A 288358-nucleotide genomic window follows, 5' to 3' on the forward strand; every position below is an offset into this window, starting at 1 on the left:
TCAAGATGACTTGGTGACCTTCTGATACTTAGCATCCACTACATTACTCAACATCATCATGCACTTGGTAGAAGTAGAGGCTTGGTTCATACTAGCCACATAACACTACTTGGAACTCGGTAACCATTGGTGACTCGGTAGATATAGTGCCACTCGGTAGAAACTAACTTCTTCATTTACCTTGCTTTGCTCAGTGAACACTGAGTTCTTCATTTACCTTGCTTTGCTTGGTGAACACTGAGTTCTTGCTTTGCTCAGTGAACACTGAGTTCTTTGTTTACCTTGCTTTGCTCGGTGAACACTGAGTTCTTTGTTTACCTTTCTTTTCTCGGTGAACACTAAGTTCTTTGTTTACCTTGCTTTTCTTAGTGAACACTAAGTTCTTTGTTTACCTTTATTTGCTCAGTGAACACTGAGTTCTTTTTTACCTTTCTTTGCTCGATAAACACTGCTAAACTTCTCATTCACTTGGTATCCTCTGAAATGCTCGGTGAGAACTGTTTACCTATTGAACTTATAAGGTAACCACTGAATGCTCAGTATACTATAGACTAAGTGATGAGTTAGATAAGCATTCAAAATTGAATAAGTGTTTGTACTAATGACAAATATACCATAATTCCAACAATCTCCCCCTTTGGAATTAGTGACAAAAACACTTATGAGCCAAAACTTACGTGCAAAATTTGTCATGCTGATTTACATATATCTCCTCCATAAAATATGCATAGAGTATTTACAAATATCTCTATCTTTACACATGGCTTCCTTATTTACATATATCTCTATCTCTTCTTTGGTACTCTATCTCCCCCTTTTTGACAATAACGCCAAAATAAACAATATGTATTTACATAGAAATACAAAAATGAGAGATAAACTCAGAATGTACCTTAAGAATAAGATCTAAAGTCTTATCCCAATTTTCTTGCAAAATTTTGTAGATGGAGAGTGCTATTTGAATTTTAGCTGAAAGTTCAATCATGTGATCTGCAACTGAAAAATTGTTTTCATGGATCAATGCTTTGGAGTAGATAATGTGTTTTTGCATTGTGTCCATGATAGGAAGGATCATATTCTGAATGTCAATCAAGGTAGATCTAATCCTTGCTTCCTCTCTCAACAATTCTGCCTACTTTTCTAACAAAAATTTAATTCGGAGATGATGGGATGAACTTGAATTGGGGTCAAGTTGCAGCATTTGGGCGCTGACCTTCATATCCTCATCAATTTTATTTAATTTTCCTTTGATCTCCTTGGTATACTCGGTAACATCACAAAGTTTGGCAAAAAGTGAAGTTACATTATTAAAAGAATTTTCAAGATTGACCAAAATTGTGGACAATTCTACTTGGTTTATTGCAATGTGCTGAGGAATGTGCTCAAGCACCTTATTATCAAATTTTCTTTCAGCCTTTTCAATTAGTTTTTCTTGACCAAAGGTGTCCTCATTGAATTTATTTACATCCTCTTCTAACTGAATCAAAATCCTCTTCTAACTAAATCAAAATGTGTTGAGTAGAATCTACTTCAACACCTATAGCTTCTATAATTATATTCCTAGCATTCTCAATTATTCTATACTCCTTATCCCTTTCAGACCTTAACTGCTTTTGCATAGCCTTCATCTCTATTAGTTGACTAGCATACCTCATCTCTTCAATGGTAGTATTTTCATAGTCAATTTTTGGAATCACTATCTCTATATCTAAGTCAATATCTTTAGGAATTTCCTTTCCAATGATTAGAATTCTTAATGGTTGCTTTTGTTTGACTTCTGTGATGACTAGTTTGACCTTAGGAATAGACACAATAGTGGAGATGGAAGGACTAGCAGTGATAACTAGGATAGGACTTGAGGATTGAGTGCCAACAGGAGTATTTACTGGATCAAAAATTGGAATACTTCCCAAAAATGATGATACACTTGGTAATACAGTATCTGAACTAACTGGATTTGAAGTAGATGCAGATAATGCTGACCAAAATTGTAGAACAATCTGGAATCAAAATTGTAGAACTTACTGTTACACTAACTAGTGATGATGGAGCTGAGGAGGCTAGCTTGATAGCTGAAGAAGAGGGTTGTAGCTTGGTAGATGAAGTGGTTGGCACATCTATTTTAGATACATGGAGCTAGGATGTGGTAGGTGTAGATGATAAATCTAATGTAGATGCTATCAAACCTATTAAAGCTGACTCCAACCTTGATGATGTGACAATTTTAGGTGAAGAGTGAGGAAGGGATGCAATAATTGCTGCTACAATTTTTACAGGATCATCTTCTTCCTTATCTTCCTCTTCAACTTCTTCCTTCATTCCTTCTTCCTCCTTGTCTTCTTCCATTAATGCATGCAACTCTCCTGGTGAGACTACGATGGATGGAGTTCCATCAATATCATCACTGTCACTGCTATCATCATCCTTGATTTCCATTAGGTCTTCACTGGGCTTATGCAGATAATAGATGTTTTTCCACATGTTTATAGCATCATTTACAACATGCTCAATGTCTTTGATCAAAATTAAACATGTGTGGAATATGATCATCATTTTACCTTCATGGTTTTTCATTGCAGTCTTTACTTCTGCTCTAGTCAGACTTGGTTGAAGATTCTTCAGGGATTGCTCATATATGTCTTTTACCATTTGGGTGGCTGACTCCCATCTTGATTTCAATCTCTCCAACAATTCTTTTGAGATTTGGGAGGTAAGCTGGTCCGGGTAGCATTTCCATTTACCCATCTTGTTGAGTACCAGTTCCTCTATCTACATTTTCTCAACATCTATTCTAGTTTCAAATTTCAATGCCTTGAAATTTGTGATACCTACTCCTTCTTCCAATTTTTTAAGCCTTTCCTCAAATGTGGGTATAGGCATGACCAGTATAGGTTCCTACTTACCTTTTCTAATTCTTCTTGTGAATACTGCAGTAGGCTTCTTCTTAGGTTTGGTAATTATTACCTTACCTTTCTTCTTCAGAGGTTCTTCTTCAGTTTCTTGTTCTCCTTTTTTTTCTTCTCCTTCTTCTTCTTCATCATATCCTTTGTCCTCACCTTTACCTTCTATTAGCATAAGAGGGCCAGATACATTTTTCAATTTTTCTATCTTCCTCTTGCCTTTGCTTATGGCCTATGGTAGCTTGATTTCAAGCTCAATTCTGGCCTTTTCTTCATCATAGGTTCCAAAAATAGGTTGCCTTGGGTCTATTGGCTCATTTACTAGTGCTTCTATGATGTCTCTAGCTTCATCAATATTTACCTCATAGGGAAGAGGTTTTGCCCATGCAACTCGGGGTCTAACTGCCTAGATGTACACCTTATCACAATCAACCATGAAGCATACATCATCTCTATAATCCTCAACAAGCTTAGGAGGAATCTTGAACCTGTTATTCATCCTCTCCTTGAATTATTCAAAATAATTGTTCATAATGCTATCAAAATTTTCACCCATCTTTGCTACAAACTCATTTATTTGATGCAAAATTGGAATGTCTTTTCTCCATACAATAGTTCCTTCTGATGGAAAGAATTTTTGAATGTAGAAAAATAAATAGATCAACAAAGAACTGAATTTACAAGAGTTATTCTTGGAAGTCCTTGTACTATCCATATTTTTATTCAATTGTTTATGCAATAACTCGGACATATCAAATTCAAGGTTTTTTTTTACAATCTTGAGGGCCAAATCCACAGCTTCACAAGGTACACTATTCAATCTACTAGAATTGTATAATTTATATGCAATTACATGAATGAAAAATCTTAGTTTGACATCAAATAGTGTTTACCTTTTAACCTCTATTGTCCCACTTGGCTAGGGTTTGCTTCTGTAGCTCCTTTCGACCTAGGGTTTTGGTGGCTTTTGCTTTACTAAGCATAGGGAGACTCGTGATTTTATGAATCATCTTCTTTGTGATTAGCACTAGTTGCTCTAACCATAATTATCAATTATGCACCTGACTCAAGATATACCTAATCCATTTGGTTTGGAAGTTTCTAGGCATATGCAAGATATGAGTCAAGCCTTTGGTTTCAAGATGCTTGAACTCAGGTTTTAGGGAGCCATCTACACTCATTTCACCTAGGGCACTATCCATCTCTAGGTTTTTTATTTCTTGAATAGAACATTTGAAATGAGTACGAATATCATTGATAAGAAGTACCTTAGGTGGTATTTGTGATTGAGCTCCAGTTGGGTCAAGTGATTCTAAAATGGCCGGAACAACCTTGAAGTTGGGTGCTTTCCATTCTATACCCTTTACCAACATTTCTGAACCTCTTTTTGCCTTGGTACTACTAATGCTTGCAGATGCCATAGCTGCTCGATAAGAATAAGAAAATCTTGAACAAATTCTCTGCTTGAAAATTGCTTGAAATTTCTTGGAATTTTCTCTGGATTCACTAGATATCTTTTATCTCTGAGTATTCTTAAGTCATGATGAAAAATGAAATCAAATTCTTCCCTTTTGATGGAAATACTATCATTAATGCTCAATACGAAGGTAGATGAGATGACATAGTGCTTGCTAGTCTGTCACTGATTTACTCGGTAAAACCTTGCAACTCGGTGGTCAAACAAAATCTTTGATACTCCCAACCTAGCTCGGTAAGGACTTTAACCAACCTTGCTCAGTAGATGTAACATGGTGAATGATAAATTTTCTTTGGTCCTTGAATTTGAAATACTGATTTGATCATTTGCACTCTTTCACTCTAGAACTACTTAAGATATGGCTAGAAGATGCTGTTCTAAATTCTTTTTAAATTTAATTGGAAATGGTAGAGTCACCCATTTCTTGAGTGACATTGCCATCACTTGAACTATCTTGCTCAGTAGATTTAGGAATCAACTATTGTCTCATCTTCTTTCGAATGTTATTAGCTTTAGCTTTCCTTTCATCTTCAATTTTTTTAGTATTCATGCAATTCTTGGCTATATGGCCAAGTTCAGTACATGTGTAACATCTGATGGTTATATCCTTCTTTCTTAGCTGATGTCTTACACAGTTTATCCCAATGTGTCCATATTCTCCACAATAGTAACACCTACACCAAGTTTTGTAGTCCCATCCAAAGATTGATTTAACAAGTTGTTCAGCTGAATTGAATGATTTGGATTTGCATTGGAATGCCTTGTGACCATGCTTCTTGCATTTGTGATAATTTCCTTCAAATTTTGGCTTATCCTTGCATTCATTATCTTTGTGACCATGCTGATTGCAATTGTAGCATTTACCATTGAATTTTCCTTTTCCATTACTCCAACATTTTTTTGATGTATGACCTATCTTGCCATAGTGATTGCAAGTGGGCACCTTGTTTGGAGGTTTCACCTTCTTCCTTGTAACCAAGACTAGTTTTACCTTTTTGTCTATGAAAGTTTTTCTCACTTTTTTGATTTAACTGGTTCATGTCTGTTTGAGATTTGATCATTCTTTCATTGACTTGCCTTTCAATGATCAAGTCATTTTCCAAACTTTCATTGATTTGTCTCTTAGATCTCAGATCACTTTGTAAGCTTGCATTGATTTTTCTTTCAGTGATTAAATCATTTCTCAAACTTTCATTCTAAAATCTTAGATTCAAAATTTCTTCATTTGCATTAGATAGTTGACCTACAAGATCTTCATGCTGAAGGAATTGATTATTTCTTACCTCTAAGTCTTCATTTGCTTTGTTTCTCTATTCCAAAGCTTCACATAGCCTGATTGATTGGATTTCTTATTCTCTTTTAAGTTTCCTTACTTCTTCCTGCAGAGAACCATTCTTTGCTAGAAGTTTCTTGATTGCTTCATTAGCTTCATTTGAACTACTTGATGGTAAAAGGTCTTCAATATTTTATTCAACATACTGATGATCATTTATTTGTCTTGCAAGTTCCTTCCTTCTTTTTAGAGATTGAGAAAGATTCTCCTTTGCTTCTTTGAGTTGAGCCATGGCCATTTCCAGATCTATCTTTTCATTTTCAATAAATTTGTCAAGTCTAAATATCTCCATTGTCCTTGATCTTTGCTCAAGTTTTCAAACTTTATCCTGAGAACCACAAAGCTATGATACCAATTGTTGGAAATATTTAGGATAAGATAGGTTATTGAGAGGGGAGGGGTGAATCAGTAACTTATAAAACTTTTATACAATTTAGCATTTTAACCATTCATCATTCATTCATCTAATGTACTGCATAAATGAAAGATCAAATATTTATTGCAGATGAAAATAGAGATTTGGTGACCCAAAAACCTTCCAAATAGAAAGTAAAACTGGGGTGGGGATGATGCCCACAAAACTTCAATATTGCAATATAAATTTGGCCTGTTAAGGCTTACAATGATCACTTCTGGTGATTTGCCCTGTTAGGAGCAAGTAGGACTACTAGATCCACCTTGTTAGAGGATTTACAAACATACATTGAAGTATGCACTCTATTAGGAGATTTACAAAAATACTGTTAAGTCTACCCTATTAAAGGATTTATAAACTAATTCACCTGTAAGGATGAAGCAGTGGATCTACTTACAACTATTTTCTGATAAGATCCTTTTTGCATTGATCACCTGATGTGATAGATATGACTTTTCTCCTCCTATGTTGACCTTACTGTATTCCTTTTACTTTGCTGCTGATCTTTAATATCCTCTTTACATGTGAACATCAATCTCTTCCTTTATATCTTTTTCACACACCTCATATCTATCATACTACAAATGATATCATACATTACATATATACCATTCCATTATTTACAACTACAAGGTTAGCCAAAACATAAGTGAACAAAACATTATCGAGTTGGCCAGATAGTAGAAAACTCGAGTTCCTCAAGTTGACTTAGTGACCTTCTGATACTCAGCATCCACTACACTACTCGGCATCATCATAAACTCAATAGAAGTAGAGGCTCAGTTCATACTAGCCACACAACATTACTTGGAACATGGTAACCATTGGTGACTCAGTAGATATAGTGCCACTCGGTAGAAACTAACTTCTTCGTTTACCTTGCTTTGCTCAGTGAACACTGAGTTCTTCATTTACCTTGCTTTGCTCAGTGAATACTGAGTTCTTACTTTCCTCGATGAATACTAAGTTCTTTGTTTACCTTGCTTTGCTCATTGAACACTGATTTCTTTGTTTTCCTTTCTTTTCTTGGTGAACACTGAGTTCTTTGTTTACCTTGCTTTGCTCGGTGAACACTGAGTTCTTTCTTTACCTTTCTTTTCTCAGTGAAAACTGAGTTCTTTGTTTACATTTCTTTGCTTGATGAACATTGTTGAACTTCTCATTCACTCAGTATCCTCTAAAATGCTTGGTGAGAACTGTTTACCTACTGAACTTATAAGGTAACCACTGAATGCTCGGTATACTGTAGACTAAGTGATGAGCTAGATAAGCCTTCAAAATTGAATAAGTATTTGCACTAATTACAAATATACCATAATTCCAACATATGTATGGTTACATCCTTGGCTTCCATTATTGGGCCAACATATGGAGCCTTTATATCGAACCATTTTTTATAAATTGGGGAACGTGCTTCATGCCTAACATGCAAGTGATGCATCTGCATATACAATTTTTATCACCTTAGAAAAATGTATTTGATCCTACTAGTTGGAAACAACTGATTGTTTGTTTTATTGTACCTAATCTAATGATAGTTCTACAAGAACTGTTAATCAACCCTACTAATCATAAACAAGATAAATTTAAATAGATTATGGCTTGTTTCTTTCTAAAAATACCTGCTATGATATGTTTTCTTTTTAAAAGAAAAATCTTGTGAACTCTGCCCATTATTCTCATTTTGTATTATTTTTGTGCAAGACTACCCATATCACGTGTAGGCACATTAAACTCGAATTGAGTAAGGGAAGAAAGTTGTTTTTGCAAGGAAGAAACAATTTGAGCAATACTAATGATAGTGAAGTTAATAGAGGAAATAGGTGGCAATGAAACATTCGACAAAGTAGGAGTGTAAACAATAGCTGGAATAGAAAGTGCTATAGGTGGGACATTAGGAACCATAGTAGGAGGATTAGGATAAGTTTAAGGAACACTATTGTATGAAGGTTGTGAGATTGAAAATGAAGTAGGTAGAATACTCACAAGTAGAGAGGAAATAGTAAGACTATTTATAGGAGGATTAAATGGTTGAATATAAGTAGTCACAATAGGAGCAACATAAGATGGAATGCTAGAGATAGGTTTGGAAAGAGACAAGGTAGGTTCAACACTAGTGATACATGAAGCCATTCCTATTTTAGATGTAGCTTGAGACAAAGGCTTAACATGAGTGTGGAAAAGTTGAGTAAGACCACACAAAATATTTGTGTCAATCATTATAGATCACTTTCTTAAGAGCATCAAAAGAAAATATAGTATCAGTATTGTGTTTCTCTTGAAGAAGTTAATCATGCATTTTATTAATCTTAGTAGCAATCTTATGACCTTGTTTAGGAGGAACCCTTAAAGCCTTATCTTCATCATGAGATGAATGAGAAGTGTCATGATCCATAGAGGGATTAGGGTAATGAGAAACCATAGGATCACTAAGGTTCCTAAAGAGAGGAGAAGACAAATCTTGATCAAAGTTATCCATGAGTCTATGACTTCTCCTAAGGGAATATTATAAGTAGGGCTTAAGGTAATATAGCCCAAGGATGCACCTACATTAGACACCCAAGGTTTCAAAAACAAGATGTTCCATAAGGAATTATTAACATTTGAAGAAATTAGAAACATAAATTCCATGCACGTTCTTAATCAACAAATTGTCTTCATCAATCATCCTAGAAATTTGTCTAAACTTACTACTACAACTAATTGTATCATTAGAAATATAAGCTCTTCTCTTTCTACTAAAATTACCAAGATCAAATGAATCATACTTGTTGCAAGCCTTCATCTAATTATAAATTTTCTTTCTTCTTCCTCTTCTCTTAATCACAAGATCGAATGACTATCTTTCAACAATAGGAACTACAAGATTTGGGATCAAATTGTGATGACAAGGTAATTTGTAGATTTGCATTTTTTTGGCAATTATTCTTGATGCCATTGCAATACTAAAATTTGTGTCATAATTATGATGCCGCATAATATTAAAAAAAAAAGAATAAAACATGACATAAATCATTCCCCATTTGTTTTGATCAATTGTGGAGAGCTATGCGCAAAAGATGGTGGAGAGATCTGAACAAGGGTGGAGAGCTCTGAATATTGGTGGAGATTTTATTGCCATGCCCTTGTGATCATTAAATTTATTTTTCATTCCCTTATGATCTCTTCATTTTTTTGATGTGCCCTTGGTGGATATCAATAGAGATCTAGGATTTTGTTGCCGTGCCCTTGTGATCGATGCATCTCACTGCCATGCCCTTGTGATCTCTACATTTTGTTATCATGTCATTGTGATCTTTTTGCCTTTGCTCTATGATTTTCTTCAAGGGGAGAAGAGGTACCTATATAAATGTCATTATCTTTTTCTTCTAAACATTATCTCTTTATATTTCCCCTGACAAGTGATTAGAGATGCTTCTCTTTATATATGTATGTATGTGTATATATACATGCATACATACACAGATGTATGCATGTGTCAATGTATGTATATATATAAACAAAGACATCTCTACACACACACACATATACATACATAGCCACACACATATGTGTGTATGTATGTATATATGCACATACATGTACATAAAAAGAAGCTTCTCTATTCACCTACCGAGGGAAATATAAAGAGATGTTGAAGGTGATTAGATTTCTTATAGATTTAACTATGGATTTATTTTCTATTTGTAGAACACAATTATTAGTAATATCTACTCTTTATACTTGAAGTTACTGAACACTAAAGGGAAAGACATTTATTGATTTCAATAACTCTCCTAGTTGTTCAATTGGGTATAAGTATTTTTTAAAAAGAAACAAAGCCAAAAGCATGTCATAAGAGGACATGTCTCATGTCCACTTGATGTAGAGTGCACAACTAGAAAGGTGTAAATGGGATTTCCCACTCTAATGCCAAATCAAAAAGCTACCAAATCCCCAACCTTCTCACAAGGTCATAACCATTTCAAATCCTCCAAATTCTAAAGAAATCTAAGGATAAAATTCATCCAAATTATGGCTTCAGGACCTAAACCCCATACCTAGGCCAACATGAGGAAAACAAAAAAATGATTTTCTCCAATGGTTCCAAGGAATTAAATGGACTTAGGGCATCAACATAACACAAAATACATCACTAAATTTATCCTCACACTTCTACAATGTATCAAAACCAAATTCACCTAGTAGCCCTATTAAGTCTCCTTAAGAAGTTTTTGGTGTCTAAATTCCTAAAATATGAAAAAAAACTTTTAAAAAAATAGTGTTCCAAATAATTTTTTTAGAGTTATATCCAATCTTAAAGCACTAGGACTCAATTCCTCTCCATCACTTTCTTTCCTTCACTATGTAATGCAGTCCTAATTGTCCTAATTAGGATTGGGTTACAAAGCAACTATGGGAAAGTGGGATCATGGAAACACACCCAAAACCTAGGAATTTCTATTTACCTTCCTCCAAATTCCCTCCAAATACTCAACCCTCCAATAGGTCTCCTTCTCCTATTATACTCCAAACATCATGCTCACAAGGTCAAATCCTCATAGGAACTTGACTTGGGGCTGGTTAGAAAAAATAAAAAAACACATTTCCTAGTTTTGAAACCATGAAATCACTAAGATGACCCATATAACTATCATCCCCCATTAGGCCATTAAAAATAAACTATGGGAGTCATAGCTATGGTCCCATCTTTGAAGCTTGCACAAAATTGTTGTCCTACAAACCCTCCTCTAAAATAATGGAATAAATTTGAATAGAACTCCACACAAAATGATGAAACCAAAAGAAATGGAAAGTTAAGAAACAAATATTCTTCAAACAATCATCTGATCATGCCTACCAATCTATACAATATATACAAGAAACCAACAAAATTGCTTCAAAACTAAAAAATCTCTTATTGCAACTTCTCCCAATCCATACAATCTTCCCTTTGTGACCTAAAAAATGAGGTATATATCCTTCCTACATCCATCCCAATGGTTATAACTATTTTTTGAATAGTTACAACTCTTTTTCAACTAAGTTTCATTTTTTAGCAACTTTGACAATTTTGTAACTTAGCAATTTTGTACAAAAGTGTAACTTTTGCAATTTTCACAAATTTTCAATTCTAAGACTTGGAAAATGTTCCAAATTATTAAAAAATATCTAAAAACACCTAATCCTAGCCTATCTTAACAAAAAACTCAAAAAGACCCAAATTTCTCCAACTAGAAACTTTGTCTTATAATTGCCCAAAGTGACCTAGGCATACATGAAGGTGTCTTTTCATTACAACCATGTATTTTTCATCCAAGACTTATTTATCCTAACTTGATTAGGTAGGAAACTAAAAAATTAAACCAAAATCCACAATAGTGCCTTTTTGCTCTACATGATCACTCATGACATGATTGTTGATATAAACAATTATTAACCTTACACTAATTAGGTTAGTTAATGCTTAACCAAACATGATTTATGTTAAGTCATTGATATGTATAAACATAAATGGATCATCTTCTTGATCCTATTTCAACTAAGTTTCATTTTTTAGCAACTTTGACAATTTTGTAACTTAGCAATTTTGTACAAAAGTGTAACTTTTGCAATTTTCACAAATTTTCAATTCTAAGACTTGGAAAATGTTCCAAATTATTAAAAAATATCTAAAAACACCTAATCCTAGCCTATCTTAACAAAAAACTCAAAAAGACCCAAATTTCTCCAACTAGAAACTTTGTCTTATAATTGCCCAAAGTGACCTAGGCATACATGAAGGTGTCTTTTCATTACAACCATGTATTTTTCATCCAAGACTTATTTATCGTAACTTGATTAGGTAGGAAACTAAAAAATTAAACCAAAATCCACAATAGTGCCTTTTTGCTCTACATGATCACTCATGACATGATTGTTGATATAAACAATTATTAACCTTACACTAATTAGGTTAGTTAATGCTTAACCAAACATGATTTATGTTAAGTCATTGATATGTATAAACATAAATGGATCATCTTCTTGATCCTATTATGGCTTCATGTGAATTCATCCTATCATTTCCTTGATGATATTATGCACAAGATCTTTACTCAATCATCAAGAGATAATATAATCTATAAGTATAAATTCCTACATACTTAGTTTGGTATGAATAGTTTTGACTGAATGCAAGGATAATTGCTTGTGTGAATTCAAGACATGAATGATTAATTTAATTTAGCACAAGTACTATGCAAGTGTATATGTATGTAGGTAAAGTAGTTCACATGGTGAATTGATATACATACATGCACATATGCATACAATCATCATAATCAGCTTCCTTGAATGTGACCAAAGCTATTATATATCAATAAGAGATACATATTTAGAAGGGGGAAAAAAGAATATTTACATAGGTACCTCTTCTCCCCTTTAAAAAAATTGCAAAGCAAAGGCACATAGATCACAAGGGAATGACAATAAAATCCTAGATCTCCACTAATCTCCACCAACATTAAGAGCTCTCCACCCTCTTTTGCATGCAACTCTCCACAATTGATCAAAATAAATGGGAAATGATTAATGTCATTTTTTTTGTTTCTTTATAATTCATAATCCACAATCCACAAGATCTCTCTGTATGTATACATACATACATACATAGATACACACATATGTGTGTGTATGTATGTATATATACATACATATATACATATACATATGTATATACATGCATACTATACATGCATGCATACATACATACATACATACATACACATACATAAATACATACATACATACATATAGACATATATACATACATATAGATATAGATACATACATGAAAACAATAATGCACTTTCTAACAGTTTACAATTGTTGAACAAGATTAATATTTTACAACAAAATGCACTTGAACTGTTAGCTCAGAAGAAAGAACATGGTGTTGAAAAGTATAGAAAGTGCTTGACAAGTATAGAAAGTGCTTGACATGAGAGGTCCACAAGTGAGGGTGTTGATCAATCTTGAAAACTTGAATGTTGAAATGAAAGCTATCGATGATCAAACACCTATGCCAGAGTTACAAAAAAATGTGAAGTTGATTTTAGATATGGTAGAGGTAGATATATAGAAGTGTGAAAATCAAAATTTAAGGCACAAGAGATAAGGAGAAGGAGAAGAAGCAGCTTTAGAAAGAGATTGCATGACAAAAAAATAGCTAGACAATATAGAGGATATTATGGGATCCATTGGATAGAATCCAGGAAGGTGTTGTGATAGATACTATGACATTAAAATTACTTGCAACTGTCTTTGAGAATTTATAGTCCAAATATCAAGAGGACTACAAGTTGTGCAATTTGTCATATATTGCATCTGCATTTTCTTATAAGAGTGTTTCAAGTATTGCAACAATCTCCCTACAATGATCCTAAGTATCAAATGCTTATCAGATTATTTCAAGGTTGGGAACCACTTCAAAATCCTTTGCATGATTTAGAGGTAATTTCATTTTGGTAGAGGCTTCTACAAGGGAATGAGCCTCATGATTATGACATTTACATAGAAGCAAAACTTTCTTCTTCAACTCGTTACACTCAACTCTTCACTGAAGTTATTCTTCCAGCAGTGAGAATAGCTGCTACCAATTCTTGGGAGCCAAGGGACCTTGAATCTATGCTAAATTTTCTAGAGACATGGGATAAGTTACTAATGGATTTAGTACTTCATTTATACATATGTAATTTTATCACCTTGGAAAATTGTATTTGATCCTACTAGCAAGGAACAACTAATTGTTCATTTTTCTGTACCTAATATGATGATAGTTCAACAAGAATTTGTAATCAACCTAGGTAATCAACAACTAGACCTATTTAACTAGGTTATGGCTATTTTCTTTCTAAAAATGTATGCTATGATATTTTTTTGTAAAATCTCTTACAAACTCTACCCATTTTTCCTGGTCTACATTATTTTTGTGTAGGATCTTGAGGTAAGTCACTTAGTAAGGGTTGAGTGATTTTTATTGTTTTATTATTTGGATTCTAGAATAAATATGTAGCTAGATCAGTTTTTTTGTGGTGTTAACATGTAATAAGTACCTTAAAAAGGATCTCTAAGATATATAAGTTTAAAAGGAAATATAAAGAGATACATAATGTTTTGAAGGAAAGAAAAGAATGTTTGCATAGACCTTGAAGAAAATTGTAGAGCAAGGGCACAAAGATCACAAGGGTACAACATGATAATGAAATTGTATAGAAAGGGCACAATAATAAAATACATAGGTCACAAGGGCACATCAATATTCAAAGCTCTCCACCTTCATTCAAATCTCACCACACTCTTTCACGTGAAGATCTCCACAATCAAAACAAATAGGGAATGATTTATGTCATGTTTTTCTTTTTTGTTTTGTTTATACTCACACAGTTGTCACAATTATGATGCCAATTTCAGTATTGTGACGACGTCGAGGAAAATTTGAAAAAATAAAAATCATCATAAATTACACTATTGTTACCAATTACCATCAAAATTTGACCCCAAATGTTCCAGTGCTATAATGAGTTTTCTAGACAATGTGTTGGTCCATGTTGGCATAGTGAGTCATCCTTTTGGTTCTCTTATTTATTCTATCTTACTATTTTGTAAATGTATGAAAGTTTATGTGATTTGAATTTTTCTTTTTATTTATTTATGCTTTTGTGGCTCTTGAAAACTTAACTACGTCAACATGCTTCTCTATTTGAATGAACTTATCCTTGAACTTTTCTTCATGTTTGGACATTTGGGATTACATCATCTTTGAACTTAGATTTTTTTTGGTTTAAGATGTTCATTGATCTTAGATTTTGGATTTCTTGGTGTGAACATTTAATATTTGAAAAATGACTTTGAAATCTTCTTGGAAATCTCTCCTTGAGTTGACATATCAACACTTGAAAAAAGTGTTGATGTGATTTTTAATCCACTACCACTTGTAGAATCAATTACTTAACGTTCTAGAGTGACAGACTGATTATTTAATCCTCTCTTAATATATGGTCATCTTTCGTGCTAAGCTTGCAAATTAAGATCATGAAATAACTTTGAGGTTCCATTAACTATGGATACTTGCTTACTACAATGATGTAATTTGTTTGAATCACAAATGGACTTGCACTATTAATTCAATGGATACCAACTTTACATTCATAAAGATTTGGCTTCACAATGTGCAACAAAAACTACTACTCCTAACTATGAATGCAAGAAATCATGGATGACTTGGACTCTACTAGTTGTAGATTTATCAAAAACACCACCTATCTAGCGCTAACAAGGAAATACTGAAATGGATTTCAAAATGAATATCCCCTCTCCAACCCCATCAAATAGATGTAGACTGAGAGTGAATGTCAATTGAAGAATAGTGCTTTCAATTATCGAATTACCACACAAGGCACTCCTACCATCAGTAAGGAGGGTAGTCACCTGAATTTTTTCAAGTCAAGCATGTAAACACCGACAATTACTTCCATTTATGAAAAGATTCTAGACTAATTCAACATAAAATAAATCTAATCTGAGTGAAATATTGAGAAGACCATGCATCACTTCAAATCAATATTAAGTAATTCACCATGAATAACAAACAATGAAATCCATCTTTGCCAAAATTTTGGGTTAGTCAATTTGTTCTCTTGAAATCTATGCTAGCCACACATCATTATTTTTTGAAGTTTGTACTTGCATTTCACTCTAATTTCTACATTGAGGTTCATATTTTTAAGTTCATGCTACACCTCTTCTTTATTTATCATTTTTTGTTCATTGGGAAGCATACAAGATGGAATCATTGACCAACTTAATATTTGAATGCAATCAAAGATTCTACATTTTGTGATACACATGGCATAAAATGTTAGCTACACCATACACCCCTAAAGAAAATATTGTTCTAGAGCATCACAATCACACCATTAAAGAAATAGATAGTTCTATGATGGAACACAAAATTTCCTAAGAAATATTGGGCAAAATAAGTATTTACAATAGTTTATCTCTTTACTTGGTCTCCCACATATACAATTAAGAGGAAGATTCTTGAGGAAGACTAGATTGGTTGAAAACCTAGGATCAACCATTTGAAAGTTTTTGTCTCTTTAGGATATGTTTGGATTCCAAATTCTTGATGCTTCAAGTTTAATTTTAAGAGTCTAAAGTTCATGTTTATAGGACATAGTGACAACCATAAGGATTATTGACTTACTGATGTAGATATTGATCATCTTATCTTCAGTCAAGATGTTATCTTTGATGAAGAATGTGGACCATTTTTCTCTTACCCATCTAAGGAGAATTTTGAGGAACAAAATTTGAAGGATGTTGATTTGAGTGTCTATCTTTCATTAGGTCCACTTCATATGAGGGATGATGTAGATTTTCAATTTGATGGTGCACTACTTGATTTTCCTCCAAATGATGCTTATCATCCACCAGTTGAAAATCCTCTTCCACTTCCAGCTCTAATTATTACTCCATTTGATGTTGGCACATCTATTTTTTGGCATAAATTGTGGGCTAGAACCATCAATGATCTTTATCTTAATGAACTCATTAAGGGAAGACCTTCTAGAAATAAGTGCAAGAATCTAGATACAATTAACTTTTCTCTAATGACCAACCTTCATAGTATTTATGAGCCTCACATATTTAAAGAGTAAAAAGGGATTCAAGAGTAGGAACAAGCTATATATGTGGAATACCAAATTCTAATGGAGAAAAAAAAAAATGGGTGTCTAAGATCAAGTATCATGCAGGTGGTACCTTAGATAAATACATGGCTAGATTAGATTCTTGAGGATCCACATAGTGAGAGGTCATTGAGCATGAGGAGACATTTTCTTCTACTACCAAGATGAAAAAAATTAATCATTTTCTCACTATTGAAATTAAATTTGGATGGAAATTCCATTAGATGGATGTTAGAGTGCCTTCCTCAATAGTGAGTTGCAACAAGAAATCTACTTGATGCAACTTGCTTTTTTTTCAAGGTTCTAGCAAAGAGCATGAAGTATGTCAACTCAAAAAAGAATTAAATTGACTCAAATAGGTCCCTCAAGCATGATATAATCAATATTGATTAATACTTGGTTTCCCATAGTTTTCAGTGATGCCTTCTAATAGTAATTTGTTTATCAAACACTCAAGTGATGATATTCTCTTTCTGTTATCTATGAGGATGACTTCATCCTTGTTGGAATTTTGATACATTTGATTGAAAATTTCAAGAAATACTTGTGCAAATATTTTTATATGAAGAATTTGGAGCTTCTCCATTATTGTTTAGGTGTTGAGGTTTGTAAAATTGATGATAGCATCATTATTTCTTAGTCTAAGTATACCAAGAACTTTCTCGATAGGTCTCCTGATGCAATAGCATCCTAGAGTAATTGGAAATTATACATGTTGGAGGGATTTGGGCTTTGGAGTTTTGGGCTTGGTCACCAAAGGATTGGTGCTCGGTCATTACTAGGTGTAGTTTTGGATGAGGTTCTTGGTCACTAAAGGGGGCTTGGTATCTAAAGGAGCTCAGTGTTATTAGCATGAATGCTGATGATACTACATTGGGGGAGTATCCTAACCATTTAAGAGTATTGATATGTTGCATTCATGATTGTATTAATTGTCATTGATGTCAACATAATGCAAGGAAACTTGCAACAAAATATATAACCATTTTCACATAACCCATAATAGATTTGAAATAAATATGCAATTAAAATCCACATGCAAGAGAATAGACAACATACCCACAAAATTGTGACACAAGATATACCCTCAGAAACCCTCATTGAAGGAAAAACCCAGCCTCCAAAAGCATCCATCACCATGTATTATTCAACAAAAACACCATTTCAATACAACCATGAAAGCCTTCAAAGCCATAGCCACAACCAAGAAAACCATGTGAACAAGCATGAATCCACACATCCCATGCCATGCTTCCAACCTTCACAAATTCTCCCTTGGCTAACCTTTCAAGCCTTTTCCCTTTCAACTCTTTCCTTTTTCCCTTCTATCTTCTCACACCAACAAATACCCTTGTGGCTACTTATATAGTAGCAAGTCCCACAAAAGCACCAAGTGGTATTACATAAACCATGTGCTACCTAACCCATTCACCCCACATTTAATATTGGAAATTTAATTCTTTGCCCCAATACTAAATAATTACATGAAATATTATCTCAATGTTACAATACAACTCATCAAGTATATCCCATGGTAATCTTTTCATGTTACATGTCCATCTCGGTGCAACATTACATAATAAAAGAAAATAATATAATATAACAATATTATGCAATGTATACAACACCCATTATCTGAAAAATCTCCCACTTGTTGTATACATTGCATAGGGTCAATCTATAGCCAGATAAATGGACAAGGGAACAATCCCTCCTAGCACATCCACCATCATGGATCAAAGTACACAAAGTGCTCCATCCTTGTACCTGCTAAAAAATCAAAGTATCCAACATCTCAAACATGAATGATCTCACCTCCTATTATGCCATTGCCACCAAACATACATAGAAGCCATCCAAAGAGAAAGCCACCTAACCTATTGCATTAGAAGATCATAAAATCCTATACCAGCTAAAATGTCAAGCACAAAAACTAATCCAAAGGTAATCACATGTATCTGTAGTTGTCAAAATATCCATAGCTAAAATAACACCCACAACAAGTGCCAAACCTATCCAACTATCCATACCTCCAAAGGTATACCAAGTGAATCTCACATCATCAACATATCCAATCTATAACTTGCAATCACAAGTTCAAGAACAATACTTACCACATATATACCAAGAAGTTGCACTCCAAAAGATAATGTCAAATCTATAACCAATCCACACACAACATCTCAACGAAGTGAATCCATGTATTATCATGGACGTCCACAATAGATAATCCAATAAGCTATAAGAAAAACTTTCATAAAAAAATCTCCAATAGTCTTCAAAGCTCTCCACAACCAATAGAGGAAAGAGATAAATGAATAACCATCTCACCTCTCACATGACATACATGAGCACAAACTACTGATCACAATCTCTAACCAATCTCAAATCTAATGTGAGTGAAATCAAATACTCAAGAAGATAACCAAGACCAAAGAGAAACCTTGCAAATCATAAAATGTATCGTGTCCTTCTACACACACCATTAGATGTAAACTATGCAAGTATGATCTCCTCCATAAAACTCTAACCAAAAATCCTCAACAAAACCCAAGCCATACCATATAACTAATCATGGATGTAAGCCTTTCACAAGAATATCAAACTCATAAACCATTCCTACTCCAAGGAATATGCCCAATATAAAACCATGTCCCAAACTCAACCAGCATAACCACATATGCAAATGGAGATAACTAATGCTAATCCATCTCTCAAATGAACTCTTGAGAACTAACTCGTGTACCATAGCCTAAGATCCATATCCATGAAAGAAAAGCATAAATATAATGCAATTGAGAGAAACAATGGGCTATACATCTCAAGTAACAAACTACCAAGTAGACCAAGAGTGGGGAATGAGAATGCTCATCAAGATATCCAAGTCTATATCAAGTGAATGCCCCTCAAAATTCCTATTAAAACCAACAATTGTCCCAAAAAATACTTCTCTAATCCAAGAGAAATTAGCATCACCATCGTCTCTAAGTATCCATGAGCACTTGTAACCAACTGTCATGTCCCTATGTCTATAAGATTTAATAATAAAATTTCAATAACAATAGAATAAATAATAATTAATTATTATATATATATATATATATTATAAATATAATGGAAAAATTAATATCATATATTATCAATATAATCATATCATATAGTATGTATGATTATAATGTAATTAAATAATGTATATAATAATATGATATTATAATAAATAAAATGATATTATTATAGAAATGTATAAATAAAATATTATTCATTTTATAATATTATATTATAGAACTTATAATATACAAATCATGACTTTCCAATAAATAGTCATGACCAAAGGTTGTGATGGTTAGAGACCATTGAATGCCCTTGGAAAATGCCTATATAAGATTAAGGACTAGAGGAATGGAAAAAAGGAGGGAAAAAAGGGAGAAGGGAGTAGTCTCCAACTAGTTAGGAACAAGAGAGGGTGACAAAAGGAAAATAAATAAAATACTATAGCCAAGTTATCTTTGAGAAAGAGCAAAAAAATAACTTCAGACAACAATCAAGCCTAATAACATTATCAAGTAAGATTGATTTAAGTATTTAGTTAGTAGATCCATCTATTAATAACGTTGTGTGTACTTGGACTACCACAATGCCATTACAAACCACACAAAGAGATCACAGTCCTTATAAAATAGGGTGTATTCTATCTAGGAAGGTCAGAGTTCATATAGAAAAGATATGCATAATGAACCTTGTAGTTTATATACATAAGCAACACAATCATACTAATAGACAGCAACAAAGGGGATTGAATCGATATTATAGATCACCATCATCAATATTCTTGGGTAAAACTGATGTTCAACTTAGTGATATATGATCGAATCAACAATACCCTAAGAATGTCAATTTGAAATTTGTAAACTCGTGAGCGATATAATGGTTGTTTGCTCAAGGGGTGAAGATAATAAATCAAGAGGTTTATGAATGCAAATTACTACTTGCTAATAAATTGAACTATCCAAATTAACACACATCTAAAATTAATTTTGCAAATAGATTATAATCTAAAGTTCACACCTCTAAACAATTAATGTCTTTATGAATGCTATTAACACACCTCTAAAAGATTAAACATAATGTCTTTATGAATGCTATTAACAAACCTCTAAACAATTAAACACAATGTCTTTATGAATGCTATTGCAAAGTTTTTTCTAATTAAAAATTGATTTGATTAAGAGTTGAGATCTATTTGAATTGTGACAGGAGGTTGTTTACAACAAACTGGTTCTAATATAGAGTGTGATAGGAAGTTTGATAACTATGAAAGGAAGTATGATAAATGGGGACAAAGAGTATTATGAATAGCAATAGGAAGTGGTTCAATAGGTGGATGGATGTGGTAGGAAGAATGCAATAGATAGTATTCTATGATAGACTTATGTAGTGGAAAAATAATGATACATAGCGAACAATTACTTCATAAGAATGTCATAACCAATTACCACATCAGACAATTTACTTCTTAATTAATCAACAACAAACATTGTATATATTTGATTAACAAACACATATGCAATAAACTTCTTATAAATGCACATAGTCAATTCAATCTATAAAGGAACACACAAAATCAATCAATACTGAAGTATTCACAAAACATACTAAAGTAACCTCACCAAGTTTCCTGAGAGTGGGCATTCCTCTGGTTTGTAAGGTGAGAGGTCTTCTAAAACCAACTACTACAGAAACTCCATGCTTTTAAGATCACAAAATTTAGAGATAATATAAATAGAATATTTCATATATCATTTCTATCATGTCTTTTGATTAACATTTGCTTATATAGACTTAAAATGTTTAACCACATTAATAACTAAACTAGAATGGCTGGTGGCTTGCTCCCGAAATATAGATAATAATTAGTTTTGGCTGCTAGCCACACATAACAGTTTACAAAACAACTTGGTTAAGATAACATATGTTCAAAAACTGATCTATTTAGCCATTTAGAACTATTTTCCTAAAATAATATAGCAAAAATATAGCTTCCAAAATGCTTCTTCAAGTACACGGCTTGCTCAATATTCACACATCCTTAGTCCCTATAGCAGCACCAGTCAAAATATATCATTTTATTATAATTAATAGCTTTTTAGGAACTATTCTTCCCTCTTTTAGGTACTAAATATTCTACTTTCCTATCAATCATTTAGCAAAAAGGGAATTTCATGCCAACGAAGTGGGAAATGTAGGAGGTAAAAGGTTAATAAAAATATAGCACTATTAGAACTCATCATTTCCCCCCAATCAAGGGATTTGCATGTCCTCATGCAAATAATGTATACAAACTAGGTGGAATATTGTTGTCTGGGTGCTCCATGGACTCTTTTGGAATAGAAACTATACTGCTAATGTTGTCCTATAGTAATACCCTAGATCTAAGTTGTTGAAGCTCTTGTTGAAGTTGAATGAAAGTATGTAGAAATTTGTTGATAGTAACCATAGAAGTGCCCAGTATTTCCATTGTCAGTGGAATAGGATTAAGAATAAGACTAGAAGTACCCAATAGGTCCTTTGGAGGCATGTTAGGGACAATCAAAGATTGTGATTTCATGGCCTTATCAAGTTCTAGGTGATAGGAACTCTCTGTATTTTATATAGCATCTCCTAGAAGGGGTTCTTTTTGAGGTGTTTCAAAATTATGTTCCACGTTTTTCTTTAAATGATCCTCATCCTATTTATAGTTCCCTCTGGATAGTATTTTTCACTATATCATCTTTCCATATAACACCAGGTTCAAGTTCATCTCCTACATCGCATGTTTGTTGACTCATGTCTTCTTGATCAAGATTGTTATTTGGAGATTCTGTAGCCTTATCAGGGCTCATTTGTTCTATGGGTTCACATTTAGGTTCCTTATTAGTTTGAATTTCAAGAGTTTTTCCCTCCTTATTTGTTTTAGGATTTTCTAATTCATCTTGAGGATCACACTAGTCTGTAGTAGGATCACCTTCGTTAGAATTATCTTTTTTATTAGTAGGGTTTGGTAGATTTTCTATGGATGGTGCATTCCTCTGTTTCTTCATATGTCTTGTTTGACTGCGGTATTCGCTACCCACTTTTTGCTTTCATTTCTTATTAGAGCTACTGGTCAAAACCTCAACTTCAGTGTCTGTAGTAGCTTGAGCGACATTGGCTAGATTGTCTAAATGACTAGTAGATCATGGAGAATTATGGCATACTAAAGAGGGGCTAGGCATTTTTTTATTGGAGGAAGTGTGAAGGGATTTTTTGGGTGTTTGCAAGGGCTCACTAGCAAGGTTTTTCTTTGGATTGTGGCTTGGAGAGGGTTGTTCCTCAATCATAGTTTCAACTTCTTCTGGCTGGGGTCAAATGGCATTGTAAGAAGGTTGTATAAATCCATCCCATGCTATGGGGGTTTCCTGAAGCTAAAGACCATGTATGGCCAGTAGGTTAATAATACCATGATGTGCTAATGAATTCTCATGACCTTCCCTAAACTGAGTGCAAGTTATTTTCAAGGAATGATATAAGTAATAGGGAAGATTAACAAGTTTCCCTAACCTTAAATGAAGCATGAGCTATAAATGATGTGCATGAAAAAAATTGAAGCAGCCCTCATAGGTGATATACTGACCTATAAATAGGGTTACTGCATCCCATGGTGAAGGAAGGGTTTCGCGTCGAGCTCCTTGTCCCTTAATAATCTCCATAGAGTCATTGCACTATAGGAAATTGGTTCTACTAGTTTTCAATTTTGTAACCCAAGTACTGGCAGTAGGAAAAATACAACTTGTCAATTTGAGGAAGATCAATTATAGTGGCCACCATCTGCACTGTTATGGAAAGGTAATGACCCGCATTGTCACAGTATCTTGAAAAAAGGCATGGGAGAATTCTTTAGTGATGGTAAGGTCATAACCCTATAATTGATGGAAGAAATGATGCCATCCCACATGATGAGAAAACTTATATGCTTTTCCATTCGCCAATAACTTTTCCATGGAGTTTGGTTCAAACCACTTGCATTTTCCACCCATGACAATAGAGGATTATTGAAAACTAGAAGATGAATAGAGAGGAATAGAGAGTTTGTCAAAGAAATCTATCATTAAGGGTGAAAAATAGAGCATATAATGGCAATAAGATGCCAACCTATGTGAAGGAGTCATAAATAGCAAGTGGTAGGTGTTAGGATAAACCAAGGACAAAAATAAAAAAACTACATGCAAAAATAACCAATAACAAAAAATAATAGATCACACAGAAATGAACACAAGGCACCAAGATTTAATGTGGTTCACCCAATCCTTGGGCTACGTCCACCAAATAGCAAGTTCGATCTTATTACAATCCAGTGATTACAACCTAATTACAATTTGTAATCCCTTACAACTCAATACCACTGCAAGAACCAATTTTGCATCACAACATAATGAAAAATACCCAACCCTAAACCCTTTTATACAAGTATTAAACCACTTTAGGGTTATAACATTTCGGCCATAATATGTTGGCTACCATGTCGGCCACGGCCTAAATTTTTTTTTCCACTATTTATGAAGTATGTACAGTACTTTCCTGATCAGTCACCATAATCTAACAATCTCCCACTTGGGGACTAATTAGGCTCCACACTAAAGAATAATCTCCCACTTGGAGACTGATCCTGTACCAATACCACTACCACATGGGGCTCCCACTGGATCAAGCCACCCTGGACTCTACTATTTTTTTATAAATGTTCAGTCTAAAAGACCAACCGAAGCTGAAGAGGAGTTTAGCTTCTCACTTGTTACAACCTTTATCAACATATCTACTAGATTGTCATTGGTATGTATCTTCTCTAGCTTTAACTATCCATCCTCCAAAATTGACTGAATGAAATGGTACTACAACTGTATGTGTTTGGTCTTATAATGCAAAGCTGAATTCTTAGCAAGATGAATGGCACTCTGACTATCTATGAACAAAAAACTATCCTTCTGAGGATGTCCCAATTCTTCCAAGAAGAACTGAAGCCATATCATCTCTTTGGCTACCTCTGTAGCAGCAACATACTCTAACTCTGTAGTGGATAGAGCATTAATCTTCTGTAACTAGAAACACAACTCACAGCTGCCCCACTAACAGTAAAGACATAACCTGTAGTACTCCGCCTGGTATCAATATCCCCAAAAAAATTTGAGTCAACATAGCCCTGTAAATTAGTAGTAGAGCCCCCAAAGTGTAAACACTTATTTGATGTTCCTCTCAAATATCTGAGAATCCACTTGATAGCATTCCAATGCTCAAATCTCGGATGACTCATATACCTGCCAATGACTCCCACTGCATGTGCAATATCTAGCCTACTGCATACCATAGCATACATCAAGCTTCCTACAGCTGAAGCATAGGGTACCCTGGAAATCTTATCCTCCTCTTCCTGTGTCTTGGGACACATCTCCTTAGTCAATTTCAAATGACTAGGTAAAGGTGTGCTGACAGCTTTAGCATTCTCCATAGAGAAATGTTGCAACACCTTCTCAACATAATTAGCTTGAGATAGCGTCAATGTTCTATTCTTCCTATCTCTGCAAATCTTCATACCAAGGATTTGTTTCTCTGCCCCCAAATCCTTCATAGAAAATGCATGTGCTAACTGGAATTTTAGCCCCTTAATATGATCCATGTTAGACCCAGCTACAAGCATATCATCAACATATAAACATAAAATAATGTAGCTATCATCATCCAACCTCTTAAAATAAACACAGTAATCTAAATAACACCTGTTATATCCATGCTCATGCATAAAACTGTCAAATTTTAGCTACCATTGCCGAGGTGCTTGCTTCAAGCCATATAAACTTTTCTTCAATTTGCACACTAAGTTCTCCTTACCTTTGACCTCAAAACCCTGTGGCTGAGCCATATATATATTTCTTCATCCAGATCACCATGAAGAAAGGCTATTTTAACATCCAGCTACTCTAAATGCAAATCTTCAGTAGCCACAAGACTTAAAATAGTATGAGTAGAAGTCATTTTAACAACAAGAGAAAATATCTCATCAAAATAAATTCCCTTTTTCTGTGCAAACCCTTTTACAACTAACCTGGCCTTAAATCTTTTCTTACCTCCTTCCTATTCTTTCAACCTGTAAACCCACTTATTCTGTAAAGCCTTTTTATCTGCAGGCAACTTGCACAAATCCCATATCTTAATTTTCAGCAAAGAGTCCATTTCATCTTTCATTGCAGACTTCCACTGAATCTTAGTATCCACCTGCATAGCTTCATCATAACTTTTAGGTTCACCAACATCAATAAGTAAAATAGAATACAAAGAGGGAGAAAATCTTTGTGGAGGTCTAATTTGCCTCATTGATCACCTAACATTCACTGGTGTGTGTGGTATTTGTTGTTGTAGTTGTTGCACATCATGAGGAATGGCTAGAACATCAGCTTTTGGAGTATCATCCAGCACTACATAATCATCTTCTTTCTTCTCATGTTGCTGCAACAAATTTTTGTACAACACTTTCTCATTGAATATGACATCTCGACTTCTAACAATTTTAAGATTTTCAAAATCCCAAAACCTATAACCAAATTCATTAATGCCATATCCAAAAAAGACACATTTCTTTGATTTAGCTTCTAGCTTGGTTCTATTTTCAGAGTCTATATGAGCAAAAGCTTCACAACTAAAGGTCTTGAGAAAAGAATAACTCACCTTCTTACCAGTCCATGCTTCCTCTAGAATACCACAACCCAAAGGAGTAGAGGGAGCTTTATTAATCAAATATACTGTAACATTGATAGCCTTCACCCACATTTGTAAGGGCAACCCAACATGCAACCTTATGCTCCTTGTGCACTCCATTATAGTCCTGTTCATGCGTTCAGCCACTCCATTTTCATGTGGAGTCCTTGGAATAGTTTGCTATCTATGAATACCATTAGTAGAGATATAATCTTCAAATTCATGACTACAATACTCACCACCATTATCAGATTTGAAACATTAAAAAAATTTCTTACCAATCTCATTTTCAACCAAGCATTTCCATTTCTTAAAAGTTTGAAATACATTAGATTTCTGTCTAAGGAAATAAACCCATACTTTTCTAGTTGCATCATCAATAAATGTAACATAATAATGAGAGCCACCAAGGGAAGATACCTTAGCTGGTCCCCATACATCTGTACGCACAAGCTCTAATTTCTCCTTTTTGTTTTCCTTCCTAGTCTTTACAAAACTCACTCTCTTTTGTTTTCCATACACACAACTTTCACAGAAATCCATATTAACACATTTCAGACCTGGTAAAACTTTCTTTGAATGAAGTACTTTCATACTTTTCTCACTCATGTGCCCAAGTCTATTGTGCCATAGCACTGTACTCGAATCTACAATAGCTATTTGTTCTCCCTGCTCAACTACAACAATTGTTCCTAAACATTCATTTTTCTCTGAAACAATCAAAGTAGTAGGAACAATATGACCTGTACAAAGATATAAGGTGCCTACTTTCACACCTTTTGCTACTACAAGGGAACCTTTTGAAACCTTCCAATTTTTATCATTAAAAGTAACTACACAACCCTCATCACTGAGTTGCCCAGCTGAAATTAAATTTCTACTCAGCCTTGGAACATGTCTTACCTCATGTAGTAGCCAATGATTCCCATTCTACAACTTCATCTTAATTTTTCCCTTTCCAACAATCTGACAAGGTTCATTATCCCCCAAATAAACGAGTCCAAAATCCCCTTGGACATAATCAATGAAATAACCTTTATGAGGTTTAGCATGAAATGAAGCACTAGAATCTAAAACCCATGAATCATCAACACTATCTAAAGATAGAAGCAAAGGATCCTCTTTAGATTTGTTACTTACCACATTTTCCTCCTTGTCTCCATCTAATTTATCTCCTTCATTTTTATTTCGATTCCAGCAATCTTTCTTTGTGTGCCCTGGTTTTCCACAGTACCAGCAATCATTTGGTCCTCTCAATTGAGACCTCCTCCCCTTTGACTTTCCTCTTGATTTCCCATGATTTCCAGAGTTAGTTCCTCTTTCAGTCATTTTTGCCCTTGCTTTGTGCATTCAAAGCACTTCCTAATGTAGATCCACCTAAGGATTTCCTATGAGTTTTCTCACTCAAAACAACACCGATCACATCATCATATTTTAGGGTACTAGATCTAGGAACAAAATTACTCACTGCCATTACCAAGCCATTCCAGCTTTTAGGCAAAGAACAAAAAATCAAGAGAGCCCTAATTTCTTCATCAAAATTGATACCTACAGAAGATAACTGACTAGTAATAGTATTAAACTCATTTAAATAATCTGCAATAGATCCACCTTTTGCCATTTTCATATTAAATAAATGCTTAATGAGAAATACCTTGTTTGAAGTGGAGGGCTTTTCATATAGTGCCGCTAGGGTTTTCATCAAATCTTCTATCATCTTTGCTTTTGTAATATTAAATGCCACCGATGGTGCCAAGCATAACTGAATGCTTTTGTGTGCCTTTCTATCCAAAAGATCCCATCCAACCTCTGACATAGTTCCCTGATTCTTGGCTTTTCCTTCCAATGGCTTCCATAAATCCTTCTGATATAGATAGTCCTCCATTTGCATCTTCCATAACTAGAAGTTCTCCCCATTAAACCTATCAACCCTCAGCTTACCCTCATCTTCCATCGTTCCCACTCAACCATGAGACTCCCACTTAACTGTGAGAGTTTTTTGCAGAGGATAACGGAAAGACAAGCTCTCTCTGATACCACTTGTTAGGATAAACCAAGGATAGAAATAAAAAACTACATGCAAATATAACCAATAATAGAAAATAATAGATCACACATAATGAACACAAAGCACCAAGATTTAACATGGTTCACCCAATCCTTGGGCTATATCCACCAAACAACAAGTCTGATCTTATTACAATCCAGTGATTATAACCTGATTACAATCCATAATCCCTTACAGATCAATACCGCCGCAAGAACCAATTTTGCATCACTACATAATGAAAAATACCCAATCCTTAACCCTTTTATACAAGTATTAAACTCCTTTAGGGTTATAACATGTCAGCCATATGTCGGCCATAATATGTCGGCTACCATGTCGTCCAGGGCCCAAAAAAATTTTCCAAGGTGATGCCTCGAACCCCACTATTTATGAAGTATGTACAGTACTGTCTTGATCAATCACCATAATCTAATAGTAGGGACATAGATGATTAATTTGAGAGGAAATATAGAGGTATGAAACCCCTCAACTTTGGCACAAAAACATCCTAATTTTGCTAAACTAGAGAGAAGAAATAGAAAATTAAGTACAAAAAAAGGAGGGTAAGAAATCTTCCCTAAAAAGTAGAAGGATGATTAGTTGATGATGACCAGTTGATGATAGTGAGAATCAATGTTGCATGAGCCAAAGGAAGGAGTTATGATGCCAAAAAAACCCAAGGAACACCTCCAAAAAAGGAAGGTAGTTAGTAGTATGTGAGAAGTAAATAAGACCTACAACACAAAAATTTGAAAAGGAACGGTCATCAAAGCATAAGATATTGAACAGAGACACGTGATAGGTACAATAGTGTGGTCTTCTTGAAAATGTGGAGGGACAAGAGGGTTACTGGGAAGGGACACCAAGGGATGGGCGATAAGAACAAGGAGATCTCCTATTGCAACCGTCAAAGTGTATTGTAGAAGGTGCTTCACTCACTCTCCCTTCTTATTCTTCTTTTTCTTTTTTACTTTTTTTCTTTTTTTAAAAAATTATTTATGTAGAATAGTAGACTACCAAGAAATCAATTTTCAATCAATTTCGCCTAGAAGTGTTGGCAGACCAGTTTTCACGACTAAGAAGTCTGACAACTACAAGTCACTGGATTGCCTAGTTTTCAACAAGTAGTTGGCCAACAACACCAGAAAAATAGTTTTCATTGTTGGATCTTCTTCTTTTTTTCCTTCTTTTTTTTATATCATAAATATATATAATGATATAAATATATTCTTCAATGTTGAAAGAGACCAAAGGGAGCCATGGTGAGTCCCTTGGTAATCTCCAAAAAGAAAGATTCCTTCGAGAGAGGCTTCTTATATAGCTTCAATCAATGACCATTAACAAGGAGTTGGCAACATTCAAAGTCCATAGTGTAGAGTTGAACTACACCATTGTCATATGCATGCTTAATTTCATAATATCCAAGTAATCTTGTATGAAATTTACCTTTAAAATCCTAGAATTGGGAGTCATATAGAAGTGCCCAATCACTAGAATGAAAAGAACGCTGATGAATGTGTTTTTCATGCCCCAATACTCATTGATTTTGAACAAGTTCAGTATGAAGAAGTGCTTCTTGACGTAGCTCATCAAGGGAGTGGAGTTGGGTTAGGTGTCCTTGTTAAGTATCAGAGAGACTCAATTCAAGTTGAAGGTTAGTTCAAAGAGTCTTAATCTCAAACTCAATAGGAAGTACAACCTTCTTACCATAAACAATTTCAAAAGGGGTCAAATTAGTAGTGGTCTTCCATGTAGTATGATAGGACCAAATAGCTTCAGGAAGTCATGAGGCCCAATCATGCTTATGAAGTGCAATATTTTTAGTAAGAATATTCTCCAGTTCTCAATTAGTGACCTTGACTTGTTCATTCAATTGAGGAGGATAAGGTGACAATTTCCTATGGAAAATCTCATACTCTTTAATTAATGCAGCAATGAGGTCTAAAGTGAATTGAGGTCCTTGATCAGTAGTGATCTCACGTGGAACACCAAAGTGAGTGAAAATCTCAAAATATAGGAATTCAACAACTTTGGTATCTTGAGCATGCTTAAGCACAACCACCTCAACTCACTTTGTGACATAATCTATAAAAACATGAATATATTCCTTGTTTTTGGAAGGTGGGTTGATAGGTCCAATGAAATTGAGATCCCATTTTTTGAAAGGTTCAATAGAAAGTTGAGGGTGAAGTGGCATCACATTTGATCATGTAGGATGACCCACACATTGGCACTGGTCACAATGTTAAACATAATGCTTGCCATCTTTATGGAGCATAGGCCAGTAATAACCTATAGTTAGAATCTTTTGAGTAGTCTATTGAGAAAAAAAGTGTCCACCACAAGGTTTAGTATGATAGGCATAGAGGATATCAAAGATGCCTTCCTCAAGAATACATCAGCACATGATGTTATCAATGTTGGTACAAAATAGAAGACCATTGATCCAAGTATATTGTCTGTTGAGACCCACCAACTTATGATGCTCACAAGGAAAGAAGTGTGGTGGAAACTTGCATGTAAACAATAGTTGGCAATGTTGGCATACCATGGACTTTTGGCAAAAATCACAAAGAGGTGTTCTTGGGAATGAGTCATCAATAGGAACAACTTTATTGTCAGACTGCTATAACTAGGACAAGAAATCTATAACCACATTTCTCAACCAAGCTTATCAAGTATAGTAACATCAAATTCTTGTAATAAAAGCATCCACCTAATAACCCTACTAGTTACTATAGGTTTATTCATCAAAAACTAAATTTTTGAATAATCAATATGAACAAACACCTTATAACAAGTAATATAGTGTTGAAACTTATTAGTAGCATAAAAAATAGCTAAAAATTCATTTTCAGTTACTGTATAGTTTACCTTGGCACTAGTGAAATTCTTGCTGACATAGTAGATTGAATAGAAGAGGTTGTCCTCTTTTTGTCCAAGTACTGCCCCCATTGAGAAGTCAGAAGCATCAGTGTGAATATGGAATGGTAATTCCCAATGAGGACCTCTAAGAACAAGAGTAGTTATCAACTTGGTTTTAATGGTTTCAAAGGCTTCTTGACATTCAGACGTCCAAGTGAAAACAACATCTTTAGCTAACAAAGAAAACAAAGGAGAAGCAATCTTACTGAAGTTTTGAATAAATCTCCTATAATATCCAGCATGACTAAGGAAACTCCAAACATCTTTTTGTGTCGAAGGTGTGAGAAGGTCTTGAATTATTTGGATCCTTTTAGGATCAACTTGTATACCTTTTGATGAGATTAAATGACCTAAAATAATTCCCTCTGTCATCAACATATGACATTTCTCATGGCTTAAAGATAGATTAGTGTCAATACATCACTTAAGCACTTTCTCTAAGTTATCTTTGGCTTCATCAAAGGTATTTCCATGAATAGTAAAATCATCCATATAAAATTCTACATAATCATTAACTAGATTAGCAAAGATGCTTAATATTATGTGTTGGAATGTTGCAGGGGCATTACATAACCCAAAAGGAAGAACATTGTATGCAAAGGTTCCCCATGGACAAGTAAAGGTAGTTTTGTCTTGATCTTCTGGGGCAATGTGGATCTAATTGTATCTGCTAAAGCCATCCAAGAACGAGAAGAATTGCTTCCCTACAAGAGTATCCAAGACTTGATCAATAAAGGGTAATGGAAAATGATTCGTCTTAGTAGCCTTATTTAAAGCTTGATAATCAACACAAATATGCCACTTACCATTTTTCTTTTGGAACAAAAACCAAAGGAGATACCCACCTACTGTCTAAAATTGGATAAATGAAACCAACATTCAAGAATTTTTGGAGTTCTTCTTTGACAATGTCATGCAAGACAGGATTGAGTTTGTGTTGTGGTTGTCAAATTGGGAAACTTCCTTCTTCAATGTAAATGTGATGGGTACAAGTGTCAGGATGAATACCTTGCATGTCTCAATACTCCTATGCAAATGCATCTTTATGTTCTTTAATCATGCATATGAGATCTTTAACTTGAGCTGGTGTTAACTATGGATTAATATTTAGCGTATGCCTAGGTAGGATCTCCATAGGTTCTAATGAAATAGGAGCACTAGGGAGGGGTCTTGATGATGTTTCTAGTTTTTCCAAGGACAATAACAAACTATACAAACATTGTTGTGGCGAAAGCTGATTTAATGTGAGGAAGTGTTGAATGGATCAAAGATTGCCAACTAAAGGGAAATTCCCAAAAGGACAGTCAACAGTCACATGAGAGGGGAAAACCATAGTTTCTAGGATATCATTAGAATCATACCTATTCAGAAGAAATTTTACTAAAATGGCCTCATTAGTTGGGTCTTCAAAATACTATACTTGCCTAATGGTAAGGACTAGAACATAATCATCTGAATCACTGCCAACCCATGTTGGGTCTTCAGTATCCAATAATGGTTGAGTAGGAAGATATAAGGTCAACTCTTTTGTTTGCTCACCATTAGAGAAAATCATATTACCTAACTGGCAATTAATGTCGGCATTGGCTGTTGCTAACCAAGGTCTTCCAAGAATGAGAGGATATCCCCCCAACTTAGCTTTGGACTTAAGAATCATAAAATCAATTGGATAATCCCAACTATTGATGGAAAGAAGGACATCTTCTATAACCCCTTCTAGTCTAACTAAGGAGTGATTAGCCATTTGATGTACTATAGTAGTAGGTCAAAGTCCCTCTAGGGACAATTTTATTTTTGTTTCATTTATCATTACATTTATAGTAGCACCTAAATCCACAACTGTATTAGGAATAACAATTGTACTGATACTTACCTAGATGATAGGACTACCAGGATCTGCATGTTTTGGAATGCTGATATTTCCCAACATTAATTATGCTAGTTGTCCAATAATTTGAACAATTTTTGGATCCTTCTTTCTCAAGTGTCGGGTACATAATTCCCATATCATCTTGTTGTATATTGACACATCCTTAAGAGCTTGTAAAAGAGGGATTTTGATGTTAACATTGTATAATTCATTTAAAATGTCAAACTTAGAATGTCTTGGTTCTTTAAGCTCTAGATTATGAATGAATCGATCGAGAAAGGGAGGTTCTTTTTCTGACTCCTCTTTAGGTTCTTCTGGGACTTCTATAATAACAGGCCCTTTAAGAACCTTCCCAAATCTGAGGTGAACACCATCCAACTCAACCATGTTAACAGGGTAGGTAGGCAAATTAGCTATCTCACTATGATAGAGTGGTTGAGGAGGCTTATTATTAGGATTTGGATTTGGTTGAGTTGGCATGGATGTGGGTTTAGGTGGTTGTGGTGGATTCAAAGAAGATGGAGATATGGGAGGGAGAAATTATTGAGGTTGTTGATAGGGGCTTATTAGTGGTGGTGGAGGAAAGGACTATTGTGGAAGATAGGGTTGTGTATAAGGTTGTGAAGGTAGATATGATGATTATGCAGATGGATATGAAGGTTGCAACCTCCATGTTTGAAGCCATGGTTGTGTACTAGGTTGAAAACTTTGGGGCCATTGCATATAAGGTTGAGGTTGTTGATAACCTCCATACCATGGACCTTGGTTAGAGAATTTATGAGGTGGTCCAAAAAAATATTCATTGGAGAACCCTCTAGGTAAAAACTAGCATTGTAGAGCCATATAATAAACTAGTTCTTTGGTATATTCCATAGGAATCATCCCTTCAAGAAGAAGTCATAGTGTCAAAGTCTTACTAGCTTCCTCAAGTGATGATGCATGAGTTCAATTATAAGGGCAATCTTCTAGTCCATGCTTCTTATGACAAGTTGGACAATATACTACCAAGGCCTTTTTAGCTTGTTCATGTTTCCTACGAGAATAAAATGTGTCAATTTGTTTGCTCACATGATTTAATAAGTCAATTTTAAGATCTTCAAGTAAATTACCAATTTTACGCTTAGAGATACTTGATGTATTACCCATAGTGGAATACTTACTTAAATTCCCACAAATAGATTGATGAGACCGTGAATAGATCCTACACATATCGCAAATATCTTCAAAGCAAATTTTAGAAATATCACCTTTTCAAATCAAATTTAAGGCATTCATGGTTTCATCGTGAATCCCTCTTAAGAAAAGCATTTTGATAGTTTCCAAAGTTAAATCAGGATGTCTTGAATGTAAAGAGCTAAAGGCAAAATATTCCAAGAAATCTTCAACTAACTCTTCTTCTCATTGAGTCATGTGACAGATTTCATCCCATACTTCCTTGGTCTTATAGTACTCCTGATATTTTGATAGAAAAGAATCTTTCATTTGATTCAATGTTCTAATGTCCCTAAGACTCATAAACCATCATAATGTAGCATCTTTCAAGGTAGCTGGTAAGAGCTTTAGTTTTTGTGCATCAATTTGATAATCATAGCTATTACAAAGGACATCAAATTCATATAGGAACATATTAGGATCCTTAGAGGTTGACCCTCTAAATATGGGAAGTGTGGAGTGAGGGATGTTTTTCATAGGGGCATCATCCATAGGAGGTTGAATAGGGAACTCAAAGGTTGTATTATGTTGAAAATTTTCATTCCTATTGTTTCTAGCATTATTTCCTCTTGCATTGTTGTTTTTGACATTGTCAGCCATGACTTCTTCCAGAACTTTGGTTTTCCAAGGTGTAAAATATGTTTTAAGGGGTCATTCTTGAGGTTTTGGAGGCTTACTACACCTAATTTTGTATTGTAGACACCTAAAAATCCTTTAAAAAAAATTATTTTTATTTTCTGAAAAAAGTACCTGATGACATCATCATTAATTAATTAATTAATTAATTATTTTATTTATTTATTTTTATGCCATTAAATCCCTTTATCTTAATTAAAAATATTTAATAAAGGAATCCCTCCCAAAAATGTTTAAATCTTATTTAAACATTATTTCCTTATTTATTAATTATTTAATTAATAAATTGACCAAAAATCCCAAAATAAATAATTTTTTTTTTTTTTGCCCAAAACTTGGCCAATTTCCTTAAGACCACTAACCTCTTCCAAAATCTTATAATCCTTCTTTAATTCCGATTAAAGGCTGATCCCATAATTTCCTACTCCTAATCCCAACTCAAAATATTTAATTAAGATTAAATGTTAATCTTCATGTTTATTAAAAATATTTTAATAAATATCTCCTCAACCCAAACCCTTGAAATAAATCAAACTTTATTTATTTCATAAAAACCTTATTTATCCTCATCGTAGGAAGTTCTAGACTCTTCTAGAAAGTCTTCATCCTCATCCAAAGCCTAGACTCTTCTAGATGATGTCAATCCTTATCTTTAGTCCTAATCCTAATCCCCTCCTAACCTTGTCACATTCCCTAAACATGGGTTAAGACTTGCTAATCCAAGCCAAAGTTAACAAATATCTCCTCCTTCACCCACCCTCATTAAATGCCATTCACTTGCCCATCTCTAACAAGCCTAATCTAATCTTAACCCAAGCCTAATCCAAGCCTTAATCATTTGCACATTCCTAACTCAAGCTTAAGACTTTCTTAATCCAATCCAAGTCAAAATATCTCAACTCTCTCACAAATATCCCAACCATAAAACTTTATGAAGCCCACAAAGCCATAAATGACTCTTACAAGCCCATTAATTGCTCTTACAAGCCATTATGAAGGTCTTTATGAGCTTTGAGCCTCTTTTGTTGACCTCTCAACCCCTCTTGCACTAACCAACGACCCTAAGACATGTGTCACTCTCTGATTGGTTGTAAGGAAGCACAATCCATGTGCTCTCCTCTCATTCAATCTAAACCTTCCATAAGCTTTCTCCCATCCATGCATCCTAGCCCTTGATCCCTCAAGCCCTTTGCCTATTTAAGGAATCCTCTCCCAAGCCATTTTAATAGAATCTAGAAAGTAAAGCCATAATGTCATTTTGAGAAGCCATTTTTACATCAAATCCATTCACCAAAATTTATAAAAAATCTTCCATTGAAGCCCATTTGAGCATTTGAACATACATACATAATCAAGCCATCTTAGCTATTAGACACACCTCTACATCAAGTGATCATCCTCATTGAGAGAGCCTAACCATGGCTCATATTCTCATTTGAGGACTTCACTTTGTCTCTCATGAACTTATGTTAAATTAGTATGCAAATGCTTTTGATTGTTTTAATTTAGTGTTTCTAACATACTAAAGTAGCATATACATTTTGGCACGCCCGGTGGGACCCCACATTGGTCATCTTCATTAACTTTTTTAGTCAAGTTTTGTATGTCATTTTCTGATTTTGGCTAATTTTGCTTGTTTTTGTGATTGGTAGGATTGTATAAATTGGTTTTGTAGGTCCACATGAGAATGAAGAAGACAAAGGAACTCATAGTCTATCTCATAGTGTTTGCAGATTTTTCAAGCTTATAGGTGGACGAAGCACTTGGAATTCTTCTTCCTCTGCTTATCTATATTCTTCTTCTATTCCGTCTACTACTTCTTCTTCTTCTTGAGGGATCTTGGCCTTTTTTTTTTTAAAGCAAAATCATACACACTTTTTTTTAAGTGCTTAAAATGAACCCCCAAATCATACTTAAATCCATTAAAAACTAAAATTTTGCAAAAAATAAATAAAAAATTAACAAGTGAAACTAAACCAATCCAATCATTTTCATCCTTTCAACATCAAGGTTTTAGATGCATTCATGCAAAGTTAGGAACTCTTCATTTTTGGAAATTTAAAAAGAACTTCAAGTTTCCATTTCAAAAGGTTCAAAATCAACACTAAGTGCACACTAAAATCTAAATCAAACTCAAAGCATCAATCAAGGATAAAATGAACCTCATTTGCTAATATTTTTAAGTTCTTTTAAAAATCTCATGAAAACTAAGAGTCTTAAATGGTTGCAAAAATTGTCTTAAAAAGCATTGTTATTTGTTCCAAACAAATGTCTTGTTGCAAAATATTGAATGTTTTTTAGGTTTTTCATGCATCAAAACAATCTAGGAATATCATTTTTGGGCTTAAAACATGCAAACTAGAACAAAAAATCTTGAATGAAAACCAAAGTCCAAAGAGTCATTTTCACTTTTGATTCCAAAACAATTTTGAATTATCTAAGGTTAAAACAAAGCACTTCAAAGTTCTTAAAACAACACGCAAAATCTCAATCTTGAATGCTCAAAGGAAAAAATTTGAATGTTTAATCACTTGTCTTTAAATGCATGTTGCTAAAATCACTCTTGAGTGCCATGGATTAAAATCAAGTTTTTTTTTTTTTTTATGAATGCATGATTAAAACAAAAAAATCCAATCTTGAATGCAAAAGGTCAATTAATCATTACAATATCTCACACTTCATCTTTTGGGGCACAAAAAGAATCTACATTTTACAAACTTTCTAAGTTATAAAAATAAATAAAGATACTTTGAGTGAATTTGTTGTTGGACTCACCCTCTTTAATCACCCATCATTCTAACCATTGGTTGCAATATCAGTTCCATATATGGGGATGGGTCTACCTAAGAAGGTGTTAAGTGCTCCACAAAAATCAAATTCCACTCACTTGAGTTTTTATTGGTTTTTCTAAGATAGAAAATTTCTTGAATGCACATTAGTCTCGCTAACACTTCATTTGGGCATAAAAATTGAACAAATCTTGATGTGGAGGGCCTCTGGGTGCATGCTTGAAATCGAGCTTTACACACATCTTTGTTTTGGGCTTAAAACAAACTCACACTCAATCTTGAATGTCTTAAAGAAAATCAATCGATACTTGACATGGAGGGCCTCCAGGTGCACAAGTTTACTTTTTTTTTACCCTAAATCTTCTTGGTGTATTCATTCTTTGATCACTTCTCTTTTGTTGGTGCATTTCAAATTGGAATTGAACCTTTGCATCTTAAATCACGTGTGTTTTCAAAAGGTCTAGATCAGAAAACTTAAAGCATTAGTTGGAAAAGAACTCTGTCTTTTAGCCCAAGATCATCCAAGTCTTCTCTCCCCTTGTCATCTTTTGATGCCATCTTGGGTGCATAAGATTAGGATCCAAAATCTTGTCTTAGCTTTTAGGAGGCCTACTTGAGGATTTCATCACCCCTTGGGATGACTTCAACTCCATCATTTTGACAGAGTATAAATATCGGGAGGTGAATCCAAAGACACCTCTCTTGGGATCAAAATTTTGTCACTCAGGCTAAGCCTCAAGGAATTTTATACCCTTGAGAAGTGAAAGAGGAGAAGTGGGTTACTGCTCCTCTTGGCTGTGTGACATTTTTTTGGTTTCATCTATGAATTTGGGCCTCACGTACCTTGGGTATATCGAGGACTCCCTAGCTAAACCAACTGTCAGCCTTGTAGACAAACATCTAGGATGTTAATGTGTTCGAAGTGATTGATCGAAACATTTGTAGAATATACACACTCCTTGGCACACGTATCACATTCTGAGAATCAAAAACTTCTATCTAGTTGTTCCTATCTATTGCTTGATCTTTTACTTGTTGAATGAATGTTTTCCAAACTTGGTCAATCCTAGCTTAGGGAACACTTAGCTTAGTCACTTCCTATTTCAAAAGTTGAACAAGTTGAAGCAAAAAAACCATGATCTCTCAAAGCCAAACAGATTCAAGAATTTATGTCAGAACAACCCAAACCCAAATAGAAGTTTTATAAAGCCAAATTCAAACCCTCTCAGGCATACCAAGAAATTTCAGCCAAGAGAAAGGAAGTAACACCAAGCCCTCGAATTGCCAAACTCCACAAAGAAGAAGACAAAGCGGCCGACAAAACTTGTTACGATGCCTAGTTAGATCGCACTATCATATTTAGCAAGCATCTAGGAGTTAACCCTACTTATGTCTTACCAACTAGGCATGATTTCTATGATTAGGCCCCCTTATTTTTCCACATCTTCTTGCATAAGTTTCACTTTATAGTCATCTTTGTAGGAAAGCCAGCCATTCTAGGTTATCCCTTTAAATCATTTTAGCTCATCCATCTCATCTAGGTCTTTGCCTTACAATCAAACCAATCCCCTCAAACCTAACTAGCATCCCAAAAAGCCTAATTTTCACATCCAAGCCTTTAAAATTGTTGTCACCTTGCCAAAGGTTTTCCATTCCTACCATCTTGCAAATCCACCAGCCTCACTGAGGTTATCCCTCTAACAGAGCTTTGTCTAGGGTAAACTAGCTTTGTCACTTGTTATCTATCATCACCTTGAGCCAAAGGTTGGGATCCACAAGTGGTCAATCTCATGTTTTTCCTAAAGGATCATCAGTCTATCCTTAAAGTTGACACAATCACCACCAAGCTTGCACATAGGAAAGAAAACCTTTCATGCTTTGGCAACATATCTTTGAAGTTAGAATACCCAACACAATTTTCCTTAGGTTTTCCATATAGCTTTGCCTCAACCTAGGAAATCATTTGCATAGAAAAGCCTTCCCCCTTTGCATCCATCAGCATTGTTGCATCTCATCCCTAGGAACATTTTCATGCCACCCGTCACTCGCTTAGCCAAGAAAAAGAAAGAAATAATGGAACCCTATCATTTGGATCAAACAACATCGCTCCCCTTGAGCACTCAACCATCCTTTAGCCTAGAGAACACTATACCATCACCTACTAACATTGAAGCTTTCATGAACCAACCAAGAAATGTAGTATTGGTGAATGCCATTATAGACAAGAACAAAGAAACAATTATGGCTAACTTTCGAAGGGACAATATAGGAGCCTTCAACTTTGGAAGACCTCCTCCCTTATCAAATCTATCTCACGCATTGTTTGGACAACTACCACTCCCAATAGGCTCTTATGATTTAGATTATCATCAATATGTGCCAAAAAAAGAGCCTCAAGCCAATCCTTATGATCCAATAGACCCAAACATACTAGCTTCCACTCAAGTTGAAATCTCCCTTCTGCAAGCCAATCCAGCCACCATCACTCCACCATTAGTCCATACCACTCCATCCCAAACCCCCTTCACCCAAAACACCTCATCATTTACTCCTTTCACTATTGTTGTTGCTACTCTCCAACCCAGCCTTCCAAATCCACCCATCTCCCAAATCAGTGCCAACATCTTTGGCCAACCTTAGCAATATATAACCAGGATGCCACCCATGGGGCCAAGTAATCAACCTTTCATCACCCCTAGCTTGTTTACCTCAGCTCATAGCACAATTTCATCATTTCCACTAGGTCCTTGGAGCTCAGTGCCATCAACCACAAATCCACAAGCTACTGCCCTCACTCCACAAACCTATCAAACCCCACAAGCTACTACCAATGTTATGCCAAGCTCTCAAGTGACCCAAGCTCCTGCCACCACTCTACCAAGCTTTCAAATCTAGCCACCAAGCTATCAAAACCCATCAGTTCCATTTCCAAGCTTTCAATTCCCACCACCTCCACCACCAACTAATCCATTACCTCCTATTCTAACTATTTTTCTATGCCACTTCTAGGAGGAAATCCACCACCTCCAACCACCAATTACTTGGCCTCTTTTGCCATGCAGATACATTCCCAAATGGGGGTACAACCCACATATATTGGTCAAATTCCTCAAATCCAAAGTCAAGTTCCACAAGCTCCACGATCCTTTCCCCAAGCTTCACAACCATCTTATACCTTACCTCCACAAAGCAATCCATTTATCCCACAGCCAACTTATGTTCCTCAATCCCAACCTCAAATCCAATATCAACAACAAGCCTCACAACACATGCAGCAATGTGTGCCACCTCTACCTTAGCAAACCATCATCCACCATTCAGTTGCCCAAGCCATGTACAATCCCTACCAGCCCATACCTCAAAGCCATCCATATTCCATTGCCCCATCTAGCACATACCTACCTCAGGGAACTCCTACATTAGGGGCACCCCATCCATCACCCATTAATTTAGAATGGGAAGCCATGAAGATAGCTTTGAAGAACATCCAGGAGGGAAATGATCCAAAAACCTTCAAGTTTGAGAATGTGTGTCCTTACCCATTTGATAGAGCCATTACCATGACACCATTTCCCAAACACTTTGAGATACCCAAGTTTGACAAATTCAGAGGAAAAGGAGATCCAGTCACTCACATCAAATAATTCTATATGCATTGCCAAGAAGTGGCATATAGTGACATCTTCCTCTTGTGCCTCTTTCCCAAAAGCTTGGTCGGACTAGCTCTTGAATGGTTTTATAGAATCCCATATGGCACAATTTAAAACTTTTCTGAATTGTCTAAGGCATTTGTAGCCCAATATGACCATCTTGTTGAAACAGAGCTATCAGTAGTTGATCTTGTCCACACCAAGCAAAAAGGTGGAGAAAGCCTTGCCAAATACCTGAAAAGATGGCAAACCCTTACCACTCACATAACCTACACCTTGCTAGAGTGTCATTTGGTGAAAATGTTTATTGATAATGCCCATCCCAGCTTGGCTCACCATATGACCATGAATTGTTCACAAACCTATAAGGATATCAAAGAGAAAGGAATGATCCTCGAGCAAGGACTCGTTAAAGATGGTGTGGTCAAGATTTACAAGGAGGCCAACCAAAATCAATCACATTCCAATGACAAGTCTAGGTATTGGAACAAAAACAAGCACGTTGCAACAGATGGGGTCACTGACACCAGACATGTGAATATTGTTGGTCCTTCCCAAAATCAGTCCAACCCACCATATCAATCAAACAATCAACAAGCTATCAACTACCAATAGTAGAATCACCAAAGCTATCAAAGCCACAATCCAAGACCCAACTTTCAAGGGTCTAGCAATCAAGCTAATGCCATCAATGTAGCTACAGGACCAAAGCCTAAGTTCCAACTTGCACCTAGAAACTATACACCCCTTGGTGAGCCATTGGATGTCATTTTTGAGAAATTGACTAAGGAAAACCTCATCAAATTTCCTCCTACCCAGCAAATTGACCCAGGCCAATCCAAAGCTGCATGGTACAAAGATAATGAGTACTACAAATTTCATAGGGTAAAAGGTCACACCACCCTTAGATGCATGAAACTAAAAGATTATGTGTAGGACCTCATTAATCAGAAAGAAATCACTGTTGGTGCCCAAACCTCTACCAATGCAGGCTTATAGATCTATCAAAATACTTTTCCTCCTCACAACAACCAAAATCCTAGAAAAGCACCTATCCAAACCAACAATAACAATACCAACAACCACCAGCCAAACCAATAGCATGGGAAGAAAAATGACCACACTTCATCCTACATAGACTATGGTAGCCTCATCGGTTGTATATATGAAAAAGAGCCTTCTGTCAATGTTATCAATATCCAAGGCCCAAACAATGAGTGTGTAGTCACCACTAGAAGAGCGCAATTAAACATCACAACCCCATCAGTCCCATCAAAACTATCAACCCTAGCAGCATTATCAGCTCTTTCCAAAATCTAATACAATATCTTGGAACACCTCAGGAACATGCCAGCCCAAATCTCCATTTTAGACCTTCTTTGCACTAGTCTTGTGTACAAAAACATCCTTGACAATGCTCTCATAGAATCTCGTGTCCCTTTAGATATCAATACTATTGATTTTCATAATATCATTGGACACCTATCCTCCTCATGTGCCCTATCATTCAAACCCACTGACATACCCATGGTCGAGCTAGATCACACCCTTCTGCTTCGCATAGCCATCATGGTATCCAATTTTTCTGTAAAAAGAGTAATGATAGATAATGGATCAGCCTTGAATATTTGTACCCTAAAATTCATAAAACAAGTTGGGTATACTGAGGCAAATATCATTAGTGAGGTTATCACTATCAAAGCTTATGACAACTTGGAAAGAACCACAGAAGGAACTATTTTGCTGCCAATCAAGGTTAGGCTAGTCATCCAAGAAACACTCTACCATGTTATTGATCTAAACCTACCATTTAACATCCTCCTCAATCGCCCATGGATTCATGCCATGAAATCCGTTCCATCCACTTACCATCAGTGCATACAATTTTTGCATCAGGGCACTGAGGTAACCATCCATGCTGATCTAGAACCCTTTGCTTACTGCAATATAGTTGAAGCTTCATAGACAAACCATTACCCTAGAATTGATATCAGCACAGCCATCGCCAGCTCATCCCACACTTGTAATGACCAAGAAACCATCCTCGCCTCCACCCTATCTATCGTGAAGATCAATAACAAAGGTTGTGGAGAGTATAGTCTGTCAGATGCATTTTCTGTCAAGGCACTACCACTTGATCCACATGCTCATGGATGATCGACATATCACAAAGCTAAGGAGATTCCACCTCCTCCATACAAATAGTTTGGCCCAACAACCTTTGTATCCTCGAAAATCCATCTTCATGAGGAGCTCACTCCAGATATCAACAATTGGTTACATAAGGATGCACCTCAGAGAAATCAAGCGTGCCTTGATCACTTTAGCTAGAAGTATCCCCAAGAACATAAGCTCATCAATAAAAAATAGAACTATCAAGGTGGTGGTCTAGGACCAGAAGAAAGAGGTATGTAGTGCCCCATCGATGCACACAAGTGGGAATCAAAGTCAAGTCTTTGCTTTGGCATACCCACAACTAGGGGCACCAATGAGAACGGTCATGCTTTTTCAAACATTCACCGTGACCTTGTCAAAATTTAAGACATTCTTAAGGAAGTTGAAAAGAGAGCCTACGATGATATCCCAAACCAAATCTTCCTCAAAGACTCTATTCTCCAAGAACTATCCATCCATTTCATTGACCTACCTCTTGCCCATCCACAACTTATAGATTGGGACCAACCAAGTGTCATACACATTGATGAGTTCACATCAGAGGAAGCACTTTTGAGATTCATGGGAGCTGAAACTCCTCACAAGAAAACAAAGCCAGATTCTGCCTATATCTATAAGCTAGATCCCAAGGGGTATTTTGGAAAAAATCCCCAACCTAGTTTCGATACACCCAAACTGGAACTAAGGTGAATCTGGGACTAGCTAAGGTAGTGAAGAGAACCCCTCAACAAGAAAATCTAGAGTCACAAGCAGAACATGAGGATTTAGCATTGCCTCCTCAAGATAATTGACCAGAGGTGTCTTCTATTCTAATTGAGGATACTAGAGAAGTTAACATCAGTTCTTCAAAGATCCCCAGACTTGTTCACATTATTGCATCCCTATCACAAGACCAAGCTGACCTCCTCTTTGAGGTATTAAGAGAGAACATTGGTTGATTTGCATGGTCATATCAGGACATGCCAGGACTTGATCCAAAGCTTGTAGTTCATCATCTTGTAGTTGATCCAAAGATCAAGCCCATCAGACAAAAGCTTAGAAAAATGCACCCCAAGGTGGTATTACTAGTCAAAGCTAAATTAGAAAGAATGTTAGCTACTAAGGTTATCTGACCTATCGACTACTCAGAGTGGATCTCCAACATGGTCCCCATCACTAAGCCTTCCGGTGACATTAGAATCTGCACTGATTTTAGAGTCTTAACAAAGCTTGTCCAAAAGATGATTTTCCCTTACCCAACATAGATATGATTGTAGACCTTACAATTGGACATGAAATTATGTCCCTCATGGATGGATTTTTTGGGTATAATCAAATCAAGATTGTAGAAGAGGGTCAGCATAAGACATCATTCACTACCCCTTGGGGAACCTTTGGCTACAACATGATGCCTTTTGGCCTAAAGAATGCTGGGGCTACCTGTCAAAGAGCTATGACAGCCATTTTCCGTGATCTTATCCATAGCATTTTGGAGGATTATTTGGATGATATTTTTGTTAAATCTCACACCTTCATGGATCATCTTGCTAACCTAGAGAAAGTCTTTGATAGGTTAGCCAAATATCATCTCATGCTGAATCCCAAAAAATGTGTCTTTGGGATCACATCTAGCAAGCTTCTAGGCTTTATAGTTTCTAAACAAGGTATAGAGATTGACCCTAAGAAGGTCAAGGCTATCTTAGACATGCCTCCTCCCTAGAAACTATGACAACTTCACACTCTTCAGGGAAACCTTCAATTTATTTGAGGCTTCATCTCCCAGCTTGCAGATAAGTGTACGCCATTTGCACATTTACTAAAGAAGGATGAAAACTTCAAGTGGGATCCTTTATGTCAATGCAACTTTGATCATCTCAAGCAGTATCTCATCAATCCCCCTATCTTGGTTCCACCAATTCCTAGTTGTCCCTTGATCTTGTACATATCAGCAATGCCTACTACTCTAGGGGCACTTCTAGCATAGCTCGATGACTACAATAGAGAAAGAGCCATCTACTACATCAGTAGAACCCTAGTTGGTTATGAACTCAATTATACTCCTATGGAAAAAGCTTGTTTGGTAGTTGTTTTCTCAACTCAAAAACTTCGCCGCTACATGCTAAGTCATACCATCCAACTAGTCTCCAAGATCAACCCTCTCAAGTATATGCTCTCCAGAACAGCACTTACAGGTCATTTGGCCAAATGGGTTATGCTCCTTAGCGAATTTGACATCCAGTATGTAAACAGAAAGGAAATCAAAGGGCAAGCTATAGAAGATCACCTAGCTAATGCACCTCTAGTAGATACATATCCTTTGATCACAGAATTTCCAAATGAGCATATTTGTCTAATTGAAGAACAACCCCCATGGAAACTTTATTTTGATGGCTCATATACATCTCATGGATCAGGGGTAGGAATATTGTTGGTCACACCTCAAGGAGATTACATTCCAAAAGCCTTCAAGCTACTATTCCCTAGCACCAACAATATAGTTTAATATGAGGCTCTCATAGTAGGATTAAAGATAGCTACAAAATGGAACATCACTGAGTTACAAATTTTTGGCAATTCTTAGCTCATCATCAAGCAAGCCCTAAATGAATATCAAACCAAAGATGAAAAGCTATTACCCTACAAAGAGCTATTTGATCAGCTAACCCAACATTTTACAAAGCTTCAGTTTACACAAGTGCTTCGAATGTAGAATAAAGTAGTAGACGCTATGGCTACTATCGGCTCACTCTTGGAAATTCCCCAAGTGGTTACGTAGTATGAGTTTTTAGTTGAGTAGCTCCTCACACTTGCCTATGCGAATGATGACTCAAACTTTGTTTGTATCTTAGTTGGTCCCCAATCCCCTTGGTACCATGAGATTCATGCTTACCTTACAGATGGTATCATCTCCCCTCACCTCACACGTACCCAATGCCAAAACCTCATCTAAAAATCATCCAGCTATGTTATCATAGCCAATACCCTATATTGTCAGGGTTATCATAATACTCTCTCTTGATGTTTAGATGAAAATGAGATCATGATGGCGTTAAAAGAAGTACACTCTAGAATTTGTGGTGCCCACACGAGTGGTATTGTCCTCGCATGAAAAATCCTTAGAGCAGGCTACTATTGGCCTACCATGTAAGAAGACTCTTGTGACTTTGTTAGAAAGTGTCTCCCATGTCAACAACATGCAAATCTTGTGCACACTCCAGCACAAGATCTACAGCCTATTGCACCACCTTGGCCTTTTGCTTGTTGGGGCCTTGATCTAGTTGGAACTATCACACCTCTCTCATCTGATGGACATAAATGGATAATAAAAACTACAAACTATTTCACTAAATGGGTGGAAGTAGTCCCCCTAGTCTCAGCTACAGGAGTTCAGGTCTCCAAGTTCATCTTGTACCACATTGTTTGTTGCTTCAGTATCCTATCCACCATCTTCACCGACCATAGAGATAACTTTGAAAATCTCAACATGGAAGAATTATGCACTTTCCTTTGCATCCATCACTACTTTTCTAGCCTATATTTCCTACAATGTAACGGCCAGGTAGAGGCAACTAACAAAACCCTCCTCAAAATTCTAAAGAAAGTTGTCAATGATTCTAGCCGTGATTGGCACCTACAAATAAATCTAGCCCTATGGGCGTATCGAACTTCCTTTCATACATCCATAGGCACAACTCCATACTCCTTAGTCTATGGTGTTGAAGTAGTACTACCCATAGAGGTTGAACTTCCCTCCTTGTGCATATCTTTGCAAGGGTAAATATCATATTAAGAATACAGAGTAGCTCGGCTCAACTAGCTAGATCTCTTAAACGAGAAGCGACAACAAGCCTATGATCATCTCATAGTCTATCAAACTCATCTCAAAAGGAACTTCAATAACAAGATGCTTCCCCGACACTTTCAGTCGGGCAACATGGTCCTCAAAGAAAATATGAAAGTCCAAGCTGATCAAGAAAAGAAAGGCAAGTTTGAACCTACATGGCTTGGTCCTTATGTTCTCACTGCCTCCTTTGGCTTCAGAGCCTATCAGCTATCTACACTAGAAGGAGAACTCTTGAATGATCCTACTAACATCATTCATCTAAAAAATTTCTATTCTTGAAGATCCTTGGCATACCTAGCTTTTGAAAAATACAAAAAAAAATAGCAAAGAGAAATAAGTGTCCAATGGTGAAAACTTGGCAATTCAAGCGCCTTGGATAGGTACCTTGGTAAAAACTTGGTAATTTAGGTGCCTTGAGTACTAAGACTAATCCATTATCTATCACTATCCTATCCCTCATCCATCCACTCACCATCCCATAAAACACTTGCTTGTTCCCTTGGTTTTCCAACCAAATATCCAACATCTAATGAAGCTTGTAAATACCTCTTGTATAGCTTGTAAATCTTGTACCTTAGCTTGTAAATCTTGTACCCCAACTTGTAAATCTTGTATCATCCCTTATATCATAGCTTGTATATCCAAATCTTGTCCAAAGCTTTTACCATATTCTAGCTTGTATTATATACCAAAGCTTGTATCCTAGTTTGTATCCTATCACATGCACATAAAGAACCCCATTTTCACTTAAGTTTTTCGCAAACCATCTACCTATCTGCCTATCAACTATTATAGACATCCCAGCCTTCACAAACATTTCCATCTCACAAAAACCACAATATGAAAAACCTTGTACATTTGTAACATGTCTTGGTCCATCAGTTTGTACATCCTCTTTAGCTTAGTACCATTGTATCTATCCATCTTTTGTGTCGGTTCATCCTTGATCAACATCTTGCACACATCGTACAAATCTTGGTTAGCTATTCTAATGCATCCTTTAGCTATATCTCATGTCATCAAAGTGTTATCCTTCTTAGTTCAGCTTGCCAAGTGCATCACTCATCCGAATCCACTAGCTTAGGTGCTCTCCAATAGATCCTTGTAGGATGTAGCTTTCCTCATGTTTGATTTTGGTCTGTTAGTACCTCATCCTACCTATCTCATTGGAAAATGGTTCTCTTTTGGATTTTTTCTTTCTTTTGATTTGGAATCTTCCCTTTTTGGTCTTGAAGTATCTTTTCCAGGCAATCTTTTTGTTCCCTCCTCAAGGTTGCCATGATCTTCCATATCATGGTATGCTACGAATGGGGCACTCTAAGCATACGATTTTGATCAAGTCTTTTTTTTGTTTTTTTTTTGCTTGTGGGTTACCCAGTGTCGGTTTCATGTTGTTTCCTTCGAGTTTCATGAGTGATGTTGGGGCAGTCCTTGTGTGTTTGTTTTGAGTCAATCTGTCAGTCCTCTAGATAGTTGGTGACATGGCCTTGATGTTCTTGGTAACCCTGGCAATTAACCAAATAGTCCTATAGCAAATCTAGTGCTCAACTACATGGTGGTACTTCTCTTTGAAGTATCCCCCTGCTCAAAAAGCTTCAATGGATTCCCCTTATCTCCATTATCCCCCATCCATATCCAACATCTGTCTCTCCTACCCCAACTTATGCATCAGTATCTCTTTGAATCAATCTTCACTTTTAGCTTTAGGGATCCACAATCCTAGTCTTAGGGATCCACCAATCCAATCAATCCACCAAGCCTCATCTTTTGAGATCCACAATCCTAGTCCTCGGGATCTCTGAAACCCATCTTGCACAAATCTGACTCTTTGAAATCCTATTGCATCAGCTTTATAATCCCCTCATCCTTCTCCCTATCCTAGATTCCTTTTTATAGCGCTCTTCTCCTTCATCCTCCACCTTCCCTAAAGTCTTAAGCTTGCTTACTCTTGTGCCTCTGATTCTCCCTTTATCATTCTCCCGAAGTGAGAGTTTGAGCTAATTCAGCCCCTTCTCTTTGCCAATCTGAGTCTCCTTGCTCATCTCGGATTCTTGTATTTTTCTAGAAATCGTTGAGCCTCATTTTCTCTCCCCACCACCTTCTTGAGGGGGCATCATGCAGTCCATTCTCTCTCTTCTACTAGAGACTGGGGCAACTATGCTGCTCCATAAAGTCATCTCCATGTCATTTATATTTGAACTTCTTTGAAATAGTGTTGTTTCAATACTATGTCAAAGAGGGGAAAAATGTAGACACCTAAAAATTCTTTAGAAAATAAAATAATTTTATTTTTTGAAAAAGGTCTCTGATGACATCATCATTTATTAATTAATTATTTATTCAATTAATTAATTTATTTTTATGCCATTAAATTCCTTTATCTTAATTTAAAATATTTAATAAAGGAATCCCTCCCAAAAATGTTTAAATCTTATTTAAACATTATTTCCTTATTTATTAATTATTTAATTAATAAATTGACCAAAAATCTCAAAATAAATTATTTATTTATTTTTTGCCCAAAACTTGGCCAATTTCCTTAAGACCACTAACCTCTTCCAAAATCTTCTAATCCTTCTTTAATTTTGATTAAAGGCTAATTCCATCATTTCCTACTCCTAATCCCAACTCAAAATATTTAATTAAGATTAAATATTAATCCTCATGTTTATTAAAAATATTTTAATAAATATCTCCTCAACCCAAACCCTTGAAATAAATAAAACTTTATTTATTTCCTAAAAACCTTATTTATCCTCATCCTAAGAAGTTCTAGACTCTTCTAGAAAGTCTTCATCCTCATCCAAAGCCTAGACTCTTCTAGAAGATGTCAATCCTTATCTTTAATCCTAATCCTAATCCCCTCCTAACCTTGTCACATTCTCTAAACATGGGTTAAGACTTTCTAACCCAAGCCAAAGTTAACAAATATCTCCTCCTTCACCCACCATCATTAAATTCCATCCACTTGCCCATCTCTAACAAGCCTAACCTAATCTTAACCCAAGCCTAATCCAAGCCTTAATCATTTGCACATTCCTAACTCAAGCTTAAGACTTTCTTAATCCAATCCAAGTCAAAATATCTCAACTCTCTCACAAATATCCCAACCATAAAACTTTATGAAGCCCACAAAGCCATAAATAACTCTTAGAAGCCCATTAATTGCTCTTACAAGCCATTATGAGGGTCTTTATGAGCTTTGAGCCTCCTTTGTTGACCCCTCAACCCCTCTTGCTCTAACCAATGACCCTGTGACATGTGTCACTCCTTGATTGGCTATAAGGAAGCACAATCCATGTGCTCTCCTCTCATTCAATCTAAACCTTCCATAAGCTTTCTCCCATCCTTGCATCCTAGCTCTTGATCCCTCAAGCCCTTTTCCTATTTAAGGAATCCTCTCCCAAGCCATTTTAATAGAATCTAGAAAGTAAAGCCATAATGCCATTTTGAGAAGCCATTTTTACATCAAATCCATTCACCAAAATCTATCAAAAATCCTCCATTGAAGCTCATTTGAGCATTTGAACATACATACATAATCAAGCCATCTTAGCTATTAGACACACCTCTACATCAAGTGATCATCTTCATTGAGAGAGCCTCTCCATGGCTCATATTCTCATTTGAGGACTTCACTTTGTCTCTCATGAAGTTATGTTAAATTAGTATGCAAATGCTTTTGATTTTTTTAATTTAGTGTTTCCAACATACTAAAGTAGCATATACATGTATGACTTTGCAAACTATTCAACAATTTTAGAAGGTGTAGTAGGAGAGGTGAATTGAGAAGATGATCTGATTTTAAATTTTTTGCTTGGTTTGATTTCAATGGTTGATGATTTTTTCTCTTTTTGTAATTTTTGAATTTTTGAACTACCTATGGATTCCTTCTTAACAAATGTACCTTGACTATCTCTAAGCCTATTTACGCACCTAAATGATTTACTGTAGTGGAAACCAAAGGTACTATCCTCAGCAAGGTTGACAATTGCTCAAGACTTCTCAAGGGCTCACTATTCCTATCTTGACTTATTATAGTTTTACACCTTTAATATCTCTCCTTGGAAATGGTGCCAAAAATGTTGGGCAAAATCAAGGTTCAACTTAGTGATATATGATCAAATCAACAATACCCTAAGAATGTCAATTTGGAATTCATAAACTCATGAGAGATATAATGACTATTTTCTCAAGGGGTGAAGATGATAAATCAAGAGGTTTATGAATGCAAATTACTACTTGCTAATAAATTGAACTGTCTAAATTACCACACATCTAAAATTACTTCTGGAAATGGATTATAATGTAAAGTTCACACCTTTAAACAATTAATTTCTTTATGAATGCTATTAACACACCTCTAAACAATTAAACACAATGTCTTTATGAATGTTCATGAAAAGTTTTGTCTAATTAAAAATTGATTTGAATAAAAGTTGAGATCTATTTGAATTGTGATAGGAGGTTTAGTGGTGATAGGAGGTTGTTCACAAAAAACTAGTTCTAATACAAAGTGTGACAAGAAGTATGATAAGTGTGACAAGAAGTATGATAAATGGGGACAAAGAGTATTATGAATATTGACATGAAGTTGTTCAATAGATGATGGATGTGGTAGGAAGAATGCAACAGATAGTATTCTATGATAGACCTATGAAAGTGGCAAAATAATGATATATAGCAAACAATTACTTCATAAGAATGTCACAACCAATTACCTCATCAAAAAAATGACTTCTTAATTAATCAACAATAGGCATTGTACAAATTTGATTAACAAAAACATATGTGATAAACTTCTTATGAATGCACACTTGCAATTCAATCTATAAAGGAACACATGAAGTCGATCAATACTGAAGTATTCACGAAACATACTAAAGTAACCTCACCAAGTTTCCCAAGAGGGGGCCCTCCTCTAGTTTGCAAGGTGAGAGGTGTCCTAAAACCAGCTACTACAGAAACTCCACACTTTTAAGATCAAAAACTTTAGAGATAATATAAATAGAGTATTTCATATATCATGTCGATCATGTCTTTTGATTAACATGTGCTTATATAGACTTAAAATGTTTAACCACATTAGTAACTAAACTAGAATGGTTAGTGCCCTACTCCCTAAACATAGATTATAAATTTTTTTGGTTGCTGGCCACACATAATAGTTTACAAAACAACCTAGCTAAGATAACATAGGACCAAAAAATTGATCTATTTAGCCATTCAGAACTATTTGCCTAAAATAATATAGCAAAACTAAGCTTCCAAACTGCTCCTTCAATTAGATGGTTTGCTCCATATTCAGGCATCCTTAGTCCCTATAGCAGCACTAGTCAAAATATATCATTTTCTTATAACTAATAGCTTTTTAGGAACTATTCTTCCCTCTTTTAAGAAGTACTAAATATTCTACTTTCCTATCAATAATTTAGCAAAAAGGGAATTTCATGAAAAAGAAGTGGGAAATATAGGAGGTAAAAGGTTAATAAAAATAGAGCACTATTAGAACTCATCACATATTTCTAACAAATAGAGTCCAAACATTACTCTAGCCATGACTAGTTACGAAGTGAGATTGGAAGGATGAACAACAATTAATGTGCGAGTCATTATCAATGCATATATAAGAAGACAAATAAGGGATTATAACTAGCAATTGGTTGAGACAAAACTGATATACACATCCAAAACACCAATTGGAATCAACTTATGAGAAATAATTAAAATACAAGCATCAACTAGAAGAGCTCACTTAATCATGCTAATTGAACAATATTGCAGCATATCCTCGGGCAGAAATCTTTGTGGCATCACACACACAATGACAACTTCTTGCAAACAAGTATAATCTAATTTTCATGGGTAACATTAAAGGCACATATTGGGACTAATAGAATACGGAGGAGAATCATTAGATATATGTAGAAATGGCACTAGGATTGATGGAGGTTTGGTCACCTGTGAGGATACATAGGATCAAGTCAGAGAACTTTGGGATTAATTGGCTTAAAAAGAAGATATATATATTGCAAGACATTGTGTCTAAAAAATAAAATAAGACTAGTGACAAAAATATAGTAGTTAAATAAAATATACAAGGCAAGCTAGTATAAGAGGGCTCATTGGATAGATTCTACCATCATATTAGAGAAGCCAGAACAATTGAAGATTAGAGAGCATCAATACACATATATCATTATTTGGGCAATAAGTAGAAAAGAATCACATTATAATTGTGTGTGTGTGTGTGTATATATATATATATATATATATATATATATATATATATATATATATATATATATATATGTTTGGAGAACTTGTGAAGGATATTAATTATCTTGATATAAAGAATAAATCATGTCAAGTATATACAACTATTTGCATTCATTACCCATCAATAAATATATATTATCAAATTGCCACAAGGGAGCTCCATACAATTTTTACTACTACCAATAAAACTTATACAATTAAGAAAGAAGTAAAAAGTCATCAAATTATATAGATTGGATCAATAATTTTGTTCTTGCATACTACTAAAGGAATTTAGGATATGTTCTAAAAGAATTTAGCAAAACAATGTCTTTCATCATTGAGGTCACACATATATATTTCTGAGATAATAAGTAGGAACATTACAATGGTACTAGAGCATGATCTTGCCATCCTATGGGGTGAATCTTAAAAAATTTATCAGCATATATAAACAACAATTGTCATCAAAGGCATGTGGAAGAAGAATGGAATAAAATATATGTATAGTCAGCAAACAAGAAGAGAAATATACAATAATTCTAAAGAGATAGACTAGGAGGCTAAGCAATAATAAGGGTAACCATTTATTTTAGATGATAGAAATATGTATGGAGAGCATTCATGACATGGTTGTAGATGATCATCATTTAGATTGGTAATGAGTTCACATAATCAGAAATAATGATTAAAGCAATGACATTCTAAATTTAATGTTATAATTCCTCATATGGAATTAAGGCAGAGAGTGAACCTCTCTGAATGACCTCATAAGGTATTCTATAATTGAATATTCTTAAGGAAGCAGCATAGGGAATTGAGTATTCCCTAAAGGATAGTACATACTGTTAAGGAAAATCATATGCATATGTAAGGATGGACACACCTAGAGTGGGTATCCATAAGGCCTAGGATGAGGAAGAACCCCCTCCTAGGAAGGATGGATATATCAAGATTGATTATCCATAAGATCTTAAAGAGAAGTATCGTGAGAATATGGTGCTTAGTGGAGAGTTGTTATATTAATTAGAGCCCTAGGAAGCACTCCCATAGGACCTAAGCATTTGATCATGACCTCTCCTTAAGAAGGGCTTAAATTGGGAATTAGGATCTTATAAGATTGAATATATTATTATCATGGTTTTTAAAGTACTAACATGCAATGTAGGTCTAACATGTGTATGTTTTGTGTCTGCATCGTGTCTTAATGTATCACTATGTATACTTTGTGTCTGTATCATGTCTTCATACACTATATATATATAGTGTATGCTTTATGTTTTCATATATTCTAGTATATGTTTCTTAGTGAGTGCCAAGACTAAGAGACAATTTCAAAAATTGTCAAAAAGTAAGGACATTCTTAAGGAGTATTGAGCATCATGAAGATTCTTATCAAGTGTTAAGATTAAGGAAATTCTATCAAGGTTGAATCAAGGACATTCTCTATGAGTGTTTAAGTTAAGAAGACATTCTAATGAATGCTACAATTATTAGAGAGGAATTAAGAAAAATACTCTACATCTTTGAAGGCTTACTCATCCTAAAAGAAAGCAATAGTTAGCAAGAGGTGAATCACAAGTGCTACAAAAAATTGAGATAAGTTCCTCCATTAAAATTATTCTTAGTAATTTAAATTTAATCTTGTGATATTTAAAGTTATAACTATCTAATCCTGATTGAAATCATTGTTGTAGGACCATTGAGAAAAGATTTACATTACTTGAGGACAAGAAATTTTGCGAAGGGCGGACTGTCATGTCCCCATGTTTATCTGATTAAATAATGAAATTAAAATAACAATAGAATAAATAATAATTAATTATAACATAATTATGTTTGTATATATATTATAAATCTAATGGAAAAATTAATATCATATATATTATCAATATAACCATATCATATAGTATGTATGATTATAATGTAATTAAATAATGTATACAATAATATGATAATATAATAAATAAAATGTTATTATTATAGAAATGTATGAATAAAATATTATTCATTTTATAATACTACATTATAGAACTTATAATATACAAATCATGGCTTTCCAATGAATAGTCATGACCAAAGGTTGTGATGGTTAAAGACCATCGAATGCCCTTGGAAAATGCTTATATAATATTAAGGACTGGAGGAATGGAAAAAAGGAGGGGAAAAAGGGAGAAGGAAGCAGTCTCCAACTAGTTAGGAATAGGAGAGGGTAAGGAAAGGAAAATAAATAAAATATTGTAGCCAAGTTATCATTGAGAAAGAGAAAAAAAATAACTTTAGACAACAATCAAGCCTAATAACATTATCAAGTAAGATTGATTGAAGTATTTAGTCAGTAGAGATGCCTATTAATAATGTTATGTGTACTTGGACTACCACAATACCATTACAAACCATACAAAGAGATTTTAGTCCTTATAAAATAGGATGTGTTCTATCTAGGAAGGTCACAGTTCATATAGAAGAGATACACATAATGAACCTTGAAGTTTATATACATAAGTGACACAATCATACTAATAAAGAGCAGCAAAGGGAATTGAATTAGTATTACAGATCAGCATCATCCATGTTTCTAATAAATAGAGTCCAAATATTATTCTAGCCATGACTAATTATGAAGTGAGATTGGAAGGATGAACAACAATTAATGTGTGAGTCATTATCAATGCATATATAAGAAGACAAAATAGGGATTATAACTAGCAATTGGTTGAGAAAAAATTGATATATGCATCTAGAATATCAAATGGAATCAACTTATGATAAATAATTAGAATACAAATGTTAACTAGAAGAGCTCACTTAATCATGCTAATTGAACAATATTGTGGCATATCCTTAGGTAGAAGTCTTTGCAGCATCACACACACAATAACAACTTCTCATAGAAAAGTATAATCTACTTTTCATAGGTAACATTAGAGGCACACATTGGGACTAATAGAAAAGGAAGGAGAATCATTAGATATATGCAAAAGTGGCATTGGGATTGATGGAGGTTTGGTCATGTGTGAGGACACATAGGATCAAGTCAAAGAACTTGGGGATTAATTGGCTTAAAAATAAAATGCATATATATTGCAAGGCATCATGTCTAAAAGAATAAAATAAAATAAAATAAGACTAGGGAAAAAAATATAGAAGTAGTTAAATAAAATATACAAGGAAAGATAGTATAATAAGGCTCATTGGATAGATTTTACCATTATATTAGAGAAGCCAGAACAATTGAAGATTATAGAGCATCAATAAACATGTATCATTACTTTGGCAATAAGCAAAAAAGAATCACATTATAATTGAAAATATATATATGTTTTGAGAACTTGTGAGGCATATTACTTGTCTCAATATAAAGAATAAACCATGTCGAGTATATACAACAATTTGCATTCATTACCCATCAAAAAATATATATCATCAAATTGTCACAAGGAAGCTCCATACGCTTTTTACAACTGCCAATAACACTTATACAATTAAGGAAGAAGAAAAAAGTCATCAAATTATATAGATTGGATCAATAATTTGGTTCTTTCATACTACTAAAGGAATTTAGGTTATGTTCTAAAAGAATTTAGCAAAAAAAAGTCTTCCATCATTTAGGTTGCATGTATATATTTATGAGATAATAAGCAAGGACATTACACCAATCAATCCATGCCAACTCCAAATGTAGCAAAGAAATATCATGAAGTATCCATCTTATGATCAATGTACTCAATACCAAGAAACTAAACCAAGATCATTATCAAAGTTCCAACCAATGCCTCAGGAACATAAATATGACAACATGATCTAACCATTTTAAGCAAAGAGATAACATGTTCCATATGAACATACCATAACATGTCACAACTCTAAATGCGTATCGAGATTATACCATGACATAATATTAAAACCATCCTCACACCAAGGATAACATGCCAAATGAAAGAATAAATGACATCTTTACCAAGAACCCCATTACTCCTCAAGATGCAACCATCTCCACACACCATGAAGAAAACCATCTCCACATACCATGAAGAATCATTTCCAAACACAATGAAGATTACCAAGAACCCCATAAGTCCTTAAGATCTAACCATCTTCATACACCATGAAGATAACAAGTGCACCATGCAAATGTCAAAGACACTTCTGTAGCAATAGGATCTAAGAGAAACATCCAAAATCTGCAAACACTCAATAAATATATCAATTCCAAAACATCCCACTCAACCATGGTATTGAGGCATCATAAAAATCATCTCCTACATGAAGATCCTCTAGGTCTACACTCACATAGCCAAAGTGTTAGTAACAAGTGAAACCAATATCTTTGAACCCAAGAAGATACAAACCAAACCAAGAACTAATCTTGCACTATCACCCCATCATCACAAGCTCCCACTAAACTATGTGTCCAAGTTATCCATGACATCATGATGAAAAACCATCCTCTAACCATGAGAATCAACCAAGGCATCAAGCTATCAAATAAGTTAAAGTACACATCATGAGCTCCTTAAAAGAAACCAAATAACAAGGATCCTCAACCAAGAAGATATACCACCATATTCAAATTAGGAATCCAAGCCAATGAATATCAAGGATGTACCAATATATCCAATCATGTCATACCAAAATCCATGGCACCATGATCACATCCATGAACCAAACATCTGGCTCTCAATATGTCCAACCTGTTAGCATAAAATAGTCAACCACAATCTTCCACCATGATTGTACCTAGTAAAAAAATCGCATCCCTTCTACATGAAGAAAAATTTACAAATCATGTGACTTATGGCATAGACAACTCAAATCCAAGCCACCAATTTGAATATGCATCAATAATGAAAGATCAATGGGCAAAGACAACCCATAACCAAGCTATAAATACAACCTATAAGTGCAGGCCACTTACAACATTACACAACTTGTAGACCAGACAAGTCATCATACATATCCAAATCACACACTGATTTATAACCATATCATCATGAGACCAATCTGAAATTTGATGAATATACAATGACATCAAATCTTAAATCTCCACACATACAATATCATAAACTCACAATGCTACCATTATCAATATATACCATAAATTTTTAAGATTAATATATCACCAAATAAGCCATGTCAAACTTGTACCAAATCTGAACCAATGTGTAGAGTTTTCCAAGAGCTTTCTATTGACTACTCGAAGTCTAAAATCTGACTCTATATGCCCAAGTTATGCCCTAATTTGTGCTCAAAATAAAAAACATCTAAATTTAGGGCTATTAAGACCTAATAAAATATCAAAATCATAGAAACAAACTTACACTAAGTTGTAGTGCTTTGAATTAGTTTTCCAATGCCTATAAGAAGTCTAAAATCCAATATCCTGAGAGAAAGTTATGGCCATTTTACTAAGACAATATTTTTACCATTTTCACTATGATTTTTTTTGATGAAAATTCCAACGGGATTAAATTTTATGGTCATCATGGGATGAAACTAAAAAAACTCTTTCATTTCCTTTGAACATGGCCAAACTAGGGCATTTTATGGAAACATCGACCCGAATCCAATGGTGAGGTTTGTTTTTACCTAAGAGGTCATTTCTGCAAGCTTCCTCTAAGGCCCTCATTTAAATGAAACATTTGGAAAAACCCTTTTGTCCAACAATTTTACATGCCCAAAACCTACCAATATCTTTTCATAATAGAAAACTCAAAACCCTCAGATTTGCAATAAACAACTCATATATCTTGCCTATTTTTTATCCTCTCATGCATTCCCATGGATTCAATCTAGGGTTATAATAATAAAACCATAGCTTTGATACCACTTGTAAAGAAAATTACAACAAAATATATAACCATTTCCACATAACCCATAATTTATCTAAAATAAATATACAATTAAAATCCACATGTAAGAGAATAGACAACATATGCACAAAATTGTGACACAAGATATACCCTAGGAAACCCTCATTGAGGAAAAAAACCTAGGCTCCAAAATCATCCATCACCATGTATTATTCAACAAAAACACTATTGAAATACAACCATGGAATCCTTGAAAGCACCAAGAAAACCATGTGAGCATGCATGAATCCACACATCCCATGTAATGCTTCCAACCCTCACAAATGCTCCCTTGGCTAACCTGTCAAACCTTGTCCCACTCGACTCTTTCCTTTTTCCCTTCTATCTTCTCACACCAACAACTACCCTTACGGTTGCTTATATAGTAGCAAGTCCCACAAAACCACCAAGTGGAATTACACAAACCATGTGCTACCCAACCCATTGACCCCACTTTTAGTAATGGAAATTTAATTATTTTTCCCAATATTAAATAATTACACAAAATATTATCACAATGTTACAATACAACTCATCAATTATATCCCATGGGAATCTTTCCATGTTGTACATCTATCTAGGTGCAACATTACATAATAAAATAAAATAATACAATATAACAATACTATGCAATGTGTGCAACACCCATTATCTCAACACATAGTAGTAATTTTGTTAAGACTAGAAGAATAGTAGTTAGTAATCTTAGTATGTGCAGAAGCTAAGTAAGTTTTTGATGATGCATAAAGGAGGACATGTTCCTTAGGTTGTCCTGATGATGTGATTAAGAGGACTAAGTCTAAGTCAATGGTGTACAGAAGTTACATTGATTTACTAGAAGCGGTGTAGAAATAAAGTTTTGATGATCTATCGATATCTTTCATCTGAGATGTAATGAAGAGATGTGTAGTTACACATTGATAGAGGTCAATCATGTGGTGATGCCAATGTGTGCACAAGATGTGGTTTCACACATGTGGAGTTTTTTATAGATTGTGAGCTGACAGTGCTATTGTAATTGTGAATTAATTAATTATCTTATTTTAATTAATTGGGAAAGCCTCAAGGTGGACTCAAGGAATTATTATGAAGATATAGTATAAAGGAAAGTTTTTTTCCTTGCTTGTGATGTGAACTTGGATTAGAGGATCAAGTGGAATGTGAAGTATTAGTATGCTGTATGAAATGGAGTAGAATGCTTACTAAATGTGTGTAAGTGATCTAAGGGATCATTGGATGCATAGTATGAGATTTGGTTTCAAGATTTGAAGGAGAAGAAGTCTAGTTTATAGGACAAAGATAGAGGAAGGAAGTACATTTAATTTCTATTATTTTGCAAGGAATAATACAAAGATCATTTGGATAGTGGGTTCTTTGATCTTAACCTTGAAGCTATTTGGGTAGTGGGTTCAACTGTCTTCCACAACTCCTAACAGGGTTGGAATCTCCTAACAAGGATTCAAAGTCTCCTAATAGGGAATCATATGTACTGAATGTTCTAACAAACTCCTAATAGGGTCTATCCTATAACAAGGAATATTTATATTAGTACATCATCTTGTGGGTACCATCCCCATCTGAGTTTTCCCTTTGATCAAGGGTTTCCCTAGTTAACATATCTAGTGTTGATTGTGTAGGAGTATCTTGTTGTGGTTTTAGTTAACATTACTCATATGGTTAAAGATTGTTTAAAGTGAATGATTGTGATAATAGTTGGATAACTAATTCATCCTCCAGTCACCCTCTCCCCACCCCCCCTCTTAGTTATATCAGTGGACTATTTATTCTAATAGGTATATACAATTGCTTGACATGTACTATTGCTCAGCAATGCTTGTGGGAGTTTGGAAATTTTTTGCTGGCGGTTGGTGATGCTCAATAGTGTGGCTTGTGGGATGGTGTTCTCATGGATTTTCTTAGCTAACTTGGTGCATTTATTGTGTGAGGATTGAGATTTTGATGTGGATAAATCGTGGGAGTTTATGTGGACCTATTTTGGGTCTTGTTTTTTTTTTGTTTATTTAATGAGTATTGTAAGCCTTTTTAAAAAATTGGTATTTAATATTTGTTCAAGGCCAACTTGTGGCTCAACATGTATTTAATGTAAGGGTTAATTTAGTTTGTAACTTACTAGGCCAACTTGTGGCTTAGTTGGGTATAATTAAGGGGGTCTTGTAGAGTCCAAGGGAATAATCATCTAGCTTGGAGAAGATGTGATGAGCCAAATTAATGTATAGACATATTTCTTAATTACATATATAATGTCTTATCCTTAGAAATATTTCAATTAAAATGATAAGTAATCTCATTTCAATACATAGATAAGTATAATGTAAACTAAATGTATTACTAATATTCAAATAAATAATATTATAATTCCTTCTAATCGTATCTCTAGCCTAAATATTTATAAATAATAATAATATTACCTTTGATAAACATCCATATCCATTATAAAATTAAATAATATAATGATTACATTTTATAAATAATAAATTTTTTAGCAAATAAATAATTAGTGAGGCATAGGTCGAGTAGTCATGACCTGCAAATATAAGATGAACATATAAATAAGGGGAAATATATAAGAAAAGAAAGAAAGAGAGGTAGACAAATAGAATAGGGGGAAAACACTACTAAAGTACATCCACATGGATAAACACCTTGGAAATGGTACAAGCTAATCTCCCACAAAAAAGTATCAATGACAAAAGAAAGTCAAACTTTTATTTTCCTAGATTCATTAAAACATGTTGATTTTTCTTCAATTTTTTTTGTTGTTTTCAACTACAAACTATGCAGATCATGAAGATCAAACACCAAATTTTAAACAAAATCCATGATGTTTTTGATATTTTTAAAATTGGTCAACTATGTATTTTTGTGGGAGGATAGCTACATCTGATACATACAAGACATGAAAGGACAAAGGAATAGGAATATTGATAATAACTATCATTTATCAATTGGAAAAGGCACCCGAGGCTATGTGAATAGGAGTAAGATAAGAACTATAAAGGGAATTAATCCCTAGGGACCATTGCACATAGCACTCATGGAGATTGAGGTAAATATAGTCACTTGACGTAGATGTGATAGAGATAAGGAAAATTGGTCCTGTACGATTAAGGAATATGTAGATAGTTTGAAGAAAAATTTGTCCTAGTATATATGTTAATGTGTGAACTAAAAAATACCACAGTATAATAGGATTATGCTCTAATACCACTATAATGTCCCCACTATTATGGTTAGATAGTGCTACATAAAAACATTAAAAATTGATATGATAACAATAAATATAGTTTAATATCTTATGTAGTAGTTCAACTCTACTACATACCTTCCTCTCATACATTCCAAGAGAAGAACATATTGTAGTAGAAGAAGAAACAACCACAAATAGCATGGAAGAAATTGAATCCAAATATTTGACAACTTATTTCCTTTGAAGTATACTACAAAACCAAAATCATGTAGATGAAGACCTTCAGCACTAGGTAAATAAAGTAAAACTACCATGTTTTGATGGGTTTGGAGAGGACATTGCTCAAGCATGGGTGCAAAAGCTAGATACATATCTATCATATTGTCCTATGACTGAAGAGGGTGCTATTAAGTTCACAATACTACATTTAAGAGGATCAACCCATAAATGGTGGCACTATGACTAGAATTGATGATTAGATTTGGTCAAAAAGACCTTGAATGGTACTTCCAAGAGCTAACTCACCTTATAAAATCAAAAGCAGTGGAAGAATTTTCTAGTTAATTCAAAGACCTATCTATAATGGTTCCAAACCTATCTCTGAGTTAACTTATTTATTTATAAAAGGACTTAAAAATACCATTAAATATTATGTAAAACCCTTTGAACCCCAAAGCTTAGAGGAAGGTATTTGAAAGGCAAAGAGGATAGAATCTATTTGACCCAAGAATCCAAAAACATCTTTAAAAAAAAGGACTCAAAAAAGGACAATTAGGAAAAGAAATGTCTGTTGTTCCATGAACCATGGGACATGGGTCATACATGTCCAAAGAGTGATGATATATTAAAGAAAGGATTATGTTTCAAATATAAAGAACCTTGGGAGCATAATCATCAATAGGAAAACTAAATAAAATAACATTTTTTTGAAGAAAACCCAAACAAAAAGACAAGATTTGATGAGTGATAATGTGTGACATTAGCAGTTATTGTTGGAATTCACAAGTGGGAAGATTTACTTCTGAGAAGGGGGGTGAATCAAAAGTAGCTAACTTTAACCTTTTCAAAACCTTTTAACTAAAATCATTCACATGCATCTAATCCACCTAATAAACATGAAAGTAAAGACATGCATGAAAATAGATAACATAAGAATTTGGTAACCCAGAAACAATCCAAAATGAGAAGGTAAAACTAGGGTGGGGATGACACCCACAAAGTGTCACTGTAACAATATGTAATTGTTCAAGGTTACAAAGGTTGACCACTTCCAATGGTCTACCCTATGAAAGGCCTATCTCGTTAAAAACTTTACACCCTATCAAAAGTGACCTGGTTAAAGGATTTACAAACATTCATTTGGAATGTTACCCTGTTAAAGGATTTACAATCCTATTAAGGATCTACAATGTGGCTATTAAACCAATATGGCTGCTAGACCAACCTATCAACATAGGATTTTCATTCTCATAATACAATGGTTACAAAGTATAAAAGAATGTCTTGACCTGATGACTTGCAATCCTCAATTTCTGATTCCAGATCCTTATTCTACTCTGTCTATTATGATCCTTGCTTGATCTAATGTGTCTCTTCTTGAAACTCTGATACTCTATTCTGATCAACTAAATTTTGCAATGCTTCTCTTCCTTTTAATTCTTTAAATACCCCTCTACAGTTCACTATAATTCACCCATACACTTTTCACTCCTATTCACACACACACACAATGGGGTTTCATCCTCCTTTTAAAGACTTCGAAGCCTTAGGGTTAGGTATGAATCTATGATCAATGTTTAATCTTCATTTTGCACTCAATTCTTTCAGTTTTCCTATTGCTTGCATGCCTTCCATTTTTCTTATTGGCTACATGTTGATTACATAGGTAATGCAAAATATTTGATCATATCTTCAAGATCCTTCGAGATTCATCCTATGTCAGCTCCAAAAATGGTTTACATTTGAGTTTGTGAAGATACAAACTCATATGCTGATTCTGTATTACTCAACACTTACTAGTTGTTGGTGCTTGATACATATAGGAATTCTGTCTCACTAATCTCCTATAGTAGCTCTTTTTCACTTTGTATCTATACTTTGCTTGGCATCTATAGTGACTTGGCATCACTTATCACTTAGCACTTTAACTTCACTCAGCACTTGTTGTTCACTTGGCACCCATTGAATCTCTATCTTGGCACACACTATAGCTTGGCTTATATATTATACTCGACATCAACTAAGAATTGGTTAACTATGTTGACACTCAAATGTCAAAACCAATCTGAGACCAACAATCTCCCCCTTTGACATAAGTGGCGAAAACACTTAACTAAACATTATGGATATTATCTCTATGAGTATACTACGCATTTTGTTTGGCATATATTCAAAACTTCAAAAACTTGTTCAAAATTTTGTAGCAGATAATATACCTCAAATTTTTTTTAACTCCCTCTAAGCTAATGTGCCAATTCTATAACCAAAATTTCATTCATTTTACCAAAGACTCTTCTGCTGGATTTGTATCATGCTGATGTGTCTGATATTCTTTGCCTCTATGTCTGTGTACCCCTATCATTTAACTCCTTTTAGTTTATCCTTTTGGTTGTATCTCCTTATTTCTCCTCAAAAAAATTATATGTCCCCCTTTGGGTATGTCTCCCTTTATTTACACATCCATTCTTATTATCTCCCCCAAAATATTATATCTCCCCCTTTTGACACTTATGTCAAAGGGTCCTAAGAATGAATACATTATTTGGCCAAAAATGTTTTATTTACCTCCATGATCATCTTCAGAGAAGCATCCCAATTATTTAAGGCAATTTCTAGTGATTTGTGATGGATGGTTGTCTCTGATACATGATGTACTAGGCCTTTTAAAGTAGAAAGATTAGGGTCTTTCTTTAGAACATTTTCTGCATAGGCCCATTCCTTATGTAGAACTTCTAGATGTGGAGTAATAGAGGATTGAATTTGTATTAATTTGGCCTTAATATTAGCCTCTTCTATTGTCAATATAGCTAACTCCTTTTGCATGTGAAGCATAGTTACAAAATGCTTCTCACTTTGAGTTGGATCTTTGGGTAGCTACGTGCTAGAAATCTTGAGGTTTCATTCCAAGCTCAATATTCTTTGGCTAGTTTCTTGTGTGAAGAATGATGAATTACACAACTTGGAGTACAATGAGAATACATTCTTAAGTACCATTTTAACTTTCTCAATTTTCTTAGCCAATTCTACTTGTGAAAGTACTATTTTACTAGATATTTTCTTATTGACTTTCATTTGAAACTTCTTTTCAGACCATTCTAATAACTTAACATTTGTATCAAGGTCTTCATTTTGTACCTAGTCCACTATGTTGGACAATTTCTCCATGATAGGCTTGGTTTCATCAGGTACTGGCAAGCTGAATGCATCAAGGAATGTATCTTTAGTTTCCACCAATGCTTGCTTCTATCTATACTCATTTCTGAGTATCTCTTGCTTCTTCCTTATCTCTAGTGCCTCTTGCACTTTATTAATCTAAGCTAGATTCATAGTCTTGGAGTCATAACTGGGTATGACTATTTCCTCATCAAGAGCGCAGGGTCTCCATAGTGAAGTACCCTTGCTACCTTGGTGGAGATCGAGTCTAGTGCTGAAATTTGTAATGGTATTGCATTAGTGCTCAGCTGATTGGTAGGAGTCCCTAAGGTAGGAAAGTTCACCAATGCTTGTATTTCCTCCTGCTCTCTTTCTTTAGGGGTTTTCTCCTCTTCCTTCTCCTCTTCTCTTCTATCGTGCCTTCACCAAATTTGGCTTTAAGTTTCTTCACAAGTTTTTCTTTCTTCTTTAGTGTGGAATTAGTCTTCAATTCCATATCCAACTTTGACTTTACCACATTATAGGTTCCAAAATGTGGTGCACTCTTATCCACTTCTTTTGCTAGTAGTGCAGTTATAGCTGTTGATGCCTCATCTATATTTATTTCATAGCCAAGAGGTCTTAACCATCTAACTCTTGGTATGGTAGCTTGTATATAAGTGTACTCAATATCTACAATAAATTATACATCATTTACATGTTTTTCTACTAAGGAAACTAGTATTCTTAGCCTTTCCTTCATTGTTTTCTTGAAGTCTTCAAAATAGCTAGTCATTAACGTCTCAAAATGAGCTCCCATTTGTTCAATGTATTCATTAACTTCAGCTATGATTGACCTATTTGCCTTCCAGTCAACTTTTCAAAAAGAAGGAAACTCATTCTATACATAAAAGAAAATACAAATCAAAATAGCACCAAACTTGCATTGTGTTCCCTTTGTCCTTCTTATTGCTCCTAAATTCTCATTAATTTGTTGCAGTTGTAGTTCTACAAGATCATAAGTATGATCCCTTTTTACTAATTTGTAGCCTACATCCACTGCAATGAAAGGCACACTATTAAGTCTACTGGATTGGTAGAATTTATGTGCAATGACTCTAACAACAAAGTCCACAAGAGGGTCTTCAATGGTGCCAATTTTCATTCCACTCTTGTTCCACTTGGCACCAATATTTTTTTCAATTTCTTCCTTGGCATCACTTTTGAGGATATTTGGTTGATCTAGTGTTGGGTACCCTATCACTCTATGTACAATTCTTTGGGTAATTTTCACTAGACCATCTTCCAACCATAAGCTTCCATCATGTATTCTGCTAAGTACTAGCCTGATCCATTCAGTCTTGAAAACTATGGGAAATTCTAGGGCACATATTAAAACCTTCTTTTCAATAATATGATATTCTTCCTTCAACATTCCATTTTCACACAACTTTTCATAAGCTTCCCTCATTTGCATGTCACCTATGGCTCCAATCTTACAATTGTAGGATTGTCTAACATCTTGAGCCATAACTATCTTAGGGGGTATGATAGATAGGGCTCCAACTGGGTCATTTTTATATGCCACTTCAGGGATTGGGTGAAAATTAGGTTTTTTTACTTCATTAGAAACTAGTTGGACCTCAAATGGTTCCTTCTCCTATGTTTTCCTTGAACTAGAAGCCATTTATACAACCTAGGGTTTGTGCACAAAGAAAATAAGAAACTGCATAACTTGGCACAAATGTAAATACATTGAAATCATGCTGAATTACTATTGAAATTTTCTTAAACACTAGATTCTCTATTGAGAAGTTTCTTTGCACTCTTTCTTGTCTTTTCTCTTCATTTGCAATGAAGAAAAATGATTGAAAATGTGATAGTACACCCTATTTTCATTGAATTTAATGGTTAGTGCATTTATAGCTATCCACTCAACTTTTGAGGGATTTCTACATCACATAGCTTCCATTGGCTTTTCATTACTCAACTTCCATAGAAGTATCATTCACTTGACTTCAACTGAATCTTCTTCACTCAGCTTCCACTACCAACTTAGCTACAACTAGTCATTTGGCTTCTATTGATTTTGACAGTCAACTCGGCATGCATTGGGATTTTACTCACCATCTGAGGGCAACTTAGCAACACTTGTGAAATCTTAGAATTTTAACTTTGCATCTTTAATCATGTTGATCTCTTCTTTTTAGTATTTTCTTATTTAGGAATTGATGTATGATAAAACTTTGTAAATCAGTCCCTTATGCCTTCTTGTGCTTAGTTTGATGAAGTATGATGACTTGACTTATTAGGTGAAGTGATCCCTTCATTTGATGTTGATTCCATCTTTCTTCTTCCATGTCTTATTCATTTCTCCTTTGATGTGTTCAACATCTACCTTCTCTTTTTCTTTTTTGATCTCTTGTTTGGGTACCTTTGACCTTGTTGGACAATTCCTATTGATATGACTAGTCTTCAAACAACTAAAACATCTAGTTTGACTCAACCATCTACTATAGTTTCCACTAAAATGTATTCTTATGCAATTTTTAGGAATGTGTCCATATTCCTTATAGTAATGATAGCTATACCTAGTGTTCTAGTCCTAATTGTAGTGATTTCCATGGCTATTTCCTCTTATTGGCTAATTAGGTGTCTGCATAGGCTTTGATCTACACTCAAAAGCTCTATGTCCATACTTCTTGCAATTGTAGTAGTGACCTTCAAATCTTGGTGTTTTGATAATCCTAGTCCTACAGTTATGTGCTTGATGTCCTTGTTTTTTGCACTTATGACAGTATCCCAGATTCTTAGATTTTTCATGCCAATGAGCATTCTTGCTCCTACATACATTAGAGGTATGTCCCTTTTTATGATAGAAATGAAAAGTAGGTTTAGTGTACTTGCCTTTTTTACTCCTTTCTTCTACAATCTTGGATGACTCTCCTAGTCCTGAAGTATCATTACTAGCCCTTGGTGATTTTAGTAACTACTCAAAGTATTTAATGGCCTCATTAGGTTTGTTGAAGCTCTTTGCAATTTCCTTCTCTCTGTTTAGATCATTTTGTAGTTGTTCATATTGCATCTTCATTGTAGAGATCTCAATGCCTTTGATATTTAGTTCATGATGTGCATTCATCATCTGGCTTAGGGTGTCTAGCTGCATATTTGAAATTCTTGCAAGCTCTATTGACTTTTCTTCCAATATTTTGGCAAGGTTCCTCTTATCTTCTTCAAGAATAGCCTTATCTTCAATGGCTCTTTTCTTCTATTTAGTCACTTCACAAAGCATCATGGCTTGTGATTCTTGTTCAATCTTGAGTGTTCTAATTTCTTCTACTTGAGCTCTATTCTTCTCCATTAGGTCTTCTATTCTTGCATCAAATTCTTTGGAATCTCCATTTCAAAATAGTTTTGAGGTGTCAATCTCCTTGTATTGTGTATCATTTTCAACTATGGCAATGTCTCTTCTTCTCTTTAAGGATTTTCTCAGTTCCTCCCTAGCTTCTTCCAAACCATGTAAAGCAAGTTGTATATCTATTGCCTCATTCTCTATGATCTTCTCAAGTTTGTAGACTTCCATTTCTAGATCTTTTCTCCAAGCTATAAGGCTCCTTGTAAGAACTTGGCTCTAATACCAATTGTTGGAATTCACAAGTGGGAAGATTTACTTCTGAGAGGGGAGGTGAATCAAAAGTAACTAACTTTAACCTTTTCAAAACCTTTTAATTGAAATCATTCACATGCATCTAATCTATTTAATAAACATGAAAGTAAAGACATGCATGAAAATAGATAACACAAGAATTTGGTAACCCACAAACCCTCCAAAATGAGAAGGTAATATTAGGGTGGGGATGACACCCACAAAGTATCACTACAGTAATATGATAATGTTCAAGGTTATAAAGTTTTACTACTTCCAATGGTCTACCCTATGAAAGGCATGTCCTATTAAAAACTTTACACCTTATTAAAAGTGACCTAGTTAAAGGATTTCCAAACATTCATTTGGAATGTTACCCTATTAAAGGATTTACAATCTTGTTAAGTATCTACAATGTCGCTATTAAACCAATATGGCTACTAGACCAACCTATCAACATAGGATTTTCATTCTCACAATATAATGGTTAGAAAGTATAGAAAATTGTCTTGACCTGATGACTTGCAATCCTCAATTTTTTATTCTAGATCCTTATTCTATTTTGTTTGTTCTGATCCTTGCTTGATCTGATGTGTCTTTTCTTAAAACTCTAATACTCTGTTCTAATCAACTAAATTCCGCAATGCTTCTCTTCCTTCTAAGTCTTAAACACCGCTCTATAGTTCACTATAATTCACCCATACACTTTTTACTCCTACTCATGCACACACACAATGGGGTTTCATCCTCCTTTTAAAGGCTTTGAAGCCTTAGGGTTAAGTATGAATCTATGATCAATATTTGATCTTCATGTCCCACTCATTCTTGTACTTTTCCTATTGGTTGCATGCCTTTGCATTTTTCTTATTGGCTACATATTGATTACATAGGTAATGAAAAATATTTGATCTTATCTTGAAGATCCTTCGAGATTCATCCTATGTCAACTCCAAAAATAGTTTACATCTAAGTTTGTGAAGATACAAACTCATATGTTGATTATGTGTTACTTTGCACTTACTAGTTGCTAATGTTTGGCACATATAGGAAATCTGTCTTGCTCAGCTCCTATAGTAACTTTGTTTTGCTCAGCATCTATACTTTTCTTGGCATCTATAGTGACTCGGCATCACTTATCACTCAACAGTTTAATTTCACTCAGCACTTGTAGTTCACTTAGCACCTATTGAATCTCTGGCTCAACACACACTATAGCTTGACTTCTATATTATACTAGGCATCAACTAAGATTTGGTTAAGTGTTTTGACAGTCAAATATCAAAACCAATCCGAGACCAATAGTTATCACTACAAGAGATGGAGATAACCCCTTTCAAATCAAGAGTTCACCTTAAATTTATTATACCTTCATTAGAATAATTTATATTTCTTGAGGACAAGAAAATTCAAGAAGGGTGGACTGCCATGAGTCAAATTAATGTATAAATATATTTCTTATATATATATATAATTTCTTAAATCCTTAGAAATATTTCAATTATAATGATAATTAATCTCATTTCAATACATAGATAAGTCTAATATAAACTAAATGTATTGCTAATATTCAAATAAATAATATTATAATTCCTTCTAATCATATCTCTAGCCTAAACATTTATAAATAATAATAATAATATATTACCTTTGATAAACATACATATTCATTATAATATTAAATAATATAATGATTATATTTTATAAATAATAAAATCCTTAGCAAATAAATAATTAATGAGGAATAGGTTGAGTAGTCGTGACCCACAACTATAGGATGAACATATAAATAAGGGGAAATATATAAGAAAAGAAAGAAAGAAAGGTGGCCAAAGAGAATAGGGAGCAGACACTACCAAAGTACATCCACGTGGGTAGACATCATTGATATAGATGAGACTTGGAATGAAAATAGAACATGAATATTGATAATAACAATCATTTATCAATTAGAAAAGGCACCCGAGGGTATTTGAATAGGAGAGAGATAACAAGTGTAAAGGAAATTAATCCCTATGAACCATTGGACATACCACCCATGGAGATTGAGGTAAATATAGCCACGTGATGTAGACATGATAGAGACAAGGAGAATTGGCCCCATACAATTAAGGAGTACATAGATAGTTTGAAGGAAAATCACCAATGTGGTTAAACTATAGACTACATCACCATAAGGCAAAGGTACATTTATAAGTACTATTGTTGTTATCATAAATATTGTGGTTATTTTACATGTATTAGTAAATATAATTATATATATAAAGTTCTCTCTCTATGTATATATACACATACATACACATACATACATACATATGTGTATGAAATAGCATTAATAAGAATGGCATTATGAGTTGATGTGTTACATAGTAATGAATATTTAATCTCTAATGGAAAATAGTCAATCCAAGTATAAAAATGGTGGAGGGTATTCATTTTGAATGTCAAAAATGATCCAAGTATAGCTTGCTGGAGGATATATGATCCAAGAGCACTTGGTGGACAAAGATCCAAGTATAACTTGTTTGAGGGCATTCCATATGGATGTCATAGTTTGATCCAATCTTTCTTGGTGGAGGACATTCTATATGGATGTTGTAGTTTGATTCAAGCTTTATTGGTGGAGGGCATTCCATATGGATGTCATAGTTTGATCCAAGCTTTCTTGGTGGAGGGCATTCTAGAGGAATTTTGTACATGATCCAGGTTATTCTAGTGGAGAACATTTGTTGCAAATGTTAATTAGTTCTTAAATATATAAGATATTTAACTAGATTTATTGTGATCATATCAATCTTTTATATTTTTATGTATAAGCACAATCTAACCATAATAGTAGGGACATTACAAAAGAGGATGTGGAAGAGGAGTGAAGTTTGAGAAGAGCTACTAGTTGCGGCTTGGGAAACAAGGAGATTACTTGGTGGCTTGTGAGCACAAGTTTAGATCTCACTTGGAGGTTTCTACCAAAGTGTTGTGGTGCTTTAGATATGGAATAGTTAGGGATTTGTATCTTAAGAGATCTTGCAGAACTATTACTTACTTTGTATTTGGTCATAATCGAGAAGGCCTTACAACTTGACAAATTGCATGTAATCAATTATATTATGAATAAAGAGTTGAATTTGGTATCAGATTTTAGATCGTGTGTTTTGTTTTGGCTATGTAGTTAATTTTTGGGGGCTAGGACATCTCCTTGGGGATTCTTTCACCTTTCTCAATGTTATTTCCTATACAAGATTGTAAACTTTCTTCCATCCCTATCAAGAAAGGACTATAGTTGTTAGCTGAGTATACCATATTTTGGTGCCATCCCCACTAGGGTTTTCCCTATGATCAAGGGTTTCCTACTTAAAAACTTGGTGTTATTATGTATGGTTATCTTCTTGTGGTTGTTGCACTTGTTGATTACATGCTTCAGACTTAATAAGGTTAATGAGAGTTGTTTTAATTAGATAATTGATTCACCCTCCTCCCCACCCCCTTAGTTATTCTGGTTGACTTTACATTCTAATAGTTTCTAGTTCCAAGTTTACAAAAGTTCAAATATTTTCCATGAGATAATTTATAGGAATCAAGATGGAGACAATTTGAGCAGATGAACCAAATTTGGGAACATGCCATAATGTAGTATCAATAGATATTTTTTCATCATGAAGAATTGATCAAGTCTAAAAGATAAGGATGTTGAGGTGGCATCTAGTTGTTTTCTACTAATCATAAAATTATAGTTACAAGCACATTCAACCATATGAACCAAGTGTATATATAATTTTCTCATTAGTTCCCAAAAGCATTGTGATTTGCTCACTAGCCCACAGGTGGTGTCTTAATGCAATTGGTTGATAGGATGGTAATCCTAATTAGGTTTTTTATGGATGAAACTTGGCCCTTTATTTTGACCCTTTATTTTAATTAACTAAAAAAGGCTAGAGAAGTTAGAGAAATTAGACATTAAAGAAGCTAGCTAGTAGTAGAAGTAGAGTAGGAGAGGATACTTGATGAAATTGTTGCAATAATACTATCAAAGTAATTGATGATTCATTATTGATGTTAATGATAGAGTACTTAATTTTTCTTTGAAGGATCGCATGGTATCTTCAATTCCTCACCTAGATTAGATTTTATTTCATGTTGAATAGAACTACAGATAGATGGATGTTAGGTATTCTTGAATGGTGCTTAGTGCTAAAGGTAGTGTCCATAAATTTTGTTATTTGTTGATTGTAATTAATATTGCAAGGTTAGTTTGGGCCTAAATTATAACTATTTAACTTCTATTGGAGATTTTCATGTAGGTTGCACCTTTGTAGGGTGTTTGGAAGAGCACTGGTAATGTGAAATCATTTCTAAACCTGTAGAAAATAGCACCCTCTTAAACCTAGTTGACTTGGCAAAGAAAGCATTGATTAGCAGCTCACCTCATCATCATCATTATCCTACATTCTTAGAGTAGGGTATAATTCCTTTAAACCCTTTTTTTTGCAATTTATTTGGTTGGAAGTGATTGAAGAAGTTCAAGTGGTTTATATCCATTAAACAAACAATGTAAGTCCCTTTGCACGATAAATAGCACATGACCTTGAGGTTGTATCATTTGATCACACAATCTAGATACATTGTTTAAACCTTAGCATATGAATATCCTTATTTAAGAGAGTTGGAGATTCATTATTTCACCTTGGAATATTAAGTATTCAAATTTTTATGTAGTGGAAAAAAATCCCTCATCAACATGAATGAATAGAAGACTCTAACAATTTGGTGTCTTGTCAATTGAAGAGTCCAAGTGATTTAACTCTAGATTTTATTGAAACTTGTGTAATAGATGTAAATTAAATTGGTTAAGTCCTACCTATTTTAGTAGAATTAAGTGGTGTTATTTTCCTTGAAAGTGTTCAATGTTGGGTGGTGCTTGCTTCATTCCATCGCTATGAAGGAACAAAGTCCTAATTTGTAGTTATTAATGTTACTCTTTTTAGCAATTTATTCAATTGTGAAGAACTTTTCAAAATGGTCTAGATTCCATTTAGCATTTTAGTTTAATTTATATGCTTGTAGAAAGAAATAAAGAAAAGAATAATATTCTTGTCTACAAATGAGTATGGTAGGTCAATTGGACTTTAAGAAAGTACATTCTATTGTTGAATTTTATAGCTATGATAGAGATCTTTATCTTTGCTCTTATATAATAGAAATATTTTTGTTATGACCATTGTGGTCACCTTTAGCTGAAAGAGACATTTGTGAGAATATTTAAGCTGATTTTTATATAAAAAGACATGTGTCATATATCATGCGATGAGGCATGCATATGAAAATGTGAAGTGTTAATGTATGGAAATATGAAGGATCTTATTTTTGGGACTCAAAGAGACCTTCATGTGAAAGATGAAGATTCTTATACAATCTATTTATTGATTGGTATATTGTAACTCAAAGAAGTGAAAACCTAGTACTTTGAAACATTCCATGATCAATAAAATAGATCTTTTGTTGTGTTGTTGGGTTCTTCCTTACAAATGTGAAGGGTTTTCTGAGGGAAAACTTTTGTGTCTCTTGATTTTCACTTGACTGTGCAAAATCATAATTTTTTTGTCAGAGTGGTCATTTGGGCCTATATTTGAGGGGCGTCAAGATTTTATTTTTAGACTAAGTCATTGCTTCACTTATCAATGCTCATTTGAAGTGTACCAAGTGTTTAAGTGTATCGAGAGTTCATTCCTAGTACTGGATATTATTTTCTATAATGCTTTGAGTGTGTTGTGTAATCTCACATGCATATGATGTTTGTAAGTATGAAAAGGAGTACGTGTGTGGGTGCCATGAGTACTACAGTTCTTATTTTCTTGTGATGTGAAATTTTTGAAGTCTCTAGATATAAGGTCCTTGCGTGACAAATTCTAGACATACCTTGATGCCCAAAAACTTTTGTGGTGATATTTTGATTCAAGTATTCAATGATTCATTTACTATTTCAAGTATTTAGTGATGCATCTACTATTGCTAAATAAGGCTTGAGAGAAAAAGTAGTTTGAAATCTTGAGTATAACAAGAGTATTCTATGTTGAGTAGTCAAATATGAGCTCATTTTTTAATGTTCTCAAGTCTTTTTCATAATTAATGTCTAGTCTCAAGTCTTTTATCAAGGCACTCTTTCTTCTTCTATTATTCTTTCTCCATTGTTTTCCATATTTGGACAGTAATGAAGTTTCTCTTCATGTAGGAGAACAAAGTCAAAATTTATGCATAGTTAAAAGGATGAGCAATGAGAAGGGGTTTATTACTACAATAAATTGTATGTGATATTTTGTAGACCTTGGTTCATGGTTCTGTTGAATGGTTACTGTTGTATTTGAATTAGCTCCTACCATGATAAACTATGCCCAAGTAATAGAATACTTGTGAATGTCCATAGACTTATCACCTAAGATTGAATCCTTAACTATGCACCATATAATGAAAGATAGAAGATGACTTAGCTCCTATTCAAATATGTCTTAGAAGGTTAAGGAAGCCTTCTAGAGCATTCTTCTCTTATCTATGGTGGTCTTGAGGATGGGTCAATAACAATGATTTTAGTTTGTTCACTTCTTACTATGATACATGGTGGACTACTTATATGATGCAAGAGCATCTTAGGGTTGTTTGCAATCTTGCATATTGGAGCGATTTTGGCTAGGAGTTGTGGACTCAGTCACCAAAGGAGTGGTGTGCTGTTGTGTATAGTTTTGGCCGAGGAGCTTGGTCATCAAAGGGACTCAAGGAGCTTGGCATCTTCTATTGCTTGACACTCATTATTGAGTTTGGCATGTATTGGTTTCTCAACATATTTTGATTACTCGGCAGTTCTTGGGAATTTGTTGACACTCACTAGTGTGTTAGTGCCAACTGGAGTTCTTACATAATTTCTTGATTGAGTTAAAGCATTTAATACATGTAGCATGTGATAGTGACATGGATCGATCTAGGAGTTTGTGTGGACCTATTTGGGTCTTGGTTGTCTCTCTTATGTGCATTTAATTTGTGTTGTAAGTCTTCTAAAGCATTTTGGCATTTAATATCTATTGGAGGCTGACTTGTGGCTCAACATATATTTATTGTTAGGATTTAATTTAATTTGTATGAGTTGGGCTGACTTGTGGCTTACTTGGCTATAAGTAAGGGTCTTGTGGAGTCTTTTAGTCATTGTCATCCATCTTAGAGAAGAGGATGAAGTGTAGGAGAAAATTTTGAGAAGGCTAGTAGTTGTGGCTTGGAAAACTAGAAGATTACTTGGTGGCCTTGTGAGCATAAATTAAGATTTCCTTGGAGGTTTCTACCAAGGTGTGAATTTGGACTTGTTGGGATTAGTCTTTGGATTGGATCTTGAAAAATTGTTATTGTAATTATTGTTATAATTGTTCATAACTAGAAAGGTCTTATATCCTAACACATTGCATGTAATCAGCTATTTTATGAATAAAGAGTTGTTATTTGGTATCAGATCTTGCATTGTTGTTGTGTTTCCATTGTGTGATTATTTGTTGGGGGCTAGGACATCCCCTCTGGAGATTCTCCCACCTTGCACTCCATTAGGTAGTATTAGAGGGAAGGTGTTCTTGAGTGTGTAGACAAATCGTTGAAGTTGAGGTAGTTTGCACCAGGGCTTAGGTGAAGGTTGGAAGAGAAGGTTGATCTTGTGGAGTTGATTGATCTTCTAGATTTGTAGATATATTGCAAAAGTTTTGCAAAAATATTCAAAAATGCCTCCAAGAAGATTAGACCCTAGGGTAATTAATGATCTTAGTGATTTTGTAGAAGAAAGGATCTTAGAGAAGGTTAAAGAAATTTTAGATCTAAAATGGAGGAGCTTTAAGTCAGTTTTAGATTTGAGATGGCATTTATGAAGAGTGACATGATTGCTAAAATTATGAGTGCTATTTGTGGTGTACCTTAGCACGTGGGTACTAAATATGGTTATGAGGAAGTTTTTGAAGACTTAAAATTGTTGGATTAAGTGGTCAGGACCAAACTGATCTTGTGGAGAGACCTACTGGAACTAGGGTTGTTCAATTTGCTAGACCTAGATCTCATTTGAGGCTAAAGCATATGATGGAGGTTTCTAATTTCTAAAGCACTTTGACTCCTAAAGACCTAATTGATTGAATTGGTGAACTGGAGGACTATTTTGAGCTAGAGGATATTGGAGATCTGCTTAGAGTAAGGTTGGCACAAACTAAGCTGAAAGGACATGTCGCTCTTTGGTGGAAAGAATTGCAAAGAGATAGAGATGAGGAAGGTGAAATGAAGATCACTAGATGGAGATTGATGGTAACTAAGTTGAAGGATAATTTCAATCCTCCTAGTTATGAACTTGAGCTATTTAAAAGGTTGTAAAATCTAAAGCAAAAGGATATGATTGTGAAATATTATACCAAGGAGTTCCACAAGTTGACTATTCAGTATGGGCATAGAGAGTTATCAAAGGAGAAGGTATCTTGGCACATGAATGATTTGAGAATCAATATCCAAGATGAGGTTGGCATGTTGAAGATTGATTTGGTTGAGGATGCTTATTAGTATTCCTGAAGGTAGAAGATAACTTGTTGAAGAGTAAAAGTCAAGGAAATGCTAGAGGGAAGGAGAAGTAGGATAGCTCTACAAAGGCTAAATTGAGTGCAAAAGATGAACCAAAACCTATTCATCAGAAGACAAGGACAAGTGGAGGTGAGTTTAGGGGTACTTGCTATAGATGTGGTGAAATAGGGCATAGATCATTTGAATGTCCTCATAGTAGGAGAGTTGTTGTTGTGAATGAGGTTGAAGTCTAATAAACTCAACCTAAGCAAGGAGAGAGTTTTCTAGCTCAAGGAGTGTTGATTGGTCAAAGAACAATGGAATCTTGTTAGAGGACTAATTTGTTTAGGACTCATTATAAGCCTGGTGGTAAATTCAACAATGTGATTATGGATGGTGGTAGTACCGATAACCTCGTTACTAAGGAGATGGTTTAGAAACTTGGTTTGAAGAGAATAAAGCATCCTTATCCTTATAGGATTGCCTAGTTACAGGGTGAGCATACTCTATAAGTGAGGAGTAATGCCTTGTTGATTTGTAGATTAGGAAATATAAGGATCAATTTTTCTATGATATTGTGGGCATGAATAGTTGTCATGTGTTTCTTGGTAGACCTTGGCAGTATGATTGGAAGGATTTGCATGATTATGTCAGGATTGTGTTTTCAATTGTGAAAGGTGGCAAGAAGCATTCCCTAATTCCTTTGTGGAATGAAGAACTTGGTATAAGGAACCTAAGTATTGGTAGATGAGTTGAGTCGGAAGATTCTGAGAGGGTTAGAGATCAACATAGAAAGAAGACATGTAGCATGCCTAGGATGGATATTAGGAAGCAAAAGAAGGTCAAGGGAAAGAGTGTACAAGTTGAGGGCATGGAGGACATGTATGTGAAAAATCAATTTGAGATTTATGCGTTGAATCCCAGAAGACATTCTTTCGACTATTGAGAACAACTTTTCAAACTTGGGGTTTCTAATGCAAGATCATCCTAGGGTTGTTAGCAATCTTGGATGTTGGTGGAATTTTGGCTAGGAGTTGTGAACTTAGTCACCAAAGGAGTGGTGATTGGTCACTGTTGGATATAGTTTTGGCCTAGGATCTTGGTCATTGAAGGGACTTGATCACTAAAGGATCTTGGAATCATCTGTTGCTCAACACTCATTATTGAGCTTGGCATGTATTTGTTACTTGGAATATGTTGGTTTCTTGACAGTGCTTGAAGTTTGATGACACTTGGCAATGTGTTGGTGTTGACTGGAGTTCTAACAAAATTTCTCGATCAAGTTGAAGAATTTAATGCATGTATCATGATGTAGATCAATCTAGGAGTTTTTGTGGACCTATTTGGATCTTCTTTGTCTCTCCTATGTGCATTTAATTTGTGTTGTAAGCCTTCTAAGGAATTTTTGCATTTAATATTTATTAGAGGTTGACTTGTGGCTCAATATATATTTAATGTTAGGACTTAATTTAATTTGTATGAATTGGCCTGACTTGTGGATTAGTTGGGTATAAGTAAGGGTCTTGTAGAGCCTTTTATTCATCATCATCCAACTTGGAGAAGAGGATGAAGTGTAGGAGAAAATTGTGAGAAGGCTAGTAGTTGTGGCTTGAAAAACTAGGAGATTGCTTGGTGGGCTTGCAAGAACGAGTTAATGTTTCCTTGGAGGTTTCTTCTAGGGTGTGGATATAGACTAGTTGGGATTAGTGTTTGGATTGGATCTTAAGGGATCTTGTAGAAATCATATTGTAATTATTGTTGTAATTGGTTGTAATCGAGAAGGCCTTGCATCCTGACACATTGCATGTAATCAGTTATTTCATGAATAAAGAGTTGTGATTTGGTATCAGATCTTGCATTGTTGTTGTATTTCCACTGTGTGGTTATTTTATGGGAACCAGGACATCTCCTTTGGGGATTCTCTTGCCTTGAACTCTATCATTATAGAGACCATAAGGATGGTTGAATTCATCTAAGAAGACAAGCAAGGAGTCATTTTCATATAATTGTGAGGCTTGTGATGTCATATAGAGAGATAAATGTTCTTTAGCATGAATTGGAGTTTTGAATGTTCAACTCAAATGAATTTTCTTTTTAAAAGATAAGTATTCTACATTTTTTATACAATTGTTTTAATCTCTTGTTAATCTCACTTCATTTAAGGATCATCAAGAAAAAGAATGAGAAAAGGATGTTGTTTTCATTATGAGGGAGTTTTTTAATCCTTTGTAAACCTATCTATCATCTTATTGTGGTGACTAAAGTTGTCCCTAATGATTGCGAGTCTTTGTTAAGAGAAAATATTTTTTAGTAAAAGATATACCTACTGAGAGGTATTCTTTGTTAAGAAAAAATTTTAGTTATTAAAAATTGTCCTTGTCAAGAGGGAGTCTCTATTAAGAGAAAATCTTAGTTATTAATGCATTCTTCTTTAAGAGAAATTTGAGGTGAAATCCCTCATTCCACCCTTTACAAGTAGGTATGGTGTACCACCCTTTGTGAGTAGGCATGGTGGAAATGCATTCTTTTCTAGGAGAACTCTAAGGTGAAATCCCTCATTCCACTCTCTATGAGTAGGTATTGTGGGCCACCCTCTATGAGTAGGCATAGCAAAAATGCATTCTTCTTTGGGAGAAGTCTAAGGTGAATTCCCTTGTTCCACCCTCTATGAGTAGGTATCGTGGACCACCCTCTACGAGTAGGCATGGTGGAATGCATCCATCTCTAGGAGAAGATTTGAGATAAAAGCCCTCATTCTAACTTCTATGAGTAGGTATGATGGATCACCCCCTATGAGAAGGTGTGGTGAAAGTCATGTGTGTGACTTCATGACTCTAATTTTATGTACTAATGAATGAACTATGATAAATTATGTTATGCTGAAATAACATATGTTATGTGATGAGAATATATCATTGACATCTTTGGTTGCAGCTATGTGTGACTTCCTTATTAAAGATCTCTCTTGCTAAGAGGGAGTGTCAAAGTTTTTAGCTATGATAGAGATCTTTATCTCTACTCTTATAAAATGGAAATATACATGTTATGACTGTTATGGTAACCTTCATCTAGAAGAGACATTTTTTAGAATATTTAATTTTTTTATATATAAAAATACATATGTCATACATGATGTGAAGAGACATGTGCATGAAAATGTGAAGTGTTAATGTGTGAAAATATGAAGGGTCTTATTTTTGGAACTAAAAGAGACCTTCGTGTGAAAGTTGAAGAGTCTTATACAATCTATTTATTGATTGGTATATTGTAATTCAATGAACTGAAAGCCTTATACTCTGGAACATTTCATCATCAATAAAATAAATCTTTTTTTATTTTGCTAGGTTTTTCCCTTTGAATCTGAAGGGTTTTCTAGGGTAAACATTTGTGTTTCTTATTTTTGTTTCTGGTTATTCCTTATTATTGTTTATCATCTCTATGTTTGCACTCAAAACTTAACATCTATTACCATGGATAAGAACTTGCATTATGGGAATGCATACAAAACCTGATGGATCAAATTTGAAGTGGTTAAACTTAGAGCTATATAGGTAGAACAAGTGTAGATAGACTTGTGAGAAGATAATTCCTTAGTGAAGCTTGAAGAAAGCCAAATGAAGCTTAATAGATGGACATGAATAGACTTTGAATTTTCTCATAAGTAACTCTTAGTCATGACAGAACTAAAATATTAATAAGATGACATGCTTCTTTATAAAACATAACCTTTAATTTTCAAGACATAACTTATAAAAAATGCAAAGAATTAAATTCTTATGGTTGTGTTGTTCTTAAGATGAGTATTGAATTTTGAGTTTTCCAAAGTATTGAGCATCTTTCCTTGCTTTTGAAATAGGGATGTTTTTGGTGTTAGTGGCTGACATTAATGGAAATTTGCATAAATATGGGTGAAATGTATATGTAATTCTTTAAGCAGTGTGTGCTGACAGCTATGGTTTAATGGGAAAAACAAACTCACCAAATTTCATAACATGGTGGCTTTGGTTGATACATGCTTATAGATGAGTATTTTATTGGATGTGGAAAGGCTGATGTAGATTCATGGATTTGTAGTAGGTCAAGTGAACAAGCATCTACAGCTTTGCCAAGATATGGCTCAATCATATCTATAAGCACAATGTGTTATACACCTAAAGAAGATTACTTAATAAGAAACATATGTTTGATCAGCCATTTTTAAGACAAAGAAAGTATACATGCATACTTCAAGGATGAAGTAAAACATTTTAAAGAATTGTTTGAACCTTGGGAATGGATTGGAAAAATTTGAATTTTCTTGCGACAAGAATCCCATTATATAGTAGGTGAGTCATGTAATTTTTCCATTTTCTTTTCTTTCTATCATTCTCTCTGATGGGTAGCTTCTATAAATATCTTTAAATAGTTTACTTTTAGATACACGTGTGACTTTGCAGTCACCCTTTGCACAACCACTAGTGACCAAATGTGATGTGTTTCCATGATGGTAGTGGAAGAAATGTAAGGATTTCCCTTGCAAAACCAATGCCACATCAACAATTTCCATAAAATGCAAAAAATTCAACTAGAGTCAAGTCATTTGAATATTGACTATTCAACATTAGTTGATTAACTATCATTAACCTTAACAAAATAAAACATATACATATATATTCAAATTTAAAAGAAACCATAATTTCATTACCAGAATACCAAGATGTAATTATTATGTCTGTCATTTTGATAGAAGCTCTAGACTTGTCTAAGAACACATGGGGTAGAATATTGTAGGCATGTTTTACCACCCTACCACAAAGCTATTAAGCTTTCCTCGAATCTTTCTTGATATGATAGATACCTAGTCCAACAACGAGGAAGACTAACCAAGTAAAACCAAGAGTAGTAATGGAATTGTGTAGTAAACTAGTCTTAGAAATATTCAAATTTCAAAAAACATAGCTCAATAAGATAGAAAAAAAACCTTGTTCTTGGTTGCCATTTTAGTGTTAGACTCATATCCAAAACATTTTAAAACATAATACATTTTATCCAACATCAAGATACCTAGCCACATGCATGTCGCATCATCATACATGGATAACACTTTCAAGCCATACATCAATAGTTATATCCTCCAAAGATATTCCATATTTAACACCTCTCAAGAAAATGCAAAAGATGCACGAGGAAGTCAATGAATATAATAATTCTAAAATTGGTATTAGATCTCAATTGCACTAACATTTCAAATGCACTACACATAGGCATCTATTAGACATGTTTTCATGCAACATCAGCACTAAATCAACCATTGCTCATCCTTTTACAATAGATTTACTAAGAGTAATACTTAACATAATTTATAAAATATGTCTAAAAATAATCCATATTCTAAACTTTTAGAATGTAAAATTTTGGCACTCAATGCCTCTTTCTATATAGGTTTACCTTTTCTATCATTGGAGTTTCTTTAGTAGGAGAAAATAACAAATTCCTAATAAAATTTCACTACTATCCAAATTTTCTCTTTTAGAATTCTAAGCTTCCATAGTCATTTTTCAATAGAATAGCATATCACCAAAATAATATCACATATTTTGAAACTTTGTTGTAGAATGCCAAGAAATATATTTCTCCTAATTTCAACTTTGCCAAAACTAGTGTTATAGACTTATAGCATCAACCAATAATGTCAAAGTAATTTTATCTAACCATCTCTAAATATGAGTCTAAGTAACACACTATAGATATATAAGTTTTTAACTTGTTGTATACACAAAAGAATACATTTTAACACATTGTAATAAGATGTTCATCTAATCACACAATGAACACAACTCCAAATACATATGTATTTATTAAGTTCATGCAGCTAATCTATCTCAGGAAGGTATAGATGATGAGTGGAAGTTTTTCAAACAAGATCTCTAAAAGCATTCTACCAGATTATCTACTAGTCTATCATAAATATAGCATCTGATTCTCTGCAATACAATCACTGATTTTATATTGTATTAATTTGTATTCACCCATTTTAGTTCAAGAACATATACCTAATTTTAATCTCAAGAGGCATTCACTAAGGAGCACGTGTATTCTACATTTGTAATACAAAATTTTTGTATCAATATAATTCTCCTTAACATGGTATGACACAATTCTCAATAATTCACATAGAAACATGCTCATTTAAACTTGATGGTATAAGATGAAATTAAAATTAGATATTCTTCTACCATATATGATTTGTATACATCAAAATTGAAGGCATTGGAACACATATCTAGTGAGATCTACATATTAAGTTGGCACTCCAGTTATGTGAGTCATTCATGCATTCCAAGGGAGCATATAGAATTACTAGTCTATTTTGTCTTTCTTTACAATGAGGGGGGATTTTCATACAAAAGATATGTTTGCATGTATATCTCAACCTAGTGTAATATTTTATTCTTGTACAATAGAGCCTTTTACTACAATAGTAGAACATGATGATAGAACAATAAACCCAACCCATACATACAAAGAAGACATTCTCAATTTCCTCTAGGAACTCAATGAACTAATAATATGAGAAGACATTTTCTTGGAGAAACATGAGTATTCAAAACAACAAAGTTTAACACACATATTTCTAGTAATCAAGTTTTTCCTAGATATGTAAATCAAAAGGTTCAAACATAGTGCTAATGTTCATGAACTTGTAGTAACTCAGTGAACAAGACATTCAAAGATATTCCTAGCCACATAATTTCAATTAAATAGTATAATTTGTGTAGCATCTATAATTCATAGTAACTTTGCCTCTACAATCAAATTTTATTTTACTATACAATAATAGTAGAGTCAAACTATTCTCATTCAATAGGATGAATGATGAAATGATCAAGTTAATAGAAGAACAACATGTGACATAGTAATGGAGAAAGTCTAATGTAAAATTTAACAAATCCAATTTATCTAATGTCTTTGGTTGATTGAATCACACAAGAAAATAGTACTAGCAACCAACAATAATAAAAAAGAGTAGAGTTATTCAATCCTCAATTAAGATGAAGCATTAGTACTCCTTTTGGTTTGTCAACTATTCTAATATTTTCAAGCCCCAATCCTAACGCAAAAAAATAGAATGGAGGATACATTCATGAAAATTAGTAAAATTCATAAACCAAAAAGTAGAACCTGGTGATAGAAATTTGGTCTTGTAAGTCTATTGTTCAGTCTTCCTGTCTCCAACCACCTCCTAGCTTAGTGATTCCTTCTATTTTCATCTGTGTTGGTTTTTTTTTTGTCAAAAGAACCCACCCCCCCCCCCCCCCCTTCTCTCAATCATGGAATGACTTAAACATCACACACTAAACTTAATTTCTACACCAAAAGTGTTAAATAGTCAAAGTTGACTTTTTTTTTCCAAAGTTTAATTATTTCTTTAGTGTGTGATGTTATGGATGGCTCTCAACCACTAAGATATTTCATTCATTATCCCACTACAGTCTCTATAACTAACATAATTCCTTATCACATTCAATGTAACTAATTATGTTGTTACTGAAATAAATTAGGTTATCAATATAATTAACTTTTTACTTCTACAATCATGTTAATTGAACAAGTCCACTAGCAATAAAATTGCCCTTTTATCTAGTTATATGAAGACGAGTTGTGACAAGAAATTAGTAGAAAAAAAAATAGAACATCATACAAAAGTTCTTATATTCATTCCCCTAATGTTAGGCTCTTAAGCTTTTTTGGACATTCCTTTTAATCAAATCATTACAAAATAGCTATTTTCACTGTATTTTTATGATCTCTAAATTACTTTTGTAGAACTATCTTGAACACAAATAAGCTCCACAAATGAAAAATTATGGTGCTAATGCAATATATTTGGTTTGTGGCTATCAACTATAGCATCTCTACTGCAATTTCATTGATAGTTTATTCAAATAAAAATCAAATAGTTGTCATTTTTTATTAATTTAACCATTGATTTTGCATTGTTTCCTAGAACTATCCTTAGTGTTAAAAGTTCACCTTTTTTTAGCAATATTGATGATAATTTTTTAGTTATTGCATTATGAGCTAATTTATGAATCCCTTAATTTAGGATTTTACTGGTTGGATGTGCTTAGTATCAGACTTGAAATGCACTTTAATTTGCCATTGTGATCATGATAGGGTGCCAAAATTTGAGATGTGTGCTTGAATCTACCATGGTAACTCATTTCCAACACATGCAATTTGTTGTGTTGAGTTTATTTTTTTGTGGCACTAGGCATTCACATCTCAATAATTGAAATTAGCACATGGTATTTAGTCTCATTAAGTGGTTTTTGTTCATAAAGAACATCACCTACATAATGAATCCTCCAACCTTAAACATCTTGTGACTTTGAAATAAGGTCTCATCAAGAAATAATTTCTACAACAAGTCAAATTATGATATTGCTATCAAGATTTAACTGTGTAGTTTTTGAGTCAAACTTACTCTATCACATATACTAAGATGTTTCTCTTCTCGCTTATAAAAGTAATAAAATACCTTTAGCAGAAATGATAGTTTTGTATTTAACCAAAAGGAAAACATTATCATTATTTTCATCTAGAAGCAATTACAAAATTCTAAGGTTGTATAAGCTTGTTTAGAGGAATTGAGAATCCTTATTCTTCTAAGAGATCTAATTGTTTGTTTTGAAAGCAAGAGAAATTTAAGCGTAGAGTGTGCCCTAGTGTGTATTCAAAGATTTTAGAGTAATTTGCTAACTTTAATAGTGCACTATTATGCTTTTATATAAAAAATTAGAATAAATTTTGAAACTCTAAAGAAATATTTATTGTTAATTTTAAAGGAGCAATTTATTTGTTTGTATTTGAATTTTAAAGAGATGAACTACTTTATCTACTCTTCTCTATGTTGGATGGGCAACAGGAAAAATAACAAAAAATACAAAACAACACAATGTCTTGTCGCATAGTAAAATATATTATATTTCATTCATCGTGATCTCAAATGAGTACATAGTGTCTTTTTATAGGAAAACATAAAATATTCTAGAGAAATGTAGCATTAGCTGAGAAGACCAAATATCTACAAACTTCTAGAAAATATTATAGCTGACTCAAACTTCTAGAAAATACTTTAATTGACACACCCTAAACCTAAACCTAATAATCTAGAAGCATCAGACGATTAGTGGAAATTAATATTTGTAACAGTCCCCCCAAATTTCTACTATCAAAATTTGTAGTATAAAAATTCCAATGTGCCATGTAATTTTTATATCTATTAATACACAAGTAGTATATTCCAAGGCTATGACCTTTAATTTCTACAAACATTTTGTCAATAATTTTCTGCCAATGATTTCCTCTTTTCATAGGATCCACTAATAATCTTGATAATCTTGCCTCATCTGTCACAAATGTTGGTGATAGGATTTACTAATAACCTTTTTCCTCTTTGATGCCTTGCTCTACTTTGTTTTCTAATGCTATTGCATTCCTTCTTACCTTGAACATTTGTACCTAAATAAACCTTTGATCATTCCCACAATTCTATGCCAATTTGATCCATAGCTCCATTCACAATCTATTTTTATACAACCTACCATAGAATCATTTTTCCAATCTCTATTCCCACATGTTTTATCACAATGATTTTTCAAGTCACAAATATTACAAGGATGTATATCCCAACATCTATCCTTTGTATGCCATTTTCTATTACAATGTGAACATTGCACAATCTTTATGCTTTTAATTGATTCTCTTGAACCTTTATTCATCTTTCCACTACCTGCATCATATCCAAGACCAACATATTTTGGCCTGACTATAGTCTCAATCAAATTCCTTAATCTTTGTTCATCCTTTCCTAAACCTTTACTTTTGAAACCCATTCTTTCCATAATCTTCAATCCAATACTATTCTTATCATAATGAACAAAATCTGCAAACTTCTTGTCAGTTACTTTCTTACACTTTTCATCACAAACACTTTCAGCTTTAGAAAAATTGCATTTCTCAATTGCATAATCACATAAATCATTTGTGTCACATGATACATCACTTACAAATGGTTTCACATTCAAACATTATTTCTCTTGTTTCAAAGTAAACAATTCCTTCTTTAACATACAATTTTTCTCTTCCAATTTCTTCACATTTTCTTCTAAAACTTTGTTCATTTTCTGAACATCATCAAACAAATTTAATTTTTCTTCTAATTCTTTATTTTTCTCTCTAAGCTTACGTGTTTCCTTCACCTGCCAATTATGTACTTCTTCCACAAATTTTAGGCTATCCTCTACCTCTTCAATTGCCTCTATATGGACACTAATTTCATTAACAATTTAGACTTTTCTTCTCCCATTTCATTTCTTACTTTTTACAATTCCTTTTGCAAAATATCTTTTTCACACAACAATCTTGCATTTTCTTTCTTCACCATCACTAATTCCTCTTCTAATTTATTTGTCTTCTCTTTTTGAACTCTACCAACTTTTCCCATTGAAATTAAAGAGATTAAACACACTTTATCCTTTTTCAACAACTCACCATTGTATCCTTTCAAGATTTCTTTATGAACTTCTTCAAAGATGTTGTCACAAATAAATATTTACCCCTTTTAGCAATCAACACATGAAACTTCATTCATTCATTTTCTAAAAACTAGTATAATAACACATCTGAAACAAATCAAGTCATGCATTTTCCTCTTCATAGAATTATTACTTTAAACAACCATTCATTTTTAGCCTTATCTACATTTCCATTTTCTATCTTAACTTCTCAACACAAAATATTAACAAAGTTTCACACAAGCTCAAATCTTACTAGCATTTTTTAGCCATTGACTTTGTAATCTTCAACTCTCTAGGATTTTGATCCTTGTGCTTTGAAATATTTATCTTTCCATGATCTTTAACCTTGGGCTCTGATACCAATCTATTGGATGGGCAACAAGAAAAATAGCAAAAAATACAAAACACAATGTGCTGCAGCACAATAAAATATATTATATTTCATTCACCGTGATCTCAAATGAGTACATAGTGCCTTTTTATAGGCAAGAATACAATATTCTAGAGAAATCTAGCATTAGCCAAGAAGAAAAAATATCTACAAACTTTTGGAAAATATTACAATCAACTCAAACTTCTAGAAAATACTTTAACTGACACACCCTAAACCTAAACCTAATAATCTAGAAGCATTAGGCGACTAGTAGAAATTAATATTTCTAACACTCTAAAATTGACCATGTGCGAGGCCCCCTTTTAGATAATTGGTAAAATTGAGTTTAACATGCACTAGATATGGAGATGAAGCTATCAGGAATACATACACATCATCGTATATGCATAGCGTGCCACACTTGAGGAAGGATGTAGAATATAAACAATATTTTATTTAAGATATAGGAAGGACGTAGAATACTCAATTCATTTGTCAATTAAATCACATTATTCAAAATAAAAGGAGTAATTCAAATGATGGAACAATATACATGGTTTGGAGGCTAATTTCCTAGTAGATTGTGAATACATTTACGTTACATTTAAATATTTAACACTATTTAAATATTTTACACATGTTTATATTACATTTATATATTTAACACTATATTTGCTTGATTTAATTTGGAGTTACACATTTTTATAGTTTTCAAACTAACTATATGAATTAAGAAGTTTATTTAAGAGTAACTATAAGCTAAATAATGATCAATGATCAATAACCACTTTAAATTAATATTAGTTTTTCACAATTCATTTGTCATGTAATTTTGCTTCTAGATTCAATTATGCATTTTTTTTAGCAAAATATTTCAGATCACACTCTATAATCCATCATTAAGATGACAAAATACAAGAATTATAGAATGTGATCCGAAATGTTAAGCTAAAAATCACACAATCCAATCTAGAAGCAAAATTACATCATTTTAAAAATCATTCAATTAAGAAAGCAATTGGCAAATGCATATATTTTGTAAAATGGTTGAAGGATTATTTATGATTTAAAGATTCCTATTGAAAAATTATATTAATACATTATTATTGGAATATACAAATTTTATGTTTAGTTAAATATACTAACATTTTATAGTTTTGTTTTAGGTCAAATTTTCACATAGGAATATAAATATACTTATCTTTTTATTGGAAGAAGTAATTTTATTCACAAATTGATTTTTTACAAGTAGATTACATCAAGTACAAATGATGTTTGAATGAACATTACTATTGATAATAAATTAGATGGTTGTCATACATAACAATGAAATCGATAATACAAATGATTTATGTTGAAGCTATTTTTGAATCCCCTTCAAGATATTGGAAAATTTCTTCAAAGTATCAACATCCATTAATGAAAAAAAATGAAGCAATGTTTTACATGAAAGCACATCAAAATGAAACAAAACAAGACCACAACATGAGTTTTAACAATAGCCTTTTATAATTTGAAACAAAATCTACTCAAAAAATCCAACAAGAAAACCATAGACAAGATTGGGGAAAACTCTATCCTGTTCACTTACAGTTAGAAACAAATGAGATTTACCTTTAGCACTGCCCTTTTGGGAGAAAAATGCCATGTCAAAAAAGAGTCCAGACATCTTATATTTTATTCCCTTCACAATAATCCATCACTCTTCCACTTTAGTTGTCATCTCTTTCCAAATCAATGAACTCATTACTAGAACATTAACATCTTATGAAAGAGTGCCAATAGAGAAAATACCTATATTTCTCCCTAAAATTACAACATCGTTAGGGATACTACCATATATGATGGACATGACACTCTCTAGGGGAGTAGACACTAGGGACCATTTTCATGCTCAACTAGAGAAACAATACTAGAAGAAGAGGTTTGAGCCTCAATCCACTCACATTTGGAGGGACAACAAGACCAACCATCCTAGTTATACCAATAGTCACCAAATCATCCAAAAAAGAGCTCACAAGAAATAATAAATTGCACAACCACTTGGGAAAAATCTAATCATATTTTTCTCAACTATATAATGTTGATACAAAGCACCATTCCACCAAAAATCTAAGAATACATTTTTCTCTAAACTACAATTAGTAACTGCATGACCAATATTAAAACATATTCTATGTCTAAATGAACCCCTTAATAGTCCAAAATTTCAACTAATTTACCCTTTGAAAAATTAATCTCAGTCTCAGTAGGTTTCCTTTTGGAGACATCCATTTTAATAAGAATACAAACAAATGTGGAATGAAAAATATCATTTAAGTCAACATCAATCATCAAAAAGTTATCGAGTGTGTCTCTCACTCCCTCTAAAAGAGAATTGACCTAAAGATGAAGGCAGGGTTGAGGAAGGCACACCCAAATCAAAATTTTATCAAATTTTTATAAGGAGGGGCATAAATTAGTGTTGGAAATGATTGAAAAATATCATGAGGGAGATTGTTGGAAATGACTGAAGAGATTATACATAAAAAGTAATGGAACTGGTAACGAATGTTCTCAATCATTGTTTTGTCATTGATGTCAAACTTGCTACTTGTAGGAATGACAATTGCTTTAGTGATCCAAATACTATCAATTGGTTGATTGACAACGAGGATGCAATCAATAAGATGTAACTAGAGTACCTAGACAAAGGTTGAAGTTATGATGTTGTAATGAAATACAAGGATTAGCTAAGCCATTGATGAAAAAGTGTATTGATGACATACTCTAAGACACAGAGAATGGGCACACTAAAACATATCAAAGATGTAAGGTTTTAGCTAAGTCATTTGTAAAGTCTAACTAAGTTCATTAGAGAGAGAGAGAGAGCCGAGCAAGCAAGTCAGTGCCGAATAGATTCTTAAAGGAAGTCGAGCAAGTTCACTTTTAGAGTGGGTCGAGTAAATATCAAGTGCCGAACAGAAAAGAAGTGCCAAGTAAATATCAAGTGCCAAACAGAAAACAAGTGCCGAGTAAATATCAAGTGCCGAACAGAAAACAAGTGCCGAGTAAATATCAAGTGCCGAGCAGAAAACAAGTGTCGAGCATGAAATAGGTGCCGAGTAAAGATATAGATGACGAGTAGGATAGAAGTGTTGAGTAACACAAAAAAAGTTGAGTATCAATAAACCAATAATGTCAAGTTGCTGCATTATTTTGAAATCAAAGATTCGCTAGATCTGAGCTGACAAAGTTGTTACCTAGAAGTTTGTAAACCAGATAGAAGATAAGAATGATGAGCTGGTGGCACAGAACACCATGTAAAAAGGTTTTTAGCGAAAACAACTAGATGCTAGACAAGGTTTCTAGATGAAGAAGAAAAATAGGGTAGATACATTGTATCCTACCTAATCCATTGAAACCCTAAAATTGGAGAGGGAGAATTGAGTGGGAAAGATATTTCAAATTTCTATTTAAGAAGTCATAAGGTCATGAAGTAGAAGAGTGGTGGTGAGAAAGTAAGAAATCATGAGCTACTGAAGAAAAGTGCTAAGGAGTAAGAGAACAAAGAATACTCTGTTTCACTGGATGACCATAGATATGATTGCATTGGTATGATGAGTAAAGAAGACTCAAGGAAACAAAGCTTGAGAGGAAGACAAGCTAACATAACTGAAGTGATTAAAATCCAAGCAAAGGATTGAACTGAAGTGTGATCTATAATCTGCAAGATATGTTGTAAGTCGAATCAGATCAAAGCCATTATTGTTACTTTTTAGCAATTGTAACAGTTAAGATAAAACCTATGGACTTAGGTTGGTTTAATAGCCATGTTGTAAATCCTTTAGCAAGGTGACATTCCAAGTGAATGTTCCAAAGTCCTTTAACCAGGCCCATTCCTAATAGCTTGGTGAAATCCTCTAACAAGGTCACATTTAACAATGTGTTGTAGCCTTTAATAGGGCAGGCTTTTCACAAGGCAGACCATAAGAAGTGGTTAGAATCAATTGCGTAGTTATTTTGTGGGTATCATCCCCACCCCAGTTTTACCTTCTTATTCCTGGAGAGTTTCTGGGTTATCAAATTCTTAGTGTTATGGTGTGATGCATGTTTACTTTCTTAGTTGTTTCAATATTTAAATTGCATGCATGATAAGTTCAATTATGCACCATTAAGGATTTGTAGAGAAAATAGAAAAAGTTTTATTATGGCATTTGGACCTTGAATAACTGATTCAACCCCCCTCTTAGTTATTCTAAAGAATTATAGCAATTAGAATGTCAAAGTTTAACCATCAACAAAAATTATCCTCCGAGCTAAAAAATGATCACACAAGATAAATTTTTTATCCTAAGTATCAAACTTAGTAATTAAAAAAATCCTAACCATAGGGTAAATATGAAATGTACCAAAAAAAAGGGTTTCCACTATTTTGAGATCTATGCATGCAATTGGCCAAAACCCCCTGAATTGATAAATAATTACATGGGAGGAGAAAATAGATGCATTGTGCTCTATTTCCTTCTCGCTCTCCACATTCATGTGTACAGAAATAGTATTGGGTATTGGAATGAACCCTTTGAAAGTTGGCATATGGTTCACATAAAGATCTCTTAGGCCTACCAATTGCTACCATGCCTTTACTAGGTAGTAGCTAACCCTCAACAAATTTTACAAAGGAAGAGCTCAATCTAAAAACATTGAAGAAGCATAAGAAACATATACAATAAATGAGACATTTATCCCATCCAACATAGAAAGAGACCCAAGAATGAGGCATGATAGACAATGACAGAAGAAGAGGTAGCATGCACAATTGATGACATTGGATCAGAAGGAACAATCTTTCCCAAGGTGGTGTATTTTAAAGACAAAGGCAATTCTTTTGAAAAATTGTTAGCAATTAGTAGTTGCAAACAAATCACTTGTTATTTTTATTGTAGAATTTATATTGAAGATGCGTCATAAGTTCCAATTTTTTCTTAAGTAGGGGTTTAATAGGGTTACAAAGAAGTTTGTAAATCTATGCATATTAGATTTACTATATTTTTTTATGCATATGAGATATAATAAAATTTCCATGCAAGAGAAGACATTGCATTCAATATGATATATGGGTGGCATAATTTAATATCAAATTTGACTATTTTGTTAAAGAAAGACTATTAAAAATATTTTCAAAGATTACATTAAAGATAATTTTTTAAAAAAATTATTCATTTATTTATAAGTCCCAAGTTTATTATCCACTAAATAATTTTGTTGGATACAATTATTCAATTGTGTGTTGTCTTTGATGTCACACAAATGTCATATCAATCATCAGATAGAGTCTACCAAGCTCAGAAGGTCAACAAGGCAAAGGATAGTGTCTACCAACCTCAAAAGGTCAGCAAGGAAAAGGATAGAGTCTATCAAGCTCAGAAGGTCACCAAGGAAAAGGACAGATTCTACCGAGCTTAGATGGTCAGTGAGGCAAAAGGACAAAATCTACTAAACCCAAAAGGTCAGTAAAGAAAACTTGCAATATCTACCGAGTAAACAATTCTTACCAAGCTCACTCGACCATCAAAGGAAATGTGGTAGAAATAGTTCTTACCGAGCTCACTCAATCATCAAAGGAAATGTGGCAAAAATAGTTCTTATTGTGCTCACTTGGTCATCAAAGGAAATGTGGCAAAAATAGTTCTTATCGAGTAAACTCGACAATCAAAGGATTTTAAGGATATTGCAATGTTAACCAAGTCAAGAAGGTTAACTTAGGAAATTTTTGGAAGTAGTATTTACTAAGCAGGGTCGGCCAGTAAAGGATTTCATTGTTTTATGAAATAACATTTATTTGTTTAGAGTAATATTTGTAGCCAACTGATGTATGGTTTATTGGTAAATGTAAAATGTAAATGGGTCAACTTGACAATTTGAATGGTATAATTAAGAGGTCAAGTTGCGAATTCTAAGTGTGAGGGGAAGTGTGTGTGGAATTAATGTGATATGAGGACTGATTATTGTGGAAGCAAATTTGAAGGATGACCAGAGATCATTGAGGAGCAGCAAAGCTATATTTGATCAAGGAGGATCTAATGATGTTGAATAGAGATCTGTAGCCAACAAATTTTAGTTGCATCTTGTTCAGGTCAATTAATTGTTTATTTCTAACCATTGTAGTAGTTATTTCAGATCTTTTAACAGAGTTGGTTTAATAGCCATTTTGTAAATCCTCTAACAAGATGGTAGTTCAATTGAATTTTTCTAAAGACCTCTAGCAAGACCACTCCTAACAGGGTGATTAAATCCTCTAATAGGGTCACACCTAATAGTGTGTATTGTAACCTTTAATAGAGTTGGCTCCTAATAGGGCTCACTTCAGAAGAGTAAAAAATTGGTGACTAGTTACTTGGTGGTTTTTCCCATATTGGGTTTCCACGTTAAATTTGGTGTCTCTTGTGTTCATTTTTGTTTTCAGTTAACGCATGAATGCTTAAAGATAAGTAATAGTTTAATTTACCAAGTATCAGCAATAACTAAATCTTTATGACATCTAAGAGATCTATGGATTAATTTTTGTTAGTAACTGAGTCACCCCCACCTCTCAGTTACTCTATCTTTAATCCCAACAATTGGTATCATAGCTTTTGGTGCTTACAAAAAAAGATTTCAAGGATCTAAGCTAAAGATCAGGATTTCTCACAAAAGGTAAATTCCAAGACTTAATAGGGACAACTTCTTAGCATGGCAAGGATTGATGAGGCTTCATCTGGCTTCTATTGGTGATAGAGGGCTAAATTACCTCAATGAAAAATATGAAGAACCTTCTGGTACATTATCTATCAATGATATTGCTGAAAAGAAGACTCACAACAACATGACGATAGATATAGCATCTACTCTGAGTTATGAAGAATTTGATGACATGAAGGATTGCAAAACTGCCTTTGAAATGTGAAACAAGCTAAAAGAGATCTATGGAGGAGATGATAATGTGAGAAGAGCCAAAGAAAAAAGTTTGAGAGGATAATTTGATCAAATGAGGATGAGAGAGGATGAAAAAATTACAAAGTATGTTGAAAGAGTTAAAGCATGTGTTAGTGCAATCAAAGCATCTGGAGGAGATATCAATGATGAGACAGTTATAAGTAAAGTTCTTAGAAATCTACTTCCCATTTATGCAATTAGAGTCTTTGCAATTCAAGAAAGAAGATGTGAGGCAAATCATAAAATAAATTTAGATGCCATAGTTGGAAGATTGACTACATTTGAGCTAGACAACTATGACAACTATGTTCCAGCTACCAAGAACATTGAATCAACATTTGAAGCCAAGCTTTCACTCAAAGAAAAAGGGAAAATGATGAAGGATCCATAATTAGGTAGTGATGAAGAATTATAAAAAAGTTTAGATAGTGATCTTGAGGTTGTTGAAGCTATACTAGCAAGAAAATATTCAAGAGGCAAAGGGAAATACAAAGGTAAGGTTCCTCTAATCTACTTTTCTTGTGAAGAAATTGGACATATTGCTGCTAGGTGCCCAAATAAGAAAAACACGGATGAGAAGAAAGGTCACAAGTACAATGGCAAGAAAGACCTCAAAAAATTCAAGGATAAAGGTAAGAAAACATGTTTCATGGCTAAAGATTCTAATGATTCTGATGATGAAGAAGAAGATGAAATAGTCTACATTGCTTTGAAAGATGAGTTTGATAATGATGAAGAAATGGCACCCATTTTTCATATGAGCAAAAAATGATACATAGATCATATATAGTGGTTGTTCTCATCACATGACTGGTGATAAAACTAAGTTTGAATACTTTGAAGACTATGATGGTGGAAGTGTAAGATTTGGTATCAATGAACCTTGTATAAGAGGAAAAGGAAGAATCTCACTAACCAAGGAACTTGTATGTGATAATGCATATTGGGTAGAAGGACTAAAGCATAATTTTTTGAGTGTGGAAAAACTACTTAATAATGGATTCAAACTGGAATTTATGCATGGAAAAGAAAGATTGTTGAATGGCAAAGGAAAGCTGATTGGATCAGGCACTCAAACAAAAGGTAACTTATTTTATCTTGAACTTGGTGAATGTTCATGTTTCATTGCTCAAATTGAAGAAAGTTGGTTATGGCATAGGAGGTTATGTCATGTAAACTTTGACAACTTGATAAAGATCAGTAAATTCAGGAAAGTAAGAGGTATTCCTAACATAAAGAAACCTAAGGTTGGTCTATGCAAGAATTGTCAAATTGGTAAAATGAGAGACTAGTTTTAAAAGCAAGAACTATCAGACTGAAGAAGTTTTATAAATTGTGCATACTAATTTGTGTGGACCTATTGGCATTGAAAGTTATATTGGTGAAAAAATTTTCATTCTATTTGTTGATGATTATGCAAGAATGATGGCTGTCATGTACCTAAGAGAGAAATTAGAAGCATTTGAAAAGTTCAAATGGTATTTGGCTAGAGTAGAAAAGGAAATAGGAAAAAAATTGAAATGCTTAAGGTCTGAAAAAGGTGGTGAATTCATTTCACATGAGTTCAATAACTTTTGCATTGAAAGGGGAATCAAAAGATAGGTTTCAGCACCTAGAACTCCTAAACAAAATGGAATAGCAGAAAGAAGGAACATATCTATCATGGATTGTGCAAGAATCTTAATGATTGAAAAGGGCATTGCTATCAAATACTGGAAGGAAGCTATCAACACTGCAGTTCATACCTTGAACCGAGTACAGCTGAAAAAGGACTCATTCAAAACACCCTATGAGTTGTGGTGTGGCTACAAACTCAATGTAAGTTATCTAAAAGTATTTGGAAGCAAATGTTACATTTTGAAAGAATCTAAAAAAGGTAAATTTGATGTAAAAAGTGATGAAGGAATATTTTTGGGATACTCTTGCAAAAGAAAAGCATATAGATGTTTGAACTTATCTACTCACAAAGTCATAGAAAGTGCACATGTGGAAGTTGATGAGTTTGCAAAAAGAATAGAAGAAGAAAGCAAAAAGGAACCTAAAGAATATAGAAGATTTTTTTACATGGAACCTGATACAATGCCAAGTTTACCAATTAATCAAGTCATAAGAAGTTCAAATTGAGTTAGTACCTACCGAGCTGCAAGAACTCGAGTTGCAAACAGAAGCTACTGAGTTAGCATCTATTGAGCCAGAGCAACTAGAATCAGAATGAGAAGTTGAGACATAGAAAGATAACAATAAAATTCATTCAAAAGGCAAGGAGCTCGTGTTAGCCAAGTATGTTAGAAAGCATCATGCACCAGATCAAATCATTAGAGATAAATTAGAAGGAACAATGACAAGAAGTAAGTTGGAAGGCACTTGTTTACTTACTGATTTTGAACTTAGAAATGTCAAAGATGCACTAGAAAATGAAATTTGAATTGAAGCTATGAATAAAGAGATAGAATAGATAGAGGAAAAAAACATGGACTCTTGTACCAAGACCCAAAGACAAAAATGTGATTGGAACAAAGTGGGTATTTAGAAACAAACTAAATGAAGATGGTAAGGTATCAAGGAACAAAGCTAGACTGGTATGCAAAGGATACTCTCAAGAAGAAGGTGTAGACTATGGAGAAACTTTTGCTCTTGTTGCAAGATTGGAAGGTGTCAGAACCTTACTTGCATATGCTACATTCAAAGGATTCAAATTTTATCAGATGGATGTCAAGTCAACATTTCTCAATGGCATATTGGTTGAAGAGGTTTACATTGAACAACCTAAAGGTTTTGTTGATCCATACAAGAAGGACATGGTCTACAAATTGCATAGAGCATTATATGGTCTAAAACAAGCCCCTAGAGCATGATATGAAAGATTGCATAACTATCTTATTCAGATTGTTTTCAAAGAACTAATGGCAACAATAGTTTGTACATAAATGAAGGACTAGATAATAAGATTGTTTTGGCAGAAATATTTGTAGATGATACTTTGTTCACAAGAAATGATGATCTTTGCAAAGAATTTTTAAAACAAATGAACAAGGAATTTGAAATGACAATGTTTGGTGAAATCAAATTCTTTGTTGGTCTTCAAATTCAATAGAGTAAGAATGGCATCTATATCACTCAATCTACATACATCAAGGAGATACTGAAAAAGTTTGGTATGGAAGAGTGCAAATTAGTTGGGACTCCTATATGTGCTAGATTAAAAGTTACCAAGGATGATGAATCAAAGGAAGTGGATCAGACATTGTATAGATCTATAATTGGAAAGTTGCAATAAGTAGTACACACAAGACCAAACATTGCCCTTCCAGTAGGAATTGTAGCAAGATTCTTAGCAAAACCAAAAGAAAATCACATGATGGAAATCAAAAGGATCATGAGATACTTAAAAGGAATTGAAGATTATGGATTATGGTATAAAATTGGAGGAAATTTGGATTTAAAGATGTTCACTAATGTAGATTGGGTAGGAAATATTGATGACAGAAAGAGCACAAGTGGAGGATCTTTCTTTCTTGGAAAAATGTTGGTTTCTTGGACAAGCAAAAAGCACAATTGTACATCTCAATCCATACCAGAGGCTGAATATGTTGTAGTAATGGTGAATTGCTCAAACATTGTGTGGTTTAAACAATTATTGGAAGGTATGAAGCAAGAAATCAAAGAACCTATTGTTATGTTTTGTGATAACACAAGTGCAATTAACATCTCCAAGAATCCAGTGATGCATTCAAAAACCAAACATATTGCCACAAAGTATCACTTTGTTAGAGAATTGGTACAAGAAAAGGAAATAAGATTGGAATATGCCCATACAAAGGAACAAATTGCTGACATATTCAAAAAACCTTTACCTAAGGATGCATTCTTGTATCTAAGAGGTAAGTCAGGGGTCATTCCCCTATTTGAAGCTCACTAAAATATAGTTCTAGTGATGCATCAATAGAAATAGAATTGAAGATCTATCAATTGATGTAGCAAACCAATGAAGACATTGTATATGAATCATTACATCAGTTGCAATGCTATTCAGTTGTTTTGAGTTGTCTTTGGCATGTGTTGTCAAAGAGGGAGAGTATACTGTCATATCTTTATGAAATTTGCAAAATAATAGGATTTTGTGTAAAAGGGAGAGATTATTATGAAAGAGGGAGTTTGCTATATTTGAAGAAGAAAGTGAAGTATTCTATTAGTAAAAGACTTGTTTTCAAATTTTATTCTGCTATGACATGTTGTGTTGCCATCAATTCCAAAGAGGGAGATTGTTGGATACAATTGTTCAATTGTGTGTTGTCTTTGATGTCACACAAATATCATATTAGTCATCAAATAGAGTCTACCGAGCTCAGAAGGTCAGCAAGGCAAATGACAGTATCTACCGAGCTCAGAAGGTCAACAAGGCAAACGATAGAGTCTAATAAGCTCAGATGGTCAGTGAGGCAAAAGGACAAAATCTACCAAATCCAGAAGGTTAGTAAAGAAAACTTATAGTATCTACTGAGTAAACAGTTCTTACCAAGCTCACTCGGTCATCAAAGGAAATGTGGTAGAAATAATTCTTACCAAGCTCACTCGGTCATCAAAGAAAATGTGGTAGAAATAGTTCTTACCAAGCTCACTTGGTCATCAAAAGAAATGTGGCAGAAATAGTTCTTACCGAGTAAACTCGGCAGCCAAAGGATTTTAAGGATATTGCAATGTTAACCGAGTCAAGAAGGTTAACTTAGGAAATTTCTAGAAGCATTATTTACTGAGCAAGGGCGGCCAGTAAAGGATTTCATTGTTTTATGAAATTACATTTATTTGTTTAGAGTAATATTTGTAGTTGACTGATGTATGGTTTATTGGTAAATGTAACATGTAAATGGGTCAACTTGATAATCTGAATGGTATAATTAAGAGGTCAAGTTGCAAATTCTAGTATGAGAGGAAGTGTGTGTGGAATTAATGCGATATGAGGATTGATTATTGTAGAAGTGAATTTGAAGGATGATCAGAGATCATTGAGGAGCAACAAAGCTATATTTGATCAAGGAGGATCTAATGATGCTGAATAGAGATCTATAGCTAGCAAATTCATTTGCATCTTGTTCAAGTCAATTTAGTGTTTCTTTCTAACCATTGTAGAAGTGATTTCAAATCTCTTAGCAGAGTTGGTTTAATAGCCATTTTGTAAATCCTCTAACAAGGTGACAGTTCAGTTGAATTGTTTTAAAGACCTCTAGCAAGGCCACTCCTAATAGGGTGATTAAATCCTCTAACAGGGTCACACCTAATAGTGTGTATTGCAGCCTTTAACAGGGTTGGCTCTTGATAGGGCTCACTTCAGAAGAGTGAAAAATTGGTGACTAGTTACTTGGTGGTTTTTTTCATATTGGGTTTCCATGTTAAATCTTGTGTCTCTTGTGTTAATTTTTGTTTTCAGTTACATGCATGAATGCTTGAAGATAAGTAATAGTTTAATTTATCGAGTATCAACAATAACTAGATCTTTAAGACATCTAAGGGATCTATGGATTAATTTTTTTTAGTAACTGATTCACCCCCACTCTCAATTACTCTATCTTTAATCCCAACAAATTTGAGTAATGTCTTTATTCAAAAGAAACTTACAAAACTTCAAAAAAATTCAAAGTCACCCATACTTTTCTAGAAGGAAATTAAATTGTTGATATGCTATTGAAGCTAGTACAAATCTTTCTAGGTGATAAATATTTGTTGGCCATTACAAATATTGCACAACATGAGTGGGAAGAAACTTTTAAGTTAGTTGAAACATGTGTTAATGTAGAATGAGCTTAACACTTCTTGTTGATGATTACTTTCGGGCATGGATTCATTGTTAATGGTGGTGGTTAGGTGGACGTGAACTCCATCATACATGGTACTCTATTTCCCTTTTGGTTTCATACACCAATGACAATTCTTTATATCATCTACCTACCCATGTATGCAAGGTATTCACAACCCTTGATTCTTGTTTTGAATAGTTTCATGTTTTTATGCAATATTTCAAGTGCCAATGTTTTGTATGGGGAACTACATTTTTTGGTTTATCTTTTTTATAGGAGTTTGGTGGGTGGGCCTTTTCACTATGATTTTCCTAGGCTTAATTCCTTGATTTCCTCTAGAAGTACAGAAATGACTAGTTTTGTAATCAAATTACTATATATATTAATGGTATAAATGTATTTTATGACCAAACAAAGAGTTGGTGCAATTGAATATAAAATTTACTTTAACATAAATAAATAAAAACTATACTAGTTTATATATATATCACTAAATTTTTCATCACAATTTTGTACATGGGAACAATTATAAGATCCATGCAAGTATGTACATATTTATAGAAGAAATGGTTAGTGATTGAAAACTATTGGCTTGTTAATATTTTATAATTTCATTAAAATTAATGTAGTTTTTTACACAAGAAAAAAATAGTGAACAAAAATTGACTCATTATCATTTTATAATTTTATGAAAATTAATGTAGCTTTTATGCATAAAAAATAACAACCAATTAAATGTGATTGAAATCTCAGGTTTTTTAATTTTGTAATGCTAATGGATGGGATATTGGCATTAGAAGACAATGCCTAAGATATGGATTGAGAGAATGTTTGCCAACAACTCCCTTTATTATACCAAAGTAAATTACATATGAGATTTTTTTACTTGATGCCTTAGGAATCTAACCCTATTTTAGACCTCATAGGTGCTAGCTAATTGTATTAGGGAGATAAATCTTCATTGTCATATATAAAGAAGTAAATTTCTCCATATTATAGCTCTTGATTCCTAGAAGTTCCATTATTTTTTCATCTTCTCTTTTGTTTCTACTTACATCTAAAAAAACTTTGCTAATATACCTAATATTGGTGATACTTGAAAATTAGGACCAAGTTTTAATATAGTCATGTATACTTGTATTCACCATCACTTGGATTATTGTAGTAAGAAGCTTATCAAAAATCACTCCACCGTGAGAATGTCCTTGTTCCTACTCCCAAAGATCTATTGTAGTCACCATGATTATTGCATCTAAATAGTCTTGCAAATTTATTTCTTGTCTCCTCTATGCATGCACATCACACCCCTAATTGATTTTCCATTTTGGGAGAATGTTATAAATAATAATGATTATATATGTTACTTTTTAATTGTGATATAGTTTTAGATTATTTTATTTTATTTTGATTAAATATTTTAAAATTTAAAATGATATTATGTATTTGTATGTTTTAATTATATATATAAAGCTATATATAAATACCATCATTTTTAATTGATATAATTTAAGTTAAAGAAATAAGTATGTTTTTGTGTTTAAGTAAAATTTTGGTTGAATTAATATAGTAAAAAATAAAATAGGAAAATATAGTCAAATAATGAAGTATTAATAATTTATCAGTAGTGGCATGTTGTGATGGTTAAGCTATGCTGATGTTCTTATCATCAAGGTTCAAATCTCATTTTGTAGATGAGGTTCCACATTTGTGGCCTCACCGATTTATAGTTTTGGGTCAAATTGCTTACATCTCTTTTTAAAAAAAAATGAAGTGCCAATAACTCAAACATGTGTTAGATCTATTATTCCCTTAATTCCAAAATAAAGTGATGTTAAATTGGCTTAATATAGGGAATCAATGACAAGTAAAGTTAGTCTCAAGATTGGTAATGAAAAATTAGGGTCACCCTAAAGTTGATGTCACATTAATGTTATCTTTAAATTGATCTAACATTTTGATAGAGATGGCATAATGTCTATGTTTAGTTCATCCCCAACATCATTGATTTCAATAAATCATACAATGGTAATTAATGATGATTTTTATACCATGTTTGTCATTGTTGGTAAATAATTATACAAATAGAATCATTATTGGTAAGTTAACCAAATAGGTGAAGAGATAAGGAAATAGGTAAACAAGTATACACTACTAAGAAGAAGAAATAGGGAACAGAGAATAAGAATCAAATAAGTAAACTATGTCTTATCAAAAGACATGACAAAAGGGTATAATTAGAGTTATCAAAAGACTAGAGCACTATCGACACAATTGACACAAAGGGTATGGACACCTAATCAGTATGAAGGCACATTAGTTTGCTATTGGTAAACTACAAGTTATTGGTAAATAGGAGAAATATTGAACAAGTAAAGTTAACCAATCAACAATAGAATAAGAATAGTTTTTGAAGAATGATAAAATCGATCATATTGTAGTTAGATTCATTGGACTTGGAAAAAAGACAAATTTATCTACATAGAGAACTATGTAGAGTAAAATGGTTTATAGAGATTGATGAAAAGATCTAAGTGCAAATTTTGAGGAAATTTTGATGAATAAAATAAAAGGTTGTTTGGCCTCGAGAAATGATAAAGAGATCATGATGTAATTGACATGATAAAAAATATTATGGAAAGATCTACATGGATTTAAATTCTAATTAGGTCATGCAAGAGGATAAGGATAAAAAGGAGAAAGAAAGAAAAGAAGAATAGATAAAGGTTTTTGAGAGTTAATGCGATAACATTGAATCAATTTTCAATCATGGATCAGAGCACCAAGAGCTTACAAAGAAGAAGAAGATACAATGCATAAGGGATGTAACAAGATTTGAGAGGAAAATATTAAAATTCAATTACTTTATTCTTAGAATACCTCAATTTCTACAAGTTATTGTAAAATACCTTAATAGGGTAGTCTTTAATAAGACTTAGGATTTCTTGATTGAACTTATTATAAATCCTTCAATAAAGCAAACATTGCATAAATGGGATTAAATCTCTTAATAGGGTAGTTCCTACCTATTAGACACATCTCAGTCACTACTAATTTTTAATTGGAAATGGAAAGTAAGGGGGGGAGGGGTGAATTTGTACTTATCAATTTTAGCAAATCTCACTTTTCCATAATGTTCACCGATAGAAATTTCAGTAATACCGATATGATTGAAATTAACAGAGCAAAGTGAGTAATAATAATAGACAAATACACACACAACCATAACACATGAATTTTTGGTTACATAGAAACCCTTGGTTAGAGGTGAAAATGGGGGTGATATCCAAAACTTCTTCATTGCAATAGAAAAATATTTCTTGTTAGGCCTCACAATATTTTCACTTTTTGAGTGATTCACATAGTAAGGAGTGACTAATACAATGTGAGTTTCATTATTAGCCTATTAAGAATACTCTATAAGGATATTTTATCCTTCTTATGTGGAATTAAACCTATTAAAGGATTTAAAAAAGTTTATACATGAAATTATTAGTCCTGTTAGAGGTTACCTTTTTAAAGTATTTAAAACACCTTGCATAAAATTGGGTAGATTCCTTACAAGATAACTAATCTAATTATGCTTCCTTCCAAGCTTGATGGATCCTTTCAATTAATTTGCTTCTCAACTTAATTGTTTGCTTGATCTCTCTTATAACCTCTCTCTCTCTCTCTCTCTCTCTCTCTCTCTCTCTCTCTCTCTCTCTCTCTCTCTCTCTCTCTCTCTCTCTCTCTCACTCACTCACACACACACACACACACACACACACACACACACACACACACACACACACACACACACACACACACACACACACACACACACACACACACACACACACACAAACACACACACAAATTAAAAAAATTAACCATCATAAAACCTCCTCCTCCCTAATTCTATTGACATCTTTGTGCAATCCCACCCTTATAGCTTTCTTCATGAGATGTATTTTCCCATTGTTAGTTGTTATGTAAAAGTTCCTTTATCCGATGTCTAATTTTTTTTTATACTTTGATAATGTTGTCTTCTTTTTTTATAACCCCACATTATAGTGACAGTTCTTTTCTTTATAATCTCCATGTAAGTTCATTATTTCTTTAACGTCGATGAAAAAACAATGTAGTAATCTACATCATATGCCAATACTAACAAGGTGAGTCACTTGGAAGGTGACATATGTAGCTCATAATTATGTATAATTTTTACTATGGTGAAGAGTTGTGGGTACCATACTCACTATATTTTTTTACATCTAATCAAGGGTTTATGCGAGACCAAAACTCATCGGGTTAATATGTGTGGGTGGATGACTTTTGTTTTGGCTACATGTTTACTATTTTAACATTTTAGCATATCGATAAATAAGTTTACATTATAGCCATTAGTAAGTAAATGAATACTATTGATTAGTAGATTACAAATATGAGTTTATGGTCTAAATTTTGAAGTGCTAAATTATTTTTGAAAATTGATTTGCCCTATAGTACGCATCTTTCCAACAAACATCCCTTACAATGTTTGACAACATAATAGAACATTTACGTGACTTCTATTTATTTCTTTATTATCTTACCACATAATTAAAATAATTTCAAATTTAATGTTTCTTTAAGTATAGTATCAACTTAAAATATTTAAAATTTTCCAATCAAGTTGCAATTGAATTGTAAGAAATACAATTTTGGTCTCTAGCTAGCCATTATTACAATGTCCAAGGCTTCCATGCATCAATGAACCTTAGATTCTATTAATTCAATTAATAAATATTTATCCTCTATTCACTTAATCTACATGACCCCCCTTAATTTTAGGTATGCCCCCTTTAATTATTATAATCATCTATCACCTCTTACATTAGCATACAAAGGACCTCTAGCACCATGGGTACACTTTTGTATTTATTAAAAATTAAAATAATGATTTTGTGTATATTTTTGGTATCCCATTTTTGTTATTGTCCCTTGATTCAATTTTGAGACTTGATTGGATAGAACTGGGTGTCCTATAAGGTATAAGATAAAATGGGTTATCTTGTACCTTACTAGGTGGGGCTCCTTGTGCCACTTAAAAGTGGTCCAATTTTAAATTGGAGGAAGGTCTCGGATTTTACAAAGGTATTCAAATCCTTATTGGCCCTCTGCAAGTTTTGAGCTCCAAAACAAATTGGAGAGGTATAAAATCAATGTTACCTCCCTCTTTTTGGAATCCATGCCATATCAATAATTCACTATCTATCCAATAAGTTAATAAAGTAATTTATGATCAAGAAGTTCAAGGCAATATGTTCACATTGATATTCAAGTGTCAAACATGGAAGAAAAGGGTAAACTCTAGATCTAAACATTAGTAAAGGAATCCAAAATCTTCCTATCCTAGATCCAAGGTCAAGATAGCATTTGAAACTTTTACACGCATCTTCATGAGTAGTTCAATATTTATGAATGTATAAGATCTTGTCAAAAAAATTCTACTATGAAAATAATTTATATTTTATGAAATTTCAAATATAATTACAAGGTTGATTCCTAAACAAGGGTTTGACCAAGACATATATCTTTTTCTCCAACATTTTTCTCATTTTCTATATGCAAGTGACATATGGTGAAGCTATAGATGGAGCTATAGGTAGATTTGATGATTTTTTTATAGGTGGAAGAAGTTTCATCAATTTTTTTATTGAACTTGGTAAGCCAAGTTTCCATGTTCCCTTGAGGTCATGTAATTTATGGCATTCTCAACTTCAGTTTCTCTATTTGGGTTTCCACATTTGGTATTAGAGTCTAGTTCACAACTCACAATATGTCTGCATTCACATTTATTTCATTTTTACTATACATCTTTTATTCTTTACTTTCCATTTCATATAGCCACTTCTAACACATAAAAGTGAAGGAATTCTTGCATCCTGTTAGAGCTTGAGCCTCTTTGAGCCTAGTGAATCAATTTTCCTTTTATTTTATGGGAACATTTGAGGTGTGATATTCCTATCCTTTCATCTTATTTAAATCCCCTTATGCCACGTTTCCTCTCACCACATTTTGGTGAATCTCACATCCTTATATTTCTATTCTAGTTTAGTGTTTAGATTTGATTTGTATGCATTACATCTCATGCATTCAAAGACCTCTTAAATATAATGTGTCTTGTTTGTGTTGTTACATTTATATGCACATATTTATTTTATTTTTTCATAGTGGATCATGTTTTGTATCAACTTAATAAATGTTCATTCCTTCACTAAACGTTTAAATAATTAATTTATTAGAAATTTGTCTTTTTAAACATTTCCTTTTATACTACTTTGTATATGATGTTCATAACCTTGATTTCTACCTATAAAATGCATTTGAAAATAAGTAGTAGACTTATGGGTTCTTTTAATGGTGTTGATTTCAAGTCCTCTAATATATTCCATTAAAATGTAGATGATACATCTATTTAACTAATGACTTAAGCTTAAAAATTTGAGAAAGTGGATAACTCAGAGTGAAAAAAAAGGGGACGACTACAAAATGGCTAAAATTTCCTTGAAATAGGGCTAAAGTAGAATCACATCAACAAACCCTAAAGTCAGAGTTTGGACTTGTCATGGTTTTAGTGATCTTTCAAACATGGTAGTGCTCAAAAAATCCAATAACATTAAAGACTAAACTTAAAAAGACCACCTAGTATCAACTCCCAAAATTTTAGAATTGTTAGAAAATGACAAGTCCAAAAACTCTAAAAACACTAAAGACTACTAAATTTTTTTTTAAAATACTAAGGGGCAATCAAGGATTTTTGACTTCTCAGATCTAAAAAAAGCTAGTTACCTCTAAAAGTTTGAAAAGTTAAAGGGCTCAAATAATAAATAAGAACTAAAAGGAAAAATATGAAAACAAAAAAATTCTAGAAACATGAAAGACCCAAAAAGACAAATAAGGGTCACTAAGAAAGACTATATCCAACTATTGTGGACATTTTTTAGAACAAAATATGATGCATTGGGAAAGAAAAGGTAACCAAACCTAAAAGACACTGAAGGAATACAAAAGTGAAAAAGTGGGTCCATATTTTAGGATATTTCTTGAAATGGGGTGTGTATTGTGAAACCACTATTGAAGTTGATGAAAGATCAACCTCATAGCTCCCAAGAATCACATGCATGAAAACACCTATCACAAAATGAGAGAAGCAAAATCTATAGAGGCTAGAATTTTTAGATCCACGGATGAGACATTCTTGATGAGAAAAAAAAGAGATGTCTATCATCAAAAGTGAATTAATGTTTACAATGAGAGATCATCCTTATAAAGGAGATCAAAACCCTAAAAAGTTCTAACCTAGGTTGCATCACAATAATAAACAAAACAATTATTTTTTAGATGCCTAAAATTTAGCTTAAGAAAACTAGAGTTAATTAGAAAATATCTAATTACTCTAACATACCCCCTTAAGATAGACTTAGGGAGTAGGTAAAAATCTAGAAACTAATACTGAATGTAAATTTGGGTCCTTGCAACAAAGGCCTGATGAGGTACCCAAGGAGAAATAGAGAAAATCACATGGGAAAAACCCTACTCCAAAAAGAGATAGAAATAATGTTGAAAGAACTAGTGAAGGACTGAAAAAGCCTCCAAACTAGGGAATGTCCTAGAAGATAAGAACAAAAGATGATCATGAAGAACACCATTGAAGTATGAAGCTGCAAACACTACAAAATTGTTGATTTGAAGAACTTCCACTATATATAACATGAATAGGTAGAGAAGAATAAGTTTGAAGAGGTGATCAATCGAAGATGGAAGGTATCTTCATGGCCTCCAAAAATAGGAATAAAAGAATGTCTATATGGTAAATGATCCATCTCACTAAAATGCATAGGTATCTAGCCATTGAAATAGCCTAGTACATAGGATCAAATCTTGAATACATAACTCACTCCATTAAACCAAGAAAGAAATAGAACCAACATAACCCCCCTATAATATTGAAAGCTAAGATATGAACATTGAAACTGAATGCAATATATCCTATAGAAAGAGGAACCAATAACATCGAGATTACAAAAGAAGTACAAACACCTATAATGACATGTGGCATTGACACATCACGAGGCTAATATCATAAAATGAACACTCACTTTGTTGGAATACTTTAGAATAACTAAGAAGGGGAGGGGTGAATCAATTATCCAAGGTCCAGATGTATAAATAATAATTTTCTTAGCTTAATGAACCCATAAAACATTTATACTCATGCATGCATCCATGAGATTATGCAATCACTTAAAACTTGTAGGTTACTATCAAATCAACTTGCAGAAATGTAAAGCATGAAACATAATAGATTCATCAACACACTTGACACAATGATTTATGTGAAAACCCAATTTGGAAAAAATCACCAGTAACAAGCTACTCCTTTTTCACTCTTCTAAAGTGATGCCTTATGAAAAGTCAACTTTGTTAAAGGTTACAATACACACTGTTAAATGTGACCCTATTAAAGGATTTCAAACACCCTATTAGAAGTGAGGCTTAGTAGAGGACTTTAGACCATTCACTTGGAATGTCACCTGATTAAAGAATTTACAAATGACTGTTAGGTCAACCTTAATCTAAAGGGTTTACCCTAGACTAATACAATTATTAGAGAGTAATATTTTCACTTGACTTCTCTTTCAATTAATTTATTAAATTTTAATCTCATCCGCACGTTATCCAATCTTTAAACCTTTAATAAATTAATATCTTTTTCCATTTTAAAATTTATTTTTGAAATGTTTAATTGATAAAATATTTATTAACTTAAATAATAATAGTATTTAGCATTTATTAAAAAATAAACTCTAAATATATTATTATTAAATTAAATAAATATTATCACATTCTAAAATTTTTATTTTTATTTTTGATCAGTAAATGGCCGAAGCCTATATTAATTATTATTTGTTAGAATTAATTATTATTTTATGTTAAGCGAAGGTAGATTCAAACCCAAGACCTCACATATGAGAGGCTCGTAAGTTACCATTGTGTTATAGGCTTTTGCCTATCACATTCTAAAATTAACCTTATAACTTTTCTTTAAATTTAATTCTTTTTATTTAATTAATCTCCCAATTAATTAAATATTAAAATTACCATAATAATTTTCATTAAATTAAATCATTAATTTAATTATTTAATTTGACTTAATTAGAAGAAAAATCACCAAAGACTTATAAAACAAAGTATGAAAACCCATCATAGAAAAACACATACAAGATCAAACTAAAGGGGTGTATGCAAGATCATGAGCAACCAAACAATGGCCTTAAGTGGCAGTGAAAAACCAGTAAATCAGGATTATGTCAACTTGACACATAATTTTAAAGTGGTTTTGGACTTTATATCAAAAATTTGTAAGAAAATAATCTATAGAAAATTGAATGTAGTTTTTAAACTACTAGGCCTCATCTAGAGAAAAAATAATTAATTGGTCAAAAGTTTGGATTTTAATGCAGTACTACGAAAATTTCAAGGAGAAAATAAAAAGTAGGTGTGTGTTTGACCACCTTAATCAAAATTAAATGATAATTTTTTAAAATATAATTATAGATATAAAAGGTAGACTCATGCCTAGATGGGACACATATTTTTGAGTATTTTTATTTCAAATAAATAATTAAATATGATTTTTTTACTAAAAATTTTTTAGAAAAAAAAAAACTCATGTGTCTGACCACCTTAACTAATAGAAAACTTAATCAATTTTTGTTTTGTAAATATTTTTCTTATATTAGGCAAAGCATAGAATGTGACACAACTTTTGGATTTAAAAAATGTTATACTATTTGAAAGTTATAGCTATTTTTTAATTAGTATGTCAATCAACACTTTACAATTATCTTCATTGAAAATTAACTAATAAATAGTTATCAACCTCAAAATTTGACAGATATTATACCAATGGAATCTCGAGAGTGTTATAAAAAAACCTTTTTTGTTTCATTCAATTTCAATAAAAATAACATTGTTAGATGGCTACTCGAAGTCTGAGTGTTAGTGAAACCCTTCTCAAACATATTTTTTGGGTTGACCAAATAGGCTTGGTAGATACCGAGCCTAATCGGATACTCAAAAATAAATCGAGTATCCGATTAGGATCGTATTTTTCAATTAAAATTTTTGAGAAAAATTTGAGAGGAAATATATTCCAATTGTAATTTTGGAGGGAGGCAAATTTGAGAGGGAAACTTTAGAGTATTTTATAGGGTAATTTACTTGGGGGAAGTGTGGACATTGATATTATTATTATATATGATTATAATTATTATTATATTCTAGTAATATGTATGATTATTATTATTAAATATATATTATAATATTATATGACTATTATTATATATAATAATATATATGGTTATTATTATTATTAAATCTATAATCTAGTAACATATATTATTATTATTGTTATATAATATAATGCTATATTATTATTATATTAAAATATACAATTATATTATTATTAATTATAATATTGTCATAAAATGCATCGAAAGGGGTCATAGGTTAACCTATGACCCCTTTCGACATATTTTATGATAACATATGTCCCTAGGGCCCCTAGTGTCCCCTTTTGATGCATTCCTAATGGGTCCCTAAGGGTCCTAGGGGTCCTTGGGACATAAATTGTCATAAAATATGTCGAGAGTGGTCATAGGTTAACCTATGACCCCTCTTGATGCATTGGAACCAACCAAATGCATCCCTAGGGGTCGTAGGATCCCTAAGGACATAGGTTGTGATGAAATGCATGGAGAGGGGTCATAGGTCATCCTATGGCCCCTTTCGACCCATATAAATGATTATAATATGCTCCTATGGGTCTTAGGACCCCTAGAGACATATGTCTTCATGGAATGTGTCAAACCCATATAAACAATTATAATATTTCCTTAGGGTTCCTAGGACCCCTAGTGACATATGTCATCATGAAATATGTTGAAAGAGGCCATAAGTCATCCTATGGCCCCTTTCAACCCATATTAATGATTCTAATATGTCCCTAGGGGTCTTAGGACCCCTAACGACATATGTTGTCATAGAATGTGTTGAAAGGAGTCATAGGCCATCCTATGACCCCTTTCAACCCATATAAATGATTATAATATGTCTCTCAGGGTCCAAGAACCCCTAAAGACATATGTCATCATGGAATGTGTCGAAAGGGGTCATAGGTCATCCTATGGCCCCTTTCGACCCATATAAATGATTATAATATGTCTCTAGGGGTCCTAGGACCCCTAAAGACATATGTCATCATGGAATGTGTCAAAAGGGGTCACAAGTCATCCTATTTCCCCTTTCGACCCATATAAACAATTCTAATATGTCCCTAGGGGTCCTAAGACCCCTAGAGACATATGTCATCATTGAATATGTTGAAAGGGGTCCTAAGTCATCCTATGGCCCCTATCGACCCATATAAATGATTGTAATATGTCTCTAGGCATCTTAGGACCCCTAGCGACATATGTCGTAATAAAATGTGTTGAAAAGGGTAATAGGTAATCCTATGGCCCCTTTTGACTCAAATAAATGATTCTAATATGTTACTAGGGCTTCTAGGACCCCTTCAGACATATGTTGTCATGGAATGTGTTGAAAAGGGTCACAGGTCATCCTATGGCCCCTTTCAACCCATATAAACAATTCTAATATGTCCCTAGGGGTCCAAGGACACATAGAGAAATATGTCATCATGGAATGTGTTGAAAGGGGTCATAGTTCATCCTATGACCCCTTTTGACCCATATAAATTATTATAATATGCCCCTAGAGACATATGTCATCATGGAATGTGTCGAAAGGGGTCATAGGTCATCCTATGGCCCCTTTCAATCCATATAAATGATTGTAATATGTCCCTAGGGGTCCTAGAACCCCTAGTGACATATGTCATCATGAAATCTCTCGAAATGGTTCATAGGTCATCTTATGGCCCCTTTCGACACATATAAATGATTCTAATATAGGGCTCCTAAGACCCCTAGAGACATATGTTGTAATAAAATGTGTCGACCCATATAAATGACTGTAATATGTCCCTAGGGGTCCTAGGACCCCTAGGGACATATGTTGTAACAAAATATGTTGAAAGGGATCATAGGTTATCCTATGGCCCCTTTTGACCCATATAAACGATTATAATATGTCCCTAGGGGTCCTAGGACCCCTAGCAACATATGTTGTAATAAAATGTGTTGAAAGGGGTCATAGGTAATCCTATGGCCACTTTTGACCCATATAAATAATTATAACATGTCCCTAGGGGTCCTACGACCCCTAGCAACATATGTCATCATGGAATGCGTCAAAACAAGTTATAGGTCATCCTATGGCCCCTTTCAACATAAAAAAATGATTCTAATATGTCCCTATGTGTCCTAAGACCCCTGGGGACATATGTTGTAACAAAATGTGTCAAAAGGGGTCATAGATGATCCTATGGCCCCTTTCAACCCATATAAATAATTGTAATATGTCTATAGAGGTCTTAGGACCCCTAGGGACAAATTTTGTAGTAAAATGTATCGAAAGGGGTCATAGGTTATCCTATGGCCCCTTTTGACCTATATAAATGATTGTAATATGTCCCTAGGGGTCCTAGGACCCCTAGTGACATATGTTGTAATAAAATGTGTTGAAAGGGGCCATAGGATGACCTCATCCTATGGCCCCTTTCAATCCATATAAATGATTTTAATATGTCCCTAGGGGTCCTAGGACCCCTAGAGACATATGTCATCATAAAATATGTCGAAAGGGGTCATAGGTCATCCTATGGCCCCTTTAGACCCATATAAATGATTATAATATGTCCCTAACGGTTTGAGGACTCCTGGAGACATATTTGATCATGGAATGTGTCGAAATGGGTCATAGGTCAACCTATGAACCCTTTCAACCCATATAAATGATTATAATATGTCCCTAGGGGTCCTAGGACCCCTAGAGACATATGTCATCATGGAATGTGTCGAAAGGGTCATAGATCATCCCATGGCCCCTTTTGACCCATATAAATAATTATAATATGTCCTTAGGGAACTTAAGACCCCTAGAGACATATGTCATCATGGAATGTGTCAAAAGGGGTCATAGGTCATCTTATGGCCCTTTTTGACCTATATAAATGATTCTAATATGTCCCTAGGGGTCCTAAGATCTCTAGAGACATATGTTGTAATAAAATATGTCGAAAGGGGACATAGGTCATCTTATGGCCCATTTCAACCCATAGAAATGATTGTAATGTGTCCCTAGGGTTCCTAGGACTCCAAGGGACATATGTTCTAATAAAATGTGTTGAAAGGGGTCAAAGGTCATCCTATGGCCTCTTTTAACCCATATAAATGATTTTAATATGTCCCCAGGGGTCCTAGAACCCCTAATGACATATGTTGTAATAAAACATGTCAAAAGGGGTCATAGGTAATCCTATGCCCACTTTCAACCCATATCAATGATTCTAGTATGTCCCTAGGTGTCTTAGGACCCCTAGAAACATATGTCATCATGAAATGTGTCAAAAGGGGTCATAGGTCATCCTATGGCACCTTTCAACCCATATGAATGATTATAATATGTCCCTAGGGGTACTAGGACCCTTAGAGACATATGTCATCATAGAATGTGTCGAAAGAGGTCATAGGTCATCCTATGGCCCCTTTTGACCCATATAAACAATTATAATATGTCCTTAGGGGTCCTAAGACCCCTAGAGACATATGTTGTAATAAAATGTGTCGAAAGGGGTCATAGGTCATCCTATGGCCCCTTTCGACCCATATAAATGATTGTAATATGTCCCTAGGGGTCCTAAGACCCCTAGGGACAAATGTTGTAATATTCCTTGCCACTGCATACCCAACAACATCGCTTTTTCTGGGCATTTTTCAAGGGTTTTAGGAAATGTCACATTTTGAGGCTTGTATAATTAAAAAAGTTTGATAATATATCCCTAAGTGTTCAATATTGTCATCTAAATGGGGAGTAGTAGTCGTTGAAAGGATAAATGCAAAAGGAAGGTATCCAATGAAGACATCGTGACATATAGGGAAAGGGACAAAATAGAACACTGAAGGAAAAGACAAGGTATGTTAAATGTCAGTCAAGTTGATGATGAATTAGTCAAAGGTGAAATCATAGAGTCAGATAATGAATATGTGCAGTTGGGGAATGAAAATGTACCAATTGAAAATGATAATGTCGAAATTGAAAATTTAGAGAATGAAAATTTTAAGAAGGAAATGCTACCAGGTCATAATGTAAATTGCATAATTGACCATGCCGAACATGACAATGCACAGGAACCTTACATATCTCCTAATTATAATCGACATGGAGGTTCTAGAACACCAAAATGGATAATTGAAATTGATGAAACCATTATTACCAATTTGAAAGGGAAAAAATCAGAAAAAACCATTTTGTTATTGGCTTCAAGACTATATAAGATGTTTTTTGGCAACAAGATAGTAGTGGAGCAATGTTAGCTTTTTATGCACTTATTAAAAATGCAAAAGATGAGACCTATGCTTTCCAAATTAAAGATTCATGTCAATAAAAAGTTGGAAAGAAATTCCATTATTGTGAAGAATATTTTTAGTGATCTCAATAGCATTGAGAAAAATAGTAGGGAGAAGGATAAAAAAGCTTCTTGAAAGGTTATTACAACCTCTTTGGTAAGTCATCATTTGAGAAAGGGTAGATATATGAGACAAACTTGTATTGATCTGAACCTAAATCGTACTACTTTGAGAAGAGCACTTAGTTGATGAGAGAATTGATGATCCTCTTCAAAATGAAACACGGGCATTTGGTGGGAGACTTGCACATTTTGATAAGAAGTTATCCGATGATGTGAAGGAAGAAATTACATAATTTTGGCACTCTAGCTCGCAAGTATCACCCAATGCTAAAGATGTCTTCAAGTTGAGAATTGGCATTAGAGACCACATGCCACATCCTAAACACTATTTGGAGGTAAGTCAAACTATGTTGTTCAAACAATTTAGAGAGAGTCATCCAAGTCTTCATATATGACAAAGGGCTTTTGAATCTTTGAAGCCATTTTATTGTGTGCCACTTAAAATTTGAAATACATGTTGTTGCAAATATCATGCCAAGTTTTCTATGCACCATGAACTATTACACTCCATCCATTCTACTTTGCGTAGTAAAGAAATGTTGGAAAATTGTGGTGCTATTGGGCTTCCAAAATGATCAAGAGACTTGCTAGATCAATTTTTATGTCGTAGAGTTGATGGTTTTTTCTTTTATAGAAATGCTTGCTTAAATGATAAGTGTTCAGTATGTGGTGGCTTATTCAAGTTTGACACATGTTTCCATGAGGGGTGCGAACAAGTTCTTGGAAAGACAATAGTCTAAAAAAAGTTATATGAAATGGTAAAATATACATTGAAGAGTGGGGGTGAGGGCTCTAGATGTGAATTGGTTGGAAAATAAATTAGTGTGGCTAGTTTTATTTTAGATTTCAAGGAAAATCTTTTCTACAAGTATGCAAGACATAGTCATAGGTCTCAGTGGTTGGATCAACAATTTAGAATGTGTAAGGAGACTTTTCCCATTGGCACTATTATGTTGTTGATTTTGTTGAGAACTACACATTGTAACCTCAAAATGAGACACAATCTCAGTATTACAACTCCATTCAAATTGCTATTTTTGTCCACATAACATATAGACATGCCCCTGATAGTGCAGAAGATAATTGAAAGATTATTAGGGAGTATCATTTTTATATGAGTGATGATAGATCTCACTCATGAGTTTGTGCAACATTTTTTCGAGAATTATTTTAATTTCTTACAAGAGCATGCAATTGCTATGGATAGACATGTGATTTGGTCAGATAAATATACACATCAATTCAAGAATGCTCACATGTTTTATTGGTTGTGTAGGATGCACGTAGAGAGGGGGGTGCCTCATATTTGGAGTTTTTTTTAATCTAGCCATGAAAAAGGGGAATATGATGGAGCAGGGGCATGTGTGAAGAGAGCTCTAGTCAAGGAGCAATTGAAGATTTCAGTAGCAGAGCTTCTTGATGCTTGTAGCATTGTTGATTGGTGTAGTTTAGAATTATCATAGGGGGCACTCTTGATTCAGTGGTATGAAGGTTCTTTTGGTTGGTTGAGAAAGGGTCCATAGGTGATAGATTAGATTGTGCTACAATGAGAGACTCATCAAAAATGCATTCATTCTAGAGCTCTGATTCGAGTACATGGACCATTTGGACACGACAACTAGCTTTCTTTTTTCATAGTTATTTTTAGTGTGATTGGGATCACTATGAGTCGAGTGAGTGGATGGACACATGGGCTACACATTATCTTACTCCATTGTCTATCATACCCTCTATCAGAAATGATGAGATGGAAAGTTCACTTGAGCATAACCATCTATCAGATCTTCTTTAGCTAGGATATGTCTTTGCATTGGTTGCACCATAGGGGAATGATGAGAAATCCAATTATTGATTAGCACATTGTGTAAGAGTTAAACAAAAGCTTGCACAATTGATCATAGATGATGATGGATTCACATATCCTATTGGTTCAGTGGTTGTCACTGGAACATGGTTGTGGACATACATGCTTAGAAGGAATGGAATTCCTACATTCGAAGACTATCAGAAGCACAAAATAATTCTCATATATTCACATCTTATTATAGCAACAAATGTAAAGTTTTTGAAGCATCAAGGAAGACCAAAAGTAAAATAACTTTTTACTATTACTAATGATGATCATGAAGCCTTTTTGGAGACCCTAAAATAGAGAGAGGACCCTACTGGAACACTCAACTAGGTATATTTACTTCTTATGTTATTTTCTTTATAATGATTCAGTGAATTGATGATTATCTTGTTTAATACAATAAGTTACTAATATTTTTTACGATATTGGAATGTAGGTACATCATGAAGAGTGGGGGGGTGTTGGGGAGAATTCTTAAGATTTATGATGTATTATGATGTAAAATGTGAATTTTTTTTGTACATTGTTTTTGTAATAATAAAAAAGACAAGTTAAATTAGTTACACATTCTAATTTATATTTTGGTAGGTTCTTTGTAAGGAATTATAAGAGGAAGATATTGAACAAGTTCTTACAAATCATATTTGCATGTGATACAAGGCTATAAGGAAATTTTTAAGAGCATTTAAACAAGAAGTGATTTTATGATGCTAATATTGTGTAAGCCTTTTACTACAAGTCTTATCAATGCATTTCATTTTTTTATGGTGTGATTTTTCCATCTATAGGTTATTATAAACAAAGACTTGTGGTGCAAGACAAGCGATAGGTGGAAGAAATAGTTGATTTGAATAATGTTTTTCTATATCTTAGGAATGCTAGGGTGGTTTTGTTACACTTTATTAAATTTGGTTGTTATAGTTCAATTCAAACTTTGGGTTCTATATATTATATAGGCTCTAATTGTGTGACAAAAATCACATAAACTTATTGAAACCCTTGTGTGCTTTGCTACATTTATCTAATCTATTTGTATAAACTCAAAGTATTGTTGTCCATAAATATCCATTGTATATTTTACTTATTATTTTATTCTAATAATGTGATCTTGTATATTGTTAAAGTTAAACCCTTGTCATTTTTTCTCTTTAATTATCTATGACAAGTTCTTGCATACATGTGTTCTTCAAGGTTTCATGAATTTATATTGCTCAAATTCTACAATGGCAAAAAAAAAAGCAAGCCTACATGGTGCAGAGCACCGAATCAAAATGTTCATTTTTTTCAATGTAATAAGGCCTCAAGATTGATTAAGAAATTTCCTTAAGGTCATCCACCCATGTAATAGATACAAGACCCCAAGGTGTTAATATGAACTTGGGCATCATTTGGTCAAAAAGGTGGAATTTTAGTTTATTTTATGTTTGTTAAGATATTTTACATGTTTTGAGTCTTAGAATAACATTTAGGAATTTTTAGAATTGAATTAGGAAGAACGTTTGTCAAAATTGCAAAAATTGCAAAAAAAAAACTTTTGCAATAATTTCACAACTTTTTTAAAAAACCACTCCCAGTGGCTAAAACTTCCATGGGTTGGTTCTACCCATTTTTAATGGCCTATAAAGGCTCTAGAAACTCGAGGGGAGAGAGAACATGAAGAAATATATGTACTTGCTCTTTGGAATCAATAAAATCTGGTATTTTTGAACTATTTTGACTAGTTTTTCTATACAACACGGCCTATTGTGATTGGGAAGTGAAAAATTTTGTACTAATTTGATATCCCTACTTATTTATGAAGTTTTGGTTTTGATTTCAAGTGTTCATCAATCAGGATAATCAAGTTATTGATTTTTCTTGGTCACTGCCCTTTGAAACCCTCAAAACAAGGGTTTGGCCTAAGAAATAGCCCTAACTTGAAACTCCGCCATTGGAAATTATTCCAAATTTGTATGGAGTAACTTATGGCAATGCATTATCATATTTTAAAGGTCTTGATACAAGAGGTTGCAGCAAAGATTTATGGGAGCAAGCCCTAGGTCTAATATTACCCATGTATTAGACCTTGTTTGTGCAATTTGGTTGAGTAAGGTGAAGAAAAGGAGTTGAGGACTTTGTGAATTAGCAAGAAACTTTTGTCTAAGTTAGGAGAACACTCTAGAGTTGGAAGATTGATTCCATGAACCCATTCTTGGCCATTACCTTGTAGACCATGCCTAAAGTTGCTAATTAGGCTTGAGTGCATGGTTTGGGTTAAGGCATGTTGGAGCGGAGTGAAGTTTTCAAACTTTGGAGTTTTTTAATCCTTGGAAAATGGTATCTAAAACTATAATTTTTTGGCCAAGTCCATTGGAAGAGTTTTGAGTTATTGGTGAAAAACTAAACTAAGAGGCCTAATTGCCTAGTAGGTCAAATGTTGCATTCCATTTTGTGGGTTATCAATAGCAAGTCTTATTAGTGATTTTCCTTGTTTTGGTCAAGTTAAGGTTACCTCAAGCCATCATTGGTGTTAGAAAGGTTGGGAACACCATAAACCCACTTTTTCCAAGTTGGGGGGTAGTAGGCCATTATTGATCCAAGTAGGAAGAAGTTGGATTCTTGTCTTCTTTGGAGAGTTGGGTTTGTGACCCTGTTGGAAAGTTGTAATATCAAAGTAGTATCCACTAGAAGTGAGTCATAGCCTTTACCTAACCCTTGTGGAGTTTGGAGGTTTGGGGGTAGAAGGTTGATTGTTTGGTTCTTCCTTGTGCTTACTCTGCATCACTACAAGTCACCCAAATTTCAAATTTAGAACTCTAAGAAAAAAATTGCACTAGAACCCAAAGTCCCTAGGGAATAGGTCAACTTAGGTCATCCTATTTTGGAACAGTCAACCTAGGTTAACATATCCCAAAAAGAGAAGACAATGAATTATGATAATAACATTGAAAAATTAATCCATATTGGTTATTATGACTCTAGTAAAGCCTATTGGTTGTATGATCCTAAGGGGGGTGAATTAACATCTCTAAAGATATGTCAAATTAAAATAAGTGTTTCACCTTTCAACCTTTTTCCATGTTGGTTTATTAGAAGAGAGACATGGTAGTGACACATCATCATACTTACCAAAAAATGTTGAGCTAGAATTCAAAATTCCTATTGAATCTATGTACAAGAAAGGAAAGATATTAATGAGCCAAATTTAGGCTTAATGTACACTTGACAATTGACAAGTATTATCCAAAGGTAACACTTGTAGCAAGCTTGAAAGCTAACCTACTCTACCCTAACTAGTAACAAGAAAAATACTAAATAAATTCATTCACTAGTTGGCCAAAATAGTTGACTTTATTCTTAAAAGTGCCATGCATTATTACCGTGCATTATTACAACCATTCCAACTCTTCCTCTATGGTTAAGGGGTCCCCTCCTTTTGTTAAGGTAGCTCAAAGTTCATAACAACTATCAACCTATTGAATGCTATTGAGAAATGGATCCATCTTGCATTCATGCTTAGAATCATGAGGAAAAATGCATATACTCTAAATTTTTAGTAGCAAGGTTCTCACAAAAACCTTTTACAATACTATAAAAATAATCTTCTAAGCTTTGGTTAGCTACCATCTCATTCATATATTTTATCTTGGCATCGAATTATCAATGCCGTTAGCTCTAGATGGGTGGCTAAACCCTAGTGACACCCTTGTTTTGGCCACAGAGACCCTCCATCATCCGTGGTCACCCCATATTGAGTAGTCTCCAAGGTGCTCTAAGTGCATTTCAAGGTCAATCTTTTGAGGGTCGTAACTTGGAGCTCGTGAGGGCTATTGATGAAACGTCAAATTCTATAGGACAGTGATGCCAAGGCCTAAAATAATCTATCTCATTTTTCAGAGATCACATTCTATTTGGATTTAGCACAATGATATCACTCGATGCCAACACTCGTAGTGTGCATCAATTCATAAGTGCACCACAATGTAACTTTGAAATTGCTAATCTTGGCATCGAATCATTAGTGCCATTAGCTCCAGATGGGTGGGTGAACCCTACTGAAACCCTTGCTCTAGCCATAAATACCCTCTATCATTTGCAAGTAGCTCGTATTGAGTAGTCTCCAATGTGCTCTAAGTGCATTTTGAGGTCGATCTTTCAAGGGTCATAACTTGGAGCTCATGAGGGCTATTGATGAAATGTAAAATTCTATAGGATGATGATGGAAAGGTGAGAGATCACATTCTATTTGGATTCAACACAATGATCTCGCTCGATGCCAAAACTCACAATGTGCCTCAGTTCATAGGTGCACCACAGTGTAACTTTGAAACTACTAATCTTGGCATTAAATTGTCAGTGCCATTAGCTCTAGATGGGTAGGTGAACCCTAGTGAAACCCTTTTTCTAGCCATGGAGACCTTCCACCATCCACAGGAAACCTGTATTGAGTAGTCTCCAAGGTGCTCTAAGTCCAATTTGAGGTTGATCTTCAAATTGTCATAACTCGGAGCTCATGAGGGCTATTGATGAAACATTGAATTCCATAGGATAGTGATGCCGAGGCCAAAAATAAACCATCTCATTTTTGAGGGATTGCATTCCATTTGGATTCAGCACATTGATCTTGCTCAATGCCAAAACTTGTAGTATGCCTCAATTCATAGGTGCACCACAACATAACTTTCAAACTATTGATCTTGGCATTGAATAATCAGTGCCATTAGCTCTAGATGGGAAAGTGAACCCTAGTGACATCCTTGTTCTAGCCACGAAGATCATCCATCATCCGTGGGCAGCCCGTACCAAGTAGTCTCTAAGGTGCTCTAAGTGCATTTCAAGGTCAGTCTTCTGAGGGTCATAACTCAGAGCTCGTGAGGGCTATCAATGAAAAATTGAATTCTATAGGATGGTGATGCCAAGGCATACAATAAATTATCTCATTTTTGAGAGATCACATTCCATTTGGATTTAACATAGTGATCTCGCTCAATGCCAAAACTCGCAGTGTGCCTCAGTTCATAGGTGCACCACATTGTAACTTTGAAACCATTGATCTTGGCATCAAATTGTTAGTGCCATTAGCTCTGTATGGGTAGTTGAACCCTAGTGACACCCTTTTTTTGGCCATAGAGACCCTCCATCATCCGCAAGTAGCCCGTACCAATTAGTCTCCAAGGTGCTCTAAGTGCATTTTGAGGTCGATATTCCAAGGGTCGTAACTTAGAGCTCGTGAGGGCTATTGATGAAACATCAAACTCTATAGGATGGTGATGCCAAGGCCTATAATAAACTATCTCATTTTTGAGAGATCACATTTCGTTTGGATTTAGCACAGTGATCTCACTCGATGCCAAAACTCGCAGTGTGCCTCAGTTCATAGGTGCACCACAACGTAACTTTGAAACCACTAATCTTGGCATTGAATCATCAACACCATTAGCTCTAGATGGGTGGATGAATCCTAGTGACACCCTTGTTCTATCCATAGAGACCCTCCATCATCCACGGGCAACTTGTACCAAGTAGTCTCCAAGGTGCTCTAAGTGCATTTTGAGGTCAATCTTTTGAGGGTCGTAACTCGAAGCTCGTGAGGGCTATCAATGAAACATCAAATCATATAAGATGATGATGCTAAGGCCTACAATAACCTATCTCATTTTTGAGATATCACATTCTATTTGTATTTAGTACAATGATCTGGCTCAATGCCAAAACTCATAGTGTGCCTTACTTCATAGGTGCACCATGACGTAACTTTGAAACCATTGATATTAGCATCGAATCATCAGCACTATTAGCTCTGGATGGGTGGGTGAACAATAGTGACACCCATTTTCTAGCCATAGAGACCCTCCATCATCCATGGGCAGCCTATACTGAGTAGTCTCTAAGGTGCTCTAAGTGCATTTCAAGGTTGATCTTCTGAGGGTCATAACTCAGAGCTCATGAGGGCTATTGATGAAATGTTGAATTCTATAGGATGGTGATGTTGAGGCCTAAAATAAGCTATCTCATCTTTGAGAGATCGCATTCCATTTGGATTCAGCATAGAAATCTCCCTTGATGCCAAAACTCGCAGTGTGCCTCAGTTCATAAGTACACCACACCATAACTTTGAAACTGTTGATCTTGGCATTGAATCATCAATTCCATTAGCTTTAGATGGGTGGGTGAACCATAGTGACACTCTTGTTCTAGCTACAAAGGACCTCCATCATCCATGGCCACCCTGTATCGAGTAGTCTCCAAGGTGCTCTAAGTGCATTTCGAGGTCGATCTTTCAAGGGTCGTAACTTGGAGCTCATGAGGGCTATCAATGAAATGTCAAATTCTATAGGATGGTGATGTCAAAGCCTGAAATAAACTATCTCATTTTCAAGAGATCACATTCCATTTGGATTCAACACAGTGATCTTGCTCGATGCCAAAACTCATAGTGTGCCTTAATTTATAGGTGCACCACAATGTAACTTTGAAACCAATGATCTTGGCATTGAACCATCAGTGCTATTAGCTCTAGATGGGTAGGTGAACCCTGGTGACACCCTTGTTCTAGCCATGGAGACCATCCATCATTTGCAACCACCCCATACTGAGGAGTCTCCAAGGTGCTCTAAGTATGTTTCAAGGTTGATCTTCTGAGGGTCATAAATTGGAGCTCATGAGGGCTATAAATAACCCCTTACCAAGTTTGGTGAACTTATCTAATTAGGAATCTAAAGTTATATCAAAAATTGTTGAAAATTGAAAAAGTTGCAAAAGTTGCAAAATTGCAATTTTGCATTTCTTGCAAAGTGAAAATGAGTGCAAAGAGTTAATTAGGGGTTTGAGAATGATCATACAAGGTTGGAAATACATATATAAGGTGTGAAATTATAGCATGCATTAATGAAGCCAATTTTGTTAAGTGGATCAGTATGGGTTATGTGAACCTTGTGTATGAGGTTAACAAGTGTCTTTATGTCATGATAGCACTTCAAATTATAAATTGCATCCAAATTTGATAATAAAAGTTGTTAAAATTTTATTGAAAAATTATTACATTTGAATTGAATATAACAAACATGATCAAAATTAGTGATATTCCATGAACATGAATGATACACTTGATCCACAATAAGTTAAACAATACTAGATACTGAATTAATATGTATATCATTGTGCACATAAATGAAAAAAATATATATCAAAATACATGTATCCATATAAAAATTACACAAATATATATCAAATATCATGTATCCATAGACAAAGTACACAAATATATATCAAAATACATAGATCCATATACAAAATGTGTATAATATCAATGTTTCTGTAAACAATGTGGCATATTACATCTCAAAATGTCTCATGATGCATCCTATGAAAACTATACTATCCTAGGGTGCTGGTGGATCATCAAAATGTAGCCTCTTTATTGTACTAGGTGGATCAGATGCCTCCTACATTAACAAAAAAGGAAAACCCAACATTAGACTACTAAATTTATATGATTCTTTGTATCTAACATTGAATTACTCAAATGCATAATGATCTTTTTTTTAATGAAGATTTATACTATTAAAATTTCATAATAAATACCTTTCTCTTTGACCTCCTGCGCCAGTCAGGAGTCCTCTCATATGCCCTGGGCAATGCTCGTACCTTGCTGATTGTGGGTTGTGTATGTTCAAATATGTTTGTGAGATGAATCTACAACTTAAACTATAACATTATAATTCATAGAATGCTAAATTTATAACATATTTAATCATGAATTCAAACTATGACTTACTAGTGTAGGCTCCTCCTTAGGATATAGTGGTTGCATCATCAAATCTACAAAACTCTCCCATCGAACCTGGTGTGAACTAAGAGTTTCCTATGAGATACAAAATAGTAGTTTTTAATATCATAGAATTCAGTTTTGAATGTATTTATGAAGATAAGGAAAATGAAAAATAAATGATACTTATACATACAATGGGGCTCTCGGTGCGAATAGAAATGCCTAAGCGTCTATGACACAAAATTTGTATGGGCTCATCGCCAATAGCCATGACCTATATACAATAAAGAATGTAATTAAATTTAATTACCATAAATATTTTATAAGAATTCATTGATATTTAATCAAATAGAAAGCACCTAATTACCTTTCCTTTGTCGATGGGTACTAGCTCATCCCTTGCACTTTGTCCCCCAAGGACAGGTGATATCTGCAAGATAAAAGAAAGATTAGAAACCATATATGCTACAATATCAAATAGAGAAAAAAATGAGAACACAACATAATGTATCGTAGATGTCTCAAGGCCAAATGGAATGGCCGAGAGCATGGCATCATCAACCTGTCACAACTCCTCCTTTTTCATCAATTAAACATGAATGAAGATCACATACATGTATAAGTCAGTATGGATTAAAAATTAAAATTACTCTATTATATAAATTAAATTTAAATTGCATATTTCATAACAAAAAAATGTATATACATACATACACAGAAGGAGTCAATGCCTCTGCATTCCCCTCCTCTCTCACATCAAGGTTTTTAGCCTCTACATCTGCATCTAGTGTATCCTCATCTAATACAAAATGATACTTAGGAAGATCACCTATGGGACACAGGAAAATATTCTTGCATGTAATGAAAATGTGAGGTACAAAAATGTGTGATGAGCTAGTTGATGATGAATTGGCACTAGCATCATCAACATGGGGAGGCAGGACTGACCTAGTTTGAGATATCAATAGGCTACTCAATCTATGAATGGCTCTAATGGTCCAAGAGCTAGCCTCTGTGATAATATCAAGATGTTGAACTTGAGGATGGGGGAGACATTAGTAGGGGGGAAAAAAGTGCCAGCTTTCTTCCACTAGGAAGGGGGTCTATCCTAAGGAGCTCCTAGTCCTACACCCATGTTGGGTCTCATGCTCCAATTATTCACTTTGAATTTCAACACAAATTTTGCATACAATTTTTAAAGGAAATAAAATGGCACCTCTAAATTTCTATGTGGAGGGATATCAAAAACCATCAACCAATGATCCCAAAAGTTTGCATGTATGTCATCATTTGTGCACCATTTAATTGATAATTTGGGTTTTTTACGATCGACTAGTAAACTAGTTTTTGGGTTCACAAAAAGGCTAACCAAATCATCTTTGGTTATATTGAGGGTCACAACTTCATCATATTCCAAGCCATCATGAAACATCTCATGCATTTGGTCACACCAATGAAGAGTGGCATAATGTTCATTGGTAAGGGTTTCAATGTTACCCACTATGGTGTTTAACATAGATAACATAGGAGCCAATGTGGGTATATTAGTATATGTTCTTTGCAAACTTCTCAATTTAGTGAGATTTTTAGTTATCAAATCCTCAATTTGAGGAGGGTTTTGAGGGGGTAAAGGATCATTGGGTGGATGATTTTGTGGGGGCACTAGATCATTTGGTGGGGGGTTACGAGGAATATTATTCCTTGCCTCATGGTCATCATTTTAATCAGCCATTCCTATCAATTTGCAAAACATAATTTATATTTAAAAAAAACCTAAATTTTAACAATTTTGATCAAAAAAGCCCTAAATTCTAACAAATTCAACTAAAACTAACAATTTTATAATAAAATTTATTAAATTTATATTAAAATTCATTATTAAAAAAAAACTAACCTACTATCATGTATCCGATAGTAAAAATGGATATTTGCACTAAAAAATGATATATATGATTGTGCAAACGACTCGTGGGTTGCTCTTTTTTTTAAATAACACTGTTGCTTTTTGAGTATCTGATATTATATTGGATACCCGATATTTTTGGGTATCCGATATAATATTAGATACTTGAAAAGACACTATTATTAAAAAAAAGATCACGACCCGCGGGTTGTCTTTTTTCAAACACCACGTGGGTTAAAAGGAAATGTTATATTTGTATTGTATTATACTGTTATAATATAATATTATATAATATTATATTATACTATATGTCATGCCTGACCACTATTTTGGGTTTTTCTGCAAACTAGGACCTTGTTATTATAAGATTTCCTTCAATTGTTATGTTTGTTATTCTGAAGTATTTGGTTATATTACTGTCTTTGAATGATGAGACTGATGCTGAACGTATTTTTTTGTTTTGAACTATGTTGTTAGCAGTGAATGTGATTTAGGATTTTGCAATTTGAACTAGCATATAAATTTTTGCATGTTGATTGGGTATCGATTATGTTTATAATGTTTCAAACTCGTTGTATCTGCATTCTGTTTCTTATTGTATGATTAACTTGACATTGCAAATACATTTAATGGTAATATACTGTATGCATTCAGAATTCTTCATTGTACTTTCTTATATGTGACTATAAAGGGATTAAATGCTTATATTGTGTATACCCTTGAGATGTTTTCATTTTCATGACTCATATTAACTTGTTATTTGAGGGAATCGCAGTTTGCATTTCATATATATATATATATATATGTTTTTTTTGTTAAAAGGATCTAACACCCTAAGTGGAGGTTGGCATATACATTTCTATTTGTTTTTTTAAAAAGGTTTAATTACCTCTTAAGCATTAAGGTAACCCTAAATGGGCATCGATTGCCTTGAGAGAGGAAAACATAGTCATAGTGTTGAAAGCCAAATTCATGGCGGTGGACTTGGTACTGCCAAATACACGGCACTATGATTCATTTGGTGTATTGAATGCTTGTTATGGGGATTTATGGCACCAATGGTTTAGTCGGCCATTTCGTGTTGTGAGTTGGGTTTTTGCAAATTATGTGCTGAATACTGGACCGCATTGCTCTATTTGGTTTTACATCTGTGATCTTGTGTTGAGATATCGACATTATTATGGGTGTTATTTGGAAGGGAAACTTGCATATTGGGTTTAGCTCAATGGAGTTACTCCTCAGAAGTTATCTGTTGATTTGTTGGGTTCTTCGGCTTCACCCCATTGTGAAGTCATTTGCAAGTTATGTGTGTTGGCATTGTAGATATTGCTTACCAGTTTTGGATTCAGCTTTTGGGGCTTTGGCATCGAGTTGGATTGAAGAGAAATCTTCCATCTTCAATATTACAAGTAGGGGGCAATTTCTTACCCTACTCTCTCTATTTGTTTACAATTGCAATGTTATTTCTATTGGCATGTTGTAAATGGTTATGAGTTTACATTTTGTGTATCGACACTCAAGGATGGATGTGTGCAGAGCATGGCACCGTGTGCAATGCTTAGCCCTGCATATACCCATATTTGAATGTGGATTTATGGATAAACTAAGTCAGGTATTGCTTTATGTATATATTTGTTTGGACTTTTCCCTAACCATACATTATATCACCAAGTTGAACCCAGTCAGGGTTTCATATTTGTGACAGTATGTATGTAAAGTGTTTAAGATTGTTTATGGGTTGTCGGCTTTGACAGGGTTGAGCTCTATGGAACCCATATCTTAAAATATTTAGATAAGAGAGGTTTGTCCACAGTCACAAGCTTAAATTTGGTTGCAAACTCATGACTGATTAGGGCACAGTTACTTTGTTTTATGATATAAATGGTTAAATGAGGGTTATGTTATTGTTTTTTTTAAAGAAAATAGTGTGTTCAAATCCTCTAGCTTGGTTAATTTATGTATTAAAAATAGTAACTTAGCAAACAATATGTGACAGTTTTGGAAATGACATTTTGTCAAATAGTTAAAAAGAAAGCTCGATTCAAACAAGAAACTCCCTGCGACAACATAAATTAACCCATAATATATGTTGGAATTGAGTCATAAGTCATTGTAGTATGTTTGTGAAACTATTCGTAACTGAATAAGACATTATCTTTATAAACAAAGTCAAGGATAGATTCTTGTAATATCGACAAGGTTATTATGTGAATAGTTTGTGTGCTTCTTATAGTTTAGGGATTTGCATCCTAATTACTTTTGGTTATTGGCAAGATGTAAGTTACTTTGCATTCTTGTGAAGTACATGTTGAATGGATCTCAGATATTATATTTTTATATGCTATTATGGTTATAGCTGGGTGGTGGCTTATTATAAAACAGTGGTAAAACTTCTACAGACATTTGAATATTCAATGTCAATGCAAAGGATCTTTTATTAAAGCATTGGCTACATTTGGATTCAATTATGTTTAGCTTAGGCTATGAAGTATCTTAATAGCATTTAGGGATTGTTTTGAGATAATTTGTTTGAAACAGAATCCTTTTTATACAGATATATTTCAGTTTATGATTGAAATGGAAGTTGTTTCATTTGTGAAGTAGATTTATGATATATGTTCAATGATTTGTCAATTAAAGTAAGAATATCATATGTGTATTGTTTAATTATCTTGACCAATTTGAAGGAATAGCTTAGTTTGTCATAAAAGTAGAGATAAGTAGTATATTACTACGACTGGAAAGTATCGTTAAACTGATGTAACAGTTTAATTATATTTATGAGATCGTAATATTATAGTATTTATTTCTATTTTTATAATAACCTGAGTTTACTTTCAAAGTTTGGTAGTAGAAGATGAGATATTAAAAGATGAAGAATGTAATGTCATGTGAAATTTGACTATTATTCATTGCATGTGCATTCTTAGAATATCTGACTGATGTGTATTTTAAGGATACACTAATACATTAGGGGTCAATTTGCGATGACAAGAAAATGTAATGTGTTTTCAGTTTTTTTTTTCAATTTTAGCTCGATGCCATCGCAATTGCAATGTAAGACGTTGCAATTGTGACACCACCGAGATATAAGAGGAAAAAAAACCGAAAAACCTCATTTGAAAGAAATTGACACAGTATTCTTCGGAAAGGAAAGGCGCATGGGAGACTTTAGCAGCATTGAGAGGGGCATTGAGGCACTAACTTGAGGCATTGAGAGGCGCTAACTCAAGGCATCTGCTAATTGCTTGTTTGACCTACTATATTCTATGTGGATCTCTATAGCGAAAGGTCCAAGGGAAACATTCAAAGGAGGATGATGGCAATGTGCAAAACAAAAAAACCCATTACTGTTAGAATCCTTTGTTCTCCAATCATTATTATTATTATATATATGAAGTAGAAAATGGGAGGAGACACAACCATACCAGATGCAAATTATCTCCTAGCTGCCAAAAATGTGGTGGGCTCAAGCTATTTGCAATTTATCTTCCCATGTCCCATAGATGGTCATGCATTCTCATTATAACTATTAATGTTTCTCATGAATGCCCTTTCATTTCTTGAACAAGGCACTTGTTTTTAAGTGTTTCCATTGCATGCCGAGAGCTCCATGCTAATGCCTCCCATACTTCCATGGAAGTGAGCTTGGATTTGTCAACAAAGAGACATGCGAAATCCATGAAAATTTGTTGTTCCTCATAGTCCAATGCATCAAAGCTTATTTCATTTTGCATAGCCTTGGGTGGTAAGATCTCACTCCCCAAGCCCATTATGGTAGGATGGTAGCAATAGATTTATGACTATATATTAAAAATTTGGGATACAAGTTGGAAAATTGTTACAAGTATCCCATTACATGAGATCAAGATTCAAGTTTAAACGTTCATATGATAAATAAAATTCAAAAATCCTTGCTCAATATTCATTAATTCAAGTATAAAAGTAATAATAGAACATTATTTTCATTGGAAATGAAAGGCCCTAAGTCCACAAAATGGCCAGTAATAAAAAGTACATTTGGTTGCATGTATCTTACATAGAAATGCAGTGGTATTATATATCTGGCATAGTTATGAAAGTATGGCCCTCATTGCCAAGGTCTACAATATCTACCATAGTAGTAAAAATCTTCGTAGTAGAAAAAAGGCAAACCAAAAGATTCAGAAATTATCGAACTATCATGAATCAATCAAGAAAAAATCATATTTTCAACACACATAAAATAAAGATGAAAAAATTAAAAAAACATGGTTTTATAGAATAGAGATACAAAAAGAAAATAAAATGAAAGATTATTCCATAAACTATGAGATACATTTTTTATTATTTATGTTCATATTGTATTTGATTAAATTGTATTGCACAATACATACTACACACTACATAAATGATAACTAATTGTTGATAGTTTTCAATTACAATTTCCTTAGTATGAAGTCAACCTAAAAACTAAGTACAAATTTGCAAAAAATTCTATGTTCCTTTAGAGTCTTGAGAAGGGTGGGACCTAGGATCTTGATTTGGGGATGATGGTTAGCAAGGGTTGATTTGGGGACAATCATTGGCATAGGTTTAGGGATGAAGCACCTAAAAGGGTCAAGAGGAAATGTCCCTTATAGGGATTTGGGGTTAGTACCCTCAGCAAGATTGACAAGCAACATCCCTTTTGTAATACATTGTAGAGTCAAGGGGGAAGTACCTTGCCATCAAGACCAAATTGAGCCCCTTGAAACCACACACACCCTCAGGGTACATGCCATTCATTATTTCATCACTACTTTGTTCAAAATTGAGTTCTCAATATTTCAATAGTCCTAACCAATATATTTATTCTTCAAAGAACTAATATTAAAGTTGAAGAATCTGATTGGATTTAATGATGGGGGTTGAAGGTTCTAATGATGGAGTTTGAGTCAAGATCTTTTGAGTTGTTCAACCACGTCACTATCATAGTTGCACTCCTTGAGGAGATAAAGATCATGATCATCAGAAATATCATCATTTATAATCCACATAGAATCTAGATTGATCTCGTTAGGGTCATTGGTAGTCTTTATTTGGAACAATATGTTATCAATATATTATAGTTTACTAGTCAAAATGTATTAATTGTTTGATAGCTAGGTAAAAACAATTGCACCAAAATGCCTAAAGTTCTTATAAGTGCATGAAAAATCTTACGATGACTCTTGTAGCCACATTGATAAGTTGTTGTTGGAATTTTTCTCTGTGAGGATGGATACCTAATCTTTTGCATGATGTCTCATGCTTTCTTCTTCTTCTTTGTTTTTTGTTCTTGTTCTTTTGTGGTCACCATTTGGTGCTCTGTTTGTCTGCTATTTTCTTGATGTAATCTTCCAATCCCATAGACCCTCATTTTGGTCTTTTTCTGGACATTAATAATATTATCTTATCTTATCTTATCTTACCACTTCACAAGACAAATACATACAATGATAGGATGAAGATCACACTGCCATTTTTCACAGTGATAGGATGAAAATTGATTGTAAATTAGAGTAGATACAATTCAGACATGTCCTTCACAATTACATAATCATGAATGTTGGCAATTAGTAATTAATCAAAAAATCACATTTTTTGGCTTCATCAACACATTCCTTGCAGCATCATATGAAGTTCCTTACATAGTTGGCAAATGTGGACTTAGCAAAAGCCTTGGTAAATTATAAATTGCTTAAGTTTATTTAAAAACAACTTTCTATTATACATAACAATTTTTCTACTATCCAAGATTTTACTTGATGTTGTTTCTAGAAGAGATTGTATATGTTTTTTTGAATCACAATGTTTCAGATCTCACTCTATGATCTATCATCTAGATGTTAGAGAGTAGAAGGGATAGAAAAATATATTTTTTACAAAATTAAATGATAAAATATATCTAATGAGTCAAAAAATGAGTACAAAAGTGTTTTCTATCAAGGTTGACTCATTTGAATTTAATTGAGAAGACTAAATCCAAAAATGCATCAATGCATTCCTTGCAGCATCATACAAAGTTCCTTGCATGGTTGGCATACTTAGGACTCAACCAAAATTAGGATTGTCTTTACAATGATTATCTTTAAAAATCATCATCATGATTCATAAACTACATTACAACATTTTAAATCTTCATCTTCCCTAGTCTACTAAAAACTTGGGGAAAGATTCTAATCCTTGCACTCTATTGCAGCTCCTCACTTCACATTAAAGGTTGTATTTTTGGCACTGAGTTGGCCAAATAATATGTGACAACTAATCATGCTCTTTTCTCTTTCTCATTTAACTTAGTACCAAAAACATAATATAGAGCACTTGTGCTAATTTAGAAGCATTACCAGTGATGGCAGTGAGTTGATTGGCATCCTTGTATTGAGTTGATATTGTCATTATTAAACCAAGTATGAAAATATGAACAATCAAATTATATCTATCTCTTGGATTGGGTAGTATATCCCTAATCAAGATGGATTGAATGACAATCATATGGGATTGAGTTATGATCCTCTATATTCATATTAGAGGCTTTGATGTTGAAATTGGCTTAGCAAATAATCATGATGATGACCATAGGGTCTCTTGATAATTTGTTTGGTGACTAATCATAATCGATAACCTTTGGATTTGTTGGCTAATTAAGTTTATGCCTATGTGTCTCCTCAAGGAGACATGTAGTTGAACAGTTACAACTGCCCCTCATATGCCTCTTGATTGCACTTAATGATCATAAGAGATGGATTATCGAGATTCATAAATGATTCCATCTCTTCAGATTGGGAATTCTAATAAGTGATCTAATTATATATTTAGACCTAGCAAACATTTTTCAATATTGAATTAATTCATATCCATTCTATAATGATTATCACCTAGAGAGATCCATTACATTTACAAAGATCCTTCATTATTTAACATGGTATCAGAGCTAGGTTAATAAAGGTATCACTTTAAGAGAGGAAGGCTGCCAACTATGAAATGGTATCATTTTTGTCCTCTCTAATGTCTGCAACAAAAGAGTATCAGTAAATTTGTATGATGTTCTGCACAGATTTAGTTTTGATAACACTCATTGAGTAGCATTTGGCCATGAAAGAGAAGAGGCGAAAATCAAAAAATTAGTGTTTAGGTTTCTATGCTTACTGGCACATTTTGGCATGAGGGAGCAAGTACCAAAGTGTTGGGCCTATCATTCTCGCAAAGGGTGCTCCTGAGTTTCCCATTTCTACAAATGGTGTAACACTTGTTTAATTGCATGTTTAGTTTGGCATGCAGATGAGCATGTGTAATATTTTTCTTGTAGATCTATTTATTTTTCTTGTAGGGAGACATAGCATAATAAAAGGAAATATGGTTAAAAGTATTTGTTCAGAGCTCATTTTCAAATTGTTTGAAAGATCACTCAAGTCATTCTTTAAATGTATGGATTTGTGGTTTTTTCTGTCAATGCAAATCATGTTGTTGTTAGTAGGATTAATTCCTTTTGATTACTATCTATGACATTTTTTCATCTTCTTCACAGGGGTAGGAAAAGCCATACAAAAAGTTTCAAGCAATCAACGCAAATTCTGTTATTGCTCAACTAGTTAACAATATACCAAACAAATGCATCATTTATCCATCTGTATTTTTTTACTATTTTTCTTAAGTTGAAAATGCTTCCTTTTGAATCTATTTATGTTAAAGTAGGATGTATCAGCATTGACTGTAGCAGAAAAACAAGGTACACAGATAAAAAATTGCATTGTTGCACTTACAGCTCACATTTGACACTTGGAGTTGATATGCACATTTCTTTGAGGTGGGTGATAACAAAGAGCTCATCAATTTTTACTGTGTTATCTTCTGGCTACAAGTCTACACCATTCTTCACTATTTTTTATTTATACCTAATACAATTTTATTTTTCAAAATGTTTATCATTGCCACAGTTTTTGATAGTTGGCTTCTTTGTATTAACGCCTATAAGGAGCCATTGGATATTGGAAGATAAAGGTTATAAATCTTAGGTAGTTTGTCTACGAGATTTCTTTTGGATTTGGCTATGTTACATGAAATGCTGAAGTAAGATGCATATCAAATATATAGTTGTGGCTTTTGTGTTATGTCCAACTCAGACATGGGCATTTCTGCCTGCGGTTACGATTCTATGCATGATGAGCTTGACTTCATTTTTCATGTCTGGCAATGGGAATTGTTGTATGTGCCTCATAGCCTAAATTTATATCTAGTTTAGGAGTTTGACAAGAGAATTGTGCAGATATTACAACTTTTGAGTTTGTTGTACTTGGCCTCACTAAGGTTGATAAGCTTATGAAATCTAGGCCCTAGTGCCCGAAACTTTGGGTCTAAGATTCTGAATCATTTTCCAAATAGTAATACTAATTAGGGTTTTTTTGATGGATTTTTTGTAAAAAATTTCAACGGCAACACATAGAAATTTTTAGGTGGTTGGAGACGAGCAATTAATCAATTCTTATTTTATTGTATGTTTTCTCTCCTGCTAGTTGGGATTTGTTTCTCAATAGATAATATTGTGTTTTTCAATTCGTATTTGATATTACTCTTCATCTTTCTTCATATATCAATTTCTCACATAGTCTTTTTTAATTTGTTGCTTGAATTCCTATTTATCTATTCGTAAGTTGCCTTTACCCTTCAATTATGTAACACTTTTTCTACCTTTTCATTTAGTTATAATAAACTAGAATGTCTCCTATGGACTTTATATTCAAGCCTCAATCAAAGAAAGCATTAAAATAATTTTCATGCCACTGACATGACATATAAGTGACTTGAAACTAATTATAATTTAAAACAAGAATTTGTGGTTGCCCTTCTCTTTTACGTACTCTCTAAGTTTTCCATTATTAATAGTCATATTAAGTTCCTTGGGATCCTAGCAGGGTATCTTCAAAAATGATCCGTATTTTCACAACAATATGCCAGCTAACTAATTTGACTATAAGTTCTAAGGAGAATGGGAGATGAATATATAATCCAACAAGGAAAGCTTAAAGGAAACTAAAAACTTTGGCAAAAATAAAATTAAAAAATCATCTGAGTTCATCCAATTTCTAGATTTCATGGGAGTTTGGTAGAAGCTCCTCTATTGTCTTGAGTATTTCATGCCAAATTATGGGCTCTCTTGTTAAATGAGTATACATAGTTTAAATGGTATACTCTTACAAACTATTAGCTCTTTTGTTGCTCACTTAGCTAATTTCCCTACAGCTATGAGCAAAAATTAACAATAAATATTTGACATATTATCAGTGTTGATCTTCTTAAGTTGGGCACTGATTTCAACCCATTCTGATTGATTTGTATAGATTCTTATAACAAGTTCCATATATTTAATTACATTTAGACACTATCTTTTAATGCTTTATTTTAGTGTGCTACATATTCTATTTCATATTTGTGATATATGATGACAGTATTATAACATATGGAGGAACATTCCATGAGTGGCATGGCCAATTGAAATGGTTTTAGTTTCAATTTTACACCATTTGATACAAATAATCAGTTTACCAATTGACCCCTAGGTTCATTCCATTTGCAGAAAAATCTTCATTACATAGAAAATGTTCACAAAATCTATGTCAATGCTCACACATCTTCTTGGATTTACGTAAATCTATGTCAATCCTCACACATTTTCTTGGACTTACACAGGAACTAGGCTGCCCTACAGCTCTTGTTAAATATGTTATGAACTTGACTTTTCTATTAAAGGCTCTCATGCTAAATTGAAAGCCAGGTAAAGAAAAATATATTATACACTATTTTTTTGGTACCCTGTGTAGTACGACAAACTTGTTCTTACTATAAGAAAATTTTCTTTTCTTTTGTTTCATTGTAGATCTTCTACTTCCACGGAGGTATCTCCCCATCATTAGACACACTTGATAACATTCGAGCTTTGGATTGCATATAGGAAGTGCATCTATACACATAAGTATAATGTTTTGTGCTGGATACATTTGAAAAGAAGATCACAACCATAACATTCAGTTCTATGCATGATAGTGTCTTAGATCTGGTTCTATGTAGTGTTCTGTATTAGAAGAATTTTTTGTCCTGTTTACTAAATAGTTTCTATTTGAAAGTATTTTGGTTGTACTGGCTATGTAGTGCCCTGCCAAGGAACCCTTGGAACTAAGTGTAAAACATGCAGGGGATTTTTTTAAAGAAATTGCATCATTACACACTTAAATTAGGACAACAATGCTAACAACATGAACAAAAATGAACAAAAAATCACTATCACTTTGTGCTTGTGCACAAACAGTTGTAAACACCAATGTCTACATGTGAAAATCTGCAATCTCACTTGTTGCCTGTTAGAAGAGCCTCCTATACATTCACCATACCCTTGATGGTTTCTTAAATTTTGTGCAATGATGATGAAATCACTGGAAAAAAGAAGCTGAAATAGTGGCCTAGAGATGATATGTAAATCTTTGGGTCATGCAATAATAAATGTGGCATGGATGAGCATCGATTTTTCTTCGACTTCATGCCAACCACATAAAGGACAATTTTCTTGGAGCCTTCAAATTGAATCTAGTAGTTGTAGGGTCAAATCAAACTATCAATGAAGCTCTAAGTTTTTTAAGAGGATAGGTGGGACCTATGGTGAAAAATGTCACAATTTTGGGTACATTGGTGCATTTGGGAACTTTTTGCATGCTAAAATGAAGACTTGAGAGATTTTGGAGTGCATTTAGACCTTTGTGGGTGAACATAATATAGACATCAACACCAATAAATATAATCAAATGAAACTTAGATTCAATCGATGAATAATGCAGATTCTGAAGTTCTAAACCATCCAAATAGCCCTAATAATTGTTGGACCTAATCTATTGCCAACCACTATAGTGTTCATCATTTAAGGTTTGATTCTTCACAAATGGCCATTCACATCAATGCATTTAAAAAAATATATCATGCCTCCAAGATTCTACCTTCGATAAAATGTGATTGAAATGTTTCTCCAAATAATAGTATCTCCAATGTTGTTAGATGTTGAATATAATTTTAGGCTACTAAAGTTATCAACTTGCATAAATGCCGAACATTGGAAGTATGGGGACAATATAACAGATCACACCTTAATTCCTTGCCCCATGCATAAAAATATAATAATGGACCCTTCTACCCTTCTACCCTCCTACCATGAGATCAAAGGGATAATTCATTGTCTTTTTAGACACTGTACATCCTTGCTGACCTTCTTTAGATACATCGATCAACATTGTCTAGCACTTTACCTTCAAGAGACTACTCATCTTCGTGATCACATCTTATAGTTGCTCTAAATTTTGGCACATTTAGAGTCCCTTTTACCATGCCAAGGGGAGAATCTTCATGTGTGACTATGTAAATCCTCATTTTTTCACCATTCTAAATCCTAAAACCCAATTTGATGCATGCACTCAATGATCAATTTTTAGATCTTACCCACTACTTATGTTCAAACAATATATTGATTAAGAGAATGTTAGAGATTCATGATTAAATATTGCTATTAATGTCAAAAGTGTGAGCCAGATCACAAGTGTCAGCATCAATGTCAAAATGAGGACTAGAAGAGATGCAATTCCTATATTACAACCAAGCATAATTAATGATGGAGGATTCATGTTAAGTTTTTCAAGGGTGGTCTATTGAAACATATGTACCAACATAGTATGGCAACATATTATGCAATTCTTCATATAGATCAAATTCACCAAAGGAACTATTAACACACAGTCAGATATTGGAAAGAGAGAAACTTAAGGAAGAAGATTGTGAACTTCCATTTTGGTATGGAAAAATTGGCAACATGAAATTACACGCTCAGCATCTCTTACACTACAGTCAGCGAATATGGGAGTTCAGTTTGTCATTTGACTTTAATTCAATCAATTGTAAAAATTCAAGTGGACATACATATAAAAGTGTGTAAAAGTCTTAGATAATACTCATCAATGGCAAGTTAAAGCAATGTAAAGTTCTTCTTTTCCTGCAACACATATAATAGCAATGTAAACTTATCTTGAAACTTCTTCTTTTCCTGCAACACATATAACAACAATTTTAAGTGCTTGCAAGGTATATACTTATGAATAAATATTACATCCTGATTTAAATGTATGAAAACAATTTTCATTCCTTTTAAGCTTCATTCATCTCAAGGTGCAATTCACAAACTCAAGAATAGTGGCTTTTGTTCTTCAAGATACCTTTAGGGGAAGAGTATGTGAATGCCCCCTTGTGTCTGGAGTCCAGTTTAGAGGAGATGGCTATTTACACTGCTAAGGTTTGTTGAATCTAATTCTGAATAACATTGCTTGCTATTGTTTAATCTAATGTAATGTATATTTTAACTAGACTTGTAGCTTATATGTTTTGAAATTGTTTTTAGGCCTTGTAGTTTGTATAATTTGATTGCTGGAGAGCTTCTACAGTTAAGCAAGAAGGCCGTTGCATGAGTTATAGCCACGCGCTCAGGTATGAAAATTGTATATTTTTTTATTCTAATGTATATTTTAACTAGACTTTTAGCTTATATGTTTTGAAATTTCTTTTAGTGGCTTAATGTTGTAAGGTCTCTTGAAATAAGACCTTCAGGTAGTTGGTCAAAGTTTTACAAATAATCTTAGCAATAAAGTCAAAGAAAGTATTTTTAAAATATTAAAGTATTTAGCTAGGTCTAAGAAGATTTGTGTACTTTCGATAGTTTTTCTTATTTTGTGAAAGTTGTAGACCAAAGTTTTCATAGCCTAATTTTTGCTTCCTGCAAAGAACGATCATGTTAGATAATATAAGTGAAGAACAAAATAGGGAGACAATCGCTAGATTGTGGTCTAACTTGAAAAGAAAAGGTGATGGAAAATGTTATTGTCCTTGCAATATTTGTAAGGGCTTAAACCATAGAAGACTACTAATCAAAATAGTTAAGAGACATTGTAGGGAGAATGGTCACATTGAAGGGGGGCATGACTATCATCCACTGGTAAGTCATTCATTATATCATTTTAACAATTTATATACATATGAAATCACTTGATGATGAGTTGATGACCATGGTTTATTTATGCTAACCAATTTTATATAGGTTGATCTTCCCAAGGAAGTACATGATATGAACCACAACAATCCAAAGAATATGGTTTTCGAAGTGGAGGAACATGGAGGTGCAAATAACCAAGTGAAGATAATGATCCCATGGAAGATAATGATCATGCGCCAGAAAACACAATTAAAGAGGATGGTATAAATACATTGATCCATGACACATCTAGTGCAAGCATATCTGATCATGATGATGATGATAGCCTCGATGTACCTCTACTTCAGAACGCATATGAGCCCCTATACAAAGACTCCCAAACAACTCTTCTCTCTATTGTATTGTTGTTGTTGAACTTGAAGGTTATGAATGGTTTATCCAACATAACAATGTCATGTATGTTAAGGTATGTCATATATGTCTTTATAGTTAACAAAGGGTGAATAATGTACCACTAATATTGTTTATATTAACAACTTATATTTTTTGCTATAGATTGATAGGTGAGTTTTTGTTACCATCATCAAATATTCTACCTCGTTCATATCAAGAATTAACTGCTGTTATGAAAGATATTGGAATGGAGTATGAAGCAATACATGCTTTTCCCAATGATCATATTATATATTATAAAGAACATGAATTTTCAACACAATGCCCTATATGTCATAGGAGTAGATATCGAACAGATCGACTAACAAAAAAAGGTGCCTCAAAAGGTTCTTCGTTACATCCCCATTATTCCACGGATGCAACAATTATTCAGGTGTAGTAGCTTGGCTCAATTTATGGATTATCATGCATGCAATAGAAGTTGAGATGACATTATTCAAATCCCTATAGATGGTTCAGCATTTATGCACATAGAGAAAAAGTGGCAACACTTCAAAGAAGAACCTCGTAATCTCAGGCTTTCATTGGTAGCGGAATGTGTCAATCCATTTGGAGAGATGAGATCTGTTTACTCGGTGTGGCCTGTTTTTGTTATCAACAATAACATTCCTCTGTGGATGTCAATAAAGAGCAAGCACATTATGTTGGCAATGATTGTTCTAGGTATCTTATCATTTGATAGTTATTAATTTACATGTACTTACAAATCTTGTAGTAAAATGGTCACAATAATTATGTAATGTTACTATTCATTCAAGTAGGTAAATATCAAGTAAAAGATATGAATGTATATATTGAGCCTCTTATCGATGAGTTGGTGGAGTTATGGAACGGTGTCACTATGTATGACATGTCTAGACCAATAGGACAAAGACAATTTCAATTCCATGCAATACTTGCATGGACAATACACGATGCCCCAGGGCTAACACATTTTTGTGGTATGTTATAGTGAATTCAAGTTGCGCAAAATAATTCTAATTATAAAAATCAACATATTTAATAATCTAATTATATCATTATCTTGTAGGTCTTCAAACAAAGGGAAAATTTGCACATCCAGTTTGTGGTCCAAAGATGAAATCTCGTCATTCAAAAAGTTTAGGAAAGCAGGTGTTTGATGAGTGTAGACACTTCCTCCACAGGAATCATAAGTATCAAAGTACGGAAAAACATCTTTTCAATGGGAAAGAAGAGACTACATCAAAGCCACAAAGAATGACATCTCACCTATGGAAGTTGGAATATAATAGAATTAATCATCGAGGTAATGTTGTTCCACCTAATGGTTTATGTTTGTAATTTATATATTTCTATTGTGATTTTTGTTTACTAATTGTGTAATTGATGATCGTGAAGGTCATCATGGCAATACTGACAACCTTCCAAAGGGACTAAAAAGCTATCCCAGGTAATTTAGTAGGTTTCCCTACTACGAGCACTTACAAATTGTGCATTTGTTTGATACTATGCATATTGGAAAGAATATAACAGAGACATTGTGGAAAATATTGGATGGAAGACATGACAAAGAAAAAGTTGTCAAAATTTTTAATGACATACATGAATCCAATCATGCATTGAAGAATTTCATTCACTCAAATAGCAACATAGATCAGATTAATATAAGTGCCCTTCCATGGTTATTAATGGAGCAGCAAAGTGATGCCATAAAAGAAGTCATACAAAAAATTCAATTTCCCACAAGATTTGCTGCGAACATAAACAATCTCATATCAAAAAAAAGTGAATTTGGGCCAAGGCTCAAAATGCATGATTGGCATACTTTCATCAAGGTAAGTTATGTTCTTCTATATTTACAATATATTCATAAACTACGTGTACTGTTCGTTATGTTATGTTAGAAAACAATGAAATGATTGGTTTATAATTAATGCAGTACGTGCTTCCTCTATCTCTCCTAGAGCACTTCAACAATAACATCAAACAAGTGATATACGATCTTGGAAAATAAATGAGGTAAGCAGTAATATCTGTTCAATTTTTTGTAAATATTTATTATATTCATGATTTGTTTTTCTTGCTATGTAATCTATTGTATATTATTTTGTAAAGTCTCATATCTATATATTTTTTGTGACTTGAATCTCTTAATGTAGGTGGTTGTCATCTAAAGAAATCCATAAAGAAGATATAAACTATTGGAAGAGAAGAATTCCTCATTTACTGTGTGAAATGCAAAAGTATCTACCTCCAACTTTTTTCAATGCACAAGAACACTACCTCATACACCTAGTTGAGGAGATTGAATTGTGTGGACCTATACACACTAGGCCAATGTGGATGGTTGAGAGGCATTTGAAATCTTTGAAGGCTTTGGTTCGACAAAGAGCACATCTTGAGGGTTCTATGGTAGAGGGATATATGGTATACCAGACTATGGTGTACATTACTGAATATCTTCCTAAGTTTGCATCAAATATCCATGTAGATCGCATTTGGGATCTCGAGCCTTTTAAAAAATTAGATGGGGAGTACTTGATGGGGAAAGGTACATTGAGGAAAGTGAGAGGTAGTAAATTATAAGATGTTATTGTAATAAATTATTTCTTAATCTTCAAAATAAATCGGTTGTAAGTTGTCTATTTTTTTTTTGTAAAGGTGCTCGAGAGTGGGATGCACTACATTTGTATATTGCAAACAATCTTGATTGGATGACGGTATGGATTGAACGATGTCAACATTCTAGTCACATATTAACATGGGAAGGTGTATCTTCATTGGTTAAAGAAGCTCATCATAATGGAGATTCTAATGTTATGCAAAGGGAAATAGATTTAGCATGTGGTTGAAGAGATTTCCTGGTACGTACAAATTTATTAATCACCCGTATGTTTATCAACTCACGATACAATAATTTTGACATGTTTCACATATTATTACAGGTTAAATAGCACAAGGCTATGTTCTGTAATGGTCAAAAATTTTGCGTCAAAGTGTTGGATGACACAAAGAAAACTTGTGATTCAGGAATAACTACAGTCTTTCAAGTGACTAATATTTCATCTAGAAATGACTTACATCCTCAAGAGTCTAAAAATTGACACTATGGCATTTTGGATGAGATACTTGAGTGTGACTTTAGTTCCTTCAAATTAGTACTCTTTGTTGTCAAATGGTATAGGCTACAACTTAATCCAAATGATCCAGATAGAACTTTTATTGAACATGATTATGGATTTACAATGGTTAATACAAGGTCATTTGAGCCAGTTGGGGATGAGCCTTATGTTCTTCCAAGCCAATGTGAGCAGGTATTTTACTCAAAGGTTCCACATAAATTGGGTTGGTCATTTGTTTCTAGACATGAACCAAGAGGAAGGCCAATAAAGTATAATGTGATGGAAGAAGAAGATACTGAAGAAGTAGAAGATGATGTAGATGGTGATCACGATTGACCATTATTGGATGATGTTCCTAACACAAATTTTCATGAAGAAGAAGAAGAAGATGATGATGATGATTCTGCTACTGATGATGATGATGAAGATGATGTTGATGTTGATGATGATGTTGATGAGGATGACGATGAAGATGACGACAACAACGATGACGATGATGGCGAGGATGATGATGATGACGACAACGATGATGATGATGAGGATGACGGCGATGACAAAAATGATGATGATGATGATGATGATGATGATGAAGAGGATGATGATGATGGAATTTAGAGGTATTCCATCAATCCTTAATCTATTTAATATTCATTTCTTGATAGAAATATATTTGTCTTATATATATGGTTACATAGTTTATTCATTATCTATTTAATAGCTACAAGTTTCAACTACAAATAGAATACTACTAATCTAAATTAATTAAATAAAACTATTTAAAACACATATTGATGTGTGAATGTATTGAGCCTTATTTTCTTTCAGGTCAAAAGCATTTGGAAGTGTTTAATTTAGAAAAGGGAATTCATTAAATATCTATAAAAGGGAGTTGTACCTAGAATAAAATTCATAGGGAAAACATAATATAAGTTCTTACCCAATTTTTTGGTTAATAATTCTACCTTTGTAGGTGATACAGAGACCCTAGGTGGACTTGCAATCACTCATAACAAGAGGGACTTTTGTAGTGTTCTCACAACACCAACCAAGCATCTTCATAATATCCCTCTCCTTGGTCCAAGCCAACTCCATAACCTATCAGAGTGCACACCAAATCCTTATGCCACCTTAGGTTCTACATCTTTGGAATAATCCCATGAATGTCCCTCAATCCATCCAATGGATTCATCCAAGCAATCTAATCAATAAACTATCAAATGCTCACAATGCCTCAATAGGTGCCAAACTTGACTTCACCTTAACTAGGTGTTTCCTCCCCCTCCACACACATCAAACAACTTCAAATAGCATGTCCCCAAGGTGACTAAGCCCTCAACTCATTAGCTGATACAAAAACCCAGTTTTAGCCCTTCACTAGGCCTACTTCCCTAGTAGGCTTATAATGTGAGCCTGATTTAAGTGTTTTATTGTGTACCTTTTAATGTTTTTAATTTTTATGTGATGCTAATTATGGATGTGATTATGATTATGATGTGATTATGCTCATGATAATTGAATTACATTTGTAGGAAACTAAACCCCTTTTAGGAGCATCCTGCACAGTCTCATGGATCGACAGGTATAAGTCAATACTCCTTATAGACAGTCTATTTAATACACTTATCAATAGTAATATTGATTTCTTCTAAGATCTCTCCCATTTGAAGGTACTAGCAAATAGGTATTTGTCAGAAGTGTCTTCCTCGAGTGAGGGAAATATAGGAATAGAAGAGGAAAGTGAGACATGCAGTTTATCTAGAACAGGGAGATTAACTAGAGGTCAAAGGACTAGAAGGAAATTCAATAAATGCATGAAATTTTTCCTTGCTCAAGGGGGGTCATGTTCTTATGATGATGAGATGGAAGGCGACATCGAGGTGCCCTTGAGGTACCAACATCTACAGAAACATTGGGTACCCAAGGAACTTCCTCCAATAAACACTGATTTTTGTGTTAACAAGAGGATATATTGCATAACACCATCATCACTACATGGTTTGGGCCTATTTTCTATGGACGGCATAAAGTTGTCTTACAACAAAGTTTCTAAATTGATGGAGTATGTTGGACCATGTTACAATTACAAAAGTTGGATGCATATTGTTCAATATAAAAAAAGTATGCATAGGTATGCCCTCTCGGAAAATTATATACAACAACAAGACAATAATCAAAGTAAAAGTGTGGCTATATACATTGATGGAAGGCCAAAAGCAATAGGGAATATTGCGGGTTTTATAAATAGTACACTACCTGGGTCAACTATAAAGCAACCCAATTACATATTTGAGGCGTGCGAGGGAAATTGTGTATTCATCTGTGTGATAAAATCAATACGTGCAGGGGAAGAGCTTCTTATTGATTACAATTTGAACTGCATAGATACAAACGAGGCTACTATCATGGGGGTGGTACATACTATTAAACCAACTTCTAATCAATGACTCCAACATACCATTTAGTCAATAAATTTTTGGCTAACATTTTTATACAAGTTGATCTTTGACACAAGGGCACAATATGGAGCAATCACCCAGAGGGGATGCTGGCAATGTTCCCGGCTCATCTACACACGAGCAAGTAAAACTCATTGTAATTGTGCAAACTAGATAGAAGCAAAATGTTATTTTTTTAATGTTGTTTTCTTCATTGTTTTGGAGTAATTTTGATAATAATAATACTATTTTTGTCACAGAGGGCCAGTGGTCAGAGGGAGGGAAAAGAACCTACAGTCCCTGATCAGCATCCCCCCCCTAAGGAGGACCCTTTTTATATTGATTTAGCAGACACCGATGACTCGATCGGTTCGACTAGAAAGTTGGTAAAGAAAATTGGCAAAGAAATTTTATGTTTGGCAACCATAAAGCCTACTACTCAGGAAATAAGAGAAAGGGGATCTGAATTGATGCACACCTCTGAAACCTTAAAAGTAAGTATTAATGAAACTTTTAATTATAACAAGAGTTCAATAATGGTTTTTATGTTATGCTCTTTTATGGCATTAATTAAAATATGGATGCATTGTCTTTACAAAGTTTTTTGCATGATTTCGAGCCCTGTTCCCATGATGAGGGTGCTGCAGGTGGTTCAGGTAGATCACATGTTCCATTCCCCACTTCTTTTTTCCATTGAATATATATAGGAATGATCATAATCATTGACAATACATGCTCGAACAATCCTTTTTTTAATTCTCTAACAATCTTGTCCATGCTAGTCCACGCATTCTATATTTATGCATGCTCTAACAATTTTATTCTTCAGCTTCACATCAATTGAATCCTATGATGATGTCACCTCCATCTAGGACAACCAAAAATGTCTTTCTGACTGCTGAGTCAACAACATGCAGCTTATAGGCATCGACTGTTGCACCATCTGCTGGTACACAAATCCCTCTTTTTCTCTCTTATGACAACAAAAAATAGTTTTTTTTTTTTACAACTTTTTAACATCAATTATCATTTGTTCTTTTATACTTCGTGACAAAGACTTATGAAACTTATGAAACTTTTTGCAATAGGAGTTGTAACATCATTTCTTGGATGTTCCTATGTTCCTAGTACAGGAACGGTGAAGGATGTCATATTGATCGTTAGCGATGATGAAGGCATTCCATTAAAAGTAGCCAAAGTTCTAGGTACTTTAAAGTTATTATTATTCTATAGTGATATAATAGTAATTTAGTTTTTGATCATTCTTCATCGACTAATGATCCCATGATTGTTTTGTAGGGAATGATGTTTTTTGGAGAAAACTTAGTGATGAGTGTTTGCGAATATTCAGGCCCACCCTACGTACCTAGCGGAACATCATATCCTAACTAAAACCCCAAACCACTATTTTGATTTCATATCATTGCTATAATAGTTTTCCTTTTCATCCATTTCTTGAACTATATTAAAGGTAGTTTCACTTTATTTATGAGCCTAACATGTTTTTGTTACTTAAAAGGTGGAATAACCAACACAAACCATTGAAGGATGATCTTATAGAGAGCATGACCCAACTCTTTGGACCTCATGCATTCGAGAGAAACAAGCTCCTTGAAAAATTTGGTTTATGTTTAAAGTATATTAGGGACTAGTACAGAAAAAATTTACGGGATGACCCCAGGTACGAGCGTCCACCCTATGTTCTTGAGGCTGAGTGGCAGGCTCTCATTTTGGATGGAAAGTATAAAGCTGACAAGAAAAATAATATTACACCAGTGGAGAGTATAGAAAGGTATGTGATACTATTGAGAATCTAATTATGTACTAATTAACCTCTATATTTATACTATCTAACATATTTCAAACTTTTCATAGATTGCCTGACACATCAAAGGAAACAAAGGCAAGACTAGAAAAGCACGGGACACACAAGCTTGGCTCTGGTGGTTTTTTGAAACTTCAAGCAAGAGTTGTAAGTATTAGTAAATGAAAAATTGTATCAAATTTTTCATATAATGTGATGGGAAATGCTAGGATAGACTAGCTTGTCTATGCTCCTGATCCTCAACTTGGATCTTAGTGTTCCTCAACACCAATATATGATGCAAAGTAACATGCTTTGGAAGCACTGGTGTAAGATAAAACTCCTAGGCTTGGTTTTCCACTTCCACCAAGAGATTTCTCTTATCTCCTAGTATCCTATGCTTCTATAGGATCTCCTAATAGGATTAGATCATTAACTAAATCCTATTCACTCTTTACTACAAGAGTCACACCTTGAAAACTCCACCTTGGATGATCCACACCTTAATTTTGGTTCTCTTTCTCACTTTCACTTAGATGGATCTAAGTGCCGAATCCACTAAAACATCACAAATTTCAAACTTCATTGTGGGGACCTTCTTCACATTGAATTCATTTAGATTCCATCCCATTTTATTGATTTGGGAAGGTTCTTGGCTCTTAGGTTTATCATATTCAAAATTTCATCCAAACCCTTAACACATAACATGAAAAAGTCTTCAAAATGACTATAGAACATGTCTCAACCACTGTATCAACATGTTTTAGGCTTCAAGTATGACTGTTCCTTCAAAAACCAAAACATCACTTCAAAAATAGAGTTTTCCAGCCACTTCATCAACTCAAACTTTTTACAATATGCAACCAATGCTTGGAGATTCAAGACATCACTCCATTAGGTGTCTTCTCCACCATTATAGGGCCTATTTGGTCAAAAATAGCCTCCCAAAATCAAAGGAATCCAAGGCTATCCATGTTGCATGGAATATTTGCAATAAGTGCAAAATGTTGTTATGACAACATTTTTACAACACTTGGCAACTTTGATAGATGCCTTAATCCTATATTATAGGCTTCTTATCCTCAAATATTTTGAGGATCCAAGATCATTCATGATCATCATATTAATTTAATAACCATTAACCATTCTTAGGCCTAAGAACTAATCTGCTGTTACAATGTCTGCTCCTTTAATTCATGGACCCAACTCATCACATAAGGCTACATACTAGTTACTTCTCCCTTGTACCATTCAAGGCCTCATACACCCAACCTTGACACCAAGTGTTTTGGAAAACTCCAACATAAATGGAAACCAAAACAAACATCAACACAACCCAAAAAAAATCAGGTCTAAGGCAAACTTGTTGTTACCAGTGACAGGGCAGATTGCAACACTTGACCTTTATTCTACACACCCAACCAAGAGTGAAATTGGATCCTCTAGGACTCCCAAAGACCAAAGATAGTTTAGAACAACTCTAACATGACCAAAATAAGGTGTAACAAGGGTTGGAAACCTTGCTAACTATTTACCATTTCCTTTTGATATTTTAACTACCCTCGATTAGTTGATGAAACAATGCAAGTAAAATTCACCATACCACGCAAAAATGTAGGGCTCAGAGTTCAAGAGATGCCTCATAGAAGAGGATAAGAGAATTGGCTTCCAACAAGGCTATAGAGCTGTGGTTGAATGACTACAAGCTAAAATCAGTGTGGAAGGTTCTAATAATGATGCATCTGAGCCACATGTAAATAAGCTAAATGAAATTTATTTCAAATTGAATACTTTACCAATTAGTCTATTTAATGTTAAGTTCCAATATAAAGTGAGTATATCTGTTCTAAGCAAGCAATGATAACAATGCATAGGATGTTGGAATGCAGCCTAAAAATCCTTCTACACAATCTGTGGATGCCAAAGGTTCACATGATGTGCATCCCAGTGGTGGAGGTATACATTTGCTATTAAATTTTTTATATGTAATTGCAATTGGTGTTTGGATTAAAGTAACATTTTGTATAGCAGCTGTAGAGGATCGAGGGGTCGATGTTCATGACCGTGTTGACATTGAGTCCAAACAAAATGATGTGGTCAGATCAGGTAAAGAGAACCACAGTTATATTATTTAAAATAATTAAATACTTGTAACAATTATAATAAATTATTTTTAATTTAACTCTTTTATTTGTTATTGCAGAGGACCTCCCTTTGCAACAGCATAGGAATTTGAGATCATCAAGAACAGAGAATAGAATAACTGATGAGGGGGGAATTGATGATGACACTGATGCTCCTCTTAGAGCTTACATAGAAAAAAGAAATAGAAAGAAAAAAAAGAAATGATTTTCATCTACATACCTTAATTGTTAATGACTCAATTTTATGTCTCAATGAGTTTAATTATGTGCTAATGAATGTTCATGAATTATGTGTTAATGCAGAATATTGACGAATGTTGCATGTTAACGAATCTAATGTGTTAATGAATGTTATCATGTGATATTGATTGAATGTAACATTTTATTAATGGTTGAAAGAATGAATGAATGTTAGATGTTAACAGGGAATGTAGAGTGATGTTAGGGGGAGGGGGGTGGGGCCAAATGAGCTTCCACCTTCACGTGGTTGGCCTTGTTTAGTAGACAATATTAAACTATTCTCGAAACAAAGTGAAGCTCAATAAGATACTAAATATTTCTCTATTATGTCCTATGTTTAGACTGTTGTCCTATGCATATAAGGCTTCATGCTTTGACAAGCTAGACAAAGCTTACAGCTAATTGAGTATAAAGATTCCTTGAACAAATAATATACCAATTTTCAATGGAACCAAAGAAATATTAGCCAGGCTGTGGGTTCATAAATAAGAATCTTTCTTGGCACTCAAGCCTATAGAAGAGAAGGCAATACAATTTTCTACCATGCTTTTGATGTTGAAGTCGCACCTCCTTCTGAGCAATACATTAAGAACTTCAGGAATAAAAAATTAGATGATGAATCAGATGTGAAGGCTCCTAATCAGCCTAAAGTCACATCTCCTAAGTTAGGAAAATAATCAAGTAATGAGTTAAGAAGAATGAATCTTTGTTTTCATTGCAAAGAAAATTGGAAACCAGACATAGGTCTCTTGGTAAGGGTAAGGCATACCTTATTGAGGTGAATTCTAATGTGGGCAGCAATGAGGATAAATGGGTGGTTTTATTGGCTTCATTGTCATGGAAGACCTTTGGTCATTGAGTTTCTCCTAGATTCCAAGTGAATTTAGACATTCCTACTATTTTACGGTAAATATATGTAGACATAGTAGATAATAAGTCAAGTTAGTTCAATTCATATGTATCTACAAATGACCTTTTTGATGAAATGATTGCTCCTCTAAATGTCTCTTCACTTGTTGAGAAGTGGTGGCGAGCCCATGCTTTGTGAGAGGACTAGACAAAAGGAATTTCTGTGCCAATTTGGAGAACTTCTTGGAAGCTGTCAAGGATGAATGATATCTTAAATATGTCTATGATGATTGCTACATTCAATGGTGCAACTACAATAAGAACATTACTAGCTGACCTATGTGTGAAGTTGGGTGCATTTGAGTTAGAGCAGTTGGTAGTTCTCAAATGTTCCAGCTGCTTGTTCCCATTCATTCGATTAAAATTAAAGCTATGCTATAGATTATCATTGAGGAGTCAACACTTTTGGGCAAACAAGACAAATTTACTCATGCCAAATATTGGTAAGTGGTGTAAAAAGTACAAATCTAACTGCCACTCCAATGCATAGTGCTATGTACAAAAGACCGATTCATGCATATGTAGAAGCAAAGGGTTTCCATGAGCTAGAGGTGGAGAATTTAAATCCTAAAGCTACTTGTCTCCATAAAACAACCACAACATTTAAATCGAGAAAGAGGAAAAACTGAAGCCTCACTTGAAAAAGGAAGAACGAGAAAAAACCAAGTTAGGAAGTGAATGGGAGGAAGATTTTCAGAATCTAACCTTAATAGAGCACCAAAAATAGTGGTAACAAGATAAAAGGAGAGAAAATAGTTTTTGACACTTGGAAGGAATAGAAGCAGTTAATTTTTTGAGTCCTCCTTCTGTCACAAATGAAATGAGTACATGGATTGATGATGATTATGAGATTGTTCTAACTGCATCTCAACGTCATACATTGAGGATGACATAGTAGGGATTGAATCTAGGGGTCATCATTTAGATTATGTGAAGCTGCTTGGAGATAAGGATGTTGATCATATCCTTCACCTTTTAAAAAGTACATGACATTGACTAGCATGTCAGTGTTTGTGCATGAGAAGAGTAATATTTCTAATGTCAGTCAGTCAAAAAATACATTGTGTGTCAAATCTAATCACCTTGAGGAAGATAGACAAACAGATGTGATAGTGAAGGATATGAACAAGTAGGTGAGAAAATGTTTTGATGAAACTATGGCAAGCAAAGAACTAGGTAAATTAAGGGATCGTGCTAAAGATGTTGAAAGAGCTCTATGATATCTAGGCATGCCAAGATGATAGCTTCACAAGAAAGAGAGAAGTTGCAGAAAATTAAATAGGAGAGATTGTTCAGACTAAGTATTGTAATTCAAATATTGCTTCAAGAACTTCACTCACATTTACCTTGTCAAAAATTTCAACATATAGCATTGAAGTCCTTTAAGGATGAGGTAACAAGATAGTAAGCAAGAATAGATCAACAACTATATATCCTAGGACCTTGGATTGATATAAGCAAAAAAATGATAAGTTGATAGATGTTCACGAAAACATAAAAAATAGAAAATCAAGGTGTAGGAACAAAAGACTTCAAGGAACCAAAAGACAAAGGAAGAAATGATAAAGTGGACAACCTAGTTGAGACCTATGACCTAAAACGTTGTCTAGAGAAATCAAATAAGGAAAGTTTGGAAGAAGAGAGATTTGACTTCAAAAACAAGGATAACTTTCAGCTTGTTAATTATCCCTTATTTGAGGTTAGATCTAATGTTTGATGTTCCCTTATATGACTCCTAAGGGTCTGTGACCAAATCCTTATAGTTTAAATCACAATAAACTTCTTTCTATTATTACTTATACTCAATTCTTTATTTTGCCACAAATAAATGTTAGGTATTAATAACAATATTTTTTCAGGGTAGATATATCAATGCAATTGTGCATGTATCTTGATGTTATGTACAAGTAATATCACCCATGCTTCTGATATATTCTTTAATTCACTGCTAGAGAGATGCAACTGATCTTTGGTAAAGAATATAGACGAACAATATGCAAATGTCTTTTTAAGTAGTTTTGATATCTTCAATCAAAATTTGATAACCAAAAACACTTCCAATAATGATGGAAATGACTTTGTGAAAATTCCCAATCCAATCAATATCAAAGACTAAACAAGGATTATATATATTGAAGTTGGAAGTATAGTGATAGTCAACTAAATGACCTAATGTCATAGATCCTAATGATCTAATGTTGATTATTGATCTGCAATAAGTATCATTAGAATTTTTGTAGAGCAATTTGTAAGACCAAGTAATCACTGTTACAGATTTATCATAATGTAAAAGTGATATGTACCATATTGGTCTAAATTTATTCACTGTATCTAACATCCTGCCTTATTGAAATGTGATATGATTGATTCTGTTTGGTTTGTAAAGATGTTGGATATTTATTTGATCTCTGTTTGATATAATATCTTTGTAATGGTGATGACCCAATGGTGGGTGATCTATACTGTTGCAATTTTTGATGTAACTCTTGTTACTTATGTGATATATATGTCACTATTCATGATCTTAATCATTGTACTCATGGGATCTGGCTTTCTGGTGTCTAGTGGATTACTAGCACTTATGTCTGTATAGAATATAAAGTAATCTTTTATCTGAATAATGTCCTTGGACTAGTTATTGATGCCTTTTTAATATCATTTGAAGAATTGCAACTCTTCATTGCATCTTTTAGTATTTGGCTCCTCTATCATTATTGCACCCTTTTGGATAGCTAATCTATGATTAGTATTTGTGATCAGTATGATATAATTTAAAGAGAAAACACTTACATTTTAGTATCAAGCTTGTTTTATGAATGAATGGAGAAAAACTAGCGACATATGCATTTCAACTTTGTGTTTTTTATTGTTAGTATTTGATTATTAGAACATAACTATACATCCTTGTGAATTGGAGTTTCAGCAAAGATTTAATATTATTTGGATTTCTTTCTTATTGTAGCAAAGGTTATGGAGGCCCTAAACATTCCAAGAGGTGTCTGGCGTGTGCTTTTTTGAACACTTAATACTGACAAGTATTTTAAGTTTTAATAATATGGATCTGTATAATTCTAGTTTTAATGCAATCTTATTGTAGGTTGATAGATTTTCTTAACAAGTTTTCAAAGTATTTTCTGTAAAGTCATTGTTCACTCCAGTTCAATCATCCTGAATTTTAGCTACAGGTGCCTTGCCTTTGATCAAGCATAAAGCTTTCCTTAGGCCCATGTAATATGGTGAGTAATTTGTTGGGTTTCTCCTTACCAATGAAAAATTTGATGTGACCCTTACTGTATGCTTTTGCCATGCATAACATGAATAAAAAACTAGCAATACCACATTGATGTGCAATGGGTACATTGAAGAGGTAGAAAATCAAATAGAAAAAATACATTGTTCTATTTTTTGCATGTATTTATGTAATACATGATTACTAGGCACCATTACAAATATCTTCCTTATTTGTCCAATGAGAAAGGACTCTAATTGGAAAATTTAAGAGCATATCTCATGATTTCTATCTTCCTCTTGCTACCTCTCCCTATCTCCATCTTTGCTTTAGCTCTCTCTACTTATTTTATAACCTATTTATCCCTCTATCCCTATCACCCTCTTTCTATATCTCCTTATATCTTTATCTCTCATTCACCATCTATATATCTCTTTATCGCCCCTTCTCCTTATTCCTCCATATCTCTTTATATGTTCCTCTCTATCTTTCCCACTTTATCTCCCTAAACATCTTAGCTTTTAGAGAAGCAAAAAGCTTCTGCTAGTCAGGATCAAGTGAAGCAAAAGGCAATGCAGATTGAGAGCATGTGGGCACAAATAGAAGAAATGGAGAAGGTTGCCACGGGTACCAGTGGTGTCCTCAAGGAAATGCAATAGAAGCTTGAAGATATGGAACAGGAAACATCAAGACAAAGACAACATGCAACAGAAAATGAGCAGGAGCTCTGCAAAGTTAGGCATGATTTTCAGATTCTAAGGTCTAGTATTGATAATTTAGTTGGTGCACGGAAGTCTCTCTTGTCCTTTGAGAAGTGAATCCAAGAAATGGAGAAAATTTTGGAAGGGTAAGCCTACTCATCATCTGTTATATATGTTTTATTTGGTCCAACTATCATGCTTTTTGAAGCTGACTTTTGACTGATCTAAATTTACTAGGTATAGGTTTTCATTGAATGTTCTCATTTTTAAAGAAATCTTAATGTTTTCTTATTGTATTTCATTCACCCTCATCATTTTATCAAATGTCAAATAAGTTATATCTTCGTAGGGTAGACATCATGCAATACAGATGAGAATGTGTAGTAGGAATTTAGAATTTAATGATATGTATAGGCCATCAACCAATTCTAAATACCATGTTATTGCTTTCTATTTTAATATAAAATGGTATGTTCAAAAGAAATAGAATTATAGTGAGGAGCACTGCTCTTGATTGATTTAAAGTTGTGTTTACAATGAATATGGTCCATATAGTTTTTTAGTCATGAAAGTTAGCCACATTTTTAAGATATCAAAATATGTAAATATAGGTCATGGAAGATATTAATTTATTAAAAGAACACTAAGCATTCATTTTTACATGTGAAACAACATTTATTTTATCTAGATTTTCATTACCTGGATTTATCAAAAGTTCCAAGTCAAAAAAATTCATGGAGGGAAAATAGACTTTGCTGATTATTTATTTATGAAATTCAAGCATGATTGAGTGAATGTTGTAAGTCTATCCATCAACACCAGAATATGAGATATTGATCTCCTACAGAATGAGATGCATGATGTAGAATTACATTTTTATACATTTGCTAAACAATTATTTACTCAGACGCTAGGTTAATTTCATTTCTCAGGTTGAACTAACATATTTTTGTTTTTATAATTTCAGTTTTATGCGTGTACTTATTAAAATTAGTAAAAAGCTATTGAAATATCCTAGAAATCACACTTTTTTTTGAGAATTACGGGCTTATATTATTTGTCCATTCTTTTTTCATTATGCTAGGCTGGCTCAATTATGTATTACAACATTACATTTGTTATATGCCCAGCTAAATTTTTGAAGCAGTTGAATTTCATCTCTTTAACCATTTTGTTTCTTAAATGATTAATCTGGATTGCTCTGTTTCCTAACATATTACATATGATAAGAGGAAGCTTTGTGAAAGCTTTATATACTAATAGAAGTCAAGTCACAGAGTTTGTTGTATATTCTAGTTCAACACTGGAAACAATTTTTATGACTGGTAACAATATTCACTTTGTTTTCACCAATCAAAATCATCCACAAATAGAATGACACACTACATGATAAACAAAATAAAAAGATGTTAGAAAATGATTGATTATGGTGTTCTTGTTCATGATGGCTGGAGCACACATTCTGGTCATTATTTTTTCTTTTTTGAGTTACTTAAACCTTTCAAAAAAAATTTATGCTGGGAACTCTAGTTTATAGTCTTCGAAAAGTATTTTATTCATTAACAATTGCTTCAACCTGGCTTGTAGGTGAAGTGCACACACTGTTCTTATTGCTCAAATAAATTTGATCCTTTCTTAGATTTGAGCCTAGAGATCATTTGAGCAGATTCCTTTTTGAAAGCATTATCCCATTACACGACAGTGGAGCAGTTAGATGGGGGTGTGAAAAGATATCAATGTGAACAATGCAAAGTAAAAGTGAATGCTCTAAAACAACTCAAAATTGATAAAGCACCACATGTTCTTGGAATTCATCTCAAGTGCTTTAGTGTAGTTGGATCTGGAGGAAAAATTGACAAAAAAGTAGACTTTGGTTGTACGTTGGATCTCAAACCTTTTGTTAGCAGTTCACATGTAAGTAGCCCTTACAATATTATTTTCCAATGGATCACATTTTCAATGGAATCTAATAATATAGTTTTTGTAATATCTACTGGTTTTTTAATAAATTTTGCACATTTGAATGATATTCTAGTTTCTTTGTCTATTGATCAATCACAGGAGGGCAATTTTAAGAACACTCTTTATGGCGTTCTTGTTCATGACGGCTGGAGCACACATTCTGGTCATTATTTCTACTTTATTCATTCATCCACAAGCATCTGGCATGCTTTAGATGATAATCAGGTATACATTTGCTATAGTTGTGAAGACATGTTTAATTTTGTGGAGCAAGCTCATTATAATTTGTGTATAACAGAATACACAAAAGAACTACAATTTTATGTAGAACCTTTTCTTTATATGGTAACACTAATTATACTAAAGTTTCTTAAACTGATTGAAGTTATTCTTATGAAATTTTGTACTCTAGGTCTATTCAGTCAGTGAGAAAAGTGTGCTTTCCCAGAAAGCTTACATGCTATTCTATATACGAGATAAGAAAACTAGCATTCAAACAGCAGGTGGGTCTGAATCTCAGTATAATAGCTCTAAACTAAAGAAGAGGGTGTCATTGAACATTGGACATCCAAAGGAAAACCACTTACAAGATTCATATGCCCCCCAGGTGATAGAAAACATGCATTCTTTCCAAACGACAACAATCTCTTTTAGTGTTGTAGGTGTAAACAAGATATCCCAACAGGTAGAAAATTTGTCAAATGTCAAATTCATTTCAAAAAGTCTAGAAAAGAACACAAGTTCTGGCCATTCATGCAATCAATCTAGATCATCAGCAAATCATGATGCTACATTACAGATGGTGCCTCCAAGAACCAATGGTATTCAAACAAAATAATGTCTTCTAGTCAAGTCATACCATAAGTAATGGATGCACATCGAATGGGTCTTGTAATAATGCTAAGAAGCAGGAATCTGAAATAAAGGGAATTGATTCTGTGGGTAATTTTAATATTATGGTTGTTAGACATTCTCGGAACTGTGATGTGAGCAATGATAATGAGAACTATATTGGTAGAAATTTTGAAGCTTATTCAAAAATTAATGCTAATAGATCATGAGAATGTCAAAAATTCTACAAATGGTTTGACAGGTATTATTACTCAGCATCATGCTACTAAACTTCCAAAAAATGATTCAAATGGTAAACTTGTAGCTGGTGAGCATCTATAGAGTGGTAGTGTGGTCCACAATTATATAGATAATGAGAGTGAGGCTGCTAAGCTCCTATCTCTAGAAGATGGTTCCTTATTTTAGGTGCTTGTTTTTTGTATTAATGCTGTAGTGTATATGTTTGTATTAAGATGGTTCCTATCTCTGTTGAAGGCGCAACAGGTTGAATATGCTTGTGGCGGGGTCACTGTGGTGACGATGGTAGTTGGTATCGTTGCCACAGTGGCTCCACCCCAGTTCTAGCCACCGACATTGCAATTGCAATGGCCACAAAACCATTGTGATGGAAAGTGCATCGCAGACATAGCGTCGCCATTGCAATTCTTACATGGATGTCGCAATTGTGATGCCATTAGAAGAATTGCGATGGCCGGCGGTGGTGACGCCATAGCTACCACACCGTCGGGTGTCGTCATGTCCTCGTCGCAATTTGAAATGGATGACGCAATTATGATGTCCAGGGAAGTAATGGGAAGGCTTCTGCCACAGTGACCCTATGGCCAAATGTTGATGTGACCTCGTCGCAATGCTTGGGGAGGATGTCAAAATTGCGACGGTGGCCGCATGCATTGCGACGAGATCCGTGCTGGAATAGAATGGTTAAATTGTGACAGACTGGCATCAAAATTGCGGTGTCAGAGGATAGACATCATAATTTGCAACTAAAAAACAATGATGTCTATTGCCGTCATAGTGGCGACACATTTTCATCATAATTGCGACACTTAGCCATTGCAAATTGATGCCAAATGTATTAGTGATAGCTGTAATGAACGTATATCGAGGTGGCTGAATATTGATTTATCCTATTCAGTTAATTAATTCAGTGATAATTTTAAGATGAATTGGGAGGGTTAATTATAATTAAAAGATAATTGGCCTTACCTATGACTTAAACCAGTATGGTTAAGTATGGAGAACAAGGCAAGTCTCTATTGCATCATTTCATGAGTACTATAGAGAATCCCACTATGTGTTGTCTATGGGCTTACCATATATGGATGCAGTATCTTAGCACCATAGTTATGACACCTTAGTATATATATGGTTCATTAACTGATTATTCTTAGTGCGAGTTTAATTTTGCATTGTTAAGAAGATGTTACTTCTTGCATAATAAATTTTAGAATTGCACTATGTTATGTGGTTCAGATATCTGCATTATGGTTTTATATATGTTTATTTTGACATGTATGCAAGAAGACTATGCTTTTTAACTCAGTGTGTACTAAGCCCTCTTTGTGTTGTGTTGCATTTTGTGTATGTTTCAAGTATTCAAGTTGAATAACTAGTGCTAAGGAAGACTGTTGAAGTTACTTCTTGAAACTGAATTTGATAATTGTAAAGTCCATATGTTGGACTTAGGCATCTTTCAATGATACTATTCTTCATTATTGTACTAAACTCATTATGTATTAAAATCATTATGGAAATTTATTTAGACAATATATTCTTATATTGTGAGGTCTATGAATTGAGAATGATTCAATCACTGTACTTGTTCTTGTAATATGTTGATTTAATAAATAAATAAAATTCTTTAGTGCATTATGCTTGTTCTTGGTTTTCTAGTTATTGTTTTTTTTTGAGTAGCTTTACACTATACTATATTATTATACTATACTATACTATTATATTATACTATACTATTATATTATATAATGTAATAACTAATTTATTATTTCATATTACTTTATATATATTTCGTACTCTATATTTTTAAGTACTCATTATCAGGTATCCAAAATTATATCAGATATCTAATATAATATCGGGTATCCGATAAGGTTCAGGCCTTGTAGGTTTGGTACTTGGATAGGTGAAAAAAAGTCAGAGTAGATTTTGAAGTGCTTTTAGATGTTTTCAAACTTTATTTTTTCACATTGCCACTTTTTGGCACACCATGATCTTGCACATACCCAAAGGGTTATAATCATGAATTAACATCATCTAAAACATTCAGATGGTAAAAAACTCATATACTTGTCCTAATTTTCTAGGACAAGTGGCTTAAAGGTTTAGGATTTGGACTTAAGAATTTATCTCCCCTCTCTTACCATTGAGATAATGCAATAGGCTATGCTCATCTTGGCAACTCAGAGAAGTCGATACCTTGTACCTAAAATTTACATAAAATCCATGCATGTACAAATATAATATTCTAAACTAAATAGATAATGGTAGGAAGTGGTGCATTGTGTAGATCTCGACTAGCAGGTGATTACAACTCCCTTCCTTAACCACATTAGAAATGCCATACATAAAGAAAACATACACACAGACCATACACATGTAGTATGGGGTAAGTATCCATAAGAAGACACATAATAATCCATCTAACTAATCATCATCAATAACTAAAAACACTAAATAATCATCATGCATACATGTAGTATAGACTACCAAGTAATCTCATCATATAATCAACCGAATGTGAAACAATATCTGATAATCTCAAAACAATACTACTAGTAATCAAGCATAAAAATGGCCTAAAAGAGTTGAACATTGATAATAGAAATGTAAACAAAGGAAAGCACTACAATATCTACCTCCCACAAACTCCAAACAAAGTGGGGCCCGAAAGGGAAGGAGATTATCAATGGCTATCACATAAGGAGGGAAAAGGGCTAGGTGGAACTAAAAAAGATAAAACATGAACCCTTGGTATAAAACAATGAAATTAGCTCCTTTCTTTCTTCTCATCCTAACATCCATCATAGTCTCTTTGAGGTCATGCATAAGAAAAAAGGAAATGCAAAAAAATTCCCTATTACGAAAGTGGTTAAGAAATGGGAAATGGTAAAAATAATACACACCGTGTCTTCCTTCTAGAGTGAGATACTTCATTATGACCAAGCACACATCATCCCAAGGTTCAAGTAGCTTCTCCATCCTAAAACCACCATGATACTAGTCTAGGGCCTCATTTCCTATGAAAAAAATAGACCAGCTAGCCTCATCTACCACCTTCAAAATCTTCTACCATTTCTTGCCAGTTATGTCTAGACTCGTCGCCATTGCTATGGTCTCCTCATTCACTTGAAATGTGATGCCATTGATAGTAACTCACCTATCCTTCTAGCTATCAATGAATTGTTGAGAACAATTCTCTTATAGCCGACCATGGCCTACATGTAAGGGAAAAACCTTCCTTCCTTCAACATATCCAAGTTGCCTGCCTTTTGGAAAAATCCTCCATCTTAATGGGCTCCAATTTGTTTAGGTCCCCACCCATGGAAACTCTCTCCTCAATGTTAGTTTTTCATGACTAATCAAGGAAGTATTATACATACTTCACAAGGTGATGCAAAAATTGGTTCTTGCGATGGTATTGAGATGTAAGGGATTGCAGATTGTAATCCAGTTGTAATCACTGGATCATAAAATATTGGACTTGCTATTTGGTGGACATAGCCCAGGGATTGGGTGAAACATGTTAATTCTTGGTGTCTTGTGTTCTTTTTTGTGTGATCTATCATTTTCTAATATGGTTTATATTTGCATGTTATTTTTATTTTTGTCCATGGTTTGATCCTAAAAGGTGGTATCAGAGCTAGTCGTTTTTTAGTTATCCTTTGTAGGAAAGTCTCACTTTTGAGTGAGAGTGATGGTAGACGAGGGTAAGCTAAGGGTTGACAAGTTTAATAGAAAAAAATTTCAGTTATGGAAGATGAAAATGGAAGACTATCTTTATTAGAAGGATTTATGGAAGTTGTTGGAAGGAAAAACCAAGAATTAGGGATCTATGTCAAATCATGAATGGGATCTTTTGGACAAAAAAACACTTGAAAGCATTTGATTATGTTTGGTACCATCAGTGGTATTTAATATTACAAAAGAAAAGACAACAGAAGAGTTGATGCAAACCCTAGTAAAATTGTATGAAAAGCCCTCCACTTCAAACAAGGTATTTCTCATGAAGCGTTTATTTAATATAAAAATGACAGAAGGTGGATCTATTGTAGATCATTTAAATGAGTTGAATACTATTACTAGTCAGTCATCTTTTGTGGGAATTAATTTTGATGAATAAATTAGGGCTCTCTTGATTTTGTGTTCTTTTCCTGAAAGCTGGAATGGCTTGGTAATGGCTATGAGTAATTTTTTTCCTAGATCTAGTATCTTAAAATATGATGATGTGATTGGTATTATTTTGAGTGAGGAAACTCATAGGAAAATCTCAGGTGGATCTACATCAAGAAGTGTTTTGAATGCACAAAGTAGAGGCAGAACAACTAAGAGAGGAAGTAATTCTAGAAATCATGGGAAATCAAGAGGACAGTCAAAGGGGAGAAGTTCTCAATTGAGAGGACCAAATGATTGCTAGTACTATGGAAAACCAGGGCATAAAAGGAAAGATTGTTAGATTTGAAAGAAAAATGAAGGAGATAAACTAGATGGAGAGAAGGCAAATGTGGTAAGTAACAAATTTGAAGAGGATTCTTTGCTTCTGTCTTTAGAAAATGTTGATGATTCCTAGGTTTTTGAATCTAGTGCTTCATTTCATGCTACACCTCATAGAAGTTATTTCATTGATTATGTCCAACGGGATTTTGGACTTGTTTATTTGAGGGATAATGAACTTTGTAAGATTGTTGGAAAGGGAAAAGTTAAGATTAAGTTACTAAATGGTAATCATTGGCTACTACATGAGGTAAGACATGTTCCAAGGTTGAGTAGGAATTTAATTCTAGTAGGAAAAATTGGTGTTGAGGGTTATGTAGTTACTTTTAACTATAAAAATTGGAAGGTTTCAAAGAGTTCCCTTATACTAGCAAAAGGTGTGAAAGTAGGAACCTTAAATCTTTTTACAAGTCATATTGTTCCTTCTACTTTAATTGTTTCAGAGAAAAATGAATGTTCAGGAACAATTGCTATGGTTGAGTACGAAGAACAAATAGTTAGTATAGATTATGATGCAACACTATGGCACAATAGATTTGAGCAAATGTGTGAGAAAGCTATGAAAGTACTTCATTCAAAGAAAGCTTTACCATGTCTAAAATGTGTTAATATGGATTTTTGTGAAAGTTGTGTGTATGGAAAGAAAAAGAGTGAGTTTTGTGAAGACTGGGAAGGAAAATAAAAAATAGAAATTAGAGCTTGTGCATAACGATGTATGGTGACTGGCTCAAGTATCTTCCCTTGGTGGCTCTTATTATTATGTTACATTCATTGATGATGTAACTAGAAAAGTATGGGTTTATTTCCTAAGACATAAATTTGATGTATTTCAAATTTTTAAGAAATGGAAATGCTTGGTTGAAAATGAGACTAGTAAGAAATTAAAATGTCTTAGATCTGATAATGGTGGTGAGTATTTTAGTCATGAATTTGAAGATTATTGCTCCACTAATGGTATTTGTAGATAGAAAACTATTCCAAGGACTCCACAAGAAAATGGAGTGGCTAAATGCATGAATAGGACTATAATAAAGCATGCAAGGAGCATGAGGTTGTATGTTGGGTTGCCCTCACACATGTGGGTAGAGGCTATCAATACTACTCTATATTTGATTAATAGAGGTCCTTCTACTTCTTTGGGCTATGGTATTCTAGAGGAAGCATGGACTGGTAAGAAGGTGAGTTATTATTTTCTCAGAACCTTCGATTGTGAAGCATTTTCTCATATAGATTCTAAAAATGGAATCAAAATGGAAGCTAAGTCAAAGAAATGTGTATTTTTTGGATATGATATTAATGAATTTGGTTATAGGCTTTAGAATTTTGAAAATCATAAAATTGTAAAAAGCAAGGATGTCATATTCAATGAGAAAGTGTTGTATAAAGATTTGTTGCAACAACATGAGAAGAAAAAAGATGATTATGTAGTGTTGGATAATACTCCAAAAGCTAATGTTCTAGCAATTCTTTATGATGTGCAACAACTACAACAACAAATACCACACACACCAGTGAATGTTAGACAATCAACAAGGAAAATTAGACCTCTAGAAAGATTTTCTCCCTCTTTGTATTCTATTTTACTTACTAATTCTAGTGAACTTGAATATAATGATGAAGTTGTGTAGGTGGATACTAAGATTTAGTGGGAGTCTGCGATGAAAGAAGAAATGGACTCTTTGCTGAAAAATAAGGAATGGGATTTATGCAAGTGCGTGTAAGTAAAAGGGCTTTACAAAATAAGTGGGTTTATAGGTTGAAAGAAGAGGAAGGAGGTAAGAAAAGATTTAAATCCATGTTAGTTGTAAAAGGATTTGCACAGAAAAAGGGAATCAATTTTGATGAGATATTTTCTCTTGTTGTTAAAATGATTTCTATCTGTATATTTTTAGGTATTGTGGTTACTGAAGATTTACATTTGGAGTAGCTTGATGTTAAAACAACCTTCCTTTATGGTGATTTGGATGAAGAGATATATATGGCCCAGCCATAGGGATTTGAGGTCAAGAGTAAGGAGAACTTAGTGTGCAGATTGAAGAAGAGTTTATATGGCTTGAAGCAAGCACCTCGGCAATGGTATTTAAAATTTGATAGGTTTATGCATGAGCATGGATACAATAGGTGTCATTTAGATCATTTTGTTTACTTTAAGAGGTTGGATGATGATAACTACATTATTTTATGTTTATATGTTGATGATATGCTTGCAGCTGGGTCTAATATGGATCAGATTAAGGGGCTAAAATGCCAGTTAGCACATGCATTGCTATGAATAATATGGGGGCAGCAAAGAAAATCCTTGGTATGAAGATTTGAAAAGGTAGGAAGAATAGAAAATTGATGCTATATCAAGCTGATTATGTTGAGAAGGTGTTGCAACATTTGTCTATAGAGAATACTAAATTTGTCTGCACACCTTTACTTGGTCATTTGAAGTTGACAAAGGAGATGTGTCCCAAGAAACAAGAAGAGGAGGATAAGATGTCCAAGGTTCCCTATGCTTCAGCTGTAGGAATCTTGATGTATGCTATGGTATGTATTAGGCCAAATATTGCACATGTAGTATGAGTCATTAATAGGTATATGAGTCATCCAAGAATTGAGCATTGGAATGCAGTCAAATGGATTCTTAGATATTTGAGAGGTACATACACTAAGTGTTTACACTTTAGGGACTCTACTACTAATTTATAGGGCTATGTTGACTCAAATTTGGAAGTGAATATTGATACTAGTGGAGTACTATAGGTTATGTATTTACTGGTTGTGGGGTAGCCATGAGCTGAGTTTCTAGGTTATAGAAGGTTAATGCATTATCCACTATAGAGGTAGAGTGTGTTGCTGCTATAGAGGTAGCCAAGGAGATGATATGGCTTCAGTTCTTCTTAGAAAAATTGGGACATCCTCTATAGGATAATAGTTTTTTTATAGATAGTAAGAGTGTCATTCATCTTGTGAATAATTCATCTCTACATTAAAAGACAAAACACATATAGTTGCGCTACCATTTGATTCGATCAATTTTGGATGATGGACAGTCAAAGTTGGCCAAGATACATATAGATGAAAATCCAACAGATATGTTTACCAAGGTAGTGATAATGGAGAAGTTGAATTCCTCTTCAGCTTCAGTTGGTCTTCTAGATTTACTAACAATGAACTAACAATACTATCTAGGGTGGTTTGATGTAGTGGGAGCCCCATGTGGTAGTAGTATTTCTATAGGATTAGTCTTCAAGTGGGAGATTGTTGTCTAGTGTGGAGTCTAATCAATCCCAAAGTGGGAGATTGTTAGTTTGTGGTGAATGATCAAGAAAGTACTATACATACTTCATAAATTCTTTGGGGCTTGGAGCATCGCCCTAAAAATAAAATTGGGCCCAATTTTATAGGGATTTTGGACCAACATGTAATTATTAATTATAACCCTAAAGTAGTTTAATACTAGTATAAAGGGCTTAGGATTAGGGATTATTTCATAAGGTGATGCAAAAATTGGTTCTTGTGATGGTATTGAGATGTAAGGGATTACAGATTGCAATAAGGTTGTAATCACTAGATCGTAAAATATTGGACTTGTTGTTTGGTGGATGTAACCCTGGGATTGGGTGAACCATGTTAAATCTTGGTGTCTTGTGTTCTTTTCTGTGTGATCTATCATTTTATGATATGGTTTATATTTGCATGTAATTGTTATTTATATTCGTGGTTTAATCCTAACACTCAACAATATCTTCATCCACAATCTCGATAATTTTCATTTGCAAGAAGAGCACCACCTAGAAAATCATAGAGGTAGGGATAAAAATGGTATATTCAGTGGTTAAAATGCCTTCTTCCTTATTCTTCATAGGGATGTCAAATCAAAAATGTACTAGCCAATTTAAAACATCATTACATGGAGTGCAAATAATCTGCACATAAAACCTTAATGATCTAGCATTAGTAATAATGGAATTTTTTTTCGTAATCATCCCATACCACCAAAATATGATGGCACTAAAATTGAAGCTAGGGTTATTAATTTCTTCCCCTTTTCTATGCTCTCGTGTGATGCAAACCACATGGTTGATCCTCACAAAATGTCTTGTCAAATTCAAAGTGATCTTAACCATCATAATAATAGCAAGGCTACCAAATTTTTCCATTCTCCAAATTTGGATAGTCATCAAGCATTGTTTAGAGGAGTCTTTTCCCCACTAATAAGGGGATTTATATATTCTAGTAACAATTTAGTACTCTTCCAGCTTTTTGTGCTCATGAAATCAAAACTCAATCTTGCAAGAGCATCTGCCATCTCATTACCCTCCTTGTAAGTGTGTTGTAAGTCATAATGACCAAGGAACATCAAGAATTTCCAAATGTCCCCCATGGTGCAATGCAAAGCCCAACCAAGTTTAGCACACCCTTTTATAGAGTCTATGATAAGTTTAGAGTCACTTTATATAGTTAATCTTCTGACCTTCATTTCCATAGAAAATTTTAGAACCCAAAGTAATGTAGTGGCCTCCACCACGTTATTGGTTCCCTGGCCCACATTCCCCAAGAAGGCTAACAACACATCACCCTTTTCATTTTGTAGCACACCTCCAACTACTGCCAAACCACCATGTCCCACACCATCTAAGTTGAGTTTGATAGTAGAAAATGTGGGAGGCATCCAATAGGTACTTTTTCTAGCTAGTAGTTTTGAGTTGTTGAATTTTTGAAAGTTGGGGAGAATATACCAATCCCTAGCAATGTCCTCCTCCTTCCTACTTGGGGGTTTTTTTAGCACTCTAAACTTAGCCACCATAACATTATTTGTAATGAGCTTTCCCAATATCTCTCCCACAATCTCCTCTCCCCTTTTCTCCTCTTGAAAGACCTAGTTATTCCTCTCCTTCCAGATACCCTAGAAAATATGTCGGGGGAGGAGATTCCAAAGGAGTTTGAGATGGGGGTGATTCAAGGGGAAATTCCATTTCTCCATGAATTTTTTCATGCCTCTATTCATGACCCAATCCAATGGGAATTTGATCCATATGTAGGACCAGACCTTTAAAGTATAGGGTCATTTAGAAAGAGGTGAAAAATGCTTTCCTCTTTGTCCTTGCAAAGGTAGCATCTATCAGTAATCAATATGCCTCTCCTTCTTAGATTGTTTAGGATCTTTCCATGCATGATTGTCCACCAGAAGAAATTAACTTTTGGAAACAAATGACTATTCTAGATCTTTCTCCAATTGATTGAAGTCTAATCTTTTTCAAAAATAAGATGGTAGGAAGAATTAACTAAGAACTAACCATTAGTCTTCCTATCCTGAAGCACCTCATTAGGATAAGTATGCAAAGGAAGTAAATGATGACTAATAATTTCCTCCAATTCTTTAGCTAGAGGGTCCTCACTATTAGGAATATTCACATTAGATAATTGTTTCCATTTCCTTTGGTCATCAATATAGTCCTCCACCTTCACCCTGACCATTCTTTTTAATGGTTGTTGAAGGCCACTGAATTTTCTATAGATTAGTGGTTTCCCCCCTAACTAGTTGTCCTGTTAGAAACTTATTTTTTTACCATTGCCCACCAGCCATCTCAATCCTTTCCTTAGAAGTGACCTATTCTTGAGGATTTTTTTCCATACCTTAGAGCCACTAGGGATATCATTATTGAGGAGGTTGTATCTAAAATGGGTCTTGGCTAGGCATTTGGCCCTCATGATTCTTTCCCAACTAGTCTTGTTTTCCACCAATCACCACCCCATTTTAGTGAGTAGATCTTTTCATATCATAAATTCTTCTAATTCCCAACCCCCCTTTATCCTTGGGTTTGCAAACAATATCCCAATTGATGAGGTTCCATTTTTTCCTCTCCTTCATGCCAAACCAAAGGAAATTCCTTTGCAGTCTTTCAAGTTTTTCTACCATACTCTGGTTGATCTCAAATATGGAAACAAAATAGATAGGTATTCCTTGTAGAGCCACCACCAAGAGTTGTATTTTTCTTGCACTAATAAGTAAATTTCCCTTCCACTCATAAATATTTTTTTGCATCCTTTCTAGAACACTACTCCAATAGGTGGTAGAGATATTCTTGATAGTTATGGGAAGACCAAGGTAGGTGTCTAGGAGATTCTGAGAATTACATCCCAGACTATTTTTAACCTTAACTTGCAAAACCTCAAGGGTGTTAAAAAAATAGACCTTACTTTTTACCAAATTAACTTGTTGACCTGAACAATTCTCATAATTGGTGAGTAGGGTCCTCCACATTCTAGCCTCATGGATAGAGGACTTACCAAATAGGAAAATGTCATCTACAATTTGTTGGATAGCCTTAGGAAAAAGAGTAGTATCTGGTTGGATACCTTTTAAGTCACCTAACTCAGTTAGTTTGCAAACCAACCTTCCTAACACTTCAGCCACCATAATGGAAAGGTAAGGGGATAGAGTGTCACCTTGTCTCAGGCCTCTCCCAACATCAAAGATTCCCTAGGGGTCCTATTAAGAAACACATCATATTTTGTGGTTTCCACTATGTTTTTTATGACATGCACAATGTCCCTTTTGAACCCCACCCATTCTAGTACTTCATACAGTAAAGTCCAATTGACTCTATCATAGGCTTTTGAGATATCAAGTTTAAGCGCCATACCCGATCTTTGACTTTTCTCCATGGAGTGAATGATTTCATGGGTGGTAATCACAACATCCATAATTTGATGACCTAGGACAAACCCCTTCTAAGGGCTCCTGATAACCATATCCAAAAAGGGTTTAATCCTATTTGTTGGTGTTTTTTGGACTACTAGGTTGCTCTAAACCCAATATCAAGATGGAAAAGATGAAAACAAGCCTAAGGACTAGCTAAGTCTCATACTCAACAAGATTAATCTCATCTTTGAACCAAATTCAACAGAGTACACAAGACTCTCTATAATTTAGGATCTATAGGACCAAGGTGAATGCACCTTAGGGATATGATTGTGACTGGTTATTTGATTCTCTCTTCAAATACTTTCTCACCAATACTTGTTCCTTCAAAACTATCCCTTATAGCAGATAATGGTTGCAATTTCTTCTTAAATTTGCAACAAGCTCTTTGATTACAAATAGCTAGTTATAAAAAAAAGGAAATCTATCATGAATAAGTGCTAACTAACATCTTTAGTTCTTCATTACATAAATGGAAAACTAATTTTTGATTAATATATGTATTTTGCAACAATATAAATCATCAACTTGCAACTAAAATTAATTGATCAGTGCCTTATCCATTGTTATATAGAGTCAAAACCAACAAATTTAGACCTATTTAATTGACTTGCAATTAAATTTGTCAAAAATGAACTCTGAATCTCATTCTTATCATATCCCCCTTATATACCCAAAATCCTATCACTTACTAAAAGCAATTACTTTATTTTTTGAACCAAAAGCAATCAATAAGAGACATACAATTTATCTAAATTGCATTAAACTAAAAAAACATTGTTTACTTCAATCCAAAGATCATAGGTATACAAGAAAGAAGACAAAAATTAGATACACAGATATGTAGAAATTCCTTTTGTATTTACTTCCTTTGAAAAATGGATACAATACTGATATAGACTTGAAATATAATTCAAAATTTTACAACTTAATCATTCATATTAATTGTATCTTCAAGTTTATAAGAATGAATGCATTCATACAATAAACAAAATTGGATAGACTATAAATGACATAAAACTAAAATTTCTACAAACTTTTGGCCTCTACTCCACATCTTAGAAATCCTTATAAAGGATTGCAACAAGCTACAAATGGGAGGATGACACATGTCAAAACCTTAATGGAAGAAAAGGTGGTAAGACATGTACAAAAGGTTGTAATTTAAGACATTCATATGTCCTTAATCCAAAAATAGGAAGTAGTAGAGTCAACAAGTGGCTATTTATTGCCGAAGCTTTAACTTTAATATTTTAAATTCTACTATCTTTAGCAACTCCTCAACTACCTCTAGCTAATAGTATTTTATGGCTTTAGTCCACCTAGAATTTGTTATGGCTTTAGAATCCACTAAAAATCTATTTAAATATATTTTAGCTCTGAACAAAGAGTTAATCAAATTGTTGAATCAAACATCACTGTTGTCTTCCAAAATTGTTGTTGTGGTCTCCTAGGTCAATAATGCAATGAATGAATTAGACCACTCCTACCAATTCCTCAACTTGTTGTTTTTATCCAAAATGTGTGGAATATAGGGCTGAATTCCCTTAGATAAAACTTTAAACTTTCCTTGTATTATTTGCATTTTTCTAGTAAAGAAGCTAATTAATTCCTTTACCATCTCTAGGCTCTCCTTCAATGTGACAATCTTATCAAGAAAATCTAGCTTTTCAGCCATCAACATAATAGGCCTCTCTAAGAATTGAATATATGGTCCCCAAATATTGAAAGTGGGTGAGAGCCATGAAAGTGCTTCATTACAAAATTGCTCAGCATCTTGTAAAGAAATGTATATTGAATGGTCTTGTTGAGACATATTCTTTAAAGTTTCAACCCTATGGCCAATCATACCTCTAAGGAAAATTATCCTTGCCTCATCACCTTGCTATGTTGGTGGAGCATTGATGCTCATCCTTCTAGGATTTGTTGTATCCTCTCCCTCTACTTCATTTTTCTGTGTAGTTATCTCTACTATGACCTTGGATGGTTGTTCCTAAAAATTATGTTCCCTACTCTATTCTATAATGGAAACCTGGTCTATATTGGATAGCTACTCTTTGAGAGATGCAACTTCAGCCTCCAATCCTTGGACCTTAGCCTCAAGCTCTTCAACTTTCTCTTTATATACATGAATTTTCCTAAGCTCATCCTCATAGAGCTTCCTAACATCAATGTAATTATGAAAGGATTTGGCTAGCCTTGTCTCTATCTCCTCTACCTTGACCTCATTCATAAATGAGAAACATTTTATAGCCTTGGAGATCTCTATACTTGAGATACCTTTTAATGTCCATACTATCATGTTTCCCTAATTTGTGCTATGCACATCCATTAGTTTAGGCTTGTTTTGTTATAGGAGCCATGCTCTATACTACTAGAGACTTGGCATCAATGTTGAATCTAGATCCTCTCTATAGTCCACCAAAACCATATGCCTCATATGAGATGGCATTCTCTTGTCTTTTGATTTGGTCAAGCATAAATGCTTGTTCCAAATACCAACTAGGCACTGATAACATCCCACTCCTCTGCACTAGATCCCTTGCCTCCTCAAGAGTCAAGAATTTACTTTCAAGATCATAAGCATGCAATTTTTCAACCAATTTTTTCTTCTCATCTAACTCACTTGGTTTTATCTGTAGCACCAGTTCACTCTATTTAATTTTATACAAGAATCTCTTGAACTTAGCTGATTTGATGAAATCATCATCTTCTATAAATTGTTGGGCTTGGATGATAATGCCATTTAACCTTGTTGTTGCTAGCTCCAAGTCACTCAATGTGTTCTCAACTATAGTGACTTCATCTTGGATATAACTTTGTCTTAAGTCAGCAAATTACTGACTTTTACCAGGTAGGATCTACATTGTCCTTTGTTTAACCTTTTCATGGATGTGGACAACCTTTTGCCTCTTATTTCCCCTAGTGACCCATGATTCCTCAAGGGGCTCATCTTCTTCCATTTCTAAGGTCACATTAGGTTCAAGACTATCAGGATTCATCCTCTCTTCTTCCTCAAGTGGTTTAGCTGGCATCTATGCCATAATTTTTGCATGGTCAATCACCATCTTTCTTATCCTTTGTGGGTAGGGGATATCTAGGTAAAAACCTTTGAAATTGGGATCTAATCTCTTCAAATTTCTCTCTACCCTCAAAAAATCATCAAACTTTGAAAATTTATCACTTATCTCCCCCTTAAAAATAATATTAGGGATGAGGTCTTCATGGTGCAACTCCTTGGTACTAGGCAACACACAGTTTCATATTTCCTTGCGAGTGTTCCTCATCCAATTATCAGGATCATACATCCTATAAGGGCCAATTGACATATTGTAATGGTAGAGGAAAGAATGAATTTGATCTAGGGATTCTTTTCCAATTGAAAAATCCTCTAGCTTAAAATACCTACATAGGAATGTACCTCTATGTACCTTAGGTCCTAGGTACCCCATGTTTACCATGAATAATTGCCACATGAATTTAATGATGGCTAGTCTAGGGGGAATGCATTTTGGCAATATATGTGGGGGTTGGGGACAACCATAAACCCTCATCAAGGAAAAAGTTGGAAATAGGAAAATATCTCCCTAATTATGATCTAATCTTTTGTTCTTAGGGAGTAGGGCTAGTCTTAAAATACTCTTCAAAACCTCAGGTGCCCTAAAGTAACCCGGGTCTAACATTTCATTATGATAGTATTGAAATTATTGAAAAATGAGACAAAATCATAGTAATAATAGGAGCTATCCTATACCTATGTCCATAGTTGAAATGGTAACTCTCCATTGGCATCAAATGCATGATCAATAAAGTTTGGGCTTATATACCCCACATTCTTGTACAGGATCAACTGCATCAACAATGCATAGTGATGGAATTTGAATTTTTCCATTTCTCCATTCTAGGCTAATCCAATGTTCTCCTTCATCCTCTCTAGCATATAATCAACATAGTCATATTCTCCACCATCATAGGAGTCTTACACATCTCTAGAAATGATGAATTATGCTCCATATACCATATCAGTTCCATCTTTACCAAGTAACTTATGAACAACAAATACAGTTTTCAAAAAATAATTATTAAACTTGTCCAAAGGCATCATCTTCTTCACCTTATTGGGGTAGTCACCCACTTTCTTTAGGTCCTTGGGAATATGCTATAGCATTGACTTTTTTGTATAGGCTTTGTTGTTTCTCTCAAATTTTCCTTTTAGATCAACTTGGTCTACTAGTTCACTCATGGCACTATCCAATCCAAATGCTTCAATAAAAGAGGTACATTGAAGTGTGGATAGAATAGTTCCATATATTCTATGGAATTATTTTGTTTCTAGATTATATGATTTGATCAAGGCCTTTACCAAATCAACATCCATAAAGACCTCTGGAAAGATTAACTTTGCTAGGTTCGTCTTCCATGGATTGCAAACATGGATCTTCTTCACTTAGTTGCGATAAAAATATATGAAAAGCTCATAACCAGTCACTCCAAGACATGTAGCATCTCTACAAAATATAGAAGGGCCCTGGAACTCATGGTCTTCTACCAAAATGGCATTTGATGATTCTGGGAACAACTTAATCCATTATTCCACAAACCTATTAGATTTTTCCTTCTTGGTTTTTCCTCCCTTTGAAGTTGAAGTTTCTAAAACCTCCATGTCCAAAGCTTTAATTTCTTCTACTTCCTTGTCAGACATCTTGTAGATATATTGGAAATGCTAAAAGAATTCTAGTAATAGCTTTGAAAATAATAATCAACTGACACTGAAAGCTTTGTGACTGCTCTAAAATCTCTAATTTTTGCAAATGGTAATGGATTACTGGATTATGGAATGTTTTATGCTAATTGTACATTCATCAACCTTCTTTGTGCATTGATATTCTACATGCTCAAGCTTTGAATTCAATGTAGTCTATCATCTCAAATGGAACATCCACATAAATATCTAGCTTAAGAGCCTTTGTACTTTACTCAAATTTCATTGGCCGCTGGCATTCTATCATTATTCTTGCTTAGAAAAGTAAAGTTCACTTTTTCATGTCAAACTAAGGTTTATGATCTTATGATACACTAAAGAAGGAGTCCTTCATATCATCTTCAGTAGGGAACTTTGGCTCTATGATCTTACACTCTTTTGAAATCAAAACCTTTTTTTTTTATTGTAAAACTTGAAAATGGCCTTCATGATCTCACAATACATCAATTACTATGACATCGAAGCTTACCTTTAAGTGTCTTATGATCTCATGAGACATGGTTTATACACATTGGCATAGCATCTCATCTTTCCTTCATTTTCCTCATGATCATATGATTGTGGTTTAGTGGACCATTTTGTAACTTTGACAATTACCCTTCAAAACCTTACAATGTTATGGGCACACCATTGACATAACATCATGTCTTTTTTTTGTTCCTTATGATCTCTCAACCATAGTCAGTAAACTAACTTCATAGCATTAGAGATTACCCTTAACAACTATCATTAGCCTATGACCACATGATGTTGGTTATTCTTTCTTCATTATATCCTTAGAAGCTTTAATTTTCATCTTTATGATCTTATGATCTAACACTACTTCATAGCTTTGTAAAGCTTTGAACTTCCCCTTGAGATCTTACAATCTACTACTTTCCATAGCATCACAAGATATGACTTTCCATGTGTCTTAAAAACTCATGCAAATGCAACTAGCCCTACTTTTCTTTATCATTTGATCCTTACAATCTTACGATCATCACTTTGTCGTACCATTAGACACCATAACATTTGCGTCCATGACTGTATGATCATGACCTTTTCATATCTTTAGAAGTCTTGTTGAAAACCTTTATGATGTCTTGATCTTCCCTTTGTTGTAATATTAGAACTTGACACATTACCTTTGCATTTTTATGTCCTTACAATCTTATGATCACCACTTTATGGCATGGTTGTGAGCCTCCATTTCTACCTTTATGATCCCACGATCACTTGTTTGTCATAACATCATATACCTTGATTTTAACCCTTTCCATCAAATTCTTGAGATGGCACAAACCAAAGGGAGTTATAAGATCGAAGACTTTAAATTGAACATTTGTGATGCTAGGACCAAATAAAATATCTTAAGATCAAGAGACTCAAACTTTACCCCTACGATCCTTTGCTAACCCTTATATCATAACATTAGGAGAGGGAGGTTTTAAGCTTATGATAGACACCTAACCCTTGATCATAAGATTCTATCACATGATTTGAGTGACATATAATCTCCCACTTAGAACAATACCTAGGGTAAGGGAAAAATGATTGCAAATTTTAATGAATTTTTTATGACAAGGGTGAAGACACAATCTTAGGATATCACACTATTCCACTAGGGAAATATTTTCAACATTGGGCTTAGTAAAAAAAACCAGGATAGGGCTATCTAGAAACTAATAACAAATAAAGTACAAACCCTAACAATACAACTTAGTTTAAATTATTTTCACAATGAATTTTTAAAATTTGGTGCAGTGAAAATAAGGGCTATCATTGTTCACCAACACCTTGGGGAAAATTTATATATGGTATTACAAAGGATGATCACACTAAAATCCCTTATTTTTCTAGGTTTTTTAACCTTTGGCATGAGATCAATAAAGGTTTTATTGATGCTTCTTAGCATTTTTGTAGTCCTGATCATGTCCCTAGTGGCACAAATTAGTTCATTTTTAATCACTTCCCAAAAATGCTAGAAGAAGGCCAGTGGGAAGCCATTATGGTCTGGAGCCTTAAAGGCTTTCATAGAGAGCACGACATTCTTCACCTCCTCTTTTGAGAATTTATCCTTAAGATTATCATTTTTCTCATTCCCCAACACTTTTGGGATGTTATTGACCATACTTCTAATTATATTGTTACTCATCTTATCCTCCTCTTTATAGGCATTCATGAAGAACTCAATCACATGCCTTCCCATTTCCTCCTACTCCTTCCAGGTCCTTCTTCCTTCTTCTTTGAGGGAGGTAATGGTGTTTCATTTTTTGTGTTTCGAGATAGATCTATGGAAAAAATAGGTATTCCTATCTCCTTCAGATATCCAAGAAATACAAGACCTTTTCTTCCAAAAGACCTCCTCCTTGCTAATAGTTTCTTTCCACTTTTTCCTACATTTTTCTTCCTCTTGGGTGGTAGCCTCATTTCCATCCCCTACTTCCATGGCCACTTGTAGCCTTTTTAACTCCTCCTCTATATCCCTTTTGATTTTAAACACATCGCTAAAGGATCTCTTTGCCCATTCCTTAACATTCCTCCTAACATTATCTAATTTTTGGGTCAGCTTGAACATGATAGTCTCATCCACTTTGATATTCTACCATTCTTCCATTTTATTTCAGAATTTTAGATGGAATTTCAACATAATTTCATAACTAAAGGGTTTAGGCCCACTCACAATTTCATTCTCCCAATTGAACATTATCAGGGAAAGGTCAAAAATAGTTCTTGAAAGATTAACCAAGGAGGAGGGGATGATGTGAGGTCAATCCCCTAAAACTAGGAGCCAATCCAATCTAATTTAGATCAACTCCTAACCTTTCGTATTATTGGTCCAAGTAAAGGGTTTACCTTGTAGGTCAACATCCAAGAGATCATAGGTGTTAATGAAATCCAGGAGATCTTGCATGTTTTTCGAGAAGTCATTGTTCCCCCCAAGATTTTCTGATGGGTATGAGGGCTGTTAAAGTCCCCCATACACATAATAATTTTATCCTTCATATTTTCCACCACTCTTCCAATCCTTCCCCTGGCTTCACTTCTTCCCACCCTAGTCTTCGGTGTGTAGATGTTCGCTAGATTCCACACCATTTTGTCATTACTAAACTCTGTAATTATGAAGTTCTTTTCTTTATGGATCTCCCTTCCCATCAAGACATTGGGGTTCCACATTGTTGCTAGACCCCTCAAGGCTCCTTCTACTTCCAAATGAAAGAAAGAAACACCAATCCATAACTTATCAACCAACTTAGTAAAATTTTGGTCAGTCATTAGTTTCCAAAATGAGAATACAATCTACCTTTTCAACTAGAATACATTGCTTAAGAGCATATTGTTTCTGGGAGTTATTCAACCCCCAAATATTCCAAGAAAGGAATTTCATTTCTTACCTTTCTTGATTGTCTCTAGTGATATTACTATTTTCAACATGAAGTTATTCAACCCTGTAATATTCCAAGAAAGGAATTTCATTTCTTACCTTTCTTGATTGTCTCCAGTGACATTACTATTTTCAACATGAAGTCTATATATTACTTTAAGAACATTTCGATCATTTATATTGGTAATTATCAATATAAAGAAAAAAAATCATTCTAAATTGTTGTTAGCATTAAGGAATTACTTTCAACTTTCACCCTCTTAACTTTTTTCTAATAATAAATGTATTAGTACATTGCATATATTATAAGTCTTTTTGGTCTCAAGTTATTATAATGGCAATGATCATATTTTTTTTCTCTCTTTGTATCTTACAATATTCTACACAATTTTTCTTTTAAGGATATATTTATTACTTATTTTACACTTGAATAAAGCTTTTGTAAGTGAAAATACAAATTTAACTTAAGGATAAAATTTTTACTTGGGATGGTTTATGACTTTGTTTTATGTGAATCACCAATGTTTCTAAATGTTAAAACATAAAAATATGACATCTTATTTATTTATAGAGTCAATAGAATATCATTCTTATGAATGGAATTTTGGATTTTATTGTCCAATAAGAAACTAAAATTCAATATTATTTTAAAAAAATAAAAATGTGTTTCAAATTTTAATAAATTAATCACTTATGATATTTAAAAAGATGCTATATAGTTTAAGATCTTAGAAGAAAAGAATTTTATAGTGCTTTGATTGTTTCAACATATGAAATTAGTTGAGATAAATGTTTTGGATGGTATTAGAAGAATGTTACTTGTCATGTTGATGTGCACATTCTACAAGTAGAATACTATTACATTATTTGGAAGAAGTTAAATATGAATTAAATAATTGCATACAATTCATTTTTAAAAATGACATTGAGATTTTAATTCATATATCATTTGGGAAAATAAATCAAGTTCTTTAATATCTTCCTTGAATAGAATGTATCATATGTTAATCTTCTATATCTCAACAAGATTGATTATGTCTTTCAAATATTTTCTAATCCTTTCTATAACATATGCATCTTCTACTTATATTAAGTGACAAAGCTAATCTTACTTGCATGGCTTACATTTGCCACTTGATGTTATAATAAGAAACAAAAAGTGATTGCCATTTTTATAAGTGTCATCTAGGAATAGATTTTTTGGAGTAGAGAACTATGTTTTGATAAGAGAAGAATTTATAGAGATATGGGAAAACTCATGAAATCCAATGCTAGTATAATCTTAGTTAGCCCTTGATTTTAGTCTTCACTTAAAGCTGATAGAAGAAAATTAACAAGAAAATAATGATTTATTAATTTCTATATAAATAACCCTAGAATTTTTTATAATGACTTCTATCAAAATGAGGGAATTTTGTGTCAAATAATGCATCTACTCTCCATACATGAAGACTAATTATGTCTTGAATCCTATTTGCAACCCCAAATTCAATATCTATGCTACATCTGATATATTTTTTTTTACTATGAGAAAATGGTTCATGAATTTATATGTTTGAACCCTAAACATAACCTCCCACCTTAAACTTGTTGGTGTTTGAAAATGCTGGAGGGTTTTCAATTATCCCCATGAGAATATGACATATCTAGGGGCAACTAACTCCCATTCTCAACATATCATTTCAGACACAGGGTTAACTATAAGGCTTGACCCTTCTTCTACTTTAGGCTCTGCTAAACCTAGGTGAGTAGACCTCAGATTCAAATGATTCCGTACCAATGCAAAAACATATCCCTGAATCTATTAAGTAGATGTTACCCTTATTTCTCCTAATGACTCATGAAATGACGCAGATCTATAGTAGCTAAGTGCAAAGCTATGAATCTCATAAGTTGAGTGAGGGTTAAACATTTAGGTCCTTCAACATTAAATGGAAAGAACATTTGATTAATAATGTCGAATTCAACAAAACCCCTAATATGTAGCAGCAAGAACTAAGTGACCCTATAGTTGATTAGTGTCTTAACCATTGGGAAAATCCATGAATCAAATGCATAAATATGGATATCTGATACTTATTTATATATATTCAAATATAGATCTATATATTTATCTTGTAAATAAACATCTATGCTCAATCTGAACCTCATTCTTACATGATATCCCCCTCAGTAAACTTGCAACCTTGTTGAATTCTCTGAAGCATTTACATAACACCTTGGGTTATAAGAAACAATGAAACAACATACAGCCTTAAGCGATTGCAACTATGTCCTAGGCTCTTTGTTCAAAGACCATAAAACATTGGAAATTCACTAAGACAAGAGACGAGAATTAGAATGAAACTAATGAAATTCTTGTTCATTTGTATTCATTTCCTTAAAAACATGAAAACACCTAACGGATCTGAACTATCTATATTATCCTTCCTATTGATGTTCATACAAGAGAGAATATGCTGAAGAAAATGGTTTCATAGTAAAACATTAGAACCCTGCTGGTATTACCTAGAGAAAACTACCAACAACCTACAAAAGAGAAGAAGGAAGCAAGATATTTAAAAGAAGCAATTCTTAGATTAAATATGCAACTGACAAATGTCCCTTCAAAATTCTATCTTCTGCAATTGAAAACCCTCTCTCTTATCTCTACCATTTTGATCTGATATGATTTTTATAATCATCCTGTAACTAATTTGCAAATATCTTTATTGAAATAATAAAAAAAAAAATTTGCCAAAATATTTGAAAGCTTCATGAAAATGCTCGTGAAATTGAGTTTTTACTCAGTGAATTTAATTAGAATTTGACCTTAACTGCATTTTCACTACCTTTTAGCCACATTCATGTCATTACCTTACTAGAAAATAGTTTTGAACTTTGATACTTGAATGTAGTTGCAAAATAGGAATCTGAGAGAAAACCTCAAAAAACTTGAACACACTACTTCCAATACAAAAACTAACCTCAGAATCAAAAATTTCAATTTCTCATGATTCTGACGATATATAACATCGCATATTTTGCCTCTTAGAAACCCCCAAAATATCATTTTGAAAAATAGTCCCCTGACAAGGCACTCTAGCTTGCAACTTTGTATTTAAATTTTCAAAAATTTAAAAAAGTTCTAAAGTTCAAACTTTAGAATATGACCTTTTGAATTTAAAATTCTGAATGTGCACCCACTTTGTCAAAAAATATTTTTAAAAAAATATTTTTTATTGCCTTCACATTTTTCTTGCCCTTTGAATTAAGGGTCAAACTTCTCTTGACCAAGTGCCACATGGCATTTTTTGACTGGTTGACTACTGTGAATGAGTGCCACTTGTCATTGTCTAATTTGTCCACCTCTAATGTTTCCACCTCATCACTAGCCAGGCCCATGCTACCATGTGTCAATCACCTGCATGCCCACATTTTTTAATGGTCGAGCAACTTCGGGAAGCAAGCATGCACTGACTGTTGGATCGTGACATGTGTCATGATCCTATGTGTCATTCTTGATCTGCTCATCTTCGCCACCTCATCGATAAATGGGACCCACTACCATGTGTCAGAATCCCACTTTCTTGTAATCTTTAACTGACAAGCAACTTGAAATTGTAGGCTTGCACCAATCATTCATCTCACCACATGGCACGATCTCCTACAATCTCCTCACATCTACAATTAGTTAATGGGCCCCATGCACATGCTTGCCTTATAAAAGGCACATCTTAAAGACAACACTTATATTTTGTGTTGTTCTATTTAAACATTTAAAAATGTCAACCCACAACAAATGTGGGATATTGGCTTTAAAAGAAAAGGTCCTCTATTCTACTTAGCCACTGCCCCCTCACATTTTTATGTGTTCCAGTTAGCCCCTGCTATAGCATCACTCTAGAGTTTCTTTTATATGGCATGCGTGGGCATCTTTTTATTGTCATACAGCTTTTAAAATGCCTCCAAGCCTTTTACTAACATTATTTTCTTTTTAGCCAATTGTTCTAATCTTAGCATGTACTTGGAAACTCCTCCTAGGCAGCTTTTAATTCATATATGTTTGCTATTTCCTTTGAATCGACTTTTTTACTTCTTCTTTGACATGGATGTCTTTGCCTGCGGGTTTACTTATTCTTGGCTTCAACTATGTGTGGAGTGCTCCTTTCACATGATCTAGCCATGGGCTTACTCTACCTCTCAACAGCTTCCAATTGAAATCCCCTTTTTTCATGCATTGGCTTGGGTGTTGACTGCAACTTTTATGCTCTGTCTTTCCTTTATGTGAGTCTTTATCATATGGTGAGAGAGTATCCTTTTATCTTACAAATGGCCTAATCTTTTAAGGTGGCTCCCTTGTTCCTCTATCGCTTCATGGAAGTCAAAGTCGTGGGCTACTGCCTTTTTGAATAGCTCCCTCTAATTGGCTTTGACTATGTTCCTTTTTGTAATTGCATGGGTCCATTTTCAACATGTCTGATCTCCTTAGCTCGCCTTCTTCCTACGTGGCAGCCCATCTTTGGTGGTAAGACCTTTTTTCATGCTCATGGCTTACTCCCACAGCGTTTCTTCTTCTATAACCTATGACTATTTATGTTTTTCATTTTTCATTTGACTTGATCTCTTTATCTACTGTCATCCTTCCACTTTCTCAATGTTTTGGACTAGACTACCTTCTTGATCGGCCCTTGCTTCAAAAATCATGAGGCTTTGTTCTTGGCAATGTAGGGTCTCTATTTTAATGTAGGCTCTTCTATGCAATCAATGGCTTGGAGCTCAATGTGCCTACTGCTTCCTTTTAAATGAGAGAAAAATAAGTGTGGATTTTCATTAATTACATGGGGCTTTTGCTTCTACTTGTGAGTAAGTCTTTGTCTTTTAACATTGCATTCTCCCTTTTTGGTTATCAACTACTTCTGGTCTTCTACATTGAGTCAGCTTTATTTATGCAGGGTGCTCTTTGAAAATGTGGATGGCTAACTTGATGGCTTGTAAAGGGATATTAATCAAAGCTTTATTGAGGGAGAGAATAATGGTCATTTGTTGAAGAGTGTTTACCTCAAAAATAACACTAAATGACTAGTCATAAAAGCCACATGTCGTGGGGAGTAATAATTCATTAGAAGGGGATGAAACTTATTCTATTATTACCTTACACTAGGGAGTCCTCCTTTATCATAGCCCAAGTGCACAACTGTAGTCTTATATCTGCCTGGCCATTAATCATAGCTATGAGTTCAGAAGATTGAAATATCTGGACTAGGACTATAACAGATTTCCATAACAATGGAATGACTCATTCTATATTTTTATTGATGACAAAAGTGCTTGGACATAGGCAAAGAAACTTATATACTACCTCAGTTAATACAAATCATCTCCCCTATTATATCAATTTGATGCAATTAGTCGGGCCCCAAAATGGGTTTGGCTAAAAAAAAATTCATTTCTAAATGATTGAACCATCAAATTGATCTACTGAGATCTTCAAACTGACTAGAATCAAAATTGAGCATTGAATTATTCTTAAAAAGACTTTTTTACCCCTGCTACCCACTGTCAATTTCATGTCAAGAGGTCACTTGACTGGCCTTAAAAACTAATCCAAACACCTAACCAAGCTCTAAAAATTGGCACACTAAATCTTTGTTCTACATTCTTGCACCTTGTCAAATCTCATCTCATGATGAATTTGGGGTCAAAAGATATTCTTTGTCAAAGTTGACCTTTTAGAACTACTTGCAAGAAAACATGTCAGAAAACAACAAATTGCATTTGGAATTGGCTTTGAAAACTAGGTAAACTGACACTTAGGAGAACAAAAACTAGGGCATTGGTTCACTATCATGAGGTGAGTATAAGTCTTTGATTTGGGCTCATGAAAAATAAAAGGATGCATTTGATGAACAGTCAAAGTGGGCTACTTTGATTTTGTAGAATAGAAGCACTAATAGAAAAACAATTTTTTTCAAATCAAATTGACCTAGAAAAGTGTTCAAATGAATTCGTCATGACTCAAAAGCTGACACACTTGAATTATTTTTAGAGGATAACATGATGGTACAATCCATTCAATCTCACCTATCATAGATTTTGAGTTATAACGTCATAAACAGGGGTACCAATCAATCGGCAAATACTGACACCAGTAAAAAGATAGAAATTCCATTTGGAATCATATTTGAAAATTGATCAAATGGATTTGTCATGAGCTAAAACTTGAAACATAACAAGTTTCTAACATCTACAATGCAACATAAAAGGAAATTCAGTATTTGGGTCAACTGGTCAAAAGTTACAACATGTCAAACAGGCCTTCCGATAATTATGTGCAAGTTGCAAAAGCATGAAAACAATAACTGACCAACTTTGAGGGATTCAAAACCCAGTCAAACGGACTCAAAATGACTCAAAATCTGAAACATAGGTTCTTGGGTATGGACACTAGACACTCCCAAAGTGGTGAGTCATGAAACATTTGTGGGTGCAAGACATTCAATCGCAAACATAGCCTCCTATCACTATTTGACACTTAAATTAAAATGCAGAATTGATATTTGCTCAAAACAAGACTTTACGAGATGGCTCAGAATGAAAATTTAACTTCATGGAACACTTAGACAAGCTAAATGGAAGGTGCTAGAAGCATTGAACACTTCTTAAGCCTCAATTTGACAGTTGGGTACATGTGCATCAAAAAAGCATTTGTAGGGCTCAATTTCTCAAAATTCAGGCTAGAATTGTGAGCGCCAACAATGGCTCTGTCTGGGGATGCATGCCCGTTGCAGGCATGGACAAATTTTAGATCTCTGGAAGAAGCAGAGCACACACCTAACTTCAAAAACTCTCTTTAAAAACTTTATTGAAAATAGGAAACTACCACTAAGATTATGTACAAACAATGGCCCCAGGCCACCGAACTTCAACAAAATTGTTTACCTCTATCATAAACATGATTCTCATCTAAACTTGCATGAGGTAAAATAAAAACATTACTCATATCAGTTTCACCAATTAGATGCACATCTTGAATTTCACCACTTAGCAAAACCAAATCTCCATTCTTACCTCCATAATCCATATAAAAACTTGGCATAAATTTAACCTCTGGCTCAGTATGAAATAGAACATCAGCATGCTTATGAATATTGACATCAAACTGAAACTCATCTTTAGAAACTGACTCATGAACATTATCAAACAAAAATACAAAAGTCTTATACTCAACTTCATCAAATGAGTTATATATGTCACTCATACCTTGACTTTACATTTCCTCAAATATTGTCGGCTAAATGTCAAATGAGTAGTCAGATTTATATTCACACATAACATCATCATCACAATTTGAAAGAATTTCATAACCTTCTAATGTATTTTCATAATCGAAGTGTTGATTGGCTTTTACCTCATTTGAATAATCATAAAATTTACTATGAAGTGTCGGTTTCTCCTCAAAGACAACTCCATCGAACACTTCATCTTCAAACTCAAAAAATGTAGCATCATTAGAAGATTCAATATAAAAAATGGAAGAAGAAAATTCTGATTTATTATAACAGTATGACAGTGTATCACCATTTGCATCTAACCCCGCTAAATCTGAAAACTCCATGTCCTCTTCAAACAATCGGTTAATGACTCCATGCAATGATCCCTTTTGAACATTAGGAAAAAACATGGGTTGCTCATCCTCACAAGCATCATGATATAAAGTGTTATCATGTATTTTAAATTCACTACCCATTTTATCCTCATGGAAACTTTCAGTGTATGAAGAAAAGTTAGAACTATATGAAGACTCCTTTTCTATTTCTTCTACCAAATATATAGTGTCCATAATTACATCCTTTTCATTATCTTGTTTAGGATAACCATTATGAATAGACCCTGATTCATCCCTAAAAATCTCACTATATTATGAATCTTTACTATCTAATGTAAGAACACTTGACAACTCTTCACTAAAATCTTCATATTCAAACTCATTAGCATCAACTGACTTCACCATCTCTTTATCTTCATACTTCGCAGACAAATCAATTTCAAATTTTTCATTGGCTAACTGATTTGTATAACACAAAAATTGAGATGCACTTTCTTTTTTAGATTTAGAAAAAGAATTCATACCTTTACTTTCAAATGAATGTTCACTATCATCATTGCTTTCTTCTTCCCAATCAGCATTAGATTCATGTGAAGATGAACACATTGTGTAATTTTCCTCACTATGACTTGAGTAACCACTCTCATCATCTCCTTGATATGATGCTTCTTGATTATACATCAGATCAACAAATTCATTATCATCACTTGGAAGATGACTTTCAGCCTTTTTATACCCACATTGAGATGCATATCTTTCCTCTTCAACCTTTATATTATTCTCAACATAATGCAATCTCTCAATAAGATAGTTCATTTCTTGCATATTTGACTGATCAACCAAATCCATATTACCATCTACTACTGAAGCATTAGAAATATATGCATTTTTTTCTTTTGACTGAAACTAAGATGAATGTGATTCACCTTCTTCATCTTGTATTATCTCTCCATGGCATGTCAGATTAGCAACATTAGACTCATGATCATAGAGATAACTCTCAGCCTCCTCACTTGCACAAGACTGAGACCTAGGTGCAGTAACCTTAAATTTTGAAGCATTAGTTACATCATCATACATATAATCATAATGAGAAGAACTTACTGCTATAACTAAGCCTCGATTCATAAAATCATCATAATGCTGAACCTTATCAAAGTCTGAAATACTATTCACTACTGTAGCATCATGAACATGTGTGTTTCTATTTGCAACTGGACTAACCTTCCTTATACACATATTTTGATTTAAATTCTCAATTTGATTAGAACCTACAATAGGAGTGTTGATATTCTAATTTGAGACTAAAACATCTACAACACACTCATTCTTTCTTTCAAACACATTATACCAGCAATCATTCATAGCAAAATGACCTCTAGTCAATCCATACTTCATATTATTTTCAATATCCCTAGCGGTCATAAAAGCCTGATACAATGTCTATGGTTCTTTATCCCTTAGTAGATGCTTCATTTTCTTGTCAAATGCATCAAAGTACATTGCTAAACACATTTTATCATCGGGTCTATAACTCTCAGGGATTTCATTCAAAACTTTTGTAAATCTAATATTAAATTGAGGAACAAGTTCATGACACTCAATGTGAATCTTAATGAACTTATCATAAGAATCAAATATGCTTACCCATTCTCCAAATTGCTCCATGAAGGTTGAATGTAACTCACCCCAAGATGAAATAGAACACCCTAGTAGAAAAGAAAACTAGTCTCTAGCATCACCTTCTAAGGTTTGAACAAATAGCTTCATATGCATGTCCTCATGAGAAATCTCATAGTCACCCATTAAATCACTGAACAATTCAACATGGTGACTAGTTGAAACAAGATGGTTCCCACTAAACTTAGGCAAACCTTTTCTAACATCATTAGGAATGACATTTAGGAAACCATGAATACCATTAAAACATAATGGCATATACCATTTGGTAGAAATAAATCTAACAATTTCACTAACAGGCTACATACTAGGTGAAAGAATCTTGACATCCTTTAAACTTAAAGCTCAATCACCAAGATTACTTTTAGTATTCATTAATTGCAGTAGATCTAATACCCTTCTACCAATCTCAACTTCAAACATGCTTCACAAACTTAAATACAACTGACTGAAACTTGATCTAATGAAGTGTATAAAACCTTAAAACTATTCTCCTCTTCTTAGTGCTAAAACTTCACTTGACGAAGAACACATATGTTAGAATTACTTTCTTTCATGACAAGAAAAACATGATGAAAATGAAATACCTCAAGTGTTGCTACATGAAACCAATGATCTACTAATTGGCTTGGTGTTGATCTCAATTCCTCACACCATTGATCATATCCTTTGTAGAGTTGCCATCTCCTTGAGGAGAACTAAATGAAATCACAACTATGGTTCATTTTTTATCATTTCAAAACTTATGATAGTAGATCAAACAACACTTTAAAACTTGTTAGTCAAGAATGTATATATATCTCTCTTCTTGTTCAAAATTTTGACACAACTTTTAGATCTACCTGATTCAACTGAAAACTCTTGAAAAAAATTATATAATAGATCTACACTGGTATAGAGATCCTTTAGAGAGTTGCCACTCACAATTGTGAGAAAGATTTTAAACATAAATCATACACGATAGATCTAAACTAGAATTTCACTTTGTATAACTTTGAAAAACTTTAAACATCTTGAAGAGAGAAACCACTTTAAAACAATTCTGACTTTGAAATTTAAATAGTATTTTGGAAACCACAACTGGTTGAATTGATTGGAAATAAAACTTAGTTACACAATCTACATTCAACCTTGAAATTACTATTGCAAATGGATAAAACTTCATTGGGGTGCATGATTTGGAGTAACAAAATTGGAAAGAACATCAGAGAACTTACTGTTGAAACTTTTTAATGCACTTTTTTTGCTGTATTGAATTTCCTCTTTTCAAATTCTCAAAGTTTGTCTTAAATATAATTCAATATAGTCCCCAGTAGAGTCACCATTTTTTTGGTTCTTGAGAATGCTAGAGGGTTTTCAATTATCCCCATGAGAATATGGCATATCTAGGGGCAAATAGCTCCCATTCTCAACATATCATTTCAGACACAAGGCCAACTATAAGGCTTGACCCTTCTTCTACTTCAGGCTCTGCTAAACGTAGGCGGGTAGACCTCAGATTCAAATGATATCATACCAGTGCAAAAACATATCCTTGAATCTATTAAGCATATTTTACCCTTATTTCTCCTAATGACTCATAAAATGACATAGATCTATAGTAGCTAAGTGCAAAGCTATGAATCTCATAAGCTTAGTGAGGGTTAAACATTTAGCTCCTTCAACATAAAAGGGAAAGAATGTTTGATTAATAATGTTGAATTTAGAAATACCCCTAATATGCAACAACAAGAACTAAGTGACCTTGTAGCTGATTGTGCCTTAACCATTGGGCAAATCCATGAATCAAATGCATACATATGGATATCTGATACTTATTTATATATATTCAAATATACAATCTATCTATTTACTTTATAAATAAACATATGTGCTCAATTTGAACCTCATTCTTACATGATATCCCCCTCAGTAAACTTGTAACCCTGTTGAATTCTTTGAAGCATTTACATAACCCCTTGGGTTATAAGAAACAATGAAACAACATACAACCTTAAGGGACTGCAACTATGACCTAGGTTCTTTGTTCAAAGACCATAAAACATTAGAAATTCACTGAGATAGGAGATGAGAATTAGAATGAAACTAATGAAATTCTTGTTCATTTGTATTCATTTCCTTGAAAGAATACAACCAAATGCATGAAATGAAAACATGAAAACACCTAATAGATCTGAACTATCTGTATTATCCTTCCTACTATTGTTCATACAAGAGAGAATATGCTGAAGAAAATGGTTTCATAGTAAAACACTAGAACCCTGCTGGTATTACCTAGAGAAAACTACCAACAACCTGCAAAAGAGAAGAAGGAAGAAAGATATAGAAAAGAAGCAATTCTCAGATTAAATCTACAATTGATAAGTGTCCCTTTAGAATTCAATCTTTTGCAACTAGAAAACCTCTCTCTTCTCTTTACCATTTTGATCTGATATGGTTTTTATCATCATCTTGTAACTGATTTGCAAATATCTTTGTTGAAATGATGAAAACTTTTGTTTGCCAAAATATTTGAAAGCTTCATGAAAATGCTAGTGAAATTGAGTTTTTACTGAGTGAATCTAATTAGAATTTGACCTTAACTACATTTTCATTTCATTTTAGCCACATTCAGGTCATTACCTTACTAGAAAATAGTTTTGAAGTTTGATACCTAAATGCAGTTGCAAAATAGGAATCTGAGAGAAAACCTCGAAAAACATGAACACACTGCTTCTTGTACAAAAAATAACCTCTGAATTGGAAAGTTCAATTTCTCATGATTCTAGTGATATATAACATCGCATATTTCACCTCTCAAAAACCTCCAGAATATTAGTTTGAAAAATAGTCCCCTAAGAAGGCACTCTAGCTTGCAACTTTGTATTTAAATTTTCAAAAATTTAAACAAGTTCCAGAGTTCAAACTTTAGAATATGACCTTTAGAATTTAAAATTCTGAACGTGCACCCACTTTGTCAAAAATTATTTTTTATTGCCTTCACATTTTCCTTGCCCTTTGAATCTGGGGTCAAACTTCTGTTGACCAAGTGCCATGTGGCATTTTTTGATTGGTCAACTACTATGAATGAGTGCCACTTGTCATTGTCTAATTTTTCCACCTCTGATGTTGCCACCTTGTCACTAGTCGGGCCCATGCTACCACATGTCGATCACCCACATGCCCACATTTCTTAATGGTCGAGCAACTCTGGGAAGCTGGCATGCACTAATCATTGGATCGTGACACATGTCACAATACTATGCATCATTCTTGATCTACTCATCTTTGCCACCTCATTAATAGCTAGGACCCATCACCACATGTCAGAATCTTGCTTTCCTACAATCTTTAATCGGTGAGCAACTTGAAATTGTGAGCTTGCGCCCACCGTTCATCTCGCCACATGGTGTGATCTCCTACAATCTCCTATTTGGGTGCCATGTCATCGATCACACATTTTTGTTTAAAATTTTATGCACACGACCCACCAGTTACCCTCACATCTGCAATTCATTAATGGGCCTCATGCACATGCTTACCTTATAAAAGGCTCATCTTAAAGACAACACTTATATTTTGTGTTGTTCTATTTAAACACTTAAAAATGTCAACCCACAGAAAATCTAAGATATTGGCTTAAAAAGAAAAGCTCCTCTATTCTACTCAGTCGCTACCCGCTCACATTTTCATGCATTCTAGGTAGCCTTTGCTATAGTGTCGCTCTAGAGTTTCTTTTCTATGGCATGCATAGGCATCTTTTTATTGTCTTTCCTTTGTGTGAGTCTTTATCATATGGCATGAGAGTCTCCTTGTATGTTACAAATGGCTTGATCTTTTAAGGTGGCTCCCCTATTCCTCTATCACTCCATGGAAGTCAAAGCCATGGGCTATTGCCTCTTTGAACAACTCCCTCTCATCGGCTTTGACTATGTTCCTTTTTGTAATTGCGTGGATCCATTTTCAATGTGTCTGATCTTCTCATCTCACCTTCTTCTTGCATGGTAGCCCATCTTTGGTGGCAGGGCCTTTTTTCAAGCTCACGTCTTGCTCCCATGGTGTTTTTTCTTCTATAACCTACGACTATTTATGTTTTTCATTCTACATTTAACTTTATCTCTTTATCTACTACTATACTTCCACTTTCTCAATGTTTTGGACTAGACTGCCTTCTTGATTGGCCCCTGCTTCAAAAAACGTGAGGCTCTGTTCTTGGCAATGTGGGGTCTTTGTTTTAATGCAGTCTCTTCTATGCAATTAGTGGCTTGGAGCTCAATGTGCCTACTACTTCCTTTTAAATGAGAGAACAATAGGTGTGGATTCTCATTAATTGTATGGGGCTTTTGCTTCTACCTACGAGTAAGTCTTTGTCTTTTAACATTGCATTCTCCCTTTTTGGTTGCCGATTTCTTTTGGTCTTCTACATTGAGTTGACTTTATTTATGCAGGGTGCTCTTTGAAATCATGGATGGTTAACTTGATGGCTTGTAAAGGGATATTAATCAAAGCTTTATTGAGGCAGAGAATAATGGTCATTTTGTGAAGAGTGTTTACCTCAAAAATAACACTAAATGACTAGCCATAAAAGCCACATGTCATGGTGATTAATAATTCATTGGAAGGGGATGAAACTTATTCTATTATTACCTTACACTAGGGATTCCTCCTTTATCATAGCCCATGTGCACAACCGTAGTCTTATACCTGCCTGGCCATTAATCATAGCTACGAGTTCAGAAGATTGAAATATCTAGACCAGGACCATACCAGATTTCCATAACAATGGAATGACTCATTCTATATTTTTATTGATTATAGAAGTGCTTGCACATGGACAAAGAAACTTATATACTACCTCAGCCAATGCAAAGCATCTCCCCTATTATATCAATTTGATGCAATTAGTTGGGCCCCAAAATGGGTTTGGCTAAAAAACATTTTGTTTCTGAATGGCTGATCCTTCAAATTGATCTACCGAGATCTTCAAACTGACTGGAACCAAAATCAAGCATTGAATTATTCTTAAAAACACATTTTTACCCCTTGCTACCCATTGTCAATTTCATGTCAGGAGGTCACTTGACTGGCCTTAAAAACTAATCCAAACACCTAACCGAGCTCTTAAAATTGGCACACTGAATCTTTGTTCTACATTCTTGCACCCTGTCGAATCTCATCTCATGAAAAATTTGAGGTCAAAAGATATTCTCTGTCAAATTTGACCTTTCAAAACTACCTAGAAGAAAACATGTCAGAAAACAACAAATCACATTTGGAATTGGCTTTGAAAACTAGGTAAACAACGTTGGTTCACTATCATGAGGTGAGTATAAGTTTGTGATATGGGCTCATGGTGAATAATAGGATGCATTTGGTGAATAGTCAACGTGGGCTACTTGGATTTTGTAGACGGGAAGCATTGATAGAAAAGCAATTTTTTGCAAATTGAATTGACCTAGAAAAGTGTGCAAATGGATTCCTCATGACTCAAAAACTAACACACTTGAAGCATCTTTAGAGGACAACATGATGGTATAATCTATTCAATCTAACCTATCACTTATTTTGAGTTATAACATCATAAATAGGGGTGCCGATCAATCTACAAATACTGACACTAGTAAAAAGATAGAAATTCCATTTGGAATCACATTTGAAAATTGATCAAATAGATTTTTCATGAGCTGAAACTTGAAACATAACAAGTTTCTAATGTGTACAATGCAACATAAAAGGAAATTTAGTATAAAGATCCTTACTACATCAAAATACCTTTTCTGATCCTCTATTCCAATCCTTACACAATATTGTATATTTCTTAGTGATCATAACTTTTTTCTTTCCTTCATTCCTTTTTGCAAAAAAACTTCACCACAATATTTCATTTCTCTGTGATACCAAACATCCTTTTTGTCTCCTTCTTAAGTAGAAACTCTTTGATCATAAACCCTAAACTTAAATCCAACACTCTAGATCAAAATTTAATAAATATTTGATCACGTCATCCTTCTAATTCATCATTCCATAAGGCATTTTCAACCTTGTAGAAAATCCTCCATGAATCCTTCCTTAAATTTATTAACCTAATCTTTGTGTCATAACCTTTTACCTTAAATCACATCATAGCTATCCAAATGTTCAATACAATTTACACCGTCTAATAATAATTTTATCTTTATAATTATGCATCAAATCTTCATCAACTACTCTTCATTCACTGATATGCCTAATCTTCTCTAATAAACCCTTTTTTGTTTACCTATGTACCTATCCTTTATTAGATGATATTATTTTTCTTTTTAACGATATGTTTAATTTTCATGTTCACTTTCCAATTTATTGATAAGAGTAAGGTCTTCTAATAAGATTCTTAGTTTATCGATCTATCTATCTAGTTTACCTATTAGACTTTTCCTATTTATATTACTTCCAACCTATTAAATCACATTCACCTATACTCATTATAGAGTGTTGTCTTCACCATGTCTTCTCAACATCTTTGTGAATCATATCCAATAATAAAATTAATTAACACCTTCATAGATATTGATAATCAATTAAATTATTCAATTGTCCATCACTATTACCTGATAAGACATATTGACTAGTTTGACATTAATTACAATAGTATAAATGTTTATCCTATTCCAATCACATTCTAGAATATGTATTGTATCATCATCATCGACATTATCAAATCCTATACTTTCAAAATCAACATCATATTTAATCAACTAATTAGTTATGAAAACATTCTCCCCCTTTGTCATTGATGGAAAACACTTTCTTTTGTTTGGATACTATAGATAGAATTGGAAACATTTCCCTCTCCTTTCTACCTAAGCCTCATTTGCATGTAATTTTACTACCATCCACTAATTAAACCAATACTCCCCCTTTGAGTATTCATCTTGTTCTTTACTATTTTTCTTCTGTATTAGCTTCTCTATATTGTCTCATCTACCCCATTGGTCTGTGTATTGGTATTGCATCAATCTGTGTAGTTAGTAACTTTCTCATTACCCCCCTTTGATATCTCCAATTCTATTTGCAACATCTATTCACATATTTTCCCCTCTTCTCACATATTGTCCCCATTTGACAAAGAATCCTAAAGTGATCAACTTTTCTTTATTTACTTTCTCCTAATGTGTTTCCTATTATGTTTTGCCTCTTCTTTTCTTCCTTAAACTTATCCCTTTGTGAAGTATTCTAGTTGTACATCAATTCATGAGCTTCTGATTTTTTTAATATGGTAGGAAATGATTTAACATGAATCTTCTTCCTTAGTTGATAGTAGATAGGGGTGGGGCACCTAATCTACCTCTAAGATAATCAAAGCTCTCCTTAGTACTGGTTTACTGAATATATCTACAACTAATTCCTTAGTAGGAATGTATTCCAATCTCACTTATTTAGCATGTACATTTTCTCTTAGAAAATGATACTTTGTACCTATATACTTAGTCTTTGAATGCATCACTAGACTCTTTGATATGTTTATAGAACTATTATTTTGACAGTGTATAAAAATAGGTTCATTTACCTTCTCATGTATTCCTTCCTCTATTTTTTGGATCCATAATACATTTTGACAATTATTAGAAACTTGATAGCATATTCAAATTCAACTATATATTGTGAAATATAATTATGTTTCTTGCTTTTCCATGAAACTAATCTATTACCAAGATAGAAATATCCTCCACTTGTACTTTTTCTATCATTAACATTTCTAGCCCAATCAATATCTACATATACCTTAAGATCAAAATATTCTTATTTTTTATACGATGAACTAAAATATTTAGTTCTTTTTAGATACCTAAATATCCTTTTAACAATTATCATATGGAAATCCTTAGGGTTTGATGAAAGATATTGCAACTATACCAACTACATGAGCTATCTTTGGTTTTTTATGAAAAAAATGATGTAATTTACCTATCATTGATCTCTATAATGTTTCATTCACCTCCTTAGATTCATCTTCTTTTAATAATTTGCAACCAGTAATCATCAATATACCAAAAAGTTTTGAATCTTTCATACAAAAAGTTTTTAATATTTGCTTGATATACTTAGACTAAGTAATGTAAATACTTTTTTTCATCTACTGTACTTGGAAACCAAGAAAGAATTTTATTTCTCCTATCATAGAAATATCAAGCTCCTTTATCATTTCATCAAAAAATAGTCTACTCATTGATTCATTTCCTCTAAATATTATGGACCATCAACAAATATTTCAACAATCAAGATTTTGTCTTTACTTTCATCTTTCAAGTAAACATTTATATTATCTTTGATGTATTACTTCTAGGCAGATTGTGTGATAATTTTTCCATCAATGTTTTGGATCACACTCTGTGATCTATCATCAGGATGAAAGACCTAATCTCCTTTAGTTCTTTCATCCTGATGATGGATCATAGAGTGTGATCTAAAAAATTGATGCAAAAATTATCACACAATCTGCCCAGAAGTAATACAACAAAAATTTCTTATGGATTGTGGAAAACTAATATCTACAATTTATATTATCACTTGTTATTTCAAATAAAATCTTAATTTAGTAAGAGTGAATTCTTTAATACCATTCTGTAGGTGTTTTCTTCAATCTATACAATGCTTTATGTAATGTGCAAACTAAATCCTTACCTTTCTCTGTAATTAATCCTTCAGATTACTCTATATAGAATTATTCTTCCAATACTCCATTTGAGAAATAAGGATTCACGGCCATTTGATAAACTTTAAATCCTTTGCAAGAAGCATACAACAATAATATTCTAACTTTTTCTAAATTAGTAATAGGTGCAAAGGTTTCTCTATAATCTAACTCTTCTTATGCATATCCTTTACAAACTAGTTTTGCCTTATTTCTTATCCATAATGCCCATGCTAGGGAACCCAAAAGGACAAAGCTAAATGTTACAAAGTTTAGTGAATAATCTTTTTCTCTTTTTCTCTTTATCTTTCTTTACTAATTCCAAGATTATACTTTCCACCTTCTAATCATATAGAGCATTAGTGGTATAATGGTAGGTTGATTGCTTAGCTAAAGAGAGGTCTAGAGATCAAGTCAAGAGGTGAGATTTTTTAAATTCTACCTTTAGTCTTGTTGGTATGAATTTTTGCATGATAAAATTCCTTTGTATAGGTATAGAAAATTTAGATTGTATCCATTAATGGTGAGTAGGGTTTCTAGCTAAGTCATCCTTTTGTTAGCCTTTGAAATTTTTTGTGAAAACCCTACGTTTCATTCCATTCATAAATTTTCAGGCACAAAATATTTGAAAAATCAATTTGAGAAAATATTCTATTTTCTTTTTATTTTTTGCGGCCCTGAGTTACCTTTCCTCTAAGATTCCTCAACATCCAATCTAAATAAATCTAGCGTTGTCATTTCCTCGCTATAAGAACTTGAGCACTTTTTATGTATACTGAGGTGGCGAGTGCTAAAAAGTTATAAAACGAGACCGCAAAATGAAGATACGGTGGTCAGAGATTTGTCTTCGGGCTGACTTTTCAATCATGTACACCTTGCAAGTACTGTCAGAATAGGAAAAGGGACCCAATGGAAGCAATCAGAAGTCAGCACCGGAATGAGGGTCTTTTTGATGCCTCACTACCTCACTATCAAAAAAACTAAGCATCTTTCCATTAGTGGAATAACGAGGTGTCGTGAAATCAAAGACACGGTGGCCTTAAAAATTCTTGGTAACCATGGTCTATCCAGGTGGCATGACAAGCAATATCTACTATTTTTAGAAGCAGTTAGTAAGAGTGATGGTGATTTGATGGGTCATTATATTTCACGGTGACAAGTTTTATTAAAATTGCCAGAACTCACTACCTCACTATTAGAAAAATTTGACATCTCAACATTAGCGAAGTAGCGAGGTGCCATGAAAAGAACATCCAGTGGGACCTCAAGTGACGTGTAAGGGTGACTAAGATTAAAAAAAAAGTTTGGTTTGTGCTAGTTGTGCAGATTTTCTTATGTCATCAGTGCCCTAGACTCATGCCCCATTCAAAAATCACATAAGGGATCTTGATCATTAGATCAAACTAGAATTAGCAGTCCTCGCTACCTCGCTATGGAAAGTTGCAAGTTGTTTAATCCATACAACATAGAAAGTATGGGACCCACCACTCTTCAGGGTACTTGGTGCAATCTCTCCACCTTTGATTTAATCTCAGATCAACAGCCATCACTATCTCACCATGAAGACGTGATTGAATGATATGTATAGCAAGGTAGCAAATGAGGGTCCACCACTGTCCACCTAAGCAGTATAGTAATATATCATCCACAAGATCAAGATCAAATTGATGGCTATCACTACTTCGCTATGGAAAAGTGCTCATTCTTTATGTATAGCAAAGTAGCAACCTATTAACATGTGTCCTCAGTCACTAGTGGGTCCAAACAGAAATGCCATCAAGGAAGGAGCTATGTACATGGGCAATTTTCATTGGATCGACTAGCTAACTTGTTAAGTGTGATGTCAAGTTGTTTTTCTCCATATCCCATGATCGTAGGATTTTTAAGAATCGATGACATAGATTTAAACATAGAAGGTGGTGCCATTGTGTATTAATTAGAAATGAAAGCTTCACATGTGAGGAAAAATAGAGTATAATACAAAAGATTTTATCAGTTTCACCTTACGTGAACAAAGATTTTGAGCTATTCCTAAGTAGAAGAAATTACTGAAGAAAATCGTGCTAGAGTTTGGCAAGTTTGTGAAGCAATTTTTTTACAAAAAAATTTATAGGAATACTGAGGAAAATGAGGAGAGAATTCAAGTAAGTAATCCTACTACAATCTCTGTAGGTGTTTTAGTTTTGTAAAGCATAATCAAAGATGCATCCGAAGAAGGGATTTTTAGGTCAAGTAAATTACTTGGATAGAAATGTACATGATGACTTTCTTTAGTTGCTACTAGAGTCTACTGTAGAGACAATGCAATTTAAAAAGTTGACCTCATTAAACCTAGGTTGAGGATAGCTGATGGATTATATGATAAGGGTACTTGGGTCTAGGATGCTCAAACTTTGCAAATTGATTTAATTTTGTTCAAGAAATGATTTGTAGAAAGGAAATTGTATGCCCCACATGCCAATATATGGAATTTTGACCTAGGAAAGCTAGTTGTTCCTAGTGTGTTTATGGATTATGACCTCCTTAAGGCCATAGCAAAAAGTTATGATCAAGCCACTAGGGTAGTGAGAAGAGTAGATGGTGAAATTCTAATCACCATCAGTCCAAAAGAGATTAGGGAAGTTTTTTGTTTGGGACCTCTCACTAGGTATCATGTGCCCATTGATTTGATAGATTTAGAAAAAGAATATATGTCAAAGAAGGATGTACTTAGACAAGGTGCACTGAAGGCCCACATTGGTAGAATTGGAACCCTACCAACAATAACATCATCCTCTAAAGAACCTTTCAAGAAAGCATGCTTCAATGCCAATGCAATAGAGATATACAAGACCCTGTGCAGAGTTTTTGGAGAGGGTGAAGAAGATTTTATCCTTGTGAGCTTGATGTATATGATCACTCAAATCTCCTCATTCAGTGTGGAAATAATTTTTAATTTTTCTTCTTACCTAGTTGATGAGATTCACAGTGGATTGGTGGGGATTGCTAAGGGCAAGGTGGAGAATGTTTGGGGTCAATACTCCCTATTGATGCACATGTTTCTATTTAAGGGGGCTACATACTTTGGTAAAGAAATGGTTTTGAATAGAGAACAAGAGGGGGAAGCACTGCCAGTTCAATTATGGAGTGCAGATATGACTGGGGAAGTAGAAAATGCTAGTTTTGTTAGATTTGATAGTCACTTTTCCTACAAACTAAGATGCCTCATATTGAGTGACAATCCCAAAATTCCTAAGGCATCGATGCACCTCATTAGGCCTATGGACAAACCCCATAATCTGAAAGTTTCACATAATTGGGGAGATATTATCCCATATTCAGTTTCAACAATTATCAAAATTTATGGATTCAAGGGAACACCCCACGTACTACCTTACCAAGTGCCCTTAAAGGTAGGATTAGCTGAATTCTTGTGGTATTTTGGAGGAGTAGAAGAAGCCTTTTTGCACAATAGGGGAACAGGATCAATTTTTCCCACTTGCACAATAGCCCACCAGTTTGTAATAACCAAAGAAGGGTGGGTCTTCCTCTACAAATTTTTGGAGCAGTATAAAATGGCAGTATCTCACTCTTATTATTGTGATGCAGAAGGTTTCTTTAATTTGATCCTTAAGCATAAGATCAAGCTTCATCCAGTTGAGCATGAATTCTATTTCCCTGAAGATGTAATAAGGAATGAGTACTCTCTGCAGGAGCAAGAAACAAAGAAAGAAAAGTGGAGAGTTTATTCAAAAGTTTTGGATTTTATTAATTGTTTTAACAAATATTATAGCCCTCTTAGTAATTTTTTAACTATTGTAGATAGAATAAATAAGCTTATGAGTACATTCCATGAAATAATGGAGGTAATGAATGAGAAGAAGCAACATTTCATTGATTCTTTTCTAGATAAAGTCAAGGAAATAATGAGAATATTGGGCTTCACTCCCTATATAGGGGTTGGCCCACTAGTTGTGCAAAGGAGGTCAAGATATATTTTCATTTAGGATCAAAGGCCCATTTTGAATAAAGGAAAACAGATAGTTGAATCTACTAGTGCTAATTTTGAAGAAAGGCCACCTAAACTTTCTCCTAAGAGAAGAAAGATAATAAGGGAAGAGGAATCACATGATGAAAGTTACTCACCTTCCCAAACCCCTATGAGAATTGAGGAGGAGCAACTCACTGATGAGCAAATTGAACAAATTGGATCACAAGGGGGAGTTTTTGTTATGCAGGCAAAGATTGATGATGGGAACCCCCAGGAGCCTCCTATGCCAAGTTTTGAGTTAACTATAGTCGATTTTAGGGGAAGGGAATTAGATCCTATTTTGGAACAAGCCAGTCATCAATTTTTGTCTGATGACAGTTTTGTACAATCTAGGGCTTTCCATCAGTTTGCTTGGAGGGCAAACATGCACATTTTTGAGGAAAGATGTAAAAATATGAAAGAAGAGCATCTAGAAATGGATGAAGCCTCCATTCATAATCAAATAAAGGAACAAATGATACAAGAGTTCTAGAATATAACCCCTAAAGAGGGGAGATAGATGGTAAAGGCTGCAAATATTTTATTATTGCCCAATTGGGACATTGCTAATGCCTTGATTTTTAATTCTATGTCAAATAATTTGGGATTGTAAGATCTAGATAAAAAGGAGTTCTTGGGAATTGCATTTAGTAATGACCAAGCTGCTCTTGTTATGTGGTCATTAAGAAGAGGATCCAAGGCTACTCCATCATAGCCTGATGATTCAAGACTAATAGGGAGTATCATTGTGAGGAGAGTTGTTGATACCTCACATGTACAGGCAGCCCACATGAATGTGGATTATTCTCAATTTTCCTTGGCTACTATAGAAAGAGAAGAAAAGGAGATGACTGAGCTCCAGAGCACGTATGAAATAATGGTGGATGCCTACAATAAATAGGTAAAAAAGAGAATTGAGCTTGAGAACAAGCTATTGGGAAAATCCACTAGGCCAAGAATAACATACCCTCGCCCCCCCAGTTGAACCCTTCAAATCCACCCCCCTCATAGAAATGCCAGATACACTCCAAAGGCCACAATACTACACTATTAAGGATTTTGAAGAAGAAAAAGGTAAACTATGGGCCTTACATGTAGAATTGGAATCCAAATATGAAGATAAACTAAGAAAAGCTCTCACATATTTGGGGGATAAATTTGAATGGCCACTAATTCATGATCAGTTGGCTAGGGTGATCAGTATCTGGGAGGCTATGAAAGCTAATGATGAGGTTCTAAAGCCTATTGTGAATAAATGGGTAAGGAGGGAGAAAGAAATGACATTTTTGTGTTTCTCTATCATAAAGGGTTCTTATGATCAAATTGAAAAAACCTTTGACATTGTTTCTGATCTTGCTGATTTTGACAATAAAAGGATTCATTTACAAAGAATAATGATAGTCTACTTGAAGAAGTACAAGAGCCAAAAATTCAATTTTTTCCTCGTGCCCTAGATAAGAAAAATAATTTAAAAAACAAAGATGAATGGGCAAAGGAACTTGGTGATTTATTTTGTTTAAGAATGAATCAAGTCATAAATGAAACAGGGCATGCATGGTGGGCTACCACAATAGAAGAAATGGTGAAGGCCCAAATATTCTTTGATTCTTTAAAATAAGAATTTGTTACTATTAATAGTGAAGCTGTGTATGTGCTAAAAAGGAAAAGGGATGTTTTTCTATTCAATTGGCCAGATGACACACTTTTTGACAAGTGGATGGAAGAAATAGCTCCTAGTGAACAATTTGATGAAGATGAAACTAACAGTGATGAGGTGCAAGATGAAGAGATCCAAATCATTGACGTTGTCACTAAACAAGACCAACTAGAAGAAGAAGACAAGAATAAATAGTCATCTTCAGTTGTAGGCAAGAGCCCACAAGATGTTGATACAATAGAAGAAAAGACAAAGGTAGAAGTTACTACCACCATACAGGGTAAAGATGGTGAAAGCCCACAAGTGGAGATTAGTGTGCCATCATCAGAAGAAGCTTCATCATTGGATAATTTTTCTATTGCATACAAAGAGGGATCAAAATAGTAGCCAACTCAGCAGTGTTAAAAGATGTGATAGAAGTTGATCCACCAAAAAGAATGTTTTGACTTGGACATCTTCTGTTACCAACATTTTTGTCATTTTGTTATAGGTGTATGTATATATTTCTTGTAGAGGACACCTATCATTTTCTCTTAGCCTGAAGCTTGTTGCATCTCACACTATATAAGTGAGATTCCAAGGCTAGAGAAAGGGTCCAAATTCTATTTTTTCTAAGTGATATACTTAGTCTATTTTTGGTCCAATGTTTGGAAAAAGTTTATGATGTATTTTCTCTATTAGATCCTGAGAATACATGAATAATAGAATGATTTATGTGTTTCTTCCTAAGGTCATTCTAAGTTTACTATAAATGTATACAATTTTCAAAGAAAATGAATACAAATTATGAGCTATCCCCATATTAGTTCTTTCTGAATTTTGTCTCTTTTTGATTATTTGGTTATCTTGATATTGTATGAGTAAAGGCTTGTGCAATTGAATGCAATCCAATTAGGTTGTATATCTATTCATCACTATTATTAGTTCAATGGATTAAGTAAAAGCTTTAATGAATTTGATAAGGTTGTTGTAGTAGTGGAAATGATTTTTGACTGATGAATTCTGATCTTGTTGATAAAAAAATTTGTAAGGCAACAAATTAGATCTAAGGATTTGAAGTAGACTCTAAGCCCTAATGAATTAAGCACTGGTCAAATTGATTCAAATAGAAGAGAAATGTGTCATAAATGGTTTTTAAAATGTAGAATTATAATCAATTTTACTTTTATTTCTTGAAGATTTTCAAAGTTGGCCTATACTTTTTTGCATGGAATGTTTTGGCTTCAGTTAGCCACTATTGATGAGAACACGTGCAGACCTATAGAAGAATTTTGGCCAGATCTATCATATCGGATGTGTTTATCAAATTGTCATGAATTATGCATGTATTTGAGGATTTGAGATGAGAATCAGAATGAAACTAAAATAATCCTCGTATAGTATTTCCCAGTCTTGAATAATCCTTGGGTATACCCGCCCTAGTTTTGCAGAGCTTGGAGAGTAGAAAACCACCCTTGGTTTTGCTAAAGTTGGGTCCAAATGGTTTGCACTTATAATTGTTGATAGGAATTGGCTAGTCCTTAGATTGTATGAGTGATATCATTTTGGTATTGAGCATTTTGTTTCTTAGTAGTTTTTCAAAAGTCCAACAAGTCTTTCATTCACTTATTTTCTATTTTATTTTTTATTAGTTATTTATTTTAAATCTTGCATAAATATTTTATACATGCACACAATGAAGAATAATAAATGTATTTTTTTGGGTATATATGTGTGCACCCATATATACTCAAATAAATATATCATACACATTTAAAATCATTAATTCACAATAACTAGGACATATCTAACTCACATAAAAATCTAAATATGAACATATAATTCTAGACATAAACTACCATTAATCAAACCACAAAATAAAATGACAACACATAATCCTCCAGACAAAGTGAGTTGACTTCCTATCAGAGTTCTAGGGATACATGGGTGTGTATATGGATCATGATGTCATCTCCTTATAAACAACAATCGGTTTGTGGTTTTTAAGGCACATTCTAACATATGTAAATAGGTGGTGTTGATGCCTACTTGCACACACCTATAACACCAACCAAAAAGATACAATACATATATATAGGACATGATGGATTAGTAGGGTTAGCATTAAACTATATCATTATGAGGAATTAAAATAAATCATACCTAAAGTGATAACACCTAAAAAATTGCCCAACTACGATAATGAAAGCATAGTGTAAATAACACTGAAATATAATTTTAAACAACATGTAAATCATGATCTATTATAGAAATATACAAAATATGTTTAAATTCATAAGAGTATCATTAGAGCATTACATAATCAAGGTTTAAAGTATGATACAAAAGGAGCCAAACATCATATAGAAATTTCAATCACATAATTGTATCATAGGGTACTATATGATCATATATCTAATTGGTATTCCTTTTCTAAATTCTAATCAAATTATAGAACCTTATATATACTTTTAGAATGTTATCAAGTAGATTTGTGTCACTCATTTGTGTTAAGAATATTTTGAACATCCTAAATAGTAATTAAATCTTATAGAGTCACATCCTCTTTCCTTTTTCATTAAAATTACTACCAAGGTAAAATAAGGAACATAGTACTTAAGAATAATAATCAGAGGAAACCCATCAAGTTCTCTATTTATAGCTCAAGGCATCACTAATAATCTATTAGGGTTAGAGGGGCATCACACACACACACACACACACACACACACACACATGCACACACACACACATACACACACATAATAATAATCAAGTTTGACTTCCTAGAAAAGTCATTTAAAAAATCAAATATTAAATTAAACTATTACTTCCATGAGAAACTCCTCCAACCATCTGGAGGAGTATAAATTACTTATTGAGAAACCATGGAGGGGCATGGATAGATTAATTTGGGAGAATTCACTAGGAGGAAGATTATATTGGAAGATCCATTGTAGTTGGCTCACCAGAGGGAATAGGCTACACCATAGTCTAGTTTAAATTTTATAAAAACCTATAGGTAGGCATTCATCTTTATTAGATCTTCACTATTGATATTTATTTTATAACCAAATAGTAAACTTTTGTGTAACTGACCTTATGTTCTTTGTGTAAATCAAAAATAAAATAGACATAGCCTTTGCACAAATATAATTTGAAAATAAAGCCTTAGTCTATGGTAAAATAAATAGGTGCATATCAATAAATGGAAATACTTGACATACAACTAGGGTAAAATAATAAGTTAAAATCACCTCTAGTAAAGAATAAAAATAAATAAATCAAATTGAATAAATAATGTTAAAAAATTAATATATTTAAGTGAAGAGCTTTCTATAGTAGGAGAAATCTTCAATGTAAACTTTTTCCAATTTTTAAAAATTGACAATCATTTCAAAGATTTCAAACTATTGTCACTTCCTTCCATGTTAAATCAAAATTATCGGTTAATTCAAAGTTTTCAAAAATCTTCTACTTCTTGCCACATTGAATCAAATTGTTGGTCAATTCAAAGTTTTCAAAATGTTGCTGCTTCCTACCACATTGAATCAAAATTGTTATTTAATTCAAAGCATTCAAACCATTTCCACTTCCCACCACATTAAATCAAAAATTTGCTAGTTAATTCAAAGTTTTCAAAATATAAAATATTTACACTTATGATTTCTTAACCTTTTTTGTACACTATATAGATAATTTAATTATTAAAAACACAAATTTCTTTTAACTTATGAAAAATAAACAAGAGCCCAAATTACATACAACCTAAAATTAATTTACTAAAATTGAAAATAGCTTAAATGTTAGAAGAAACTATAGCTTTGTTGGAAACTTAGAATTGGAACAATTGTTTTTTTTTCATTGATGTCAAATCTATGGATGAGACATATTGCTACCTAATCTAAATGTCACATCTATTTTATTAATGAAGAGGATTTGAGAGTTACTCATAACAATAACACCTAGAGGAAAGGTTGAAGTTATGAAAAGGAAGTTACAATGGACATTTGATTAGATATACTTTGATAAAGCAAAGTAATTGTTTTTATCAAGGAAGTTAAGCCTAGCCAAGCAAAAGAGTAAAATATTATGGAGTGCCAAGTAATGCTAGTATCAACCAAGGCATAATTAGTGCCAAGAGAATATGGTGTTGACCAAGCATTAGCATCGACTAAGTAAGTTAGTTTAGGTTGAGCCATAAATATTTTTAGTGACTGAGTATTTTAGTATTGGTCGAGTGGTAGTAAAGACCTAACAAAAGGATTCTAAAGAATTTTCTAGAGGATGATCAAGAAAATGTATAGATACATTGAATCAAGTTTAATCTAAATGTAAACCATAAGATCTATGGTGGATGTTGAAAATGGTAAAGCACAAATTTCCTATTTGAAGTGATACATAACCAAACATTTAGTGCTTAGTAAAATCCTAGCCAATGTGTGTGCAACTTTGTATGTGAAGGAAGACATAAAGAGAAAGGTTGATAAAAAACACAAAGTGAGTGGATGTGAAGCTAAAAGAGAAAATCTTGCACATGTGATCTCATTGATGATAAGTGAAATTGAGAAGAAGGCTTAATTGTTGATAAGAAGTGGACTAATTGATTGAAGGGTGTCCAAGAAAATCAAGATCAGAGATGAAAATGAAAGGCTTACCAATGAATCAACATATATTTGAACTAGCAAAAGTGAGTTGAAATCACATAGATCAAAACCTACTATTTTCTTTCTTATCATTATAAATAGTTTTTATTGAAATCCTTTTAACAGAGGTTGACCTAATAGTCATTTGAAGACTTAATAGTTTGTGTAAATCCTTTAATTAGGTGACATTCTAAATGTAATGATCAAAGTCCTCTTACAAGTCCATTCCTTATAGGGTAATTAAATCCTCTAACTAGGTCACATTTAACAATGTGTATTTTAACCTTTAATAGGGTTGGCTCCTAACATTGCTCACTTTGAAAGAGTGAAAAATAGTGACATGTTGTTGGTGGCTTTTTCCAAATTGGATTTCCATGTAAAATCCTAGTGTCAAACTATGATGAATGTATTATGAATATTTTACAAGTGATGATATTTTAATTATGTAATTCAAGTTAAGTTTATGACAATTTTATAGTAGAGACCAAGCAACAGCAATGTAAGAGGAAGAATGATATGTTTAATATTTAATTGTTGACGTGGCACATATAAACCTTGAGTAACTAATTCACCCCTCTCTTAGTTATTATAAAGAATTCTAACAATAGGTATTAGATCTCAGTGCTTATAGAGAAAAGTTCGAGGGTACTTAAAGCTAAAGACCATGAAAAAAAAGAGAGATATTCCCAAGTTGAATAAGGAGAACTTTATTGCATGGTAGACAATAATAAAGCTACACATATCTAGTATGAATGATGATGCTATCAATTTTTTGAGCAATGAATATATAGAGGTAACAACTACTCCTCTGACTATTGAAGAACTGAGACCAAAGTTAGATCACAACCAAGCAATGTTGGAGATTTCCTTAGCCATAAGCTATGTCAAGTTTGATGACAAAAAATATTGTAATATTACAAAGAAGATGTGGGACAAATTGAAGACCATATATGGAGGTGATGAAAATGTACTAAGAGCCAAAGAAGAAAGCCTAAGAGGTAAATTTGATGATATGAGAATGGTGAAAGGTGAAAACATAGTACAATATTGCATAATAGTTAAACAGGTTGTTAATGCTATTTGAGGAGTAAATAGAATAATTGAAGATAAAACAATGATAAGAAAGGTATTGAGGACTCTACTCCCTATCTATGCCATTAGAGTCTCTGCAATTTAGGAACTGAGATGCACATCGAGTAACAATTTGACCTTAGAAGGTATTGTTAGTAGACTTATTACTTTTGAGATGTCTAATTTTGATAACTACACACCTACTACCATTGAATCTTCTATCAAGTCACAACTGATTCTTAGTAAGAAGAGAGGAAAATATGTGAAGAGTGAAAGTCATAGTTCTAATGATGAGATTGATGAACTTGAAGCCCTCACTACAAAAATTTTTGGAGGAGGAAGATAAATGTAATTAAGGTAAATTACCTTCTTTTTTTTCATGCAAAAAAGGTTGGTCCTATTGCTACTAGATGTCCCAATAGATAAGATAAGGATGAACAGAAGGAAAATAAGTACAAAAGTAAGAAGAGATGACAAAGACTACAAAAGAAGAAAGGATGACAAAGGTAAGAAATATTGTTATATTTCTAAAGAAAATAGTGATAATGAATCTTAGAGTGATGATGATGAAGTTTTCTATGTTGCTATGAAAGAAGAGTCTCATGAAGATGAGAAAACTAGATTAATTTCTTATGTGAATAAATGTGATAGATGGATAATCGATAGTGGATGTTCCAATCATATGACTGATGATAAAGAGAAATTTGAAGATATTGGTCCATAAAATGGTGGATGTCTTAAATTTGGTAATGATATCCCATGTGTTATAAAAGGTAAAGGCACTATTCAACTAACTAACAAAATAACATGTGAAAATGCTCACTGGGTTGAAGGAATTAACTACAATTTGTTGAGTATTTTATAGCTGAAAAAATTAGGTTACATAGTTGAATTTCACAAAAAAAGGGCCCAGATACATGATGGTGATGGTAAGCTAATTGGAACTAGTGAGTAGACAAGAGGCAACTTATTCTATCTAGACCTATTAGGAGAAACATGCATATTTGCAAAACAAGAAGATGTTTGGTTATGACACAAAAGATTATGTCATGTGAATTTTGATAATTTGGTGAATATGAATAAGATGAAGAAAGTGAGAGGGTTGCCTAAACTAAAGAAGCCTCAAAGTGCTATGTGTAAAAAATGTCAATTAGGAAAGATGACCAAATCTAGTTTTAAGAGTAAAGCATATACTACTAATGACATTTTGGAATTGGTTCACATTGACCTATGTGGACCCATTGGTGTTAAAAGTTATTGTGGAGATCAATATTTCATTCTATTTGTGGATGAGTACTCTAGAATGATGATTTTGATATTTCTTAAAGTTAAATTGGATGTTTTTCAGTTATTCAAGTAGTATTTAGCTAGATTTGAAAAATAAATAGATAAGAGTCTGAAGTGTTTGAGATCTAACAGAGGTGGTGACTTCATTTCACACGAGTTCAATACATTCTACAATGACAGAGGAATTAAAAGAAACATGTAAGCACCAAGGACCCCTCCTTAGAATGGGATAACAAAAAGAAGAAACTGATCAATAGTGGACTATGCATGAACATTAATGTTAGAGAAGGGCATATCACATAAATATTGGAGAGAAGCAGTTAGTATTGATATCTATACCCTCAAAAGAGCTCAAGTAGAGATAGGTACATGATATACTACACATTTTGAATTATAGTATGGTTATGCTCCTAATGTTAAGTATTTCAAAATCTTTGGAAGTAGATGCTATATACTAAAAGATAATAGGAACACAAAACTTGATTCAAAGAGTGATGAAGGCATATTCTTAAGTTATTCCGCAAAAACCAAAGCTTACATGTATTTAAATTCTAACATTAAATATCTTGTGGAAAGTGAAAATATGAGAGTTGATGAGTTTGTAGAAAGAGATGATGCTTCATGTAATCAAGAACTTGAAGACTATAATGCATTCATATATGTGGATAATGATGCTCCCAACACTCAAAATGAATAAACAAGTCAAGCTGAAAGTTCCCATTAGACATGAAATGATGGACTGCATATGCAAATTATCAAGCAAAAAAGAGTGGCTAATGAGAAATAGACTGAAGATGTCGAGTCATAGATAGCAAATGTTGACCATCAAATAGTGAATAATTAGCATTCATAACTTGAACTATAACCATAAGAAGAAAGAGGAAATGAGCATGAGATTGTTTTTCTAGATGTACCTAAAGAAGAACCAAGAAGAAAGCTACCTACATTAGAAAAATATGTGAGAAGACATCATAAACATGACCAAATAATTGGAGATGTTGAATCAAGTGTGATGACAAGGAGAAAATTCAAAGGTGACACATGCTTATTATGTAAGTTTGAGCCTAAAACAATAAAAGATGCTTTAGAAAATGAAGATTAGTTACAAGCTATGAATGGGGAAATTGACCAAATTGAGAAGAACAATACTTGGACCAAGACCTAAAGAGAAAAATGCCATTAGGAAAAAGTGGATTTTTAGGAACAAGCTCAATGAAAATGGTGAAGTAATAGGAAACAAAGCAAGCTTGGTATGCAAGGGTTATGCACAAGAAGAAGGAGTTGAATATAGAAAAAAAATTTCTCCTATGGCTAGACTTGAAGGAGTCAAAACTCTGCTTTCATATTAAGCTTACAAGAATTTCAAGGTAAATCAAATAGATGTCAAATGTACTTCTTTAAATGATATACTAGAGGAAAAAGTATACATTGAACAACTTAGAGGATTTGTAGATCCAGACAAGAGGAACATGGTATCCAAAATGAACAAAGCTCTTTATGGATTGAAGCAAGCACCAAGAGCATGGTATGAAAGGTTACATATCTATTTAGTGAAAATTGGTTTTGAGAGGACAAATGATAACAAAAACTATATGTAAAGAATTGTAAGAACAATGAAGTACTATAATCTAAGATATTTGTTGATGATATCATATTTGGAGGAAAAGAAGCATTATTTAGATCATTTTTTGCTCAAATGAAAAGGAATTTGAAATGATATTGAAGACTTTTGGTATGGCATATTCAAGGCTAGTGAGCACACCTACGTCTACAAGACATAAGATATCTAAGAATGATGATGTAAACTAGACCCTATACATATCCATGATAGGAAAATTTCAATATTTTGTTCACAACATACCAAATATTGCATTGGTAGTTGGGATAGTTTCTAGATTTTCAAAAAATCTAAAGAGAATCACATGATGGCTATAAAATGTATAATAGGATATGTGAAAGGTATAGAAAACTATGGATTAAACTACAAGAGAAATGATAGATTTGAACTAAAGGTTTTCACTCACTTAGATTTGGTAGGAAATATTGATGATAGGAAAAGCACTAGTGGAGGTGTATTCTTTCTAGGAAAGAGATTGGTGTCATGGACAAGCAAGAAACATAATTGCATTTCCTAATTAACAACTAAAGCCGAGTACGTGGCAACTATAGTGAACTATTCAAATATAATGTGGATTAATAAATTATTGAAAGGCATGCAAGAAAAGATTACATATCTAGTAGTTATCTATTGCAATAACACATGTTCTATTAACATTTCAAAGAATCCAATGATGTGCACTAAGACAATGGACATTGCTATCAAGTATCACTACTTGAGAGAATTAGTTCAAGACAAAGAAGTGAAGCTAGAATATGTGAATACAAAGGAACAAATTGCTAACATATTAAAAAAACCATTACCCAAAGATGCTCATGAATATCTTAGACGTAAATTAGGGGTTATTCCCTTAACTAAGGATAATTAAGAAGACAAGCTGCATTGCATCACATGTGCTAAACAAAATATTCTACACAGTGGTACAATACAACTCTACTTTGGGACATGCCTAAGGTAGAATACTTCAGTACAACATAAAATATTAGTCATAGATAGATGACAAGTATCAACCAAACATGCAAAATATACATAATTTAGATGTATGAAGAATTTGAAGTTGAGACAACTACACATCTTTGGCATTGTTGTCAAAGAGAGAGAGATTACTAAGAATATAAGATGAAAGAGGGAGAGATTATGAAGAAGTCACAAGATTACTGAGAAAATAAAGATAAACCTTAGAGGGAGAGAATCATGAAAGAGAGAAAAATGAAAAAGGGATTTTAGAAGTTTGAATGGATGAGAATCAAAATGAAACTAAGGATAGTGGTAATTCATGGAAATAAAATATTTTGGATTGTATGGTTACTAAGTTATTGTTAGTATTTCAGATTTTTGATATTTTCTCATCGATGCCAAAGAGGGAAATTGTTGGAAATGTACAATTGGAAAAATTATTATTTTTTCATTAATAATGTCAAATATATGGATGAGACATATGTCTACCTAATCTAAATTTCATATCTATTTGATTGATGAAGAGGATTTGAGAGTTACTCATAACTATAACACTTAGAGGAAAGGTTGAAGTTATGAAAAGGAAGTTATAGTGGAAATTTGATTAGATAGACTTTGATAAAGAAAAGTAATTATTTATTTCAATGAAGCTTAAGCCTAGCTAAGAAAAAGAGTAAAATACTAAGGAGTGTTGAGTAATGTTAGTGGCAACTGAGCCATAGTTAGTGCTAAGAATATCTAGTGTTGACCAATCATTAGCATCAACCAAGAAAGTTAGTCGATGTTGAGCAAAAAAGATTTTCTATGATTGAGTATTGTAGTATTGACCAAGTGTTAGAATTTACTAATTGCCTAGTGGCAGTAAAAGATCAAATTGAAAGAAATTGTAAGATCAAGTTGACTGATCAGTCAATTTCTTGGGAGATGTAAAATATGTTGAAGATAAGATTGATGAGTTGGATCATTAAATTCAAGGTGATGATTAGGTAAAGACCTAACAAAAGGATTCTAAAGAAGTTTCTAGGGGATGATCAAGAAAATGTACAAATACATTGAATCAAGTTGAATTTGATTGTAAACCCTAAGATCTATGGTGGATGTTGAAAATGGTAAAGCAAAAATTGTCTATTTAAGGTGATACATAACCAAGAATTTATTTCCGAGTAAAACCCTAGTAAGTGTGTGTGCAAGTTTGTATGTGAAGGAAGTCATACAAAGAAAGTTTGATCAAAAACACACAAGTGAGTAGATGTGAAAATAAAAGAGAAAAGCTTGCAGATGTGACCATGTTGTTGATAAGTGAATTTCATAAGAAGGCTTAAGTGTTGATAAGAAGAAGTGGACTAATTGATTGAATGGTGTCCAAGAAGATCAAGATTAGAGATGACAATGAAAGGCTTACTAGTGAACCATAATAAGGACAAAACATATATTTGAGCCAACAAAAGTGAGTTGAAATCACATAGATCAAAACCTACTATTTTCTTTTTATCATTATAAATAGTTTGTATTGAAATCCTTTTAATAGAGGTTGACCTAACAGTCTACGTAAATCCTTTAATTAAGTGACATTATAAATGGAATAATCAAAGTTCTCTTACAAGGCCACTCCTAAAAAGTGATTAAGTCCTCTAACCAGGTCACATTTAACAGTGTGTATCATAACCTTTTACAGGGTTGGCTCCTAATAGAGCTCACTTTGAAAGAGTGAAAAATAGTGACATGTTGTTGGTGGTTTCTCCCAAATTGGATTTTCATGTAAAATCCTAGTGTCAAATTGTGATGAATATCTTATGAATACTTTACATGTGATAATGTTTTCATTATGCAATGAAAGTTATGTTTATGACAGTTTTATAGTAGAGATCGAGCAACAACAGGATAAGTAGAACAATGATATGTTTAATGTTTGATTTTTGAAGTGGTACATATAGACCTTGAGTAATTGATTCACCCCCCTAGTTATTATAAACATTTCTACCAATTCTTATGAATGATGGACATACATTTCTGAATTTAAATTCCCAAATAGGGGTATGGAAGCGAAAAACTCTATGTAGTCATATAGTTGCAGAGCTCGAGCCCTCATATAAATTTCTTTGCCATGATTTTTTTAAAATCTACTTCAAAGGAAAATATTCACAAGACCATAGTTGAGCCCTTGGTCGATGTCAAATAATTATCTAATATGCTACCCTAAGTATAGGTGAGAGGCATATTTTGGTGTAGTTTTAAATTTCTATTGGTTCTCGTGAGCATAATGGTTACAGCGATAGAAGACATGACCACAGAAATGATATTCTTGGTTTTTGGCATTACATTGAGAGGAGATTAGAATTAATTGCTCCATTATATGTAGTAGGCACCAACAACTCTATGGCCCCTAGGTGCCTATATAAATGGTGGGGGCATGCAGGGGTCTTTATAGAACTAATGGTAGGGGGAATAGGTAGGATCTACTTTTATACATCACAAGCTAGGGTGGGGATAAAAGTAGGCATAGGGATGGGGCTATAACATCAACAAGTAGGGGCAGAATTCACTCATTTTATGGGATTCCCATCTTGGGCCCTACTAAATTGGTAAGGGGTGGGGGATAGTTGGGACCCTATTGGTGAGTGGGAGTTTAAGTCCTGTGCAACCTATTACTATGAATAATGTGAAGTATATCATGGGCCACATGATTATCCAATGAATCTATCCATGTCCATTCAACTTGGGGGAGTGTTACATTTTCCAAACAATAGTTGGATTGGCTAAGTGTTTTCTTAAAACCATTGCCACATTTATTAAGGAAGATTCCACAAAACACAGTGGTGTCTTTGTAATGAATCATTTCAGATTTTCCATCTTGATTATATAATACATTTGTGCTCATTCTATTATGCAAGTGCTTTGCAAGAGATTTATTATTGTGATCAAACTGTAAGTTGATTTTCAGTATTTTGTTTCAATTGATTTATTTTTTCTATGATTAGAATTTTACTCATTGTTTTTTATTGTAGGTTTAGGTGATCATATTATGATTTTATTTTGACATTTTAAATTTTTCTTATTCATCAAAATTTTCCTATTCACAAATTTGGTATGTTTCATTTACTAATTAATTGAACCAATAGATAAATTTCTTTAATGGAATGATATGCAAGATTTTATTTCATTTTTTTCTCTTCACAACATTGCTTTTGTTTCATTAGTGTTTAGTCTTCTCTAATAGTTAGGCAACATTAATCAGATTGAGTTTTTAAAACTCTATGAATTAGAACTTCCCTTCCTAATCTTATCCAAAAGTAGCAAGATCTATTAATACAACTCCAAGTAATCTTTTCTACCATTTTCTTACTACTTTATTTAATACTTACTATTGTGATTTTCACAATGCATGCCCCATTTGTCCTTAGAAATGGGGACCCCTTAGAATTTATTTCTTTTCCAAACCCCTAGTTTGAGGTCTAAGTCTTTTTTAGGGTTCTACCTGGTGTCTAAGCCTAGTCTAGCCCTTTTCTTGAAAAATCTAGTTGTCATATACTAGAGGTTTTGAGGGAAAAGTGAATTTTGGTGTCTAGGTGCATACTAACACATCTAGTGCACCCTTAAATGTGTGCTAGTGTGCTAGATGCATTAGTGTGGGAGAACTTTTGTTTTGAAGTTTGCACCTACACATATGCATAGGTGCATACCTCTAAAGGTACACTCCATCTTGGGCTTATAAAAGTTGGGACCCCTTCTTTTCCTTACCTCATTTTCCCTTCTACATCTGCAGTGAGTGCACCTTTGCACCTTTGCACTTTATGATCTCTATCATGGCTTTCGCTGAGAATTATGTTTCAAGAGAGAGGGTTCTCAAAAGAATAATAGGAGAGATCATTCTTGATCTAAAACCCAAGAATATAGAGAAAGTATTTCATCTTCCAAGGCTAGATCAATATATAAGACTAACATACCATCAAGAAGAAAGGTGGTATAGAGATCATGAACAAGAAGCCATAGAAATTATTCAATCTTCATATCTCATTAATAGACCACCTTTGGGAAGAAAAGTTGGAAAAGTAGATATGAAAAGAGGTTATATGAAGGATAATACCAGACATTCCATAGTGATCCTAACCAGAATCATGGAATCACCAACAATAGGAAACTTAAACATATGATGGTACACTTGATTGAAACTATCAAAATGACTAAGATGCCAATTGAATGGGCAACAATTCTCAATGAGAATTTAGATGAATAGTTGGTGGTGGTAAATAATGATCTAAGGTTTTATATAACATCTTATTTGGTTTATCTATTAGCAGCAAGAATTGTAGATTACCTAGGATTGTTTAAGATGGGTAACTTACAAGGTGCTAATGCATGGCCTTATGTGGTATACCCCCAACTAGTGAAGAAAAATCTCTTGGATCACAATAAATAATACAAAATAGTGAATGATGCCTTCATTTTTGCAATCATCTGATTCATTGAGGGAGACTATGCAAAAAGGATGTCAAAAGAGGTAGCAACAAAAATTACAAAAATAGGCAACAACTACATTCAATTCAAGACATTCACCTACTTAAGGGTAGTAGGTACAATTATAAATCCTAAGAAGCTCCCTAGGTATCCATGTGATAGACTCATATTGCTAGAGATTGCACAACAACTCTCATCTACATATGACATAGTAAGGAAGCAACATAAGAAGACTTGTGTCTAGCCCATTATCATAGGTCTATTCAGTGTCATGTAGAAGTAGGATATCACAACTTTTGAGTTAGAACAGGATCAGTATCCCTTAGAGGATTATAAATCCCCTCATCCATGTTTTGACAACATTGGTAGATTTTAGTAATTGGCAAGAAAATAGTTCAAACAAAAAGATTCCATAGAGGATCATTAGATGAATCCAGTAGATGACTATGAGATCCAAATAAGGGATTATTGTAGGTTGACTCTTGATTTGGTAGGTAATTCCTTGAAAATAAAGGTCTTATTGAAGGTTGTTCAGCAAGACATTAAAGAGGTCTTAGATCCCTTATATAACCAAGATAAGAGATATGATTGGCATATCATGAATGTAGAGATTGATAGAGAAGAAAATGTAGTTATTAATCATAGGGCAAGGCATATCATCTAGTTGACTGAAGAATGGATTAATAGACCATCCATGCTAGATCCAATTCAACAAACACTAGTTTTCCAAGCTACAACTTGCCCAGTGAAAGTAATACCAAGATTCACATATCAATATCTAATTAGGCCAAAGACAATGTATCAGCATGATAGGGAAGTTGGGTAATTCAAGGTACAAAAGGGCAAGAATAAAAGAAAAAGAGTTTCTCCATAGCAAGATGAACCCAAAAATGAAGGGACTCATGCCCAAGAAGCAACTCAAGCCCAAGAAGCCACTCAAGCTCAAAATAATCCACTAGTTCCACCACCAAAATAAGGACATGGACCTAAAGAGAAAACACAAGAATTGTCTCCATAGGTTCCCAAAGAAGAAGCCTCTCCATCATCTCCCAAGAAGAAAAGGATGAAAACTCCAATTAAAAGGACAAGGAGACAAAAGGTGATAAGAAAGGTTATTCCTTTTCCATTAGCCCCAAAAGTTATTCCTGAAGGAGCTGAAGAGGATGAAGAAGATGAAGAGGATAACCTTCCCTTAAGTTAGAGGTCTCATTTGGCAAAGGCTACTAAAGTAGAACAAAGAAGGAGTACCATAATAAATTTTCCATCCATTCCTACACAACCTATTTAGGTCATAACTTCAGAGGATGAGTTACAATAGTGGATTAATGAGCAAGAGGACCAAGGGGTTGATGTCTTTAAGATGCCAGATTTTGATTTAGGCCTATAGTTACTAAACTAATTGGTGACAAGATAAGAGATACAATAAAAAATCAACCTCCATAAGAGGATTAGAGTCAATTTATTTCTTCTCCAAAAGGACCTCTATGTGCCCTGCCATCACTAGTTCAAGATGTATCTTTAGTGGATAAAGGTTTATCCACTCCTATCTCTCCAGTCAATGAATAATAGGTGCAACTAGTACAAGAAGAAGATCCATAACAAATACCTTCTGATGAAGCATTAGAGGAGGGAAAAATATATGAGGAATCCTAGCAAACTTCTCAAGATACAGAGGTAAGGACTATAGACTCAATAGATATAGGGATGCTTAATATAGATACCTCATAGAAAGAAAGGACTTTAGAGAGGAGTGGTAAGGGAAAGGGTCTAGCAAAACAAACCCCTTCTTCATTCAAGTACAAATCTCTGATGGAAACTACTCCAAGATGGTTGAGAAAAGAGGTGATGGTCAGACATAAAAGGCAACTATATTGTACTGAGGAAGAGGGAATGAGAGAATTAGTTGAAGCTCTCAAGAATCCTGAATTACCTAAGGGTGATGCATGCACATTGGCCTTCACTATGAAGGACCAAAATCAAGACTTTTTTGTTCACATTGCTATTCCTCCTCTACATGTAGATACTGAAGATCTAACTACAAATGATTATTAGATTAAAGAAATCTTGCTAGGAAAGCCAACTATGGTCATGACTAAATTAATGGTCACCACGAGAATTGAAGAAGTGTTTAATCACTTAGATAAAGATGAGGCTAAATTGGTCAAGTTGAGAAAGTAGAAAGAAATCATGATGGGATTTATACATGATTTATTCAATCCTATTGATCCAAATAATTTGGAGGCCACCCTCGAAGCAAATTTAGAGAGAAAATATAAAGAAAAGTTAGTTATACAAGTGGATCCATTTTTGAAAGCTTGTCAGTTATAGCATGAAAATTTTGAACAAAAAGGTTTATAGATAATATAGGGAAACCTCAAGTTATTACACCATCTGAAGAATAATATGGAGAAACTGGTTGCTATTTTAAACTAGGATTTTGGATTGATGGACGAGGTACATACCTAGGGAAATGACCTTCAAGAATTGTAATCAATAAAAGGTTAGAGGTATCATATGTTGATGGATGCATATATGGGGGATGAGTTAGATAAAATAGATGATTGGATTGAGAATGTTGTAGATGGTAATAAAGTAATGGAGACACTACATGTAGATATTCATAGGCTCAAGGATCACACCCAAGAGCAAATTTTGGAAGTAGAGAAATATTATAGTAATGCATGCATTGACATTTTTGAAGATGAGTCAAGAGATAAAATCCTATCGATACAAATAGTCATTAAAAAATTTCAAAAGATATTTGAAGAAGCTTTGATTGATGAAGACATTAGATAGGCATTTAAGATGGAGGAGGCATTACTAGAGTTGGATGTAAAGCTCAAAGATTTTGTGGAGACTTGTATAAAAGTGGGCAACTATGAGCAAGTAGTGAAAGAGAGTATAATGCTTTGGATTTTCCAAATGCAACCTAAGTGATAGAGATCATAGAGATATTCAAGAATAAACATCCAGACATAGTTCTAGTATGAAGGGGAACAAAACACATAAGCTAGAATTTCAGTTTTGACACTTGGGAAAATTTTGCATTTTTTGGACCTATCTTCTGAGGTGCACTTCTCCAAAGGTGCGCCAAAAGTTTTTGAAGAGGTCAGAGGTGCACCAAAACTTAACTACCAATTCCAAATTTAGATCTTTACATGCATCAAAAACACATTCTGATGGTAGTTTAACTCCTACAAACCTCCAGAGAAGGTTGAGCTTCTATTTTTTGCATCTCTAGAGACTCCTACATCATCTAATGGTTTATTCTTCTTATTTTGTCATGTTTTCTTTGTTTTAAGAGATGTAAAGGCTCATGCACTCATTGAATGGTATAAATAAGGGTGGAGTCCTACTTATCACCAGTTAAAGAGCTAGTTTGTAAATAATTATATTTTTTTATTAGTTTAGAAGAATATATTTGCATGAAGAGATCTCTCACTCTCAACACAAATTGAGGAGAAGATTTCATATAAATTGAGGAATCAAACATGTAATCTAGGCCATTATTTTGATGCAATAATATATGCTTTTGGTTCTCTCATTCAGAGTGTAGTTATTCTTGCTTGAGTGTGTTATATTTTGTGAATGTATGTTCATGGACTGTAATGGAGCCAATAGATTTGCTGTGTTATTTTGATTGAGTGATCTTTTAATTTTGGTGTTTTCTATATGCTTACAAATTTTACTAACGTACTTAGTTGGAGAAGAGATAACCCTATTGTTCATACATAGCTTTTTGTCTTGCATGAGCACACTTTCCATATCCTTGCGATTTGACGAAAGTGAAACATCTTACAATTATTGAATTCCCATCAACAATTACATTAGTAGAATTAAGGAAGCGCTGCTCCTATTTTCATTGGTTACCTACCAATCTTTTCAAAGGCTTAACTTGTCGATGTGTTGTTTTTATGGCTTATGTCTATTAGAGATTTACTTTTCAAGTCATTTTCTTAAACTTCTTATTACCCTATCTTAGTTATTTGCTTTTACAAACACTTGGTTAATTTAGGAATTTATATAGTTGCAAAGTTAAAATTACATTCATTATATATATATTTCTTTTTGTGTAGTTACTTTTTTTGAGATAGGAAACAGATTCAACATCTTATTTGAAATTGGTTAGAACTAGAAAAGGCCTCCTCATGAATACTCACACTTATCTCCTATTGAGAAGATTCCAATAGGTCACAAGATCACCCGAAACCTTGGAGTTGATCCCATATTAACTTTTCAAGAGAGGAGTTCGAAAGGATTCCTGCTATTAAACATCATGCAAAACAACATCTGAACACTTACATCTATGCTATCATGTGCATCTATGATTTTCTATTTCTATCATATATTGTAATCAATGTATGATATTTCTTTTAGCATTGCATGTTGCATGTATATCTATGACTATCAAACATTATAATTCATGCAATCTTTTCTATGTAGATTATGTCAATAACATATTTAAAGACATGCATTAACTTTTTCTCAACCTCATTTTCCTGTACCCATTGCATTTTGTACTCTATTTTTAAAACTACTGCCTTCTAAAATTATGATCATGTTTATTTTTAAAAATATTAAATTCTCCCATAGGTTACAACTCATCGGTTTTAAATTTCAATTTTTTTATTTCAATAATTACCATTTCTTTAGTTATTTGATTATTTTATTGAGTCAAACATTCTCTTCTTTCTCATTAAATGATTAGATTCTTAAAAGATATAGATATAGTTTCCTAATTTTTTCCTTATATATTTAGGTTTTTAAAGTTATTTTATTATTAAAAATTATAAAATTCAATGTTAAAAGTCACTTTTTTGGATTTTAAATAAGTTAGTATTCAATTCTCAAATAAAAAATTATAATAGTATATAATTATTATTTTTATTAAATTACTATTATACCATACACAAATATAAGTGGTCAAGAAAATCCTATATTAAATATAATCAATGTTCAAGAATATTTAAAACTATTAAAATATTTAGAAAGATTTTTGAATAATTTTTTTTGAAAAAAATGGACGAGGCCATTATATTTTATTCTAAACTACTTCAAAAGGCTCCAAGAGGAAAGAAGTAGTGAAGAAAACCTCCCTTCACAACCGAAAAAAATAATAAATGTTCAATGAGAAACAACTGAAATCTATCCAAAAAATAAATCAAAAGCATATTCAAAACCAAAGTACTACATGAGAAGTCGATAACCCCCTAGACATCTATCAGATACTAAGTGAAGAGACCTCTTCCAACACCCATGCCAAATCTATATAAGCTTTTAATGAACTGGCCAATGATGTTAGATCCCATTCAATTGACCCTTTATCCAAAGTAACCCCTTTATTGGTGAGCCAATCTGCTAATCTATTAGCCTCCCTAAAGCAATGTGAAATTTTGAATTCTAAAAATTTAGAAAGTAATGCCCTCACCACCTGGAAAATCTAGTTGATCTCCCAACTAGAAAAATGTCCTAATTTAATGGCTGAAGTTATAATTTGAGAATCCCCTTCTATGTGGATTCTCCAAATGCCATTAGAAATTGCAAGACCCATTGCCAAGTGTAAAGCCCTTGCCTCAACAATGTTATTAGAACCAATTGGAATCCTGGAACATGTTGCTTGGATAACTTAGGAATTAGAATCTTGTAAGACATAACCCACCCTTGAAATCCCAGGATTTCCTCTTGAAACTCCATCAAATTTAATTTTAACAAATCTTTATTAGGTGGATCCCACTTAATGTCCTTCCTTCTCTCCTTCCTATTTTGTTTGCCTTTTAACACTCCTTTGAAAGGGATAGAAATGATAGGCCTCCTATTCGAAATCTTGGAATCATGAGAGGAGAAAAGTAAAGATAGTGACTTAGATCTAGATGTATATGCTTTTATCATCTCAAACACTGATTTTTCCACAAACTCACAAACTTGAGCTATTGAATAAATCTCTTGTCTAAAAATTCTCTTATTTGTTTCCCACCAGATACTCTAAGCGATAGTTATTGGAATCACCAACCAAATTTGAGGAAAAAGTAGTCTTTAAAAAGAAGTAGCCATTATTCAAGAAGGCCCTGAAGGTCAACCAACAAGGGGCCATTCCATTCCAACTTACCAATTTACCAAATATCCTAAGAAAAGGAACATGAAACCAGTAGATGATTGGAATCTTCAAGATGCTTTCCACACATAACACATTGGAATTTATTTTCAATCCCTAATCTAGAAAGGTGATTACTAGAAAGATTTCTTTTAAGGATTTCCAAGCATAAAAAAGAGCCTTCTTTTGGCAAGACTGTAGGATGCCAACAAAATCTAAAGATGTGTCTACTAGGATGAAGATTTTTACTGGTCAAAGAAAGATAATCAAACTTGACTGAATACCTACCATTTGGAGCTAATGTCCAAACTAACTTGTCCTCATTTTGGTTAATGTAAAAGGTCCTTTGTCTAAAAATATTAACCAAGAAGTTCTTTTGTGACTCTATAAGTTGAAGTTGAGAGAGATCTTTCCAAACTGCCAGAAACCCATCATCTTTTATTTTGGTTAGAATGAAATAATCCTTTATTTCCAACCTTCATTGATGTTGGAGAAGAGTCTTAATTGTCAGATCAAAGTTTGGAATGGAAGAAATGGGGGGGTGCACTATTCCACGAGTCATCCCAAAAAAGAGCCTTATGTCCTGAATTTACCACCCAGGATAAATGAGGAAGGATAACTCATCTACATTCAATGACAAAATTCCACATGGTTGAACCTAAGGGAGGGTCTTTGATTGTGAAAATCCTGGCTGGATCATTAGAATCCAAATACTTTGTTCTAATTATCTTAACCCATAAAGACCTTGGATTCTCATATATTTTCCAAGATAGTTTGGCTCCTAAATTGATGTTCCTCTCAAAAAGGCTATGAAGACCAACACCCCCATAATCTTTGGGTAAAAAAATCTTATCCCAAGCTACTAAAGGAACCTTATCTAAGTTATCCTTATTTCCCTTCCAAAATAAAATCTTTAATGTATTTTATGATCTTTCCATGACTGTCCTAGGAGCCAAGAGCATTGACATAATGTAGTTGGGAATGGAAAAAAGGACAGACTTGACTAGAAGGATTTTTCCCATAGGGGAGAGCCACCTTGCCTTACAAGAAGTAATCTTATCCCTTATAGATTGAACTACGTTGTCCCAAAATGAAGCTTTACATGAACCTTGAAAAAGGGGGATGCCAAGATATTTGCTAGGAGCTAGAGCAAGCTCAAAGACAAGTAACTTTTGAATAGCTGATTGAATTGATCTTGGGAGATTAAAAAAGAATATCTTTGATTATGAATTGTTTAATTTTTGGCCTAAGAAAGAGTAGTAAACCTCTAAGGTTTCCTTGATGACCTGAGCTTCCTAAAGGGAACCCTTACCATACAAAAGAGAATCATTTGAAAATAATGTGTGAGTAACCAAAAGTGGGGAGTGATGAAGAGAAATACCTTCCCAAGCACCCTGAGCATTCTTAGTAGTGATGAGTCTACCCAAGCCTTCTACCATAATAATGAAGAGGAAGGGAGATAATGAATCCCCCTACCTAACTCCCTATGAAGATGGTAAGAATCTACAAGGGGAACCATTCACCAATACTAAGAATCTTGCCCCTTTGACACATGCCATAATCCACTTGATCCATTTAAATACAAACCCCATTTTTGCATAATTTTCTTTAAGAAAGGCCAACACACTTTATCATATGCTTTCATCATGTCCAATTTAAGAATCATAGCCTAGAGAGTCTGAGATTTAATGGCATGAAGAACCTCATGAGCAATGAAAGATCCCTCAACTATGTCTTTTCTTGGAACAAAGCCTCATTGATTAGAGATTATTTTTGGAATAACTTTCCCCAACCTAAGAGAAATTGATTTAGTAATGATTTTTTATATTGAATTACATAATGAGATTGGCCTATAATCTACAAAGGAGGAGGGATTCAAAAATTTAGGTATTAATGTGATAAAAGTATTATTGAATGGTCTAAACATACATGAGTTTCTCCTGGACTCCTCAACTGGTGCCACAATATATTCTCCCATGAAATCCCAACATTTAAAAAAAAATGAAGGAGTAAGACCATCTCAACCAAGAGATTTATCGACCTCCATGGAAAACACTACTATTCAAATCTTGTCCAAAGTAAAAGGCTGAAGAAAAAGGTTATTATCTTCTTCTATCACAAGTGAAGGGATAAAATTCAAAGAATCTAGAAGGACAAGGTAGTCACTCGATTGGCTAAGAAGGTCCTAGAAAAAATGGACTACCTTTATTTAAATATCCTTATTTGAAGTAAGGGTGTTGCCTCTAACATAATTAATTTGAAAAATAGCATTCTTCTATCTGTTAATTTTGACTAAAGCATGAGAGAAGCTGAAATTCCTATTACCTTCCCTAAGCCATAATTCTCTAGACTATTATCTCCAGTAAGTCTCTTTTCGAAGGAGAGTTTCATCCAGTTTGCCTTGTAGATTCTTTTGGATATAATATACTTGTTTTGAGAGACCATTATTAAGAACATGCACATTCTAATCCTCTAATTGCCTTTGAAGACTCTCATTTTCTTTAAAGCTTTTCCCAAAACTGAAATGGTTCCATTCCTTGATCTTCTCTTTCATGAAAGCCAATTTTTTGTATAACTAAAACATCATATACCCTTTGGAAGGGGGGCATGCCAACCACCACTGATGCAGTAGCTATAGAAATTTTTTATCTCTGAACCACATGTGTTTGATCTTGAAGTATAATTTAAACTTAAAAGAGTTAGCTTCCAACTAAACCTCTATACTAATTGCAAAGTGATATGATCTTAGTAAACTGAGAATATTAGAAGTGCAATATCCATGTTCCAATAACCATAATGGATTAAGAAAGAACATTTCCAATTTGACCCCTATACACTGAGATTCCTTTCTCCTTTTTTTCCAAGTTATCTTACCATTAGTTGGGATGCAATCAAAAAGGGCATTACCATCAAAAAAATTCCTAAAATCCTGGGTAACCTAGTAAGATGTTTCAACGCCTCTAACCTTATCCTTAACTCCCAATGTAGAATTGAAATCACCACCTAAAATAACCTTAAAGTCCCCAAGGTTTGAGAGAACTTGGGACAGTGTAGTCCAAAATCTTTGTTTACTAACAATCAAGATTGGGCCATAAATGTTTTCCAAATAAAAGGAGACAACAAAGATAGATACTTGAGCAAGAAACCAATTATTATTTGATGAAACCAACTCCACCTTACACTTATGAGGCTGCCATAAAATTTCCAAACCCCCTGAAGCTTCTGAGGAGGGAATGTGGAGAAAACCAAATCTTCCAAGATCCAAATAATTTGTCACCCATATCCCTAGACAATTTTGTTTCTTGCATTAAAACAATATATGCCTTGCTTATTAGAATCTGGTCCCTAATGAGCTAGACCTTGTTAGAGGCATTAATACCTCTAACATTCGAAGAAATAATTCTCATTGGGGCCTATAAGAGCCAACTACTCTCCTTCTTTGCTTCATCTATTTGGTTATTGAAGTAGTGGCCACATCTTTCATCTTCCTTGAAGATTTGGGGAAAGAGAGGGTAGATTAGATCCTCAAAGCTCTGTCTTCATATATTTTTTCCCCTTAGGAGACATACCTCTTGGTTTTTTTTTGAAGAAGACACCAAATTTTTTGAAGCATTTGCATCTTTTTGAACAATAGCACAAGCATTATACAAAGAAGAAGCATTCTCATTTATGTTCTCTATCTGAGTGAATTCTATTTTAATTCCCATAATTTTATCATAGTCAAGATCTTCTATTCTTGTAATCTCATCAAACAATTTATCTGCCACTTCCAAAACAAGGTTGTCAACATAACCATCTAGATCAGCTTCAAAAAGATAATTAACTTTAGACGAGTCCTCAATATTCTTATTACCAATATAATCTTGAAAGCCCTTATGAGGAGAATGAAATTGAGTAGAATCATGGTGACCCTGCTGTACCCCTTGATTAATTTGTAATTCTTGGAAGAAACCATGCTGAAGATTTTTCTTAACTAAGGAGACAACCAACTCCCCATCAATAGAAGACTAGTCAGCCTCATAATCTAGATGCAAACCTTCACTGATCAAAGACTTTTGAGGAGAAGGCACTACCTTAATATTATCCAAATCTTTATTTAAAAACATACCATCTAGATTTGCCTCATTTGATACCTTCTCAATGATTAGAGAATCCTAATTTATGTGTGGAGATAATATAATAGGCTAACAATCCTAATCCCTTGAAAGGTTCAAAAGGTTATCTTTCCCCAAATGAATACTTTGATCTGTCTAAACCCCATGAGAACTCTCAATGGGACCTAGTTGTCCTGATTTGACATTTACCTGTGGGTTACCCTATTCTGCTTGGGGAGGAAAATCTTCCCTAAAATCTTCCAAGATGTGATCAAGAAAGTGATCGATCGCCTTAGGACTTTCTATTCTATGAGGACTATGTGAATTAGGGAGGTAGAAGGAAACTAAAAACTTTGATGGAATTTAGGAATCATTATTGAGAGCCTGGCACTTTGAAGAATGTGAACAAGGATCTAAACATATTTGTAGAGAAATTTTATCTCTCCAATTGCTCTAAGACACCAAATGGCTAAGTGAATTCATTCTATTTAGAATATTATGAGAGTCATCTGGAAAAATTCACTATTGAAGGGGACCAAATTTGGATTCCAAACACAAGGCTCAAGGCCATTTCCTTTTGACATCTCGAAGTAGGCACAACCTTGGTGAGTATTTGAAATCATCCAAGGAGATTCAGTCATGCCCTAAAAAATATACCCAATTTATTATCCATTGCCTCCAAGATTTTTGACTATCTAAATTCAAGAGTTAATGCAAGAAAAGATATCCAAAAGGGGAAAAATTAATTTGACACTTATCTAGTTGAAAATTAGGATACCAAAGCTGCATGTGAACACCCCAACCATTAAAGAACCAATCCTTAGAATGATGTACTTTATCTATGTTATCCTTGTCCTTAAAAATAGTAATGAAAAAATTGAGGTCATTATCTACAAGAAAAGATTCTTGGGACCCAACCCAATTTTTAGCAGTCCAATCCAAAATTTGTGTATTCGAAGGAGTATAGTTCCAAATTGTACCAATGAGAGTTTGTGCCTGTAAGTCTTGGATAGAATAAAAGTACATTGGCTCTATAATACACAATCTGAATGCATCCCATGGTGCTACTCTTTCTTGTTGGGCAAGAATATTAGAGCTGAACTAGTTCATATTTCTAGTAGTCCCTTTCAATAGACTAAAACTTTGCCCAAAAATTGGGGAAGCTACTTGATCAAGATGAGATGTATCTAAATAGGACATGGAGATGGGCCCGTAGATATCAAAATTTACCCTTTTCTTTGGCCTTTGTCTTCTCAATTTGTGAGAATGAGTACCCCAATTCTAAAAAGGTCAATTCATAGGAATGTGAGTCGGGTTCTAATAACATTTTGGCAAAGATTTGTCCACCCAAATGCTAGATTAAAACACCCATCAAGGTGTGTTTTCATGCACAAAGTGTACAGGTTCATCCACCAATTGACCTAAGTGAGAAACCCTTTAGGGTGTCGAGGATGCCCTAGTAGATGAATCATGAGAAAGCTTTGCCTTGAGATCCTGAATTAGGAAAAACTAATCTACCTCATCACCCCATCACTCTAATCTATCTATTTCCTTTCCTTTATCTCTTAGGGTCATTCCTACCTCTCGTACCTAATCCCCAATTGTAGCCTACTCATTTTCATTAAACCTAAACACTCAGTCTCTATTACAATGGCTGGGAACAAAGATGGGAAAATCTTTGATGACGTGGTTGGGTTTTAGTTCTTTAACAACCTAATTGGACCCTAGTTTGGGGGGCCTCTTCTACTGCGAGTGTTGATGGGGTTGAATCCTCAAGGCAAGGGCAAGAGTAGTTGCAGACATTGCATGAGTCTTATCAATTCGGGGCTAGATTTTTGAATAATTTAGAAAGATAATTTGGATGATTTTTTGCTATGCCATTTGTATGAGGTAGTATCCTATTTTGAATCAAATGACTCCATTTTTCTATTTTTTATTCCATTTCTTTTATTTTTCTATTTTTTAAATCTTATTTATAATTGTGTATTTTATTATAGTTTCAATTAGGAGAGACTCTCTCTCTCTCTCTCTCTCTCTCTCTCTCTCTCTATATATATATATATATATATATATATATATATATATATATATATATATATACATATATCATAATTATCTTATGCTTTCTTTGTTAAGTCAACTTTTTAAAATTTTAATTTTATTGAAATATATAATGTACATTGGATTTCAATAGAGAATAACTAATAAAAGATTCCAATATTTTTTTAATCAAATTTTTTTGAAATATTAAAATTTAGAAAAAATGATTTTGTAAAATAATTATTAAACTTTTATAAGTTTCTCAATTGATGGACTTTAAATAAATAATTTAAATTGTTTATTTTATTTATTTAAATAAACATTATCCTACATATAAATTCTATTAATTTAATATAGTTTTTCTTAAAACTTAACAATTGTTCATATGATTTATGAATTTCACAACATTAAGTAGTTTTGTTGTAATTTTTATAAATTTATAAGTTATTTAAATAGTTGTTATGAAACTTTTATAATTTTTTCAAAACTTTTAATAAATATTTTAAATTTTTATTTTAAAAGGTCTATGTGGTAACCTTTGCATTGGTGCCTCATTGGGTTGCCTCACAAATTTGAACCCTCCATAAAAAAAATCTCTTTTATGTCAATGACTAATTGATTTTCTATGTTTTAGAAAGATAATTTCCTATTTTTTAAATTAAGAAGTTAGAGATTTTAAGAGACAATCTATAAAAAATAGAAAATGACATTCTAGATGATAGTAAAAAGGTTACAATTACTTAATTAATTTTAGAAATATAGGATTTATTTCATCAAAAGTTACATTTAATTTATTGATTTAATATAATATATTTATCCTTTACATTACTTCTTAAATATGAAGGGCTTATATTTGAATTAGATTTTTATTTATCTCATTTTTATATGAATTGTGTTTCATATCTTTTAATTAATAATTTGAATGGTATTTTTTTAATCATATAAGATACAAAAAATTAATTATATATTTTTATTTATATAGTTACTTTTAGCAAAATAATGATGATGTAATTTGACATTGCTTGAGTTAAGAATGTGTGAATAATATGATTTATTTTAATAAAAAATAATTATTTTGTTTTATCTATATAATTATTTTCTATGTTTTCCAAAGATAATATTCTATTAGTAATTTTTTTTGATAAATCTCATTGTGTTTAATGTTTTTTAATGTTTTATTATTTTATTTATGTTATGATGATGTAGACATCTACTCTAACAATGACTTATGAGATCAACTAAATGTTGCAAGAAATGAATTTATTGCGAAAATCATTCCTATTGCAACATTACATCCTTATAGGAGTGCATGGACGATCAAGGATAGAGTTGCTACAAAGACTCATCTTTATTAGTTCGACAATGCAAGAGAAAATGTCAAAGTTTTAAGTTTTGATTTGGTTGATTTTAGGATAAACTTTAAGAAAATTACCTCCAAAAAAGGATATAAAATATTGGTGAATCTTTCATTATTTAAAAAAATAAAATTATTTCTATTGGAAAATCTCTCAATTTTTTATTCTAAATATGATTAATATTGGCAATTATTTTTGAACCATAATTTGTTTTTATAAAATATTGAAAAACCTCAATAATAATAGGAAGTTCATTAATCACCATGGAATATTACAAATCGAATATTTTACCTTGTGGAATATTAAGGATCGTTACATATTCTTAAATCAATAGTGAAAACTAAATATTGGTGATATATCTCCAAAGTAATTAATAATTATGATAAGTATTGGATAGTTTAAACTAATTTCTCCAATAATATATTATATTTAAGTGACTCAAATCTAATCACGCAACAGATATTGTGGCAAATATTTGAATTAAAATTTTTCAATAAAATAAATTATTGAGTGATTTTAAATATTCTAGAACTAAATTTTATAAAAATATGGCTATTTAGGTTATATCAAATCTTAAACTAGTAGCCAAATAACTAGCCAAAAAATTCTTAAATTAGCCAATTTATGAATATTAGCCACTAAAAAATACTTTGGTTAATTTTGATGGTGGGGAAATAAGAGTTACATGTTTCAATGTTGTTGCAAATAAATTTTATGAATGCAGATAAATTGGGAAACTGTTCACAATCTCAAAAGGGAGCCTTAAACTTGCACAATTTTTTTTAACTATTTGAAGAATGATTGGGAAATTTTGCTACAAAGTAGTTCCAAAGTTGAATTGTGTTTGGAGGAAGACAATTTTATGCCTAAACAAAATTTCAATATTATATCAATAAATGAAGTTGATGCCATGAAAAGCAATTCTATAGTTGACATCATTGGTGTTGTTTTACTAATTGATCCATCAAATTTGATATTAAAAATGAATGCCACACAAATTTTAAAAAACTCTTCAATGGAAAGACAGGTTAGGTTTCATAGTGGAGTTCACAATGTGGGGTGACTTTTGCAATAAGGAAGGCCAACAAATCCAAAACCTATGCGACTTAGAAGGTTTTCTTATTCTTTCTATAAAGGTTGGACACATTAGTGGCTTTGGAGGAAAATCTATTAGGGACAATCAACACAACTCGACTTTTTATAAATCCTAATCTTCCAAAGGCACATCAATTGAAATTGTGGTTTGATACAGAAGGGAAAGGTCTTGCTTCCCCTTCTATTACAAAGCAAATATCATATGTTGGACAAGCTAAAATGCTAAAAACTGTGGCACAAGTTAATGATTTGGGACTTCGTTAATCGAATGCACATTGTTGGGGTGTGATAAAAGCTACCCTATGTTTTATAAAGGTGGAAATTTTTTATTATGTAGCTTGCCCCTTAAAATTTGAAGAGAGACAATGAAAAAAGAAGGTCAAAAATGATAGAAATGGTAATTGGTATTTTCAAAGATGTGATAAGAGTTTTTTTGAATGTGATTACATATGCATGCTTTATTGTATAGTGCAAGATCACACAACATTTGCTTGGGTCATATTTTTTTAGAAAGCGACATAAGAGATTATGGGTGTTATACCAAAGCTGAAATTAAAAATATTGAAGGATGAAGAGTAGGATGATGTCAAATTAGGAGAAATTATATGAAAGGTCATTTTCAATAAATTCATATTTAAAGTTTCCATGAAAGAAGAGACTTACAATGATAAACAGAGGGTTAGGTGTACTTTCATAAAAGTTGAAAAGTTTGACTATGCATACAGAAACAAAGTATTATTAAATTCAATTTTTTAGATCTAATTTCTACTCTATTTATTTCCTTCTATGCAATTTATTCTAGCTAAAAATATTTTCAAATGTTTAAATAAAATATTTCTCATGCAACCTAAATAGTAATGCAATAGCCAATCACATATCATTTACCCATAATCTAAGTAAGGGTCTACAGTCCAGATCTACAACTTAATTTGAAATACTTTTAAATTTGAAGTTTAAACTATGAAACATATCAATATTTTCTTGATTGTAATACTATGGACAATGCCTTATTATTTAGACTAGCACATACATCATGATATTTTGATCTTTTCATTTAACTTATAAATGAAAAATCAATTAACACTTTGAATCCCCAACTTAAAAAAATCATTCCTTGAATACCTACAATTCTATCTAATTATGCTAGGCAATTACTTAATTCCTTCAATTAAAAACAAAACATAACATTCCATAAAATTTTAAATAAATCATATTTGTGACTCTGAGTTCTTTGTTCTCAAAATACAAAAAAATGTGCAATCTTATGAATGGAGACAAGATTCAAAATGAAACACTTCTCATAAAAAAATGTATTAACTTCTTTAAAACTATACATCAAAATTCTGATCAAGACTGAGAATAACAAAATAGATTAGCATTGTGTCTATATTTCATTAATTCATCATTTTAATACAACCGAAGTATATAAAAGTCAACATAGACAAGGATCAACCAAAATATGACATTCATTTATAAAATAAAGTCTATGACCCTTTTTCCAAGTGTTGGAAATCCTTTTATAACTAAGGATTGCAATAAACTTTAAAACTTGCAAAGGGAGACATGTCATCTAATTATTAGACACAAAATTGAAGGAGAAAAAATAAAGAACCTTCTAAAAGGAAGCATGTGTGTAATAGTTTGATGACCTGTAACTTTGATCACTTTATTGTAACTGCAAATCCCTTTAGCAAATCAAAATTTTAGTGATGAGGTTGTGGCAGGGTTGAGGAAAATGAGTCATCATAGTCTATTACATAAATGTGAGACTATGACACATGTTCTTGATATGATGGCCAAGTAAAATTCAAGAATCTAATTTTTCATCTATCTATATGGGTTATACTTTACATCACACTAATTTACCTCTCTTTTAAATGTCTCAAAACATATCCATGAATGAATAATTTAACCCATGCAAACTTTGAAATATTCTATTTCATATTTGTTAGTAAATAGACTTGTCCTCTAAAAAATAATGAAAAGTACTGACTCAAATTACCTAGAAATAAGTATAAGAGCTACTAACAGCTGGATGAGTTATCATGAATTCATAACTCTCCTCTAAATTGAGAGGTACAACTCCCTCCAAAATTATTTACAATGAATTAAATATATAGTTATGTCTTTACCCAGAAGAAATGAAGGCTTCTTGATATTCATTCATCACTATGGGATGAATGCAATCATCAAGATTACAAACTAGTAGATGATAGAAAAACAAGAAAATAGCCATAAGAATATCTACAAAAAAATTCATGCAATATGGAGGAAATTAAAAGAATAGTATAATCTATTTTGTGAATGTGAATTTATTAGCCAACTGACTTACAAATCCACTCAAACTTGACATAATATCACATGACTGTACTCAAGAATAAGAAAGAAACAATCATAGGATCAGTTTTAAGTAGAATAATAAATATTTGAACCTTAAGATCCAACATACAAATATTCCCCTTTATTTCCAGAAAACATAATAGAACAATCAAAAGATCACTATGTCCTTGAACATATAATCATGTTGCAGAAAATGCAAGTATTTCCTATATCTTACTCTATTATAATCAATACATCATGAAAATATGTTCTCCCCCCTTAGCCTCATGACTGACCAGAGTGAAAAGAAGAACCCCAAATTTCTTTCTTTTGGCATATTTATCTCTTTGTTTCCTTTTTAGTTATAAAATTGATTCTTTCTTATTCCCTAATTGTATCTGCCTTTAACTGATTCTCCTTGATATTTGATATTTCATAAACATGATGTCTACAAAGATAAGACTAAAGAAACCTATCATAGTATGGGTATGTGCACATTTGGGTAGAGATGGCATATAAATTTACCTTTAAGCTATATCTCTTCTAACTTTGGCGTTAGGCTATGATATGATTTATCTTATAATCAATACATATGTGTTTGTGTTTGGAATCACTATAAAGATTCCAACTGGTAGGGTCATGCTTTATATTTTATTTCATCTTTGATCTTCCAAACCATTCTCACACACCTATTACCTATCACACTATTGGTTGTGGTGACTTTTCATTATAAATCAATCAAGAAATATTAATTGGCTTTTAACACCACAAGATTAAAATCTCTATTGGTGTTAACACCTTTCATAATCATGAAATTCTTCACACATCTTTAATGATTTATGGGTTTAATCTTCCCTACATCTAAAATACATGGAATATGGTCTTCAATGCTTGAGACTAGTAAACCAATTTATTCCAAAACCCATGGATTTTCTATGTATTTTTGTCTCTATGTTGATACATTTTAGCAAGAAATTCACAATCATTTTCTTAGCCCCATGATATTAGATACATATTCTTATTGAGAATTTGTGTGATGTTCGATTGACAGAGCTATTATAATCCTTATCCTCTTAAAATTCCCAACGTGAGATGATAGTCAATGTAAAGTGTTCCTCTCCATGATTTTGGTTACACACGAAGATTATCGTGGCCAATTCTTAGTGGCAACATCCCAATCACTAAGTCTTTCAAAGGGAAACTCTTTCCCTATCCTCTTGAATCCAATGATCACAAGGCCAAGCATGATACTTTGTGATACAAGGAAATGGCTATGCAACCAGTTATTTAGTAAATCTTATCTAGGAGACGCTTAGTAAAAATTGTCTATTTCTATACTATCATTTACTAAATAACTAGCTACATACCCACTACCATGATACAAGGTTTGTAACCCTATTTTTTTCTTTTCTTTTCTACTATAATTATGGAGAAGATTCAACTCATTCAAACATCTCATAGTTGTTGAGCATACCCCAAATCTTGTGTTAATTCCATTGTCTCCACTATTGGTCTACCTCATGTATGCAATATATCCTCCATTTTTCATTACATACTTGTTTCCTCATAAGACCTTACTTAAAGATGATTTTCTTTCACAACCATTAACATTTCTCGACTTCACATTCCCTAAAGCTAACAACCACTAATTTGAGAAAGATGTTAGAGTCTACTAGATAACATTTTGGATTTGAAGTTTTGAAACCACTTATATCTGCACACTCGAGCTAGTCAATAAGATTTTTAAAATGATGAAAGTAACCTTTGAACTTTCACTAAACTATACTTTCAAACGTGTGAATCTAAACCATGGAACTAGGATTTGAAACATTTGAAAACTACATCTTTACTTATGCTTATGTGCTGATGAACCGATGAATTTTGAATTTGGAACTATGCACTTAGAAACCTTGAATAGTACTCTTGAATTTCTATCTTCAAACTTTGAATGACTAAATTTGAATTGATCATTCATTCTCTTGAACTTGAACCTATTGAATCTCCATATTGGGTTTTGAAACAAATATTGGAGGCATTAAATTTGGTATCCTAAGCTTGTGCTCCTACATTGATGAATTGCTGGACTTAAATCTCTCACTCACAACCTTCAATATATACTTCCAAATCTAATCCATGAATTTGAATTGTCCAATCTTCCTCACTCGATAGGTAGGTGTTAAACTCAAACCTTGAACCTTTGCTTATGAGGACTAAACTTGAATTATGAAAACTTGATCTCTTGAATATGAATTTCAAACCTAGACATAATTTTTGAATCTAGGGTTCAAACCATAATACTCTTAGAGACTATGTTTTTAATATTGAACACGAACCAATTAATTGACAACTTTGAACTTGTACTTATAGGCTTGCAAATCTGAACTTTGAACTAGAATTTAAACTTGAACTTGAGCTTGAACTTGAGACCCATGTTTCAAGTTCAATTTCAATAGAATATCAGGATGCTACCTCTTTGTAGAAAAACCCTTACAAAGGCATTGTTAGCAAAAAAAACTAGCAAGAAACTAAAACAATTTCTCAATAGGACCAGTTTGCAAAGTTTAAAAAATTGGGTGTGAAAGCATGCTTACAGTTGGATTTAATTGGGGATTTGGGCCATGAGGAAAATGAAGAATCCATAAAGCCTTTAGTAGGAGACCAATGATTATCCATTAAAAAATATAGTCTAGAGAAATAATGGAATGAGGACTACTTGCAAAGAGGAAAAAAGGGGCAGCACAACAAGCTACATAACTACACTACAAAAATCACAAAAGAAAGCCACACCTAGGCACAATAGAAACTTTAAATGTACAAAGGACATGATAAGTGGCCCATACTTTGAATACCACACCTGAATGCTCACAAAAAGCCATTGACTAGTTGAGAAAAATATGTGCTAGTGTGAAAAAGAGGTTGGAATATAAGATGCATCATCTTAAGTAACCATCTATAGTAGTCATGAGGATGGATTTGACCACCACATTCTCGACAAACCTTTGAATCAGTATGTTAAGCTCAAACAAGAATTCTACTCCATATAATTCTAGTTGCAACATTTTGTCATTACTTTGAATGAGTTGGCCCATATCTACCTCAAAACAAAAGGACTCCAATATAGGAATGGTATCAATCAACCCATCTTCATGATCAAACTTAAACACTTCTACTTGTGTGCAAGATGTTAGCATAGGGGTAAAAAGGTTTTCTTTAGCACACATTTATATTTTTTCAAGTCCTTTGAATGGCTTGGGTTGTAGTAACTCTTCATTAGTTTCTATGTGATCAAATTGAAAACATTCATAATAAACATGCAAGAATTTTTCTATTTTAGTATTGCTATGCCCAAGCCTTTCTCAGTCATGCTGATCCATTACACTTTCTTGGTCAAAGTCACTAGTTGAATACATATCATAAGTATCAAATCTAAAAGACTCTAACTCTGAAAAAGAAGCATCTAACAAGAAGTTCCCACTTGGTTCAACATCAATAAATATGTGTTGAATAAAAGATATATATGAGTAGGTCACTATTGCTTCTAGTTGTGTAGCATGATCAATCATGCCTTTTAGAGAGTCAACTTGTTCCTCTAGTATTTTAGGAAGATTTTATATTCTCCCTCTTCATCAACTTAAAGGATACCTTTTGTTTCTTCCCCATGAATTTTTTCCATTGTTGTATTGATCTGCCATACTTTCATGATCAATCTTGATAACTGAAACTGCACTAGGAACTTCAAAAGAAAAAAAGTTCAAATATTGAATAAGAGGTAGCTATTGGTAAGCTTTTATTTAACTTATTTTCATCAAGCTCTTCCTCTACATGATGCACACTTAGACAATTCATTAGATCATTTAATTCAGAAATATGTTCATCCTTACCCTTAATGTGCAAACAAAAACCTCTTACCATACCAATGGACTTATTTTTAGAAGATGTGGGCTTTTGAAAATCCTCATCATCGTACTCAACATGTAGATGATATACTCCAGACGCATTATTAGGACTATTTTCAATCACACGGGGCATTTGCAAATCCCCTATGTTAAGAACTATCATATTTTGATAAATAGGGACAGCGGGTGCTAGTTTCACTATTTTGAGAACAAGCCTTTTCTGTTTAGGATTTATGTCTGAGTGATACAACTGGTCATAAAGATAGATTCCTTCCTGCAAAGTTTTATCATATTTTACTCCACTAATCATCATATCATCATCCAAGCTAGCACCCTCCTTTTGTGTATCTTACAACCTCTCTAATTTTAGACATTGAAGCAATAATCTAATTTCAGTTTGCATGGTGGCAATGAAGACATACAATTGGTTATTCTCACTTGACTAGCTGGTTAGAGGAATCTTGTTGACACTTCCTTCTACTCTTGGGTCACCGACCATTTCTTTTCTTTCCTAGAACACATTGATTGACCAAATTGATAATATAAAAAAATCCTTACTATAATGAATGCCCTTTATTACTTGTTCAGTTTTATTAGGTTTAGAGTTGTATATTGTGATATTATTCCCATCGAGTCAAATTCAAAAACATGAGACAAATCTTGCCTAGGTAATAATAATACTTATGCATTTCTAAGAATAAGCCTTCTCTCTTCTATATTTATTTGTTTAGAACCTTTGATTAAGTTCATCCTTTATTTTAGTTTCAATTAACTCCTTAGGCTCACCAAGCTTTGGATTACTCTTTCCTCTAGAGTCTTGATATACTCTTCAATATTTTATTTCCATAAAAAATTCTAGAAAGAAATATACTTCACAAGTTGAACATCAGAAAGAAACTCTTGATAGGCCTCTACTCTTTGGTCTTTAGGGATCTTTTCCTTTATTTCTTTTATTGTTAAATTGTGACTTTGTGGGATAAGAGTAGGAGGAATTCCTTCTATCATTAATTATCAGTTTCATATTTAGGGACTAAATTGTCAATTGGAGAAACTCTTTTCTTTCATTTATCTTGGTTGACCTCCTTACTTGGTCCTAGCTCCCCTTCTAATGGAATTATTAGTACCTCAATATTTGTAGGAGTAGACTCAAAATTTTGAACCTCTTGAATTATGAAAATTACTTTTTGAGCCTCTTTAGTCATAGGGGTAGTATCCTCAATAGTTATAATACCAACAAACTCATCCCTTATATTTATTGCCTCTTCCTCCAAGATACCCTCATGATGTTCCTTGTAAGGTAAAGAGACAGGTGGAGAAGGGAATCTCTTAGATTTTCCTATAGGAACTTGGCCTTCATAACCCTCTAGAGTTATGCTCCTCCTTTTTGGAACCCTTTTGTAAACTACAATATCCTTCCCTTTTATCTTTTCTTTTAGCAATTTTATAACCTCCCCCTTCTTGTTCTTTGTTAGGCTCATGCCCAAGTTCATCAAATAAAATTCAAACCTTCTTAGACCTTTCCAATTTCTCTCTCATCATAGCATAGGTTTCAAAAAAATTCTCCAAAAAGCTATTCGACCTTTTATGGAACCAAGTGGATCATACATTGAATTGTGTAGACAAGGCAAATATTTTTAATTTGAGTGCATTCATAAATTTTCCATAAAAATTAATTTAACTCCCTTCTTTGTCCTAATTAGGGGACATGATTGTTGACCAAAGTTGCACATGGAACTTCTCTCCTTCCTCCTTAATACTCAAAATCATGAATTCTCTAAAATATAATGATCTAATAAAGAATCATGTGCATTGAGAATGAGTACAAATAAAATTTAGTAGGAAAACCATTTTTCAATGGGGCCAATCCCTCATTCATTACCATTTCTAAGTAAGAAGGGAAATCATAAATGATAACATTTTTAGGGATCTGATTTTGAATACCCATCCATAATAATTCCTTGGTAAAGTGGCCATTATTTACCTTCCCTAAGACCTAAAATAGGGGAGTGTTTGTGTCCATAATCTCTTTCTTGTAATACTTTGTTTACCAAAGCTCATTCCCCAAATCTTTCAAATTGTATTGAACCCCATCCTTAATCCTTAGATTAGATTTGAAAATCATATGCTTATCTTTGAACTTGGTATATTTGAAAATATTTACAATATTCATAAGGTCAATGTCTTCAAATAAAGCATAAGCCTCTATGAGATCAAAAATCTCACAATTTTCATCAACAATAATCTTAATTATAAATTCTCCATTCAAATACCTAATATCTTTTGTAATATGGTCATATCTCTTTGCCAACTTTAACATCAAGTCTATATCAAGAATTACAGTGGTCACAAAAAGCTTCCATTGTTCATACTACCCATAATTCCATAGGGGATTTCCCAAATTAGCCTACTCATACAATTATCTAAAGATCTTAAGACCAAGAGTCAACATATACATGTCTCTAACCCACCCATATTTATCTTTTAAGCTCAAACAAATTTCATTTCCCAATTCTATCCACTTGGTATTAGGAGTCCTATTACTAGATGAAGTAGGTAATTTATGTAATTGGTCATCAAACAAGTTTTGATCATTATATTCTAATTTACCTGAATGATCCTTCTTGGGAGATATTTTTTGGGTTTCTTTCACACAATTGACAATCTCTCTAGGGCTAGATAATTTAAAAGGTAATTCTGCTAGGGTTGATAATAAATTTTGGATATAATATATTAATGAAATTATGGGAAACCTAAAACCCTAGCACTACAAAATTAAAAACACTAAAATGAAGAGATATACAGAATAGGGACACAACTTACTTGGGAATTATAGCATGTGAAGTTTCAATTTTTCTGAATTGGTCCTAGTCAAAAATTGTGGAGCTCTATAGTCCCTTGTTTCAATTTTTGATGTCTTGAAAATGAGAAGAAATCCCTTTAAAGCTGGTCATTCTTCTTGAAAATGGTGAAGCCCTCAAGAATCAATTCATATTTATGGAGAAAATGGCTATATCATTCTTGATTTGAACAACTTTAAAACTGAACTATTGATCCTCATCTAGAACATAGATCCATGATAAAGATTTGTTTAGATGACTATAATAGGGCTTGCAACATTGATCAATCATGAAACAATATAGTACCCTTTGAAAATTCTTCCTCGCTTTGGAGAAGTCAGATACATGTCATCGTGGGTATTAAATACGGGTCTCTAATTTAACCACACACTTCAACATGATCATTATTTGTTAGTAACATCCTAGAATGAACATGATAATATTCATGCAACATGTTTGCACAAGGCAATCTATTGCCTTCTAACTAGACAAGGTTTTACTATATGTTCTCTGAATCGAGAGTTCAGTAACCAGACCAAACTACTATGAATGATTTGAATGAATACAAATACAAGACTAACCTATGCTTTTGAGATTTTGTATGAAAAGATATGAATTAATCTATATGATATTTTAATTAATCTAAGGACAATGATAAGAAAATTAAGGTAAATGGATGCATTTTAATCTAGATGATAAGCATTTAAAAATAATGGAGGTTTGAATGTAAAATGCTTAAGTGCTCAATCCAATAGCAGTTTGATACTCTTCACTTGCATCCTCCCAAAGGAGAGGCCAAGGGCCTTTTTACAGAATCTTGGACCCAATCAATGATCAAGATTAAAATAGATGTATGGTTTAGATTAGAGGAGAGATTACGTTCTCCATTTTTGATGGAGTTGAATGAGATGAACTTGGGAAGAATATTGATCCATTCAAATATGAGCTCATAACTATTATCTAATGAATTAAATAATTAGTTTCAACAATAATGATGAGGATATTTTATTAAATCAATATATTTAATTCCATTTTCATGTGAGATGAATTAGGAAAGAATACTAATCCATTCAAATATGACATCATAATCTAATACTCTAATCAAGACTAAATAATTAGTTTCAACAATTATGATGCGTATATTTAACTAAATCTATATGTTTAATCCTTTTTCATGTGTATTAGCTAAAGAGGGTGGATTTTAATTTAATTAAAGTGCAAGGGCTTATAATTAAATTAATTTTATTAGAAGATTAATTTAGCCAATTTGAATCAATATTTAGAAACTAAATAAAGTATGTGATTAATATACATTTAGGATTTTTTTGCATTTGACACTTAGGTCAAGTAGCGATAATTAGAACTAGGAATGCCTAGTACAATAGGACTTAATTGATCAAGAAACTAATGTTGTAAGATTGATGTACCAAAATTGGTTCAGAATGCTAATGTGCTAATTTAGGGGTGTTACATTTGCCCGTATTTGAATATATATGCAATCAACATGTGGATTCAAATAAATTGAAAGTTTGAAGTATAAAACAAGAACTGAGATTGATTCTAAGACTGATGACATAGAAACCAATTGATGAGATATTTAGGGTTATCTCCAAAACAAAGCTTAACCCCTTGGAGTCTAGATAGAACAACTAGATACTAGTCTAAGAGAATAAAGATTGCCAAAATTCATAGAATCATTCCCAGAACAAGATTTAATCTCAAGAGTCAGAGATAAAATGCTCTGATACTTTTCTAGTAAAAGATGACAAGATTAATCATGATTTATAGGATTGTCCCTAGAATGAGGATTAATCCTAAGGATTCAGGGGTTAGAATTCCCTAATACATGTCCATTAATAAATAGTGATAAAAAGAAAGATTAGGATTGTCTCCCAAATGAAGCTTAATCCTCTAGAGTTCAATTAGAGCACTCCAGGCAACATTGTCAACCGGTAGAGTATGAACTAATGATAAGTAGTTGACAAAGCTCATTGTTGATTCAAATTTGATGCATTTTGAGGTTCTTTTCACTTTTTTTGAGTGTTTGTATTTTTGTGTGTTAGGTTCTCATGTGAGAACTTATTTTCTTGCATGAGTTTCCAAAAGAGCTCATGTGAAGAAATTTTATGATAGCATAATCTTGCATCACTATTAAGGATTCCACACATGGGATGTACCAATGTCTCATGAGAAAAACCCTCAAAAAGTGGTTATTTTTGCATGTGTGTTGGAGAAACCTCATGCAAGGTTGTTTTCTCACATGATTTAGGGTGTTTCCTCACACAAGAGCTTGCCTATTGGGTGCAAGATTGTGAAATTTGTGAAAGATTTTGGACAATTTTGAGTAATTTGTATGCAAATTTACATGTTTTCAACAGATTTTTCATCATTGTGATTTGTTGTAGCATGTTTATAGGATGTATGTATAGTAGTAGTATGAAAATATAATGTTTTTGTCATGATTACATATGGATTGTACTATGTTGTTTGCATGTTTGCACATTAAATTTCTAAATGTTGGGTTAAGATCTCAGTATCCAGCCATCAGGGCATTGATTATATAGTTGAATGCCATAGAGGTGGCATATATTTATTCTTTGGGTCTTGCACATCTATGGTATCCATGAAATTTGGGTAAATCATGGTGTATTGACTATATTGGTAGAGCATTTCTATGTAGAGATGAATACTTTCCACATTTTTCTTGGAGAGATGATCATCACACCTAATGATATCTATAAGATACTCAAGATCCCATTCCATGGTCCTCATATAGAGTATGATACATATCAAAGGCTTGGTACATTGGCATTAAGGGCCATCTTTTAGGATGAGGTCATCATGGGTAGGGCCATCTCATGGGAGGAGTTAGTGTAGATGTATGGTATGACAAACATATTAGCAGTGGTTTTTGGCACAATCCTTGGTTGTTACCTGATGCCTAACAAAGTATAGCATAGTTTAGAGTGTGGATGGGGCCATATGCTTTAGTGGATGTTAGAGTAGTTGGTGTATTTTAGGTGGGGCTAGTGTACCATGATAGAGAGGCAAAGAGCATGGAAGTAGGGATCTATGTACTTCATATATGGGCATAGGAGTATTTTCCCATCACCAAACTAATTTTTGAGGACATGAGATAGCCTTGTGAGTCATATATATGTAGATATCAAGGATAGGTGACCTAACCCTTGCTGGGTAAGACTGAGTAGTGGAGGGCTTAGTTGGATGATCTTGTATTAGTTGTATGGTAGCCATGGTGAGAGAAAGAGGCATGGGATAATGCTCGAGTATAATTGGGATGCATGTTCATGTCACAACCATTGATTGGTCACTCTATATATGTGACTAAATGATTCATATTGAAATGTGTGTGGAAATAGTATTGTCGTCCACATGATATATCACATGAGTATTATGCATACACTTTCTTCACTAATGAGGCAAAGAAGAGGTGGTTAATGAGATTGGATTTGGGATATTGATGATAAATATATAAGGTCTCATACTTAACCACTGGGATCACATGCCAATAGTAGTCGATGGAGGGATGACTCCTGAGTTTAGGGAGCATTTTGTGTGTCATCATTTTCTATGAGTTATAGATCCAATTGGGATGGTAGTACTAGTACATCCAGTTCAAGTTCCTCATCAAGTACCATAATAGCCAGAAAAACCACAATAGCAAGGCCCTTGATAGAGGATGACACATGTCTTGATTCGACCTTGACATATGATGGTATATCTAGATGCTAGTGGTAGTGATGTAGGTTAGAGGAGGCCACATGGAGAGATGGGGACCTTGCGTTCCATTGACAATATTTCTCAAAGATAGAGTGTGGATTCTTAGTAGGTGAAGCATGGTGAGTAGGGTAGAGGTGTTGAGGAGATGTAGGATGAACCCACTCTTGAGCCATAGGGTGGAGACCTATTAGTGAAAACATAGGATGCTCTGAAAAGATCATGGGATAGGCTGAGGAAAATGTAGTGGTAGTTGGGAGAGCTATAGATTCAGGTAATAGTGTGAGATACATAATTAGTTGAGCATGATCAAGAGATCTGAGATCTATGAGAGAAATTAGAGTGACAATGGGACAAGGCCTAGAAATACACAGTGAGAGCAACATACTATTATGTGACATATGTAGGTGTGTGCTAGAGGCATAAGAACAAGTGCCCCATTTCTTGGAGAATGCTAGAGCTTTAGAGGGTGTACAACCACCAACTAGAGAAGATGCACCTCCTCCTCTAGCTAGGGATGAAGGGGAAGGATATAGTTAGCCCATTGTCTTCTAGCTATATATGAGATGCATGGGCATCATTTTGTTGCATTTTAAGATTGACATTGCTATAGTAGCACTTAGTTTTGTATCGATTATACATTTTTACTCCTTTGGATATATATATATATATACATATATATATACATATATATATATATATATATATGTATATATGTATGTATGTATATATATATATATGTATATATATATATGTATATATATATGTATATATATATATGTATATATATATGTATATATATATATATATGTATATATATGTATATATGTATATATATGTATATATATGTATATATATATATATATGTATATATATATACATATATGTATGTATATATATATATGTATATATATATACATATATATATATATATACATATATATACATATATATACATATATACATATATATACATATACATATATATACATATATATATGTATATATATATGTGTGTGTGTGTATATGTGTGTGTGTGTGTGTGTATCTTTTTTGGCATCATTGCATGTGTCACATTTATTTTTCTCTAGTGATGTTTGTACATGAGATGTTTATCTATATGATTTTGATTTATGGAAATGTGTATGATGTATGGATACATAGGGAAGATGAGACATATGTTAATATACAAATGTGATGAATGTAAATGAATGATATGATAATGAAAAATAGATATGCTCTAACATCTCATGAATGATTTATAGTTATTTTGTCATGATAGGTGCTCCAACAAATTTTTAAAGATTGACCAAGAGATCAAATGCTTTTTCAGTTAAGATGAGACATGATACATTGAAGAAATCATCAACCTCTCAAGTTTAAGAATGCAAGTAAAGAAGCAACTAAGATCATGCCCTAATGCAATTTTAGTATGAAATGCAATCATATGCTAGATTCAATCCCTAGGAGAGCTTATTGAACATGTAAGATATTGTTTTCATTGCAGAGCATGTTATTAAGGCCACAAAATGTCATATAATCCTCACTAACATTGAAATCATGAGAATATGAATATGAAATGCTTTGAAGTTTTGTCAAAATTAGATTTAAACATTATGCTCAAGAAGCTAGAATGACCAAAATTTATGTTCGTTTTATTGTAGCAAGAAAACATAAGCATCAGTTCATAACAACTAGGATGACTAGAATGTTTCTTGCATACAAGCACACCACACATGTAAGGGATCCTTCTCATACCAAGTAATCAATAAGTATTCTATTCCTAATGACCCTTTCATCCATAACCTAAGCCAATAGTGTGCTAAGTATACTTTCAGTGACCTGTTCGTTCACTTCATAGAATGAGTGTCAATATGTTACTATAGCATTGAGAATTCACTCAAATAGTGAAGGAGAAAAACCAACCTCACTAAAATGTCTAAATAAAATGATTTGAGGTACATGTGGCCATCAAACACAAGATAGAGGATCTTATAATGGACACCACTTTTATATGTATCCTTCAAATAATTGGAACTAAACCATCAAGAAGAAAGCAAAGAAAAGATCATGCCCATAGTCCTCACTTCTCTAGTCAAATTAGATGTCAATTTTCTCAAAGAGGAATGAAAAAGCGAATGAAAAAAACACAAATAAATTCTTAGCATAGCTCAAATAGTTTCAATATTTTCAATTCAGTTTCAGTATTAGGGGATTTATGTAAAGTGTTGATGTTTAGAATGTATGTGTAGGAAATCTCTTTAGTTGAGGGATGACAATAGAAAAACACAATTAGGACAACTGGTGACTAATGTTAGAGAGGGATATTATATGAGAAGAATATCATTAGTAGAATAAGTGAAAGTAGAGAGACACAATTAGGATGACTGGTGCTTGATGCAAAAGAGATCTTCTTTAAGTGGAATCTCATTAGTAGACTAAATGACAATAGATAGAAAAATTTAGGACAACTGATGACTGATGCAAAAGAGATTCTCTAAAACCATAGGGTATTTCCCCCTAGACTATGACCATTTTCAATTAATCTAGGTTTCAAGCAGAATTTTGATTATAACTGAGAGTGTATACATAAGTAAAAGCAACAAACTAAAGTAGGAATGTAAATTACTAAAAGCATGAAAGAAATTGTATAGGAACCTAAACATGCACAGAAAGATGAAGCATTTGAAACAAGAGGCACCTGTTTACCATGTTTTGACCTTCTTGGCAGAGATTCTATTGTTTCTATCATGATGCCTATTTTCCAGGTTTTCATTAATGACACTTTTCTTGTTTTTCAAATTTTTTTTGTGCTTTTCTCTTTTTTCAATTTTTTTGTACTTTTGTATTTTTTCAATTTTATTGTATTTTTTATTTTTAAATTTTTTTTGGTATTACCAAGGTGCATATTGCTAGGTTTTTGCCAAGATAATAGACTTTTTTCAGGACTTCTTGCAAATTTTAGACTATTTTTTAGGACATTTAGATGTTTACAAAGAGCTTCAAAAGAATATCAGTTGTGGAACTATTTCTAATGAAGGGTATTAATCGACTCCTTGAGTGATTCTCCTTCATTAGTCAAGAGTTGAAAAGAACTTGATCCAAATAGTGCAATGAAAATGTATGAACCAAGCCAGTTGGGCTCAAACTTAGCCTTTTATATCTGTTGTTACTGAGTCTTAGGGTTTTCCCTTAGAATGAGATCACCCACTTGGAAGTCACATGGTTTGATTTTCTTATTGTAGCTTTTAGATATCCACTTTTGGTAAGCTCATAGACTATCAAATGCTAGTTGCCTACATTTATCCCATAATTGTAGCTCTTGTAGCCAAGAAATTCTATAGTCATTATCAATAATGAGGCCATTCAGAGAGTCTCATAATGTAGGAATCTGAACCTCAATTGGAAGTACAATATTCATTTTATATACTAAAGCAAAGGGTGTTGTTCCTAAGGGGTCTTGATACTTTTCCTAAAAGCCCATAGAGCTAGATTTATATGAAGGTGCCAGTCCCTTCTAGATTTGTTAACAAGGTGATGTAAGATTTTGAGAATATCCTTATTGGATGCTTCCACTTGTCTGTTACCCTAGGGGCAGTAGATGGAAGACTAATTTTGCATGATCTTGAACTTTGAGCATAGATCATTGAGATCCTTGTTTTTGAATTATCCTCCATTCTCAGGAATGATAGAGGATGGTACACCATACCTATAGATGATCTAGTTGAAAATGGGTAAAACTACAATATTTCCATTAGCCTTAGTAAGAGGGACTATCTCCACCCATTTTGTGAAGTAGTCTATAGTTGTGATGATGAACTTGTGTCCATTAAAAGAAGATGGATGAATCTGACCCACCAAATCAAAGGGCCATTGTTGGAATGGCCAAAGTGTGATGAAAGGAATTAGCTCCCTAGTTGGAGCATGAATTATATTTCCATGAAGTTGGCACTATTTACAAGACTTGGCATATTTAATTTCCTCTTTCTCCATTTTTGGCCAATAATAACCAGCTTTAATAAGTTTGTGAACCAGTGTCAAGCCATTTGCGTGTGATCCAAAAATGCCTTTATGTATCTCAAGTAACACACATTTTGACTCATCAAGTTCTAGACACCTAAGGAGTGTACCATCAAGACTCATAAAAAAATGGCCTAGAATGATGAAAACTCATGAAGAATTTTAGATAACGTGATGTTTATCATTTCAGGTTAGACTATTTAGAACTATCTGGTTATGTAAGTAGGAATAGATGTGGTGCTAGCGAGATGAATCATGTCCTTTGATAGAATAGATAATTTAGGAATCAAGGGAATCATAGGTAGGCTAGGATAATGTCTTCATGAGGAACTCATGTTGAAAGTAATTTTCTGGCTTTTGTAACATAGAAGCTAGAGTAGCCATTGCATCAGCCGCTTTCTTATTAGGTCGAGGAATCTATTGAAAAGTAACATATGCAAAGAATTTTTTTAGATTGTCAAACATTGTCATGTAAGGTGTCAAATTTTCATCTTTTTTTAAATAGAAATCATTAACCTAGTTGATCACCAATTGTGAGTCACCAAAGATATTCAATTCATCTACCCTCCATTCAATAATGATTTTCATCCCATTGATCAAGGCTTCATATTTAGAAATATTGTTTGTACAAGGAAATAAAATCTTTTATGCCATAGTTAGATAATATTTTTGTGGTGTTATGAATAAAATTCCAACACCTAATCCTTGTTGTGTGAAGGAACCTTCAAAGAACATAATCAATGTTTGGTGTGTCAACACTAGAATAGATTCATTAGGAAATTCAACATTCAGTGGTTGGTGACTTTGCAATGGTGCCTCTGCTAGTTGACTGGTGATTTCTTTTCCTTTGATAGCTTTCTGTTCTACATATTCAATGTTAAATTCACTCAAGAAACCTATTTATCCATCCTTCCTATCAGAGTAGCTTTACTAAGAAAGTACTTTAATGGATCAATCTTTGTAAGCAATCTTGTAGTATGAGTGAGCATGTAGTGTCTCAGCTTCTAGGAAGCAAAAAAAAATGCGAAGAAAGCTTTCTCAATAATGTTGTAATTCATCTTAGATGAGATCAATGTATGACTGAGATAGTCAATAGCTCATTCCTTATTGTTGTTATCTTCTTGAGTCAATAATATACCTCAAGAAGAGTTTGTTGCACAGATGTACAAAATTAGTGGCTTCCCATGAATAGGATGTATTAGTATTGGTGAATTAGTAAGATGTTGCTTGCTATTTGTTAAGATTTGATCACAATCTATATTCAAGTTATATTTTACACCCTTGTGGAAAGTTTTAGTGAAGGTTTGTGATTTATCTACTAACTATGATATGAACTAGTGAATAGACTAAAGTATTCCTTGTAGTCCTCTCATTTGACTAATATTGCAAGGTGGAGGCATCTCCATTATAGCTTCAACCTTTTTGGGATCCACCTTTTTTAGACACAATTTACCCAAGTAGTTTCGCTAATGTGGCACCAAAGGTACACTTCTTAAGATTCAATTTGAGACTAAATTTTTCCATGCAATCTAGGATAGGTCCCAAATCTTGGAGACGAGTGTTTTGCTACAATACTCTTCACTAGAGTATTATAAGTTCCATAGTCTTCCATTTTTTTTATCATCATGTTATGGAATATTTTTGTAACTGTATGATGATATGTTGTACCAAAATTATTTAGACCAAATGTTATTACATTCTAGAAAAAAAGTACCCCATGCAGAAATGAAATCAATCTTCTCTTGATCTTTAGGTGCAATTTTGATTTGATTATAGTTAGAGAAACTATCCATTAAAGAGTCAATTTCATATCCAACTATCATATCCACTATCATATCAATGTTAGGTAGTGGAAAATTATTCTTAGGAAATGCTTTGTTGCAATCCCAAAAATTAGTGCAGACTCTGATAGATTTGTCATGTTTTGAGACTAGAAAAATATTTGGTATCCATTTAGCATAATCAATGGTACATATGAAACCAAATTTTTGTTGACATTAAAGTCAATTTGTCTATTGGTGATTTAACACTTAGTTGGTTTTAGTTGCTACTGAGCTAATCAATTAGACTACAATTCATGACAAGCTTCATAGTATTTATCAAGAATCTGAGGTAGTTTAGAGTATTGCTCACGCATAGTAGAGTCTACCGAGATTTCTAGTGTTACTAATAAAGATCTTAGTGTTTGCTAAGCTCTGTAGTGTTAACCAAGTATATTGGTGTCTATCGATCTCATAGTGTTATCAAACTAAGTTTAGTGTTGATCAAGCCATGTAATGTCAACTGAGTGATTCAGTATCTACCAATTTTCTTAGTTTTTACCAAGTCATACAGTGCTGACCAAATTCCTTCTACTCAAAGTTCTCGGTAAGGAACAAGCTTCAACATCAACTGATTACTAGAGTATGTTGAGTGTTGATAGGATTTTTTGAGTGCCAGAACTTCACAGAGTTATCTTCAGAACCTGAGTTACAATAGTGGCCAACTTTGTGAATTATGATGAATTTGGTATTGTAGCCAACTCTAAAAGGTAATTAAGTGGATTGGTATATATCTAATACATTATATCATATCCAAATGTAACAAGTATATGAACATGTAAGAAGTAGATGAGTGAAAATTAAAGAAGGCTACATGTAGTATAAAGAAAAGTAGAGACTTATCTATCACAGTCAGGTGATCAACATAATTTAAGGAATCTCATTCAAAAAATCAAAGTTGCAAATCAGAGATCAACCACTGGTTCATTCTAAAAGTTACATTAGTTAAATCCTCTAACAAGGTGGACTTAATAATCTCATTCCAAATCTCCTAACAAAGTACATACTTCATTGTATGTTTGTAAGTCCTTTAACAAGGTGGACCTAATAGTCCTTATTTCTCCTAACAGAGTAGATCACCATAAATGGTCAATTGTAAGCTTTAATAGGGTAACTTTATATTTTAGTAATAAATCATGTGGGAATCATCCTATTCCCAATTTTACTTTCTATTTTGGAAGGTTTATGGGTTACCATATCTTGTGTCAAAGTGTTATGCATGTTTTATTACTTTCATTGTTTCATGCGTGCAACTAGATTAGATTATGTGGTGATGGTTTAATTGGTGGATAAAGTTTAAAGTTTTATTAGTTTTTGACTCACCCCTCTCCTTTGAGTAACCTAAGAATTTTAGAAAGTTCTTTCATGAACTAGATAGGAGTGGATGACATGTCATAAGCACTAGTGGATCGATTGTTGCAATTCAAGGGGTGGCCATAATTGTCCTAGCAAGGTATGCCAAAAAATTGACAACTAGAGGAGCAACTACTCTATCTAAGGCTAATACTTGGCAAGTGGTATGTGATAAATTTTTATTTCTAGGGGGTGAATGTAGCTTGCTCCTACTCATCATATCACCCTTCCGTCAAGGTACCTCTAAGATGGGGAAACTAAGTTTTGTAAGATTTTCAAAAATAGGGTCTTTCCCACCTTGATCTTTGGTGTTTTCAAGAAATCTTTTTTGTTCTAGGGTTTTGGGTTAATTTTTCCTCCAAGCTTCATGATCTCCTTACCTTTATTCTCTATAGACTTCTCTCCTCTGAACAACTCTTTCCAATGCTTCAACTCTAGGTTCTTCTTCTTCTAACACCTAGATAGCATTTCTATAGTGCTTTGTAGTGGGATTTGTTCTTGACTAGAGAATAAGAGAGGTAATCCAAGTTAGGCCTAAAAAAGAACTAACTTAGGTGAAGATTTGGGTCTTAGTACTAATCAAGTTTGTGAACTCACACATCTTATGAACTTGCATAAAGTGATGAAATGTGAATAGATTCTATCTATGAATCAACTACTTAACTAAGAGATTCTAATTTTAATAAGTATGAGACTAACATGAAGAAAAACAAAAAACAAAATCTCTTTAAACTTTCAATAATACTACTATTATCTATAGCTTGTTGCATTGAACATGGGAACTAAGCTCTATTTATTCCTTAAATCAATTCAATGGAAAGAGATATCCTAAGTTATCACAAAACAAAAGAACAATAAATAATCAACACAAAATACATTCAACTTGTCTCTACAACATAAAGTATTTTACACCAAAAACTAGCCAACCTTTTATTAATCTTTCAATTAGATACATATAGGATTTCAAGATGACCATTACAAAATGAGACTCGAACTGGTTCATCTCCTCAAAATTGAAAAATGGAAAGGAGCCAATTGTTAGTTACAATCATGACATCAAAATATGAAAGCACGAGATAAGAATCACTCCACCTTCTTTTCTTTTTTAAATTTTCCCTATAGGCTTTGGCAGTAATAATGATTGTGATCAACTCCTCATGTCTATGAACATGAATGCTAGTGTATCTTAAGAGCAACTTGGAATGCTCTTTGGCTAGATCTTTGGTGGAATTCAACCACTCCTACATTTATTCCACAGCCACATGTACACACCTGCCAAGTTTTTGGAGCTTTGACACTCTATTCTAGTGATCAAAAGATTTCTTTGTTAAGCTATCCAGATAATTGGAGAAATTCTTTTGCATGGCATCAACTCCAACTATCCCTTTCCCTTGTCTACTAGCTTAGGAATTTGTATGTAGAACTCTTAGTAATTCATAGTATCTATCTTTGATCACTTTTAACTTTAACTTTTGGTTCCTTCAATCCTTCATCTACCACTAGGATCATTTTGACTTGAATTACATACTCTATAGCCATTCAAATAAGGGCTCATCTCCCTTAGTTAGAATGTTTGCCTCTACTACTTCTTTATCCTTCATGTGGATAATCATTTTTAAAAAGGAAATGAAATCCTTGCTTTTGGCTTTCTCTTTTGACAGGGTAGCTCACTTAGCTGAGATATTATCTTTCTCTGCTTTGAGCCTTAGTACTACATTACTAATTTTTTGTATGACTAAAAGTCCCCCAAACTTGAGTTTTTGACTTCACTCCTTACCAATTTTTCTGAAGTGCTTATCTTCTTGTAACTACAAGATGATAGAATGAATGTTAGTGGCTATAGGATCACTAGTGGTTGACTTTCATGAGATGTTTGCTAGTGGGGTGACTAGTTGCCTAATGAAGTAATTAAGTTCATGAATCTTTGCCTTTATTATAACTTTAGCTAGCTTAATACTTTTGAGTTTTACTTTTATCATATCATTTGTTGATTTCCATAGGCCCACCTTAGTATCATGTCTAACTTCTCTAAGGTCCAAATAATGTAATGCAAAGTCCTCTGTAGACATGTCTTCAATCCTCCCTTCCTTGGTGGGCTCAACAATCTCCATAGTCAAATCCTATGTATTAGGATCTTGTCCAAGAATTGATAGGGTCTTCTACTTCTTGACTTTACTTAATGTCAATCCAAAATAGATAACTAGAGATAAATTTTCTTTATTGGAGACTCCCTCTTCTTTCCTCTTCCTCTTTTTGTCCAAGGTGTCTTCTAGCCATGATTATGTGCCAATCACCTTAGATGTAGTCCCAAGCATGTCTATAGTGAACATTTTCCTTTTGACTGGAGTCAATGTATTCATAGTTGAAGAGAAAGGGTTCTTTGGGACCTGAGAAATAAGTTTTAAAGCTTCAAGACCTTTCTCTATTTATATAGTTTTATTTATAGCTTCATTGGAGTTAGTAGACTTTCTCTTGCTACTTCCACCATCTGCAAGGTCCACCACTTGTATTTGGGGATTAATTGGTAGGAGTAATGCAACACTTGTAAATGGGATCAGACTACTATGGGGTGAGAGAGCTATCATAACTGATCTATCCTCCAACTCCTTAGCCTTCTTCCTCTCAGCCTTTGTCTTAGTACTGATCACTAGTACTAAACCATCCTAACAAGTCTTATTGAGGGGTATATTTTTATCATGAGTTTGGTCCCCTCCATTGGCTAATTGTGCACTACTTTGAGAAGATGAGCCTACCACTAGAGATGCTTGCATAGTCATTCCTTTACTCCTACTTTTCCATAAAGTGATTCACTTGACCCATTTTCCAATTCTCTTGTAGATTATGGCCATCATCTTGTTTGGGTCTTCCACAACTTCTTGATAAGGTTTTGAAATTATGGGAGTACCTCTTATCTTGGTCAACTAGGTATTGTTATACATGTTTTAACCATCACCTTCAACTCCTTCTACATTGACATTAACCTTATATGTCTTTAATTAGTTGACTTTCAATCTAGAAAAGACTTGATCATGACTCTTGAACTTATCTTTTCTATTGGCACAATAGTCCTCAATGTCGGTGATTTTCTTTGTCACACTTCCTATCTACAAAATATCTTTGGCATATCCATTCAGGTCAAACATGGGCCTTCAGACTTCATACATGTTCAACTTATATTTCTTCTTGAATACCTTCATCATGTTTTTTGTATTAGACTGGGTGTCACAACTAAAGGCTCTAGCTTTCATGGGGAATTCATATCCATTCTTCTTCAGGATCTGACTTAGTATATTCACTTGTAGGGCTTTTTGTATGATCTTGATCAACACAACCATATCACTTGGATACCTTGGTAGCTTTAAGGGAAATTTGTTGAATGTTGTAAGATGCAAATAAGAAAATGATGAAAAATAAATGAAGCAACATCAAAATTGACTAATGGCGGCCATGGCTTCTAGGATGAATCTCCTTTCTAGGCATCTTTATAGCTCCCTACAAATCCTCATAGTAAACACATCATTCACCTTAACATAATTTGCATAAATATTCTATAATTTTAGGCATGGATAAAACTCATAAGATTTAACATCATCAGGGAAATTCTCTAATCTAGTGAGGCCAAGCCATAATTGTACTAATGCCAACATGTAAATCAAGAAGGAAGACATGTAAAATATATTATAGAACTTTGCTATGTGTAGAGCATTAGATAGAATTTTGCTTACCTCTTAAGCCCAGTCAATGTATTGGGTATCTAAGAAAATTACTTCAACTAAAAAGAAATAATACTCCATGAAATTCAAAGCTTCTACCTCACTTTTCAACCTATATAGGAGGACTAGAATATCAATGATTTTTGGCTTAAGGCTGGTCCCAAACAAGGTTTTGGGAACTTTACTTTTATCACCTCATGGTCTCTAGAACCATGTCCTCATGATTTGTTTCCTCCACATCATCTTTTTAGCTAAGAACTATAAGACAACTCTACCAATGTCTAAATCAGAGAACTCCTCCTACTCTAGAACATGTAGGTAGTTCACCACTATTTTCTTGTCAATTGAGATTAGAACTATATCATCATGTAGTAAAATTTATCTAGTTTCTAGGATGCAGTGATGAATGGATTCATAAATTAACTCAAGAGATTTGACTACAACTGGGAAACCAACTACTTTAACTAAACCACATCCTTGAAGCTTCTCAATGATAGGATGAATTTGTTTAGATCTCAACCTTTTCTAGAATTTTTCCATATCAAAGAAGCAAAGAGAAGTATCTATGAAGCTTTGTAATGCAAACTTGATAACAATTAAAACATCAAAACCCATGAACTTGGTTGTCATGATTTCATGAACAAGATTTTGATTCAAGAAAGTGAATGAAATAATGAATGCAATAGTCACAAGTTTTTCAAAAGCTAATTGTATTGAAAGAGTGAAAAATCAAAGAAAAAGTGACAACCAATTCAACTTCTTGTCCATCTTACATGAGAGCCTCAATTCATCTATTGATCTTTAGAATTTATGCCACACGAATGATTTTAAGGAAATATCTATTGGATAGTAAATGCAAGAGTTCAATGGACATCTAGAGTTCTATGTTTCCACTACTTACTTTTCTATTTTCTTTTGAGTTTTAGAAAGTTACCATTGGGGTACCCCATTGAGGAAAGTCTGCTAAATGAGACTTGCTATATTGCTTCTTCCTTAATGATTCCATCTATTCCAATATCACTTTGACACAATTTAGATCCAATATGGGTGTCAAACTTAACCATTAACTTAATTTTCTTGAAAAATTAAAAAATTGTCTTCATGGGTTGGAAACCCGATGAGGAGAAGATATTTTCCTTTTTTTTGTTGTTGCTTCCTTCCAGCTCAAGTCTTCAACAACAACACTTCTAAGGGCTTGGAATTATTGGTTAAGGTGTGAGGACCTATTTGAGAGTCATTAAATATCTTGTTTTTCATCTCAAGCCATTTTGTAAAAAACTATCTTCATGGGTTGGAAACACACCAAGGAGAAGACAACTTCAGATTTTTCACCAAGGCTTAAATATTTGAGTAATAATGAATTTGAAAAATATTTAGAGATCTTAACTTGGATTCAAACATTAATTTATCTTATAAACCTTCACCTTTTGCATGTATTTACTCCAAATGTGTCTTGAAGTGGTTATTATAGGAAATCACCTTCAGGGGTCCAAAACCTATTGAGGAGAAGACGAATTTTGAATTTCTACCAACACCTAGTTATTAAGGAGTGGTAAACCATGAATGAATATGGAGCGTGATTGATCATCAAATGAGAAAATTTGATCTCTATCAAACTAGGTACTAACTTACTAGACTAGTACATGGTAAAATAAACACACACTCGATAAGAGGGAAAGAGAAGGTAAAAAGGGAAAATATAATAGAGATCACCTAACCTTAGGGACTTAGACCTAGGCTCAAACATGACTAAGGATTTCAATAACTTCTCTTACTAAAAAATACTCACTTTTTCCAACTAGTTAGAAAATAGAAAGTGGGGCAACAACTAGCTCTATCTGGGGACTTGGGTAATCCATGTCCAAGCAAGGAATCCAAGATCTTTGGTTTCACAAAAAATGAAAACATGGATACAAAAAGAAACTAAAGTGGGAAAATAAAGGGAAACTAAACTAGGAAAAATAAAAATGATAACTAAAATGTGACTATGATACAATATAGGGGTTACCTTTTTTCTAGTTTGGAACTTGATAGAGCTTTAAGTTTTTAACATTGTAGGTCAGGGGAAGTACTTCACCATCTCGATATGAAAATTTAAATGAGTTATTTTATAAAGCCTAATGAATGGTGAATGGTCCTTTCCATAGAGTATCAAACTTTCCATGCATGCCCTTTGGTGCCCTTCATTTATCCCACAATAGTACAATATCTCCTATCATAAACTTTCACAATTTGGTCTTCTTATCAAACAAGCTTTTCACATGCATCTAATGTTGTGTAATGTGATCCAAAATTTCTTCTCTTTCTTCTTCAAGCTTTCATAGATATAGGATCCTCTTCTCTAATCCATCTTTATAGATGCCATCATCAAATTACTATCCTTGATTTTCTTGTAGCCAATTCTAGAGGTAAGGGAAGACTAGCCTCCATTTTGTAGACTAGTTCAAAAGGGGAAATTCTAATCACCCTCTTTGGGGTCACTCTATCTGCCCAAAGTGCCTCATGAATCTTCTTGTGCTAGGACCTCTAATTATCTGATACTAATTTTTTCACAATCTTTATCATGTTCTTATTGTTGGATTTGGCTTGACCATTCTCTTACAGAAAATAGTTAGATGAGTGACTAACTATTATTGTTAGAGTAAATAATAATTATTTATGCTTTACTTAAGTTTACTTAGGATATATGAATTTATTTATTAGTTGTCTTCTAGGATTTATTCACAATAGTTATCTTAGTTGTTGAAAACACTTATCTTCTCACCTACACGGAGGATAATCCACCTTTTGTGGATGTATACTTAGTTGTCATCCTTATCTCCTAGCTCTTTCTAGCTTGTTCTACAAGCTTCTTAGTGGATGTATAGTTGTCAACCTTATCTCCTAGCTCTTTCTAGCTTATTCTACAAGCTTCCTAGAGGCCTTTATAAACAAGTTTTCCAAGATCACCTGCATGCAAATAACCTACTAAAGAGAAACCAAAGAAGGAAAGGAAGGGCTTGAAGAAAATCAGAAAAGTGAGAGAAATTATATTGCAATAATGAAAAATGAAATTTCTATACAATATGAGATGCAAATACACTAGGATAGTGTATTTATAAAGGCCTCTAGGAAGCTTGTAGAACAAGCTAGAAAGAGCTAGGAGATAAGGTTGACAAGTAAGCATACATCCACAAAAGATGGATTATTCTCCATGTAGGTGAGAAGATAAGTGTTGTCAAAAACTCGTAGATGACAACTAATAAGTGTTGTCAACAACTTCTAGAAGACAACTAATAAATAAATGTATTTATCCTAAGTAAACTTAAGTGAAGTGTAAATAATAATAATTTACTCTAACACCCCCCCTTAAGTGCAACTTAGGGGAATGCACTTAATCTTACAAAAGCTAAGATGAAATGTACAATGGGTCCTAACAACTAGGCCATGTTAGGTACCCATGTATAATGTAAAGAAATACAATACAATCTCTATAAACTAGAGAAAAAGGAGAAAAGCCAGTGGGAAAATCCACTCTCCAAAAAGAGATAGTTGAAAACCTAGTGAAGGATTGAAGAAGCTTTCAACTAGAGGAATATCCCAAAAAATAGGAACAAAGAGAAGATCATGAAGAGCATCACTAAAGCATGAAGAAGCCACAAAATTTGTAAAAAAGAAACTACTGATCTAAAGAACCTCCATGGAATAGAAGTCTGTGAACCAAGAGTGTCTATATGGTAGATGATCCATCTCACCGAAATGCATAGGTGGCTAGCCAATGCAATCACCTAGTATATAAGATCAAATACTAAATAGATAGCTCACTTCATTGAACCATCAAACCAATGAAGCATTAGAAACAATAGAAGAACCCCTCTTAATGCAGATAGGGTGAGGGGATAGAAAATTGAGAAAGTGAGCCAAAATCCTCTACAGAAAGAATGAATAATAGTGAGAGAGAAGAAGAGGTACAAACACCTATAAAGGATCATGTAACCGAGACATCATGGGGCTAATGTCATGGAAGAAACACTCACTTGATAAAGGAAGAGGGCACAAAATGGCATACAACTAACCCCCCACAACACTTTATAATATAGTGCAAGTACAACTATCTCAAAACAATGTTCAAGATCCTAAAATGAAAGAGAGGTAGTTTATCTCAGTGTGTTTTCATAAAGATTCTTACAAATGATATCAACAATGATTAGAAAAGGAAAATAGCTGATACAAAAAATAGTATAGCCCAAAAGAAAAGATTCCATGCCATGAAAATGATCCTCAGACCTAGAACACTCAAGATATCCACCATGTTGTAGAAAAGAAAAGAAAAACATGATAGAAAGAGCATGGGATAGAATCTGAAGGAAATTACAACATTTCTAAAAAGATGACAATACCAGCTTTCCAAAAATATAATGTTTTCAAGAAACAGCAACGGGATGCATAAGATATGCTCGTCAGAGTGAAAAATAGAACATCTAACTTTGAATACAAAAAAGGTAACCAAACTACATCAAAACCAAAAAATACCTACACCAATTTCTCCATCCTGGAACCAGCTTTTTGATGTTTCTTTTGGATCATAAAAAGACCTCTGTATGCTCAAGTTATGGCCAAAAAACTGAGTAGGTCAAAAAGGGACCTGAAGGGTTGTAGGAGTGATGTAGTGCTGATGTCATGCTGATATCAGCATTTAATAGACCTAAAATTGATGGCTTTGAGGCCATCAAGGAAAAAAAAAGACTACCAATGGCTGCCACATGGTAGTGCCATGTGGCATTCTTCAATTTCTATTCAACAGGTGATCTTGGTGAGTTGTGAAGTTAGCTTTCATCAATTTCTACAGTTATGCCATACTCAGAACAAAATTTAGTGATTTCAATTGAGGAGAAATATGTGGCATTATACATTACTATTTTAATGGGCACACCAAACCTAACAAGTATATTTTCTTTTATGAATTCATAGACTACTTTGGAAGTGGTCTTCTTTTTGGCCTTTGCTTCCACCCAATTTGTGAAGTAGTCAGTTGCAGTGACGATGTAGATGTGGGTGGTGCTAGATCCTAGATTAATAAGGCCAATAAGGTCAAGACCCCATTGTTGTAAAGGACTTTCAATTACCATAGGTTTGAGAGTTAGTACTACTAATTGGGGCCTATCTATAAACCTCTAGCATTTTTTGCATTTGGACACCTAGTAGTAGGCATCTTTAAAAATTTTGGGACAATAAAAGAACCATCACAGTATCTTAAAAGTAGTAACTAAGGATGGGAAATGCCTGCCACAAACTTCATTGTGAAATTTTTTCAACAATATTTCTTGTTTTTATTTATCTATGCACTTGAGGAAGGTTCTATCTAAGGATCTTTTGAAAATTTTATCATTACAAATCACATACTTAGCAGCTTTTAATTCGAGGTCTCATCATTTCTTTGTTGATAATCCCTAAGGACACCCACCATATGTTCAGAGGTATGTAATATTTTCAAACCAATGGTCTTGTAGAATCACTGCCAAAACCAATTGTTTCTCATTCTTGTCTTTAATGTTTCCATTCTCTACTATAGGCCTACATAAGTCATTACCTCTCACTAACTTTGTAGGCTTAATTTTGATGTCATACTATTGTGTTTTAGCCACCCAAGTGTTGACAATTACCTAATAGTGATATGCAATTTTTGTCATTTATGGCAACACATGATGCACATGTTCATAGGAAACCTTAGAAATAAAGATACTTAGTGTTTGGTAATAAAAGAATTGTCTACATATAGAATTTGGTTTACAACGATGTATTGTTTTGTTTGTAATTTGTTGTAGACATCATATTATGACTAGCAAAGTTACATGGAGATAGTAGACATTTTTATGATGATGTGTATAACCTCAAAAGTTTGTATAGATTGTATGGAACAAAGATAATCATGCTTTGATGAAGCAAGACAGTGGAATTGAAGGAAAGAATTGTTTTGTTCACAAAACCATTACTTGTCCAATTAGGGTTGACATTCTAGATGTTTATTCTAGCTTAGAAAAGTGAATTGTGGTCTTAAACAACCAAATAGTAATTTTTGTAAAGGCATGATATTTATACAAATGAATTCTTGTGATAAGAAGTGTGCATGTGAAGTTGTGAAGTGCTATCTTGTAAGATTGCGAAGTGAGAAAACTTTTGTGAAAACAATATATATGAACTATCTAGTGATCCAAGATCAAGCTAAAGATTAGAGATCAGACAAGGAAGGAAAATAATAGTAAATTAATTGTTTGAGTAGTGAGCTCTTCTTGTAGTTGAAATTGCATGTTTGGGAAATGGGCTCTTCTTGCATACATTATACTACAACTCCTAACAGGGTTGGAATCTCCTAATAGGGATTCAAAGTCTCCTAACAAGGACTGCTTATACTAAATTTTCTCATTGACTCCTAATAGGTTCCATCCTCTAACAAGGAAATTATATATTAGTATATTATCTAGTGGGTATCATCCCCACTGGGGTTTTCTTTTGGCCAAGTTTCCCTAGTTAACAAAATATGGTGTTATGAGTTATCTTTGTGCATTTCTATTATTACTATTCAACATTACTTTATTGCTTTGTTATGCATGGTTTAAAGTGAATATTAATATCCAATTGCTGACTAAAGTTTGTAGATTACTGATTCACTCCCCCCCTCTTAGTAATCCCTATTTCTAAAGATTGGTATAAGAGCCTAGTTACTTTAAGGAGACTTAATAACTTAAGTAAGATCCCTATGGATATGGAAAAATTGATGAAGAAACTCAAGGAAGCTCTTGAACAAATTGATCTCCTTACTAAAGAAAGAGATAAGCTAAAGGGAAGATATGAAGACTCCAAAGTATACATTGGTTAGTTGACGAAAAAGATCGATAATCTAAAATCAAAGCCTAAATCTACTGAATTTGGAACTAGTGATGATGACTATTCAAAGTTGAAGACAAAGTACAAGATCTTGAAGTAAGAGTTGAAGATTACAAATTTGAAGTTGACTTTGAGAAATGATCCTAGCAAAGTTGAATCTAATTTGAAGACTAAAAAATGCAGATCTGAGAGCAAGTCTAGCAAAGAAAACATTTGAGTTTGAAACATTAAAAGAATATCATGAAGATCTCCATAAGTACAATAATCTTTTGAAAGGTGAATTAACACAGTGCAAACAATAGCTTGAGAAGCTTTATTCTAAGCAGAGAAAAGGTTGATGATTCAATGTCAATACAAAGACCTACTTATGATATGACTGCTCTTGGTTACCTAATTAACATGTCTATGAAGAAACATGAGATTAGATTAGATGCAAAAGAAAAAGATAAATCTGATGATAAGATTGAATCCAAATAATCTTTTGAGAAAAACAAGGAAGTTGAGCAAAACAAGGAAGTTGAAATCTTGGATGAACCAAAGCAAGTGGAAACTCCTAAGGCAACCAGGTATGAATTTAGAGGTAAGTTATTTTTATGTAATGAAATAGGTCATATGAAAAGAGATTTTACAAATAAGTCATTTAGTCATGTCAAATATTTTTATTGTCATAATTGTCATGGTCTAGGTCATAATATAATTGATTGTAAGAAACCTATGTATGATAATGATAGAAGAAATAGTCGAATGTCTAGAAATACTAAACTTGCAGATAGAATAAGATTTAATGAAAGGACATCAAGAGAAGGAAGATCTAATGAAGATAGAAGATAGATTGTGTGTTATAAGTGTAACAACTTAGGACACAATACTCAGAATTGTCATGCATCTAATGATTAGCAGAATTGTAGAAGCAGAGCACCTATATGTCTGCTATGTAACAACTTTAGACACACAATGAAGTATTGTAAAATGGATAAAAAATTTAGAGATAGAAGAAAAAATGATAGAAATTTTAGGAACAAAAGGAATGATGGAAGAAACATTGGAAATGATAGAAGGAACTAGGAAAGGAACTCTAGAATTAGTCAAGACAATGAAGAACATAGAAACATTGTGAGTGAACCTCGACAAGAACTTAATGAAGCATTTGTAAAAGGAATAGATATATCAAAATAAAAGTTAGATGATGATCAAAGTTAGTTGTTGAGTTTGATTCAATTAAGTTGAATTAATCTTGTTCACAACATCAAAATTTGAGAACTTCACTTAGAGATTGAGTTAGAGGTAGTGAAGATGGGAAAAGGTGTATCTTTTTATAATTAGATGGTAGCTAAGGTCACTTGTGATTTGGATCTCATCTAAACAAGTTATGATGGAATTTAGAGTTACTGGTATTACAATAAAGGTTGATTCTATAATAGTATATGAAGAGTATGTTTTTCTAGAGAATCATGTGATGTGAAGTCTCAAGGATGTTTGTCATAATGAAAGGAGGCTATAGTAAACCTTGGGTCACATTTGAAGATTGAATAGATGATCTTCAATAGTTAATTAATTATAGAATGCAAGTAACAACTTTTTCATATTTATGAAGTACACAATTAATGCAAGTTCAAGTTGAGGGATAAATGGAGTACATAATTAATTTTTTACTTCATTGTGAACACATCCAAAGTGAAGAACATTTAGAAGTGACTTGTCAGAGAGATTTTGAAGCAAACCCTATTTTTGGAAAGAGGTATTTTATCATTTTTTTGCAAATTTTTTTGGTAAAAGATATTTATTGATAAAGATCATGGGTATGTTAGTAGTACACAGTGTTGAGAATGAAGATAGACCTAAGTTTAAGATAATTTCCATAAAACCTAATGAAGGAAACCCTGAATTAGCATTGTCTATCACTCTGAACAACATAGTTTACCATGAAGATGTGGAAAGTTATTTGAATTTCATTTGAGTCAATTGGTAGTGGGCTCATGAACAAAGATATAGAACTTTTTTTCAACCATGACATGATAATGAAGCCCAAATTTGACCAACTAAGGGAATTAGAATTATTTAAGTATCACTTCTACTGTGAGTTAGACACAGATGAATGGACTCAAATCATATTGAGTAGGATACATGATGCCAAATTGTGGATGCAAGATAATCTAGTAGAAATTTTAGCTAACCTTATTCATGAGGTAATTGGTCTTAAAAAACAAGGTAGTGTACCTATCGGTGAGAAGATGGTTAAGAAGAAAGTGGAAACTTATAATACAGTGGTGTACAATGGTAAGACTATGGTGATCAACACCATCAATCAAGATTATGTGAAATTTCTAAGTAGAATTATTTCTTATTCAGTTTGTGCAAGTTCTAAGATAGATGAACTTTCACCAAGATTCATATATCTAGCATATAAGATATGTATTGAGAAAGAACAAGTAAATCAGAGTGAAATATTGAGAATGCAACTCCTAGAAAAGCTTGAAAAGATTACGAAAACAAAGAATGGTGTGTTTAGATTCTAATCATAGATAAATCACATAATCTTCCATGTACTTAAGATATTTCCCTACTAATCAATCATAGATATAATGACCAGTGACAAATGCATAATGGAGAAGATTACAGAGGTATGCAGAAGGCATCCTATAGACAAGATATTAGATACTAGAAACTTAATATTGAGGACATTTCAAAATGAGATGAAGTAGAGATTTAGAATTGCACCTACAATTGTGGATAGATTTAAGAAAGATATTTGTATATTAGTTGATATAGATCATACATATATTCAAGTAGTGGAAACTCAAGAGACATTTCTTGATCCCTTGAGCTATGAATTGAATGTGTAGATGCTAAAAAATGGTTTGCATCTATGATTTCATCACTTCTTCATACTAATTTGTCTCATTTTCTCATTCTACTAACTCTGATCTTTTGGCCAAATTGATCATACTTTATCATTTGTATCCTCTTTCACATTAATTTCATGTCATTTTGAAATCATATCAAACCAACTCAGAATCATCTCAAATCAACACAAAATCATTTCAAATAAACTTGAAATCACCCCAAGTCAACTCATAATCACCTGAAATCAACCATAATCATCATGAAACACATCAAACATCCAAAATTAGTCATCATTTGTCCATTTTCAGGTATTTTTGTGGCTTTCAGTGCCTTGGAAACCTATTAATCTATCAAATCTTATCAATTTGGCCTTAGTACTATCATGGCTCTCAGTGCTAGGTCAAACTATCATTCATGTCATCCGATGTTAGATCATGACATTATCAAACCCCTTTAATAATATTGGCTGTGTCTATTGATATTATTATAATTAACCTTATCAATCAATCTCGATCTAGTAGAATTTACAATGTTAGTTAAATGTTACATATCTTTAGTTCATGTCATGTGTCCTTGGCATGTTATCAATTTCAATCAATCAATCAATTTGACCATGGCTTTGGTATACTTATCATCATCCTATTCAATTCATACCATCATCACATTTCATCAAAGGATACTGTCGCATTTATTTAATCAATCTGGCCAATCATTTACTAATTTTCCCTATAGGATTAAATAACCCATAATTTAATCCTATGTCATTTCACTAATTATTCTTCTCAACTAACCTCCTTAATTAATTGATATTTTATTAATTAATTGATTTATTATTAACAAACCATATAAATTCTTAATTTTCTATGTCATATTTTCCATCATTAATTCTAATTTTACTAATTTCTATTTTGTGGAATAAAGGATTTTTAATTCAAATATTCTACAAAATATTGACATCATCATGACACTTGGGTATGACACCTCATGGATTCTCCTTTGACATTTGGATAAGATATGTAATTCCAATATTCTTATTCCCTTATACATGTCTATCTTTATCTCCCGTTGTCATAGATTCTTGGCTTTAATTGGGCTTGAGGTGTCTTATGATGTGTCATAGATTCTCTCCCACATTTAGCCAAGTTTGACTTCCATGCGTCATAGAATCTTATACTTGGCATCTTTTTTATATGCATCATGGATTCTCAAAGGAATTTCTTGCCACATTGCATATCCAAGGTGACAAATCTAATGCTCTCACCTTGAGTGTTAATTATATAATGAGCACTCTTTCTCTCATTTTTGGTCCCTAATTCTTAAGTCTTTTCAAGTCCCTAGTTTCTCATTTTTTCACTCTTGCTCTCACATTTGAATCACAACTTCAAGTATTCTCATATCATTACCATCATCGTAGGCTTTTTCTTCACAATTGTGTGCACTATAGGAAATTTCGGAGCTACATCATTTTGAGAAGAAAGGACATGGGAGCTACAAATGAAAGAGGGAGTTTTAATATTGTTTTGCTTCCTTTCTAATAGTTTGGCTTTCATGGTAGACTAGAGGGTGCTAGTGTATGTTTATTGAGTTTGTGATTTTCTCATAGTATGTTATGCATTAGCCTATTTTCTAGTCCTATAATTGGTGAACCCGACATGAACATGCTTATCTAACTTGGCTTTTCTTGTTTTGTGCCTGTAGGTGCAAGGAAGGAGCTCACTTGGAGGGGTATAATGCTTATTCTCTCTTTTTTATCACACCTAGATTAATTAGGGGGTCCAATAATATGGTTGTATGCCTTCATTTTATGCATCTTGTTAGCTTGCTTACTGTCCTAGAGTGCACTCTACTCTGTCAAGGTGCACTTGGGACCCCTAGGATAAGTTTTAAGGGCCTAGGAGCCACCAAACCCCCTTTCTACTATTCCTAGTTTACCAACTGCACCCAAAACTTACCAACTGTGCCCTTTTGTGCCCCAACTATGTCATGGGCATAGTTTTCACTATCTAGGCACACTTGGGAGTATAGGTTTCAAAATTTGCAATTTCTAGGTCTTATTCAGGCACCATTTCCCCACAACTTGTCCTTGACTTCCCAACTATGCCCAAAAACTACCAAGTGTGACCTACTGGGTTCCAACTACATCATGGGTGCAATCTTCACTTTCTAAGTGCACTTGAGGTTGTTCTAAACTATTTTGGCCTTCTAGAGAGTAGCCTACTCTATCAAAGCACACCTAGTTCACAAGAAACACACACATAACATAGAATCTGCATCTAAGGTTTCTATCACTCTCTAGGACATAGGTTAGATGATTTTGTGTTACTAATAGTTTGTTTGCAACATGTGGCAATTTTTGTATGAAGATTAATCATTGAAAACTACTAATTCTTTCTTTGCAGGACATTGTCGAAGACATTGTGTGTTTGTCAAAACCGTGTGTGTGAATTTCTTAGATTAAATAACACTTTGTTTGGCACTTAAAATGAAATTTTTCTTTTCTACCTAGTGTGTTTGCAATGTTTAATCCCTAGGGTTTACATTGGATGTATCCTCTCCCCTCTCCATTCGTGGATCTTGGGTGTAAGAGAAATCTATTAGAATCTGAAAAGATTAATAACCCAGAAAACTAGTGCAAAGAATAAATATCTAAACTATGAATGCAAATGATACAAAATCAAAATAGCATCATAGAGTTAGTCTCCAAGAGAGTAATGCAAATGCTGGAAGCAAAATAGCATTAAGAGGATGCAAAAACAAGAGATACAAATACAAGCCAGGTAGCATGCTTATATAGGCTAGGAAGAGGGAGGAGGTGGCAACACCAACCAATGAGGAGCAACCATCTATTGGACTAAAGATAGCAAAGTATCTTCCCAAGATAGCTAATGGATGCTCACATGTAGGAAGGTGACACCTCACAACCATTCACCTAATAAGACATGCTTTATTAACCTAAGCAAGATTATTAAAAGTGTAGGAAAAACCTATCAAAATAGGAAAAATAAAAAACTACACTAACACCCCCCCATAAGCGAAGCTTAGGTGGATGTAGAAATGGGTCCCGACAAGTCAAGCCTGATGAGGTACCCATGTACATAAAATTCCCCCAAAAGAGAGAGAAAAGAGACTCCCCAAAGAAAATTAGGACCCCAAGTGAGAGGAAGAGGCCTCCCCAAAAGATGTAGCATCCCGCACCTCTAGCAAAGCTTGCAAATTTTGTCTGGTAGATCCACTTGCATCGAACAAGTTTTCTTCCCTTAGGAAAAAGGACAAGATCCCAAGTGTGGTTCCTCATCAAGGAACTATACTCTTCCTGCATAGCTGTATCCCACTCAAAAATACCAAAAGCCTCATGAAAGGACTGTGGATTTGAGGCAGTAGCAATGAAGATATGTAGAGCATCCTGGAATTGTGAACGAGTCTGCTTGGTGTCTGATGGATCCCCAACCCAATCACCTGTAAACTGCAAAGTCTGTCTAGCCCAAAGTGGATCGGAAGATGGAGAATCTAGAGGAGAATCATCAACCTGTAAATGATGACTAGGAGAGGAAGGAGGTGAGTCCTCTGAATCACTCTCTGCATCAGAAGTGGAGGTAGAAGACTGCTCAAGTGAATCTGACCCATTAGAAGATCTATCATGTATTACAAGTGACTCCAATGTCAAAGTAGAAGGCAACCCTATGACCATGCTCTGCTGGTTAAGCTAATGCAAGTAGTGGAAGTTAAGATGGCGAAACTGCTCATGCCATAATCTGCTCACATCATTAGAGTGATTGAGTGAAACAGTCAAAGGAGGATCAGGAACAAAGTGAGAAAACATATAGAGTCGTGACTGATGATCTGCTCTCCCAACTGCAACTGTAGAATCATTGTGCAACTCACTTATCTCCACTGAACTAGGAGTGAACTCAACCCGCTTGCCTAAACCTGTGTGAGTGATTTGGTGTATCGATTGGAGATTAGTTGATAATGAGGGTACATAAGGAACATCATGGAATGTACCATCCCCCACATCAACAGACCCTCTCCCACACACCTCAACAAGAGTGTTATCACCCATCAAAATAGAAGGCATAGTACACGACTCCAAGGATGCAAGTTCTTCCTTAGATGAAGGCATTTGGTGTGAAGCACCCGAATCAAGAACCCAAGTGGATGGTGAGGAAGCAACTGCAAAAAGGGCCTTGCCCTTTCCTTTCCCCTTGATGTTTTCTTTTTCTTTGTTAGACCATTCATTAGAACTTTGTTTGATAGACTCAGGAACACTGATATTATTCTTCTCAAGAATGTATGTCAAGTGATCAAGTTGTTTCTGCAAACATTTATGTTCATCATGACCAGGTCTTTTACAATAGGCACATTTGACCTTTTCTTTCTTAGGCTTATCGCCCTTGGAAGATGGTGTATCAATAGTTGCTTTTGAAGAAATCGATATCTGATCCTTCTTCTCCTCGCTATTCTTTTGTTTCTTATCCTTACTATTGTTGTTACTACTTTGTCCTTGTTGTTCTTTTGTGCCTTGGTTGGTAGCCAAGGCATGTGACTTAGAGGACTTAAGAATGCCCATCTGGATTAGCTTGTCCTATTCTCAAGTGAGATTGACAGCAAAATCATCTAAAGATGGCATGGTGAATTGAGTACCAAGTGCACCCTTAGTAGCATAGAAGGTAGAGACAAACACAGAATATTCTGAACTTAGCTTAGAGAGAATACTAAGAATCAATTGTTCATCTTTCTTTTCAATTCCACATTGTTTTAACTGCAGCCTTAGTGATTTCAATTTGGTGAAGAAATCTTGGATTGTGTTGAAATTGCCTGGACTCAAACTAATTAATCCATTTTCCAATATATGACCCCTCATTGAATCTTGTGTGCCAAATAGTGTTTCTAGCTTTGTCCATACTTCATTTGGTGTATCCAAAGACTCAATGTGAAATAGAAAGTCAGGAGAAACAGACAAACACAATGTTCCAAATGCCTCATCACATTTGTTAAACCACTTAGGCTTATCTTCATCTTTAGCAGGTTCAGTTTCAAGTCCCATAGTTATCCTATTTAATCCAGCTTTCCTTAAGTGAATTGTCATGCGTGATTTCCACTTAAAGTAATTGTATGGAGTTAGGATGGGCATATTTGTTTGATCCATGATGAAGAAATACAGAGAAGAAATGCCAGAAAGAAGAGAACCTAGCCACGACAATGCCCCCCCCTCTTTACTCAATCAAAGAACCCCCCCTCAAAGAAATATGATTTGGCACTTTATTTTAGTGCATTTACAACTACCACTAGAAAGAATTACTTAGTGGTCTTGATTTCAATGCATTACAAACCCTCATGAAGAGCATATGCTAGAAGTGAAACTTGGGCACAATAATGAAGGAAACAAATAGCACCAATGTGATCTACTCGAAAAATCATGCACTTTCAAAAAAAGAATCACCTCAATACGAGGTCGTCTGAGAAAGTTATGATCCTCTGAAGTTTCCAAAACGAGAACTGTGCACAGTCACGACTGAGAATCTGCAATTTTTGAAGAATTCATGCATGAAAATCAAAAAAAAAACTCCACTAGTGGATAGAGCACAAAAAAAAAACCAAGTTCATAATAAGAATCATCAAAATCGGAGTCCGTATGAGCAAGAACGAGACATTTGAAAACTGCATTCAAATCTGTGACTGCCAACGGAGAGGGGTATGGCTGTAGCTTTGTATGCTCGATTTTGAAAAATATACAGCTTGCATGCAAAATCTAAAAGATACCCAGATGGTTTTTCGGGGCTGCAAACAAAACCCAGAAAGTGTTTTTCTTGTTGATGTATAAAAGATGCTGCTGTAGTGTAAATCAGACGCCTTTAACAGTAAAAAACGGCTCCAAAAATCAAAAAACGACCCCAGCAACCAAAATATGACATGCAAATGCTGGATCAGCTTCTTAAGTCCATCAATGGCATGCTGGAACCTGGAAAACTGATTGAAAACTCCAAATATGCAAGTTGGTTGTCAGATTTGAGATTGAAACCCCAGAGAAAAATTGTTTTTGTCAAAACTTTTCTGATTCTCAGGATCATCCAAAGATGCAAGAGAAGAGCATACTTTGTTTTTCAAAAAACTACAATAAAGTTTATTTGCCCCTCCCAAATCTCTCAAATAAAGAAACTAAAATCTACTCTTGCACATAGAAAAGCTCTGATACCATGTTAGAATCTGAAAAGATTAATAACCCAAAAAACTAGTGCAAAGAGTAAATATCTAAACTATGAATGCAAATGATACAAAATCAAAATAGCATCATAGAGTTAGTCTCCAAGAGAGTAATGCAAATGCTGGAAGCAAAATAGCATTAAGAGGATGCAAAAATAAGAGATACAAATACAAGCCAGGTAGCATGCTTATATAGGCTAGGAAGAGGGAGGAGGTGGCAACACCAACCAATGAGGAGCAACCATCTATTGGACTAAAGATAGTAAAGTATCTTCCCAAGATAGCTAATGGATGCTCACATGTAGGAAGGTGACACCTCACAACCATTCACCTAATAAGACATGCTTTATTAACCTAAGCAAGATTATTAAAAGTGTAGGAAAGACCTATCAAAATAGGAAAAATAAAAAACTACACTAACAAAATCTATGTAACTTCTATAAAAGGCTTGCCTTGGACCAAGATACTTGATATTGGGTATGCTAGGGGATGACCTTAGAGTGGTAATGGGTCAAAAGCCATGTCAATGTTCTAGCCACTATATAAAATTCAATTATGGTGAAAGCCGTGTCGGCGGTATTATTGCACGATAGCTCTCTGTTACCCCACTTTCTAACATAGTCCAATTTTGCAAAGTGGAGGATTTAACTTGTATTTTGTTTAGGCCAATCGTGTCATTTCTTCCTTCCTCAAGTGTTAAGTTTCTCCATTAGGTTTCCATTTTTTTCCTTTTCTCGCATTATATAGTCAAGTGGGTGTTCCTTATAGATTTGAGTCATGTGGGTAGTCTAGATCCTTACTTGATGGAGATTCTTGAAAAATGCTACCTTAGATGAATTTATTTGTAGCTCATTTGATCTGAGTATAAAGAAAGTTAAATTGGCAGAAAATCAAGTTTTTTCTTCTCCTTAGCAGGTTTTTGCACCCCGAAGGTGAAACTCCGTAGAGATCTATAAATGCTATTTATAGGCTAAAACAAGGAAAGGTGATCATAATATGGATGGATCATTCAAGAATTATCATGTTTTCATAGTGGGAATCACTCAGAACTCACCAGGATGATCAGAATAAGCATCGGCAAAAAACTAAAAAATAGCTTCTCCTTTGGTAGGTTTTGAACCAAGAACTAAGTTTTCTGAAAAGGCCTAAATAGAAGGGTAAAGTTACTAGTGGACCCCATTTTTTTCTTGCAAAGCCCTTTTTATGTTTTCTGAAGGCTTATAGTAAAGTGCTTAAGGAAGAAAAGGTAAAATAAAAGCGTAAGCAAAAAAATGGAAATCGCCTTCTCCATTGCGAGTTTTCTACCCTAAAGAGAAATTTTTCGCATCTAATGAAAAATGGCTACTACAAGCATGGTAAGTGTTTGAATTGATCACTAGATGTGTTTGGGATAGAAATGGAAGCAAATTAGTTAAATTTGTAAGGATATTTTGAGTGGAATCTAGCCAAGTGGATTTTTCCCCAAGGAGTACTTCGTTCTTGTTTTTCTAAAACTGGGTGAAAATGGAAAGGTAAGTTAGTAATAAAAGAGAGTTACTATTGGGCCAATGGAAATAGTGAAATGAAAAGGAGAAATCTATTAGAACCCTTATATTTACTAATCCAACAGATTTATCCTTAAATTTGCTCGTGTGGCACACATTGTGGAATTTAATGGGCAGATTAAGGGTTGTTATATAAAGAAGAACCTAACAGAATTTCAAATCACTACCTTACTATTATACTGTTATATTGAATAGTGCTTCCAAAAAATGTCAAATTTTAGGGTTCATTCCTTTACATTATCACAATTTTTGAGTTTCTATCTTTCTATATTAGGCAAGATGGCATCAAGATTCTCTAGTTTTGATGGGCTAGGTGGAATCAAGTCAACATGGCAAAGTATCTCTGATACTTCATTACATTTCTTTGATATGTAAGATTTTTAGAGAAGGCTGAGAACTGAGTTGATTCACCCTATAATGGAGAAACTTTGAGGAAGTGGACTGGTGGAGGCATTCGGGTTTCCTATCGTAGTACAAGCTCTAGAGCTAATTGGTGAATGTATCAATCATTACAACCCAAACATCGAGCAGATCTTATTGCCTGATCAAACGGTATTGATTTCAATTGATAAGCAAGTGGTGGTGAACTATCTATGGATTCCAAAATGAGAGGAGTTCTCTAAGCTAACAATCAGAGGAACCATGTCTGAATTCTCCCTGAGGAAGATGGTGTGGCAGAAGGGGATCATGAACTCCTAGTTCCAAAATCCCAGGGGAGAAAAAAGTAAGGTCCCTAAAACCCTGTTTGGCATAGATCTTAAGCCCAAAATTATGGATATTTTGGTCCTCTTGCATTGACTAAAAGGTGAGGTAGAAGCACTCAATTTTATAGAACAATACTTATTTATGGTGCAAATTATCTGCTTAGACACACAGTACGTTGACTGGGCATTTGAAGTTAGTGAACATCTTTCTAGGGCTATTAGTGCAGCTAAGTTTTATAATTCATTTTATATGTCATCTTTCTTGATATATATGTTGGCTTCCCTAAAATTATGGCCAAGACTTCCCAAAATAGAGAATTTTCCCAAAAATGTAAAGAGCTATGACTTTTAACCATGCTTGCAGTTACATAATAGCTATGCAGAGTATATCTGGGTTAATGATGCATTCACTATGAGAATCTATAGGGAACTCCAAGGGTGTTTGGGGTAGAGGTTTAGCCCAGAAGCAATGTCGGTCATTAGCTAGTTTGGCTGTTATTTTATTCAATTCTCATCTTTCTCTTATTTGTGCCTTGTAGTGTTGGATGGATTTCTCTTGAAGCTGCCTAGATATCTGGATGATATGATCATGCTCATCGAGATTTTTAGCCAAGAAATCCAAGTAAATGTGTTGAGCACCAGTTTGAGAAAGAAGGGGTATGAATTCCCCATAAAAGTTGGAGCTTATAGTTGTGAATCCAGATCTGATGCAAAGAACATACTTAAAGCATTCAAAAACAAATATAGACTAGAGGAGTATGAAGTGATAAGGCCCATGTTTGATCCAAATGGGTATGCTAGAGATGTGCTTCAAATTGGAAGCATCATCAAACATGTAACTACTATAGAATATTACTAGGCTGATTGCAGAGATGAGCTAGAGAGCCAAGATTGTGCCTTTACTAGACTCACAGTAGATCAAATAAAGACCTATGGCATTAAGTTGGATGTGGAAGGGCTAGAAGATGACCAAAAAAATATGTATAGTAATACATCTTTGACCACATTGAGAAACATCCCAATCAGCTCTGAGCTATGTGTAAATATAGAAGAAGATATTGATGTTATGATGGCACGGATGATCAAGAGAACTGAGAAATGGGTTGAGTGGATAGCAAAAAAAGACCTGAGTAGGAGCAAGACTACTCAAGCTTCTCTGACTGCTGCTACTCCCACTTCTTCTCAAAATGCCACACCTAGTGTTACAACTTTAGCTACTCAAGTGCTAGATCAATCTGTGGGAGGAGGTGATCAACCCCTAGAGAAGAATATTTCAATAGCACCAACTTGCCAAGGAGGTTCTCTACCACTGATTGGAGCTCAGGCTGGTACTAAAGAAAAAGGGATAGAACAGCCGAAAGATGGAACCACCGCTCCACCCTCGCCCCCTCACACTACTCCAACTCCATCTCCATATGCTACTCAAATTCCATCCCCCCGTATTACCCCAGTTTCATCACCTCATCATAGCCCTACTCCATCTGTAGGTGCTTCTCTTTTGAAGCCAACTAGTTCTCCCATCCAGATAGTAGAGATTGGAGATGATAAGAGCAACAATAGCAAGTCTACTAAATTTGATGAAGCTACAAAGAGAACTCAAGAAGAAGAGAATGTCTCAGGTTCATCTCGACTTCTCTCTCAAGATCTGAAGAACCCCTTCTTTGCAACAACAGTAGCAATGACTCCAATAAAGAAGAAAATGTTCAGCATAGAGTCACTTGGAATGGCTTCTAAGGTGATTGGTATGGAGTCCTTGCTTGAAGACACCTTAGAAAGAAAAAGAAAGAGGAAAGATGAAAGTGTTCCTACAAAGGATGTTGTGTCTCAAGCGGTACACTCTTGATCAGCCATAGTAAAAGCTAAGAAGCAGAAAACTTTGTCCATACTTGGGTAGGATCTAGAAACTAGACATTTGACTATGGAGATTGCAAAACCAAATAAAGCAAGGCAGATTGAGGAGATGACTCTTGAAGATTTCACTCTACATTTAATTGATTTTGGAGAGGTTAGACATGATACAAAAGTTGGCTTATGGAGATCAGGCAATGAGATAATAGAAGGTCAGTTCGAAAGCCTCAAATTATGAAAGATTAAGATGAAAGCTAAGATAGAAGAACTCAAAAGATTCATCAGGCAGTTAGTTATTCCATTGGCAACCATTATTGGTGTGCCTGCTACTGAAAATTCTATAGCAGAGGAAGTGAAAGCTTTCATCTCATAGCTCCAAAAAGATAGACATTTTGGTTAGATTGGGAAAGAGTGGATTAATAAAATCAATGTAGATGGAGCTGCTCTAATTGGTCAAATTGGTAATGTTATCCTTTGATTGGAGACTAAGAAAGATAATATATCGTCTAATCAACACACTTTGACCATGAAGAAAGCTAGATGTGATGAGTGTATTTCTCTCCTGAAAATGATTATCCAAATGAAGGAAAAGGAGGCAGTTGAAGTAAAAATTTTGAAAAAAGGAACTGAACCCCTGTTTGAATGGTTCTAGGGTATGCAATTGAAGCTAGAGATGATTGAAGAAGCTGAAAAAGGACTCAAGTAAATAGAAGATAAAGTGAAGAGAACTCAAGATAGGGCATTTGGATTAATGAAAGCATTACACACTGATCCACAAACTAGCAGTCAAGGGAAAGCCCTTATTGGAGTGGAGATAATGAAGAACAACTTCTCCATGTATTTAAGTAACCTATTAGGAATGGCTTCAAGCATTGAACACAGAGTAACGAAGCTACAGACACTAGGTGGATGCATACATGTAGCTATTGAAGAATTCATAGGACACCTAAATTCTATGAAAGAATTAACTCGAAAATATTCAAAATGGATCTTAAGATTCACTAATGTACATGTGCCTAGTTATGAGGAATTAGTTCCCATTATAGTTTCTGCTAAGGAATATAGGGCGAAATTTGAAAAGGGGAAGAATTCTAAATGATTTGATGATGCCTCCTTTCACTTTCTTTTGTAACTTCTACTAATTTTGTAAATTTTTTAATATGACAAACTGACATCTTGCCATTTGTCACCTAAGAAGATGAATCGATTAAAATTCCTATTGTAACGGTCATCTCTCAAAATCTATATGTATGAAGTTGAATGATTAATAAAGGGTCAAAAAAATTTTTGGTGTGAAGTACCATTTGTTGCAGAGACAATTGAATGGTATTTTATTTCAAATAATTTTGCATTCCAGTACATATTGTGATTAGTTAGTATTTCCTTTCTGTATCACAGAGAACTAAGGAAGAACAGAGTTTCATTTCCCTTGTTTTCTAGAATCCAAATGAATGTAATAATTATTGTTATAATTCATTTGATGAAAGGATTCTATTAGTTTTTCTTGGTTCATTAGTTGTAATTCAGATTTGAGTTTTACTTGGTTTAGCATCAGTTGATTATGCGAATGAATTTATGGATTCATAAGATGTGTGGGTACATAAATTTGTTTCAGTATGGAGAAGTTATTATCTACCTAAGTTGGATTTAATTTTGGTCTAACTTGGTTATTCCTCTATTGTTCTTAGGTTAAGAACATACCACAAAGTAGTTTAGGAAGAAAACAAAATTCATTGCAAATTTGTTTTGGGGAGTTGTACCTATCAATTCAAAGGAAAGCTAAATCATTCACAAGAGGCTTTCCAACTATTTGTGATCAAATATTGTTCTTAATTGGGTAATAAAGAGTAATAATATAAAAGAACAATCTATTTACCAACAAATTTTTGGTGACTCTGCTGGGGAGATGAACAGTCGCTTGATCAAAAAGCCTATGTCATGAGGAAAAATGGTACTACCTCATGAAAACATAATCCTAGTGCTCATGAAAACACAACAGGAAGTAGGTTGCAATGTCAAAGGAACGTGGGTAGCAAAGATACAGGAATATGATATTGAGATTAAATCTACAAATTTGATAAGAGGGAATGCTTTATGTAAGGAAATTGTATAGAACAAAATCATTGGAGAGTCAGAAGAACTGGGTGAGAAATAATTGGTGTTAGCTGTAAGTCTCCATGATCTAGGGTTTGAACACATCATTTACTTTTTAACATATGGTGAATGTCCAAAGGGCCTTAATGTAAAGTAAGGAAGAGACCTTAAAATAAAAGTAGCTAAATATGTGATTTGGGATGGTAAGCTTTTCAAAAGAGCTATTGATGGTACTTTCCTTAGGTATGTAGATAAGTAACAACAAGAAAAGTTGTCGAAGACAATTCATGATGAAGCTTGTGGTGGACATTTCTCTTCCTTAGTCACATCATTTAAAATGCTAAGGCAATGTTATTACTAGCCTAGGATGTTTAAAGATGCACATGCTTGGGTAGCAAAGTGTGAAAAGTGAAAAATGTTCTTTGGACGTCCCCGACTGACTGCCCTAACATTGAGAACTGTTATCATAGAAGGGCCTTTTCAACAATGGGGCCTTGATTTTATTGGTCCTATTAATCCAACATCTAGTTCTAGTCATCAATATATAATAACAACAACTGACTACTTCACTAAGTGGGTAGAAGCTAAAGCTACAAAGAAGACTACTTTCGAGGTGGTGTGTAGATTCATAAAAGAGAACATTTTGGTTAGGTTTGGTGTTCCTATCAAACTAGTGATGGATAATGCATCTTACTTTTCTTCAATTGAAATTACTGATTTTTGTTTTGAGTATGGGATCACCGTTGGTCATTCATCTGATTATTTCCCTCAAGGGAATGGCTAAGTAGAATCTAGTAATAAGAACTTAATCAATATTGTAAAGAAACTAGTTTCAGATAATTAGAAGACCTGGTACAAGAAACTTCATGAGGTGCTCTGGACAAATAGAGTGACATCCAAAAGGGCAATCAGTATTTCCCCTTTTGAATTGGTTTATGGAACTGAAGCCAATCTACCTCTACCTCTAGAGTTAGCAATGAGTAAGCTTCGAACAATAATTGAGGATGATGTCTATAAAGATGGTATAGAGAAGAGGATCCTATATTTGAGAAAACTTGAAGAAGAAAGGAGAGAAATTGTAGACCATATTACACAGCATCAGATGTGAGTGAAAGAATTATTTGATAAGAGAACAAGACTGCAAAAATTCATGGTAGGAGACAATGTGCTACTTTGGGACAAAAGAAAGGCTCTAAAAGGATGCATAAGAAGTTTGATACTCTGTGGAAAGGTCCATTCAAAATTCACCAAACATTTGAGAATAACTCTTTCAAATTAGCTTATGACGATGGTAAAGTACCCCCCTGACTCATAATGGTTAGGATTTGAAGCTCTATCAAGTTTCAAATTGAAAATAGGTAACCCCTATAGTGTATTATAGTTAAACCTTGTGTCCTATGTGTGCCTTAGTTAGCCTTTTCCTTTCTATTCTCTTTTCCTTGTTCCCTTTTTCTTTTTGTTGTGGTTTTTGTTGTGTTACCACCTTTTATATCCTTTTGCAAAAGTAGAGATTTTGAGTTCCTCACTTGGGTATACTCTACCCAAGTCCCTAGTCAAAGCCAGCTACTGCCACACTTTCTAACATAGTCCAATTTTGAAAATTGGAGGATTTAACTCGTATTGTGTTTAGGCTGGTCGAGTCGGTTCTTCCTTCCTCAAGTGTTAAATTTCTCCATTAGGTTTCCATTTTTTTCCTTTTCTTGCATTATATAATCGGGTGGGTGTTCCTTATAGTTTTGAGTCATGTGGGTAGTCTAGATCCTTACTTGATGGAGATTCTTGAAAAATTTTACCTCAGATGAATTTACTTGCAACTCATTTGATCCAAGTATAAAGAAAGTTAAATTGGCAGAAAATCAAGTTTCTTCTTCTCCTTAGCGGGTTTTCGAACCTCGAAGGTAAAAATTTGCAGAGATCTATAAATGCTATTTGTAGACTGAAACAAGGAAAGGTGAGTCATAATATGGATGGATCATTCAATTATTATCATGTTTTCATAGTGGGAATCACTTAGAACTCACCAAGATGATCAGAATAAGCATCGGCAGAAAACTCAGAAATAGCTTCTCCTTTGGCGAGTTTCGAACCAAGGACTAAGTTTTCTATAAAGGCCTAAATAGAAGGGTAAGGTTACTAGTGGACCTTGTTTTTCATTTGCAAAGCCCTTTTTATGTTTTTCGAAGGCTTATAGTAAAGTGCTTAAGGCAAAAAAGGTAAAACAAAAGCCTAAGCGAAAAAATGGAAATCGCCTTCTCCACTGCGGGTTTTCTACCCTCAAGAGCAATTTTTTGCATCCAATGAAAAATGGCTACTGCAAGCATGGTAAGTGTTTGAATTGGTCACTAGATGTTTTTGGGATAGAAATGGAAGAAAATTAGTTAAAGTTGTAAGGATATTTTGGGCAAAATCTAGCCAAGTGAATTTTTCCCCAGGGAGTACTCCATTCTTGTTTTTTCGAAACTAGGTGAAAATGGAAAGGTAAGTTAGTAATAAAGGAGAGTTATTATTGGGCCAATGAAAATAGTGAAATGACAAGGAGAAATCTATTACAACCCTTATATTTACTAATCCAACAGATTTATCCTTAAATTTGCTCATGTGGCACAGATTGTGAAATTTAACAGGCATATTAAAGGTTGATATATAAAGAAGAACCTAACAAAATTTCAAATCACTGGCTTACTGTTATATTGTTGTATTGAATAGTGCTTCCAAAAAACTTCAAAGTTTAGGGTTCATTCCTTTATATTATCACAATTTTTGAATTTCTATCATTCTATATCAGGCAAGATGGCATCAAGATTCTCTAGTTTTGATGGGCTGGGTGGAATCAAGTCAACATGGCAGAGTATCTTTGATACTTCATTATGTTTCTTTGATATGGAATATGTTTAGAGAAGGCTGAGAACTGAGCCTATTTTTCCTATAATGGAGAAAATCTAAGGAAGTGGACTAGTGGAGGCAGCCAGGTTTCCTGTTGTAGTACAAGCTCTAGAGCTAATTGTGGAATGTATCAATCATTACAACCAACACACCAAGAAGATCCTATTACAAGATCAAATGGTATTGATTTAAATTGATAGGAAAGTGGTGGTGAACTGTCTACAAATTCAAAAATTAGAGGAATTCTCTAAGCTAACAATTTGAGGAGCCATGTCTGAATTCTCCCTAAGGAAGATGGTGTGGTGGAAGGAGATCATGAACTCCTAGTTCCAAAAGCCTAGGGGAGAAAAAAGTAAGGTCCCTAAAACCCTGTTTGGCATAGATCTTAAGCCCAAAATTGTGGATATTTTGGTCCTCTTGCATCAACTAAAAGGTGAGGTAGAAGCACTCAATTTTATAGAACAATACTTCTTTATGGTGCAAATTATCTACTCAGACACATAGTACGTTGACTGGGCGTTTGAAGTTAGTGAACATCTTTCCAGGGCTTTCAGTGCAGCTAAGTTTTATAATTCATTTTATATGTCATCTTTCTTGATATATATGTTGGCTTCCCTATAATTTTGGCTGGGACTTCCTAGAATAGAGAATTTTCCCAAAAATGTAAAGAGCTATGAGTTTTATCCATGCTTGCAGTTACAGAATAACTATGCAGAGTATATTCGAGTTAATGATGCATTCACTATGAGAATCTATAGGGAACTCCAAGGGTGTTCAAAGTAGAGGTTCAGCCTAGAAGCAATGGTGATCATCAACTAGTTTGGCTATTATTTTATTCAATTCTCATCTTTCTCTTATTTGCACCTTGTAGCATTTGACAGATTTCCCCTAAAGCTGCCTAGATATCCAAATGATATGATCATGCTCATCGAGATCATTAGGCAAGAAATCCAAGTAAATGTGCTTAGCGCTAGTTTGAGAAAGAAGGGGTATGAATTCCACATAAAAGTTGGAGCTTATGGTTGTGAATCTAGATCTAATGCAAAGAACATACTCAAAGCACTTGAAAACAAATGCAGACTGGAGGAGTATGAAGTGATAAGGCCCATGTTTGATCCAAATGGATATGCTAGAGATGTGCTTCAAATTGGAAGCGTCACCAAACATGTAACTACTATAGAAGATTACTAGGCTGATTGCAGAGATGAGCTAGAGAGCTGAGACCATGCCTTTGCTAGACTCACAGTAGATCAAATAAAGACATATGGCATTGGGTTGGATGTGGAAGGGCTAGAAGATGATGGGAAAAATATGTATATAAATACATATTTGACCAAATTGAGAAACATCCCAATTAGCTCTGAGCCGTGTGTAAATATAGAAGAAGATATTGATGTTATGATGGCCCAGATCATCAAGAGAACTAGGAAATGGGTTAAATGGATAGCAAAAAAAATTTAGAGTAGGAGCAAGACTACTCAAGCTTCTCTAGCCACTGCTACTCCCACTTCCTCTCAAAGCACCAAACCCAGTGTTACAACTTTGCTGACACAATCTACGAGAGGAGGTGATCAACCCTCAGAGAAGAATATTTCAATAGCTCCAACTTGCCAAGGAGGTACTCTACCAGTGATTGGAGCTCAGGCTAGTACTGAAGAAAAGGGGATAGAAGAGCTAAAAGATGGAACCACTGCTCCACCCTCACCCCCTCACACCACTCCAACTCCTTCTCCACATGCTACTCCAATTTCATCTCACAGCTCCAGAAAGATAGACATTTTGGTCAAATTGGGATAAAGTGGATTGATAAATTGAATGTAGATGGATTTTCTCTGATTGGTCAAATTGGGAATGTTATCCTTCGATTAGAGACTAAGAAAGATAATATCTTGTCTAATCAACACACTTTGACTATGGAGAAAGCTAGATGTGATGATTGTATTTGTCTCCTGAAAATGATTATCCAAATGAAGGAAAAGGAGGTGGTCGAAGTAAAATTTTTGAAAAAAGGAACTGAATCCCTATTTGAATGGCTCTAGGGTATGCAATTCAACCTAGAGATGAATGAAGACATTGAAAAAGGACTCAAGGAAATAGAAGATAAAGTGAAGAGAACTCAAGATAGGGAATTTGAATTAATGAAAGGATTACACATTGATCCACAAACTAGTGGTCAAGGGAAAGCCCTTATTGGAGTGGAGATAATGAAGAACAACTTATTCATGTATTTAAGTAACCTATCAGGAATGGCTTCAAGCATTCAAAATAGAGTAACGAAGGTATAGACACTAGGTGGATGCATACACATAGCTATTGAAGAATTGATAGGACACCTAAATTCTATGAAAGAATTGGCTCGAGAACATTCAAAATGGCTCTTAAGATTCACTACTGTACATGTGCCTATTCATAAGGAATTAGTTCCCATTATAGTTGCTGCTAAGGCATAGAGGGAAAAAGTTGAAAAGGGGAAGAAGTCTAAATGATTTGATAATGCCTCCTTTTACTTTCTTTTGCAACTTCTACTAATTTTGCAAATTTTGTAATATGACAAACTGACATCTTGCCATTTGTCTCCTGAGAAGATGAATCGATTAAAATTCATATTATAACGGTCATCTCTCAAAATCTATATCTATGAAGTTGAATGATTAATAAAGGGTCAAAAAAATTTTTGGTGTGAAGTACCATTTGTTGGATAGAAAATTGGATGGTATTTTATTTGAAATCATTTTCCATTCCAGTACATATTGTGATTAGTTAGTATTTCCTTTCTGTATCGCAGAGAACTAAGGAAGAACAGAGTTTCATTTCCCTTATTTTCTAGAATCCAAATGAATGTAATAATTATTGTTATATTTCATTTGATGAAAGGATTCTATTATTTTTTCCTAATTCATCAGTTGTAATTTAGATTTGAGTTTAACTTGGTTTAGCATCAGTTGATTATGCAAATGGAAGTATGGATTCATAAGATGTGTGGGTACGTGAATTTGTTTTAGTATGGAGAAGTTATTATCTGCCTAAGTTGGATTTAATTTAGGTCTAACTTGGTTATTCCTCTACTATTCTTAGGTTAAGAACATACCACAAAGTAGTTTAGGAAGAAAAAAAAATTCATTGGAAATTTGTTTTAGGGAGCTGTACCTATCAATTCAGAGGAAAGCTAAATCATTCAAAAGAGGCTTTCCAACTATTTGTGATCAAATATTGTTCTTAATTGGGCAATAAAGAGTAATAATATAAAAGAACAATCTTTTTACCAACACTCTCCTCTAGTACCCTTGTGGTGCATCAAACCTTGGTTCTCGGGGCTGGGTGACCTTCTGTGAAATTTTATCATCCACTTGTTGAATGGAATGCCCTTACTAAAAAACATGTTTTAGTGGCCAAAATACTTTCTATCCACTAGCTCAATGGGTCATCCATGCTTGTGAAGACATCCTACATTCTCATGGTCCTTAGTAGAGGAAACAATCCCTTGGGAAGTTATGCCCCTTGGGAAGTAGATCTTGGTAGCCTCAAGAAGTGAGTGTGGTATAAGGGGGAGCCTATGATGCCAAGATCCTAGGTTTTCCACTCTGGATAAGCATGCTTGAACTTTGGTTCAAGTAGGAATTTAGTGGACACAGTCTTAAAGCCTAGGTCGTGGTGTGTTTGTTCACTTTTAACAACAACTATTATTTTCTTAATGTGTCTTGCATGTGTGTAAAAAAATAATCAAGATAAAAGCCAACATTCAAATTTACACCTTGGAAACTTGAAAAACCTTGTCAAAACATTACACATTGTCAAAACTTTACAACCTTTGTCCAAACTTTGCAAACTTTGGTCCAATACATTCAAACCTTGGAAAATATGGCAACTTGTGATCCTAAATGTACTTGACAAAACATAGATTTCATCATTGCATAGACTCCAATTGCATTCACCCTAGTATAGGCCTCATTCTTTTATCATATAGGTTTCATCTTGCATCTTTTAGCACTTACTTAGTATCCCTCATTTTCACATTGCAATCATTAGAGTTTAGCTTGCATCCTTTGCATTTCACCCTCAAAATCAGCACTTTGCATTGCCCATCTTACATCTTTGCATACCAAACCCTCATATTTCCCACTTTAACCATCATTCTAGGTGTCTTAAGCATCATTTTGAACCTTTACTATAGTCTTAACATTGTCCCCTATTGTTTAGCTCTCTATGACATCAATAGCTCCCAACATAGCTCTATGAAAAACAAACATAGCTCCCAGAATTGCCTTAGTTTCAGCCCAATTTACCAATTGCACCCAAACTAGCCCCAACTACACCATAGGTATATTTGGTACTATCTAAGCACACTTGGTGGTTTGAGGACCCATTTTGGGAGTCTAGAAAACATTTTGAGTCTTTTATATTGTCCTTAGGTACCTGGGTAGGTCCCCCTGTCTCAACATGCCCTGATTTGCATTCTGCATCTTGTAGTCTTCATTTCCTTCACTTAGGACATCATTCCTTAGGTTATAATCCCTATTTTTGACCTCCTAACCCATCCTAACATCAACCCCAACATCTTAGCTTCCTAGAATATCAATTTGGCTACCACACCACTCAAAATTAGCAAACATTCGTCCTAGCTTCCCAACTGCGCCCATAAACTAACAACTACGCCCAAAATTTCCCAAAAAACACCATAGGAATAGTTGGTACTATTGGAGTGCACTTGGAACTATTAGGGCACACCTGGGCACTTGTATGATCATTTTGGGCCTCCAAACTATATTTTAGAACCCTAAAACTGCATCTAGGAGCCTTTGTACCTCCCCATTATGCATTTGACCAAAAATCGCATCTTGTACCCAAAATCTCATTTTTCACCTTAGGATATTTGCATATTACATATCCAACTAGAATAATAACCATTTTGAGTACCCTAAACATCATTTTGAACCCCAAAACCTTTGAATCTAGTCAAAAATCTGAACAAAAGTATGAACCCTAGAGTATTACATTGTGTCAATGGATAATGGATCTTGACCATGGTCATTTTATCATTTTCTTTTTTCATTTTCATTGGTAAAATGCTACCTATTTCAAGTTATATTTGGCTTTATTATTTTGATCTGATCAATTTTTGTCTTTTTTTGGTCAAGATCCAAAGTCTATTGTCATAATGTTAAACTCTTAGGTTAATACCTTGTAAAGATTTCTCCTAAGTTCAAAAGACTTTCCATTTACCCTTTTCATTGCATAATCATATCCCTAGTATCCCTAAATTTCATTTTTACTTTCCCTAGTGGTATATTCCATTCATCTTGCATTGTTCCAAAACCTTAGCATCATTTCCACTATCAAACCTTATCAACTTCTCTTTCAACCAAATTGTCTTCTTGATCATTTATCCTCATTTTGCGTATCACAAATGTCATTATCAACCTTAGAACACCATCCCTTGAATATTCCACCTTGCATACACCAACCTTTAGCATCCTCACCAAGTCCAAAACATAACCTTAATTGTCATTTTTCATACCTTAGAGTCATTTTCATCCCCTCTAGTCAAACTTCAAAATGACACCTTGCATTTGCATTTGTATAATATCCCTAGCACGTTTGCACTTTTCATGTCAAAACCCTAATTCATTTAGCATTTCCTCACATTTCATAATGTCCCTAAACACTTAAAAATCCCAAAAACACTCATATCTTGCATACCCACACCCTAATTAGCAAGTTTTGACCCGTTTTACCATCTGCAACCCTGTTTTACCAACTGCACACTTCTAGTGTGTAGTTGGTAGTTTTAGAGTGCAATTGGTAGTTTTAGAGCACACTTGGTAATTAGGGATTTCATTCTAGGTTCTAGAACCCCAATCTATACTCCCACAACTTGCATTGCATTCCAAAACCTTAGAAATCACTCTAAATCACTCAAAACATTCAAAATTTGCATTTTAGGCACTCTAGCACCTCTATTTACCCATTGGATACCTCTTACTTACCAACTTCTTACCTTCAAGCCCCCAAGTACACCAAGGGCACACTTGGTACTATTTGGGTGTATTTTTTAGTTTAGGTGGACACTTGGGAGGCAGGAAGTCCATTCAGGTTTCCCCCCATTACATATGCATCCTTAGATATCGTGCCAACACTTACTAGGACACAACCAGCTCAAAGACCTGAAGAAATTTATCAACCTTTGTTTTATGAGGCATGAACACAACCAAAACCTCATCCAATATAGAAGAAGAGTAAGAAAACCAAACAAACACTTGACCAAGACCAAATCGAGGCATCACAACCATTACTTGTAGACCCCTTAAACATGTATCTGCAAGATCACCATCATCACAATATGACACAACAAACCTTAAAAAATGCACCTACTATGTGGTTTCCTTCAAACACTTTTCGTACACATGGGATGGTTCAATGGAATCCTAACTTTGAGCCTATATTCATGTTGATACCACCAAAAGGAGAAAGTGTACGAACCACACCTGAAGATGTACAATCACACTCCTTCAAATTTAGCCAACCTAACACAAGTACCTTCAACCCTAACACATCAAACATACAACAAGGTACTGTACACCTCAGTGATGAATCTAACATTGATTATGGCATCACTAATGGAGAAATGGCTAGGGCATGTCAAGACAAAAATTTCCACAAGAACTTCAAACATTTGGCAGCCCAAGAAATTGTTAAATTTAACCCAAACTTGGAAGGTCCTAAGTCCAAAAATCAAACCAAAACAACAATTGAAAACATAAAACCCATGATAAATTTGGACTTAGGTAAGGGAAAACAACCTTTGAAGTTTTCAAACACAATAATGAAACCTATAAGGTCCCATCAAGAATCAACCATCGAAATCCTCCAAGGTACATTTGAACAAATCAATGTTAATCCCTTGTTCAATGAAATACCACCAATTTCTAAACACCCCAAAAGGACATTAAGACTTGATTTTAGTCACATGATGCAACAACAAGATGTACCTAAAGGGACTTGTACTCTAGGGATGCCAAACATGCCTCCTTTGGAGAGAAATCAAAAAAGTGCACCTTTGCTCCTAACTCTACCAAGTGTTATGGCATCAAATGTTATGGAGCCTCCCATGAGTACACTATGTGCAACATCAACTACAACAATCCCTATTGATGCACAAAGGAAAATCCTTATTGACATTACACCTATGCCCAAAAGGAATGCACCTCATTGTCAAGTCAATATGATGTCTCAAGAAGAAATGTCTAACACACAAAGGTGCCAAAGAAACAATATGAACATGGTGGTCAATTTGCAAGGACACAATCAACCACCTCAACAACATCAACCTACAATAGTCCTAGGACATAATGTTTCCAACACAAATTCAACATATCAACAACAACATCAACCACAACAGAAATAACCTCAAGTGGTGCAAGGATCCAACATCCCTAACACACAACCCGACGTAAACCCACTTGACTTGTATGTAATGTATCAACAACAACAATCTATGTTTGCTAAAAAAAAAGAGAAACTCAATCAACAACTAGAATATTAAAGATGCCTTGAGCAAAAAATTCCATACCAAAAACATTTATTACAACAACAACATGTGCCACAAAAACCTCAATAGATACCTCTACAACAACAAACACATACATGGTCTCACATACAACCAATAGAGGTATCCCAAAAACAACACATGGTGCATCAATCATAGTCGACACCACAATAATTGTCACATCAAATAAAACAACAAGTACCCCAACATGTGTCACAATAAGGCCCCTTTTGTCTTCAAGGTGCCAACATACCTCCACCACCTAGTGACACATCACTAGACTCATCAGACATAGAAATGTCAGAACCAAATGGACATAGCTCCCACCAGAACAAATAGTCTACTCCTAGGTACACAGGACTTGATGGAAAGGCTATCATGCAAAGCCCTAATGAAGATATTGCAACAATTCAAACAACTTTCCAAACAATTCAAGGCATTGGGAGTCCAATAGAAATAGGCTCTATATATAGAAAGGGACCTACATCCTAATCCATTTGAAAAAAGTTTGTATATGCCTCCATTCACAAAACACTTTGAGGCTCTAAGTTTTGATAAATACAGAGGAAAATGAAACCCTATTGATCTCATCTAAGAATTCTATGCCTCTTGTACCAAACTTAGTGATGAGCCCACTTACCTCATGAAATTGATCCCTCATTCTCTAGGTGGGCCTGCACTTGAATGGTACTCCAAACTTCCTAGTACTATCAAATTGTGGTTAGAACTTGCAGACAAGTTCATCTCCCACTTTTCCTTGAACATTACAAATGAGGTGACACTCTTTGATCTGTGCTCAACTAAACAAAAGATGGGAGAACCATTCATCACATTCTTACTTTGTTGGAGAAGCTTAGTTAGTTAATATTCATTAGACACTCTTGAAGAACAAAAAGTAAACTTGCACATTGAAAACTTAGTCCAAGACTTAATGTATGAACTCAAAATCAAGAGTCCAAGCACCATTTCTAAACTGATGAAAAAAGGGGCTAGTATTGAAGATGCTCTTATCCATAAGGGA

The 288358-nt window shown here is 33.8% G+C and overlaps 1 pseudogene; it reads left to right on the forward strand.

Annotated features, from left to right (window-relative positions):
- The first annotated feature begins 219246 nt into the window (after positions 1-219246).
- On the forward strand, positions 219247-231872 carry LOC149535737 (replication protein A 70 kDa DNA-binding subunit A pseudogene; annotated as a pseudogene).
- The last annotated feature ends 56486 nt before the right edge of the window (positions 231873-288358 follow it).

The sequence above is a fragment of the Cupressus sempervirens genome, chromosome 10 (assembly GCF_028749045.1).
Source record: "Cupressus sempervirens isolate cs-2001-9-10 chromosome 10, ASM2874904v1, whole genome shotgun sequence".
In the NCBI taxonomy this organism is placed as follows: Eukaryota; Viridiplantae; Streptophyta; class Pinopsida; order Cupressales; family Cupressaceae; genus Cupressus; species Cupressus sempervirens.